The 285,147-nt window shown below is 34.6% G+C and overlaps 28 protein-coding genes, 2 non-coding genes and 2 pseudogenes across 41 annotated transcripts; 16 read left to right on the top strand and 16 right to left on the bottom strand.

Annotated features, from left to right (window-relative positions):
- Positions 1-1,423: 1,423 nt before the first annotated feature.
- On the top strand, positions 1,424-6,603 carry LOC132046915 (uncharacterized). Of its 2 annotated transcripts, XM_059437751.1 has the most exons (12): positions 1,424-1,982; positions 2,082-2,160; positions 2,649-2,721; positions 3,037-3,120; positions 3,211-3,327; positions 3,707-4,120; positions 4,312-4,706; positions 4,792-4,891; positions 4,994-5,053; positions 5,133-5,219; positions 5,442-5,570; positions 6,013-6,603. In XM_059437751.1, the coding sequence occupies exons 2-12, from the start codon at positions 2,084-2,086 to the stop codon at positions 6,313-6,315; spliced, it is 1,839 nt and encodes a 612-aa protein (XP_059293734.1). In that variant the 5' UTR covers positions 1,424-1,982; positions 2,082-2,083; the 3' UTR covers positions 6,316-6,603. The 2 variants fall into 2 exon arrangements, with proteins under 2 accessions (XP_059293734.1, XP_059293735.1); XM_059437752.1 differs by lacking the exon at positions 2,649-2,721 and having other exon boundaries at positions 1,425-1,982.
- A 10,485-nt stretch (positions 6,604-17,088) lies between these two features.
- On the bottom strand, positions 17,089-17,993 carry LOC132048332 (uncharacterized). The gene has a single exon (XM_059439241.1). The coding sequence runs from the start codon at positions 17,877-17,879 to the stop codon at positions 17,385-17,387; it is 495 nt and encodes a 164-aa protein (XP_059295224.1). The 5' UTR covers positions 17,880-17,993; the 3' UTR covers positions 17,089-17,384.
- A 9,321-nt stretch (positions 17,994-27,314) lies between these two features.
- LOC132046916 (CASP-like protein 5C3) lies at positions 27,315-30,865 on the bottom strand. 2 transcript variants are annotated; one of them, XM_059437754.1, is made up of 4 exons: positions 30,709-30,865; positions 30,351-30,562; positions 27,852-27,984; positions 27,315-27,763 (listed from the first exon to the last, which is right to left on the bottom strand). In XM_059437754.1, the coding sequence occupies exons 2-4, from the start codon at positions 30,479-30,481 to the stop codon at positions 27,557-27,559; spliced, it is 471 nt and encodes a 156-aa protein (XP_059293737.1). In that variant the 5' UTR covers positions 30,482-30,562; positions 30,709-30,865; the 3' UTR covers positions 27,315-27,556. The 2 variants fall into 2 exon arrangements, with proteins under 2 accessions (XP_059293737.1, XP_059293736.1); XM_059437753.1 differs by having other exon boundaries at positions 30,351-30,864.
- Positions 30,866-32,949: 2,084 nt separating this feature from the next.
- Positions 32,950-35,459, bottom strand: LOC132046919 (molybdopterin synthase sulfur carrier subunit). Its single transcript, XM_059437759.1, has 2 exons — positions 35,245-35,459; positions 32,950-33,441 (listed from the first exon to the last, which is right to left on the bottom strand). Exon 2 carries the CDS (start codon positions 33,423-33,425, stop codon positions 33,114-33,116), a length of 312 nt encoding a protein of 103 aa, XP_059293742.1. The 5' UTR covers positions 33,426-33,441; positions 35,245-35,459; the 3' UTR covers positions 32,950-33,113.
- Positions 35,460-35,742: 283 nt separating this feature from the next.
- Positions 35,743-39,318, top strand: LOC132046918 (uncharacterized). 2 transcript variants are annotated; one of them, XM_059437757.1, is made up of 7 exons: positions 35,743-36,092; positions 36,426-36,644; positions 37,367-37,453; positions 37,767-37,913; positions 38,092-38,118; positions 38,204-38,299; positions 38,997-39,318. In XM_059437757.1, exons 1-7 carry the CDS (start codon positions 35,898-35,900, stop codon positions 39,195-39,197), a joined length of 972 nt encoding a protein of 323 aa, XP_059293740.1. In that variant the 5' UTR covers positions 35,743-35,897; the 3' UTR covers positions 39,198-39,318. The 2 variants fall into 2 exon arrangements, with proteins under 2 accessions (XP_059293740.1, XP_059293741.1); XM_059437758.1 differs by having other exon boundaries at positions 35,747-36,092; positions 36,416-36,644.
- An 828-nt stretch (positions 39,319-40,146) lies between these two features.
- LOC132046917 (oxygen-evolving enhancer protein 1, chloroplastic-like) lies at positions 40,147-42,095 on the bottom strand. The gene is made up of 2 exons (XM_059437756.1): positions 41,787-42,095; positions 40,147-41,023 (listed from the first exon to the last, which is right to left on the bottom strand). The coding sequence occupies exons 1-2, from the start codon at positions 42,018-42,020 to the stop codon at positions 40,265-40,267; spliced, it is 993 nt and encodes a 330-aa protein (XP_059293739.1). The 5' UTR covers positions 42,021-42,095; the 3' UTR covers positions 40,147-40,264.
- Positions 42,096-42,508: 413 nt separating this feature from the next.
- On the bottom strand, positions 42,509-42,582 carry TRNAI-AAU (transfer RNA isoleucine (anticodon AAU)). The gene has a single exon. It is a non-coding gene; the product is annotated as a tRNA-Ile (tRNA).
- A 3,473-nt stretch (positions 42,583-46,055) lies between these two features.
- On the bottom strand, positions 46,056-46,141 carry LOC132048503 (small nucleolar RNA SNOR75). The gene has a single exon (XR_009413030.1). It is a non-coding gene; the product is annotated as a small nucleolar RNA SNOR75 (small nucleolar RNA).
- A 2,894-nt stretch (positions 46,142-49,035) lies between these two features.
- On the bottom strand, positions 49,036-51,675 carry LOC132046921 (BTB/POZ domain-containing protein At5g66560). The gene is made up of 4 exons (XM_059437760.1): positions 51,484-51,675; positions 51,336-51,405; positions 49,993-51,243; positions 49,036-49,897 (listed from the first exon to the last, which is right to left on the bottom strand). The coding sequence occupies exons 1-4, from the start codon at positions 51,522-51,524 to the stop codon at positions 49,310-49,312; spliced, it is 1,950 nt and encodes a 649-aa protein (XP_059293743.1). The 5' UTR covers positions 51,525-51,675; the 3' UTR covers positions 49,036-49,309.
- A 9,244-nt stretch (positions 51,676-60,919) lies between these two features.
- LOC132046922 (NASP-related protein sim3) lies at positions 60,920-67,074 on the bottom strand. Of its 2 annotated transcripts, none has more exons than XM_059437762.1 (6): positions 66,721-67,074; positions 65,605-65,852; positions 63,331-63,525; positions 61,947-62,037; positions 61,524-61,794; positions 60,920-61,447 (listed from the first exon to the last, which is right to left on the bottom strand). In XM_059437762.1, the coding sequence occupies exons 1-6, from the start codon at positions 67,008-67,010 to the stop codon at positions 61,115-61,117; spliced, it is 1,428 nt and encodes a 475-aa protein (XP_059293745.1). In that variant the 5' UTR covers positions 67,011-67,074; the 3' UTR covers positions 60,920-61,114. The 2 variants fall into 2 exon arrangements, with proteins under 2 accessions (XP_059293745.1, XP_059293744.1); XM_059437761.1 differs by having other exon boundaries at positions 63,331-63,531; positions 66,721-67,072.
- A 5,109-nt stretch (positions 67,075-72,183) lies between these two features.
- Positions 72,184-72,870, top strand: LOC132046924 (uncharacterized). The gene has a single exon (XM_059437765.1). The coding sequence runs from the start codon at positions 72,258-72,260 to the stop codon at positions 72,723-72,725; it is 468 nt and encodes a 155-aa protein (XP_059293748.1). The 5' UTR covers positions 72,184-72,257; the 3' UTR covers positions 72,726-72,870.
- A 558-nt stretch (positions 72,871-73,428) lies between these two features.
- Positions 73,429-79,659, bottom strand: LOC132046923 (wall-associated receptor kinase-like 14). The gene is made up of 4 exons (XM_059437763.1): positions 79,521-79,659; positions 78,549-79,321; positions 75,406-75,480; positions 73,429-75,000 (listed from the first exon to the last, which is right to left on the bottom strand). The coding sequence occupies exons 2-4, from the start codon at positions 79,282-79,284 to the stop codon at positions 73,715-73,717; spliced, it is 2,097 nt and encodes a 698-aa protein (XP_059293746.1). The 5' UTR covers positions 79,285-79,321; positions 79,521-79,659; the 3' UTR covers positions 73,429-73,714.
- A 20,650-nt stretch (positions 79,660-100,309) lies between these two features.
- LOC132046925 (uncharacterized) lies at positions 100,310-129,878 on the bottom strand. Its single transcript, XM_059437766.1, has 36 exons — positions 129,360-129,878; positions 128,198-128,291; positions 125,153-127,362; positions 124,434-124,548; positions 121,922-122,731; positions 121,510-121,768; positions 120,112-120,662; positions 117,894-118,020; positions 117,691-117,815; positions 114,845-115,512; positions 114,608-114,725; positions 114,414-114,530; positions 113,115-113,209; positions 112,095-112,243; positions 111,837-111,892; positions 111,528-111,741; positions 109,445-109,861; positions 109,098-109,375; positions 108,946-109,031; positions 108,779-108,865; positions 108,379-108,637; positions 107,852-108,289; positions 107,647-107,743; positions 106,553-106,875; positions 105,496-105,621; positions 105,196-105,363; positions 104,886-105,014; positions 104,677-104,766; positions 104,218-104,324; positions 103,989-104,137; positions 102,954-103,036; positions 102,776-102,871; positions 102,498-102,620; positions 101,593-101,676; positions 101,142-101,285; positions 100,310-100,878 (listed from the first exon to the last, which is right to left on the bottom strand). Exons 1-36 carry the CDS (start codon positions 129,638-129,640, stop codon positions 100,555-100,557), a joined length of 9,597 nt encoding a protein of 3,198 aa, XP_059293749.1. The 5' UTR covers positions 129,641-129,878; the 3' UTR covers positions 100,310-100,554.
- A 1,675-nt stretch (positions 129,879-131,553) lies between these two features.
- LOC132048333 (protein JINGUBANG) lies at positions 131,554-133,766 on the top strand. Its single transcript, XM_059439242.1, has one exon. The coding sequence runs from the start codon at positions 131,892-131,894 to the stop codon at positions 133,302-133,304; it is 1,413 nt and encodes a 470-aa protein (XP_059295225.1). The 5' UTR covers positions 131,554-131,891; the 3' UTR covers positions 133,305-133,766.
- Positions 133,767-134,450: 684 nt separating this feature from the next.
- Positions 134,451-142,178, bottom strand: LOC132048334 (nuclear pore complex protein NUP98A-like). The gene is given in 12 exon segments (XM_059439243.1): positions 134,451-135,381; positions 135,752-135,917; positions 136,407-136,523; positions 137,021-137,156; positions 137,401-137,458; positions 137,552-137,615; positions 137,752-138,464; positions 138,574-138,802; positions 138,879-139,321; positions 139,566-139,847; positions 140,631-140,795; positions 142,091-142,178. Coding segments are annotated over 12 exon segments (3,006 nt in total). The 5' UTR covers positions 142,125-142,178; the 3' UTR covers positions 134,451-134,782.
- Positions 142,179-146,898: 4,720 nt separating this feature from the next.
- Positions 146,899-155,867, top strand: LOC132046926 (extra-large guanine nucleotide-binding protein 1). The gene is made up of 8 exons (XM_059437767.1): positions 146,899-148,926; positions 149,032-149,169; positions 149,254-149,358; positions 149,607-149,792; positions 151,360-151,540; positions 151,794-152,035; positions 154,070-154,233; positions 154,892-155,867. The coding sequence occupies exons 1-8, from the start codon at positions 147,631-147,633 to the stop codon at positions 155,481-155,483; spliced, it is 2,904 nt and encodes a 967-aa protein (XP_059293750.1). The 5' UTR covers positions 146,899-147,630; the 3' UTR covers positions 155,484-155,867.
- An 831-nt stretch (positions 155,868-156,698) lies between these two features.
- LOC132046927 (B3 domain-containing protein REM16-like) lies at positions 156,699-169,104 on the top strand. Of its 2 annotated transcripts, none has more exons than XM_059437769.1 (4): positions 156,699-157,075; positions 157,195-157,747; positions 157,855-158,000; positions 167,640-169,104. In XM_059437769.1, the coding sequence occupies exons 1-4, from the start codon at positions 156,965-156,967 to the stop codon at positions 167,931-167,933; spliced, it is 1,104 nt and encodes a 367-aa protein (XP_059293752.1). In that variant the 5' UTR covers positions 156,699-156,964; the 3' UTR covers positions 167,934-169,104. The 2 variants fall into 2 exon arrangements, with proteins under 2 accessions (XP_059293752.1, XP_059293751.1); XM_059437768.1 differs by having other exon boundaries at positions 156,705-157,075; positions 167,637-169,104.
- Positions 161,775-162,678, top strand: LOC132046928 (uncharacterized). The gene is made up of 2 exons (XM_059437770.1): positions 161,775-162,198; positions 162,277-162,678. Exons 1-2 carry the CDS (start codon positions 161,875-161,877, stop codon positions 162,298-162,300), a joined length of 348 nt encoding a protein of 115 aa, XP_059293753.1. The 5' UTR covers positions 161,775-161,874; the 3' UTR covers positions 162,301-162,678.
- Positions 169,105-170,451: 1,347 nt separating the features above from the next.
- Positions 170,452-173,604, top strand: LOC132046929 (B3 domain-containing protein REM16-like). Its single transcript, XM_059437771.1, has 4 exons — positions 170,452-170,928; positions 171,049-171,601; positions 171,708-171,853; positions 173,130-173,604. Exons 1-4 carry the CDS (start codon positions 170,818-170,820, stop codon positions 173,424-173,426), a joined length of 1,107 nt encoding a protein of 368 aa, XP_059293754.1. The 5' UTR covers positions 170,452-170,817; the 3' UTR covers positions 173,427-173,604.
- Positions 173,605-174,462: 858 nt separating this feature from the next.
- LOC132046930 (uncharacterized) lies at positions 174,463-180,856 on the top strand. 2 transcript variants are annotated; one of them, XM_059437774.1, is made up of 11 exons: positions 174,463-174,968; positions 175,691-175,869; positions 176,019-176,241; positions 176,323-176,464; positions 176,543-176,743; positions 176,847-176,978; positions 177,725-177,857; positions 178,682-179,078; positions 179,260-179,476; positions 179,675-179,865; positions 180,522-180,856. In XM_059437774.1, exons 1-11 carry the CDS (start codon positions 174,595-174,597, stop codon positions 180,697-180,699), a joined length of 2,367 nt encoding a protein of 788 aa, XP_059293757.1. In that variant the 5' UTR covers positions 174,463-174,594; the 3' UTR covers positions 180,700-180,856. The 2 variants fall into 2 exon arrangements, with proteins under 2 accessions (XP_059293757.1, XP_059293756.1); XM_059437773.1 differs by having other exon boundaries at positions 174,465-174,968; positions 177,725-177,853; positions 178,669-179,078.
- Positions 180,857-183,046: 2,190 nt separating this feature from the next.
- Positions 183,047-187,348, bottom strand: LOC132046931 (uncharacterized). Its single transcript, XM_059437775.1, has one exon. It carries the CDS (start codon positions 186,201-186,203, stop codon positions 183,429-183,431), a length of 2,775 nt encoding a protein of 924 aa, XP_059293758.1. The 5' UTR covers positions 186,204-187,348; the 3' UTR covers positions 183,047-183,428.
- Positions 187,349-198,967: 11,619 nt separating this feature from the next.
- Positions 198,968-204,114, bottom strand: LOC132046932 (uncharacterized). The gene is made up of 5 exons (XM_059437776.1): positions 203,781-204,114; positions 202,382-202,621; positions 201,452-201,535; positions 200,419-200,548; positions 198,968-200,296 (listed from the first exon to the last, which is right to left on the bottom strand). Exons 1-5 carry the CDS (start codon positions 204,032-204,034, stop codon positions 199,208-199,210), a joined length of 1,797 nt encoding a protein of 598 aa, XP_059293759.1. The 5' UTR covers positions 204,035-204,114; the 3' UTR covers positions 198,968-199,207.
- A 13,261-nt stretch (positions 204,115-217,375) lies between these two features.
- Positions 217,376-219,346, top strand: LOC132046933 (GDSL esterase/lipase At2g23540-like). The gene is made up of 5 exons (XM_059437777.1): positions 217,376-217,785; positions 217,922-218,052; positions 218,197-218,445; positions 218,577-218,832; positions 218,921-219,346. Exons 1-5 carry the CDS (start codon positions 217,524-217,526, stop codon positions 219,142-219,144), a joined length of 1,122 nt encoding a protein of 373 aa, XP_059293760.1. The 5' UTR covers positions 217,376-217,523; the 3' UTR covers positions 219,145-219,346.
- A 7,474-nt stretch (positions 219,347-226,820) lies between these two features.
- LOC132046937 (dof zinc finger protein DOF3.4) lies at positions 226,821-228,183 on the top strand. Its single transcript, XM_059437780.1, has one exon. It carries the CDS (start codon positions 227,198-227,200, stop codon positions 227,894-227,896), a length of 699 nt encoding a protein of 232 aa, XP_059293763.1. The 5' UTR covers positions 226,821-227,197; the 3' UTR covers positions 227,897-228,183.
- An 814-nt stretch (positions 228,184-228,997) lies between these two features.
- On the bottom strand, positions 228,998-232,969 carry LOC132046934 (protein FAR1-RELATED SEQUENCE 5-like). 2 transcript variants are annotated; one of them, XR_009412793.1, is made up of 4 exons: positions 232,575-232,969; positions 229,936-232,141; positions 229,774-229,860; positions 228,998-229,679 (listed from the first exon to the last, which is right to left on the bottom strand). XR_009412793.1 is itself a non-coding variant. In XM_059437778.1 (2 exons), exon 2 carries the CDS (start codon positions 232,078-232,080, stop codon positions 230,284-230,286), a length of 1,797 nt encoding a protein of 598 aa, XP_059293761.1. In that variant the 5' UTR covers positions 232,081-232,141; positions 232,575-232,969; the 3' UTR covers positions 229,872-230,283. The 2 variants fall into 2 exon arrangements, 1 of the variants encoding a protein (XP_059293761.1); XM_059437778.1 differs by lacking the exons at positions 228,998-229,679; positions 229,774-229,860 and having other exon boundaries at positions 229,872-232,141.
- A 1,380-nt stretch (positions 232,970-234,349) lies between these two features.
- Positions 234,350-239,905, top strand: LOC132046935 (nuclear pore complex protein NUP58). Its single transcript, XM_059437779.1, has 6 exons — positions 234,350-234,992; positions 235,081-235,195; positions 235,815-236,288; positions 236,750-237,245; positions 238,225-238,265; positions 239,395-239,905. Exons 1-6 carry the CDS (start codon positions 234,616-234,618, stop codon positions 239,428-239,430), a joined length of 1,539 nt encoding a protein of 512 aa, XP_059293762.1. The 5' UTR covers positions 234,350-234,615; the 3' UTR covers positions 239,431-239,905.
- A 272-nt stretch (positions 239,906-240,177) lies between these two features.
- Positions 240,178-242,738, bottom strand: LOC132046938 (pentatricopeptide repeat-containing protein At3g50420). Its single transcript, XM_059437781.1, has one exon. The coding sequence runs from the start codon at positions 242,649-242,651 to the stop codon at positions 240,492-240,494; it is 2,160 nt and encodes a 719-aa protein (XP_059293764.1). The 5' UTR covers positions 242,652-242,738; the 3' UTR covers positions 240,178-240,491.
- Positions 242,739-243,374: 636 nt separating this feature from the next.
- Positions 243,375-250,405, top strand: LOC132046939 (uncharacterized). 5 transcript variants are annotated; one of them, XM_059437782.1, is made up of 12 exons: positions 243,375-243,536; positions 243,645-243,707; positions 243,820-243,873; positions 243,971-244,066; positions 244,561-244,647; positions 244,737-245,312; positions 246,486-246,962; positions 247,928-247,986; positions 248,071-248,173; positions 248,289-248,368; positions 248,788-249,114; positions 250,114-250,405. In XM_059437782.1, the coding sequence occupies exons 1-12, from the start codon at positions 243,477-243,479 to the stop codon at positions 250,154-250,156; spliced, it is 2,025 nt and encodes a 674-aa protein (XP_059293765.1). In that variant the 5' UTR covers positions 243,375-243,476; the 3' UTR covers positions 250,157-250,405. The 5 variants fall into 5 exon arrangements, with proteins under 5 accessions (XP_059293765.1, XP_059293770.1, XP_059293768.1 ...); XM_059437787.1 differs by having other exon boundaries at positions 244,830-245,312; XM_059437785.1 differs by having other exon boundaries at positions 243,971-244,060.
- A 1,504-nt stretch (positions 250,406-251,909) lies between these two features.
- LOC132048335 (geraniol 8-hydroxylase-like) lies at positions 251,910-254,240 on the top strand (annotated as a pseudogene).
- Positions 254,241-257,663: 3,423 nt separating this feature from the next.
- LOC132046940 (geraniol 8-hydroxylase-like) lies at positions 257,664-260,981 on the top strand (annotated as a pseudogene).
- A 596-nt stretch (positions 260,982-261,577) lies between these two features.
- Positions 261,578-265,808, top strand: LOC132046941 (geraniol 8-hydroxylase-like). Its single transcript, XM_059437788.1, has 4 exons — positions 261,578-262,254; positions 262,500-262,703; positions 264,038-264,170; positions 264,978-265,808. Exons 1-4 carry the CDS (start codon positions 261,803-261,805, stop codon positions 265,578-265,580), a joined length of 1,392 nt encoding a protein of 463 aa, XP_059293771.1. The 5' UTR covers positions 261,578-261,802; the 3' UTR covers positions 265,581-265,808.
- Positions 265,809-273,542: 7,734 nt separating this feature from the next.
- LOC132046942 (dof zinc finger protein DOF2.4-like) lies at positions 273,543-274,860 on the bottom strand. The gene has a single exon (XM_059437789.1). The coding sequence runs from the start codon at positions 274,686-274,688 to the stop codon at positions 273,825-273,827; it is 864 nt and encodes a 287-aa protein (XP_059293772.1). The 5' UTR covers positions 274,689-274,860; the 3' UTR covers positions 273,543-273,824.
- Positions 274,861-285,147: the final 10,287 nt, after the last annotated feature.

A 285,147-nucleotide genomic window follows, 5' to 3' on the forward strand; every position in this document is an offset into this window, starting at 1 on the left:
TACTTTCTTTTTTCTCTTTTAGCCTTATGTGAGAAAACCTTAATTCATATATAGACATTGTACCTTTCGATTACTGGCCCTCTTTTGTTATACTTGATTGGGCACATTTAAAGACCCCCTCATGTAAGGCTAAGAAAAGTTAATGCATTTGGTACTTCAAGAAAAAGCACTGGTTGAAATGAAAAAAGATTTATGATTTCCACAAAAAGAGTAAAAAAGCAAAAGTAAATTTCAAATACAAACTTTCTTTTAGAAAAGCTTAATTTCCAAAAAGATTCTATAATAGTGGATTTTTGATGTCTATCTTAATGAAATTGGATATAAGTAACTGAAAATCTGAAATAATCTTATTTGGTTAAGCTAGTGGAGATTTCATTCCTAATATACAAGGATTTGGTTGTTCTTGGGTATGAATCATATACTAATAATAACGACAATATCATAAGTACATGCATGTACATGTGTGCATATATAGTTTTATATATATGAGTAGTTGAATTCACACGAAATACCTAATTGACTGTGCCATGGGTCCTATAATTTTCTAGTATACAACTTCTTGTTGACCTCAAAACAACCTTGAAAAGGCTCAATTTTCCTTCAAAAAGGCTTCGGAAGAAATACGTTATGACCTATGGATTTGTAAATTAGCCAACCCCTCCCCCATCATACTCGTACCCGTATTTACACAAAATTAATAAATGCACGATATGTGCTTGTAATCGTCTTTTACTATCTTCGGTCCATTTTATTTATTGTCCTTATTAATAATATACGGTTCAAAATAGTTGTCATTTTAGAAAATTAAGGGAGTAATATTAGTTTTCACCTTTACCCTTACTCAATAAATATGAAGAGAGATTAATGTGATGAAAAAGAGAGTATTATTAAATTGAGATCAAAGAATAAAAAAGGAGAATTTAGTCAAATGAACCTTTTAGTTAATACTCTCATCCCAAAATAATTATCATCTTAACAAGAATTACACCCATTAAGAAATCAATTAATACAATGTGGAGTTTACTAAACTACCCTTATTTATTATATTTTTTAAGAATGACAATATTAAAGAATTTGTCTCCCTATCTTCCGAGATAGGGGTAAGGTCTGCAGTTACCAATTTTTGTCTTGAGTTCCTGCGTGACACTTATTTTCAAATAAATTATTGTGGAACGGAGGTAGTATTTTATTAAGGGGCGTAAAAAAAAAAATATGACAAGTAAAGTCTACGGGAAGAGTAATGTTTAACCATGATTCATTAACATGAATTCTCATATTATTATATCACTTAACTATAATAAAGTAGTATAATTTGAGGTAAACGTCACTACGAGTAAATATTTACCATAAAAAAATATACAGTGATTGAACTTGGGGCTTAAGAGTTAAGAGGTATACATAAGAGTGGGCACAAGGTGTGGGACAAAGGGTGTGAAGGGCCGGTCAAAAACTCCCACTAGCTTACCAACAAGTGAAAATTCGTATGTGGAAAAATGGGTTGTCAATTCTTGTAAAATTAATCCATCTATGTTGTTGGTAATCTATTTTTGTTTTAGTTTTGAGCCACCATATTTGTTCGTCCAATCTCTGACCTTTGTGAACTCTTCTTTATGGTCAAGTAAATATACCTACTTTTAGATACCTTTGACATTTTGGAACTTTAGTCGGACTCTGGTCGCTCTTCTTTCACTAGAAAAAAGCTCTCTCCACTTCCGCTCCATTGTACAAAAGCTATATTGGGAATGTGGGAATAACAGATTTTTGGAGCAAAATAGAGCATCTGCTACCTATACTTTCAACTAAAAGGGCTGCCTTCGTTGGCCATTTGTTCGTGTAGCATTAGTTCTTGAGAGGGTGGCTTGAGTTTCTGCAAACGCAAGGGGACAAGTTGGGGTTTTTATTTCAAGCTGAGGTCTTTGAGACCTATTTGGGGTCTTCTAAAAATCTGAACTTTGATAGGTACCTGTTTGAAGTATGAGATGGTAAGTAACCTGTGATCCATTTTTCCTGTTCCCATTTGTGCATTCGCCAAGAAAATTGGCTTCTTGATGGCTAATGGGCAAGCTTTGAGTGGTCTGCAGATATGGATATTGAAGGGTTTAGCAGCAGTAAATTTCCTGGAAATATAGTGACATCTTCTAAACACACGCGTTCCAAGAGGTAGCCTTTGGATTTATTCTTCGTCTTGTAATTCTCTCTTTCTTCCTAAATTGTTTTTGGGGTCTCCTTAACTAGAAAAATTGCTTATTGGGTATGTTAAATCCCCAAGGTAGATTATAGTGTTTTCTACCAAAAAAAAAATAAAAAATAAACACTCTATTTAAATCACATCTGTGCAACTATGTGATGTGTTTGCTTGTCAAACTGGCGTTTCTTGCAATTTTCTTGGTACCATTGTAGGCTCGCCATTACCGCAAAATTGGGAATTTCTGTAGCAAGAGTGGGAAAAGGACTTTTTGATGCCATTTTCTTCTTTTCTTTAACCCCACTTCTTTAGTTCCTCTGCATAAAGGAAGTTGTTTATTTTAGAAGTCTTTGTTATAATCCAGATTTTATTCCATGGCTAAATCTTTCCTACATGTGATTTCTTGAGTGCTGTCTACCCTTTCATTCAATCTTAGCTTTTCATGTGATTTGTGCAATGGCAGCTTCCCAGTTAAACCAGAAGTAAAGGAGAATATCCTGGATCATTCTGTAGATGCCTCTAATCGATTGAAGTTGGTAAGGAAGCTTCCATCTTCTGTTCTGATGTTAAAAGGAGCTCTTAAGCTATAATTCGACTGAAATTTTACAGTGTCAAAATGTTACAAAAGGAATAAAAAGTAAAACAGAATGGGTGATCTTCTACCTAGCTTCCTATATGCCTTTTTCTTCTCTGCAGTATCTCTACTGCTCACTTTCTCCATAGTCTTGTTTTCTGATATCTCTATGATCCAATTTGCTAATTCTATCTTCTGAAAGAAAAAGAAGACCTACAAAGGCTTTGAAATACGTAGCTTTTGCAACTATTTGACAACAATTTGTTATTTACACTAGGATACGAAGCAAGCAAATGACTGTAATGGGACTGAGAAGAAACAATCATCCACTGCCGAAACTCAGAGTTCTCTGAGGCAAGAGGTAGCCTAACATAGATGATATATCTGCTCATGCTGGTGAATAGGATAAATTCTTAATGTCTATAATGGGTAAAACCACATCTCTCTGCAGATAAAGCAGCTGGAGAGAAGATTACATGATCAAGTTGCTGTTCGATGTGCTCTTGAGAAAGCATTAGGTTATAAATCTTCTTCTCAAGACGTCCATGAAGTGACCTCAATGCCTAAGGTACCTCCTTCTGCTCTGTCTACTCTTAAAAATGAAGTATACTATGTTGTAATCTGTAGCATCCTCTGGATGCAAGTTAATGAAGTTCTCACTTTTGTTGATCAAAAAAAAAAAAAAAAAAAAAGAACTATAATATGTATATATTTGAGGCACTTCCAATTTGAAGAGGTGGATTATAGATATGTGATATGCACATACTATTAGCTTTATATATAATCTCCGAGTGTTTGTAAAGCTGGTTTAGTAGTGTAAGGCTCAAATAGTCTATTTGTCATTGCTAGTTTCTGCTTGGCTCGTCTTTGTTGTTGGGTTCTTTTCTTATATCTTAATTGATTCGTTAACCTTATATGTTGATTATACTCTTCTCATTTGATTCCAGCCAGCCACAGAACTGATTAGAGATATTGCAGTACTAGAGTTGGAAGTTGGGCATTTGGAACAATATCTTCTCTCACTATACAGGAAAGCATTTGATCAGCAAATCTCATCCTTGTCTCCTCCCACAAAAGATGATAAACTAAAATCTCCTCTAAGTACCCCGAGAAGGCGTCTTGATTTCTCCAATTCTGATGTGATGTTGAAAAGGGAAAAATCTTCTTCTCAAGTTGATAGTCAATCAGAATTGAATCCACAGAAGGAAACCAATAGCATGGCAGAAGACAAAATTAACGAATCAGGAGTTCATCGAAGCCATTCGTCATTATCTCAGCGTTCAGCTATGTCGACCCCACCGGAAGAGACACTGGGCAAAGCGTTGCGTGCTTGTCATTCTCAACCTTTATCTATGATGGAGGTAATTTGCATCAGGGGAGATGAATCCTTGTTGCACTTTCTGCTATTTGAGGGAAGGAGTGTGTTGTATTATTATTGCATCTAGATATAAAATGTCTCAGAAGTGTGGTGTTCTTTTTGCTTTTTTTGTTTTTTGTATGGAACAATTAACAGCTTAAAAAATTGAGTCTCTCTTTTACGACTTCTTTGCAGTATGCACAAAATGCTTCTTCAAATGTAATCAGTTTGGCAGAGCATCTTGGCACCCGTATCTCTGATCATGTTCCAGAGACACCAAATAAGCTATCTGAAGATATGATAAAGTGCATGTGCACCATATATTGCAAGCTTGCTGATCCCCCACTGACAAATCCCGGTCTTTCATCGCCAACTTCTTCCTTGTCTTCCACAAGTGCATTTTCTCCAAAGGACATATGGAGTCCAGGATTTAGGAATGATTCATCTTTTGATGTTCGGCTGGACAATCCTTTTCATGTGGAAGGGTTGAAGGAGTTCAGTGGACCTTACAGCACAATGGTTGAGATACAGTGTGTGTATAGAGATACTCATAAATTGGGAGATATTGAACCGATGTTACAGAATTTCAGGTGAGTAAATTTGAGATTCAGGTACCTCATGGCATGAGTTTAGCCTTTCTTAATGTATAATGCTCATTGAGGTGTCATATTGCAGGTCACTTATTTCTCGCTTAGAAAAAATAGATCCACGAAAGTTGACTCACGAAGAGAAGATAGCATTCTGGGTTAACGTACATAATGCATTGGTGATGCATGTAAGGTTCCTTGTTAATTAGAGCATCAGTGTTATAGTTTTAGAATCTATGAAGTCAAAATTTACTTTTAGCTGACGGTGGAGTTTTACTATTTCCATGTAGGCATTTTTAGCTTATGGTATCCCCCAAAACAATGTTAAGAGAATATTTCTACTATTGAAGGTTAGTAAATGAACCTTTTTATTTGGCTAAGGGTTGGTTGGTTGGTGGAGATGTTGTCTAACCTTATTGCTTAATCCAGGCTGCCTATAATGTTGGAGGTCATGTAGTAAGTGCAGATATGATACAGAACTCTATCCTGGGATGTCGAATGTCCAGACCAGGACAGGTATACCTCATGAGCTATTCTCTTGTTGGATGTCCATTTTAGGTTAATGTACGCATGCAACAGTTATGGTCTAAGCTACAGAATGAATGAATGAATCAATTAACTACACCTCGAAACATATATTCTCCTTGAAGTATATCCCAAGAGGTTTAGCATCTATAGTTCTGCTGGTCTTGGAGGATTTGATACTCGAAATGCTGATAAACTTCATTCTGGATGCAGTGGCTTCGCTTGTTACTTTCTTCTAAAGGAAAATTCAAGACAGGGGATGAAAGACAAACATATGCTATTGAACATCCAGAACCCCTTCTGCATTTTGCACTCAGCTCAGGCAACCACTCAGATCCCGCGGTAATGGCCAAAATATTCTCCTCGTTATCTTCTCCATGAGCATTACATTAAACTACTGCTCTTTGTTTATCACAAAGCTAGAAATTTACATCAAGTTCCATCTAAAAACTCATAAAGATCTGCTCGACATCTATTCACTGGTGATGAAGATAGTTGCTCTTGTCACACTAATGTATCACACATTTGAAATAAAAGAAAGAGTTAAATTAGTAACCTGGAGACCAATTTCCATACTCAATTTCTTGCCTAAGTTCTGGATCTTATCGTTTTTTTTTATGCTAGCCTCCTTGGCATCCTGCACTAAAATATCTTTGGTGACTAGTTTTATTCTTTTCTTTTGAACTAAATGATTGAGGAAGAAGAAAGAGATGACAATATTTTGTAATCATTTGAGAACAGTACCTGACGATTAATGATTAATGGGGTCAAATATTTTTGTCAGGTTCGAGTCTATACATCCAAGAGAGTAATTCAGGAGCTGGAAATCGCAAAAGAAGATTATGTCAGGGCTACCTTTGGTGTGAAGAAGGATCAGAAGATAGTCTTGCCAAAAGTTGTGGAGGCCTTTGCTAAGGATTCTGGCCTATGTCCTTCCGGTGTGATGGAGATGATCCAGCAATCTTTACCAGATTCTCTGAGAAGGAGCATTAAGAAGATTCCACAGGGAAAGGGCCGCAAGATCATTGAATGGGTTCCACATAATTTCTCTTTCCGGTATCTAATTATGAAGGACCTGGTGAAATGACTGCTTTGATGGTATGTTTAAGCTTAATTGAAGAATGTGGTTGTTTCTTTCTTCTTCTTTTTTCTCTTTGAAAGGGGTCAATTTTTTTTTTTCCATCCCTTCTGTATAAATGAATGTGTAATTTGAGTTAGAATGGAGGATGATCAGAGTTCCTGTAATTTTGTGTCTTTGTGGAAGTGCTCTCCATTCTTTGGCTATTGTTACTAGAGCAAAGCCTAATTGTGTGTAAGAACAAGCAATTTTGCATTTCAGTCACGTACATAAATCTGATTCATATTCATTGCTCAACTATCTTTGCATTTAAAGAAGCTTGAGCACAACCAAGTTCCAGCGAGTTTTTCCAGACTACTTGGGATAGACAGTGAGATCTGCTTTATATAAGCACAATGTCACTACTTAGTTGCACATATTTACATCTGTCTTTTACAACACTACACTTTACTTTTTCTTCTCTACTGGCAATCATACAACCTGAACGTTGAACTCACTAACACCCTTCCAAAAGTTAGTTGATGAGGTAAAGATTGGATATTGTAACGCCTCCATCTTGCACACCAGGCTTAACAACTGGAGTGTGGATAATATAACATGAGGGCCCAATATCGGGAAACACAAAAATGGGATGAGGCCGACTCTGATATCATGTTGAGAAAACGGACCTTGAGCCTAACTCGATAAAAAGAACTAACTCAAGAGGCGAGGATTGCCTAAAATTATATAAAGAGATAACAACTCATATCCTCAACCAATCTGAGACACTCTAACAACTCTATCACAAAATAATTTTCTAACTTTAATTACCATTATAATGGATAAATTTACGGATTATGTGTGCTAACTTGCTGTGAGTGCTGTGAATAGTAAAAACACAGAGAAATGACATGCTTCTGTTTTGACTTTTAATGGATAGATGAAATCAATTTAGTCACGTGACATGCTTCTCTTATTAACTATCAGTTCAGTACACCAAACCAGACCGCATATCTGAGTACCTGAAATCATTTAATAACGAAGAGAAGTTGTCCCCTACTTCTTATAATGCCCGTGCAGCCTATTTACTACTCTCTCCGTCCCAATTTATATGACACAATTCAGATTTTCAGAGTTAAACTTCTTTCTTTTGATCATAAATTTAGACATACAATTTAAGTTTTTCAAAAGTAATTTACATATATAAAAACTACATAAAAATACTATAAGTCACAATAATTAATAATTTAAAATAATTAAAGGGCATACGAATAAATCGGGGTAATTTTTTCTTGTTTTGACTATCGAAAAGCGAAAAGTATCACATAAATTGAGACAAAGGGAGTATTAGTATTTGGTTTGCAGCGAAATTTATTCTTCTCCCACGGAGGAAAAGGTTAAATGTAACACTCTATCATTCATAGAGAGATGCAAAAGTCATTGAACCATGGTGTAAATACAGAGGTTGGGGGAAATTACTGATGGACCCTTTGCATCCTAACGTGTTTGGATACGATTATTGTTCTGCTTTGTTTTGATTTAGTTTTAATTTTATTCTCTTACCGGTGTATATATTTTTTGGGTTTGAGAGAGTGGTCTCTGGGTCTGTTCGGAGAGAGTTATTTTGCTTCTGTTTTGTTTAAAAGATATAATTTCTTCTCATCAAAACATGTTTGACCATCGTGCTTCTGTCTCAGCCATTCGTTCAGGACAATACACCCAATCACCTTGAAAATAATTAGTCTTGAACTTTTGACCCCCGCTTGCCCGATAGGCAAACATTTACTTCTGAAGCCCAATTGGCAATGAGTCCTTTATGGGCAAGTTATACATTTGCCAAATCAGCTAAAATAATTACATTCGCTGGCCGAATATACAAAAAATATACACTATCTTATGTCAAAAATGTATATTTTATGTATATTATACATTAATGTACAAAAAATATACATTTGCTGGCTATTATTTGGTGAGCGGCTATGTATGTCAATTTCTCCCCATCGCCGAGGCATAGTTTGACTTCTCAAAAAAGGTGATGATGATTTTTGATACTCTAGTACCCTCCCCCAAAATTTGTGTTTTAGACCTGAAACAAAACTTGAACTAAGATCTCAAATGCCATATGTTCTTATTGTGAAATAGAAAAATCCAGGGCCCCTAAATTTTCAGCTGCTTATTCTGTATCAGCCAGCTAAACTGATTCATACCAAAATACCAGGGGCCTTCATTGTCAGCTGCTACAAGACAGGACAATCATAAAGGCCCTTGCCGCCATTGATTTTCCAGGTGCTGTTATTGTATATCAGGCTGATGAGACCAGGCACAAGGCCAAGGCTTTTATTACACAACACAAGATTTATAGCAACATTGAATAATTGTTTAACGTTTAATTATAGGGTTTCATGTATTAATTTTCATTTAATAAATATCCTTTTAGGCTAATAGTATTCAGGTAATTAAATAAGCTAGCACACAATTTCTTGGTTTTCTGATCATAAAATTAGCTAGTATGCCAAACACGAAAGACGTTCCGAATATTTCTTTCCCAATCACAACACACAGTATACTTGAGTCTGCTACACTTATTTAAAGACTTGAATACTAATCCATGCATTCTTATGCCTCCTTTTGTCTGACATAAAATAATGCATAAAAATGAAAAAGACAACCAAACAGTGCATGGTTAATGCTGAATTTGATGCAGGGTAAAAATGGACAACCACACACTGTATTATTAATGCGAGATTTTATGCAAATATTATCACCCTTACATATATATGATGAAACCAAATGATCCCTAATTGCATTACTAATCTGCGCATTATTAATTCACACATTACTAATCCTTATATGATTTGTCTTTAAACTAAACGGTCCCAAGTGTATTGAACTTCCGAAGATTAACTAAACAGTAGCTTGATGAAGAAGAAACAAATGACTTACTAATGTTTAATCCGTGAACAGACGACGATAAAATAAAAACTGTAATCATGAAGCCACTGTTTTTTTTTTTTTTTCGTCTAGCAAATTGTAAAGGTGATTCGGAGAAGCGGAAAATGACAAGGGAGGTTATTGTGAGTGGATGGAAGGTAGACAAATAACTATTTAAAGTTGAAAAGATCTGCTACCTTAGCTTAGACCAATGACAAAAAAAAAAAAAAAAAAAAAAAGGGGGGGGGGGGGGGGGTGGACTTCACCTTGCAATTAATCATTTCTAGGGGGATTTTGGTTTTAGCAAAGTGCTCATTGTTCAGTGGATCCAACCGTAGCCCCATGGTCTCCTTGCTAAGTTTGTGACATTTGAATTTGCATTGTACTGTTTTTTATTTTCAAAAAAAAAAAACTAGAGGAGGATTCACAACTTTAAACTAGCTAATGGGTGTACTGATTGTTATTTTATGATAATGATGCACATTAATTTGAGATGATTATATATTTTAAATTTTAAATTTTTATGTAGAGGTAATCCATCGGAAACGTCTCTACCTTCACAAATATAGGGGTAAGATCTGCGTACACACTATCCTTCTCGGACCCCACTTGTGAGATTAAACTGAATTTGTTGTCGTTGTTGTAAATTTTATGTAGAGGTAAGCATAGTGATTAATGTCATGTTAATGCACAAATTAAAGTGGATCCGCACACATCCATTGGACCAGTGTTGCAATTTACAAATATGCCCAACGAATATGACAGAATTAAATTGGTGGAGCTAATTCTTGAAGAAATTGAACCTTTTAGGTGTGGGGTAAGGGATAAGGAAGGACCACCTTGTATACCCCATACGTTTGTTGAAACTAACAGGCGCGTCATGGGACCAGGGGTGATTTTACGTAATAAATTTGGGTCATGTAAATTCATGATCTCTCAGTAAAATAAGGTATTTATATATATATTTTTTAAAATTAATATAGTATTAACTGTTGGAACTCATGCTATAAGAAGGTTAAGGACCTGTTTGGAAAGCCACCCAAATAATTGGAATTGGCTGTAGTTACACAGTTTGACCTGTTTATTTGACCAAGTAATTACTTAGTTAGGTGGGAATTGGGTGTAATTGAGAGGGTGTAATTACACTTTCTAATTTTCAAGGGGAGGCGGGTTGGGTGGGGTTGAGAATTAGGTGTAATTACACCCTATAATTAGAGGGTTACTTTTTAGTTTCTTTCTTTTTTATTTTATTTTAATTTATTTTCCTTTTTAATATATTTTTAATTTCTTTTATTTTCACTTCTTCTTTATTTACTTTTTAATTATTTTTAAAATATATTTTCTTTTTATACTATTATTTATCTTTCATTCCTTTTTTTTTCTCATTCCATGTAATTGCTCGTCTTTTTTATTTTTTTATTTTATTCATTTAGCATAACTGTGTTATTATTGACCTAATTTTTAAAACTACACCTCTCAGTATTAGAAAGATTGAGTCATTAACAAATTTCGCATATAATGAGTGATGTTATTAAAGTATAATTTTATTGTGAATGACGTTATATATAGACTTATATTTTCCCTTTCTTTTAAATTATATTTACTTAAGTTACGTTGGAACTTACTTATGTAATGTTAGAATTTGATATAAGAGTATTATGTGAAACTTTTTTTTTTTTGGATTTTGAATTTAGGTTATATCTTCGATTTTAATTTATTTGCTTTAGTACTATTAACTTGTTATTTCACATTGCATGTTGTTTATTTTTCACTTCATTTGGTAGATTTTTTTGGGTCAAACATTTGAATAATGTTATGATATTATATTTGTAAATATTAATTTTTTTTGTCAAGCATATCCAATCATGATGTTCTCACAAAAAAGTTTGTTTTTAATTTTTATAATTAATTAAAATTAAAATATTATTAATTTAAAAAATCTATATCAATTATTTTTTACAATATTAGTTATAAATATATGATTATTAATTAATATATTTTCAAGAAATAATGTGTTGTTAAATATATAATTTAATATCATCTTTGAAGGCACATATTTTCCAAAGATTAATCGTAAATTTTTTGTAAGAAATTTTATTTTAAAATTAAACTAACTGTGTAATTACTCTTGTGCAACCAAACAGTACGCTTGTAATTACAACGTAATTACGTGATACAAACAAACGGGTCGTTAAAATTACAATATTGTGTAATTAGTAGGCTGTGTAATTACCACCCTAGTAATTACACCAATTCCAATTACAAGGTGGCTTTCCAAACAGATCCTAAATGGTGCATTTGATTAAAGGTTTCGTTATTTACCTAGAAGATTAGGGATCAATCCTCACTTAATATATATTTTTTTTAAGTAATGCACTTATATTTTAGAAAGGGAAAAGGGTCAAATATACCCCCTACTTTAGTTTATTGGCTAACTTTGCTCTCCATTAGCCAAAGTAGTCAAATATACCCTTCCCGTTACAAGTTGGGGCCAAAATACCCCTACCGTTGACAAAGTTTCAAAACTACCCTCATTTCTAACATATTCCCACATAAGCAAGTCTAGTCATTGGAATTGGGTGATATGAACCTCACATGACATTTAACTTACTCTATGTAGTGCCTACGTGACAGTTTTTTTTTAAAACAATCTGAAAAATTATTTATTTAAAATCTGATTTTTTTTTTTTATAAAACCCGCTTCTTAAAAATAATATTCTGGAAAATTGGATTTTTTTATTAAAAAATCTGGAAAATGATTTTTTTTTTAAATTAATCTAGATTTTTTTTAAAAAAATTAGGACACTTTTTTAAAAAAAATACTTTACAGTATTTCAGATTTAAGAAAAAAAAAATCATTTTCCAGTTTTTTAACTAAAATATCCAATTTTCGAGAATATATTATAAAAAAAGGGGTTTTATTAAAATAAAAAGTTGCAGATTTTTAATAAAAGCCATTTTTTTTCAGATTTATTTTTAAAAAAAATCAATTTTCTAGATTGTTTTTAAAAAAATTGTCGTATGTAGGCAACTCACATGTAATCAAGTTAAACGTCACGCTATTGGCCCACGTCACCCAATTTCAATGCACTAGACTTCTTGGAATACGTTAGAAATGATGTTATTTTTGAAAACTTTGCTAACGGTAGAGTGTATATTTTGGCCTCAACTTGTATGATATTTGACTACTTCGACTACCGTATGAAAGTTAACTAATAAACTAAAGTAGAAGCGTATATTTGACCCTTTTCCCTTTTTTAAATCTTAGATTCGCCTTAGGTCATGAGAATGAAGTCTCTCAACAATTTGGCAAACATACTCTTAAGTCAAATCTTAAAAACATGGCCATTTCATTAATTCATTAATAATTAATAACCATGCATCGAGCTGATTTACAAAGGGAACGTTCAAAGAAAAAGTAAGTAGTACGACAAGACATGAAGAGTATTAGTACAACTTAGGAAGAAATAATGTGAAACAAAATCTGGGAAGTGAAAAGGATGTTCGATCCTTCAGATACATTAATCTTGGGACCCAACCAAAGACCCTTTTGTTATTTTAAGTGGGAGATAGCAAAAGACCTATAGGTGCCGTTTCAACATTATTTGAAATTATGAGATAAAATTATATTTGAATATATAATTTAAATTTTTTAAGTTATATTTTTTTTTATAGACATAAAACTTACAAGTTGTGAAAAACATCAAACTTTCTTAATTCTTATACAATCTTACCAAATGAGCAAGTCATAGTTCATAACAAAATTAATACGCTATTAGAATGCCTTTCTAAAAAATATAACATCAATTGATTAAACTTACATGAATAGTAATGTAACTACTCTTTAATATAATCCTCCCACATGATACGAACATTAATAACGGTTGATAGAAATTAATGAGGTTGATAAATGGTTGGTGGAAGTAATTGTTAAAAATATTTATCAACTTATGGATCTTTTTTTTTTATAAAATATAAACTTATAGGTCAAATTTTACATTTAAATTTTTTGAAATCATGACTTGAAATATGCCTTTTTGGATGATTTGGAATTTCATCTCATGAGATGAAATGTCCAAATGCTGATTCCATCTCATGACTTGAAATCGCATGTCCAAACGCCGCTTATTATTGATATAGCTTCTTGATTATCTTTTGAAATGTTCTTAAGGTTTTACTGAGATTATGATAGGTTCTAGGTAGAGGTGTCAATGGTTTTGTAAAAACCGACTTAACCGACCAAATTGAATCGTACCAAACAAATCATTAGAAATTTTTAATAAAATCGACGGTATTTATATAAATTTTTAATCATACCGAAAAATTGGATAGGTTTTTATTTTATAAAAATAAACCAAAAAATACCGAACCGTACGAATACATTTATGTGTAAAATATATTTTATATATTAATTTTAAAATTCATAAAACATTAAATTTTTCACCTTGTGCCCGTGATGATGGAAATGACTACAAGTTGGCAACAAATAATTAACACTAAAGTCTCAACTTCGAAATCTATTATGTTATCCCTATTGAAACTAAATTAATTCTAGCACCTCGAGTAGTAACCATTAAGTTACAAGGTCTTCCAATGATGTTGAGTGGCGAGCTACAAGGTATTAGATATCTTTCCTCTCGTATAATTTAAATTCTTTTATTGGATACCAAATTTTATTAGACTCAATTCTTGTGTTTCGCTCGAGTAATCTAATTTTTTTGTCTTTATTTGATTGTGATTCATATTTTCTTGATTCTTCACCTTTTAAACAATATATGTCTAGAAAGTTTTTGCTAAAGTCTTATACAAGTATGCACGATATCGTGCACAATTTCTACTTGTGAGTTTTATATGACGCTTTTTTTTTTATAAAATTTTGAAAAATTAATCGAACCGTACTGAAGAAAAATCGAGATGATGAGACAGTTTTGAAAAATCTTATTTTAGTTATACAAAATAAAATGAAAAAATTAATATAATATAAAATTTATAAAATACACGCCTGAACCGTACTATTGACTGCTCTAGTTCCAAAAATTTCTAGGGTTACCGACTTCGAACGGATGTTATAAATATCTCTATTTTATGGAATAGATATTCGCGATAAGCGTAGAACATCATTCATCGATCCCATCATAACTTCAAAAGTTGTTTGGCGTTTTTGTCAAGCATATACCTACTTTATTAAAACTCTCATGAAACAAAAGAATCCCCCAGTTTGCGACGGTCCACACATGCTTTTGTAAAATCAATACTTTTTGATTAAATTATTAGAATTGCCAATTTCTACAAGTTGCCCTATTGGACACTATAGCATCACTCATTTTTCTTGGATTTTACTGTCTTTAAGTAAATATAATGTACACTGATGTTGCGACGAGCTTTTAAACTGTTAGTATATTTTTATAGTATTGAATCAGAAATATTACATAGGAAACTTATGAATCCCCGTAGTAGAGATCTAAAAAAATAAATCTTTGGTCTAACTCAATCCCAAAGTTAGCTCATGAGGGAAGATTACCCAAATCCATATAAAGAAAGGCAAACATCCCTTTTTCATCGGATGTGGGACTCTTCAATAAAAATTCTAGTGAAGTGGATGAGTCCCCTTGTCTATAGAAGATGCAAAATATTTTTCTCCTTGTAAATCCTAGCCATAATATTATAGTGAAAAAACCTCTATTTTTCCAACATTCATAATGATGTATGTATGTATACGTTATAGGTAAAGTTTAGGAGAAAAATATGCTAATGGATTAACGGGCTAATAAGCATCCTTTATTGATGAACCCGAACACAATAGTTTTTTCCTGCAATTTTATTTTAGAATAGGTAATATGTACGCCTTATATTTTTCAAGCTACAAATCTACTATGTATAAATTAAAATCTATTGGGTGGTCAAGCTCTCTACATCACTTCAGAATCATTCAAATCAATTTAGCATCCTTATAGTTAGTTCTCACTTCTCAGTACAATACGAATCGTAAATTGAAGAAACTAAAACATCAAAATTCACAAACTTGCGTTTCTGAGCCAAAATGGCACTATGCATGTATAAAATTCTATGACATGAGAAGCAACATTCACTGTTTTCCACTCAAACTATATCTATACATGGATTCTAGCTAGAACCATATATCTATGTACTATTTATAAGATCAATTATAAACATTTAGTTTAGACAGTAAGATTTAGCAACAAAATCTAGATCTAATAAATAGGTTATGTATTGTGGGGATTCACATGTTGTGTTCGTCCAGAAGTACACTATTGCACCACTTGTGATGAATTGAACTGCTCACTGACTTCTTCATGGAATATGTTATTAGAAAACTAGCAGGCAAAAGCAGTCCTGCATTGGTATGGGCCAATTATATATGGAATAAGAAACGTGCCACGAAATTTTACAAGTGCTATCCTCTAGACTTTGAATAAAATTGTATGGTACAAAACAAAAACCAATGTTACTTAACAACCTCATTTTAGAAACCCCATCTACTTGAAATACGTGAAGCATCGGATTCTCCTAGCTGGCTTTCCCTTTTCCTCCCCAAGATTTGATGGTGATGTAATGATAATAGAGTTGAAGCATTTCAACAGAATGGGTCCAGCCTTAACCCACCATATTTGCTTAAATTTCCTACCTTAATTATTCTCGCTACCATTTTGCAACTTGCTTTTCTAATTATGGGAAAAGATCCCTACCTTTTATATTCTAATTTCTAACGTATGTCGTATATCTATCATATGAATAATTCATTAGTTTGGTACGTACTCAAAAGTCAATTTAAAAAATGCAACATGTTGTATGGGTAAAAGTCATGTCTTGTCGCATTGTTTGTTGCTCACACACTTGAAAGTTGAAATTAATCAATAGTTTATGATAATTCTTTTTTATTTTCAGTGTTAAGAGACACTGAGGTAATTTTCCACATGATGATATCAAAGGAATAAACAAATATTAAATGTAGATAATGACTGTGACGTGGTTCCAGCTGTAAGAAAGTTAAGATTAGCTGCTAAGGCTACTCCTCTAAACACCGAGTTATGTCAATTTATTCTCACCCATTATTTTAGCATAATAATTGTAGTGGAGAAAATAAAATATTATTGTTCCCACAAGAATTTTTGCAAATGGACATTCATACAATATTTTTCTTTCGTTGATCGCACACATTATTGCAATAATTCATCGTATTCATTTGAACTGGTTTTTTTAATTCCTTCTTCAATAGTTAAGACTTGAGAAAAGGGAACAAAAGAACAAGAGAACTGGAGTGAGCTAGTTCATGACTTGCGATTCAAATCGTAATCGCAGTTTCTTTTCTTAATCATTAATGAACCGTCCCTTCACAACATATTAGATTAGTTTAACATGGTTCAGAACATTCAAATTATTACTTTGTTAGCAAATTATGGACTATATTATGTTTATTTTATAATCCTCGTAATATCTGTTATGTCTAGAATTCATGTGCGAAGTCAAACCACGGAATCTGACCTTTGCCCTGCTTGATTTATCGTCGTCACAAGATGTGTTCTCTTTTTTTTTTCTTCCTAAAGTAGTTCTACTTATTACTTCAATTAGCTATAATTTTCTTTTATGTGACCTGAAAATACAAAAAATCTTTTACATTATTTATTAAATTTAAACACACTCAATTATCTTGTTATCCGTCATCCTTCTAGTCTTAGTCCATGCTTGTCGTTATGAGAATTCAGAAGATAGCATACGTAGGTAGCGTGAGTGAGCCAATTACCATGTCTTTATCATCTAACGTCTTACTCTGTAGTTTGTTTTTAATCGGTCAAAACAACGTCATAGTAAATACATTTATCCCTTGTATTGATTAAGAGGAACATATATTGAAGTTGTAGTGAATGTGTGCAAATTTATAGAAATCTCATTTAGATTTTAGATTTTACTCCATTGCTCATCAATCAAACTCATCGAGCTAGAGGTAAAATTGTGATACAACCCCTTATCTGCTGACAAGTAGACATTTATCTAACCAAAAAAAACAAAAAAAAAAACTGTAGATCCCGAGTTTTGAACCACCCACTAATCAGAAAGCAGATCTTGAATATTAACCTCAACTAACTTTCTACTATTCACAAAAATGGTAAAAAAAGATGAACAGTTTGTTTTCCCCCCAAAAATTAACTCTACTCAGGTATTGCAGTTAACCTCGCCGTAAACTTCCCTCTCCTCCCACTACCACCACTACTCCTCGCTCTTCTCAATTCCACCGCCACGTCACCATTATTATTATTATTATTATTTCCCCCTTTACCCTTTTCTACAATAAAATAGGAACCTTTTTTTCTACAACCATATTTCTGATCACCACCACAATTGTTCAATGCAGAACTAGCTTTAACAGCTAATGCTGCCATTTCCTCAGCTTTAAGCTTACGTTTCAAATTGCTTAATGGCAAAGCAAAGTAAAGTTGACCTGGTTGAAGCTCTTCATCAGCACTTATAGCAGAAACAACATCTCCGAAATCCATTTCATCGGAGTTACATATGAATATTGTCGGATCTTTTTGTAATAAGTATGAAACTTTTACTGGATATGGAAACTCTTGTAATCTTCCGTCTTGTAGTATTAATTTTGCTGTAGCAATAGATGTAGATTCACATGAACTGCAAATACCCATTTTTGGAGAGGGAATGAAGAAGACTTGTTTGAGAAGATTTGTGAACGGAGAGAAATGTGAGAATGGGAGATATAAATAGGAGGTGATAATGAATATTGTTGTATCGAATAATGAACCAGGAAGCCACGTCAGATTTTGGGATTGAAAAAATTAAAAGGAAATTGGTTAAGGGGGAAATAAATAGGTGACTTTTTGAATTTTGATTTAGAGTTTGATTTGGCATTATAGTAGCATAGGGCACTGCATTGCCAACCTGTAAACTTATGGGTGACAGGTTGTATAAGGAGAGTACTGTGTCGTTTAAATTCTAACCCTCTTCTCTCCTTGAAATTACAGCAGCAGGGGACTCCGATTTTGAGCTCGTGTCATTTTTTCTCACTCATTCGTGACTCGTGAGTATTATCTAGGATTGATTTAATTAATTTTAAATGAAATATTTAGAAACTATACAATAGTCCAAGAGCAATGTTGTATCCCACCAAAGATTGCGGTATGATAGATAAAATACTTTTTACTCAGAGGTCTCAGATTAAGTTTTTTTTTTTTTTTTTTAATGCTTCTCTTTCGCCTCGCAAATTTAAATCTTCAGATTAATATGTTTTGAATACTGAGGATTATACCAACATAAAAAAAGTTGTCTTTAGATTTATTATTCACGTCACTAAATTCGAAGCAGAATCAGTGAGTTCCGACTATTAAAAATTACACCAATTTAAATTTTCTTTTACATATTATTATCCAAAAATTGGCTATAGATGTATTTTTATTTCACGTAGATTTAATACGAAAATTATAGTCTTCGAATTCTTGTACTACCTTATTTGGACAGTTAAAACAAACCTAAATTCACGTGATTGTAGTGTTAGTACTCTACCCACATTGATTCAAGTGGTAGAGGCACAAGTCAAACTAGTAGTAACTCCGGATGAAGTTTGTATTCATTGCAAGATCAACCTAACGAGAACTGTGGTGGAGTGATAAGTACTTTTTTATCCTTATTTAGAGTTGTTGAGTTCAAACTTTGAGTATGAGATCGTTTTCGTTAGGAGACGTTTTACCTCCAATACATGTAGAATTTTCAGCACACATCTAAATTTAATCCGACCCTAACACAATATCCAAAATTAAAAAAAGAATGGAAAATCAAAGTAAACGGGGTACGGTCAATAGTCATAAGTCAATACACAATGCAGAGGAATCACGAGAGGTTTATCAAGGAAGCTGAGACTTGTTGAAGAAAAGGATGGCGAAAGAGTGTAGAATTAAAAACGGGACGGTAACATCTAACAACCACCTATTCTTGAATAACGTATCTGCAGGGGCTCTGATAAGCCAAATTAAGCGTTATCTGAACAGTAGCAAGAGAAGTTTCTTAGTTCTTTCTGGGAGACTACAAACCGACGAGCAACCTGTGCCTCTTGATAGTGATTTTTGGAGGCTAGCTACTAATATTTCAAAGAGATCATCATGACGCTTTTCCCTTTTCTTTTACTCTTTTAATTACTTTTTGGCAAATTGGCCATACTTTATATATTAGTACATGTTACTCCAAGTATCAACGATCTAAAGATCGGGACAGCGATAGCTTATACTGATTGTTATGAATTGAGAATTCAACCATGCAATATCTTTGAACTGATTATCATTATACGCATTGACAATGATGCATTTCATGCATCATCTCAACAATGAATGCATTACATGTATTTTTATCTTTTAATTATTCAATAATATATAATGTTACTTTGTATGTTACATAATCATAATAAATTAGTACAATTTGATTCATACATTAGGTCCAATTGGATTTTCTGTACAGATATTGTGTTCACCGACATTAAATGGAATGATCAACAATGACTCATGTGATCAGGCTCTGTGATTTGAACTATATGTTTAACTGGATAATTTTACAAGAACATATATGTTTACTTTATTTTATTTTAATCAATCAATGTAGATCGAGTAACTGCTTTAGTCAAAATAGGAAAATACTAACAGAGGGATACAACAAAAAGGGATGTCAAACGAAAATGTGTAGGGCAGAAGATGAAATTATTGAAAGGTGAGAAGGGTAAAATAGGGAAGAAAAGAAAGGGGACGTGGCAATGTGGACGGGATACAAGGAGGATGAATAAAAGACACGTGGATGAAGGAAGGAAGGAGAGTGGAGACCCGTCATACTACCAACAACCGGACAACAGCTTACGTATTATGATCTGGTTTTTTGTTGTGTTGAATCCGTCCACCAAACAAAAATATGTAGTATCACTCTTCCATCACTTCTTTCTTTTGTTTTCTTCCCTTTTTCTATATTTACTTCAATTTCCTTGCACCTTGGAAAAATATTATACTTTCTTAATTATTTTATGTCTCGTAGTTTCTGTTTCCTTCTTTTTAAATGTTCCAATTATTGTGTCCTTTGACTATGTATAAGATTTAATATTAAATTATATCAATTATAAAGGAGGATATATAATTTAATTTGATGAGTTTAAGTATAAATATTTATTACTAGACTTGTTAAACTTACTGTAGACTTATACGTCCATAGTTTTTATCCAAATCAACATTTCAATTAAAAAGGAAATACCTAGCCGAAAACGAAACTGATATGATTTCGTAATACTATTAAAGACGAAAATAAACTTATACCAAGTAAAATCCGCTCATTTCAGTTGGGTTGACTTGGATCAATTTAAAAACCAAAATTCCAAGTAGTATTGTTTAAGTTCAAGAATATAAAAAGAAAGAGAGTCGCTTCATCCTACTTTGTCCTTCATTCTTAAGAAACACATTCCTAGTGCACACTTAAAAAGAGATTCGTTTTCCCCCTTTTTGCTTAAGAAATGCTTTTCTCCTCCTAAGTTGGTTGGCCTCATTTGAAGGTTAACATAAAATTTAAGTAAGAAAGATCATGCCAACTCTGAGAAGAGCACTTCGTTACAAATGAACATTTAAGTGCTTTCAGATATAAACAGGTGTTAATGTTTTTTGGACGGACTAAAAAGAAAATTGAGACAACGAATATAGTCCTTTCATTTTAATTTAAGTGACACAATTTAACTGTGTACGTAATTTGAAAAGAAAATGAAGACTTTTGAAATTTTAATCTAAAACAAGTCTTAAGAATTTGTGTATTGATAAAATATTATCTCACTAATGTATAATTATTTTTATATATATAAATATGACATCCTTCTGACAAACATAAATGGGAAAAAAGAGTAATTTACTAGTGGGGAAACATCTCCCTCCCAACTTTTTGAGCTAACTAATGAAGATACTTGATGCGTAGCTTTTAGCAGTATTTTTTTAACTTTTCTTTTTGCTTAATTAATATTTAACTGTCCTCAACTTTGTTCTTTTAATTAAGTTATTTGCAATTAGATTTGGGGATTTCCCTTTTGGTCCCATAAACTTAAATAAAATTCAATCAGAGAGATCCCAAAGATTGGAGAAGTGATTTGATAATCATTAGTGTCATACAATGATAATAGTAAGTTGGGCCTATGAAGCTTCCATGCACATACCTTAGCCACCGAAACAGTCCATGTAGACTCTAAAAGCAATCGTCTTCTTTTGGACATAATATATAGTCCATCACCTATTCGCTTTTTAGGTCCCCATTTCGTAGAAGTGCAAAATTCCACATGATGTTGCCTCTTTGATTTTAGACTTTTAAGACCTCTCCCACCAACTCCGCCCCCACAAACCCACCGTCACCAACAAGAAAATAATATGTGCAAAACAAAATACTAGGAAGAAATTGAAAGTGGCTGGTTTTGAAGTGTTAGTTGAGGCTAGAGAGATTGTCGAGGAAAAAAATAAACATTTCTGTCGTTTAGTTATAGTTGATCGATTATCACCTCAATTATCTCTTGACCGTAGTTGATCGATATATGTGGTTTGTCATAGATGTATTTCACGTCTATATTGCCGGAAGGGGGCTAGATAAACTCATTTTGCCTTGCGTTTCAACTTTCTTGTGCGCGAGCTTAATTCTCTGTCTTGCTCTTTATGAAGTAAACCAAAAAAAAAAAACACTTTCTAATCAACAAGGGACACTCATTTTCTCTGAGTTCTTTGCGTATTGCACCCTAATGTATGTTTTATTTTTTAATTTGCTTCATGTCCTATATTTTTTAATGATTTGCACCCCAATCTATTTATTTTCTTGCAGAACCATAAAATCACTCTTTTTTAAAATTTTCCACGAGGGCAAAAGAGGCAATTTACAAATAATGAAAGAGTCTGGCCGTGCCTATAGTAAAGAGTTACAGAATCAAAGTATACTTATTGAAAGAAATGTTCCGTTCTGCAGTGTCAGTTGAAAAATATAGAACGCTAACATGCAATTTGTAAATATTGAACAAATTATACTAATCCTTTTAGATAGCAAGTGGACTATATGCCCACTGAGAAAGAAACCATGCACCGTGCCCAGCTTGTCAATATTGAAAACTAAAAACATGACACCAAATCAACTTAGCATTGATTCATATATTTAACATATAGACATTCTATCCATCTATATATATATATATATATTTGTCAATGTGATGCTTGTATTATTTTTTCTCAAACCGATAATTTTTCTCTTTGTGACAGAAAAGGAACGATGCAATGCACGTGCATCTCATCGAGCTGTCTATTAATTGGTATTTAGATTTGATGAAGCTGCATATCTGCGAATCTTCTGTTTGACACCACATACTTAATAAGAAATATAGTAGAGTTAATTAATTCTAGAGGTACAATATTCAACTGCAAATATAGTAGAGTTAATTAATTCTAGAGGTACAATATTCAACTGCAAATATAGTAGAGTTATCAACTGTAGAGGTGCAATATTCAACTGCAATAATAATAAATGGGAACATTATATGTATATGTTCTTTTAAATAGAGCGTGAAATGCAATTTTGGATTGATAAAAGCTGGCATTGATAAAATGAAAAGGGAGTAAGAAGCTGCTAGCAACCAGCAAAATAACACTTTCTGTATTATTAACGTATCCATTGAACACGGAATTAATTAATTGTGCACTTGTTTGAGATTTTGAGTGGGCCTAAATTCCAGCCACTCTAAATTCTTCTACGTTTATGATTTCTTCATGAGAATAATGCAAAGAAGTTTGAACTATAACGCATGGAATCTTCTGCATTATTCTCATTGGCCCAGCTATTATGTACAGTTTGGAGAAGGATTTGCTTCGATCTCTCCCTTACAAAAGACTTGTCTAAAAGCAAAAATCCTTCAAATTAATTTTTAATTATAAGCGAATGCATTAGTTATGATAATATATACAAGATCATGATTTGTGAATACGCTATCTAATTACTTATTTGTGCAAAAAATAGTGAGTTTTTGGATTTAAATGAGAAATAGTTGCCTGAATATTTCATTGTTGTGTATTTCTTTTTTTATTTTCGACGTCAAATAAGAATTTCATTAGAGCATCTTTAATTTACTATAATGGAAAAATTCTCTAAGTTATAATAAAACAATTATTTATCGAATAAAGAGAAAATTTGGAACTTTGAAAGATATTTTAAGTCCAAAATGAGTGGATAATTTAAAGTTTCAATATCACTTTACTACTATATATATATATATATATAAAAGGAGAATTAATCCCCAACTTTTGTAGTCCTCACATGATTTTTTTTTGTTAATTTTACCCTTAATTGATGCTTTAACGATATTGCAAGTTCTCACCTATTTTGATATATCTGAATAACTATATGGGCTTTTTTAATGCTACGTACAAGGAGTGATGATGTGGAAAAGGTGATGGGCAATTCGCAGTAATGCCCTCATTTTGGGCTGGTCTTTAATTTTGCCCATCAAAATGGAGTATTTAACTTTTGCCGTTCGCCTAAAACCTCAGGGTTCTGGGTTCGAACTCTGCTCAGGCGAAGATTAAAAAAAAATTCGCTAGGCATAGTTTTGCCTACAAACCCCCATCAGGCATAGTTTGCTTGCCTGCAAAACTCTCCCTTAAGGCAGAATTTGCAGGCAAATTATGCCTGATGAGGTAGAGTTTGCCTGCAAACTATGTCTTAAGGTAGAGTTTTGCAGGCAAACTATGCCTTAGCAAACTCTACCTTAAGGTAGAGTTTTGGGCAAAACTCTGCCCTGCGAATCCAAACCTTTGCCTTGAGAGATTCATTCTTATTATTTTTTTTTTTACTGAGCTGGGGGTTCGAACCCAGAACCTCAGGGTATTAAGCGAAGGCCAAAAATTAAAGACCACCAATTTGAGGGGAAAAAATTAAAGACCACCCCAAAAGAAGGGCAATCCGGGCAAAAAAATGAAAGGTTATAGTGACACTATAAAAAATCTATTTATTCAACCAAATTTAAATTGATCCAAAACTTTGTTGTTTTTCTTTTATGTGAAAATGATCATTAAACTTGTTTCTCATTATTTTTTTCCCTATAAAATTTATCATAGAAAAGCAAAAAAATTATCTTAACGCTCTCTTTCTACCTTAGTACATGCTTATTAATTAATTAAAAGTTGATTTTTATATATAGCTAAAAATATTTGAAAAAGTAATTAAAAAATACATTTTAGCTCTCCAAATAATGAAAATACTAAATAATTCAAACGAGAGTGATTTTTTGGATATTGAAATATTTCACAAAAGAGGAGATAATCAGCGTTTTATATAACTTAGAACAAATATTTAGTTAAGCATGAAATTGCTAAACTACATACACGTTTAAGAATTAATAATATAAATTTATGTAAGAATAAACTAAATTAAGAAAAAATAAAAAATAAAACCGTCATTTCTTAACATGCTTTTTTAATGAAAGCGAAGATTAAAGTAAGAAAAACAAATAATTTCATTAACTTTTCAATTTCTTTTGTACGATTTAATTTGAAGGAACGTCTACAAAAGCATTTCGTCATTGTAGACTTTTATTTATTTAATTTTAAATGCTATCTTTATTAATAAGTTAACTTCATTCATGTCATCATACAACAATTTGTAGCATCAAATATTTTTTATATTACTTGAATACCGTAATTTTTTAATTTTATTTTTTCAAAAATGGGTTAGTCAATATAAATTTAATTGAGAAAATAATAATTAGGTAATCCAACATAAGGTAAAACTCAATTTGAATCATAGAAGACTTTGACCCCCAAAATTCCAATATTATAACAAGGAGTAGAATATCGGTGCATGCATTTGTTTGTAAAATTGAAGTACTTACAAAAACTTTTATATGATTTTTAATATTTTAGAAATATTGAGAAATTTATCGAACTGCCTTTACAATTGATATAGTATTACAAATACAAAACAAAAAGTAAGAATAGCAAAAAACAAACACACACACACACACACAAGAAAGACTGTAAATATAAAGTCTAGTGTAGTTTAAGTCCGGGCTTAGCACGGGTCAAATGACACCAGTGTGTGTACATATATATAATATTTCATTAATCTTGTCACGCCATGAAATAATAATCCTACTTTAAATATATTTTGAATTTAAACAGGTGATTGCATAGAAAAGGTAAAGAGCCTGTCGGGAAAAGGTTAGCCTAATACTACTAATTTCAACACATGATTAAAGGTACTTAAAATATATTTTGAATTTAAACAGGTGATTGCATAGAAAAGGTAAAAGTGCCTGTGGGGAAAAGGTTAGCCTAATACTACTAATTTCAACACATGATTAAAGGTACTCAAATACCTGTTATGGATACATACCAGAACTCTTGTTTCTTTCTTTCCTTTTTTTGTTTTTCCATTCGTATCGGGCCCGACTAAATATGAATTCACGCTGGTTGGGAGGCAAAACGCAACCTAACAAAGACGATCGTTTTTTTCTTTCTTATTGCTCTCTATAATTCACAAACTTTATTGTTGTGAAAATTTCCAAATTATTGTTGAAACTTGAATTTTGTTGCTTTTGTAAAATTCTGCCGCAATCTTATCAGCAACATAGCTGAAAGCTTAAATTACTTAACGACATTAAATACACTTTCCAAGGCATTTGCTTCTGCGGTTTTCCTTACACCTTCTAATTGAAACCTATGAAAAGAAAACATCAAGTTAGCGATGCGTAACCAAGAAAGATACGTGCAAAATAGAGAAGCTATTTGCAAATAATAATTTGTACACATTTGAAGAATAGAGGGAAAAAGAAGTATATTGGTAATGCTACCATCTATTGCCTAGATATTATCATGAATGTTTTTCCATGAAGCTAAAATTTTCGATGAATTTGTTTTAACTCCAACATAATCTACTTAATTTACCTAATACAAATGGGATCCCATAGGTATGCCCTTTCTCCTTCTCTTACTCTTCAGGGAGGAGCATATTTTACCACTCTCTAACTTACAGTTAATTGAACAAAATCAATACTTTTCAGTCTATTAAATTTCCTTTACATATCTCACATTTAGGATCTTTCACATGTCTTCCATTAGGTTTTAGAAGGAGAACATCACAATTATTGATCTTGTAAGTTTGAATATTGTCAAACACTAGCTCTTTTATGTCATGCTTGCGAACCCCAGCTCTTTCAGAAACTTTAAATACCTGCATAAGAATTTGTAAAAAGACAGTCCAGTGCATGAAGTATTTCGCGTTCACGTAAGGTTTGGGGATGGACCGCATGTAATGTATGAAGTCTACTTTACACAAGCATCAATTTGCCGATTTCATGGCTCGAACCCGTGACTCATAGGTCACACACAGACAATTTTATCGTTGCTCCAAGATTCCTTTCTTAAGCAAGAATTTGCGAAGAAAAAAAGAAGAAGAAGCATTTACCAAAAAAAAAACTGCGACAAAACTAGTTCCAAAAGTTTAGAGAAAGAAATTGCCTGCAAATAGCTCTGATATTTATGATCAGTTTCCTAGGACTCTGTCCAAAAATTATGGCAAAGTGGGGTGCTCATGCAGTTCTTTATCTTTACAAAAATGTGTTAAATAACTATTTCTATGGCCCTCTTTCTTAGTTTGCACCAAAGCTGACAGCAACGCTGGGTTCTTGGTAATTTTCATCTCTTGAGTTATTTGAGGGAGAAGCTATAACGAAAAAAAAAGTAGTATTGGTATATATAGTGTTTATTAATCCTTTTCATAGTCACAACGGAGAAGTGATCCGTTCCCACATGAATTTGGGAACTATGTTCAGAACAAATTAGGAAACGTTCTATCTCATGTTTAGAAATTACTAGGAAATCCTACGTCGATCAGTTCTTTTATCTTTAATTCTTTATTCATACCCCGGTAGAAATATAAAGAAAGAATAAACTGTAGAGTATACAATAAATTTAAATTTCTTTACAGAAGCCAATTAACTTCTAACATCAAGTTTTTGTCTGCATTTCATTCTAGTCCTCAAACTGCAGTACGATGATCAACGATTTTGAACAAAGGACACCAAAAATAAAATATTTAGAACAGAATCATGAAACTTTATTTTAACTACGCCTTCACCATTAATTGTAACGCAACAAGGATCAAGGTAGATTTTGATACATTTTGTCCTGCAATGGTTCACCGCAATGACTTCCCTTGTACAGCATTACATATTTTATTCTGAACTTTGTGTGCCATCTACAATTAATAATGAACTCCACAAGACTATACGGAAGCTAGTAGTGCCATATACAAAGCCACATAAATTCCCTCCAGGTTATTCTTCTGGATATAATTTAGGAAGAAGCCAAAGATGGAAGAGGGCTGACGCCAATGTCAAAAACCAAGCAAAGAAACCCATGCAAGCAGAGAGTTGATAACGGGTGCACAAATTTCCAGAGCAGTTTGGGCTACTAGAACGAATCAGGTATTCAGCCACACTAGCTGTTGAACATGATGCAGCAAGTGATAGAAATGACAGGACCTGTTAGATGCGAGAACCAGATAAAATATCATTAGAAGAAGATTATTATATAAGGCAGATTTTTCAGTGTATTGAACAAGGCACATACCCAATCTCCTAACACAACAACTGAGATTATTCCAGGCTGATGATATGGCCGTTGAATAAGAACTGAGAATACATCCACCATTACTAGTGTCAAGCTCCATGCCATAACCAAACCCATCACTGTCATCATAAAGCTGCAAGCAAAAATAAAAGTTGAAGTATGTAAATTAAGCATATAAATTTGCCCCTTCACAGCTAGAAGATTAATGTTCTGATACTCCTTGACGTTTAGATATATTTGTATGAGCGCAATCAATTCATTTAAATAACATATAATATACTCCGGGAACTGTATGTGATGCTTCCAAGTGGTTAATCGGTCGTGTTGTTAAGAAGATAGTAGATAGTGGATCAAAAAAGAGAAAAAATGTAGTAGTAGATATGCAAATTAACTACAATAGCTCTTCATCATCTGGATGAAGAACACATCCTTCAACTTCCTAATGCTATAGCTCAATGCTTTTCATTTCTGTTCTCAACCACAAGTTCCAATGCTTTGCATACTTCAATACTGGAGTCAAAAAGTTCTTATTTGGTGGAGCTAAAAGCAAATTATGTTTATCAGTAATAATGTCAAATTCACATATCTATTTTACTCACATTCTGTTTTCAGAGAATAACCATAAATAGCCAATTGATCCTAATCACATATCTGTTGGCAAATCTTGTTTATAGAACTTCAAAAAGAGAGAAAAGGCGCAGATAATGAGATCATAAAGCGCCATCCCAACCACATATCGGCAAATGACTCATTACATCAGTTATAATTTGTTTGGTTATACCTACTACTACTATGACCAAACAGTTGTAGGGACTACGTGCAAGAAACCCCAATTTCTGGAAGAACAAAAAGGAAAAAGAATGCAGGATTACATCTTACAAACGAAAGAGACGAAGAATTGTATGGCCTGTTACTAGCTCTACATCCGAATGTTCTTCGGAAGATTAGAGAGCTAACAAATATTAACTATCAACAGAGTGCTAGGAAATATTCTGCCCTCACTTCCACAACACCACCACACTCACTAATGACTAAACTGCACAGATGAAACAACAAAGCTGTATATACACTCAACTCCATAAGATTTAAAGTAGGTGTAACTATTTGTTCCCAGCTTCCCACACTGTTAACATTGAAAATCAACCACAATATTTACATTTGACTAGCTTCAGCCACAGATCCTTTGTCATGCAAAGTACCACTTAATAGCTGACAGTTCTTTCATCTATTTATCTTGGAAACTTGCAACCAAAAACATTTGGCTGCCGTTCCACCAATGTGACTATTTCTTTTGGCAAAGTTGCTTTACGAATAACCGTCCACCCAGAATTTGTTAATGCATTAATGTATAAAATTAAAGAAAGATACGCTAGACAAAACAATAAAACGACAAATACACAGATCACATATGCGACAAATGGTTAATATACACTAAAAATCAACGCGTCTTGTGTCTCGTCGCCACCCGACAAATCACATCCGTTAAAAATCGACGCGTCTTGTGTCTCGTCGCAACCCGACAAATCAAGTTAACATCCGTTACGACAGAAACATAAATGATGATGACGAGTAGGAGAAAGCGGTGGATATATCTCATGCTTAATAAAGTTGAAATATCAAGCTCACCTATAAATGCATACCATTTGTCACCGCCGAATTAAAAACTAGACTTTCTTAGTCATACATGGATCAACACATGTGTTACAAAGTAACACGAACGTTTCCGGTAGAAAGAGCAGCTGACATTCCAACAGCAAATCATTCTTCCGTATCACGAACAACATCAGCCAGATAACCTCTTGTAGATTATTATCTCATTGACCTATTCTACTTTCTCTCACCTTGTTCTTTATTTATTTCTCCTAGTGTTCTCCTTCCAATTCTCATTCACCTACTCCTTATCTATTTAATAGTTTCTTCAAGCTACTCAATCTAAAAGGCAATCTGCCGCCACTCAATTTGCGGCCATTGACTTGTCACGATGTAACAATTGGCGAGCTTTTTAGGAAACCCCCAAGCCTTCGAACTAGAAAGACTTAATATAAAATTCAAGTATGTTCTTCCTGTTCCCATTTCAGCCGTACACTCAGTTGAAGCTGCAAAATGACTACAAGATCATCCGTCTACTCTACCTCAATTCACCTTCTAATTTAAACTAAAAGTTCCCTGTCAAAAGTGGCAATTGAGCTGTCCACCTAGTTTTCTCCACCCACCAAGGAATAAAATATTACCCAACTTGTTAAAATGATCAATAGAAATTGCATGGTAGGTAAAAAATTGAAGGCTATTCCGTTATATTTCAGCTTGATGATCACCAAATTTATACACATGCATATATGGAACATACAAACACATAAACATAGAAAGCATCGACGGTTAACAATCAAAATTCTCCTAAAACTAAAAAAAATCAAGACTTCAAGAACTGCCTGATTAATCTAATCGGTGATCATTCATGTCAGTAACAAAGAATAAAAGAAACCAAGAAAGAGAACTTACCATAAAGCAGAGAAGCTATAGAAAGGAACACCCAAAAACATGAAAAGAAGTGAAGCAATCGAGAAAAGACACTGTCCAAATCTCAAAGCCAAACTAGCACTTGTACCCATAGTCCCTGGAAGCTCATCCATGTCTTCACAGACATGCCAGAGACTTGTACAATTTTGCTAAATTTATAATCCGAGTTGTTTGTCATATCCAATTTTAGCTTTCTTCCAAGGCCATGCCACGTTTCAATCAAAGCGGAAGAAACAACCGAACAGAGAAAAAGAGGTTAGGGATTTTGGAAGAGTTAATGACAAGAGATGTTTGTGACGTATGTATGTGTATGTAATTCAGAAAAATAACGTGTTCTTACATGCTCTTCTCTAATGTCTTTTTGTTTGAGCTTTAATTTGAGGAATTTGATCTGTCTGGCTCGCAAAAGAAACAGGTCCAGTCGTTGCTTGCGCTAATACAGAATTGATGTGCTGGCAGTGGACTTTGTGACTTTTTCCTCCATCTCCTCTTTTGGGAATATACTAGTATTTCTTTTTCTTTTTCACCAATTATTATTTGATCATTTTAATACTTATTTCCCCACACCACTTTTTCCTTTCCTTATTTTATAGAATATTTAAATTCTCATTTTAACAACCTCTACACGTTGGAAATGGAGAATGCTTCTTCTTAAATAGCTACATGACGAGGGAATATAGTTAGTATTGATAAATCTTGCTTGTTACGAAAATGAAATTAAAATAAGTATTGAGAAGCTAATTTATCTACTCCCTATGGATAATCAGGTGCTTTGAACTTTGATATGTTGATAATTAGGTGCTTTGAACTTCTAACATGTTTGTCTTGCGCCACTAATTACAATTATTATGACACCTTACAGTTTCACATTAGAGTCGGAATTTCTTCCAAAAAATACACTATAATTGATTGTTAAATTAAATAAATACTCTAAAATGGATTCTACATCTTACGAGTGCTTAAGACGTCATTTGTTTTCATTAAGATTAAAACGTCTAAATCTGAATGTACATATGAATGATTAAGACGTTGTCTCTAAATTTGAACACTAAATGATTAAGATTATTGGTTTTTCAATATTTGAATGTACATAATGTATTTATTTAAACATAATAAATGTACATTTCAAATAAAAAAGTAACATAATATTAGTAAACAAATACAAATTTAACAAAATAAAAATTTTATTTGATAAAAAAGATGAAACATTTATGTTTGCTAGTAATAATGGAGATATTTGTAGTGGTGGTGGGTGGGGTTTCTGGGGGCGGGGTGGGAGGTGGTGGTGCGGTGGGTCTGACGTTAGGGGTGGTTGGGGTAAGATAGGTTGGTGGGGGGGATTGGGGGGGAGGGGGGAGGGTGAATGAGGTGAGGGGTTGGGTGGTCGTGGTGGGGGGGTTTGTGGGGTGAGCTAGAGGGGCGGACCCACATATAGTGCTCCAAGTGCTCGAGCACCCGTTAACCCGAACGTGAACTATATATTATCATATAGAAATTTCTTAAAATTTGGATATATTTCCTGAATAGCACCCACTGTACAAAAACTGTGATGGGTGCTTTGGTTTAGAGTTTGAGTTTAAGGTGCGTAGTCGACAAAATGTATAGGTTCGATTCTTGGTAACACATTTTTTTAAGAACTCCTGTCTTCTTTTCTTTCTTTTGACTTTTCCAGTTTTCCTTCAATTTCTCCTTTATTTTCTTTATTGGCTTTAACTTAAAAAAAAAAATTATGTTTCTTATGTTCCCACTGACTTTTCCTTATTTTTCTCCAACAATATATTCTACTTCTCTTCTTCTTCTTCTTCTTGTTTTATTTTTACTTTCTTTGTTCGCTTTTTCATTTAGTTTTTAACTATTTTTTCCTTTATTGTTTTTGTGTTCGAAAAATTTTGCACCTATATTTTATAATTGATAGCAACTTCACGTTAAAGGAAAGTCAGCACCACGACCTTAAAATCTTGAATCAAGCCACTGCGGTGGGGAGATTGGGGGGGGGGGGGGGGTGGGACCTGCGTAGGTGGAGGGCGGGGGGTTTGGGTGGTGTTGGAGGTGGTGGTGAGTGGGGGGGGTAGGGGTAGGGGTTGCGGGGTGGGTTGGGGGTGAGGGGGTTGGGTAGTGGAAGGTTGGGAGAGGGTGGTGGTGGGGTGGAGCCGGTGGTAAAAATTATCTATATAAAATACCTCTTAATAAGATAATACTTCTTTATTTCGTATCTTAATGATTAAGGCACTATTCGGTAGATAAGCTTCTTAGATATTAACGTAAATAAATGCACTTAATGGTCTAAGGTCTGAACCATTCAGATTCAGACCAGTGCAAACAAATGAGGACTAAGTGATTTTAATCCTACACCCGCTCGGTCAAACGATAAAATAAACAAAAAGAAAAAGGGGGAAAATGAAGCTAGTGTAGAATTCCATTTGACTAGTAACTAGTAACTGTAAAAGCTTACAGAAGAAGTGAAAGAGAAGATCTTACGTATTCACTGCGTTATGACTTATGACTTACGAGTATGAAACTACATATTCCCAGGGTTATGAGTAAGAAATTACCACACAAAAATACCAAGTGATCAGTTCCGTAACAGAAGATCAAGGGAGTCTGTTCTTAGATTGCAGATTCAATGATTTCAACAGAACATAGTGAAAAAAATTGATTCTTGTATTAGGGAATAAAACAACATAATTTAGTAAAATGATTACATGGATACAAGTATAACAGACGTTTTGCAGTTCAGAAACTGAGTTAGCCTCCACTAATAGGAGGTATAATGGCCAATTCATCTCCATCTTTGACAGTGGTGGACTCAGGTGTGTATTCCTCATTCCGTGCAAGAAGCATGCACCCACGAATCTCTTCCAAGCGTGGGAAGTGAGAAATGACCTTATTCAAGCAATCACCAGCAGTACTACCATAAGAAACTTCCAATGGCATTTCAGTCATGCCGGTCAGATCTCTAGCACGAGCAAAAAACAGAAACTTTATCTGAAGAGATCTACTCTCATCTCCATTCTGCAGAGTTTCGACATCTTTACTGTCAATTTGTTTATCAATCATGACTATTGCAAATAACCTGCCCAGCATATTCAACAGCAGGGGTAACATCTATCAGTTAAGCTCCAATTCCAAAGTTATGGTTTTTGAGAAATCAAAATTGATGACATAAATAACAATAGTTTTTCTCAAGGACGAGAGCTGTGGAACTAGAAATTAAGCTTGCTTTTATGAATAATAAAGACGGCTAAGCCATCTTGAAGATGGAAGTAAAAGAATTCTCAGTTATCAATATAAAAAAGACAGCATAGCCATCTTGCAATTTGATGGTATACATGAAGCTACTGAATATCTGAAAGGATCTCTTTCTGTTTCCTAACAAATTACATCTATATAATCAACCAAATACAGAACTTAACTTCTACAACAAGTTGAAATCTAACAATAAGTTAAAACACTTAACTAGTAGACTAACTAACGACTCAAAAACAGTATTGACCTTAGAACTTCGCTAACACTGCCAAAACTGACCAACATCTTATGAAATTGAAATAACGCATCTGCAATTGGCCAAAACCATTAACTCAGTCCACACACTTCACAATGAAAGAAGACGATGTTCCTTCTTTCACAGCATCAAGTACTGTGCAGAATTAACAAAGCCATTTAAGAAAACTGAAGAGAACTAAAAAGAAAGGGCAAACTCAAGCCATGTCCACTACATCCATATACATACATTATGGTTAAGATAAGCTTGTAATGAGTATAGAAGTGCTGGATTTCCTAGTTACGACAAAAGGTGACAAACTTATTTAAAAGGGACACGAGAAAAATGACAGACTAATTAATATTTTTTTGGAACCTAAAAGATCAATTAGAAGGGTCAGTTGAAACACCCCCCTCCCCCACCCCCAAAAAAAGAAGGAAAAAGCAAAGCAACCAGCCAACCACATAACGGAAGTAGATAGGATATAGATACAACCTAGTACGGTAAGTTATAGATACAATCAAACTACACTTCCAGACTTCACACACACATCAATCCATTAACTTGTCGAATTCCAAATACAGTTTCCAAACTAATTAGAGAAAATTTTGGAATAGACTATTGGATCAATAGAAGACATGTATATTTTGCTTCATTCTAAGATATCACTGTTAATATATCAATCAGATGTAGGCGAAAAAGCATTACACCCAATGATGCCCATTATGTGTCACTTCTCTATTTAAAGATGGTAAAAGACGCTAGACAGTAGACACCATTCTACAAATGACATTATTAATACAGCTATCATGAGCTTCAACAAGTGAAATATGCTTACCAAATCAATTTTAAACTTTGCTGTAACTTTTTCTCCCATTGAACTAATGTTTGCCCTATTCTTTAATAGTATTCACTTTTACTACTACTTATATGACATAAACTAAAAGAAATTTAAGATAATTGATCAATCATCATTTGGCCTCAGGTGTCAAGTTTATTCCCTCCTAGTGTGCTAGAGAGGAAGCTGTTACTATTGGTAGATCTACACTCAAGAAAAAACTGAATATAGATGTATGTTTATCTGTTAAAACATTCACACAGCTACCTAGGAAATTTGTGTTCTAGTCTAATGATTTTCCTTTCAATTTCTAGTTTTTGTCTGAAACTGGAAAGTAGATTCAAGTTCATTCCACAAACAGGTGTGTGTGACTAGTTTGTATTCCCCAGGTATCTGGAACATGTAACTCAATCCACTTGATTTGGTCAAGAGTCAATTTTCATGGCTAGGATTGGTCAATTCACATATTGATATGAGCATTTTTTAGAAAGCTGGAATTCACCCAAAACTAAAAAAACTGCCTTCACATAAGAAGAGTTACATAAACTGGAACATACCTGACCCGAAAATACAAGTGGGAGAAGCACAGATGTTTTTCTCTTGAAGAATAAGGCCAAATCCTTAGCCCTAATTCCCGATTGTTTCAAAAAAAAATTGCAGAAGCATGTGAAGGGAAGGAGTGGGGAAAATGAAAAGAGGGGAGAAAAATCGCTAAGAAGGAAATGCTTAATGCCTCAATATTCCAATCTTTTTCTATTCCATATTATAATTTTTTTTTAAAAGTCTCAACTATTAAGTACGTATTATAATTTATTATTATAATAACTTTCACGTTTAAAGTGCAATAAAATTATTATTATTTTAAATTTATATATTTAATTAAGTATAATGTGGTCATTTCTTACGTAAGAGAGTTGAAAAATATATTCTTCTTTTTTAATTAAAAATATAAATACAATTTTCAATAGAAATTATTTAACCTCTGTTACTTGTGATTTTTAAATAAGGTGTATCAAGCACTTCATATTCTCCATAATAAATAAAAAATAAAGCCTTACCCAGGAGGGGACGGGTTAGGTGAATTTCCAAAGTTAGCCTTATCTTTGTGTGGCTGAAATTGCATAGACCTTCTCCGTTTAACTCTTTGTTTTTAATTAATTAAAAATCATTCTATAGTTTGCAGTTAGTTAGTTGACATAGTGATAATTGAATGGGGAGTAGTTCTGCATACTGTGGTGGATTGCTATGTTGTTCCCAGTTGCGTTTGAGAAATTCAAGGATAGTGTCGAGTTTATCTCAGGTGGATAAGGAGTTAATGAAGGGGGATGAAAGGGCTGCTTTATCTCTTGTCAAGGATTTGCAGGGTAAACCTGGTGGTCTTAGGTGTTTCGGCGCCGCTAGACAGGTTCATTTTTGCAATCTTCTCTTCATTCAAAGAAAGTGACTTTCTGAGATAAAAACTATTAGTTGAGTAACAATCTGAGAAACCAACGAGAAAGAGCGAAAGCTTACTTAGTTGTTAGCGGTTAGCTGGAGTTAGTGGTAAACTATATCTAGCTAGGTTGAATAGTTAAGTTAATCATTTCAATTTTATAGGACACACATTGGCCATGTTATTCTCTGAACTTATGTTAGAAATCTGCTTTAACCTTACAAGTTTATAGAAGAAACATTAGGCTTGTACTTCTCTGAGCTTATGTAGGAAAACTGCTTTAAAATTATGTGTAGGTTCATGCAGGTACCACAGAGGCTATATTCCTTGGATGAATTGAGGCTGAATGGAATAGAAGCCGCATCTCTTCTATCACCAATTGACACCACCCTTGGTGCCATTGAAAGAAATCTGCAAGTTGCTGCCATATTAAGTGGTTCTGCTGCATGGTATGCGCTTGATTTGAGCCCGCAACAGCTTCTTTTTGTTTCTCTCGGCGTTCTGTTTCTGTGGACTCTTGACTTGGTAAACTCTTTAGATACCTGTCAATTTGTCTTCTGAAATTCCTCTATGGCTGTTCATAGAGCAGTTTTTATATCTTTTCTTTTAGAAATTTCTTGAAAATTTGTCGCAATGGTCAGAGCGATATTATTCACTGAGCAATTGGTTTGCTGCAAGTTTTACAAGATTGACATAGTTTAGTTTTACTTGAAACAAATTGCTAGGAACAAAGAACCACATTTGTAGTAGTTACCTGCTTCAGTTTTCGTTTATAGAAGATATGCTGAAAGAGATAAATATACAACAGAGAGGTTAGAAAGAAGATCTACAACAGAAGAGGACAAGAAGTGAACAAAATCTCCAATATAATCTCCTATAGTTACTCCAAAAGGGTTGTTACAGACTAATTTTGTCACATGCATATTTAAGCTTTCATCAAAAGTTGCTAGCTTGACACATTTCCAGAAAGTAACACTTTTGCTTTCCTCGTGCTGCCTCTTCTGAACGTTTAAAATCACATTGGTGACATGCTCGTGATATTTTTTTACATGTTATGTCATCTTTCGGGAATATAAAGGATAATAATCTTGACCTTGTGATAACAGTTTACACTCTTGTTTATGTATATTTGACTTTTAATGACTTAATCAATTCAACAGAGATGAAAGTAAGAAGCCTACAAGACGGAGTTATGTGATCTGAGATATTTCATGCATAATTGCTGAGTTATCCATATTTATGCATAGGTTTCTTTCAATGGAGGAGTTGGTGCTTTGGTCCTTGACACAATTGGCCATACTTTCAGTCAGAAGTACCATAACAGGGTTATTCAAGTGAGATTCATCTCTCTCTCTCACCTACACATACAAATGCAGAACACTAAAGAGGCTTTAGTTTCAACTTCTCTCTAGAGAAAAGAAAAACTAAGAAGGCTTTAGTTTCCAACTCTCTTTGATTGGAACATCTTGCAAAAAACTTACGACTTAACTGATATTCAGAATTTAGTTCTTCATTTTCATGTTCCTGCTTGACATGCCTTTACTACACAAGTATTTAATTTCCTCTCAGAAAGTCTTCATTAATTTGGCCTTTCATTTCCGTGACCTGTCTTGTAACAAGCTGTTCATTCCCCAAATTCTGATCTAGCATGAAGCTGGGCATTTCTTGATTGCCTACTTGCTGGGTATTCTTCCTAAGGGGTATACACTAACCAGTTTGGATGCTTTGAAGAAGGAAGGGTCGTTAAACATCCAAGCAGGAACAGCCTTTGTGGACTTTGAGTTTACTGAGGAAGTAGGTAGTCGCCTACCAATTTTTTACCTCCAGTAAAGCTTTTCAGTGTTGGTTGTTCCTTTAATAATGCTCTTTGCTCCTCGTTTAAGCTTTCTGCTGCAAGATTTCTGGCTGGGCAATAATCATGTAAGAGTATAATTAGTTTTGTCTAGTTTGACCCTGATTTATTGTCGTGCAGGTAAATAGAGGAAAAGTAACAGCCACGGTATTTATCCTCATCATAAATATCATTTATGTTTATTTCTTTGACCTGTTATATGATTCCTTCACTAATAAAGCACTTCTAACAGATGCTGAACAGGTTTTCATGTATCGCACTAGCAGGTGTAGCAACCGAGTATCTTTTGTTTGGGTACGCTGAGGGAGGCCTGACTGACATTAATCAGGTTTTTATCATTTCTCTGCCTCCTGTACTCTGCAAGAAAATCCGACCTTCAGTTTAGTTTGCTCAGTTCGTATCTCAACTGAGCAGGACATCTAAATTAGGACATGATATCATAACTGCAGTCCTTAGATACTCTTCCTCTAAGAAGAACAAGAGCTATAAATATGAAAACTGCTATACTTCCATTAAACAACAGTGCTCCCACCTAGATTATCGTAGACAACCACTCACTTTCATGCATTATAGAGTTTATTCTTCCACCTACTGTGACAGTACATGCAGTTGAAATAACAGAAAATGCAAAAGATTTTGCAATTCGAGCAAACTGGTTTTGTTTAACTGACACTTAATTGTACAACTTCTTGTCAAAAGATTTTGCAATTCGAGCAAACTGGTTTTAACTAACTGACACTTAATTGTACAACTTCTTGTCATTCTTTCATAGGAACCTAAATGATTCAAAATGAGCTTTGGCTCACAACTCTTGGACTCCAATAAAAAGAGAATATCCCCCACTGTGGTTTTTTTTTAATAGTTATTAAAATTTAAGGGGCAAGCTTGTTTTGTTGATGAAATTGTATAAGACTGAAATTCCTACATCACCTAGCTAGATATTGTGCAATCATGCAGTTTTCACCAAAATGATTGATTCTATACTAATTGTTAAACAAAGGCTAATAAAATTACCTGCTTGACAGTTGGATGCATTACTGAGAAGCCTGGGATTTACACAGAAGAAAGCAGATTCTCAAGTGAGATGGGCTGTACTGAACACAATCCTTATTTTGCGACGCCATGAGAAGGCACGAGCAAATCTTGCAGAGGCAATGACTCAAGGGAAATCTGTGGGTGTTTGCATTGACACTATAGAGAAATCCATTAGCGATGACGATTTGTAGCTTCATATTTCTTAAGATCCATCATATAATTCCTGATATCCCCTATATTGTCCTCCTTTATTCTCTTTATTAAGTGATCTTTTGAGTGAAAGTGAAGTTATGTTACTGTTTCTCGTCATAATTCTTCCTTCACAAGACCTTGTTCGATAAAGATGCAGTAACACCAGATCGCTTATTCTTTCCTTGTTTCCTGTGTTCCTTTTCATTATCATTCTCTTGTTATTGACATGACCGACTTTGTTCATGATACCATTATTTAGTGGAAATAAATAAATATTTATAAATGATTATCTTCTTTGAGAACATGAGAATGTCATAAATGAAACTTTAGATAAAAGGCATTTTCTGGAATCCTAAAAGATATAAAAACCGATAAGCTGTATCTAAAGTATTCGCTTGTATCTAAATGGTGTTCAATTTGAAACTAATGAGATGACTGTTTCATGGAAAACCATCTTCAGGTTTTTGCCTTTTAGTACTCTTACCTTCTTTCATCTTTGAGATTATTGACACCAAGGCAGATCACCTATTGGTGTTGCTTGGCATATCAAGGTGGTTTCATTTAATTCACATAAGCTATTCTAGATGCAACTTTTATCTCTCTTACCAATGCACAAACTGTGTATTCAACCATGCTGTTTGGCAATTGTCAGATTGGTACTTGGCATGAATCACCATTTCTGTGTCTTACCTGGATATAGTAGTGTTTGACATTTCTCAAGTGCATTGATGTTCCAGGTAAATGGAGATTCATTACATGTATCACTCAACCAAACTTGCCTTTGCCAAACACCAGAGACAGATTCAACGATTATATCCGAGTATGGCAATATACATTGCATTCGACTTTATTTTAGATGAATAATACTGTGCAATTTAAGTAAATATCGGCATCAGAAGCATTTTGCAACTCACTATCTAAATGGATTATTACTTATGCTTGATACTATACAGCAAGATAGTTGTCTCATTACTTGTCCAATTGGGTCACAGAAAGATCAAACCTTGTAACTTGAAAACAAAATTAAAAACCAAGAAATCATTCACAAGGTCTAATTAAGATCTCTCTATTCATCAAGCTGGGCATACCAGACACCCTGGATTTTTACATCCTTAGGTGTCTTTGCCCCCAAATCAGTATCAGATGGCTGAATGCTCTCAAACACTCCAATCACCTCACCAGTCTCTGGCTTGCTCTTGGTAACACTCAATGTGATCTTTCCTATTGAAGACGCAGCATTCTTTACGTTCTCCTTCTCGAGTTCCTCTTCGTCTCCTCTCCCTCCAGCTGGCAATGCAACAGCATTGTCGTAACCAGTAGATCCACCCCTTCCCTTTGGGTCAAGGAATGATGAACCTCTGTATGATGGCACAAGGTATTCGCCACTAAAGCTGTCGGGCTTTCCAGATGCCACAAGCTGTTTGATGGTGAAGAGGAAGGGAACACGCTCGCCACCAGGAAGCTGTACAGTAACAGCAGCATAATCAATTCCATCCTTCTCCTCAAACTTAACTGTGCCATCAGGAGATACTTCAAAGGGTCCCTCAATCTCGTCGAGGGTGTAAGTTAAACGGGTCATGAGCTTGGTCTTTTGGAATTCTGGGGATGAATTCTTGCTTACACCTTCTGCCTTGACGGTGAATGATGTGGGCTCTAAGCAGAACTTTTTGGCGTTGTATTTGCCTGGCTTGAAGGCAAAACTCTCAACACCACCATCTATGGTAGGGCACTGGTTGGCAGTTCCAGTTCCCTTTACTTCCATGTATGTCTTGCTCTGAATTTCGTCAAAGGTTAGACGTTTTGGAGCTCCTTCTGCATTTGCTCCCTATACAACCAAGTTGCACAACTGTTAGAAATTTTCTCACTTGACACAAAGACGTCAAAAGAAAAATAAGATACAAACATAAAACAGTTGACCATTAGAACAGGAGAAGCTTGTTGCTGAACATTCATCAACAGAAGCTTTAAGTTATTCTGTGGACCTTCAAAGACATCAAAATCCTTTGCACCAGATATAGAATTTTTAGCAACTATTGTTTCTTCCAGGAAGATGAATGCATAGTGATTATAAGGCATGGACGCTTGAAGGATGTTTTATTTGCTGTAAAATTGACAATGAGTCACTAGTAAGGTTTGATTCATCTACTAATTGTGTTGGTTGTTAAAAGGAATCTTTGAGATCAATCAGCTCACCAAAAGACATGAGAAAATGATGGATTTCCTGAATAACATATTTTTACTAGTTAGAGACTCTGGCAGAGAGTTATTAACTGATAAAATGTACTTATATTTACTAGAGCCTTTCCATACAACATTGGAGTATATTTCACTAACAAATCATTAAGAATTAAGATCAACCGAATATCAGTCTTCATCATATACCTGAAAGGTACTATCTAGGATTGATGACTCTTCATTATGTAGAGTTGTAATAAACAGGAAATGCAAAGTTCATTAAGATATAATTTAGTAGATAAAAATGTTCTTTCTCAAAGACGAAATGTTCTTTCACATGCTAGACCCATGAAAAAGAATGAGGTGTATACGATAACAGCTTAAACTTTAGCAGAACTAGGACATTAACTTACTGAGACAACAAGGGCGGAAGTGGCAAGAGCAAATCCAGCAATCTTGGCAGCATCAGTGCACTTCTGAGCCAAATCTTTAAGATCAGATTGCAAAGAGCAAGTAAGCTTAGCTGCAGATGGTTCAACACCGAATGCTTTGTTCAAACTTTGAGCAGATCTCAACTGCAAGTTGTTTCTAACACCAACCTTAGTTGGTTGCATAAGAGTAGCAGCTGCTTGTAGAGAGGCTGCCATTTTTTTTTTGTCTTATCAGTTTTCTGCTGCTCTTTGTTTCTGTTTATTAGAAACTAAGAAGTGTGGCAGTTGGATGGTGAGATTGCAGAAATAATTTTTGGTGGCTTTGCTGTGAGTAAGATAAGATATAGGATAAGGTTTTCTTTCATTGGTTAGCTTGATTAATGTCTCTGGTTTCTTAGCTTGCCATGTGGATCTTAGTAATTAGGATCAAAGATACCCCACTCCTCCAATCCTGCAATAAAATTAATTGACAGCGACGTTTTTATTTTATTTGATATTACGAAAATTTAGATAAACAAATAAATAGCTATAAGTAGGTCTACAATTGTATTTGTTTTGCCATGTTACATTTGGATATTGTTACAGGATCTTAACAAGGGTATTTATACGCTTATTTGCAGAGTATTTGAACGAACAGAGGAGCATGTAGCTAAAAAGTAGTGGGAAATGACGGCCAAAAAAGGAGGGGCAAAAAACCCATGTTGTGGCCCATGCAGGTCTCGAACCTGCGACCTTCGCGTTATTAGCACGATGCTCTAACCAACTGAGCTAATGGGCCAGATATGCTAAACGATTACCTTTCCACTTTCTCACAAGCTTTAACCAAAACGAATAATCCATTTAAAATAACTTAGCTCCATAAGGTCAACAGCAGTTCAGGTCCTAAGGAGAGTTTCTTATTCGTGCCATTTTGGTTCAAATTATAAAGGGCAAAAGTTAAAAATATCCCTTTATTTTGTTTTAATGGTTAAAAATACCATCCCTTACAATTTTGAATCATTTATGTCCCTGCCGTTATGAAAGTTAACGAATATACCCTTCATTTGAAAATTTCTAAATTGATTCAATTAACCCGATTTCAATTGAAATTATCCGATTTTAACCCGACCCAACCCACAAAATCAGTGTTCTCGTTCCTTGTACCCACGAACTTCATCTCTCTTCTTCTACTTTGCCCGATTTAAATTACTCTCCTAATTATTCCCCCAACTGCGTCCTTTACTATTAGTTCATGTTGTGGTTTTGAAAACCTGATTTGAGTCACTCGGATTCTTTTCAATACCCAGTTGCTGCTTAATTCCTCTTTTGAGTTCTTCTTGCTTGTAACGTGATAAAAATTGTCTTTGATTGTACTATGTACTTGAAAGAAGGATGTTCTTTGGTGTTGAAAGTCCACAAAAAATCTGTTCCTTTAATCCTCAATGTAAACCCAGTTGATCAACTTAATGGCCAAAACGATAAAAACCCAGTTGAGCTCAAGGAATCTAATGTATTGAAGAGACTACAATACTAAGTAAATATTTCAACTGCTTTAGAGTATTTCAAATGGGTTGCCGATTCAAGATGTTTCAAGCACACCCCCTTTAAAAGGCAGTATTAAACTCGGGGAGCAGTAGGAGATGGAGACTCTTCAATAATGATGAGGGTAGGGTCGGGTCGGGTTAAAATAGGATAAATTCAATTGAACTCAGGTTCTTTGAATCAATTTGAGGATTCCGTCAAATGAAGAATATATTTGTTAACTTTTATAATAGCAAAGGTATAAATGATCTAAATGATCTAAGGATATTTTTAGCCATTAAAACAAAGTAGAGGGTTATTTTTGACCTTTTTCCCAATTATAAAACTTGTTTCTATTTAATTACATAAGAGATTATGTATATGATCTGATTTTATCAGGACAGCAGTTGATTAGAGAGAAAAGGGCCAAATTTATCCCTCTACATTCAAAAATGGTTTACAGTTAACCTTCGTTATATATTGCAAACAAAAATAACCGTACTGTCAGCATTTTTTTCATGTATGTATTAATTTTATTTATTTGTTTGTTTTGCTTGTTCACTACTTTTATCATGCTGCCTTCAATGGCAAAATGTCATCATCACATGAGTAACCCACTCATCCGTCTCTGCCAGCCAATACAAAATTATCAACTTCAATTAATTTTAAATTTTCAGTTAAAGAATGAAGCATCTCCTTACCAATGTTACTGGTGGTTTCGCCTCGGCTCTTATATCCACCTAGAACACAACAAAGAAGGAACTGGACAAATTTAATGGTGATCTGAGAAATTAAGACCTAATGAAGTGAACGATTTGAGAGATTACATCTACTATATATACATAAAAAATAATTTTGCTGAAGTCTTTGAATTTCTGAACGAACAAGTCTTCTTATGGTTCTGCTAGTGGAGATGGAAAAGGAGGGTAGTGGCATTAATGGTGTTGGATGAATTATTGCAGATGAGATCTAGAGAAAAATAAGAAAGAAAAACAGAAATAAAAATGTAACCTTTTTTCCTTTGATTATTTGGTACAGACGATTTCAAATAGACAGGGGCTTCTGTTTACCAATTCATTTGCAATTATATATTTCTATTTAGATCACTTCTTCTTTTTTCATTTTTTTCTACTTCTTGTATAAAATTAGAGACAAGGGGTCAAAATTCACCTAAACTATCACTTTTTTTTGTGTTTCATGTCTGAACCATCCGAAGTGAGCAAAACACACCTAAACTATCACTATATAGTTAGCAAAACACACCAGAACGCTGACTAGACTGAAATTTTGACCTCATTCACCTAAATGTGCGTGAAGCAAAATTTTATCAAAAAATTTCGTCCATTTCACATATGTAACTGCTATATATTTGTTGACTCATTATTATTTTTATTTTTTAAAATTTTCTAATTAATTCTTTAAAATCCTATGCTCTCCCCTTTCTTCTTCATCATTTCTCAACCATTTTTCTTCATTTCTTCTTCTCTTGTGCAGATTTTTTCATTTATTTCTTTTTCATTATCAACCATGTTCTTCATTTTCTTCTTTTGCAAGGGCTAATAAGATAATAAGATTTTCTCCTCCTTTTTGTTTCCCTTCATCTTCTTGGGGGAAAACCAACCACAGCAGAGATGAGACCGCTGTCGGAGATGAAGAGAATCTCCGGTGAGAATTTTACAAACGGTGAGACCCATTAAATTTTTACAATGATCGTATTTTCTAATTTTACCCAAATATGTTATCCCTTAACTTTTAACCTTTATTCATCCATGGAGAATTAACTTTTGCCACAGTGGAATAATTTATCCAAGTGGTACTATTTTTAAACCAAAAAAGAGAATGCAGTACACACACCATCATATATAAGTTTAGGTGTATTTTGCTAACTATATAGTGTTAGTTTAGGTATGTTTCTTCATTTCGGATAATTCAAGTATAAAACACAAAAAAAAAGTAATAGTTTGAGTTTGTTTTTGACCCTTTATCTCTATAAAATTATTAGCAACATCCATAAGCTTCTTCAGTCGAGAGCAGCCAGGGCCTGTTTTTGCTTATATCTTCCTATCTAGATCACTTATCATCTTCTTACTCGTCTAAATTTATAAGTAGCAGCCATAGCCAACAAATTTCGCCCCGCCATAGCCAAGCGATCTAAATCAGGCATCCGCTTTGGTAGATAAAGATATATGTACTTGTGCTAATGGACGTCATAAGTATCCGCACAAAATTGGCCATGGAGGCACAAGTTAATTAACTTCGGAATAAAATGTTTGTGGAAAATGAAAACATGTTCGAATAATTATGGTTTATATGGTTTTCTTAAACATATATTTGTGAGTGCAAATCAATTTTTTTAACAAACACCTTACCTAGAATCAAAACCTGAAAACACAGATTTCACCAAAAAAACATGTTTTGAAAAATCACATTTTTGGAAAATATTTTTGCAACATTTTGAAACAAATTTGTACAAACAAACGTGACCAAGCTATGACCAAGCTTTTTGAAGCCCAAAACTTAATCTTTAACAAAGTCATAGACAAAAAATATTCAAGGTAAGACTCAAAAATCGAAAAAACAGGGAAAGTAAAAATCAAACTCTCAAATTTCTTTCTAGAAAATGAAAATTTAGTGATATAAACAAGGCATCGACTCAATTAATCAGAGATTGAAAACAATCGATTGTATTCAGTATTATGATGATATGGTAATACTAAGCAAAGTAATGAGGTAGAAGTAGCAGATAAAATTTCCTCTCAGACAAATGCCTCGATTGTCTTCATTATTTTTAAAGAATGGATTATCAGACTCGTCATCTGTTTTGTTCATCACTGAGGAACTACTACTACTACTTCAACCTTGTCTATTTCAACACAAAAAGAACAAAGTAAAAGATAATAATTCATATCCCTAATATATATGTGCACTACAGTGAACAACGATTACCTCCACAGCAAGAGTAAGTAAAGCTTAGATTGAAGTTGTTGTACTTATAGGCGTCTGTAGGTTAGGTTTGGCGTTAGGGTTTTGGCAGCCGAGAAAATCTGCCTAAATTAACTTGCGGAAATATCCTGGGCCGCGATTGAGTACTGGGCTTTTTTCTTGTCCTGGTCCAGTTTAAGCACTTCAACTGAACTAAGTAATACCCTTCAAAGGCACTGGTCTTTAATATTTGTCCCTCAAATTGGTGGTCTTTAATTTTTGACCATCGCTTAATATCCGATGTTCTGGGTTCGAACCCCAGCTCAATAAAATAAAATAAAATAAATTGCAAGGCAGAGGTTTGGATTCGCAAGATAGAGTTTTGCATTCAAAACTCCGTCTGAGGCCTAACTTTGTTATGAAACTCTGCCTTGCGATTTTTTTTTTCAACTGAGCCGGAGTTCGAACCTCAAACCTCATGGTATTAGGCGAAGGATAAAAATTAAAGACCACCAATTTGAGGGGAAAAAATTAAAGACCAGTGCCTTTGAAGGATAATCGTGCAAATGACTCCTTAGATATTGTCCTTCGGAGGTGAGGAAAAGTAACAAGGAGTTTGGTTTGAGGCATAAGCCAAGATCTCGGTGTAAGAGATCGATATAGCTTTATGTTATATTTGATTATTGATATTGCAATTCCCATAACTTAAGTATTATACGAAAAATTATACATTATTTTATACGAAATAGTAGGCGGAATAAGTAATACTTATACTAACAAGGGAGAAGAATCATATTTGCCCTCTACAATTGAAAAAAAGTTTAATATAACACTCAGTTATGCTATCAGTTCACGTATATAATTAATATTATGCTATCAATCCATATACGTCTGTAAAGTTATAAAAATGGCTTAAATTTGCCCTTCCTGTTTAAACAACATCCATTTTAGCTAAAATGACATGCCAAATCACCAAATCAACGCTAGTGCCTCCTCATGCCAGTTGTAGTGCCCAGCAGAATATAACCAGAAGAGAGAACCTTTTTATACACTCAACAAATTTATGACAAGTAGTTTAGACATTTCCCTTAAGAAGTGGAGATTTTCAATTTAAATGACAATCCAAAGGTATAAAGAGATTTTATTTTTTGAGTGAGCAAATAGCCTATATATGTAGCATTTCTCATGAAGAAAAATTGAACTTCAATAGTTGTGCGATATTTCAACTTCAAGCAAAATAAATTTTTATCATAAGTCTTAAACAACTGTTTTAAGAAGTGTAAGAATTTAGTTTCGAAAATTAAAATCATTTTTTTTGTTTCAAATTCTAGTTTGCGAGAGTAAAAGTTTATATAATACTTCTCTGGCAAAAAAAATTAAAAAGACACCGTACTTTTGTTTCCAAGAAATATTTAAATAATAAAAAATTAGCTCATCCATGATGGGTGGCTGGTTGCACAAGGGCAGTTATTATCATAATCTCAATTGCAATGCTACGCACCCATTGGGCATGCCTGGGTTGCACAAGGCAGTCCTGCAGTCTGGAATTCAGTTGCAACGCACCCATGGTGGGTGGCTTAGTAATCTAACCACTAAATACCGCCTAAGTGGTGCTCTAAACGTAGGCTTCTCCAATTAATAAACAAATCCACTAATTTAATTAAGAGCGGTGTGGGATCACAGTTGCTGCGATATTGCAATAATTGCATATGTATATCGCATTCAACTACTGAGGTAACCCCCCCAGATTTGGTGCAGATATTACTGAATTTCAAAGAGTAAAGTTATCTCTTTTGTCTATACTCATCCAATTTTCCTTTATTATTAAGTCTTCTTTTGACAAAGAGTACTCATGTCACGTGAAATAGGGATACAATCTGGCCCTTAACTTGACAATGAACCACATTGTCAAAGAAATGACTAGTATTGAACAAGTAATCGGATCCTTCCAAGAAAAATTATTTCCACCCAGAAAGGGATCTAAAAGGAACGAAAAGAATGATTATGTTCTGATAAAGGCAGTACGATTTTTTCAACATTTTTTTGACATTTAACAGCTTCAGGGTGCAAAACACATACTTAACAGCTGACTTGTTACTAATTTGTAAATATTTTTCCTGATTGAATGGGCAAGAGTGAGTTTCTCTGTACAAGTCGCTAGTCCTTTAGTTCAATGCACAAAGGATTCACTTTATCTGTCTATTATTCAGTTTTCATTGGTTCTCAGTGGTGCAGATAAAATGATTGAGCTGCTTTCCGATTGGCAAAGGCAATGAGAAAGAGAAATTGTTTCTAAAGGAGAAGAAGTAGACTGAGACTTAATCCTTCCCTTCTTTTAATAAAAGGGGATTCGACAGGTCTTTTCAAACCCGCAACGTTCCGTTTTAGTGCATTATGTGATGGCAATTTTTGGGGACAACTGGACCATGAAATGATTGAATAGTCCAAAAACAATTTTCCTCAGTAAAACACCATCTAAGTTGAACACTAAGCAACAAATAATACTATTATTGTTGCAGAGTTTGATGTCCAATTAATACTCCAAATTCCCAAGGCAAGTGATGCTCCTACCAAGCCAACAAGGTGACATTGACAACTCTGGTATCTAAAGCTACTTTGAATTCATCAAAATAAAAAGTAGTTCATCATGATAATTCACTTTCTCATCCAGAGAAGAGACACTTCAGATTTTCATTCTTTTTATGCTTCAGTGATACGCAATGTTTAATTAGACCCTCTTATTCAGACTTTTGCAGATTATTATACAGGTGGAATACTATAAACAGTTTCCTACCTAATTAAGAGCAGATTAAAAAATGTTTAACTGGATATTATAAGTGGTAAATTCAAATTCCTTACATTACCGTTCAACTGCAACTTCTTAACCACCGTGTTTCTCCGAACTTATCCTTGACATCTAAATATAGAAAACAGCAACTTACAAACAAAAAAGAATCTGTCCACTAAAGAATAAGTTGGAAAACAAACAATTTCTCAATTACAGCACAACAGATATATAATTTAAAACTAAAAGTAGAAACCATTAGGTAGAAGAAAGAAGTTGATTTGTTTCTTATTTGGCTCTATTGATGATGATGACGATGACCCCGTCCTTTCCTGGCCTCCACAACGGTTGGCTCATGCGAATCACACACTTGCGTCTTGAATTTACACCCTAACTTCTTTCTCCACCCTCCTCCTCCTTCTTCACCGCCGCCGTGTTTGCCTACCTTATCGATCTTCTGGATCGCTTTCTTCATTGTGGAGCATTCTCGTTCCAGTTCCTGTACTCGAGTCCTCATGCTATCCATATCCAATCGTAGCACCTGATTCTCTCTCACTGTTTTCCTCCACGTGCTACTCCCTTCCTGTCCACGTGTCACCCCAACTACTCCTGTCGTTTCCTCTTCCTCTTCTCCACCTTCCCCCTCCCCTTCTCCGCGGCCGTCCATAAGCCGCGGGATTTCTCCTGGTGCCACGTCGGCAACCATAAGAGTTCCGGCAATTGCTTGCCGGAGCTGGAGTTGTTCGAAGAACAACACTTGAACTACGGCTCTAAGCGGAAGCCGTTCGTTCTGAGCTGCGTGTGTACACGCTTCTAGTGTTAGCTTCTGGCAATCCATTACTCCACAAATATTCTCCCTCTCCGCTTCCGATATCCATGGATGCGCCTGCATAAGGAATTTAATTAACAATGTTAAAAACAAATTATTGAACTAAGCAAGTGAATAAGTGGCCCTTTTTTTAATTAAGAAAATGTCACTACCTTGAGATACACATCGACAGCTCTGTAAAGGCCATCATCAAAAAGTCTTGCTTGGTCCGGCAATGCAACAGCCAATTCATAGAATTTCTCCGGCAATAAGTTATTATCGGAAGCGATTTCTGATAAGTAACCATCGATTAACTTTCCAACTAACATTAACGCTGCGGATCTGACACTGATGTTCTCTTCTTCACCTTGAATTCTAGCCGTCGATCTCTCTTCCAATCCGTTCAAGAAATATCCTAATATTCTCTCCACACAAGCGACATCATATAACGTTTCATTCAGATACGAATAGCTTGGAATGAGAAGATCGTCCAATGTCGCTTGTTCCAATTGAGATCCGATTTTCCTCTCCAATGCAGCTCTAGAAGCTTCTGAAGCATTCAGTATATTCGCTGTTCTTAATAACCCGAAGAGAATCCTTGTTGCTGTTGAAGTTCTTGAGCTAGTTTCTTCAGGAAGGTTAGTAATTATAGTCTCCAAAAGTTCTCTCTGTTCATTCTCTGAAGGTATCGAAGACGACGATGATGTCTTTCTACTCGAGCGTGAAATTCCTGGAATGTACTTCTTCGCGTAATACATTAGACAGCTCTCGATAATCTCCGAACTCAAATCTCTAGCTTTCATAGCGGAGATCAAACGCTTGAACAAAGGCAAACTCAAGTGGCCTAGCTCTTCGAACCATGAATCCATACCACCTCTATTGACACCTTTACGGCGAGTATTTGTTTCGACTGATCCGTCATTCACTGGCCAGCCAAAGAGAGACGGATCAGCAGATGAAGCTCTAACAGCAACGGCGTCAATACATCTTTGAACAATGCCGAGTGTTTCAGCTAATAACAAGATGTTCTTGCAAGAGTTTAGGGTTCTAATTGAATCCTTAATACTCTTTAGCACTGTCTGTGAAAGAAACCTCTCTGTCTTGGAAATGAGGTTATCTTCGGAGTACTCTTCAGTCATTTCCAAGTACTCACCCGCACAGCGTAGTGGAGCAACGTTTGATGCAGATAGCTCGATTTTCACACCGTAGCAGAACTTGGCAGCTATCTCGAATGTCTCTGAACCGCCAGGGAAATCAGGGAGAGAAATACAACATTGCTGCAGGTCCTCGTCATTCTCCTCCTCTTCTTCTTCAATCTCCTCGTTGTCTTGTTCAGCAGGTTTGTGGATTTTATTGTTACTTGCATTTGTCTCTTGCTCTGTTATCATCTCATGAAGCTTTCTACTTTTTGACATCAGAGGAAACTGAAACAACCCACACAAAAACAAACAAACACATAAGAAACATAGTATTAGTACTTCAGAATCCATTCATTCAACAGGTAAGTGTAACTGACCTTGTGAAGATGGAAGGTCATATCTTCAACTTCAATGATGATATCGCTGGGTAATCCCGTAGTACAAAACCTGAAAAATGTAGAAAAATCAATGAATCTGAGTTAACAATAAGTGAAGAAGAAGTAGACAAGTGACATTGTTACTCACCATGCTTGGCCTTTGGAGGTGGGGTGGTCAGGGGGCGCCATTTTTCTTCAATGTAACAAGAAAGGTGAAACTTTAGTAAGTACTAAGATAGATCCATGAAGATAAGGTGTTTGAAAGAAAGTCAGATTTGTCTCTGCGAAATGATTATGTAGGTTGAAAAACAGAAAAAAGAGATGATGAAATAGATGAGTTTTCTTTTCCAAAATCTGTCGTTTCCTTTTGATGAACTAGATCAGAATCTTCTTTTCTCTCTCTCTCTAGGTCTAGGGTTTGAAGGGAAGAAGAAAGCTGGGTGGAGGATTCAAAAAGTAATCACACAGACTTTGATTCACTTTGTAAGAATACACAGATGTATGAGAAATTATTATCGTCATCATCAATTTTTCCTTTTTTTGTGCTTATAAGCACCAAAAGCACACTTTGCTTGCCAACTACTGTTATTGCTTTTTTGCATCAACGCTACCCTATTATAAAATGACTAGAATTTCTAATTTTCTATTATTATTTGAGTGGGCCTAAAGTTTAATTTGAGATCACAATCATACCCAACTTGATTAGAGGAGTGTGTAGTGGCAGAAAGGAGTATTCACGTTATTGTCATAATCAACATTTGATTTGCTTTGTTTCTTTGGAGGAACTAGGAAGTATGTTATTATACAATTAATTATATCTCATTCTGAAATTAATTGAAGCAATTTTATGAATTACATATCTTAATTCATGAGAAAGCACTCGTCTCAAATTTATTATTTTCAAAGTAAATTTCACCTTACCTCATTAACCTTTTAAGACAGGGAAACAATACCTGCCCACCTTTTGAATGAAAACATATACCGCCTTTAACCTAAAAATCAACTACAAAAATGAAAAATCATCACTGGAATTTACAAAGGGACGTTACTATTACTTGTTAGAGGGAAAGTAACATTGATATATCTTTTCATATTGTATTGGACAAGTTTCATACAATATTTGTGGCAAGGTTCAATCACCAAGACTCTATCGTTGGAGTCAAAAAGAGAAAAGGAGACTAATGGAACAAATGATTTCAAGATTATGGGGTTATAAGGGCAATTCGCAGAATTGCCACTTCGTTCAAAAATGCCTTTAAATTTTTTTCATTTGAAATCTTTTAAATTTTTCTTTTCGCAGATAAACCCATAGGTTCGGGGTTCGAACCCACGCGCAATAAAATTTTAAAAAAATTCGCGAGAGCAAGTTTAAATTTTATGCTACGACGACGTACGAACGTGAGCAATTACGAGTTATCATAGGATGCAAGATCTTATCTTTATGGGCTTGGCGTAAGTTTGATAATTCGTTTCAAAAAGTTTATCTGGGATCCCTAGATAAAAGTTTGCCCATTAAAAGTATGCCGACCATAACTTTATTGAAGGATCATCATAAAGTTATCTTGCAGACTTAAGATAATTTATGCCTTATCATGGCATTTAGCACGTAAGTATCTTGGTCCAGATATTGATAATTCTTCCGTAAAGTTATCTTCGTCCGTAAAGTTTGCCGCATTAAAAGTATCTGCACTTGGCGATAACTTTTGCGAAGGAATTATCAAAATTATCGCCAGGCCGGCATCACGATGCTAAGTTCATTTATAAAAAAATGATGCTGTCCAGATAAAATGTGTAATTCCTTAACAAGTTTATGTTGTTGGTGACGCCATAAAAATTAAACGCTTATAATTTTTTTAAAATTTATTCTCGTGGAAGTTGGCTTGCCAGGGCCTATGGGTGTTAGTGAAGAAAAATTTAAACATTTCAAATATGAGGGGCGTGAAATTTAAAGACCACCCCAAAAGAAGGGCACTCCGCGCAAAAAAATGGGGTTATAATGACATGAATGTGGATGGTCCCAAAAGGGGGCCTCCAGCTAAAAGGTGGCCCATCTGGGCTGTGTCCAGTTATCGTACCTTTTAAGGATCCATGAAAATTTGAATTCTACTCAATATAAAGCCCACTTTTCCTGCTACACCACCACACGAATATTTTTTATTATTTTTTTAAAAAAATAATAGCACGACGACATTTATTTTCTTATTAAATTAAATTTATAATAACAGCTTGAGAGCAATCTGACAGTCCAGAGTTGGGTAGTTCACACCTATTCCATGAAATATTTCAATTTCATTTATTTTGATTTCTTACCTGGTATTAGGTATTTGCGTTGAAATCTTGATTAATTTGATTCAGGCAGCACAAGATATTAAAGTGGGAAGCACTTCTTATTAGGAAATTTTTCTATATTCAAAACTCGAATACGAAGTATCTGGTTAAGAGTAAAGAAATCTTACATTCCAATACAATTTTTGATAATTATTTTTATTTCTCTCACGCCACAACAATATTCCCGTTCATCAGTCATTTTTGCTATATATTGTTTTTTCGAGTAAAGTAATCCAAATATTAGTCATTATAATATCTTTAAAAAGGAAAATTAAGCAAACTCATCTCACAGAGACCGTGATTATTAGAATGTACAAGTGATGACACCTATAATTTCCGACCAGATTTCTCTGATTAAAAAGAGACGTGACTTCACCAAAACGTGGAAATACAAAAACAAAATATAGATAAAAAAAAGGTAAAATTTATAAATAAATACCTTATTTAGCTTCTCCTCTTCCTACCATTAGTATTTCACCCTTTTAATATTACCATTCGTAGCTAAAAATCAACCGATTTGTGTATGTTTTAGATGTATTTGTTGCCGAAAAAATACATGAGCATGTGACAAAAAAAGGAACAATTGTGTCTTTATTTTAAAAATATGATTGAGTGGATTAAATGAGAAATTAAGATATTTTTACCTTCTTTTCCGCAAAATCTCTCGTAATATTCTCTTTTCCTTACACGTTTCTCTTCTTCCATGCATTCTTCAACATTCAAACGTAAAAATTCAAATTTCAAATTAAATCTTCAACACCTACGAAAATACATTGACAAAACAAACACGATCAATCAACGACCAATGTATTTGAAGTTTTCAATATTGATTTCTTTTTTATTTACCGATGTATTTGATAGCATAACTAATGTATTTGACGTTTCAATCAAACCTACGTATTTTATATTAAATATCATGTATTTGTGTGAGTAACGGTTGCATCACCCATGTATTTAGTGGTAATGTATTTGAAGTTTTCAATATTGATTTCGTTTTTATTTACCCATGTATTTGATAGCATAACTAATATATTTGAAGTTTCCAATCAAACCCCATGTATTTTAAATTAAATCTCATGTATTTGTGTGAGTAACAACTTGCATCACCCATGTATTTGATGGGATTAATTTGAACAAAATTCATAAATATATAGAAACTTACCATGTATTTGCGTCATGCTTTAGTGTATTTAAAACTAGATGACCGATGGAATTAATTTGAACAAAATACACAAATATATAGAAAAACTTACAAAAATACACCACCAACCACAACAATTGGTAGTTATATCATAGAACATACACAAATACATATATTTTTTCTTCTCAAACCCTAAAAACTTCTCTCCCCTTCTCTCTGTCGCGCCGCCATAACCGCCACCATGGCTCGAAGCAAAAACAATCACTTCCACCAAGTTAATTTTGTGGAAGAATAATACAAATAATAGCGAAAATTTCACGAAACAAAGGAGATGGGATAGGCGTGAGTAATTTTAAAGGCTTTTTTTTCCTTTTTTTGAAAAAAAAAAGAAAGAATCTGACGAATCTTCTTGATTGGTGAGAATGGAATTGAAATTTTTGCGGAGAGAGGGTGAAGAAGAGGAAGAAGACGATCATAAAAGGTAAGAAGTTATGAAAAAGGGAGAGAGAGTGGTAATGTATATTAAGTGATTAATATTGTTACCATTAAAAGGGGATATGGGATTGGGGGTGCTAATTTTTAGGTGTATTTGTGAAATGGTAATTCAAAAATTACTGTGTAGTTATAATAGTTAAATTAGAAAAGTATTTAGTTATTATTAGTAATTAAAATAAAAGATAGTTATTACCACTAATTATGTATTAGAAGTAGCTATAACGCGTAAAAATTCCTAAAAAAAAGTTAATAAGAAAAAAAAAAGATTCAGACTGCATACTACAAGTCTACAACTATCGTCGATGTGGAAATAAAAGTCTGGTCGGAAATCTGAAACAAGAAATTTAGAAAAATGGCCAACACTGCCTGCCATTATTAATTAAAACATACCAACCTTTATTTGTAGGGCAATAAATGGTGTCGTCTTTATGAGGTCCACGCAAAGAGAGGTTGCTAAATATTTATTGTTCTATCTAACATTTCAAATTCAAAATAAATAGTACAACGATGATATAGAAATTAAAAAATAATGAAGGCATGAGATCTAATTTCTAGATTATAGTAATTAGTTTGATTTCACTGCAGATGGTGCTAATTTTGAATGTGCAAATTGCAGACGCTTGCTAAACATTCTCTGTTTCGGCGAACTATAAAAGAAATGACTCTTATAGACTCAAGATGTTGAAGGTTTTATTTTATATCATAGGTAGGCCGTATGGGTGGTAAAACTAGTGTATGAAAATATGACCCGCTTTATCAGTTTAAGTAGGGGTGTTCACGGAAAATTGAAAAATCAAACCAAATTAAAAGTCGAATCAAATCGAAGAAAAAAAACCGACACTTTTTGTTTAAATTTGATTTTGGTTTTTCATTTTATAAACCGACAAAATTTGATTTGATTTTGATTTTAAGCAAAAAATAACTGAAATAACCGAACCAAACTGATAATATAAATATCTATCTAAACCATTGGATTACTATAAAGGTAAAAATTATAAATATCCATATATATCGTAAATATTAAACTTGGATTACTACAAAGGTAAAAACATAGATTATGAATCAAGAGTGCAAAAGATTAAAATCATAAAATTTCAAACTTTTTCTAATTTTGTATTTAGTTTCTAGTTTGATTTGTTAATTTTTATTTTGATAATTCTAAGAATCTATTTCGTGTTCAAAATAACTTGTTTTTGAGTCCTTTAATTATTCATCAAGATATCTTTGTATATCACAGCTAGATCTTTAATTTATTGCACAAACACAAATTCATTGTAAGAACTTTTTTTTATGTTCCTTGAAAATGGTTAAATTCTTAGATGATGCATACAAATTTTTTGAGAAAGTACATATATGACTTGATTAGGCTTATATTTCTTTCTTTTCTCAAATAGGAGTAATTGATTTGATAGTGTTATGCTAGAAAATGGTCAATTTAATATGTGTTTGGACGTATATTGTCATATATTTAAATAAAAATTGAAAAAAAAATTGGGAAAATAAAAAAAACCGAAGCAATAAAAAACCGACTTAATTGATTTGATTTGATTCTAACATTTGAAAAACCGACTATGTTGATTTGGTCATCTTTTGGAGGATAACAGACTCAAACTGAATCATGAACACCCCTAAGTTTAAGTTTAGGCAAGTTAATGTTCCACCAGTTTATAGACTCGGCTTATTTTGTCCTGCCAAATTTAACTCATCTAAAAATTGATTGATTTGGGCTAAATATGTAATCTTGATTGACCCATGATAAATTTTGCAAAATATCCTAAGAAAAATATCTTTTTTTTTTTTTTTTTTTTTTTGCATATAATCATAATAACAGAAAGGTTTTGTTAGGTAATAAAATAAATTATATAAAAAAAATAATAAGAGTTAAAGGGATTGATCTATGACCCATTGTTTAGTTCATTTTAACTTAGCTTATTTCAGTGAAAAGAACTTTTTTTACGGATTAATGACTAACCATTTATTAACTCAACTACTTTAACCGGTTAAATTCAGCCCAACCCATCAATTTAACATCTGTAAACATTGCATTAAAATGTGACTAGTTCAAAAAGATACATTATTGGATACAACCATACAAGAGCATCTATGAAATGTCCTCCCTTAAAGTTATTCATGTTCCAAAGCGGAGGACAATGAAATGCCATCATTATAGCCATATTAAATGGACATTCTTTAATACTTAATGACTAATTACAGGACTATTAGTTGACATTTGTCTTCAGGGAAGATGATAATCTGACACCCAATTTATCAAACCGGTCCCAGGATGGCGAAATATTCATATCATAGCCCACGTGTTAGAATCCTTGAGGTTGAGGTGAAAGGAATATTTGGCACTAGATACAGACACACTCATTATTTTGGACTGAAACTTTAGGACGATAATAATTACGTTTCAGTTTCAAATAAGTTGAGATTGATTATATAATTTTTATTTTTTTTATTGTATCTCATATTATATCAGCACAAACCTGTCAAATAACTCAATGCCGTCAAATATGTTTTTGAATTAAATCTGCAAGTATTGTACGAGCAAAGGCGAGCGTAGAAGGTAATCTATAGGTTCATCCGAACTAGGTGATTTTGATTCAAATTTTGTGTAACATGTGTAGATATTAAACCAAATAAACGATGATAGAATTTTATATTCGAACTCAGACTATTTAAATCCTTTATCGCAAAACTGATATTGGAGGAAAAATTGAGGGCACAAGCATCAAACCATTCTACCTCCTTGAGAATAATAAAGAAACCCCAAAAGGGGCACACAACCCGTGATTAATTGAACATATAGAATAAATATTACAATCACCCTGCACAAGGTTAAAAGAGCACTCAATTCCCGAAATCGATTTACTTTTCTTGCACATAAATTAGAACTATGGAAGCAAATTAGAGTGGTTCGGTCAATGTGTATTGACCTCAAAATTTACAACACCCTATCACATTATTATTACCTTATTACAGATAACTACGACTATATTATATTATAATATACTTTATTGGTCTCTTGAAGCAGTGTACCTCGTGCCCAACGGCATCATCGCCTCATTGAGTACCTACAAAACAACAATTATTTTGAAATCAATCCAAGGATTGAAAAGATTAATTATATTAGCACCATCCTTATTGCATGTGTCTCCAATCCAACTAATAAATCACTTTCTTGGGATGTGAATTTGTAGAGAAATGAAGAAAGAAAATTATAGCTTATACTTTTGAATCGTTTTCAATCGTTCAAAATTTTAAAATTTAGTATGAAAAATTGTCAAAAGTTGTAAACGCAAAGCAATTGTTGATGGTGGAGAATTTTCTGGTTTCTTCGGATTTTTTTTTTTAAAATTACTTAGGGGAGAATTTCCACTTTCCCTTTTGGGTTGGCACTAGACATATAATGGGACCATCTGCTTAATTTCTTTCATTTTCTTTGATCAGATTCTAATCACAAATTAAAGGTCTACAAAATTCGAGAAAGAACAACGAAAAAAAAGAGTATTACTTATAAATTACTTATCGAAGCGCCAATAGATCTTAATTATCCTTTTTTTCGTCCAAGTTGATACCTTAATTTTAGTTTAAAGCAAAGGTCACAACTTTTCTTCTTTCTCTAGCTTTACCTAGTGTGTCTATTCGACGTCTAGGTTCACTCCATTTCCATTCATCTTAACTAATCTGCCAATATGTAGGGGAAAAAGCCGATAATATAGAGTCAGATCTACAAAGTGATGCCCATCTCAGACTGTATATAAAAAGATTAAGCAATTTTTTTAAGAAGTATGTTCATTTATTAAGAAGAGTAGAATTTTATCTGCACCTGGTGTTTATACTAAATCATTCTAATTAACCATGATTAAGAGCCTTTTGGATGGGCATATAACTTATGGGTTATGCTTATAAGCCTTAAGTTACGGTTTTTGGCTTATTTAATTTTTGTTATTTTGATTTAAAAATAAGTGTTTAAATCGCTTTTTTATCTTATTCTAACACTACAAGAGTATTTTTACTTAAAGCGCCTAAAATAAGCCAATCCAAATAGGCTCATAAATTAAATTGTATGTAAAGACATGTGTCATATATCCATGGGGCTGATACAAACACCACGTGCGAATAAATTTTATACGGGTTAGTTTTTAGGTGCGTCCACAATTTAAATTTTAGATCCGACTATAGTGATATATACCTGCAGTGGTCGCAACACAGTTGTTTTGAGTGGTCGGAACACATTTGTTTTGGGCTGTGGTCTGAGAAGGGGGGATGACAACCCCGGGCCAAGGACGACAATTGCAGTGTTTGCCTTGTTCGATACTAGCATAGAGGGTGCTCAAATGTTTACCGCACCCACCCCATGAGTATTTCCCACATTTCTTACAATCCACTCTATAACACATTTTTTTCTCTATTTCTTTTCTTGGAATTCTTCGATCCTAAGTTGATGATGTTGTTTTGTTTACTTTAGCCATTGAGCTCATTTATAGGAATGCCATCAACTTTGATCTCAACGACCAATCGTTAACTCCCATATAATGTGAGTGGTCACAAAGTTCCTTTGATTGTATCGGATAGGTTCTTCTGCCACGGAAATATTCACCTACTATGCTTTTGTTGCTGCGTTACTTTTAATATCTTGTCAAATATCCCTGTAGACAAAGTTAATAGGGACTATGCTATCGGTAAGATACTAAATTGGCATTTCGTGTTTGTCTGGTTCCACAGAGAATCCATACTAATCCAACTATCATCAGACAAAACATGCTATAGTACGGTTAGCACTAAATCATAGTAATGCTTAAGAGAATCTTTGGAAGTGTATAAACGACACAGAGCAGGTATGCTTCACATGGAAGTGCGCTCAATTTCAGAAACATTCGTACGTCGTCTTAGCTGCCAGAATAATGTTGGATTGAATTGTCTTACTAAGATATCCTAGCACTGAATTTTATCTTTTATTTTCCCCGTGCAAGAATATTCTTTAGGAGACAACAGCACTAGATTCACCAAGTTGGTTAGAGACCAGAAATTTCCTAAAAGATCCCACAGCATTACAGCAAAATATGGTATAATGATCTTTTTTCCTTTTTTTCTTGGTTCGGGGTAATGGTGGTTCCTAGATCAACTTATGCACACCTAGCGCTTCCTCCCAACACAATAACTAGGTAACTCCACGAAGCCATAGGCAACGCTTTACCTAATGTCACCTCTGCTGAATTCAAACTTCGGTTTCCAAGAAAACATGGGCAGTACATGTATTATTGTCAAAGCTCTTTTAACAGGTAAGAAATTTATGAACAACAAACAAAGCCTCAGAAAAGGTCATCTTAATTTCAAGCGTATACGCCTGTTAGATGATATGTAGAAAGAACAAATTATTATTCACTGATAACCATAAGTTTACTGGAAGCCGAAATTAAAGATAGGTGAACGAGCATTAATTTCAAAACCAAGTGAATAAGAGACTCGATAGTTGCCATGACGGTTAATCAACACAATAATTAGTCTAGACAGTAATTACTAGTTCAGTTACTAGTTTGCCAACAGAGCTATCATCTCATTCAAACAACTGGTCAACTTCTGAGTCTAAGTAGATTATCTAAAACACATAATGCAGAAGAATTAAGCAACACATACAGAATAGTTACTAAGTCATACAAGTAATCAAGGAAAGGACATATATCTGTGACAACAGACTTCCCAGCTAACCAACATAGTGCAACAAACTAAGGAAATCACCAGTAGTGTTGACAATAGGGTAAATTTGTATGTTAAAGATTACTTAATCGAAGCAGCAACAATACATCCCTTATGAGGCACTGCCATCTCCATTATTTGACGGCAGCTCGGATGCAGGTTTTTTCGCTGGACTAGACTCTGTAGTTGTGTTTAGATGGACCCTCTTGACTCCTCTTCCAACTACACCAAGATTAGTAACTGCAGATGCACCATTTGTGTGGGCAGTGGAAACAGTTGGAGAGTCAAAACTTCCACTACCACTGGTAGCAGCACCCATCTGTGAAGAGCTCACAGCTACAGAAGCTTCAGCTTTCTCCATACTTCTTGCTTTTGCAGAAACCATTCCCAGAATATCTGAGAGGATAGATGATGGATTTGACATGCACTGCTGTAAATCTTCGAGCTGCAAGTGGAAGAGTCACAATTAAAAAAGAAGAAAGAACTAAGACATTAATCAAACCTCCACTGGTGATACTTGCCTTCTTCTCCAATTCTGTAGATAGACCAGTGAGTGTTTCAACCTCAGCTTCTTTTGTAGTTACAGAATCAGACTGTGATGCACTGGAAGACTGTCTCGCGATCTGATCTACATTAGGAGTAGTTGATTTTTCTGCTGATTCTGACAAAAGCTTTATTTCATCAGTGAGCCTCTGTAGCCGCGACTTGCAAGTTGAAATAGCTTTTTGGCAGTATGGTATGGCTTCCTCAGGCTTGGAACCAATTTCCAGACATAAGCATATCCTAAAGTTGCTGTAATACGGTTAAGATCACATGGCGAGGAAGAGGAAGCAACACCTAGAAGTTGGCACTTAAAAGAAACCTGATAAAGAACTTAATACTTAAATGTAGGACAGAAAAAAATCCCCTTAATTTGAGGGAAGTTAGATGTTTATTAAGGATACAGCTCAGCAATATGGCGACTATCTGGTTCAACCAAGCGTTCCAAAATGGATAATGCCTTCAGGTAATCACTAAGAGATGTTTCAACATCCTCTGCAAAAGGAAAAGAATAAAATTTACAAATCCTATAGCATGTGAAGTAGACAAATAAACATTTTGGCAGTGTTGAAAAGGTAAACCCAATGTCCCAAATCATTTGCACTTGGTTTGATCAGTTCAGTTTAGGTCATGTTTTTTTCAAGCATTTAATCCATCTCCAGTCGGCTAGGATTTTCAAAAGCAATTCACGAAACAGGTAGCAAGTAAACATCTAAAACATAGATACAAGATTCCAGCTAACAATGCTAGCAAGTTGTTGAATTATATTTTAATAGGAGGAAAAGGGGCTTCGTTACTCATGGTCATGTGATGTCGCCCGAATCCTCTAAACTTGTTACCCATCTGCACTATTTTTGGAGGATCAGAAACAGGGGCGGTGGCAAGTTTGAAGGATCCGAGCAGCATGTCATGTCCCTCTTATCTCTTCGACTCAGCATGGAGTTCCACAATTATGTCAAGCGACTAACATCACATTTCCACCCTTGATCGCCCCAATATTTGCCACTGACACTCCTTAATCTGCTGGTCACTCCCTCATCCTCAGTCCCATAGTCACCACGGAGAAACACCTCTCAGCGCAGCATGTTCCACAACATCTATAACTCGCTGGTATATAACTAGATTATGGTCTTGATAAATCATCCCAGAAAAATTCACCTCCATTTCATAACTCATGAGTCTGAGTAGTCGGATTACCCTGTCTCTTTGCACTTGTACATAAGAATTAAAATACAGCCGCTCTCTATCTATCTCTCACTCTCTTGATAATGGTGGTTCTGGGCCAACTTGCTTGCACATCAACTAATTCACCGGATACATGCTACCTCCCACCAGCACACGTATCAGATAACTCTGTCCACCAAAACATAGATGGAAGGAAAGAACTCACCTATCATTTTTACCTAGGCAGAATTTGCACCCAGATCTCCATGATCTATTGCAACTTCATTGACTGCTAGGCCACGCATTTTAATGCTTTTAACAATCATTCTCATATCTAGTTTCCACTGTTGTCTCCGTTGACTTTTACAGTTTGAGTTAGAGAAACTGTCTGCAGCATGGAATTGCAATTCAAACAAACAAAATAATGGAATAAATAAACTGAGTTTTCCAGTTGAGATGATAACATAATTACAAGTCCTGTTGACAGTATATATTTTAGACAACAAGACAAATGGTGGTTGATAGCCCAATGGACATTTCAACTTCCCACACAGAACATAAAAGGAGTCTGACCAGACTATTCTAATTAAGGTAATGGAAGTATTGTTCAATGGAGGGACAAACCTCTTTCCAAGGCTACCTCAGCCAAAGCTGATAATACATCCACTTTTTCCATTGTGTCACCGGAGTGCTTTTCAGCAATTGCCCTTGCAACATCTAACAGTTTCCAGGCCAAATCCAGGTCAGTTTCATCCTCATCACCTTCAGCCAGGTCCTCATCATCACTTTCTTCTTCATCTCCTTCATCCTCTTTTTCCTCTGCAGCTGTCCCATAACAGTAACAAGAATTATCATATCTAAAGAAGATATCTTTACAGAATTTCCCAGGTTATATTTTGACAACCTAACTAACATAATCCTCAGAAGAAGACTAGCAAAAACGATAGGACATACCCATTTCTTATAATTAGAACGCCAGAAACAAATAGTTTGCAGATAACTGATGTCTAGTAGTAGGAAAACATTTCTAACATACATCTTTCCCAAAACTACTATATAGAGGACGCAGCAGTAATCAGTAACAAACTAAAAATGGCAAACATCGAAGGCAATTGCATATGGTTCTATTGCAATTCAGAGATTTCTGTGATTCAACCAGGTAGACTGAATTTCCTCTCCGCACCCCACATCCCCAAAAAGATAAAGAGAAAAAAATTGCAAGAGACTTTGTGTCCTGTGTCTTTAAAGCAAAATACGCAGTAAGAAACAGGGCCATGGGCCTTTTAACCAAAATGAGAAGCTAAGAGCCTGCCTCTTCGGAATGAAGTGCACGTTTACAGAAAATATAAATATTACCAAACATATATTATTTTTTTAAAATTGTTTTTATTACATAGGGGGTAGGGGATTACAATGTGGGGATTCGAACCCTCACCAATAAGGTGAAAGTTCAGGTAGTCAACCAACTGAGCTACTAGATCCCTACAATATTACCAAACATATATGAATCTAGTAATCCTTTTTTTTTTTATAAGGATATATGAATTTAGTACTTGTAACATTGCATATAACATTGTATTGCCATTACAATTGCTACTTTCAATGTCCAGTGTACAATTGACACTATTAATCCAACTAAATTAAACATCTTTAAGCTATTATGTAAACAAGGTGACAGAAACATAACTTTGCTCGCATAATTGATTTCAAATTTCAGTTACTCAATAATGTTGAGGAAAAAAAAGAATTAATATGCACCATCCAATTCACAATTAGTTACTTCTAGAATGCAATATGAGAGTCAAAGAGAGAAGCTCAAAGTGATAAGTTATGGAAGAATAGAACTCAAATACTGGACGAAGAAAGAAAGGTCATTAGTTTGAGAAAAAGAAACAAGGAAATTGAAGCAGTAAAAAGAGAGATTTTACAAACTCTATAAATGAAGAAGATAACGGACAAGGAGAATGCCAACTGCTGATGGAAGCAATACTACTATACTATTACTGAAATAGCAGGATACTTTTCCCTTCTTTCTCTCTCTCTTCTATTTAACCTTTAAAGTAAAATTCAAAATTAACTGCTCTTGCTGGATCAGTTTGCTCCTCACTTTTTTTTAATCTATAACCATGGTCTCGGGCTAGCTTGCGCACATCTCGACTAATTCCGCGAAGTACCTGCTCACTAACATAGCTATAGCTCTCAGAGATTCACTTTTCCTTTTATCACTTTCTTCCTCACTTCTAAAGTGATGGACTTCGAAGATGCTAATTGCTTCACCTATGAAGTGATAGACTTTTCTTTGGTAATCACTATGTTCCTCACTTCTAAAGTGATGGACTTCGAAGATGCTAATTGCTTCACCTATGAAGTGATAGACTTTTCTTTTGTAATCACTATGCTCCTCACTTCTAAAGTGATGGACTTCGAAGAAGCTAATTGCTTCACCTATGAAGTGATAAACTTTTCTTTTGTGATCACTATGTTCCTCACTTCTAAAGTGATGGTCTTCAAAGAAGCTTATTGCTTCACCTATGAAGTGATAGACTTTACTTTTGTAATCACTATGTTCCTCACTTCTAAAGTGATGGACTTCGAAGAAGCTAATTGCTTCACCTATGAAGTGATAAACTTTTCTTTTGTGATCACTATGTTCCTCATGATGGTCTTCAATGAAGCTTATTGCTTCATCCATGAGATGCTAAAGTCCTTGCTTCACATTACTATACGATGAAACAATAGATTTTAATGACACTTTCTGCATCTGTGCTAATTTTGTTAATTACTTAGCAAACTCTTCAATTCATTTATGAAGGTTTGAGAATGAATGATGTCGCTAATAGAAAGCACGAGAAATATTATTAAGAAATCAAATGAGAAAATAATGTAAAAGAATCTAACCATCATCTTTCACTTTTTCCTTTCCATTTGAGCTTCCGCCTGGTTCAGCAGTACTTGAGATAGAAGACTCACAACTAATAGCACTTTTAACAGAACCATCTCTATTAGAATCCTGTTCTGACGCGCTCTCCTTTTTTGGCAAAGAAACCAAAGGATCAGCCTCCTCCTGAGCTTTGTACAACAAAGCACACCCATATTTATAGTATGCATTGATACATTCAGGAGCAAGTTCACCATAATGTGCAACCCTGAATATTTTGCAAAATAAGTCCATGTGAAAGAGAATTACTAGAAATGGCTTAATTACATAGAAAGTTAATATATAGGGAGAGAAACTCTAAAACTATGCATGCTGTATGATGAAAAGAGCTATAGGGTATGCATGCTGTATGATGAAAAGAGCTATAGGGCAACTTAAAGAACTCTTCAAATCTTTCCCTCATACACACATTCATGTAACAAAGAATGTTAAATCCAACTATCCAAGTAAACCAGCAGCACTGCAATTGCACCAGAAGAGACAAAAGAAAGAAAATGAAGGTTCGTAATGTGCAGAGACTGACAGATAATAAGTCCTATTTCAATTAATCAACTGAACAGCTTGGAAACCAATGCTAATGATGCCTTTAGATGGCTATTGAAGAATGTACTTGCAAAAGCCCAGAGTCCAGGAAAGCATGTAAATTTCAACCATATACACAGTGGTTCTTCATTTTACAGCTCATTCCCAAATGTAAAGAATTTGAACAGCACAAAAAAGAATTTTTTTTCACAGTGAATTTCATAAGATAAGTAAAGTAAGTATATGCAAAAACATTTCTCTGATAATCACTTAAAGAGTGTGTACTGTGTATCAGTCCCATATTAACACGATATTCTGCTCAACTACTCTAAATCACAAGAAATCTCAAAAAAAATCACTCGAAAGATGAACAACTCATTTACCTGGAGTACATTAAACCCTAAACACTCGTACCTAACGATCTCCTATTTTACATTTCCATCAACAATTAACTCGAAAAAATCTAATCAAACAGTTTCAAACAAAAGAAAACAAACAGGCAGCTAAATATCCTTGATACAAAAAAATAATAATTAAGGAAATGAAACCCTAACCGGATTTCGAGGGCACGGCTATAACATTCAACGGCTTCTCCATAATCTCCATCTTTACTTGCCTGAGAGCCTTTCACTATTAACTCATCAGCAAACTCCAGGGATTTTTCACGGTCACCATCAGAAGTAACCACAGAACTCTCAGCATTATTATTGTTATCTATGTTGTTGCAAGTTGATTCTGTGCCTCCTCCTTGAAACCCTGATTCAATTGCGGCATTCACTGAGTTCTGGTTTTGCTCAGCCATAGGAGGGCTTGTTATTTCTGAATTTGCTGCTTCCTCTGCCATCGTATCTTTTGGTTAGAAAATTTTATAAGCCCTCGTGTTTTCCCTCTCTTTTGAACCCCCAAAAACCCGTTATAAATTTCATGTTGTGAAGTAACGACGTCGGTTTTATGTCAATGACCCGAGTGAAAAAAATACTCCCGAGTATTTTATCTAAAAAATCATATTACGTCATTAAAAAAAAAATTGTTATTAAAAGATCATTCAAGTTTGTTTAAATAATAAATATCATCTAAAATGTTATATTTATTCCTCCTAATGACTTTTTATGATTCTTAAGTAAAGTTGAGTGACTTTTTGGTGAAAAATATAATTTAGGGACTTTCATAATACTTAGACAAAGTTGAATAAGTTCTTTGTTATAAAAAATAATTTAATAATTTTGGCACGCTAAAATAAAATTTGAGTAATTATATATGAAATCAACTCAGTCTTCTGCGCTTTTTTTTACTTCTCTGAAACCTACCAATTTGTATGCACTCTTCTTAGGACTGCCATTTGATCATTTTTTTTTTAATTTAATCAAATTAAATTGATTTGCTCTTTAAATTTAATTTATGGAATTCGAAATTTTACCACAATATGCTCAAATAATGGATCAGCATGTATGCTCTTGATGGTAAGTTGAGCTACTCTCTCTCTTTGTTTCAAAATGTTTGTCTTACTTTCTTTTTTAATCCTTTTAAAAAAAATGTCTCTTTCTTTTTCGCAACTCTTCAATTCTAACTTTCCACATGACATGTTTGAGACTACAAGATTAAAGGGCATTTTGATACATTCTACATTCTATATTTATTTAACAATGACAGGATTCAAAAGTCTTATTTACTTTCTTAAATTCCGTATCAAGTCAAAATTAGATAAATGGAGGGAGTATATAATTTCATGGTAATAATTTGGCATAAAAGAGTTATTCGGATATGATGCATGTATCAAATTATGTTAATTTTATCACGATAAGTGATAAATTAAGATCATACATAGTAATAGTTAACACTAGTTAAATAACAAAGTTCATGTAAAAGATAAATGTCACGTATTAATAATACGTGTATATATTGAGTAGATAAATATTCAATTCTACTTAATGCTTACTTAAGTGCATATTATCAATTACTTTTCCCCGTTATTCATTAGTCTACCCACACTAAGAAAGTTTTAAGAGGTTCAACTCAAATAGGAGTACCTCTTATACTAATTTCGAAGAGTAAAATGGGAAGAGACTCTCTTTAAATTTAAGACATTCCAAAGATCATTATTCTCATTATTTACTCGAAATCCGGCATCATAAACTGGTTTAATTTTCTTTTGTCTTAATTTTCAGATGCCAAAATTTATGTCACACCTACAATCACACTCTAAAAACTATATAGAAGCATGGGTTAGACCCATGCTTCGTCGTCCGTCGTCCAAAAAAATAATAAAAAAATATAAAAAAACATAACATTATTAAAATAAACAAAAAAAAAAAAAGTGGACCCACCATCTCCAAACTCACGGAAAAAAATGGACCCCATATTAACAAAATCAAGCAATATCAAAAAAAAAAAAGTGAATCCCATATTAAAAAACCAAACAATGTCAGTGGACGCCATATTAACCAAATCAAGCAATATAAAAAAAAAAAAAAAAGTGCATCCCATATTAAAAAATCAAACAATATTCATGTAATTTCTAAAGTATCTCATTAAATCAATAATGATGGATTCATTGCTACATGCGTATCAACCCATTAGTGAAAAATGAAATTATTATTGACAAAAAATATAACCCTATATTATTGTTTTTTCTTCAAAAGGTTAAGTAAACCATACAATTTTTTTCTTTTTTTATATTAACGAGATGTAATCTAAATATTTATTGTATTTGCTATTATTACGTTATTTATTTGTTATGTTTACTAAAATAATTATATTTAAAATACTTATATTTTAAAATAAGATGGAATTTAATTACTTTTCATTTTTTTCCTTACTCTAATAAATGTGAAAAGAGATTAATGTCATAAAAAGAAAAAAAAATAATATTAAATGGAGATCAAATAATTAATAAGGTAAATTAGTGAAATTATAATTCTAATTAGCGTATCCTTAAAAAAAATCGTGCAAGGTTGACAAAATGAAAATGACAAGTAAAATAAACCAAAAATATTTATCAAAAATTAAAAAATAGTAGTTCTTCATTTAAAATAGAAAATCAAATTTCTACTTTGTTTCATTTTAAACATGTAAAATTAATATAACAATTTGAATTAGAATTATCCAAATCAAAATTTGATAAAAAATAATAAGTATTGTTTAGGCCCAATCTACATATATTAACAATAGAATATTTTACACTTTTAAATTAATCGAATTAAAATTAATGTATCAAATCTTAAATATTCTTTATTGTTTTATAAAAGAGAAAAATAGTTTCCTTTTAAATAAATCTTCTCTTTTGAAAAGTATTAATAAATTTTTAACTATGTAAGTAAACACTTATAATAAAGTTTTTGATAACCTTATTTATAATGTTATATTAATCGTGTTTTGAACGTATATAGATATATATATATATATATATACATTTCTTATACTTATATAGAAAGTGGTTTGTAAAGCGAGATCGTCGTCACGTCCTTTTTTTTTTTTATTTAAGGGCAAAAAAAATCCTTTATTGGTCCCACACTTTTTTTTTTTTTAAGGGCAAAAAAATGACATTTTACTCTTCTCAAAAGTAGATAGAAATACTTTATTATATTTCTATTTTTCTATACTACTATATATAATAGCCGGTTTATAAGCAAGAGCGTCGTCCGTCCTTTGGTTCCACTTTTTTATTTAAGGGCAAAAAAAATCCTTTGCGGTCCCACCTTTTTTTATTTAAGGGCAAAAAAATGACATTTTATTTTTTATATTCATTCTTCTAAAAAGTAGATAGAAATATCTTGATTATATTTATTTTTCTACTATATAGAAGCATTGATTTGCCCATCTTAAGTAAATTGATCAGTCATTCTTAAAAAAAAAAAAAAAAAGGTTGACACCAAGTAATATTTAAAAAAAAAAGGAAAAAAAGTGGACCCCATTCTCTCCAAACTCATAAAAAAAAAAGTGGACCCCACGCTCTCCAAACTCATGAAAAAAAAGAGTAGACCCTATATTACAAAAACAAGCAATGTAAAAAAAAAAAAGTGCACCCCATATATTAAAAATTAAAAATATTCATGTAATTAAAAGTATTCGCATGAGTCAATAATAGTGGATTCACACGTATCAACCCATTAGTGGGATGCAAATAAATTATTATCAATGAAAAAACATTATAAATATTATTGCTTTTCTTGAAAAGGTTAAGTAGCCAAATACATCTGATTTCTTTTTCTTTTCTTATATTAGCGCGAGATCTGTCTTGATATTTAATTGTTGTATTTGCTATTCGCACATTTATTTGTTATGTTTACTAAAATAAATATACTTAAATATTTATTTTTAAAATAAGATAGAATTTAATTACTTTTTTATTTTTATTCTTACTTTAATAAATGTGAAAAGAGATTAATATCAAATGGAGATTAAATAATGAATAAGGTAAATTAGTCAAATTATAATTCTAATTGACGTTTCCTTGAAAAACCATGCAAAAGACAACATGACAAGTAAAATGAGCTAAAACCGAGAATATTCATAAAAATTAAAAAATAGTATTTCTTCGTTTAAATAGAAAATTAATTTCTACTTTGTTTCATTTTAAACATGTAAAATTAATTTAATAATTTGAATTAGAATTATCCAAATCAAAATTTTATAAAAAATAATAAGTATTTTACACCTTTAAATTAATCGAATTAAAATTGAAAGTATCGTTGATCTTAAATATTCTATTCTTTAAAAAAAAGGAAAACGGTTTCCTTTTAAATAAGTCTTCTCTTTTAAAAAGTATTAATAATTTTTTGACTTTGTATTCGTAGCAAACACTAATATAATAAACTTTTAGATACGGAGCACAAACTACAATGTTATATTAATCGTGTTTTGAACATAATATATATATATATATATATATATATATATATATATATATATATATATATATATATATATATCCATAAAACGTACAAACTTATGTATATTTATTATCAATAATATATATATATATATATATATATATATATTATCATTATCCAAACACAATAGATACATGTTTTATAATAAAATGTTGATGGCATAAAGACGGCATAGCCATCTAGTATTAAAACAGAAAGAAGAAATTTTTTTTGAGATAAGGTCAAAAACACACCTAAACTATTACCTTTTTTTGTGTTTCATACGAACTATCAAAGTGAGCTAAACATACCTAAACTATCACTATATAGTTAGCAAAACACACCTGAACTTATATATGATGGTGTGTGTACTGCACTCTCTTTTTTGGTTTAAAAATAGCGCCACGTGGATAAATAATTCCACTGTGGCAGAAGTTAATTCCACATGGATAAATAAAGGTTAAAAGTTAAGGGGTAATTTATTTGGGTAAAATTAGAGAACACGGTCATTGTAAAAATTTAATGGGTTTCCTTTGTTTGTAAAATTCTCATCGGAGATTCTCTTCTTCTCCGACAGTAGTCTCGTCTCTGCCGTGGTTGGTGTCTTGCTTTCCCCCATTAAGCTCCAATTTCCCCCAAGAAGATGAAGGGAAACAAAAAGGAGGAGAAAATCTTATTAGCCCTTACAGAAGAAGAAAATGAAGAAGAAGGTTGATAATGAAGAAGAAATAAATGAAAAAATCTGCACAAGAGAAGAAGAAATGAAGAAAAATGGTTGAGAAATGATGAAGAAGAAAGGGGAGAGCTTAGGGTTTTAAAGAATTAATTGGAAATTTTTTAAAAATAAAAATAATAATGAGTCAGCAAATATATAGCAGTTTCATATGCCAGGTGGACGAAATTTTTTGATAAAATTTTGCTTCACACGCATTTAGGTGATTGAAGTCAAAATTTTAGTCTGGTTAGCGTACATGTGTGTTTTGCTAACTATATAGTGATAATGTAGGTGTGTTTTGCTCACTTCGGATAGTTCAGATATGAAACACAAAAAAAAGTTATAGTTTAGTTGTGTTTTTTACCCTTATTTTTTTTTTATTTTTTTAAAATAATCCTTTTCTGGTCCGAGTTTATATTTATTTATACATTTCCTGTTTCAAAAAATATCAGACCACACGCTTGATTGTGGTATAGAGGAAGCTTTGCGAAACTGAGAGAGCAAAGCAATGGCTACCATCACTACCTCACTTACAGTCCGGACTTCTCCATTCCGTTGTGTGTTAAATGCAAACACAACTCCGTCCACCAAGCAGGCGTCGATGGCTCTCCCAGGGCGGAGACAGTTGATATCTCTGGTGACGGCAACAACAGTTCTGAAAGCGCTGGAAATGCCGTCTAAGGCTGAGGACATTGGGCTGTTCGGGCTGAGAAAGAAGATTAAGAAAGTAGAGGAGGAGGCTGAAGAATTAGTGAAGGAAGGATTCGATGCGGCGGACAAGGGAATTGAAGCGGCTGAGAAAGGATTGGTGACGGCTGAGAAGGGGATAGAAGCAACTGAGGAGAAGATTGAGAGTAGCGTGAGTTTTGGTGGGTTAGCGCAAGCTGGAGCGGTGGTTGGAGCTGAATTAGTTGGAGTTTTGGTGGCTGGAGCTGTTGTTAATGGCATTTTAGGACCTGAAGCTCAAAAATCCTGAAACCTGCTTTTCATGTAATTTTTCCTTAATGTTATTTGCAAATTAAATTTGATCTGTGTTTAGCTGATTTCAAAGAATGGCATTCTAATAGTGTAAAACTTACTCCTATTATATAATATTTCTTCATAAAGTTATATGTAGATAATTGTTTTAATATATCTCGTGTAGCATTAGTCTTGAAGATGATGTATGATGGAATTGATGCAGGAGAGTTTTTCTTGAATTTAGAGATGAAATTGAGAAAGTCCTCAAATGAAAATTAAATCAGTGCCTTTTCAACTTGTTCATATTTTTCTGGGAGTTTTAAGGAAAAAAATTCCTCAGAGTATATAATTAATTTGTAAGGAGTACATAAAATTTCTGATATTTTTTATTAATTAAAAAGATCAATGTTGTAGCAAATTGTGCTATAGGTCTTAGGTAGCTAGATGATTTTTTTTTTTTTTGTTTCCAGGCGCCTTTCAACTAGTAAAAAGAAAATCTGCCACCAATCACTGGTTTATCTTTTGGCCACATCACACATAAATAACAGAAATGCTTTACACAGTAAGGGTCTATCGGAATCAACCTTTATATCTCTACGAGTAGGGGTAAAGTCTACGTACACTCTACCCTCCCGAAACGCCCACATGTGAGATTACACTTGGTATGTTGTTATTGTTGTTATCACACATAAATAACAGAAAAATAAGGAACACACAACTGGGTAAAGACGATTCATATTCATGGCACTGCAATACAAATTGCGACTGCTTAGCTACTGAGCTATCTTCTTGTGACATTTCCAATCACTATTTCACATCCTTCATAATGTATAATTCTGCCTATAAAGCGGCAGAACGAATACAAATTTTGACAGAAAGAGCTGTTGTATTACTCTTTGGTCATACTCATAGTCACCAAGATCAGAAGACAAGAAAAGGTGGCACTAATAGATTACAGGTGATCACCTCTGTTTTCTACCTAAAGCAGACTTTGTTTTCCAGTCATCATCGACCAGCACTACCTAATAATTTGTTTGTTGAAGGGGGACTGTCTTCACTTAACCAAGGGTCCTGCACAGAAACAGGGGAACTATCCTTTATTTCCTCCATGGTTGTCAGTGAATTTGCTATCTTCTGTGGAAGGATCAATCTCCTACTTCCAACTCCTTTCTTAGTTGTTGTACTACGAAAAGATGTCTCGCTCATACTACGCGGAGACGAGCAAGACGAATTCACTGATGAAGTCATACATACATTGTCCTCCAATGATGCCCAACTACTGAGCCTGATCTGTTCTAGCTCATCTGCCACTTCTGTCATTGAAGGCCTCATATCCCTATGAAATGCAAGGCATCTGAAAGCAAGCTCTGCAACTCTATGAACTGATGATAGAGTCCATGCATCTCTGTGTGGCTCGAGAAATGGATCAATTATCTCGTCCACAAGACCCTTCCCTATTCTGTCGATTGCAAGTGCAGCCAAGTTAATCTCACTGTGAGCTCTAGAGAAATCTACCACCTTCTTTGCTGTAATGATTTCTACAAGAACCACCCCGAAGCTGTACACATCACTCTTATCGGAAAGATGGTAATTCTGATGGTACTGAGGATCCACATAACCTGGAGTACCTTGCGGTGCTGTAGAAATGTGGGAATCATCCATCATGCCAAATCTGGAAAGACCAAAGTCTGCAACCTTTGAGTTGAAGTTGTAATCTAAAAGTATGTTGCTGGATTTGATATCCCTGTGGTATATTGGTGGATTCATTGCTGAGTGAAGGTGAGCAATTGCACGAGCAGTTTCTGTTGCAATAGTGAGACGCATTGTCCATGGAAGTCCTGAACCCCTTTCTCTCTGTAGATGCTGAGCTAGAGTTCCGTTGGGCATGAATTCATAAACAAGAATTTGTTCACCATTTTCGATACAACAACCTAAGAGTCGGACTAAATTTGGATGGCTTACAGAGGACAAAAGCTTAATCTCATTCATCACTTGTTCAACACCATCTGGATCTCGATGTCTTAGTTTCTTAATTGCAACCCATTCATCACTGTGGAGCTTTCCAGCATAAACTGTGCCATAAGCACCTATTCCCAGCCTTTGATTCTCAGAGAAACTATTTGTTGCTCTCTCAATTTCTTTGTATTGAAATACAGATACACTGTTGCTACCTGCAGCTTCACAGAGAAGGCGTTTTGCGCTCATCCTTTTCTTCAGAGATGCAGAACGTCTTCGAATGCAGTAGCAGAGAATAGCCAAAGCAGCCATTAAACCAGCTCCAGCAATAATCCCTGTTAAGTGATCGACAATTTCATTAGACTAGGAAGAGATCAACTCACTATTTATATTAAATCCAGTAAAGTAAATCAAAAGGGTGTAAAGCAAGCTCAGAAGTTTACTTATCAGTTAGCAAGTTCAGCAACTCTTTTGCAATATTGCAACATCAAATCTCTTACATAATAAGGTTACAAAACTTTTAAAAAATAAATAAATTACAAAACCAATATCTGCTGGCTATCAAGCTCGTTTAAAGAAAATTGAAGAGTGCACATTTGGTAATTGAGAAGGTTTTGCCAAAATGAAGCAGGAGATAACACTAGTACATTAAACGAGTGGAGAAGTAATGGTTTCCACACATCACAGGGATTGAGTTACCAACATTATCTGGAGAAGTTGAGCAAAAAAAAAAAAATTACCTCCAACGAGCACACCAATTTTTGTAGTTCCACCACATCGGCCGGAGAGGTATTTTGAAGGATTGCATTTAGAATCTGATGGAGAGACAAACATAAAGAGGAAGTTAGTATAAAAATGAAAACTGAAGATAATCATAGAGAAAGAGGTAGAAGGAATATATGGAGGGTTGGGGCAAAATTATTTCTTTTCTGGAAATAGAATTGATTGCATATATAGGTAAAGTATTTTAGAACAACATTAGAATGAAAATTTATGCCCTTCCATAGTTATGAAGTAAGTACATGATCAACAAATGAAACCAATTTTCCAAAAGCATGGAATCTCACAAGCACTAGTCAGCTTTCTTTATCGGTATAACCATCAAATATTCGAAACCCCCTAGCAGACTAATCCAGATTCGCGTAGTGTAAGATTGGGAAGTGCTCCCTGCCAGGAGTTTCTCCATTCTCAAGGCTCGAATGCGAGGCCTATGATTAAGGGTGGAGAGATCTCATCCATCCCACCACAGCCCTTGGTGGTAAGCATAGCTCAATTAAGGTTTTTTTCTTAAGTGCTCAGTTAAGGTTAAATCTCCAAGTCAAGATGTTTTTTTAACAGAGTTTCCTGGACATTGAATCAATTGGTAAAATGAATCAGTTTCAACTTTCATCCCTTCAAATTAAAGCTTGATTCAGGTGAAGTACTAGCTTGTCTAATCTAGAAAGGTTTAGTTTAGACTTGACATTGATTCGAGTCCCTTTTACTATGATGCTTACTCAACAATACAATATGAATTTAATCAACAATCCTGGTCCGCTTCATCCTCCTACTTTCACCCGTTCAAACTTGTGGACATCCAGTGACCATGTGCTGTCCCTTACAATAAATTTAAAAGGCAATAAAATCATTGAGAGCTGTTGACTCTGGGGATTATCCATTTGAAAATTTCGGAGTAGAATAATTCAAACCTCGTCAGCAATCACATTTACCGTCTTGGAGTCAGAGAAGGCTTTATTTCCTCTCTCTTTTTTTTTTTTTTTTTTCTAGTAAGAAACCAAGAACAAGAAATCCTCTTTCTGATATATATGCAATTGGGTAAGGTAACTAATTATAGTTCAACTCTTCAAGAGAAGCAAATTCCTTTTTAAGTGGAGGTAGAGAGCTCAATCCATCTAAATAACATAATTTTAGGTCATCGAGCACAAACTTGTCATTTTGATTGAAATAGACTAAGTTACAATACCACTTCGAATAGGCAGTCTCATAAAGACTCCATCATATCCTCCTTTCATGACTAGGGTCTATGGTAGAGGCGAACTCATAATTTAAAACTAGTGGAGGGAGAGAAAATATCATTATACCCACAAGGACACAACTACTCTCTATTGAGGGCAATGAAACCTATGTCACTTCATTGTTTTACAAGTCCATTTTATGTGATACTCCTTTTTTCTTATTTGTCCAAGAAAGAATGACAAATTTTGGAAAAATATAATCTTGGTGGGCGTTTGGACATGAGCGTGATATTTGAAAAAAAGTAATATTTGAAGTAGAAGTTAAAAAAAAATATTTGGAAGTTGGAAGTTGTGTTTGGACATGCATTTCACTTGAAAAAAGGTAAATTTATGTAAGGATTTTTTTTTTTTTTAAAACTTGAAAAACTGTTTGACTAATGTATAACCAAATAGGTTGTTGAAAAAAAACTTTGAAAAAGAGCAAAAAAGATTTATGTCCAAAGAATCCTCACGTCGCTCTTACTAACATGATTTTATAGCCACAACAATATATATTTAAGATAATAAATTTCATTTTTTTTTTCCGTGGCTGATCAAATATCTTCCCATCAAATAAGAATATAGTTGCCCTATGTCCATGTGCAGGAAGAAGAAAGGAAAGTGAATAGCCTAATACGCGGAAATGCTGGCAGCTGAAGTTAGGAACCTGGTGGGGAAAAAGTAAGTGAGACCAAGCAAGTCCCATAACCGAAAAAAGAAAAAGAAACAAGTTCCATGTGGAAGTCATTGAGGAGACATTCAACGGTCGACGGCTTACAAGGCAAATTCGACCAAATCAAAATTCTCTTTATTGACTACACCAGCCCCATATGCACTACTTTTAAACGCAACTTGTGGAATATTTGGATTTCCTAACAAACTTAGCCCCGTTTGTCCATAGATAACAAAAAAAATTCACTTTTTTTGAAATTTTGGAGTTGGAGCTGTGTTTGGCCATAATTTTTGAAATTGTAGTTTTTGGTGAAATGTAGTTGTAAAAAAGTGAAAAAAGTAAAAATATTTTTGAAAAACTAGTTTTTGGTATTTCGGAAGTTGTATTCAGATGCACCTTATGGCCAAACGCTGAAAAGTGAAAAAAAATTCGGAATAAAGTGAATAATTCTTATGGCTAAATGCCTACTTAATCACACTAAACAATCATAGTTTAATCATAGTCAATTCATGTAAATCCATGATGGCACCAATGAATACCCATAGCCTCCATTGACATCAACAACAGCCTTTCTTCTTTGGCGTGTCGCTACTGGTCAAACCAAATTTAAAAACTACTAGTCGTCTTATCATCTCACGTCAGATCTTGCCTATAGTCAAACAACAATTAGGCCATCCAGCAATTAACTTTGAATTTTATCCCTAATTTGATAAACACCGTCTCTATTGAATTGCCATAGTACCAAATTTAGTAAGACATTTTGAGTTCTATTTTCAACATTATCCATTAATGCTATATATATGTCGAGGTACTTAAGTCTAAAATATCAACCTATACCTCAAGGTGGATGGAGTTTGATTGACCGGATTCATCTTAGCCTAGTATTTTTGACATGAAAAGTATATATGTTATGTGAAACAAAACTAAAATTTCAATATGTATTAAATATTGAACCTATAATTTCAACGGCCAATGAATTTAACATTAAGAGATTAAATATTGAGCTCATCTGTTTTAAATTTTGAATCTATCTCTACTTATTCATAGTAAATAAAGGTGTGCTATCTCTAATGTTTGACCATCTAGTATAGATAATCCACACAAAATTCAACACCATAGACAGTGAATAGTGTTGCAGATAATTGTTTTAAGTAACATTTGACTAAAAAATAAGAGGAATTTATTTTTATTTATTAAAAGGGAAAATTGAACTAACCTTTCCGGCACCCATTACCGTTCCGAAAACCATCACCGATGAATCCATCTTTACACCGGCACCGGAAACCGTTTGGGTACCCTGGAAGAGAAACGTTAGTACAATTTGCATCATCATCACATGCACAATTTCCTTGCAATCCCCAAGACAATTCCATCGTTTGAAATTCCAGAAACATGGAAGAAGTCTTCTTTGTATAATTATCCATACCGATCAATATAGACGAAACCACAATTCCACACCCTGTATTCCTCAGTTTATTGTAATCCAAATATTCAGCAATCCCCTCTGAATAACAACTAACATTCTCTTTCTTCATATCACATGACTGTATGTTCAAACGCCTGTTTAGAAGTTCCGATGGTATTGTACACTCGCTTCTAGGGGCTTTACAATTTTGTAGAAGAAGTCCATTTCTCCAAGTCATAACATAGTTGACTCCATTCAATTGATGAAGATCCTCAATCGGACGGCTACAATTTATCGGAAAATGGAGCATTAGAGTATCTGAAGTAACATTCTGTATTAGATATTCTCCGAGTTTGATCTCTCCAGTACTTTCAGTACAATTTAATCGAATCCCACAACCCTCTGAGAACCCAAATGGATAAGGAACACGCGGACCATTAGAACCAAATCCACAGTGCTGATTACACTGAGTTGAATTAGTAGCCCCAACTGATACCAATAAAATAGAGAAGACGAATATAATAATTATCTGATGATCAAAAACCATGGTTGGAGATTGAATTAAAGAGAGCAATCATGGGGTTCTGCAAGGAAATGAAAATGAGTGATAGTAACTAATTAGACATGAAAAAGGAAGAAGAAAAAAAGTTGGAGAGTTTGACTTAGGGAGGACAATTTATTGAGGGAATTAAATCGGGTGCAGTTGATGTTGGTGGGGAGTTAGTTCATTGTTTGTCAATAAATGCTAGTTTCTAAATTCCATACAAGGGAAGGTGAGAGTACCGTGGACTGGTTTCATCTAGTATTAATGTTTAGCTTTTACTTCTCTCTGTTTACTCCTTTGCAACTTTTCCTTTCTCTGATTGGTAGCAATCCAAAACTTGAAATATCGGCTCTACAAAAAGTGGGTTCAAATTGGTTGCTATTATCGAACAGTAATTTGACTAAAAGAGGAGATAGAAGGGGGAAGATGGAGGACCTCCAATTCGCACAAGAGCATTTCCATTTCTAACTTTCGTTTATATATATTGTTAAGAAAAGTTTATTTTAAAATAATTTAATGCGCCTGTGAAAATTGGGAGCCTTTCTCACTTTCCACATCTACTGTCCATTACATTTTTTATTTCTCACTTTCTTAAATACTTTTGGGTTCATATTATTTATTTTTACAATTTTTGTATCTATTTAAATAAAATATTAATACTAATGATATTAATCATAAAAATATTTGGTAAGATTATTTTTAATCTATCCTTAAATAGCATATTACTAATCCTCCACTAATAATAAGGATAGAATGAAGAATAAGTAATTATATTTTCTTATTTTTCTAAAACACCAAATTTAAAATAAATTTAGTTGGTCAAAATAAATAAAAAAATTGGAACGGGAAAGAGTTTAGAATTCTAACTCCATGGCATTTGTTGCGTGTTTAATTTACTTTTCCTTTATTATAAATAGTTAATACCAGACGTTCGACTCCGAACAAAGAATGGCGAGAGTGAATCTGACGTCATTAAAATCAACTGAACTACGAATAGTATATTGACAACTGACAACTAGCCTTCGAATTGTCCTTTCGGAAGCATGACATTAGACAATTCTGATCATAAAGGTTATATATTGAAATTCAAACTTGCGCGTTACGGTCTAATTTATTATGATCATAATGGTTATATATTGAAATTCAAACTCGTGCATTATGACTTAAATTATGGATGTTTGCCTGCTAACGTATTCTTTTAGAGGCATATAATCTGACTAACAAAGGAGATAGAAGGGGGAAGAAGGAGGACCAATTTGCAGCTGTTCCAATTCGCACAAGAGCATTTCCATTTCTAGCTTTCGTATTTATATATTGTTGAACAAAGTTTATTTTAAAGTAATTTTAAATTTTTAATGCCCCTGTGCAAAATGGAGCCTTTCTCACTTTCCACATCTACTGTCCATTACATTTTTTTATTTCTCACTTTCTTAAATAATTTTGGGTTCATATTATTTATCTTTTAAATTTCGTATCTTTTTAAATAAAATACTAATAATAATAATATAAATCATAAAAATATCTGTTAAGATTATTTTTATCTATCCTTAAATTGCATATTATTAATCCTCCACTAAGGATAGAATGAAGAATAAGTAATATAGTTTCTTATTTTTCTAAAACATCAGATTTAAAATAAATTTAGTTTGTCAAATAATACACATATGGAACGGGAAAGAGTTTAGAATTCTATCTCCATGGCATTTGTTGCGCGTTTAATTTATTTTTTCCTTTATTATAAGTAGTTAATATAGATCGAGCTGACCTAAACAGTAATGGGCGAGTGAATCAGACTTCATTAAAAACAACTGAACGGCGAATCATATAGTGACAACTGATAACTAGCCGTCAAATTATCCTTTCGGAAGCATGACATTAGACAATTTTGATCATAAGGTTTATGTCTAGTAGCACTGTCATTTAGGTGCTCCTATGTTTTAATTTTGATTATATATAATTGAAAGTCAATATTTATTGTAATAAAGAAAAATATTTTTTAACTATTTTGTCTCCTCTTTTATCTTAAAATTGAATTTTTTAAAATTAACTATGCCAAGGAATTGAAATTAATCTTGTATCTTAATTTTGTTTCTTCTGTTCTCGAAAGTTTTATTGCCAGTTAATTAGAATAAAAAGGAGAGTAATTTGACATTGGTCTTCTGTAAAAACATTTGCATTATTTAATTAACTCACTTGGGATCAACTACGTGTTAGTCAAATTTAAATGTATAACGTGACTCAGTAAGAAAAAAATCAATATCATCAATATCACAAAATAGGATCGAAGTCTTATGTCCTTTTTGTCACGGTACAATTATCTTTTCTTCTGATCATTTTCAATGATGTTTCAACTTATTGTGTTGATTCATTTTATTTTTTGATATCATTTGTTAATAGGGAAAATACGTTTCGTCTGAGCAAAACAATTCTCTTATTAGTTTCAACTTAATTTACAAAAAAAAATCATTTCCAAATTCACTATTCTAAAATAAATTAAGTTTTTCAAAATAATAAATATTTGGAATGCAATATAGTTTAGAATTTTAACCCAATGGCATTTGTTGCGCATTTAATTTACTTATATATATATATATATATATATATATATATATATATATATATATATATATATATATAGTTAAACAAATTAACTGGCGTCATTAAAATCAATTTAACTAGGAATCGAATAGCGACAAATAGCCATTGAATTGTCCTTTCGGAAGCATGAGATTAGACAACTCTGATCATAAAGGTTATTGGATGTCTAACTCTGATCATAAAGGTTATTGGAATTCAAACTCGTGCATTATGACTTAAATTATGGATGTTTGCTGCTAACTTATTCCTTTAGAGGCATATAATAGATTTAATTAAGTCGTTAAGATGATTATCTTATGGTGCATATATACAGACTCGACACAAACAATGATATTGAATCTGGAAAAGGAAAAAGAAAAGCAGAAAAGGGAATAATTTGAGAAAGCACAAACTGGACGCGCAAAGGCAGCTAGGCGGCGACTAGTGACCAATTCCCAATTTGCTATCGTGCTTGTAGGTCTTAACTTATATAAACATGGTTAATTGTGGGACCGTAATTGGTTCCATATGATTAGTAGAGTATTAGAAGTTAGGACGTAAATTTATTTATTACCCAAATAGCACTCTACCGGACGTTTTGTCGAAAGATTAATTTAATTGAGACAAGGCACTTTGAAAACTAAACTATAACTAATAAATTATTACCTAGTAGCTTGGTGAGACATTTTAAAATCTTAGGATAATGAGGAAAATATTGAAGTTCTTATATTTACTGCGTAATCAAAACTATGACTTCTCAATTTAGAATATGCCACATGAATCATTTGAGAGGTCGTTAACCGAAAATATTATTCGCAATTTGCTAACGCTGTTAATTACGTTGTAGCAGGCTTATTTTATTGAAGCGATCGTTTTACATTAACAAAAATATCAGAGAATGCAATTGGTCTCAAGCACAAGTTTACTTGTCAATGTGACAAATTAAAACAACTGCTACTCCATGCGTTAAGTTTCTGTCTTTTCTTCTCTGTCATCTTCTTCTTCAATTGAAAAAGATAAAAAAAATTGTACTTTATAAAAGCAAATTAAAGTTCTTATAAGTTACCTCAGGAAAACTTTAAAATATTGTCAAGGATCATTTTCATTATAAATATGAAAGTACTAGTGGAGCAATGATGTGCAACTACATTATTTGGCATTTGCCTCTAAATTTATGTTGGAAAGTCAAAGTATATATCTAAGCTTTGTACCAGCAGGCTGGTCTCCTATAACAATATGTTCTGGCAAGGTATTGTGGTTAGATCTCTGTGGATGGATCAAAACCAAGGTAATTCTTCCCCTAATTTTCTGCTTAGATTTGGATAATCTGACTGTGAGATTTATGCGTAAACTTGAATTTAACTATTCAATGCAAAGTCTAAAGTCAATGCGTGAAACCTTTTGTAAACCCCATTAAATGCTCTTATATGCTGGATTTGGAATATATAAGTTGACGTGAAAGTAAAAGAAACGTTTGAGGTATTAATTGAGCGGGTGATTTTGCTAATGATATCTAATACCAATTCCATAAGCATATAGTTATTTCAAATACATACAAGAGTACAAGTCAGAGATACCATGCAAAAATTAGGTGCTACCATATTAAAGGCAACTAAGTCGGAAGTCATTTTTCAAAACTCAGCTCAATTCATGGCATATATACAGACTCTATAACAGAAATGTAAAAGGGATCTTTCTATTTGTTTTTCGGACAAAATTATTCGATGTTAGTGAAAAGTCACCCAAGCCCCATTGTTGAAAAAATTGTAAGATGGACAAAACTTCCTTTGTCATAGGCAGAAACAAATTAAACTAACGTGCGAAGAAAAGTTGGCGTTGATAAGTTGTTGACTTGGTCTACTTTGTCGTGCTATGACTAAAAATCTCAATTAGGAAGCTTATAAAATGATTATTATAATGTAAGGAATTGGAGCCCAAGACTTTTCTAATCCAAAAATAAATTTTTGGAACCAAACTAACCTATTAAAAAAAAAAAAAAAAAAAAAAACATTCCAAAGCATATATTTTCACGCACAGAATTTGTGTCATTTTCGTGAAAGGACAAAAATTATTCAAAGTGTACATTTGGACAAAACATTTTGTCGGCAGAAACAAATTTTATTCTTTCACGCACATCTCAAATTATAATGTGCGTGAACACCCCCCCCCGTGAGGGCACCTCACCTTTATTCTTTGGAAATCAAATTCAAAATTAAGCTTTTTTTTCATACTTTGACCGAAAATTAGTCACGTTTCAAAACACCTAATATAAATATTTTATGTAGAACTTATATATTTTTAGTGTACAATAATATCGACTCATTACATAAGTATATATATATACATTTAGATCGTCGTTTAGGGGTTGTAAAGTGTTCAAGTAAGTTTGAAAACTTATTATATATATACATTTAGATCGTCGTTATAGGGTTCTAATTAATATAGGACGTCGCACGAGTAATTATTAATCGACAATAAATACTAAAGTAACTAATTATCATTAAAAAAATAATACCCAAAAATATATATATAATATTAACATAAAATGCACATTTTATTTACAAATACACAATCTCCTAAGGCCTAAGGATCCTCCTAACCCCACCACCCTCACTATCATCAGGATCCTCTCTCCGCCTTTTAATGACAGGATGATTTATGCCATGATCATCCTTTCTTCCCTTCTTCAGGCCCTGGGTGAAAATATGCTTCCTGTGAGAGACGGCGGCGGTCTCCACCTGAGTAGCCTCATTAGATGCCTCAGGAGATGACTCAATCGAAGGAGACTAGACCACAGGAACAAAAGAATGAATCTGAAATAACATATAAACAATTTAATGTTTCATAAACTAAACATGAAATAACATATAAACAATTATTTAATAAATTATTTATTTGTAAAAAAAAAAAAACCTGTGTGTCGACGACCTCCTGAGATGGTTGGTCAGAGGGCTCCTTAGTTGGCTTCTCAACGGTCTCCTGAGCGCTACCCGGAGCTGTAGCTATACGTGGAGACGGGTCAATCTGAACAAGAGGAGAGCGGTCCACAGGCGCAGAAGAATGAACCTATAATACATGTAAATAATTTAGTTTAGATTAATAAAATAATTAATTAATACATTATTTTATTGGAAAAACAAACCCGTGTGTCGATGTGCTCCTCGAGATGGCATGTGAGAGGGCTCGAGCGGCCGCGAGCGGGAGATACCGATGGTGCCGTAGCCGGTCGTAGAACGAAGAAAGTAGTCATCAAAAATAATATCCAAGGCAGTATGTCCTATCTCCGTCTCCAATACGTAGATCACTAACCGGCACTCGTGGAAATGATGACCAAGGATCATAATGCGGGAACATCTCGGTGTATATCCGGGTCTCCGTGAAGTCGACGGCTTTGGAAGAAGTCGACGGATATACGATAGCCGACCGAGCCCGGACAGTTATATCGTCGGGCTCATCTATTCTGCCGCCTACCTGTACCGACCACCTCGCGCCCCGACCACCTCATCGGCCCTACCACCCTCCGGAACACCCTGCGGTACACGAGGAGCTTTGGAGCGGTGCTCTGGAACATCCTCATCGACACGATGCCACTCCTATGACTGTGTCATACCAGTGTCGGTAAGCTGAACTATCCGTGCTGCATATGCCGCTATCCCAGGATCGGTGGACTCCGTACGGGGAATACTCTCATGGCGTATCATCAGAGTCATCCGTAGCTGTATATATTTGCAAATTTTAAGAATTGAATAAATTCGTAAAGTAATACATAATAAGACGATGAATTAAGTTTAAGACTAATAAAACTTACCGGCGCCTCATACCACCTTGCGAGAGTGATGTATATCCTCGGCCGTCGGGACGAGGCGTCGAGGGTTGGCATCCGCGAGCGAGTGATATGCATGTACCACGTCATATACTCATGGACCTGAGTGTCACGTCCGACTGCCGCTAGAGTCGTCATCCTCGCGTTCCATGCATCGACTTTCTGGTGCATACGCGCCCGCCATGCCGCATTGTCGATCGAACGTTCGTCCCTGTTATAGTGGGTGTGCTCCCAACGTGTAGCCGCGAGTATGTTCTGTACATGCCAAACTGCCGTAACATGCGGTCGGGCGCGTGATGCTCAACGATGTCTATATGGATCAATGGACACCGTGCCATCCACATGTGCTCACCAGCCCTACAAAATGCCGGCACCTGACCCAAAATCTGATCATACGACGTCCATATGAAAGCCTATAAAAGTAATTCAACTAGTTAACAATAAAAGACTAACAAAAATAACAAACTAATGTTAAATAAAAAAAAACTTACCTCGGGCGCCGTCATGCGGTCTAACTGATCCCTAAACGGGAGAATGACATGGTGCGTCTCCACACCTCTGGTATGGCCTCGCAACCATCTCCGCGCGTATGGCATATCCTCAACAATATAGTCATCGGGAGGGTGAGCAACTATGGGCTGAAAAGGTCTCAACCTAGTTCACACCCATATCTGTCATAGTCATCAAAAAAATTATCTATCAGTCGTCGTTTCGAAAAAATATATTTAGTGTTTTATTACACACACTTAAATATATTACACCGAAGAAAGAGGGCTAAATGCGGCGACCTCAAGCCTCTCGCCCATGCAGGCTCGATCAAATCCTCTCGTACATGTAAGCCGGGATGTACGGCGCCCAACTGTAACATCCCAGCTGGTCTAGATCCTCAATAAAGAGCATATACCTCATGCTCATATCCGCACTCGACGTGTTCGGGAACATGATGCCCCCGAATATGATGAGAAGATATAAGCGAGCACGTCGATTAACATCAACCTGAGGCGTCGCCTCGCCAATCGGATGCTGCAGATGTACGAGGCGCAAGTGAGCATGGAGGGAGGACCGCAACAGCCGACTTCGTCCACACATATCCCTCTGATGAGGCACGAAACCAGTGAGCTTAGTCAACTCCTGAGGATACGGCAGGTGCGGAGGCTCCACTCTATACAATGCCTGTCCATCAGTGTGTAGACCATAAATCACCTCGACATCCTGCAGGGTGATGGTAGCCTCGCCAGTGCGGAGATGAAATGTATGGGTCTCCGGTCGCCAGAGCTCAATCATGGCCGTCACTAGAGCCCTATCGTGCACAAGCCGACCAGCCTCGATGCACCCGTAGATACCGCCCCGACGTAGTATATCTATGACACGAGGATGTGGGGGAATAGCCTCTAGAATATCCCATGCTGATTCCCCCGAATGGGTACGGACCACTCTACTAGAGGATACCGGTGCATCCCATACATACTGGGACCTATGCTCATGCTGTAGATAAAGTACCCTCGTTGTCGAAGCGGCCCGCTCCACGGAGGTGTCCTATCTATTTTAGGCATTTTAAATTAATCACTAATACATGAAGTAAGGATTACAATAGTATATTTTTTACGCATTTTAAATTAATCATTATTTTTTTAATTAATCTCTAATACGTAGTAGTAGTTATGTAATCTTTTACCGAGAGATTATACAAAGGATTGAATCCTAAACTAAGGATTTTCAATTTCTAATTAGCAAATAAATAAATTAATTAACAATTTAAGATATAAAGATTAATAATTAACAAATCAAAAAATTAACAATTAGCTAGCAAACAATTAACATATAATTAATAAATAAACAATTAACAAACTAATCAAATAATTTACAAATTATTAACAAATAAACAATTGGCTTAACAAAAACTAAATAAATAATTAGCTAGTCAAACAATTGAAATAACTAATCTAACAATTAACAAATATTAAATAAAAAATTAATAAACAATTAACAAATTAACAACAAATAAACAAATAAAAAATTAAAAAAATGAAAAAACGGGCGGAAAATTTCATTTTGTGCACAAAAAAGTGCGTAAAAGTTTTTTTTTTTTTGTACAATAGTAATGCTTATTAATACAATTGAATTAAAATGCCCAGCAAGCATTGACTTTAGTTTTGCTGAATTAGCATTCTTTTATTTAAACATTCGCATCAATATACCAAAAATATTGACTTTTGGGTTGGAAATCAACAAGAAAATGATGTTTTTGATCGCGTGGGACCTCAGAAATGCACCTTTAATGGCTGATTTTATTTTTCCTTTTGATCGTGGGGGACCAGTGGTGGGGAAGAAGGATGCCCCGTATATTCAAGAGCTTTTACGCAGTTACGTGCGTAAAAGGACCAGTGAAAACTATTTTGGTCTTTTACGCATGTAATGCGTACGTAAAAACTATTTGTTTTTATTTTTTATTTTTTTAATGGATTATTTTGGTTCCAAAAATTTATTTTTGGGTTACAAAAGTTTTGGACCCAAGGAATTGCTTATATCATACTCAGATATAGCTTTTTTGCTTGGAAATGAACCTAACCCAAATATTTTCCGCATCCTCTTGCGCCATAGTCCACATATAAAACAAGGGCGCGTATAACGCCAAACTGAGAATAGCCACTTGGTTATCTTTCTTCCTTTTGGTATTGTTGTTTTTTATTTACAATTTTCAAACATATACTCGTATGCGCTAAGAAAATTGGAGAAATAACTAGAACTTAAAAGGGGTTTTCCATAGGAATTGCACTCAGTAACCATTTTACATGTACTATTTAAATTATAATTTGATTTTCTCAAAGTTTGAAATTAATTTTGAAGCGGCTAAACATTAAATATTTTATAATTTTAAGCTAGGACTTAAATAGCAGTCCTGTCAGAGTGATTATATGTGCGCTTGCTCCGATTTTTTTACACGCTAGAGTAATTTCACGAGGCAAATTACAGACAGTCCCTGGATTTTAAACCAACGAATGCGAAGTAACAGACTAAAAGAATAACTGTATGTTCTAAAAAATTGCGCAACTATATACAAAGAAAACAATTAATGCACTTGCACTTGTTAAAAAAATTGGATTTATCGACAGATACAATAGTTTTAATTCTTCCATAGAAGGAACAAGAATTAGCTGTAGGTTAACCGAAACATTAGAAAAAGGACGAGGAGAAGCAAAAGAGTATCTTTCTGCATCAGAATGTTTGTCATTTTTATGGAGAAAGGAGGAAGTGGTTGATAAGTTAAAATGTTAAATGGAATCTGTCCAAATAATGTAGGACAATTATTCATTTTTTAAATAGGCACGTTTTATAGGATTAAACTGTTCAGCTAAACCTTTATAATTTGAATAGAAGAAATGATCCTGTAAATATTCCTTATTTATTTTCAGAACTCTTGTATATATAATATAAAAATAAAGATCTAAAACTGTATTGGGAGATTTGGCATATTTTTTATTTTGCAATGGACAACAACAACAACAATGGGCCACAAACTCAATTGACCCGTTTTGTAGCAACATAAAAAAATGGAATAACTACATGATATAACAAACATATAGTGGGTATTAACATTTAGTAGCTATAGTTTAACTTAATTACTTCTCATAGCAAACATTTGTGTATTAATAACATTTAGTAACTATATATATACACACACAAAATAGAATACTCATCACACTATTCATTCCCAACCCATCCCTCCCCTCTCTCCCCCCCCCCCCCCTCTTCTCCCCACTGCTCCGCCGCCGCCGAAGCTCCGGCGATTGCCGTACCCCTTCACCACCGTCACGCGCCCTTCCCTTGATTTAGGTCATGCCCTTTTTTTCCTTTATTATAATCTATGACGGATTCTTCCGAAGCTCCCGAATCTCCGCCTATCGCCACCACGAAGAATTCAAGATGCCGACGATGGCACGCCGAAAAGAACCTCGGATCTATGCGAGAAGAAGAAAAAACACTATCTACATCGGAAAAAAAATGTCGTCGTTGTATTCGCTGGAATTTTTTTCCGATCAGATCTGGAAAAAGTCTAGATTTTCGTTGTATTTGTTGTATATTTACCGTGTATACCATATTTTTTCACTTGTATTTGTTGTATACATACCGGAAAATATTTTCCGGTCAGATCTGGAAAAAGTCTAGATTTTATTTGTATTTGTTGTATATTTACCGTGTATACGCTTTTTTCGTTTGTATTTGTTCTTGTCACGTCCGAACCATGGCACAGGCGAAACACGGCACTCGGTGCCATGCATGTGACCGAGCGAACATGGCTTATTTGAATCATCATGAGGCATACATGAGCGGAAATATAGCATGAACGTGATGAGCTTTTATAAAACATGAGATGTCGTATTAATTTAATGAAATACTTGTTTAAATCATGAATGCGGAAATAACATGAGTTGAGCCAAAGATGGCTAACCACCTTGCATGTCTAACATAACTAACTGAATAGTCTATGAAACCTCTAATCGTGAATCCTGACTGAAAAACATACTTGCGGGGACAAGGCCCCCAGATACCTTTAGATGCGCAAACTAACTAAAGAATGATAATGTCTAAACCCGAATGAGATGGGGCTCACCAATAAGCTGGTACGTGCAACTGCGAGCGAGCGGCGTCGTCCTCAGTACTGCGTCGTGAAATGCGGGCCCCGGGCAATAAAATTGAAATGTAAAAACAGCGAAAGAAATAACATGGGACATGGAATAACATGATTGGCGAAAACACCGGACATGAACATGAGCATGAATACATATATATATATATATATATAACATACGTAAAACATGATAAGTAGGAGATATTTCATAAACCGACCATGTGATATTACCACGCGGGTACGTGGAAATCATACCTTGCCGGGGGTATAAGATGGTATCGTGCACGATGGATCCATTCGGTAAAAATTAAGGTATCGTCTAATCGGGCGGAGCGATCCTTTCCTACGGTGCTACGTAGTTTCGGGCTTATTCGTGCAACTCCCAAAAAACATGAACATAATATAGTTGGCTAAGAAGCCCATGATTTTCGTGAATTAACTTGTACTAGTCTTGTAATCATGATTTCACGAAAATAACTTGTAAACATGGTTTCATGAAATAGCTCGTATTTAGAGAGTATGTATCTTGTATCATAGCATGAAAGTAATTATGTAATACATTTGCATGAAAACTTGTAAATATGTAGGATATTCATGAAACAATCATTCTTAGTCAAAAACATGCAAGAATTGGAATACAAGATATGGGTTTTCATAGAATTACGGACGGATTCTCAATAATCATAAAGAAATATTAAGAACACAATGATGGAATTATAACAATTCATACATAATATAATCATGGACATGGACCTAGGGTTATCATGAGCATGGTATTGAAACCCTAGTTTAGTAGAGAAATCATAATTTTATGGATTTTGAGGCGTGGGGAAGAACTAGGATGTTCCCACACGTAGATAGTGACTCTACATACCTGGTAATGCCTCAAACTTGAATTAAAGACCCTAACTTTGAAGAGGATTTCCAAAATCTTGAATTTTGAACCTGAGATGGGTTTACTCAAGTTAGAAAGAGATTAGGACTTGAATTCAACCTAAAATCATGATAAAACTTACCTTGTAGGGTTCTTGAGGCTTGGGACTTGTTCTTCTTGACTTTAGGTTAATTTTCGTGAATGGGGTGCCGGGAAATAAACCCAAACCTTAAATATCTTAAAACGCGTAAACCCCGACCTTTTTGACCCGAAACTGACCCGTTTGTTTGCATCGCGATACAAAACTCAGAGTTGCGTGATCTCTCCGGGAAGCGGGGCCATCGTGCGCTCTCTCACGCTCCCTCGCTGAGAAGCGTACGGGTGTCGGTTTTGCGCGGTGTTCGGTAAAATGGGCATAAATCACACAGCTCCGTTTGGGCTCCATAATATACCGTTGGAAAGATATTTCAAATACAACTTTATCAAGGAAGGTTTCTCAAACCCCAACGTATTTGCACTAAATTTGACTGGAAGTCAGACGTATCGAAAATACCGATTCTAAGATTTTGTGCTTTTACTATATTGAGATGATTATATCTCCTTGATCCGATCTCTGATTGGCTTGGTCCTTATATCGTTAGAAAGGTATTTCTACATACTATAACTTTCATTAAGGTACTTTCCCAAATTTCAAACTGATCAAGGAGTTAAAAGTAGGTGTATCAACCATTTTCGCAAAACGTTCAAACCTTGATTTTAAAGCTAAAACTCTTATGCTATGATAAACTTAGTTCCAAGATGTAGGGTGTTACATATACATACCCTAAAAAATATGGCGTTTTTGTTAATTTTTTGTGTATCTATCGTATTTTTTCGTATTTGTTGTATACATACCGGAAAATATGGCATATTTGTTAATTTTTTGGTGTATGAATGTTTTTATCTTGTACACATTTGTATACGAAAATATGATGTATTTGTGTAATTATTGGTGTATATGTATTGCTTTTTTTACTCGTTGTATTCATGAATACAACAAGCCAATTTATGAATAATAGTTATTTTATGAATACATAAAAAAAAATTATTATATTCATAAATACAACTAAAAAATGAAAATTGAATACACATGGGAGTGAATGATTTGCTACGTAACGTAAATATTGAAACATTCATGAACTCGATTAAACCCCAAATGTTTGCTATTTATATATTTAATACGGCTTGCAAAATCAAGACCTTCCAAAATGAGCAGCTTCCACATTTGTTGTGTACGTACTCTTGATTTGTTTTGATATAATCATAATTCTTGATCCCAACATAAACATATACTCATTTTGTTCTGTAATTAGAAAAGTTGTTAACCGTCCAATAGACAAATGAAAAATTTCCAACTTCACTAAAAGATGTCAATGGAGGTAGGTCTTTCCACAAAAGAAGTGCACATGTTCCATTTTGCAGTGGTTAAACATCTACCATTTAAGCATTCTTTAGCTACATAGTTTACGTAAAATATAAATGTTAGAAATTCGTGTCGGATCATGAATTAATGAGGACCCATTTCTTAATTGTAGTTGAACTATTGATGCTTGAAGGATTAAACCAAAGGTCAAGCTGATTGGTCACCTATTAATTACTCACTTCAGTCGCTAATGGCTTGCGTAAATCACCATTTTCTAATGAAATTGCAATCTTGCTGTGACTTTCTTGTTTCACTTAACACTTGTGATACGCTTTTCATTAAGAAGTTTCCCACTAAATGTTTGATAAATATCTATTTTAAGCTCAATTAATTTGAATTCACATTAAAAAATTATTTAAATTACTCCTATCAAAGACTATTAATCTATATTGTTATTTTCTTATGCGCATAAACAAGTTAACTTGAATATAGAATTGAGAGGCCTTTCTTTCTCTTTTTTTGGTTAATTTTATTATCTTATATAGGAGTAAAGTATTCGTCCGTCATTGTTATTGTTGACTATTAAATTGTCACGGACAGTGTCTAATTGTTTTGCACGTCCAGAATTGTATGTGCCGTCACTCTCTTCAGCTCAATTTAAAATTGTTTGATGAAGAGTCCCGAGCCCAAAGGGCCCTAAAATGCATAAAATAAACCAAAAGGGTGCTTCATTCCACAATATACCAAAAGGGGTATAACGTGGAGGGGCCAACGTTATACCCCCAAATTTTTTTTTCCCCTGTCAGACAAAAAAAAAAAAAAAATTAATTTAAAAGTATAACGTGGACTGATCCACGTTATACAATGTTTTCATCTTCCCATTTCATTCATTAATACACGACAAAGATGACTCTTCCCATTTCATTCTAATAGTCATATATATTGTATAACGTGGATCAATCCACGTTATACAATATATATATATTTTACCGCCCTTCCCCCACCCCCCACCCCTAAAGTTTTACAAAAATAGTTTGTAAGACGTTGGCCAGATTTAAATTATATCCGGTTGTTTTTTTAATAAAATTTTTTTTTAGTGATTTTTTAATTTTTAACTCAAACATACACCACAAGTCATATAATAATTAACTCAAACAAATATTTTAACTCATACAATAATTAAATATGTGTTATATATGCGAACATTAAAAAAAATACTAAAATATAAGTTAAATAAATGTCACACATTAATTGAGTAGTAAATGTTAAATTACATACGTTATTAAACGGCAGAAGACATATTATATTCTTGAAAGATTACATAAGGAAACAACGATCATACAACTTAAGAGAAAAAAAAAAAAACAACAACAACAATCGCCGATTTTTAGCGATTCTTGTTATGATTTGTTTGCTTGCACGTACTACACTTCTAGCCATGCTATGAGTCAGATCTATTTCATTCCTCCTTCAGTTTGTCTTCGCGCTCACCGAAGTTATTCGTATTCAGTATTTGCAATTAAACTGAAGGGAGAAGGTGGCCAATATCAAACCTCTTTCAAGCCCAATATTCAGGAAGATACGTGGTACCTCGAATATCAAACTCATCGTCAATGGGTGCTTCAACATTGGTAGAGCATTCAACAGTTGCATAAAGTGGAATGATCCATGTTATACAAAATTTGAATCATCCATAATTTTGTATAACGTGGATCAGTCTAAGTTATATTTTGTATATCGTGGATCAATCCAAGTTATACTTTTAAATTATTATTTTTTTCTTTGTCTGACAGGGAAAAAAAATTTGGGGGTATAACGTTGGCCCCTCCACGTTATACCCCTTTTGGTATATTGTGGAATCGAGCACCCCTTTTAGTTTATTTTGTGCGTTTTAGTGCCTTTAGGCCCCGGACTCAGTAGAAACGCGAGAAAACTGCATCTCTAAACAGAGAAGGCCCAAGAGATCTGGGTGAGCATCATTCTCTTTTATTTTTACTCTAGGTTGAAATGAATATAGATCACTGTAATACTATCGCTCTAACAAATATCAGTGTCGCCCAAAAGACAAAAGAGAGGATAAATGTGCACGCTAGTGTTTATGACATCTCTCACCAGAAATAATCCTCAACATATATTCTCTATTCATGTAAACAAGTAGAAATTAAAACAGAGAATATCTCCAAGCAGAAACCGGGAAAAGCCATATTTACTGGGTTCAACTGATTTTAGTATTGTTGACATAGAACATAAATATACATGTGAGAGATCACTAAGTTTCACCACATATGGAATTTTGAACCCATAAATATTTAAGGACAATGTATTAATATGCTAGGGGGAGCAGAAAACGTCGCCGTGTTCCAACAACTTGTGCTCATAATCCCTTGTCGAAGAAGTGCCTATTAGAGCCTTCAAACTTGCACGAATTTTTTGGGAGGACTTGTGGTGACGAAGTCTCCTAAGTACAACATTTTTATCAAGAGATGGAGAGGACTTCAAATATAGTTGGCTACTTATTAATGAGCTTCCAGTGCTCTCATTATCTTCATGTGAGACAATCACATTCTTGCCGGGCTCTGACAAAGAAGGTTGTTGCTCGTTAGATACCACAAAAGCCATATTTATTTCGATGATTGTAGTATAGCAATAATTCGTGGAAGAATGGTGAGTTGTTCTAAATCTATAAATAGCATTCGTGCTGCAAATATTTCTGTGGGTATATTGGCAACTCTTTTGTCTTATTCTATATAGTAAAGCATATTTTGGCTTCCTCTGGTTTTAATTTAAGCAAGTGGTTTCTTCGATTATGAATATTCAGAATTTTGGCTGAATTTAGTATTAGCAAATGTGCTTTGTCAATTGATAAACAAAACATAGGAAGAGTGGACTATAATCACTTAACTTATCGAGTAACAAATGAAGTGTCAGCACCATATAATAACAAGTGTGACGCTTATCTATTTGAAACTTAGAAAAGTTACATAGAAAGTGAATGAAAATGCAAATGGGGAAAACAGTGGGCTGCGCCACTGGTTTTATATCCAAACCGAGTGCGTAAGCTTAACGGTGGATATTTTAGGACAATTCGCACGAATGCCTTATTTTTGGGTGGTCTTTAATTTTTACCCATTGAATTGGTGGTCTTTAATTTTAGCCATTCGTTAGAATTCTTTGATTTCAAGTGCGAACTCCGCTCAGTCAAATTTTTTTTAAAAAAAATCGTAAGATAGAGTTTTGAGGCAATCTTGCGAAATTTCTTTTTATTTTTTATTTTTATGAAGCTGGAGTTTGAACTCAGAATCTTAAAATATTAGGCGAAGAACAAAAATTAAAGATAAATGCTTTTGAAGGGAAATCTTCACCAAAAAAAAGACATTTTATAGCCAGGGCCGCGGTCCCTGCAAATTGCTGGGCTTCTTTTTGTTCTCTTAAAGATGGCTAAAGTTTCACCAATAGCCCGTTTTGAGCCTCCAAATAGCTACGTAGTACTATTTTGGCATTTCCAGCTATTTGTGTAAAAATCCGTTGCTTCTTTTGACTATACCATTCATATTTTACAAGTAATGACATAAAGAAATGACCAAAAGAAAATCAGGATTTTAGATCCGGTGACCTCACAAATTATGCTCTAGTTCCACACTAAAAACGACATGACATATTTTAGATCACTTAACTCTATATATATTTATGATATGTCATGCATATATTCAACTTTTGTGTTGAAAATATTGCTTTCGTATCGTCATATAATTGAAAAGGGAGGGATGAAGTTTATCCTTCCTTACAAAAGTTTCTGAATAAAATGTACTTGCTTAACAGAAACGGTAATTATTTGTCGTCTCTCTCCGGAAAACTTAACAAGAAGTCATTAATATAGTAGTGGCGCAAGGATTAGGTATGTAGTATCGGCGCGAGGATTAGGTTTATTAATATAGTAGTGGCGAAGTCAAAAATTCAAACTTATATTGTAAAAAATAAAGGACTTATGAAAGGTTGAAATTGAATATATATGTACAGTAATTTGAACATTCAATTCAGAAGATCTTTGAATTGTTCAAGACTTTTTAAAATCACTAGAAGTCTTTATGTATATCTATGAACGAAACCATGGTGAACAATAGGCTAATTTTTTTTTTTTTTTTTTTTTTTTTTTTAATAAAAAAACCATAAGAATGAAAAGGAGCAATCTGCTATAGACACAATTCAAATTGATTTCTAAAAAACAACATTTAATTTCTAGAACCAGTAACTAATTTTAAGTCAAGTCAAATTAATTATTTCAGCTAGTATTTTCTGAATAAATGATTTTTGAAAATAGAGACAGAATAGCTAGACTCTAGCTATGGTTACAAATTACAATAGAGGAATCAAAACTATTGACTTTTAAATGCAAAATAGGCCACATGAATCATTTGAGAGATTTTTAGAAGAAAATGAAGAGCTAGGATTTGATTCCAAAATATCTTTGTAATACATCGCTCAAACTTTCCTATTTGTATATATACACATTTAGTAGATCCTTTTTGTTTTGGTATAGGTGAATTGATCTTGTCCTGATGGACATATCATGTTTTCATAACTATTAGTAGGGGTGTTCATGGTTCGGTTTGGATCGGTTATTGGTTAAAACCATAACCAAACCAATTTAGTCGGTTTTTAAATGTCTAAAACCATAACCAAACCAAGTAAAATAATAACCACCGGTTTGGTTATTGTCGGTTTGGTTCGGTTTGGTTCGGTTTTTCAATTTATGACTAGCGGTGACAATTCAAATATTCTCTCTACATTCTTTAAATTTTTATGAAGCTCCTTTTTTTTCACGGCCTGAGGGCGAACTTTGCTTGCGTATTGAGGGAAAAACATACGATAAGCAATGTAAAATGAAAAGAGATAGTAGGATTTTTACTTTTACCTTATCTTCGACTTATTAGAGTTGAGAACTGGATTGTTGAACTTGAGACATATTCTTTTAAGACGTGGGCCTTAAAAATAAGTAGACCAAAATTAAATTAATAATTAAAAGGTATAAAATATCTTTAATTATTTATGAAAAGTTAATACTATACATATAAATAATTATAAATTTTATGTATATAATTATCGGTTTGGTTCGGTTATTTATTCGGTTATTTTTTATTATAACCATAATCAAACCAAATATTATCGGTTTTTCAAATTTAAAACCAAACCAAACCAAACCAAACCAAATGTCGGTTTTTTTATTCGGTTTGGTTAAATTTTCGGTTTGATTTTGGTTTTAACCAAAACTGTGAACAGCCCTAACTATTAGTATGCGTTTGAGCCTATGATTTGGAATCATGATTTCAAATTCCAAAATTTCCGAAAAAAATAATATTTGGGATTTTAAATTATGATTTCAAATTTTTTTAAATGTAAAACTTGACCCATAAGTTTATAATTTGTAAGAAAAGATTCCAAAAAAAAAATCACAAAAAATTCATGCTCAATGTGAAAAAATTGTCCATACCATGAGGAAAGATTGTACTTTATCTGTTCTAATTTATGTGATACATTTTTCTTTTTAATCTGTTAAAAAAAAATGATACATTTCTTTATTTGACAACAATTTAACTTTAAACTTAGCCTTTTACGCTTAACGAGATGATCTATAACCACACAAATATCTTTGACTTATTTTGGACCACATGATTCAAAAGTCTTTATTTATTTCTTAAACTCCGTGCCTAGTTAAACTATAATTGGGACGGAGGGAGTATTAAAGAATAGTTAGTTACAACTAATGTTGATTTTTTGAACCAATGAATCTTTATCAAATTATTTGTGTTTGAAAGTTTGTAATAACATGCAATTGCAAGCATTTGTTTATAGAAGGAACATGGAGATATGCGATTTATTAATGTGGCGCCTTAGGATATTTCGATACCTTGCTTATGAACATGTTCATTTGGTAAGATCATATGAGAGTTGGAGAAATTTTGATAGTTTTCACAAATTGTAGAATTTTCATGGTGTGGCCCAAAAAATAAAAAAAATAAAAAAAAGAGAGAGAGGGGATAACTAGTATTTGTGACAGCTCTTATCAGAAATAACACTGAACATATATTCTCTGTTCATGTAAACAAGTACGAGAACTAAGATTTGTCCAATCAGTGGCCTATGAAGCTATATTTACTGGGTTCAACCGATTTTAGTATTTTCGATATAGAACATAAATATATATGTTAACCAATAAAATTTAGAAAAATATAAAACTTTGCGCTTATAATTTTAAAAGTACAATGTGTTCAATACTAAAAACCATATGCTAGGGGGAGCAGAAAACGTCGCCCTGTTCTAACCACTTGTGCTCATAATCATAATTCTTTGTAGAAGAAGTGTTCAATTGAGCCTGCATATTTGTACGAACTTTTTGCAAGAACTTGTGGTGACGAAGTCTCCTGAGTACAGCATTTTTGTCAAGAGTTTGACTAGATGACTTTAAATAGAGTTGCCTACTTATTACTGAACTTCCATTGTCACTATCTTGATGTGACACAATCACATTCTGGGGCTCTGAGAAACAAGGTTGCTGCTCTTTAGATATCGCGAAAGCCATAATCTTTGAAAGATTGGAATACCAATAATTCTCTCACAACTTACAAATGGTGATTTGGGACTAAAGGTATATATAGCATTGTAGATGAAAATGTTTCTATGGGTATATTGGCGACTCTCTTGTCTTCTTCTAAATAGTAAGCATATTTGGCTTCCTCTGGTTTTATTTTAAGCAAGTGGTTTCTTTATTCTGAATATTCACTCTTTGCTGAATTTAGTCAGGTAGTAGCAAACGGATTGAAGATATAGATACATAGGATTAGTGTAAAATGTACCTGTCCATTGATAAGCAAACATAGGAAAGAGTGGACTAAAGTATTTATTTAACTTAACAAATAGAGCGTCAGCACATTATAATAAGAGGTGTAATGGTTATCCTGAAGAGAAAGAGGGGGGACCAAGTCTTTTGAAACTTGAAAAGTTGAAAGGGAAAGGAGGAGACTGAAGGATTATGGAAACAATGGGCTGCGTCACTAGTTTTCTTTACAAACCGAGTGCGTAAGAGGTAACTATTGCACTTAATTCTTTTTCTTACAATTCTGGCTTATATTTCTTTTTGAGCCGACACTCTGTCAAAAACGGCCTCCCAACCCCACAAAGGTAAATAAAATCTGCATACATACCATCCTCCCAAAACACTATTTGTGATGATATTCTATCAAAAAAAAAAAAAGCCTCCCAACCCCACGAGAGTAGGGGTAAAATCTGCATACATACCGCCCTTCAAAACCCCACTTATATATTACACCGTGCATGTTATTATTGTTATATCTTGTTAATATTCGGCCCCCACAATAGAATACGAGATTAATTCTTTTGCCAACTGAAATACGCCGTTTATCGTAAACATGTAACACTATTCTTCCAAATCAAGCGCATCGATTTGATGTTCAGTTTATTATTCCATTCTTTTTAGTTTTAAATATAGAACATATCTCTTTTTGCTGCATTTTAAAAATTCAACATATTCCCATATTTGAAATTTCTATAATTTTATCATTAATGGCACGCTCACGTGAAAAATGACATTTACATGGTAAGGACCAATAATTTTTTAAAAATATATTTGATTTCTTACAAATATTTAACACGTGTGGCAGATATTTCTTCCCCTTTTAAATTACATAGCTAATAGCAACACTGATATAAAAAATGAAGAGGCACTTGCCATTTATTATTCACATGGAAACCTCTGAATAAAACTCTATATACTTTTTTTGCTCTTGTTATTTACATTTAACCGTGTCAAAATTATTTCTTCCCCCTTTTAAATTCCATAACATATAGAACACACTAATGAAAATGAAAGGGAAGTACTATCGTTTATCCTTACATAGGGATAACGCACTGGCCATTTATTTTTCCTCGAAAAAGCCTGAGAGAAAGATATGTTATTCGTCATTTCTCTCCAGGAAACTTAATAGGAAGCCACTAACAATCCTTCTAGCTACAGGATTAGATATATAGCGACATAACCGTCCGTCCACATATGCTAGTATCCCTGACAGAACAAACTTTCCAATTCCCCATTTCCACACAAAGTTGAGCTTTTGGCCAGATGCAGGTACAATGGCTTTCTGATCATCAGCTTCCACTTTCTGCTTCCAATTCATTTTCCCAACTGCTTTACTAGCTTGCTTCCGTAGCACTCGAATTGCAAAACTCACAAAAAGGTGTTCAACCAAGGTCAGAACTGTTGGTAGTACTCTCCATTCCTAAAGAAATAAAACATTAACAGCAGTGTCAAACAAACAGAACAGAACCACAAATAATCTCTTTTTGGGGCAGTCGTTTTAAAACAAAAAAGAACTTCAATATGAGAATATAGAAGACAGAACGAAATTCCTCAATTTACCAAGTAGAATGTGCTTTATGCAAAGAGTGCACATAAATTGGAGTAACTCAGTAATGGAGCGCGGAGATGACAATACAGTATCATCATACTACGTAATCAACATCCAAAGATGGTAATACTCACACGTTCCCCCCTAATGTGACGCAAGGAGCGAGAAGCTGTTGAAGAATCTCCTTTCAACAATGCTTTGCTAACAAGAAATCCCTTCACACGTTCCACAATCTCCTCTATAAGAGAACTGCTTGGTGGTAGGTTCTTCAGGATAACCTTCAGAATATAAAAAACATAAAAAAATATTTGCAATTTATGTTGCACCTTGAGATTGGCATCACTAACTGTGCACTTAATTTGCTATGAAACGAGAATTAGAGTTGAGCGAGCTATCAATGCCCTCATGTATTACCAATCTACTAGCTCTGACAAGAAAGTTTAGTCTCATGAAGAAGGTAACTACAGTGCTAGAAGTTTTTGGCGGTGGCATATTAAACAAAAAACAGTATTACATGTTTCGAAGTTTAAAATATTTTATGAAAAGGCAAACTACACACACACACTGAGAACATAGTTTAGTTACCTGGTTGTCAATGACTCTGACTCTCAGGTATTCTTGCTTATACAATGTATCTAACATGGCTTGCAGATATCCTTCAATGTAAAGCTGCATCACAACCAAAAAGAGTCACTAATTTGATGCTTTACTATGCTAGAATAACTATAACATCAGAAACACCACTAGATATGAGATGACAGTAACTGCAGTGCATTGAATATTCAGCACCAGGAGTGTTTGTATAACCCCAAAAAACCACAGGAGAGAGCACGCCTAAACTGTCACACTGGCAACAAGAGCAATAACAGCAGATAATGTAACAGAACTAGCGGGAGATATTCATTCAGTTAGATTAAACAGATCCGCAGTTAGATATCAGATGCAGCTTCCTCAACAACTATTTTTAAAATTTCAAGCTCTTCAGAGCCATCTCGCCAGATTCTCCCATCAAAAGAATTTGGACTCCTGTAGGCCATTTTCTTTGATAAGAAATAGATTATAGTTGATCAAATTAGATTCTTGTAGGCCATATTACAACTTTTAGGTCCATAGACATGATGAGTCGAATCCTCCGCATAAAATGACGACATAACTAGCAGAAATTCCACAATTTGCAAGGAGGAACTTCAATTAACTAAGTAGTTGCACCTGAAGTTAATGTCATGTAGTATATAGCTGATGATTTTTACTCCATCAACAGTTATTTGGTTCACCAGTATACAGGTGTTATGCAGTTTAATGTGTGGTTATTCGATGTCGTGCAAACTGATTCTTTCCATGATAAAATTCATCCTCTTGCCCTTTTACAAGATAGAAGTCATAAAGATCCAGGGCGAGTGGCCAGCTAGACATGAGTTAAAGCTGGCTGTTATCTCTCTACAAAAAGAAGTTGAGATGGATAAGCAATCATCACCGCAAATGCATCATACCTCATCAACCCCAGGACTTTGATCAAGCCTAATTTTTCGATCAGGGCCACCTTCCATGAAAGCACTCCCCAGTAGCGTAGGTTCCATTGCCAATTTAAGTATTCCTTGATGAAAACCATTCACCTGGAAAGAACAGATGAAATTAATTTGGATGGCAGAGACAAACTACAACCTGAAATAGTGCCTAACTCAGAACTAGATCAAGGTTAATTGAGCGTTTCAAGTTTAAAACTTAGTAGTTACAGTATTTGGAATGCCATCAGACCAGATGTTCTTACCATTCCATTCAAACCACTTGCTTCTGCTCCTTTCAGAACCGAGTCTGATATTTCAGTGACAGCAGCAAACAGGATATTTGATCCTCCTGACTTTAACTGCATAAGAAACAGCCTCTGGGCGTCATTGTCAATGGCAAATCAATTATGACAACAAAATTAACTAAAATATAGAACTTACAGTTTTCCCTAGATCACCGAAGTATCTTTTTGTTCCAGAAAACCCTTTACCATCAATACACTTACTAATGAGTTTGAATGTACCTTCATCCAAACGCAAGCACAGACTTCAATAAGGCAACATACAGAAATAGATGGGAAAAGTCATACTTGCCAGTAAATTCCAAGAGACCAACAACACCAACAACATACCCAGTGTAGTCCCGCAAGTGGGGTCTGGGAAGGGTAGGATGTATGCAGACCTTACCCCTACCTTTGTGTGGGTAGAGAGGCTGTTTCCGGTAGACCCTCGGGTAAATTCCAAGAGATCAGCAGCATATATTGGCATGCTAATTCTTCATTATAAAGCAAAATTGGACCAGAAAAGCAGATATCATTACTCTCATGAGAGTTGGGTATAAAGTACTGTGTAAAGTCCTGACATCCTATTCAATCTGTTCGCACTGGAATTCAAATATCCGAACAGTTTTATGGTTTGGAAACTCTCCTTGGTTTAAATTTGTTCTAGTTATCAGGTTGGATTAAGTTACAAATTATCTCATTAGTACGTCCTGATTTTGCCTTGATAGACAAGCTACTTCCATTCGCCTGCCTAATATGCCACTTTAGCAAGATAATTTTGCTAAACAAGTTTCACTTTCTGACAAGCTATACGATGTACAGAAACAGCACACAACACAAGAAGATCATTTCTGGTAAGAAGCATATTTTGCTAAGGCATATTCCCCAAAATAAGAACACACTGTAATATTCAAATAGTCTCCATAAAAACACAAGTTTTTTCTTCAAGTCCACATGAAGTATTAGTTTCTTGGTACTCTGATGCACAGGCAAATTCGACTGGTGTTTTCATGGACAAGTATTTGTGTAGCTGCCACAAGAGACCCCAAAAAGCACCAATGCGTCAAAGGAGATTAGCCACACAAATACTTGTCCACGAAAACACAGGTCATGTAACTCAGCAATACTCATCTAAAGTCTAAACATGGATGCACCGAGCAGTAACCAGAGGATTTCAGAGTTTTCACGGGCATACCTATGGTGAGGCCAGGAAGATTAACATGACCAGTAGAAGGATCAAAGAATACATCGAGAGATGATGAAGCTAAGTCATCAAAAATAGAAGCAAAAGCTGGTGGCAGCAAGGGACTTCCCTTTGCAATGTAGACTGCTCTCATTGCATACCTAGAGTGAACGGCAATTTTCAGCTGCTATTGAACAATAATTATTGAGAACATAGACCATAGAAGTAAGCACAGGCTTACCAGGAATAATGTTGGGCACATTTAATTGACAACTCCCGCAAAGTGACCAATGCATGAGTTACAAGGATGCCATTGAGCTCTACACTCATATTTTTTATGGGAGGTATCTAAAAATGAAGATATCAGAGACTGAATGTTACACATCAGGTAAAATCAAGAACCAGACCTTTGCTCGAATAGTAAGTGAACAACTGTACAGTATTTGAATATCCCTCCTCAATTGACATTATACTGGCACAATTTGACATCATCCTACTAGTAATATTGTTTACAACTTTCACAAGTTTCAACAATCCTAATTTATTTATCAAAATTAAACTTTAACGCGGTGTGTTCTCTCTGGAACTAACTTTTCAACTACTATCTTAATTTGATAAACAAGCTATTTCAACATATTAAGCTCAATTCCACTTGAATGGTGTCACGTAAATAGGACAGAGGAAGCACTATGTATCAGACCTTTATAACACTGTGAAGTAAGGATCTCAGTGTCTCCTGCGTGGAGCTATAGCTAGCATAAGATTCCCCTGGAAGAAAGCTTGCCACAACCTTCAGCAACATTAACAGGAAAGAAAAGATGAGTTAAATCTGTGACTTAGTTTTCCTCCTGGTGTAAAAACAACTTCCCTGGGGAGGGGGGCATAGTGAAACCAAAGTTCTGTAGACACCTTAACAGGATGGATCTCAAAATGATCAATGTAATACTTCTGACTAGGAGTATTTGTATTGCTGAGGGACGTTCTCCAGAAAGGAACAATTCTCATTAACGTCTCTTCATCGAGGTTGAAATCAAGGGGCTGCAAACAAAATTCAGTGATATAAAGATGGGACAAACACACGTCAATTCCCTATTGATCTTGGAACATTATGTTAAAGACCTTTAAATGTCCCTGCCAAAACAGTTAGAACTTGTACAAGAATATAATAGTTCCAAAGAAGAAGAGATTCGTGTGGTATTTATGTACAGTACAGTATTACCTGAAGAACAATTGATAAGTGTCGGACAAGTTTGACACTAGAACTTGATGAAACTAGAACAAGTCCAACACGGAGGACTCGGTCATTTGTGTCACAGTTTTCTATTTGGTGCCTCCGAAGTATTGATGCAAAAGGAGCTCCAACCCACTTAGGCTCCACACTCAGTGACTGCACCATGATTACAGAGACATCAGCAGCTTGAGGTTAAGAATACCATCAACCAAGTCATCAAAACCAGACTCGGGGGGTAAACGAGATGCACCACAGAAATGAATATAAAGCACCAGAAAAGAAGATTACCTGTACACTGAGATGGTTGAGCTTGTGCTTTTCAGCAAACATGGCATCAAAGTCTATCCTATTTAGTCTTGCCATAATGATTGGATTGTACATCAATCCATTGCCCTTATCCTTGTCAACTACATCCTTCAGTAGGTTGAAAGACGAATATGGACATCAGGTAAATGAACCATCTTTTAAGCAATTGAGCACAATTAATCAGGTTGCACATAAAATGCCACATGGAAGCCAAGATGAGTTTGTTATTGGATATTGAATTATACACAAGCTATTTGATAATTCTGATGTTAAATTCCTCTCTTTCATTCCTGCTTACTAGATCACAAAACTGGAATCATAGTCCAGGTGTTATAAGGCTAAACCTCAGGGGAGGTTTATGAAATTATCCCTCAAATTTAAGAGTGGGGTTAACCATAGTCAAATAGACTATCGTATGTAAGACGGGATAGAACCTCATGTAAGGACTGTAAGGTTATACCAGGAGAAGCGTTGACCACCCAACATAGATTGGTGGTCTTGGGTGTAAAGCGTAAGGGTAGAGTAAGAAAGAGGAAAACTTGAAAGCAATCGAGAATTCAGTGGTGGGCATTAAAGTGCTAACCAGTTACCATTTCAAGAAAAGCTAGGGGAGGAGAGAGTATGTGACTTAGAGGGGGATGCGAACATCCTGTGGAATATGATACACCATTACATTTCGTCATAGGATAGAAAATGAATAAAACTGATCTCAAGAAACAGAAGATGAATAACCAGTAGACTGTGGTATTACTATACAAAATTCCATTTCCTCAAAAGTGCCAAACCTCCTCAGTAAGAAAGGCAGACTGGATGGCTATGCAGATGACTTATTCTCAAGGGAAATTTCTGGTAGAAGGAACATACTGCTTTCGTTGTTATAACTAATTCCAGATGAGATGCATATAAAAAGGATTATTTATTTTCAGAAAAAATCAATTCACTCAAGCAAATTCAAACTGTTAGTTTGGAAGAATCAAACAACTATATGAAAGACGGTTAAAGACACAATGGAAAAAATTAAAAATAATCATATACTTACTTGCTTTGCACGTTCCAGTAATTGAATCGCAAAATAGGAGATTCTTAGCTGCATCTTTGTGCAAGAATGGAATGAAGTTTCCCCTCTTCGTCTATCAGAATACTCGCAAATTCTCAGAACCCTAGTCAAGCCCTCTGCATATACTTCATAACCCAGCTTAGTGATCTCCATGCCAGTTAATTGCCCATAGTTATTTTTCTTTGGATCTTCTGGCTTCTTTTCCAGAGGTAAATGAAACCCTAAACCTCTCTGTTGCTTAATTCTGTAAAATGGTTTCCATTCACGCACTTTATCCAAGTTTATTTCACGTAGTAGATGTACAGCTGCAAGATAAAAATTACCAAAAATAAGATAATGCAGTCATACTAAGTTGAAGGAAAAGAAATACATATGCAAGTGAACAAGACAAGTACTTCCCATCACAAAAGGTAAAAGCAGTACCTCCAATCAAACAGAGAGCAAGTCTGATTCTTCATTTGCCTAGTTATAATTTTTAATGCAAGGAAATGGTCCATATAGATGAGACCAACTAATGAGGATTAAGGCTTAGTTGTTGTTGTTACAGTTGCATTAAGAGTCCTTCTGATCTGGTTAGAGACTTAAATATTAGTGTAGGGTTAAGTGTGAGCATTAGAGAACCTCTAGTCATAGAAAACCCCTAATATGCCTTAAAAAAGTATCAACAAAATGAGCCTGAGAATGAATATAGAGAATTCATATATAGGAGACCCTAACTAGTTTGGGACTGAGACGTATTAGTTGATTGGTATTGATAAATTACCATACCTTTCCGCAGAATTGTATCATCTTTCAACAAAACTTTGAAATTCAATAGTCAATGCATATCTGTGAAGACACTCCTTTATAACTAGACTAATCAAATAATTCAAAAGCAAATAAAAAAGCATTTCCCTTCCAACAGCTAAGACTTTTGATGAGATGGTTCACACTATACAACATCAACGTATAAAAATACAAGAGACTTATCTTAACTGAAAAATAAAGACTAAAATAAGGAGCACGCATCATTAATATATGCAATTAAACTTCTGTAGAATCTGTTCTAGTGAAAGGTTTAAGATGTCAACAGCTACCATCAATCTGGACAACAAGCTTATGAGCAAGTGTCAGGTCATCCCAGACATAGCCAACACTACTTCCAGATGCCAAAACCTCCGGCTCTATTAAACCCTGAAGGTTCTCCAAGATAAAAAAACGCAATAAGATTTAATTTCACGATAGTGATATGTTGCAACTTGTAAGGTCAAAGCATTGAAAACAATGAAAGAGATGCAAAACCTTCTGATAATATGTAATAGAAGTATTTTCCAAGCGGTTCTCAATGCGGTAAGGCAGGTCCATATTTGCTGGCCAATGGAAGCGTAATACAATTGTAGGACCATCTTCAACCACATGAACAGTGGCAAATTCACACATGTCTGAGTTATGCTGAGTTGCAAGATCTGATTGTTGAACAGAATACTCAGACAACTTCTTGAATTTAAGAAAAAATCGTCCAAGTGAAGCAATACAAACTGGTCCTGACCAGGAGTAACTGGCCTTATTTGGTTGAAATTGAACAAAATATGATGAATCATTCTGGGATTTTGCATGTTTTTTGAGGAAATTTTCTAAGAAGGTGTTTCTTTTCATTGTTGTCATCTCATTTCTACTCCTCAAAGTTAATGGTGCTCTCTGTTTACTGTTCAGTGTAACAATTGTGTCAGTGCCATCCTCCTAAGACAAAAATGGATTTAGTCCTCAACTCTTATCAGTTTAACACAGTAAGTGAAAGCGAGCATCTGAAAACTAGAACAAATACAAACCTCCAAAAAACATTGACGGACAGTGATGACTTCGTCTGAGTCATTTACTATGACATATCTGGGATACATTGATACAACCTGCAGCGGAACTACTTTGCTAACAGATGGTTTCAAAGAGACCCCTAACTTTGTAACAGTTTTGGAACCAGATTTTCCTTCCACTTCAAGGTTCAGCCCTGTAAGGCCTGATAAAGCATCCAAGTCCAAGGGTGCTTTAGAAGCTCTCTCGTCCAAGAGTCTGATCTGCACCTTGTGGCATCTAGCAATGGTAAGCAAGAATTATGCAGGGTCAAAAAACGTTATGCCTAGAGTTCATAACCGCTGACAGTTGGAAAAAGGAGAGACAATATGAAGGACTCAACAAAACTAGAACTAGCGAATTGAAGTAGAAAGGATTTACTTGCTGAACCATGGTTTTACTGATCTGGGAGGAAGATGATATCCTAATTCTGGAGACACCGGGGATGCAATATTTTCCTCCTCATGCCTGGATATAATAGTATCACTCAGCAAAGGACAAAACTGAGCCAAGTGACAAATAACAAATCATCTTCAATCGAAGATTACCTAGAAACAAGCTTATGATTCGCAGGAAAACAAAACAAAGAAAATTCGGTCTTATTCTCCAGGGTGTAAGAAGTAAATACAGCAGCCTGCACACACGGGGACAAATTTAATACCTAACAGTTAGGTAATAAGCAGCTAAGCCGGAAAATTACCTCCAAAATCCCTCTTAGTCCACGAGATAATCTTAGTAATGCAAAATACTTCCCATTGCCAAAATCTAATTCAATATCCAAAAACTGAACTTTACTTTTGTGCTTCTGCAGCCTTTTCGCACTGTCACCACTATTGATTGGCTTGCAGCTTGTACCAAATGAAGTTAAAGTGACAATGAAATAAATTGAAGCAGGATTTGCATATAAGTTTACAGACGACCCAGAGGGAATAATTGCCCCACTGCGTATGCAGTCAACACCATTAGTAGATGGCAGACCTGTACTAAAGAAAAGTCAGTAATACAATACATCAACTAACACTTGAACCAGACTTAATTTGCTATTACCTGTATCATTGAGTTTCACATGAATCTCCATATCTAAGAAGTTGGAGAAGCTAACAGTAGGAAGCAGAAAGATTTCTTTCTGCTCTTGCAAGGTAACTGGTGAACTTTTATCTACATGCGCATATCCGAAGTTATCTGGATGTATGATAGGCACATCTTTCCCAATGCTTTCAATCAGAAAATGAATCTTTGCTACTCGTCCATCCTCTGACTTAATATCACAATGTGCCGTACTTAAGGAATATTTCATTGGTTGAAAAGAAAATGCTTTCCGCACTTGGTAAGTTAGGTTATCAAATATCCCAGATAATCGAACAGGCTTTCCACCTCTAAGATCATCCGACCAGCAAGCTGATGGATTCTCAAAATTTGTTAAGTCGTCTGTAACTTCAGGTCTAAAAGAAAATAGGAAGTTACCTGCAAATTAATTTCCAATATCATGGATTTCCTTGATAGGAGCATATTCAGTCAAGGGGTATCAATATCTGGCTTGAATAAACAAGTGCTTATTAGCTGTAATAGAACACCAACAATGTCCAAACTAAGTAAATATGGTAAGAATGTTGATGTTGCACATTTACTATAAGGTAAGACAGAATAGAGTATTTTCACGATGGGATTGACTGAGCCTTAATATATTTCTGTATTCTTTTTTTATGAGAAACTGAGTTTTTAACATCATAACACCCGAAGCACCTTCAGTCTTTATCTAAAGAACCATCAGATATATCATGGTTTCCGGAAGCAATTTAGCCATTAAATTTGACAAAATTTTAGGTATTAGCTGATAAGCACAAAAGACAATAGGAGTAATTTGCAATAACCAGTGCTATGAAAAGCCCTTCCTTTGTCGCTTAAAGCAATGAAGCCATGCTAAGCGAGGAGTTATCACTTCGTGAGTGAAGCCATGTGCTTCAGAGAAGTGTGTGCTCCAAACAATGATACGCAAAGTGATACAAAAGAGATGCGATTGTTCCTTTGATTCTCAACTTTGAGCAGTTGCGTATAATTTGTCTTATCGTACTTAGATGTTGAAAATAGTTATTTTGATTGAACTTTGATTATTATAGTACAAATTCCATATGTTTGGTATTTTTTATTTTTAGTAAAGTATGTGCTTCACTTCAAAGAGCCGTGCGCTTTACATCACTGTTCGCTTCAAGCCCCATGGGCTTTTTTGCGCTTGTTACTTTAGAAGACACAGAAATAATGTTCTCAGTTCCTCCTAGGTACCACTCAGCAATTTTTGCTCAGACTTAGCGTTTCTTCATTTTAAAGTTTTAAAATTTTCTTCTATCTGAACAGAGCACAATTTATATTCTTGTAATAAGACAGCATGAATTTACAGAAACTTAAGTAAAAATATGTTTTTTTTTTTTTTTTTGGGCCAAAGAGTCACATACCAAAGAGGCTAGAGCTAGTGTTCCCTGTCAAAGAGATGCATAATTAAGCAAAGGTCATTGTCCACATAGTGAATTTGTTCCAAGAATAAATCCAAGAAAAATTATGAGCTAATATAAGAAGTCTAGTATTGAGCAACTGAATTCTAGCTCCTACTACCAGTCTATATGCCTTGAACAGCTTCTAGAAAGTGATAAGTAGATACAAAATGTCATTCTTAGTCTCATGTTGTTCTACAAAAGTGCTATGCAGAGCCTATAGCCCGGGTTCATCTTGACTACTCGAAGGAAAAAAAAAAGTTCAGATAACAAGCAACCTTTTGAAGCTTGTGTATCTTTGTTTGCAGTAAAAAGTTTGGTCATTGTTACCTATTTAAAGTCTGTATTGTTCCTCATTCAATTACAAGCGTTTCTAAATTTCCAGTTAAGAACTTTTTTTTGGATACTTTTTCAGAATTTGCAGTTTGCAGAAAATTATTAAAGATAGCAGATTTTAGCCCCATTGAGGAGTCTAGACAAGATATCCATTCTCTTATCTGAGAGTCAAAATAGGAGTTAGTAGTTCGACTTCGTCTAGAAAGCTAACATTCTTGACATCAGAATCAATTCTGTAGAGTTCTTTTCCCGAAGGCAGGCAATTTCTATATCTAAACTTGAAAAGGAGAAATAGCCTTGAAACATACCCACACTCAAAGAATTTAGCGTCTTCTTTCTTTCACCAGAGAGATTTATTGCACCAAAGGCTGCCATAGAATCGTCAATCGTGTCCCCAGCGTTCAGCCTCACAGAAGCGTAATCAATTTCCTTACGCTGAGGACGTTGAAAACGCAGTTCCATGGAGAAATCGGTGTCATTATGTATCCGAAGTAATGGAGAGACGACAATTGACAAGCAATCCTACAAACATCGAGAAAGAGGAATGAAAACCAATATGAACATTGAATTAGACAAGCGTGGATATCCATCTTAAGAAGTAGAATCAGCTGAGATACCTCAGTCCTGGGTGAAACTTCAGCCACAAGAAATGGACCAGGGAAAGTTTTTGACTCTGATCAATAGCGGAAAAAGCAAACAACTTTAGTAAGCTCAACTTTGAAATCATTGAATATGCACAAAGAACTAGTATAGTTTATCTCAACTTGGTGATGTTAGCTAGTCCAAAATCTCTGCCTTAACAATCGATGATATCTGCTAGTGCAAAATTTATATTAACAAAAATGAACAAGTTGAGGAAGAGCAGCCTGAAGCACCTTGCAGAGATACTATACGTGGTCTCCATGCAAATAACTGGGTTTCCAAGAGCGAAAGATGAAGTACAGAAGTAGAGAGCAATCCTTGCTGCATAAGCTGGATAGAGAAAAATGATGCTTCTGGAGGTCGATTTGCCAAAGCCATGTGCCTTACAGTTACAGACAAGAAGTTAGACTCCTCACATGATGAGCACACAAGTTAAAATCCAAATTGCACAAAGCAAATACTGTACCAATGATAAATCCGTGATTAACTTTTCAGATCATAAGAAGGAAAATTGTGGAAGGATATTCTGTACATGCAAGCCGAGGACAGTGGAGCTTACTCAGTACAAATGTGGCACACAATTGAAAATTTCAGCAGCGAGATATAAAAGAATTAAAAAACATATTCCAGACATATATATTCATCATGCACTTTCTGTTTCATAATCTGTTAATCTGGTGTTATCATGCACTGAACAAGGGTGAAATAGGGCTGCGAGTTGCGAAGTTAGACTCAAGATTGGGAGCAGGTGCATGACTATCAAGCATAGCAGAAGCACAATAGCCAGTTGGCCAGATGCCACTAGAAAAACACTGATTGCACATATTCCAGGGGAGAAGCCGAGTAAATAGAATGTCTCGCTGATCTAAAAGGTCATATCGACGTAAAATAAGAGAAGGAACTCTAATGATAAATAACTTTGTTTATCCTAAAATTACACAAAGGGCAACCAGTACATTCTCAATCATTTGCATGACATATGACATATGAAAATTAAACTACCATCTGATTCTGCTGTGACAGGTCAAGTTTTGTAGTTTAATTTTTTTTTCTTTTTTCTTTTCAATGATCAGTAGGTCATGTTCTATCTTTGTTCTGTATGGAATAAACTTTACCATTTCGGAAAAAACTCAGTAGGTCAAGTTCTGTAGTTTCTTTAAAGGTTGTTGACTGTCTCCAAGGTAGGTTCTGCTGAATCATAGCAGCAGATGTTTCAAGCAAACAAGCAGAACATTGTAAACTATGATAAGCACCTCAAGAAAATGGTAGTGGAGTGCCTTCCTGCAACTGATACATCTTGATTATCATAGAACTGACAAATAAGGGATAAGCCTGACTGGTTTTCAACCTGAAAATGTTTAAAAAACGTCACATCACACATGAAACACTAGAAGATTTATAGTCTCTGCATGACTTTTCGCGTGAATGGACAAATACAAGCTTTGTCTAACATTCAGTCTCAAAGAGAATGTAGACTGGCCAGGAATATAGACTCGCGTCTAATTTTAGGTCTTTGATTTCCTCAGAAAACTATCAGCAAGATTTCATGCAACGGCTAACACAGCCCGCAAGGTGCACATGGGCATTACATTTTTTGCAATCATGCAAAGTCAAGATAGGCTGGTTATTAAGTTTGTGATGATGATTCTAACAGAACATTCTAATTTCTAGAACATCAGTTTCTATTCCCCAAGAAGCGTCTATTCACATCCCCACTTATTTTTCACATCCTTGATTGCGAAGATGAAAATTGATAAAACAAGAAAAGAAAACAGAAGGCAATTGTTGCAAATCAAAATACACGAAGGACGACAGATTACTGATAGAGAAAGTTACCGAGATGTTTCATAGCAAGACATCATAAATAACATGGGACCCAAAAGAAATGCGTATCCTAACCAATGTAAAGATGCATATGTGAATCACAAATCTCCGACTCACATATTTAGGTTAGTTGATAAGTCTTGAGTCATATTCCAAAGGTAAAATTTAAATCTCAGATTGTTGTCAATCTATCATTCAAGCATTTGAATTGAGATGCATCATACTGGACATATTTAGAGACCATAAATCAAGCCAGATGCAGTGCTAATGTGGGTCCACATAGTTATGTGCATTATTGGTCCAACCACTAATTAACTGTGGAAACATTTTACAAGGGGGGTACACAATGCCGCTATTTTCAGAAAGAGAGGATCCAGCCCCCTTCTTTTCTCAATTGCTATAGAGTAATGTACTTCAACTACCATCTTATCATTCATATCTGGAATCAAACAACAACATCATACCTAGTAAATTCATATCTGGAATCTTGGCAGGCAACTTTTACTCACTATTTCCATTGAGGAATCTGATTTCTCTTGCAGCAGAACTCCACATCAAAGTTCAGTAAGGACTTTGTAATCAATATATGATGACAGAATCTTTAGACATGCAGCTGACATAGCTATGCTAGCCTACATTTTGGTTCTAAGAAGAGGGGATTCTCTTATGGAGATTGAAAATAAAACATCTCAAGCACGATTTAATGAGTAGCTATGTCAGAGACGAACCTTGCAGCAATTGGCCAAAATTGTTGAGATCCTTACGGAGTATGGACCAGCCAGCTTCAACTCCCCAACGACAAAGAGAATAATGTCCATCGAAAGCTCAGTAATTGTCATACTCAACTGCCAAGCCAGAAATATTCATTAAAAGGCACAATAAGAAGAGAAAATCACATGAAAAATAGAGATATTAATCTGACCTCTTTAATTCTAGCATAGAAATGGCCAGGCACCCAGAGGATAATATTTTCTAATGCCTGGTTCTGAAATCTATAACGGTAGAAAACATCAATTTCTAATGGATGCATGAGCTCTCTCCTGGTATGATGCAAACAAGTGAGTAATACGAATTACAACATATTATACCACCTCTGCTAGAATACAATATCAAAGAGAAAGATGAAGTAGCATTGCATTATCTTACTAAAGAGACTCACCAAATATCTTTCTGGGAATCAAAATAATACAGCAAAACCTCCAGCCCACTCATAACCCGAACTCTAGCGTTCGATATCTGTATAACAACTTCAGTGGTACTAATAGAACCCTGGAGGAGGGGAATCTTCTCCTTGGAGTCAGAAAGTTCATGAACAATGGTCAAAGAAACCTTGTCCACTGACAAAGTAATACCAAAAGAATTTCCTAGCTGACTCAGATCTTTTCCCTCACTTATACATGAGTCATGTAGCTTGACTGCTCCAGGCTCCTTCTCAAGACAACCATCCAAAAAAACATTGTTAACGTATGGAGAAGGATCACGAAATACTTTAAACTTAAACGAGTGTCCAGGTTTGCTGACAACTTCCAGGACCCCATTAACAAAAGCTGCAGCACAATCATTCTTCTTGTTCACAAGATAAAATTTATTTTTAGTTTGTGGAAGATATGTCTCCAAGTCAACATCACCATCATAAATGTCATGTTTGTATGGAAGCGCTCTCCAAAGTGCCCAGGCAGTATCACTAGAACTGGAAATGTCAACAAAATCAGACCGTCGACGGCAATTCAACCGCAATGGTTCTCCTGATTCATCTTTAGCATATAACGAGATGAAGGACAAATACTGAACTTGTGAATTCCAGCTTTTCACATGGTGATGCTTCACCTGATGATAGAGAAAGGGTTAAATCACCATGTCCACCAAGTAATAGATGGTATTCCAAAAATGAATAATACCCATATATGCCAAAAAGATTTGTGAAAAAGCTGTCAAGGTAAAAATGAAAGGCGAAAATAACAAAGGGGAAAGCACTGAGCCTAGTCACAAATGCACAAATCGTTTTTTGAGGTAAAAACATAATTTTGTGAATACTCATCATTCTTTGTGCACAAGGAAAAGTTTCCTCAAAAAAGATAACTGTGAATACTCATCATTCTTTGTGCACAAGGAAAAGTTTCCTCAAAAAAGATACTGTGAATTCAAAGTTACCTTAATCTTCATCAATTTTTTTTGAGTAAACGTAACTTTGTATTCACACAAAAAACTCATCAGTCAAAAGTGATGAGGTGGGATCTTACAACCCACAGTGGGCTTCTTAATCTTCATCAATTGGGTGATTATTTTAATGATGATGAACAGCACCAAGAATAAAAAACTTAAAGGATTAGGACAACTATGTGAAAAGATTTTAAAATATATACAGACAACAAAAGCTTCAAACCAAAAGAATTAATGAACCAAAAAAACTACTTGTTCCTTCACCACACTCTTTTTTGTACAAATAATGAGATTCAGCCGTTCAGATTTTAGTTTGTCAATGTGTATCCCTCAATAAAGGCGAAATAGAACTCTGTAATTACAGAAAAGGAGGGAGTTTTGGGACTAGAAACCTGATATTGCATAACAGAAGCTTTATCTTTAGGTGGCCAGGGAAGTTTAACCACAAAGTGAAGGCAAGGTCTAAGAGAAAAGTTTGGTTGGGGGGAGGATGGGATCTGGACCATAAAGTGAAATATCAATTATCTAGTGTCATGTCTTCAAGAGAGGCTCCTTGGCAAGGAAAAGTATGTCTTAAGGCCTTGATGATGACACTGAAGCGCACAAAAAGCGAGGCGAAGCGTTCAACATGTTTTGAGCCTCACTTCAGGGCTTAAGCGCGCTTTAAGCACGCCTTTGACAACACTGCATGGGACTGGTCTGTGGAAGTTCATCAGAGAACTTTAGGATGCCTTAAGAACACGACAACTTCAGACTAGGAGACGGAAGGACAATTTCCTATGACAAAATGACTGGATTGGACATGGACCACGACAAAGACCGGCTTCCTGGTCTGCATAGTGTTGCAGGAAAAAAGCCTTTTACCAGAATGTGTCTGAACTGGGATGGGAAGTGTCTATCAGGAAGAACTCCTATCTCATAAATCTGATGAAATCTGTGGCAATGAAAGAAGGGTGGGCTTTAATCTGTAAAATTTGGCTACAAAGTTGTCTGGAGGATGCAATTCTCAAAGAAATTGGCATTGAAAAGGGAATTGGAAGTGCAAGGCACTTTGTAAAATAAGTAAGCTGCTTTAGCTGGTTAGTGACAAGAGAAGTTTGTGACACAACAAAACATGTTAAGGGTCATGCACATGTGTGTCCTCTGTGAAAGGGAGAATGAGGATGCCAACCAGTTATTTCTTCACTCCAAAACTTCAAAACAGTAGCGGGGTTTCTTGGACTTAATTTAGGATACCAACCAGTATATGTGTACATATCTTTATACAAACCCTGATAAATGAGAAGTGATTAATAAGTAGGGAAGGAGGGAGTATTTACTGTCTCTTTATAGGTATCGCTATATATTTTAGGTGTTAAAATGTTTGTACAAGAACATCCATAAGCATATGATTTGTACTATTGAGATAAAAGAGAGTGATGGAGGACACAGCTATAGAGAAATGAAATTTGTTGGCAAGCTATAAAGTTGAAGATATGGAAAAAGACTAAAACTCAAGGTCGTCCCGATGGCCATTATCGGTTGAGTGGGTAACGTATAAGAAAAAGAGATTAGAGATAAAGACATAACCAACTACAAAATCAGCGGAAGAATCCTTTGGACTGGAGTAAGCAATAATAGCTTTATGGCCATCTTCAAAGAAAAATAAATTTCTGTAAATATAGAGAAATACATAGTAGTGAAAGAACAGCTTTTAGCTGACCAGGGAAAAAGATCTAGAAGGGATTAGTCTCGAAAACTAACCCAAATTCCATCAATACCTTTGGGGATTCAACTAAAAACCTCACAAAGCTCTAGTCACTTCAACATGGCAAGGCACGCATAATGAATAAGAGCTGAACATACCCTGAACAATGCCTTCTCTCCCACAAGCGAATAGTGGATTGCCCCAACTAAATTGTAGCCACTTTCTGCACTATCAACTGCAACATACATATGTTGGTCGATATCTTTGATAGAAACAATTGTTCCTGCAAGAAAGATGCTTATAATGTTATATGCTCATAACTAAAAGATGGGTTCTGCAACCTGGGCCGAAAGAACATTACCATCAGGAACCATTTCATCCAGACTTCCAGGAGATTCTCCGCTGTTCTTTTGATGTGTTTGCTCTATGCTTTTGGTTGCTTCTACGCTAAAGATTGCAGATAAGGATTCCCCAGCAGAAAGTATAATCTGATTTAAGAAAAGAACTTTAGAGCAATTCTATGTATAACACTTGTATGTCGGGCTCATTACATAAAAGAAATCATTCCTTTATCATAAGAATTAAGAGTACTAGTGAAACCTTATGGACGTTGGCATCAAATCTAAAGAGGTACATATAAACATGGAGAACAGTCCCAGATCACTGATTCCCCAAATCCTAACTCTTTCTCTCTATGTTTAAGATTTACTTGGAGAATGTTGTAAGCTAATTCCAATTTTTTGGATCTGGCACCTTTAAAAGTATCGCCAACAAGAACCAGACCCAAGTCTATAGGCCATACTAAGATATGTTTTTTAGACACAGAAGGAAATATTTCATTTACTCCAGGTCTGAAGGATAAAACTTACCCGGCATACACTAAAGGAGTCTTGTTCATAAATGAGTGACAGACTGCCTGATGATTTTTGTCACTTTTCGAAAACATCGCTAATGTGTTTGAACTTTCTACCAGCCTAAACCCATTGACTATACCAAAAGCAAAAGAATCCAAGAACTAGCCTAAGCCACTGACACAGCACACACAATGACCTACAAACTTCCGCAATGTCCGTACTTGGGTCAGTTCTTCGGGGGTCAAATCTTTTGACCACTTGTTCTTGTTCTAGTGTTACCCTTCTTAATCACACATTTTGTTTTTTGCTATTTAGCGAGTCTAGCAGGAGGGGCAGAATCCTGGCCAGTCAAGAACGTTCACGTTCAGAAGATGAAGGTAGCGGAGATGCGGATGCTCAGATGGATGTGTGGTCATACTAGGAGAGATATGATTAGGAATGAAGATATACGGGACAAGGTCGGAGAGGCCTCCATGGCGGAAAAGATGAGGGAAGCGAGACTGGGATAGTTCGGGCATGTGAAGAGGAGGTGTGAGGATACGCCAGTTAGGAGGTGTGAGAGATTGGCAATCGCAGGAGTTAGGAAAGGTAGAGGTAGGCCGAAGAAGAACTTGGGGGAGGTGATTAGACAGGATATGGCACAACTTCAGCAGACCGAGGACATGACCTTAGATAGGAAGATTTGGAGGTCGAGGATTAAGATAGAAAGTTAGTAAGTAGTTGAGTTTTGTCGCGCTGTGTTTACTCCATTTGTTCTGTATCTTAATATATTGCTGTCTTATTTTTCTTGCAATCCTACTACTTTTCTTTTGGGCCGAGACTCTATTCGGAAATAGCCTCTCTGCCCCGCAAAGGCAGAGGTAAGGTCTGCGTACATCTACCCTCCCCAGACCCCTTATGTTGTTGTTTTTGTAGTAGTGAGTCTAGTAGGAAGTCACAACAAACACTTCATTTGATCTAACCTTTGAACCTGGATCACTATCCCCTCTGTCTCGCCCAAGAAAACACCATAGGTAAGCACCAAAAAGAAAAACGAAAATGAAGACAAAACAAGAAAAAATAGAATACTGATTAACCTCTACCTACTTAGGGCAGCCCGGTGCACTAAGCTCCCGCTATGCGCGGGGTCCGGGGAAGGGCCGAACCACAAGGGTCTATTGTACGCAGCCTTACCTTGCATTTTTGCAGTAATTCCATTAACCTCTACCTACTTATCAAAGCAAAAATTAACCTCTACCATTGATACCTACCTCCAGTAATTCCACAACCCAAGACCACAAAAGATGGTCACTGTGATCTGCAACCATTCACCAGCTAATGGGCGGCCCCTCTACCCATTATTAGTAAAATTATTTACCCAATGCTCACTGTTTCTATATAGTATTTTCGGGAATAATAACTATAGAAGGTACAAATTACAAAACTGCACAAGAAAACAAATAACTAGACGATGTAAATATGGCTGCCAGAACTATCTTTGTGCTGATGAGTACTGTTCTACTCAACAACAACGACAACAACATACCCAGTGTAATCCCACAAGTGGGGCCAGGGTAGGGTAGAGTGTACGCAGACCTTACCCCTACCTCAGGAGGTAGAGAGGTTGTTCCCGATAGACCCTCGGCTCAAGGCACGTAAATGAAAGCAGTTCAAAGAAGGAAATAATGGAAGTGAAGACTATTCTACTCAAGAAACAAATAACTAAACAAAGATGCTTCTCCTCACCTGTATTTCACGCAGTGAGAGAGTCATGTCGAAACCAGATATAGAACCACTGCCAACCCAAAAGTCATTTGACTTCAAAGAAATACTCCCACTGCTTTTTAAAGGCGACTCAGCCACCAGATTAGCATTTAAGTCTTTTAAAACATAGTTCTGGGGAGTGGCAAGTGAAATTTGAGAACTTGTACCACCCCTCCAAGGTTTTCTTGAATCATCTGCATGATATTGATTTCCCAGTTCTGGGGGGCTTGAGCTACTTGCTTCATTCGTGATAGAATTAACTTCACCCAAACAATTGGGAGCAACTAATGTATTGTCATGTACAATGATGGAAGATTGATCATTAGATATGAAAGAAGAAAGCAAAGGAGTTTCCGTTTCTTGGCTTTGCTGTTCAGTAGATATATGGAGTTCCGTTTCTTGGCTTTGCTGTTCAGTAGATATATGGAGTAACTGAGAAAGAATTGACAAGTTCGTTATGTGAAATGAGAATTTCCTTGGTAGTTCAAACTCAAGTTTACCGTTACCTTCAAGCTGAAGCTTCTGAAGTTCACCTGCAAGGCAGAAAATTCATTATTTTAAGTTGTGCTTTGTTTACATTGTTTAGAACAAACTGTTTATTTTGGCATACCAAATATTAGCCAGAATTAGCACTTAAGCCCTGAGGCTAGCTGCAAAAACATGCTAAACATTTTACTTGCTTAGGCAGCGCCTCAAATGAGGCACCAATGTGCTAAGGCGTGTGTTTCATCACCCATAGGCTCCATCTTGAAGATACAGTGTTAAACAATAATTATTTCACCTAATTGTATTTTTTCCAATTTCTTTGTCCATATAATTGTTGCTTGTATTTAAATTAATTACTCTTTAATTACAAATACGTTTTTTACCTTTGTACCTTGCACTTAAAATGTTGTCGGTTGCATTAGAAGTTCTCAATTAAACAGATCGAGCAGCTAGAATTGACCTAAGATGAAACCTATTATGCCAAAAGCTACATGGATAGCAAGCAAAAGTCTCCTCGTCATTGCACACTAGCTAATCATTAGGGGTAAGACCCGTGTTGTACTTTCACTTTGCGTTTAAAGTCCCAACAGGCCTCAGCACTTTTTTTTCAGCTTTCATAACACTGTATGTTACTCTAGATTCTAAAGAATTCCAATACGGCAAACAAACTCAAGTTGAAACTTGCTGCTCTTAGAGCAATATAATCTTATATAGCTTCTTAATACTCCTTATAATATTATATGTATCAAAAAAACTCCTCAACCTTGGGTGAACTCAAATGCAATGGGGTAGTAATTCTTAAAAAAAAAAAAAAGTGTACATCTGCATGAGAGAACTACCTCAGAGTTCTGATATCTATTGATAACAAGTGAAGACAAAAGAAAAAGATGATACCAGATTTATCTCCATCCACCAATGCCAGAGAAACACGTGAAAGATTCACGGCAAATTCTTCCACCTGGTCCCAATTAACTAGTTTATGTTGCTCCAACTGTTGGTTGGAAGAACTCCTGCGTAAACTAGTATCCACATCATTCTGAGCAACCAGATGTTCTGTCATCGCTGGCCAAAGGCCTCCCAACTGATTAAAGTAGAATCCATAGCATTCTACCATTGTCACCAAAGCAGCTATCTCAACAATGATAGAACCACCCTGTCAAATTGGTGTCCGTTTAAACCTTAGAAATCATAAGAGCCTCCCAGACTAAATAAGCAACTTATGTCCAAATTAGGATCTAGCCAAAGGGATACAGAAGTTAATGCATAGGCAGGCAATAATCTGAAGCTACAAGAACAGAATAGGAACCTGGGACTGGCAGGAGATTTTCTGAAATTGTCCACCAACAGAAAGAGAAGCTTTAAGCGTATTTAGTTCGTCACCTCTGAGGAATAAGTTCTTTACCGCACATCTGGCCAGATAAACTTCAGCTAAAGAAATGCTTATAGTTAACCAATCAAAAGAAGGATTTACATCATTTACTAACGACGGTGAATGATTCGACAACATTGAAGCATCATGTCTGGAGTCAGAACCACCCACTACATTTCTCTGACTGGCCTGCAGAATATTGTTCCCTAAGACTCTAACACTTAAACTTATTTCACAATGAGGAATTGAAGCTTGATATAAGGAATTGAGAGACAAAACAGGCAACTGTGGTTCAACTTGATCAGAAGTATCCACAATCTCATCCTGATATCGGGATATATCAAATTCAAACTCGGAAAAACCAATGAGAAAGTCAGTGTTTTCCTCTTCAAAAGAGAACCTGATATATGAACGTGCAAGAGATATGTTAATTCCATAACCATGGATTGGTTGCACTGTCGACTTCTTGTCAGCTATAGTATTAGCATCTGCCACACTATTATGTGCATTATATCCTTTCCTGGAGTCGTAAAGGCTCATATTCACTGAACTAAGTTCACATTTCGTACTGACATTGAATGTGGTATCAGTAAGAACTGAAGCTACTTGTGTGATTCTATTTTTGGGTGCTCTTTCACTTTCAGAATCTGTAAACTCTCGCCTTAATAGGTCTTCATAACTTTGGCTAAGACCTAAACTTGACGTGCTGAAAACTTTAAAAACTGTACGCAGCAAACCAGATATTACCTGCCATAAGAAATTGCAAAGTCAAACATCTGTATAAACTCCACACAACTTTTATTACAGAAGAATAGCTTATACATTTCTAGTGAGCGCTGAAAGTCACTTGTTACAGTGATCTGCGTGATGGTCAAGTCAACCTGTCAATGTGAAGTATCATAAATTCTGATAGGAGTACTGTGAACAGCAGTTGCATTGTTATAAAAATAGGGAATGACGACCTGTTTAAGGAATTCGTAAGACAATCCAGGTAAGCACAGAACTGAGATAGCAGCTTAAAGAAGGAATATTGACACTTCACTTGGAGCACTATCGATGGAAAGAGCAAGGAGTATTGAGGAGGTAAGAACGATAGGGTTTCTCAGAATGTGGAAGTGTCCATCATTTGAAGAGGAAACTGGTATATCTAGAGTAGTTAGCTCACACAAGGTGCGCAAGGAGAATATACAGCTATTTGGATGCAGGGGAAGCTACTGAGGAAGAGGACATGATATGGATATGCCCAAGAGGACTTTGAAGCAATGATAAGACTGGCCTGTGTTATAAAATGACAAAATATGATAGTGGTCTAGTCATTCAAGGTCCTAAAAACGACCAACCACAGAACCAAACACATCAGGGAGGTTGGCGGTCCCACAGACACGCTCTCTCTAGATCCTACAGAAGAGGTGTCATAAACAAGGTCGGAAGCACCAAAGTAGATCGGCTGGAAGCAAAACTGATTCTAGTTATGGTAAGGAGGCTGTTTGTGAAGCCTCAGTTGTTAGCACTTGGAAAGGCCTAAAAATGATCTTTGAGTTCTCACTTGTTCACAACTAGAAGAGTGGAATTGTAATGGGAGCAAAGATTGCGAATAAAAGACTAGCTCAATGTGTTAGTCCTTTCAACAGCTAGCTAGACGTCAATTTCAGGCTGAAGTGCCAGTTTTTCTACGCTCGGTTTCCTGGAACCCTTCATGTATGAACCACCAAGTGACTCATGGAAGGATGGAACATCATCTGCGGTGCTAAGGGGATAGTATCCAATACTCCCTCCGTCCCAATTTATGTGATATAGTTTGACTGGGCTCAGAGTCTAAGAAAAAAAGGAAGACTTTGAATCTTGTGGTCTAAACAAGCCAAAGATATTTGTGTGGTTATAGATCATCTCTTTAAGCGTAAAAGGTAAAGTTTAAAGTTAAATTGTTCCCAAATAAGGAAATGTATCATTCTTTTTGGAACGGACTAAAGAGGAAAGTGTATCACATAAATTGGGACAGAGGGAGTACTATATTGGAGAAAACTGCGAAGGAACGTAGTCTTTTCGATTTCAATTAATCCAACTGTTTGAATGACAGGGGAAGACTTGAATTTGGATTTGAGGAGTTAATATCAATTAAGTGTAAATCAACACTGACCAAGGCCAATGAGTACTATGTCGGAGGTCGGAAACATAAAGACCACAATGACAACCCCTGAAAGCTACCTCACAAACGTGGAGATGGTACAGAAGGGCTATAGATAGAATTCCAAGTTCAGATTGTATGTTCAAGGACAGTTAAAAGATATACCGCAACCAGAATCCTAAAGAATGCCAGAGTAGCACGAGAGAGAAAATAAAGATTAAAGAAATACACTACCCAGCAGATAATGAAAAAAAATTCAGTCATATGCTAAAGGAGAAAACTACCAAACAATGCAATTACAAGGCACCAAGAGAAGAGAATCACCTTTAGCAAAACTGCAAATTCATCCATAAATACCAGAGTCGTCAATCCACTACTCATGCAATGCATTACTATAGAGAGAGAAATATCTATTGAGCCCAAAGAATGCAGATCCTTCCTGCCAAAGCATCGTTGAAATATAGTAGCTTTAGCTTTTGTCCACATAATTTAGATATATTCAGGAAATGCTTCTCCGATAAAGGAAACTGAAGGAAATTTCTATTTGAGACGGTCATCAGTGTTACGCTGAAGCACACAAAGGTAAGACAAGTAATGGATTGGAACTTTATCAGGTACAGTTTTTACAAGTTTGAAAACAGAAGCTGACTCCAAGTAGCAAAATACAACAGTAACATTAGACGACAAAAAGAAACTTAAACTTCCTCTGTTGCTTGTTCTCTCTGATGGATGTTTTGCTGTCTTACAATGACCAGGCTGAAAATTGGATACCTTAAACTGATAGGGAATAAAAGCAATTTCCTAAATCTACAACCACATTCATTTCTTCGGCACTCACCTAAGGGGCATGCCTCAGAGTTCTCTTAAAACAACAATGGATATCCCAATCAGGATGAGCAAAGCTGTTGAAAAACTATTCATGAACAAAAATTACCATGTAATATTTTGAAAACGAGGACACTTAATTGCTTGGAGACTCAAGTATAACATGCACATGCTTGAAAGCAAAAAAAAAAAGAGAACCATGAGAATGGAACAGATACCTTAAAGATAATAGTCGGATAGTTAAAGGATTTAGCTCGACGATTTGAAAGCCTTGATTATCCCATAACGTGTTGAGGGAAACTTTCAGACCTTTAAGTATCAAGTAGGCAGAAAGTGAAGTGCACCCTCGACTGCTATTAACTTCACCATTTGGTTTAGCAATATCAATCTGCTCAAGGTCCTTCAACAGTTCTGCATCAAAAACTGCAGTATCTCCACTTGAGGAAGTCAAATCAGACTCCAAATTTGGTGAGGCACCCAGTTCAATGTCGTCAGCATCAAAAGAAAGGCTCACTTCATCATTCCCAAGCTTATGATACAGATCCACGTCCACATCATGAAAATCCTCCTTTCTCAATGTCAGCTTGATTCGCGGACCAGCAATGTGTATCGCTATTTGCATATGTTTCTCCGGAAGCAGTCTAGGCATCATAACCTTAATTTCAGCAGAGTATGATTTGTATTTGCTATTCCAATCTGCAACTGGTGGATGCTCATCTAATCTAGAACCACCCTCTACAACAATGGTCCCTATGCGGCTAGTAGTCCAGGATATTGCATTTATCTGTCTGCAAATAACTGTAAGTGACACTATTACAGTATACTCCAGAACCAAATTCAATTTCCCCATTACCATGTAACAAGTAGTGTATCCAGCAGTAAGGTTCTTGAGACTTTGATCAGTCAAAAATCCCTTAATCTCACAAACAAGAAAAGGATTCTCCATGTTCTGGATCTCATTTTCTCTAAACCTTGACGAAAACTTTCTCCAATTCAGGCATGCTTGCTCTATAAGAGAGTTCCGCATATTTACACAATCTCCACCACTATCATGAGGAGGATTAGCCCCACCAGTTTCGGTGGAATGGAGAATTTGGTTAGGTTCCCCCCATAGAGTAGGTTGCAGATTGTGAACATTTTTTCTCGGACGTCCTTTGAAGTTATTATTGAACTTATTGGCCTTATCCTCCGTAAGAGAAGAAGAGACAACCTTCAAGGATCCACATGCAAAGGAAAAGGAATGTTCAGAAACATCTTCAGAGTACCTTACGCAGAAGAAATCAATAGAGAGACAGAATGTGAGTAAACCAGGATATGAATGCCCAACATCTGATACCAGCTTCCTATTAAAAGATGGTGGAACTTCATTATCTGGTGAAACTGAAATAGAAAAGTCTCCGACATATAGGCAAATGTGACTTCCTAGGATGTGATCTTCATTTATAACTCCAAGCTTGTGACAGATATCTTGGTTCCTGACCAGCTTTTTCTTCAAGAGGAGAAGGCCTTTAACAGAATGGAGCACACTGCAAATGACCATCCAAATAAGGGAAAGTGATTGACAGATTTTCCAAGAAATCCTGCTCAATGTAGATCCATGACCACCATCCTTTGACTGTTGACCAGATGATGATGCTTTATAACGGATAATTCTTCGTGCCTGCACAATGGCCTCAACAGGTAGTTCCTTCTCAATTTGAGAAATCACCTCCCACTGCTGCTTGAGAGTTCTTGAATATGCTTCACTCTGAACAACAACAGTAGTGAATTTCTTTATCGCATCGTCCACCGGATATCCAACCAGTAAAAGCATTTTCTCATAAGCATGTACATAACGCAACCATAGGCACACAGTGCTAGCAATTTTATGGAATGCAAACTTTCGAGTTGAAGTCAGAGAACTGCTTTTTGTTGCTGCTATTTCCCATAGTTGCTTACCAGTTCTGGCACGGTTGGATTCTTTCGACCACAATGCAAAAAGTATAAGTATGATGGAAATGTCTGATGAAGATAAAGAAAAATTCAATGCGGCAGCATAAAAGTTCAATTCTCTGAACTGAAGATGTTTTACTTTCGCGGAAGCTAGCAAATCAGTAGAAGGAAAAATGCAGCTAATGTAATTTCCTCTCCTCAAGCTGATATCCACTTGCTGAACATTGAGATCTAAAGAGTTCTCTCCAGAAGGCAAAAAAACTGAATTAACCAGTCCAGTTAGGAGACAGCCCTTAATGTGTTTACATTGTACCCCAAATTCCTTCATCTCAAATGACAGCGACCATAAATCATTTGATAAAGGAGACTGCACAAAGAAATGAGCATCATACACTTGCAACCGACATTGTTGTAATATCCAATCAAATAAATGAGTGGTCCAACTTCCTGAAGTAACTTCTGAAATCATCTTCATGGTATTGTGCAAAACACTACCCTGGAATATATCAACGTCAAAGAAACTAAAATTCAGTAGTTCACAGATCAGACACATGGAAAAAAATTGCAAGGTAGTTCTATTCACAAAACAACAACACCAAGAAGGTTCTGGGAGTATAAAAATACCACTGGACTTATCTCCTCTATGTTTGTACATGAGGAGTCTCTGAAGTCCAGAAATAATTTAGATCTTTACAACAATCATCGTACACTAAAATCTTAAATGTTGAAGACACCTGTATTTTTTTTACAAAAGATAATGTTCTGTTTTCCCCTCAAAATGTCTACGGTATATCTCTCAACATACTTTTTTTTTTTTTTAAATCAGGATATCTCTCAACATACTCTCCAGAATATACATGAAAAATGTCTTTTCTACATCAGGACATCAAGGAATTATCTTTCAAATTTGTCTTTGTTCCTACTTCCACCTCTGTCCCGTCCACTAGTCATTCCTTTTCCCAAGTAGCCAGGTATTATCTACTGTTATCCCATATATTTCCAGGAACATGCACCAAATCAGATATACTTGCAATGTAAAAGAATATGCCTTAGTAATTCTGCAGATTCCTCATAAAAATAGTAATTCTGCAGATTCCTCCTAAAAATAACATCTACTGCAGACTAAATCTTCTTAATAGATTGTCCCGTGTTAATCATGTTTATCACAATCCTGTCCACAAGCTACTCTAATTGGCGCTTTAGTTCTCCATTTCATACTTCATGGCCATTTTCCACAATATCTCTCAGCATGAATGATAGCATGAATTAACAGATATTTTGAATAAAAACCTTTTTCCCCAACCAAGATAATCAAACAAGTCGTCAAATACCTCTGGATCAAGCTCCGCTAGAATATTTTCCCGCTCCTCAATGGACGAGTCTCTGGGCTTTGGCCTCCGCCTAACACCGTCCTCCTCCTCTTCTCTAGGAAGCAGGAAAAAGAAAATGTCACTAACAAGTATACAAGTGGACTGAACCCATAGAAGGCTGCACTGGACGCTGAATTTGACTGCACCCACTAATATACTAGTATTTCAGGACAATAGGTGCAAACTTAATATGAATCAGGGCCGGCTCAACGTACTGGGTGGCCTAAAGCCAAATCTAGATGAGAGGCCCTAACTTTTCTTTTAATTAAAAAAAAAAAAAAAAAAAAAAACTTCTTATATATTTTTATTATGAAGTCTATTTTTCTAACCGGTGCAATCAACACGTGTAACAAATATATTAGTTTTTCTTCCTCTTTTTAGTTAATCATACCTTTTTACTTTTAAATACTACTCTCCCCGTTCCCATTTATATGATACTTTTCACTCTTCGAGAGTCAACTTGACTAAATTTGATTCGATTAACTCAATATTTTAAGATAAATTTGTATATTTGAAAACTACATGAAAAGTACAATAAGTTACAACTTTTTTCATATAAATTTGGTGAAAAAAAACATTTTAAAATGTTAGTCACAGTTCATGCAATTTGAATTTCGGGATGGAAAAAGTATCACATACATTAGGACAAAGGAAGTAATTTTTATTTAAAAAATAATATTCATAAACCTATTATTAGTGAAAATGAGGCCCCCAAAATTAGCCATTACTTTGGCTGCCTTGTCCTTCAGCCGGCACTGATATGAATATGTACGTTTTAAAAAGAGATAATGGTCAAAAACACACTTTGAGCTATTGCTTTTCCGCGAGTTTCACACCCCAACTATTCAGATGTTCCCTTTTCCTACCTGAACTACCGCAATCTATGTATTAAAACACGCCGCAACTATCGGTTGTTCCCTTTTCCTACCTAAAATATAGTTCAGGTAGGAAACAGCTGATAGTTGCGGGGTGCTTTAATCCATAGATGGCGGTAGCAGGTGTGTTTTTGACCATTAACTCTTTAAAAAATAAAATAAACTAGTATTAGTATTTGTTTATCAAAAAGCAGTGGTTACCCGCCAAAACACAACCATTAGCTGAGATGTGAGGAGAGTGAAGTTACCCGACTGATAAAACGACGTCAAGGCCATGGATTTGGAAATCAAATGCAGGAGCTGACCAGTTGGATACATGAAGGCTCAACCGTTGGACAGTTACTTGTTTGAAACACAAGCGAGTAGGATCATCTAGCAACTCGTTGAGTGCTGACGTGTTGAAGGTAAGGTTCTCTAACTTTGCGTGAGAACGAAGAAACCCTAACTGAACATCTAACTCAACTTCGTCGTTTAACCATGGCTGTAACAGAGACACCAGTCTCCGTTGAATCAAATCGTTGAAGAACATTGTCCCCTTCCTCTTCTTATCCGATTGATTTATTTACACAGTTCAAGTTAACAAAATTCACCATTGATAACGTGGTTCCAATTTGATCTTATTGACTGCATAATGTGACAGTGATACAAATATCAATTAGGCAATGAGAACAGTTCGACGCTTGTTTTGTGACGGTTGAGAAGAGAAATATAATGACGTGGAACTTTGGACCGTTTATTCAGCCTGGACCTGGGCGACCCGATAATTACACTTGGGACTTGGGAGTGCAGCTTAACCCAAGCGATACGGTGTCGCTTCGTTGTCAAACAAATGCTTTAACATCTCTTTAACTCATTTTTATATTCCTTCCGTGGGAGGAGCAACAAAAGTACTACTGGTACATTCGATTTTCGTTACTACTTTATTCTTTTCTTGATTTCCCAGTATAGTGGAATTTTAAAAAGAGTGCTACAAGAAACAAATGGTTAGGGAATAAAAGTACTTATATTCATTTCTAAGGGTGTTCAATTTTTAAAAAAAAAAATGGAGATCAATGTGAATTGATTTATTTAAACATTGAATTAAATCTAGCTTAAATTGAATAAAATCGACTTAAATGTCAATATATAGTTTTGTGTTACGTTTCTTATGAAGCAATAATATTTGATGTGATTTGATATATGAGGAAAGTTTAAATTAAAATTTGACCAGATTAACTATATAGTATATTTTTGCGCATGAAAGGCCCAAAGCCAAACCATGGGACACTGAAGCTTCATAGGATCATTAGTCCGCATCTTCACAATGATTTTTATATGCATATAATATATGTATGTGTGTGTATGTATTATGTAAGTAGTTTCTTTCTCTTTCTCATAATAATCTACTTTTGAATGCGACCGTTTCAAAAGTTGCTAATGTGATGACAATGTAACATGAGATATGTTTGAGGAAATGGGAATTTTTAGGGAGTCGGATTCATATTGACTGGTCAATGAGGTAAATTGATGCAAACCAAGCTTCATCAAGAACTTGCACACAAAGCCGAGTTAGGAAGTTCATGGACTTTTCATCAAGTCACTAGTTTGGATGCTTGGAGGGTGCATGGGATCATAATTCACGGAGCATTATCATGAAGATGGAGTCTTTGAAGATCATGGAAGGTCAACATAGGACGGCCTTCAAAATATGAGAGATAGCTTGGATGGAAGACTTTAAGGCTATCACATTCAAGATATGAAAGATACTTTTTGAGAGGTTATTTATGCAAAGAGGCTATTTATGCCAAAAGGGGGCTATGCCATAAATTCAAGACTTTCGTCCCTTGAGAAGACCACCAAACAAAGCCACTGTTTCATTAACGGTATTATTGTAATAGTCATAGTAGTCTTCTTTAGTATATATACTACTTTAGTTTATTTGACGAGGGAGCTTTTTGATGAATTATGAATATTGTTGTTGTCTCTAGAGGGAGAAACTTATGCGAGGCCTATGGAAGGCTCTTGTTGAATTTTGTTTTGTTGAGAGGATTGGTTGCTTGGGAATACAATTCTTTTGAGGTCATCCTAAGAGAATTGATGCTAGATTGTATGCTAATTTGGAGGTTTTAGCTATTATAGAGTTTTATTTGCCAATTAGTGTCTTTCTTTGTGTCATTCTATTTATAGTTTACTTTTTCTTGTGTTTCCATATCTGTTATCGTATCATAAATGTAGTTTTAATTAGTAAAACAGCTTATTCCTCAATATTGATCAAATAACATTTGGTGCTATTGCGTCAACTCTCATACTTAGACATATCCTAATAATAGACGATTTTTTATTGATCAGGAGAAAGGCTAATTGATCCTAAAAGAATTGTCCATAGCAGTGAGATTTTGCACCAGTATTCAAGAAATTTAGTTGGTGCATGTGAACAGTATAAGAAATTTTCTTCAAAATAACATACCATTATTACTGGTTGGGATATTTCAGCATATATTGTTTAATTTGACAAATTGTACCCTCAAAATAACGTGAAAGCGACGTCTTTTCCCCTCCCAAAAGTCTTGTACCCAAGATCTTCATAGCCGTATTTTCTCTCTGCTATTAATGTTTCACAAACATAAATGTATATGTCCAACTTTCATTTCTCTATTCCTACATTTTCATTTTTCTGGTTTTCTTAGAATCCAACTTTCCTGAATCTTTATTCCCTGGTTTCTTTTATTGTTCATTTGATTTCTAATCATCAACCTTAATTTAGTTAATTCGTGATCATTTTCTTAATGATAATATAGCAGATGAGGAATTCAAGACAAAGCAAAATGGTGACAGAAGAAAACAGCCACCACAAACAAGCATTTGGGAGAGTGCAACAATCTGGTCCAAATGGACATGAATATTCTTTTCGAATAAGCCACACATCAGAAACTAGCCATACAAATTATGATCATCCTCCTCCTCGATTAAGTTCCGATTGTAGCCCTCCTCTCGCTGCATCTCCGACATGGGACCCATCATCATCTCCATGTTTAGATTCTTCTTGGGACCAGAGTCACCAAACATCGCCATTATCAAGATCTCCATGGACATCTCACGTCGAAAATAGTAGTACTAATTATTCATATACAGGGCTCATGGGGTCCCTCGTTCGCGAAGAAGGCCATATATATTCTTTGGCAGCTTCAGGGGATTTGTTATACACGGGGTCTGATAGTAAGAATATTAGGGTGTGGAAGAATCACAAAGAATTTTCCGGTTTCAAATCAAATAGTGGATTGGTGAAAGCAATTATAATTGCTGGAGAAAGAATATTCACGGGTCATCAAGACGGAAAGATTCGAGTCTGGAAGGTCTCTGGCAAGGATCCAAGCATTTACAAACGAATTGGAACTTTGCCAACTTTAACGGCTTGTATAAAAAGTTCACTGAAACCTAGCAAGAATGTGTGGATAAAGCATTTTGATGCTATTTCATGCCTTACCATGAGCGAGGACCAAAAGCTTTTGTATTCATCATCTTGGGATAAAACCATAAAAGTTTGGAGAGCATCAGATTCGAAATGCTTGGAATCGATAAAAGCCCACGACGATGCTGTAAATTCGATCGTCGTAGGTTTTAATGGGCTACTTTTTTCAGGTTCTGCTGATGGAACAGTAAAAATATGGAGAAAAGAATCACAAGGGAAAGGAACAAAACACTTCTTTTCACAAACATTGTTGAAGCAAGAATGCGCGGTAACAGCATTAGCTGTTGACCCTTCATCGAGTTTCCTCTATTGTGGCTCCTCTGATGGGCTAGTTAATTATTGGCAGCGCGACAAACTTCTTTCCCATGGAGGAGTTTTACGTGGTCATAAGCTTGCAACACTATGTTTAGCAGCCGCGGGAAATTTAATTTTCAGTGGATCAGCTGATAATAATATTTGTGTATGGAAAAGGGATGGAGGGGAACATATATGTTTATCATTATTGAGCGGCCATTCTGGTCCTGTTAAATGCTTGGCTGTTGAAGAGGACCAAGAAAAAACAGGTGGTGATAAACAGTTTATTGTTTACAGTGGCAGCCTCGATAAATCGGTGAAGATTTGGAGAGTATCATCGAAGTTGGTACCAAACCAGGCCGAGGTGGGGATGAGTCCGCCGCAAAATGTTCCTTCAGCTTGTAGCTTTGCGACACAAGGTAGCTGCAGAGTTAGCCAAAGGAGAAAATAATAATGGTGGAAACTGGGAAACACAAACGGGAAAAGACATACTCCCTCTGTTCCAAAAAGATTATCATCCTTTCCTTTTTATTCTGTCCCAAAAAAATTATTTCTTTTTTTATATTTAGAAACAATTTAACTTTATGAAATGATTTACAGCCACACAAATATCTAAGGTTTGTTTTGGACCACACATTTCAAAAGTCTTCCTTTATTTCTTAAACTTTGTCTTTCAAATCAAAAGAGGATAATCTTTTTGGGACGGAGGAAGTATTTCTTTTGACAATTGTGTAGACGCAGTTAGCTTTGGAAATTGACCAAGTTCTCATCTATCTTTTGCTAGCTTTGCTGAGAAATATTAGATGAACCTTCATTTACTTGTTCACCTTTTGGAGTTCGACATAAATGTCGAGGGCGGTTGATGTATTTGAATTGTTGTTGTTTGTTTCTTATCTACATTGACAACAACGTAACATGCGATGAATTATCTACATTGTTTATGTAGTAATACGATAATCTTCATTTCTCTTCTCATATGTTATTTGGCCTTTCGAAGTGAAATCTCTGAAATTTGAACAAACTACTGAGGGCTTTTCAACTAGGTGGATGCTTCCATGGCATTAAGCCTTTTTTCACCTTTTTTTTCTTTTTCTGATAGTGATGTTTGGCCAGCTTGCGCGTATAGCTTATTAGGTACTTAATATCTCCCACCAGCACAAATTAATAGTATTAGATAACTTTGACCACCAAAACTTAGGTAAGTGGAAAGAAATCATCGCTTCTCCTTATTAAAGTGTAGATAAATGAAAAAAATACAAACAAAGAACTTGATACAATAACAATGGAATACATTTTACACTATATCACCTAAAAAATGATTGAGTAATTGCCATAAAAGGTTGTTTTAGCGGAATCAACAACCTGTACGTAACATAAGGTAGAGAACCTGCTAATATAACAAGTTAAATTGCACGGCTAACAGTAAATAGTAGCAATACAAATATTTCAAAGAGAGTTATGGATGACATTTCACCGGGTTAATGTTATATGAGCTAGAGGATAAAGTTAAAATGGACCCAATTGTGGATGTTTGAACACCATCACCATTCATATTTTTTGGTTTCCCGTGTTTAAAGTACTAATTCGAAAAGTTCAACTGGACTTCTTCAAATTGATATCACTGGCAAAATTAAATGAACAGAATCGTCAAACAAAGTAAGAAATTATATAACATATCAGTTGGATGACACCTTACAATTCAACCGATATACCTTTAGTAGAATTAACATTGTACTATAGCAAAGCTGCAAACTAATAACGGAAGCCAATCTGGTTGGTCAAATAAACAGAATGCACAGATGTTTTAAGACTATAATTTGTCGTCAAATCCATTTCAACCACCCAAACATTTGGTTATGCGACAACATCAACCAAGAAAATTTGAACTCCCAATTTTTAGTGCAAGCAACTACGTACAGAGATGTAATCTTAGAAATGTGATACCCTAAATTTCCACTGCCCTTCCACTGGATCATAAGAAACAAATTCTGCACCTTGCTCTACTGCTTTCTTAATAAGCATGTCCCTGTACTTGTTGACCGCTGGTCCATCTTTGTACTCCTTCCCTGTCGATTTGTTGATGCATCTGACATTAAGGAGAGTTATCTCAGCTGGCTTGTTGAGGCCTTGTCCAACTGGAGGTTTCTTGCTCTCATCCATATAGATGATCACCTCACGGCAATTGAAATGGACAGCAGAATCAAGATCAAGCTTCCGGACATCTGTTTCTCCCAAGAACTTGATGCTTCCATAGCCATGTCTTCCTACCACAAACTCCTTCACGTGGCAACAGAAACCAGCTTCTTCCTTCTCCTTTGATATTAACTCCTTGATAGGAGGAACTGTGTAGTAATCAGCACGTTGGAGCTTTGGCATTATGGCATCGACATCCCTATCATCCGTTCCAGCTTCATCAGCACTTCCAAGTGAAACTTGAAAACAGTGTTTCAGCTGTCCGCAATTATCATAATGCATCTCTTCAAGCGCTAAGTTGGGCTTATCACGAACTTTGTCTCCGTCATGCATACCTACATTTTTATCAAGTTAATAGAAAAGGGAATTATAGGCAATTAAATAGCAAACTTGGTTTGGTTCTTAGTTCTTGGAACTTGTAAAATAGCAAGTCAACTTTTATATCTTAGATAATACAAATAGATAACAAATGATAACCTTTCTAGTGTCCAAAGTCTTGTAAAGAATCACTAATCTCTGAAGTCGCTCGGTTTTAATTTGAACTATTATAGATTCCAGGCTTTGAACTTATGGATCTTAATGGATCAGCCATATTAAGTAATCCACCAAACATTACATGTGATCTTCTCATTCCCTAACTATGTCTCATTCCTCAAGACAAAAAGAAGGCATGAATGCATAAGTTCATTAAAAAAGAAAGCTTACTGTCCATAGAAGTATGCTTCAGTTGAGACAATCTACATGAATCAGCCCCCAGTGAAAATTCTTTAGCGGTAGGACGAACCCAATCCCTTGGATTTTCCCTTGGAATGATGATGACTTCTGTCGTTGGTAAGCCAGAAGCGTTCTCTTTATCCATGAAAAAGGGGACCTGCATAAACAAATATTATCGTCCTGTAACATTTTCCAGTGTTTTACTTGGATTACATGAAACTTGAAAGTAGGGACTTTGTCCTGTAGTTTTTAACCCAGAGGATACCAATACTTGCAATCTTTGCATATGATCTGGGTTTCTTTCCCTACACAAGTATCTCTCATTGTACTCTTCTATAGTCTTCTGGATCAATTGAATGTAATTCCCAATTCTCCCTCTCACTCTCTCTCTGTATCTTAGCGTATAAATTGTGCTTCCTTCACAAGTGTGTTTTTCTCAAAATTTACCTTTTGGTCCATCAATCAAAACATGCCACGGGCTACTAAATAAGACTCATATAAGAGGCCTCAGCTACAAAGCAATTGACATTTGATGTCCAATTCTCTCTCTCTCCCTCTTTATGTTTTTTTTAACTTTACCTTTTGGTCCATCAATCAAAGCATGGCACAAGCTACTAAATAAGTCTCATAAAATCATAATTCTCACCTTTGGTTTATCACTTGTAGGTTTGTATTTCTGAGGTGGCAACCTATGCTGACTTAGAGATGAATGTCGAATTATCAACGAGGATTTTCGTCTGACTGGAGCAGGGTTGTTAGAAACCTGCAACCAAAAACAGAAGAGAGTTGTTCTTAATAACCTACAACTTTTGTTTTCACCTTAAACATAAACAATATGAGTTTAAAAATCATAGTGAAGCTATAAAAACATAATAATTCATGATACTTTGAAGAGTTTGTTTGGAACTTGGACAACTATATTGGCATTTATCTTATTGGAGAAACACTGGAATATAATTATATAAACCTATTTGATGCTGTAAAACTAAGGAAATGAAAAACCAAAGCCCAGCAACTAGATGCCGCATCATGCGTTAGCAAGTTACACCAACCTTGACACAAAAGCATCAATAATTACAACATAATAAAGGTAGTAAATAATTCTGTCTTTAGAAGTGCATAAAATCTATAGCAACAATAATAGGCATACTAGTACATCATGTAACAGCTACTGAGAAGTATGATACTTGTTTTGGGACAAACGAACACATCCAGGAGCAACATTAATTATAGTTAGCTGTTCAGAAATGTGAAACTTACAGGTAAACTAGAAATTCCATACTGGATGGATGTTGCCAAATTTGGGTGCTTAACCGATATCTGGACTAAAGGTTGTGTTTCAGCAGGAGGCATAATTGGTGATGGTTTCACTTCCATGATTCTCGGAAAGTAAGACCTGAAAATATGTTACGGTATAGCTGGTGCATAAGAAAGTACTAATAGAAGGATCACGAAAAAAGAAAAAGAAGACACAGAAGAAGACTATGACAAATACAAAGATCAGGTTAAAACGGGACTGTGGAGTAATGACTGAGGCAGCATAAATAAAAAGAATGACAGGAAAGTCTAGAAGTCAAAATTAGGCATTTTATAACATACGCAGTAAAGCAAAACAATGGATAGTCAAGTTTGATACTCACTGTTGCCCATTGATACTCGGCTGACCAACTCCTTTTCCAATTTCTGAGCAACTAGTAACTTCTTAAAGGAAACAGGTGCCAGGGATTAGTTACAATTAATATGTAACATACTATCAACTTCAAGAAGAGCAAGACATACTGCACGAAGTACCTGTTGATGGGTGAGAAGCAATGGTTGTTGGAAGTGTTGCTCCAATGCTGGGAGTCATTTCTCGCTGCACAGCACCAAAGAATAGAGGCTCCAAATTTAGATGTACAACACCACAATACAAGTGCTTCACCAATTATATAAACCATAATAAGGTGCATATAAATGAGATTGTAATTGCATATAGGTTCAGAATGACTTACATTATTTTGACTCGAAGAAAGTGGATAGCCTGTGGAAAGCTGAGAGAATGTACTTAAGTTTTCCAACCCAATAGATTGTGTGTTCGAAACATTACAAAAACCTGGTGGAGTAGGCTGCGACTGCTTTAGGCAATTCAAGCATAATGTGGATTGTGGAGCTGCTCCTGTAGTTAAAGCAGGAGTGGGAAAGAAATAGTTCTTTTGATCAGAATCATGGCCTGATGGTTTTGCTAGCGAAGGATATATTGAAGGTGAGACCGAACATGGAAACAGCGGAGATTGGGTAAGTGAGGGAGTGGAAGACATTGATATAGCCCATGGATTCCTTACTGGAGGAAAGGTGGAAGAACTGGAAGCTGGTTTTAAAGGTGCAAACGCATTTGAATGGCTCCATGGAGAAAAGGCAACATCTGAGGCAGTAGATTCCACTCTACTTCCAGTGTCAGAAGAGTTAAACAATGATGTTTTGGGGGGGAATATATGGGGAGACTGCTGTGGCTTTGGAAATGGGGTAGGTGCAGTTGTTGTAGAATTTTCATTTGATAGAGAGTCAACCCCTGCTCTTTGCACTGCAAATTGACTTGGAAAATGGGAATAAAAAGGTTGATCAACAGTGGATTGGTTAAATACTGATGATGTGAAAGGCTTCGTGTTGTCGATGACACCAAATCCCTGTGTGCCGGGAACACCAAATGAAGAACCACAATTCTGACCTGCAAATTCACCCATGAAGTATAAGAAAATTAATGAAATAAAATATAGATTTCCTTGCTATCAAAGATAAGGAAAAAAAAAAAGATAAGGAAAACAAGTTAAGGATACCTTTATCACCTAACTGGTAGTCCTCAAACCTCAACTCCTCCTGGCTTTTATCTTTATAAGTGTGCATTCCACAAATGGACTGAATTTTTGCACCACTTTCCTTCTCTGGAGTTGCAATGTATGATGCTATTCTACTTTCTTTCTGATTAATACCAAATGCCGACTTTCCAAAACCAGAGCTCTTGAACAAAGGTGTTGTATTTTCTTTTCCTGGTTTGCAAATTTGATCGAGATTGAACACATAAGATATCCAAAAATATAAAGTTAAGGAATAAATAGTGTATTTAATAAAAACTCAACATGGATTTTATGCAGGACATACTTATGGGATAAAAAGGTTGATCAACAGTGGATTGGTTAAATACTGGTGATTCAACACCAAATCCCTGTGTGCCGGGAAAACCAAGTGAAGAACCACAATTCTGACCTGCAAATTCACCCATGAAGTATAAGAAAGTTAATGAAATACAATATAGATTTCCTTGCTATCAAGCACAAGGAAAAAAAAATAAAGATGAGGAAAACAAGTTAAGGATACCTTTATCACCTAATTGGTAGTCCTCAAACCTCAACTCCTCCTGGCTTTTATCTTTATAAGTGTGCATTCCACAAATGGACTGAATTTTTGCACCACTGTCCTTCTCTGGAGTTGCAATGTATGATGCTATTCTACTTCCTTTCTGATTAATACCAAATGCTGACTTTCCAAAACCAGAGCTCTTGAACAAAGGTGTTGTACTTTCTTTTCCTGGTTTGCAAATTGGATCAAGATTGAACACATATGATATCCAAAAATATAAAGTTAAGGAATAAATAGTGTATTTAATAAAAACTCAACATGGATTTCAGATCAATATAGAGCATATAGTAATGCACATTGAACAGTATATAATCTTAATTCAAAAACATCAGCTAGATTACAGAACATTATTCTCCCTCAAAATGTTGAATAATCTTCTCCAATACATGAGAAAATGGACAATAAAGTAAACCTTTGCTCCCTGAAGTGGATACTGCTGGTTGGCCAAAGGAGTAGGAATCAAATCTCGGGGTGCCAAAGTGTGAGTTGCTTGCAACACCAAATGCTGGAGCTTTTGTAGATCCAAATATGGAGGAGTTTGAGACATTGGCATCCCTGGACCACAACAGAGGCTCATTGGGCACACTATTACCTTCATATGTCTTTCCAAATGTTGGTAAAGTGGACGAGCCTGGAGATATGTTTTGTGTTTGACCAGATGTAGAATTCTTTGCTGCATTAAAGCCAAACGTTCCTGTAGTTCGGAAAGCAGATTGAATTAATTTGCTAATCACTAAAGACACAACTACAAGCGCCAACAGCAGTCACAAGATTGGTTGAATAAGTTCTCCAGAAATAGTAAGTAATAACTTTACCCAAAATAAGAAATCCCACTGAGATATTGCAGTTAGTACAAACATTTGGAAAAGAGTACAGCCCGATGACACTTCATTGCATAGCTACTTTCACAAGGAGCAGAATTAGCTTTTCAACCAATTCCATAGCCGCCTCACTGCTCTAGTAAAGAAATATGGTATCTCTGCTTTCATGAAATTGGCAGTACTAAGTGTAGCATCTATGCCAATCCTCACCTGGACCACAGGTGAGAAAGAAGCTGTACTCAATCATTTGGCAGAGAAACCATGGAAAAGACATATATACTCAAAGAGTGTCTATAGTTCATTCCCATGGATAGCCTAAGTGGTCTTTCTTCTGTGCATACTTGGACAGAGATGGGAGAACATTCTATGGAATATTCAGTTGATAGGACATAATAATGCACCAAAATCAAGCTAGAAAGAGAAACAATTTTAACTGCAAAAAGTTGCACAAAGAAAACATGTTGATGATACGGCGACAAGTGACTTTTTCTGAGAAAACTGTATAAACCCTATTCTTTTTGGTTTGGATGTGATCATGCAAGCTGGAAAATTTAAAAATAGATTGTGGGGTTCCTTGGAGAAATCAATTGGCAATTCCAAAATCACTATGTGCTAAAAGGAAAAAGAAATAATCAGAGTTAAAATCAAGTCTTTACCGCCAAAAGGCGTTGAACTTCCAAAAGGAGGAGCAAGTGGTGATGTTGATGAGGTTGTTGTTCCAAACACTTGTGGCACCGAAGGATTACCGCTGGAGTTACTAGTCTGTTGAATTCCGGATGTACAACCAAATAGGTTGATGCTGCTAAATGACGGGCTTGAAGCTGTCAAAAGATCATGAGAGAAAGAGAGAAAACAGTCAATCACTAGCTTATACAATAGCAAAGAATTTGTTCTACTAAAAGTTTAATCAACCTAGGAGGAAAAGCATAAAACTTACAGGAAGAAGACAACTATGGGAAATCATACTATGCACATATTGTGATATACTAGCAATTAAGTACATACCTGGAGAAGCAGAATTTGAATCCACATAAGATGAATAAATAATGCATTACCGTGACAATAGGTTGTCAATTTTTTCAATTAAATCAGCAGAAATTCGAAAGATTGCACGAAGCCTTAGATCTTTTATTCTTAGTATAATCTATGGACAGTTTAATAAAGAATTACTAGTATTCCAGCTTAATCCCCACACACAACGCGGCACCCATTATAATCTATCCACCTGGTCCTGTATATTAGTCTATGTAGAAATTATTAACAAGAATTCTTCACGATAATAAACATGGGAAATTGTTGAAAGCAGAGGCTGATCCAAGATTTTAATTCAGCCTAAAAGTAAAAAATTCTTGGTAATACTTTCCCATGTTTATTATCGAAAGTAAAAACTTTCTAGGTAATAATTCAGCCTGAAAGTAAAAAGTTGTTCTCAATATATAAAAACAGATTCGTGTTCTCACGTATCATTGATATAGAGGAGGATAAATTTTAAACCACTAAACTATCAACTAAGCTCGAACCAACATGCAAGACCCACAGAGAAGCATAACACAGGAAATATTAAAAGATGTTCTTAATAATACAAGAACAAATTCGTAATCTCAAGAATAAGGGATATGGAGAATTAGGAGAAGGCACATAAACTATCAAGTAATTAGAAGTTAGAACCAACATGCAAGACCCCAGGCAAGCATAACATGCCCAGATTCAGTTATCAAGAATGCAAGAAAGTTGAGAAATTAAAAGGTGTTCTTAATATACAAGAACAAATTCGTATTCTCAAGAATAAGGGATATGGAGAATTAGGAGAAACCACATAAACTATCAAGTAATTAGAAGTTAGAACCAACATGCAAGACCCCAGACAAGTATAACATGATCAGGTTCAGTTATCAAGAATGCATGAATGTAGAGAAATTAAAAGGTGTTCTTAATATAAGAACAAATTCTTGTTCTCGAGAATCAGGGATATGGAGAATTAGGAGTAATCACTTAACTTATCAAGTAATTAGAACAAACATGCAATACCCCAGAGAAGCATAATGCATGAAAGTGGAGAAAACCCATGCACAGAAACAGGGAGGAGAGCAACATAAAGAATGAACTTTTTACTTACATGGACCGGTATTTTTCAAGGAAAATATCGACATGTTTTGAAACAGAGAAAGCAAAGAGCAAGAATATTATTGTTCTCCAACGTGTAAATAAATGGCAATGCATTGGAATGAGGAAACATGGGGGGTATAAATAGAGAAGAACAGACGTTGGTTGCATATTTTCTAAGCAGACTTTAAACCGTAACAAGCGTGTAGCTTACTGTTTAAGCTAGTCGTTGCCGGTTTGACCTTCAGATTATTTATTTTTCCTTTTTTTTTCTTTGATTTAATATACCTTAAATATGGATTAACATATTTAATTTTAATTTATTAAAATATGTGTTTTTATGTCACTCAATTATTTGTAAATGCTTATTAGGTATAAGATTAAACATATTTAATTTTAATTTATTAAAATATGTGTTTTTATCCTTTTATACAGGAAATAGATTACATTTAAATTATCTTGAGAACTATACTTTAAATATGGGTTAACAATACAAACATAATACAGGATGTGACGATATATAACATAAAATTCTGAAGAATCACAAACAGAAAATGAATACTTCAATTAATTGAATGTCCATTGTGCTTTACTTCAATTAATTGAATGTCCATTGTGCTTAGCTAGATATTATGTGGGTCAAAATTAATTCGGTATGGTTCGATATTTTAAGTTCGATTTTGATATTTTGCGGTACGGTAAATAGATAACGATAGTCTATTCGATTTTGAGTTACATATACTAATACAATAGAGGATTATGGTTTCGGCTATTCATGTAAAAATATTTAAAAGAAAATAAATATTGTCCATTAATCAATTATATCATACTTACGCCTTATTTTTGTACTAATATTAATTTATATAAATATTATATAAAGTATAAAAAATACGAACGATTTCTTATAAGTCCATTAATCAATTCCACAAAAAGGACATTTCAATCAAGATAGGATAGTCAAGGTTCCAACATCTAAACAATTATTTTTGTACTAATATTAATTTATATATTTGTCCGTATTTTATAATAATATATATGAATCGTATAAATAACTATATATGATGATTTGCATACTTATATTTCTTTTATAAGTACCAAAAAATATTTTTAAAATGCATAAATACATATTAAAGACAAACTGATATATTTATTAAATATCATAATATCAAATTCTATAAGTTGTGGTAGGCGGTATCAAACATTTTGATTTCGGTATGGTAATCGGTATCTACCGTACCATGCCACATGCCCCCTAATAATATGTTGTATTAAGATCTGAATACTAAATAATTTAGAGTGTTTGTTTTTTCAATATATGCAAGTTAATATTTTATGAGATTTGAAAAATATTATAACTAAAGTTATAAATAGAAATATAGTAATTGTAATAATTTCTTTATTTAAATTAATAAAAATAAATTCAATAAAATACTAAATTAATCTAATAATATATCAACAAAGAAAATTACGGCGGTTGGTGGTGGTAATGACTAGCGGTGGTGGTTGTGCTCAAAAGATATGTCATGCTATTTCGGGGTAATGTTGGCTAATGGTCATTAATTATTAGTGGGATTCATCTAAAATAAAAAATAGTAGCTAGCTAGTGGTAATGGTAGGCCAGCCCGGTAGATGGTCGATAGTAGTAATTGGCTATGGCCCAGTGTTTTCTATATATGTCATTGATAGTTTTGGTGGATAATAGTGAATATTGATAGCTAATGATGGTGTCGAATGATCGATAATGGTGGTTGCCGATATATATAGTGGTGGTTGTTGTGATAATCGTTAGTTTAGTGGTTGTTGTGGTAATTGTGATTGGTGATGATGATTGTAAATAATGGCAAACTTATACAGGTAGAAAAAATAGTCTTTCGTTCTTACGAAAGTGTAGATAAACCCTAAATACAACAAAAAACTTAATACAATAACAATACATCACCTAAAAATGACTGAGTAATTGCCCGTAATAAGGTTGTTTTAGTGGAATTAACAACCTGTAACATAAGGCAAGACAAATTGATATATTTATTAAATTGCACATCTAATAATAAAAATTCTTTAAACCGTAAGGATATTCCTATAAGTTGTGGTAGGACCATTCTAAACACGGTTAGCAGGTTCACAAACTACAAATACTAATTGGAATTTTCTCTGGAAAAGGAAAGAAATCTGGAGTCCTTTATCTGGATACTCCTAATTGAAAAGTAAACGTACGTGACAGGGTTTTATAATATAATATGTTGAACTCAATTCAAAGTTGAGTCAACGATTGTGTGCAGATCCGAACGTTGGGCTTCAAATCACGTGATCAATTCGGACCTTGCTCAAAAATGGTTAGACCCTTTTCTGATTTTTGAAGATTAATTGTTTGAAGCAAGAAAGTGAACGTCTTTCTCTGTCAATCGAAACAGACATGGAGACGTTTTTTGTATGGAAATGGAATAAGCCAAAACTGCCATGGCTAAAGGAAAACAAGTCTTTGTTGAAAAAAGGAAAACGATGAGAGAGATGAAGGAGACGACAGAGAGGGCAGAGGGGAGGGTGAAGGGTTGCACGAGAATTAATGCCATTGTTAATTTCTTTTTAGAAAAGGAAAGAAGTGAAAGGGAGAGAAGAGAGAAGAGAGCGTATAGTTCTGAGAGAGAAAAATGAGGGATTATGGTAAGTCGGGTCGGGTATTGAATCAAATTTCAATACATATTTAATCGTTTTGGTCGAAAATGTAGCCTTTTTCTTCCTTCAATTAATTTATTCTTGGTTTTTAACTTAATATCTAGTATATATTATGTAAAGATAAAAGTAATTAGTATGTGTAAGTAAAATTAATTTACGCGTACATAAATCCTAAAAATCTTAAAAATTTGTAATTAATACTATTAATTTGATATATAAATAATAATAATAATAATAATAATAATAATAATAATAATAATAATATAAAGCTGATAAATGTGAAACGGAAACAAAGTTTGATTGTCTATGTTGTAAAAAGGGTCTTCTTTAAATCGGTGAAAGGAGATGAAATTCTTCTTGTATATTTGACTTGCCTAATGCAAGCTTTTACTTTTTTATTTATATATATTTTTTCATTTGACTTCCATATTTAATTAACGATAGTTTAGCTCTTAATGTTAGATCACCTATCGTATATAATAATAATAATAATAATAATAATAATAATAATAATATCAATTATGATTGTCTATAATTTATTATGAGTGGCCTAATGGCTTTTACTTTTTTATTTATATATATTTTTTCATTTGACTTAATGTTAGAACCTACGGAAAATACTTAAGTGGATAGCTCAACCTTGGTGGGAGTTTGAGTGAGACATATTTTGGATAAACTTTTCTTAGAACCACATATTTGAATCTAATGCTATTGCCTTAGGAGATGAACACGAAATTGAATTCCATGTGGACTAATTTTTTGTGTCTGCAAGTTTTATCAACTTTTCCTTTATGAAAGTATGACTTTGTGCCCCCAAACAGTTTGTAGAAACTTAAATTTACCCCACTTTTGTACACCAATTTTTGCAAAGTAAAAGTTGAATATTATTCAATGAGTAAAATTTATGCCAGTATTTTTAAATTGTTAAGTTGTCATCTAGTGTTTCTTCTTTATGAATATGTAAAAAAATATGTGCAGGCATGGTGTGCGATTAATAGCCTGTTTGGCCATGTTTATGGAGTCAAAAATGCATGTGTTTGATCAAGCTTATAAGAAAAAGATCAATATTTTTGAGTAGTTGCGAAATTGTGTTTTAACAAAACACTTTTAACTAAAACTACTTTTTAAAATATGCAAATTTTAAAACTTTAGCCAAACAAACCATAAATGATTGGCGAAAATAGTAAGAAAGCATGAAACAGCTGCTTTATCCAACTCATTCTCTAATTCAAATAAATGAAAAAATTGGCTTTAATCCTTGCTACATGTTTTTTCTAATTAACCTGTGTTAATCATAAAATTATTGATGTCCCCTTATGATGATCAGTTATTTTTTAATTATCTCACTATCTCATCCTTCCACTATAAACAAAAGTGTGTCAAGCTGGCTAATCCCATTAATGACTAAACACTAAAAGTAATCAATACTAATATAAAGGGGAAAGGGAAGAGGTCCCTGTTTTTTTCATCTCACTTTGAATAATTTTTTTTTTGCACGGTACTGCTTAATCGAAATTCTGTTATGATTTTATTTTTTGAGAGATCCAAGCAATAAGAGTAAAAATATGAATGGAAATTCGTCTCATAATGAAGCTAAATAACCACAAAACAAAGTACTAGTTTGTAACTGAAGTATTGTACTCTAACTACAACTAAGAAACTAAATATTTTAGTCAACAAAACATTAGATACCTCCAATAAATTCATCCCCATTAAGAGGCTACACAATTATGGTGCACATCAAATAACAGTAATAGAAATAAGTATTGCTAAACTTTTAAAAAAGTAAATTCATTTTTCCAAAGCAGATGGAAAGTTTTGGCTGGAAGCAGAAATTTGAAGGTTGAGAAAGAAGTGTGAAGTGTAAACAAGCCAAACATTTGAATAAAAAAAAATTGTGGAAGGATGAGTCCATTTTATCGTTAAAAGCAAAACATGTTGATATGACAATGACGAGGTACAAGACAAGTGGCCTAATTCCATCAAAAAATCCAAAAACAATGTACTCTACTCTTCCCTTCTCTCTCCCACGCACTCTACTCTATATCGACAAACGCAGCCAAAGACGCAACCTTTCTTCCAAATTTCAACAAAGAGAAAATAAAAAAGGAGTAAAGTAAAAGAAAAAAAAGATACCACTAAAGTACAGTGTCCACCACTGTTGGATTCCCCCTCCTTTGTTGTCTTTTTCCCCCACTTACCCCCTTACCTTTTTCTACTTTCCCAACACATTTTTTTTTTTTCCTCCATCCCAAGCTTTGGATTTTCCCTCATACCATTCCCATTGTCTTCTTCTCCTTCTCATTCTTTTTCCTTCAAAATTCATTCTTTTATCCCACTTTTTCCTTGCCAGTTTCAGTTTCTTGCACAGTTATTCTTCCCTGGATTTGGTTGCTTTTGAAATCTTGAAAGGGCATGGTAGAGGATACATCAAGATTGCATTTTTAGCTTTTTATCTTCTTGCCCATCTCAGTTTCTGTCTTTTTTCTAGTGTTGTATTTGGGTCTGTAAATAAAGATTAGTCATAGTTGTTGAGGGAGGGATTTCACTTTTCTTTGCCAGTTTCAGTTTCTTGCATAGTGTTTCTTGGTTAGGTTAATTTTGAAATCTCAAAGGGGCATTTGCCTAATTCATCAAGATTGCACTTTTAGTTCTTTATCTGCTAACCCATCTCAGTTCTCTCTGTTCTACTACTGTATTTGTTCTGTAAATAATAGTCAGTGATAGTTGTTAAGGGGTTTCACTTTTCTAGGGTTTGGTTACTTTTGGAATCTTTAAAGACGTGTGTAGTTAATACATCACAGTTGGATTTCACTTGTATTTGTTGTGTAAGTAATAATCTTTATAGTTGTTGAGGCTCTTCTGATTTTCCTCTCAAAGATGGTGGTTGATGATGGAGTAGAATACTGTTTTGCTATGGAGTATGATGGTCCACCTATAACCCATGATCTTCCACGGGCAGTACCTATCAATGTTGATAGGATTCCGGTGGCTACTGTAGTTTCGCAAGTGCCATTATCCCATAAGTTAGCTTTACCAGTTGTTCAACCTATATCAGCTACAGATATAACTAAGAGATTTTCTAAAGATTTGAAGCATAGTTTGGAATCAACTGTCTCTCCCACATCTGTTATATCTTTTCAGAGGGTGGATGAAGACGATTCCGCTAGTAAAGAACTAGCTTTAGGCTCAGAAACTACATTGTCCCCAAGTTCTGTTACTGCACTTGATGATAGAGTCCATAGTAATAGGTGTAATGGTGGTCAGTCCAGTAGTTCTAGCCCATTGGAGAGGTGTAATGGTGATGAGAGTGTAGGTGAATTTTCTGGTTTAATCAATGAATCCACTGACTTGGCATCTACCTCCATTAGTCGTGATCATTCACATGAATTGCTGGGAAGGGTGGGGAGTAGTTCTGGTACTTTTAGATTTTCGAGTAGTTTTGAGAAATCAAGAGACTTGTCAAGGAGTAGTCACAATTTGAGGGCTTCAACTGGTCGTAAAGACAGAAGCTTGGAGCTCAATGATTTAAGCCAACCAGATTGGGAGTCGAATGAGTCAATTTTGAGTCTTGATTATCCGTCTTCTCGTGTTTCTTCACATAAATATGGGGATAGCTTTAATGAAACTAGTTGTGATGTTAAACGAGCACCTGTTGTGACTTTCTGTGATATTGAGTCAGAGGATGAAGATATTAATGAAGATGTTAGTGGTGCCGAGCCTGAGGTCGTCCGACCAAAGAAAGAACCTGCAGTTAAGGTGAAAAAAGGGGTATGTTATCGTTGTTGTAAAGGAAATAGGTTTACTGAAAAGGAGGTATGTATTGTTTGTGATGCCAAATATTGCAGTAATTGTGTGCTTAGAGCAATGGGGTCTATGCCAGAGGGAAGAAAGTGTGTCAGCTGCATCGGTTATCCGATTGATGAACCAAAGCGAGGCAACTTAGGCAAATGCTCTAGGATGCTCAAGCGACTGCTAAATGATTTGGAGATTAGGCAGATCATGAAGGCGGAGAAAATGTGTGAAGTGAATCAGTTGCCATCTGAATATTTATGTGTGAATGGAAGGCCTCTTTCTCCTGAAGAGCTTGTTATATTGCAGAGCTGCATAAATCCACCAAAGAAGCTGAAACCTGGGAATTACTGGTATGACAAAGTTTCTGGTCTCTGGGGAAAGGTGAGTAGAATTTCATTCTGGACATCATTTTATTCTTTTTCCTCATGATATGTTTTGTACATTGAGCATTAATCTGGAAGTTTAACCGATAGTTGATTATAACAGGAAGGACAAAAACCTTCACAAATTATCACTCCTCATTTAAATGTTGGAGGTTCCATCAAGCCAAATGCTAGCAATGGAAACACTCAGGTCTATATAAATGGTCGTGAGATCACCAAATCCGAGCTACGCATGTTACAGGTTAAGTTTTTATACCTGCAAAACAAGGCTCCAGTAATAATTCACTTTTTCTGTTTTAGACTGACATTATGATTATTTATACAGTTAGCAGGAGTACAATGTGCTGGCAACCCACATTTTTGGGTGAATGAGGATGGTTCATATCAGGAAGAGGGACAAAAAAATACCAAAGGATATATATGGGGCAAGGTTAGATTTGTATGCGCGATTTGAGTTTGTATCCATTTTTCAGAATTTTCCTTTGCCTCTATTTAGTGTAGTCCCCATAGCAATGGGCCTTGGTTTAGTGAGGTTTTGCCCTTTTGGGGATCATGGCTAGGAAATGTAAATCGTCCTTATTTATGTTCCATGATTCAGTTCCTTCTCGACTTATCCATTTCACATACTCAAACATACAGCCATGTCTGGTGCTCAGTGAAAGTATTTTATCTTTTCAGGCTGGAATGAAGCTGGTTTGTGCTGTACTCTCTCTTCCAGTTCCTTCAAAATCATCTAATACTTGTGGAGAGCAAGTTAATAGTGTGCTTAGTCAAGTGATACCTGATTATCTTGAGCAGAGGGCACTTAACAAACTACTTTTGATTGGATATAGTGGATCTGGTACAAGCACCATATATAAACAGGTGATTTTCTACCTTTTTTTTAATAAAGTAATAAAATTTTATTAATGTTTGGGCAAAAAACATGCCCCTATACAAGAGGTATACCAGAATGATTTTCTACTGTTAGAAATGACTCCTTGAGCCCTTGCTCTTTGCTGTTTTAGCTAAATATAATTTATCTGATATCTCTCCACGTGAATAATGCTCTGATGACCAGCTTGTTTGCTTTTTATTATCTTGTTCACAACATCCTATATTCACCTGATTTATGTTAGATTAGGGACTGTCTTCTCTTTTCAAAAGCATTACTTATCCTCCATCATGTTCCGAGTAAGCTATTTAGAGATTCATCCTTCTTTAGTTCGGTTGTAAAGCTGAAAATTTCCTTACCTTCTCCTCCCTTGGTATTCTTGTTCCAAGTATAGCGGACTTGGAAAGAGAGAAATTTAAGACTTTTTGAAGACAAGCAATTCCATCCATAAATTTAAGATGAATTGTCGTAGTGTTTTATATTTTTGGTGTAAACAGAACTTATTGGGGGATATAGGGGATTTGATAGATTTTATAGGCAAATTGTAATGATATAGCAGACTAGTTTTAGACTAGCTTCTGACAGCTTCACCATGGCTCTTTTATGAGCTTGTAATTACCCCTTCAGCACTTCGAGGTGCTGCTTTTGGACATGAATACAAGATGTTACCTTTATCACAAAAAAAGTATAGAGGACATGCGGTAATCTCCCTGTCCTATAGTTGCTTTCCTAGATAAGAAAAAATGAACAAAAAAGAAAGGAAAAGGAATGCAGGCACCTATGCCTACTTCTTAGAGAAGAACTGTTTTTAACTTATTGTTTTTTATAAATTGTTGCATGTCTTGTATTCTATGTGAGAGCAATTAGATGCTATTGGACTTTCTTTTAATGTATAAGTTAGATAATTGTGTGGCCTATTGTAATGTTGTCTTACGTAGATTTTCTCTTCCCAAAGACTTATGTTGATGCTTCTTCTATGTTGTTAACCTGACTGATAAGAAGAATCATTGCAGCTTCTAACTTGACTTGCCTTTATTACGATCTCAAAAATGTTTTTCTGGAGCGAATGGAAGGATGATGTAGTAGGATGTTAAAAGGATGTTGAAACATATATACTACAGAAAGGTAGAGCCGCAGAGGTGAAGAGCTGGTTAAAATTTTGTGTTTGTGGGCCAGTGAGTGTTGTAATGGTACCTCGATTTGCTAAAGTGATGCCTATTTGTTTTGTGGGTTTTTGCTCCATCTAGTAATATTTTCTCTTCAGTTTTTTGCTTTCTAAATACCGATAAAAATAGAAATGCAAACATTGAAACAATCTGACAATTATACTTGATCAAGGCTCCTGTCTACTTCACACATGTCACTGATTTTATCTTAATGGCGGTAGCATTACTTGGTTTTGTTCCTTCGAAGGTAGGTTTTGTATCAGGAAATGTTTCTATTTGGGAACATCGACTTCTTGATTCCCATTTAGCCTTGTTAATATGCCCCTTGATTTTTTTTCCCTATCAGATTGTCTTTGTTTAATTTGGCTTCTATCATTCACTGGTAAATTAGGCAAAAATTCTTTACAAGGATGTTCCTTTCTCGGAGGATGAGAGAGAACATATCAAATTGTTGATCCAAAGTAATGTATATGGATACCTTGGTGTGCTGCTTGAGGGCCGCGAGCGCTTTGAGGAAGAGAGTTTGAATGAAGTGTGCGAGGGTTCTTCGTCTTGTGACTCTGGGATGACAGGTATTACAAACACCTTGGGATCCTCATTTTAATTGGTTCCATAAACATAATCATGTGGTGTTACAAACTTTGGGCTCCTCATTTTGATTGGTTCCATAAACATAATCATGTGGTGTTGCAAACTTTGTGCTCCTCATTTGAATTGGTTCCATAAACACAATCATGTGCATGCCATCATGTTTATTTCCCCTCAGCCTACTTGGTGAACCTGAATTTATACTTCTTAAGTAACAATTGTTGCATATGGCATCAGGCAATAGCACTGGGATTGAAAAGAAAACATTATATTCCATACCTCCGAGACTGAAAGCATTCTCAGATTGGCTTCTCAAAATAATGGCCACGGGTAATCTAGAAGCCGTTTTCCCAGCTGCAACACGGGAATATGCTCCATTAATTGAGGAGTTGTGGAATGATACAGCCATCCAGGCAACTTATAAGCGAAGAAGTGAACTGGAAATGCTTCATGACATGTCTTGTTATTTCTTAGAGCGGGTAAGAAAATGTCATGTGGACAACTTGCTCAATTTGATGATGTCACATTTATGCATAATTGCTTGCAATCGATAATTGATGTTTGAAGAACTTGTGAGTTGTGTCTTAGATTCTTCGTTTTGTGGGTCAAAGTCTACAGCTATTTCAACTCCTTAGTTTCACATTGCGCTCCACCTATGCTGTCCAAATTATATAGACAAGCGGGGTCTGGCCCAAGAATGAGCTCTATCCATCGTATATGTTGTATGCTAATTTGCACTTTGGTGATACTATCTTGCTAGCTTTATGACATTTTGTTTTTAAAATGGAAAAAGGACGATTTAAACCGGTTCTGTCTTAGGGCGGGCTATTGTTAGTGCAAGATGTCCTTATGACTTTGCGTTGACTGCTGAGAGAGAGAGAGAGAGAGACAGCGAGTAGGAGAAGCGAAGCTGAGAATGTTACTTTGTATATGTTACATCAGGATTTTGTAATTGCGTATTGTATCAAGTCGTCTATCCTTGCCCATGTTATTACATTTGAATACTAGTTGTAAGCCAATCTGATGCATGGGATCCTTTCTTATGACAAAGCTCATCACCTGATGGTAAATGTTACTGTCAGTGGTAGCTAGTGTGCTTTTTGTTTCTTGATAATACTATCAGTTCTTTTCATTCTTTCACCATTATCAAAGGGGCTAGAAGTTATATACTTGAGATAAAATTGAAGTTGCAAATTGTACGAGGATAGACTTGTATGAGTCTTAGATGAAATTCTTCCAAAGAATCACTATATCATTAAGACAACACAAAGAAGATAAAAAATACAGGGTGTCCACAGTGTTGATTCATTACCTTGATGAAATGGTTAGAGTACATCAGTATACTAGCAGGGCAGTTAATAATGGCGGTACTATGTCCACCTTTTACAACTAGAGAGTAGAGAGATCAAAGCCAGGGCATCTAGACGATATCGTGAAAACTTCCTATCCAAGTTCTTTTTTAAATAAAAAATGGTTAAAACATAAAATATGGGGCAAAAAGTTTCTTGAGTAAACTATTCAAAATGAAGTATGTCAGAATATGTGAAACTGTGGTGTCTATGGACTATGCAACATAGTCAGAGTAAAGGGCAGCCTGGTGCATGATACGTCCCGCGTTCATGAGGGTCCGAGGAAGGGCTGCACCCTACCTTTGACAAGTATCAGTGGCTAATTCCACTCTCGAACCCGTGACCTATAGGTCACGTGGAAACAACTTTATTGTTGCTCCAAGACCCCCTTTCAAAATGTTTTTGTTTTCTTTTGTGGGAAATGATTATTCTTCCGTTTGGTATTATAAGAATGTGCATAAAATAAAATATCCTCAAACTGTAATGCAACACTGCCCAAGAATTAAAATAAAACTGAATCTAGCAATGGAGCATTTGGAGGTTTACATCTTGATGAAGGTTATTGTTTTTTGAGATGTGCCTCGAGAAGGAAAAAATATGTTGAATATAAATTTGATGAAACATTTTAAAAAAAGTAGACTGATGCAAAGATGAAGATGACAATTCATTTGTTTTAGATATTTAAAATTTGAGATAATTGGGTTAGTTGGAATGTACATACCTAAATGCCATATAATGATAGGTGAAGGTCGAGCGAGCAGAATTTATTTCTGCAGAGGGAGATATATGTTAAATTTGATAAGGCGCCGAGTACCCTAAAAGAGTGAAGCTTCTCTGTTTTGGTTAATAAAAAAGATACACCTGAGTGCTCTAGACCTAAAGACACCTGATAACAACTGAAATTGGTGTGTTTCTTAACTTCTCTGGCAGTATAGCCTCTTACTAGATTTTATAACAATCTTTTATGGTACTTCAGTGAACTCAATTGGGTTGACTTTGAATAAATTGGTTTGTTTGTTCCAAGTTTTGAATAGACCTTGTGATCACATAGTAGCATTTGGCTGGGTTATGTAACTGTGAGCTCCTTGTTGATTCCTACCGATGACGTAAGGATCTTTCATTATGTTGCTAAATATATCCGCATCTACTGTTTTCCTATTTCAGGCAGTTGATATCTTAAAAACAGACTATGAACCTTCAGATGTGGATATCTTATATGCTGAGGGTGTTACTTCTTCCAATGGACTTTCATGCGTGGACTTCTCATTCCCAGATTCAGAAGATCATGATAATCTTGACAGCAGTGATCACCCTAATTCTGTGCTCAGGTTTGTGAACGCTAATTACACATACTCTTCTAGTTGACAGAGAAGTGGAAGAATTTTGAAAATTAGAACTTAACATTTGGTTTACTCACCTTTGCACTGATATGCCTTTAATGGGAAAGCACTTTTGCCTCGTTGACTTGACTACTCTCACTAATGTGGATTGACTTAGAATCTAGGTAGTTCGGATCCTCCAAAAAATGCATAACTTTTAGAGCATCCGACATGCACCCGGCGGCATTTTGAAGGATCCAAGCAGCATAGCCTAGAATGTAGTGCAACGGGAGTAAAAACTTTCATTTGTGATGTTAGTACACTGGAAAAGAGACTCGTCTGATGGCTGGACAGCTGGTGCAACAAGCCCGGGTCCGTTATAAGTACTTGATATGAGAACTGAAAACGAACCATTGTGCTGGTATTCTCACAGAGCTTATCAAATAGGCAAATGAGTTGCTTATCAAATCGGCAAATGAGTTTTTATGATTTTTCTATTTCTAAATATCGGTGCACCTGTGTTTGAGAACCCTTCTATGCAGATAAAATGTTCTTATAATTGATTTTAGGATCTCCTAAATGAATATAGGGTGTGAAATGAAGTTATTACAGCCCTTAATTTATGGACTTGAGATGCGTTGTTAACAGAACTTTTTCTGGTACTCAGATTTCAGCTAATTAGAGTACAGGCAAGGGGGTTCATTGAAAATTGCAAGTGGATTGAGATGTTTGAAGACGTTCGAGTGGTTATTTTCTGTGTTGCCTTAAGTGATTTTGATGAATATGTTGTTGATGAAACTGGGGAGAAAGTGAACAAGATGTTATTAACCAAGAAACTTTTTGAGAGCATCGTGACTCATCCAACCTTTGATCAGATGGACTTTCTCGTCTTATTAAACAAGTTTGATTCGTTTGAGGAGAAGTTAGAACGTGTTCCTTTGACGAAATGTGAATGGTTTGACGATTTTCATCCGATCGTAAGTCGTCATCGGTCCAACAGCAACTCCAGCAGCATCAACCATAGCCCCTCCGTGGGCCAGTTGGCGTTTCATCATGTTGCAGTAAAATTCAAGAGGCTATTTTCTGCTCTCACTAACAGGAAGCTGTATGTTTCACTAGTAAAAGGTTTAGAGCCAAAAACGGTGGATGAATCGCTCAAGTACGCAAGGGAGATAATCAAATGGGATGAAGAGCGGTTAAACTTCAGCTTGAGTGAGTACTCATTTTATAGCACTGATGCAAGTTCTTTCTCACCTTGAACCCATGAGAGCATCAAAGAATTCTTTTTGAAAGAAAAGTTATGTCCATAAGAGTTGTTACTGTAGATATTGGGATGGTAAAAGAAGACAACAAAGCAGAGTCAATGGCCGGATGATTGGTATATATATTCAGTTGGTGCAAATCCCACGCAAGTGAACTGAAAAGTGTATCCTTAAGGACTGAAAGACGTCTGCCAATGAATGAGCAAAATCACTTATCTTACAGAATAGGCTTGTAAATGGCTAACTTTGGTGGGGATCTTTTGTACAATCAGAGAACAAGAAAGATATAGCTTTTGCTTTGACAATTTTTTGTATATTGTATGTATCCCTCGGTGATGTAATCAAATTGTAGAATATAGTATTAGCCAAATTAGAGTGAAAGAGCTCGCTAATTAAATGCTGTGTGTGTATATGTGTGTGTTTTTATTGTACACGTGAGGAATCCGCTCAAACTATATGCAACAATAAATAGTTGAATCACAATCCAACTTTATAGAGAGAATGAACATGAAAATGACTAAGTAACCAAAACGAAATTGACTGCCCAGTAAACTGCAAATACCACATCAGAACTCTTTCCATTTCTAGGTACCAAATATGATTTTTTTTTTTTTTTTCGGTCGTAAAGTTGGCAATATTGGCTGGAAAATTCTAATAATGTGTAATTTTTGTGAGGATTCTGAAAATATGTAAAAAGGTGATTTACATGTGGTCTAAGCAACTAATTGAGATGACAGACTGTTTGGAAAACGATGTTAGCTTAAATTGCATTTTGAAATGTAATTTTACTTTGATTTGATCCAATTATAGTATTTCTTATCAGAACAGACTGAATCATACATTATCACATCAACAATTATAGGCAAGACTTGCTAGGCTCACTGCACTATTTCCCTCCCTTACCAGCTAATTGCTTAAAACGTCTCTGTCTTCTTTATATTATAATAAAATCAGAACTATTGGCATTAAAAGTAAAGCCTGACGTGTAGCATTAAAGGTACAAAGACTCGAAGATTGCTGGAATTAGAAACTGATATTTCGTATGAAAGGAACATATTTTGTTCCTATCTCATGAGGAGTGGTCGAATTAAAAGTACTTTCACCAAATGGAAATTCAAAGTTTTCATCTCTGAATAATCTTTTGCCTACTGAGGAAATAATAAATGTCTGTGATCATAACACTAGGGGTCAAGTTTTCCACATTTCCACAACTGAGTTCTGCAGAAAGTTGTAAAGATATTTGAACTTAAACTATAAACAGAAAGCTTATTTGCATGAAGATAAAAATGTGTTCAACACGTCAAAAGATTTTACCAACAAAGACACCCCCCAAAAGTTGTGGTCCAAACAATAATCAGTCTTAGCTGAGTAAATCAAGAAAGTTTCTTCACGAGAGAACTAATATTTATTAAACTTCCTTCTACTAGTTTTCAGTAAGTTTTTCCTCTTTATAGTTTCTGCAGCTCTAGTTAAAGAAAATGGCTACAAATTGTGAGAGGTGCAAAGTGGTTGAGAAACAAAAGTATTGGGAAGATTTGGACAAACATCAGTTCTTCAAAGTGATGATGCATGATTTCGGGCGTAGGTTGGTGAGTAATCTTCTTCCATGCTTTCTTTCTCTGTACACTTTTTTATGAACATAAAAATACAGAGCTCTCTCTTCAGATTTATGAACTTTTTAGCTGACTACTTTGTATTTTAACTGCAGCGCATTCCATTCAGGTTTGTGACTAATTTAAAGGACAGTCACAAACTGTTGGGCCATAAGATTCTAACAGGTCCAAGTGGAAATTCATGGGTAGTTGAGGTTAAGAGGACAGAGGATGATGAGTATGTTTTTTGCAATGATGGCTGGGAGACATTTGTTAAAGACCATTGCTTGGAAGATACAGATCTGTTGGTGTTCAAGATGAATGATTTTACATCTTTTGATGTAATGATCTTTGACTCAACTGCGTGTGAGAAAGAGGACACTTTCTTTGTTAAAAAACATAGGAACCCCTGCAAACATCCGGACGAAGTAACGGATGAACATTCCAATGAGGAATATGGTTATGGAGATGATGATACAGATGAGGAGGATAACATACGAGAGCCGATAAGGCGCAAAGGAAGCGAATCTTCATGTGGTAAACAGAATCAGTTCCATTTACCTCAGCCTAGCAAAGGGAAGAAGATGAAGCAAATCCCAGTAGCCAAGCAGGACAATAGGACAAGGAAGTGTACACCTTCGTCATCGCGCAAGATGAAAGTTGAACCTGGTTAAGTCTTGTTTCAATTGCATTTTTAATCTTCGAAATTTATCTATTCTTTCCCCTTTTTTCCCCTTACATTGTTGGATTCTGATTTGGAAAAATTGTTTGTTCAGAGGAAAAAGTGCCTGTTTTATCAAACAGATACCAGGTTCCAGAGAAAGAAAAGATTAGAGTTCATCAACTGGCGTCAAGGCACACATATTCTGTTCCTTCTGTTCTGATGACAATGCAGCCTACCCATGTCAACATGGGTCAACTGGTACTTTTTTTTTCATAAGATTCTACCATCTTGTCTATTAAAGTGAAACTAGTTACAGAGTGTGTTATCGGTGTATATAAGTTAAATCCTTTGTTTATAACTGATATAGTTCATTTGGTAGTAGTTTAAATATTGCTATAACATGGTGGAAGTCTTTAGTCCAGGAAGTTGTCTCAATAACTAAATAAAGCTCTTCTTCAATAGGCAATATCTTTATAACTGATAGTTGTTTCCAATAAGTAAGGCTGGAAAAAGCACATGAATTGCCAGATTGTAAAATTGTCTCCACTATTGGAGGAACAAAATGATTTTAAGCTCTATATTTCTAACTGAAATGATTTACCAAGTTATAAATTTGCTACAAGTTGCAGGAAAAATACTTAAAGCATTATCTGTTAAGCTAGATAAAATTGTGCCATGCCCATGAAAGGGTCTCACAACTTTTTGTGATTGTGGCTGTAGAGTTCATGTTCCTCTGTATGTAGATTATAGGAAATATTAGGATTAAGTTTAATTACCCTAATGATTTACGCGCTGTCTAATTAGTTTAAATTAATGTGTTATGTGTAAACCTTCATTGGTATCAAGAGCCATAGGGTTGATTTTTTGGTCTGAAAAATAATTATAGAACTGTTCTGATTTACTGTGTGTATTTAGAACTGAGTATTTATTTTTTTTGCACTGTGCAATTGGAAATAATAAAACTTTGTAGTATACTGATTTAAAATTACATTTCAAGTTAGGTTAATGTTTTCTTATATCTGGATATGTTTCGATTCAGAACCCTTATCAATTTTTTTCTACTGATATGAAATAAATTTTTGAAATCTGTTAAATATTTATTTTTTAACCGATAATTGTTTCTGAAATCAGTTTTCAGAAGAAAAAAAAGTTTTTTTTAGTTGTTTTCTCAATCAGTACCCGCTCCGTCACCGCCTGAGATCGCTGCCTACCACTGTCAAATGGACGGTGGCTTTGCCGGAGATAAGAAGGTAAAAGATGCAACGGCTTCTTCCTTCCCTCTTCTCCAATGGCAGAAGCAAGATAATAATAATAATTAAAAAAAATAATAAAGGGAATTGGAACGTGAGCTCCATAGCAGCAAGGTAAAATTTTTTGGGGAGGAAAAGGAACTAGTTTAACCTAGCATTACCTTGGAGAAGATATATTCTTTTAATGGGCTTGACTAGTTTGTTTTTGTTGCTGCAGAATAAGAACTCTTGGGCTTAGAGCCCATATCAATGCTCTGGTTGTTTTTTCTTGGAAAAATTACGTGAGAAATCACGATACCATAAATAAGAACATAAATAGCAGAACTTTTAATACTTACAAAAACAACACTATTTATTACATATATAACACATTAAAAGAAGTATATGAAGAATGGGAATATCCCCAAAATCAGGGATTCAATCATATCTTTTAGTGGGCGTTTGGCCATAAAAATTATTCACTTTTTTAGGAATTTTTTTCATTTTTTACTTTTAGCGTTTGGCCATAAAAATTATTCACTTTTTTCCGGAGTTGTATTCCGAAATACCTAATTTTCTTGTTTTTCAAAAAAAATTCACTTTTTTACACTACATTTCACCAAAAACTACAATTTCAAAAACTATGGCCAAACACAACTCCCAACTTAATTCAACTTCAAAATTCCAAAAAAAGTGAAAAAGTTTTTGGTAGTTATGGCCAAACGGGCCCTTAGTCTTTATTTTCATTTATCCATCATTTACGAGATAAACGCATCATTTATTCTCTGATTTAAGATAAACATCTACTACGTATCAATCTTCTCCAACATATATATCCTCCATCTCCTATTACTCATCCCTCCATTCCTTCATTTTCCAGTTGAAAAATTACCATGTTTATTTATGGTATAAATATATTTTTGCAAAAATACTATATATATATATAAATATATTTTTGCTAAAATACCATGTATATTTATGGTATAAATACATATTTTCGAAAATACCATGTATATGCTATAAATATATTTTCGCCAAAATACCAAGTATATTTATGGTATAAATAGATAATTTCGAAAATACCACGTATAATTATGATAGAAATTTTACATATATTAAGAAAATAGGAAAAAACTTTTAAAAAGAAAAAGAACAAAACTATTTTTTTGAATGATTGTATCAATTGTATATGGAAGATAAATATTCTGTCCAAAAAAATAGGAAGAGTTAGTTTGGGATTGATTCACGTTCAACTGAATTATAGGGATTTTCCTTTGGAAGTTTAATATTTAGTTGCTATGAAATGAAAACTAAATAACCTTGCTTACTATTATGCAATTATTCTCTAACTATTGCCTAGTTATGTTCTTTTCCCTTTTTTCTCTTGGCTACAGAACTAGTTAATGGGCTAAAGGCCCAGTTTAATCATGGCTGATTTTTTTGGGCTAATGGCCTGATTTAAAAGCTTCTGTTTTTTCAATTAATATCTAGATTAAGAAATTTGGTCATATGGACCTAATATTCATAATATAAATTTAGTATTTATATTTTTTTAATGACATTAAATTATTATCCCAATTGCTTTAAAAAAAAAATGTTAATTAGTTTAACATTAGATGTATTTGTCAAATTTGTTTAACACGAGATTTATTTGCTAATTTATTTAGCAAGTTTAAAATGTTAGTTATTTTAACATTAGATTTATTTGATTATTTTGTTTAGCATGCTTAAAATGTTAATTTATTTAACATTAGATTTTTTTTGTTGATGTGCTCAACATGCTTGAAATATTAATTAGCTTGACAATAAAGTTATTTGTTATTCTTTTCATGCTTGGAAATGCTAATTAGTTTAACGTTAAGTTCACTTTAATTTGTTTGATGTGTGCTAAATGCTAATTAGTTTAACAGCATTATGGTAAAGTCTATGTTAATATTTTTAGCATGTATAATATGTTAATTAGTTTAACACATTTTATGTTAATTTAGCATGAAATATATGTTACTTGGTTTAACATTAATCTTGCTTGTTAATTTGTTTAACATGTGTACTATGTTAATTCGTTTGACATTAAGATTTTCATGTGAATTTATTCGCATGCGTATAAAAGTTAATTTGTTTAACTGATAATTCATATGGGATTATAAAATCATGATAGACAATTATGTTGCCTAAATATGATTAAGATCTTTGCTAATTTTCATAATATTTTAATTTCTGGATGATGACTGGGAGCATAGTGAACTCTCGACTCCATGATTAATATATGTGTTTATTACCTTAGTCAATTGATGCTTAGTTTCATAATATGTATGTGTGTTGAACATAGTGCCTTGCGTTTGATTATTTTAATAGTTCTCATTATTTTTTTTGTGTTAAAGAATGACTACGCGAAAAACATTGTTCTTGAGCTTAACAAAGGGTTGAAACTCAATGGTGACAACTATGAAACTTGGAGTTTGAAAGTTCAATATGTGCTAGAAGAGCAAGAGGCTCTGGACGCCATTCACAATGTCATGAATGAGCCTGAGGATGGCAACACGGTTTAGCATAGGCGTGACCGTGAAACGTATTATGCTTGGAAGAAAAAGGACTCCACTGCTCGCATTACGTTGCTAAGCACCTTGGATGATGACATCCTAAGGGAGTTCAAGGATCACCAAAGGGCTATGGAACCTTGGATTGCTTTGAAGAATAGGTTTGGTAATTTTTGTTCTCTTGCAAGGCTAAGATCTTGACGATCAAGTTTGACTCATACAAGAAACGCCCAGAGCATTCAATGAAAACGCATCTGAGGCAAATGACAAACATGATCGGGAAGTTAAAAAGATGCTGGTCATGTGTTGACCAATGAACAACAAATTCAAGCTGTCATACGCTCTTTGCCTAGTTCGTGGGATCATATGAAGATGCACTTGACTCATAATGAAAGAATCACAACTCTGGAAGATGTCCGGAGGCATCTTGAGTTAGAGGAGGAACGACTTGAGGCTGCGAAGCCAATAGCTGAGTTGCACATGGCAACAACCTCCAAAAACAAAGGTGATCCAAAGCGAAATAACTGGGGAAAGAAGAGAGGGCCACCTCAGACTCAGCCTCCTAAACGAGCAAAGACTGAAAAAGGAAAGAATAGACGTCCCAAACGTGTCAATGTTGCTAAAGCGAAGTGCTATAATTGTGACAAGAAGGGTCACTATGCTAAGGATTGCTCTGAGCCTCCTAGAAAGGTATTTCATAAAATTCGAATTAGTGAACTTTGTGTTTAGTTGTTTACTAACTTGAATCTAATCCTTTGTGGATTGTAGACTCGGGAGCAATGGACCACATAGCTTGGGAGAGCAATGCCTTTGTTGAATTTCGGCGAGTTTCATGTGGAGCAAAGTGGATATATGTGGGAAACAACAATAAAGTTGCTGTTGAAGGGATCGGTACATGCAAGTTAGTCCTGCGTAGCGGTCGAGACCTAATTCTACATGATGTCCTCTATGCACCAACAATTCGTCGGAATGTTATTTCAGTCTCTGTTTTGCTTAGGCTAGGATTTAGCTTGTTTTTTCATGACACTTATCTCAAGTTGACTTATGATTCAATATTATTTGGTTTTGGTCATGTGATCGGAGGTTTATTTATTATGGATTTAGATTATGGTTCATTTAATAATAATGCTAGTTTTTCTATGTTTGCTTTGACAAATAAATATGATAGTGATGTAAACATATGTTATGCTAGACTTGGTCATATTGGCCAACAAAGAATGCAAAGGCTAGCAAAACAAGGTTTGTTTGCCGACATTGAACATGTGGAATTGTCCACTTGTGAAAATTGTCTAGCGGGAAAATCTGCACGAAAACCTTTCGGTAAAGCGACTAGAAGTGAATATCCTTTGCAATTAGTCCATTCTGATATCACATTGGGCCTATGAATATTAGAGCTAGGCATGGAGCAAGTTATTTCATTACATTTATTGATGATTTTACCCGTTTCAGTTATGTCTATTTAATTTCCCACAAATCTGAAGCAATAAGTTGTTTCAAACGCTATATGAGCTTAGTGGAAAATCAATTAGACAAGAAGATAAAAGCTCTTCGAACTGATCGTGGCCGGGAATACTTATCGACTCAATTTAATGGGTTATGTGATGAAAAGGGAATAGTTAATCAGTTGACTATCCCAAATACTCCATAACAAAATGGTGTTGCGGAGAGAAGAAACAAAACGCTCCTAGAAATGGTTAGGTCAATGATGGCACAACCAACCTCCCAATTAATTTTTGGGGTGATGTTTTGCCAACTGCCACCTATGTACTTAACCGAGTGCGTACAAAATCAGTTGCAACCACTCCATATGAGTTATGGACTGGAAGACACCCTGACCTAAGTGTATTAACACCTTGGGGTTGTGCTGCATATACACATGATTCCTCTCACAAATATGGCAAATTGGGCCGAGAGGAAAGAAAAGTATCTTTATAAGGTACTCTGAAACCTCAAAGGGTTATGTGTTTATAGGTCATCAAAACAGTGAGAGTGTAACTGAATTTGAATCACGAGATGTCACATTCTTAGAGAATGAGTTTCCTATGAAGGGAGAGGTAGGTCAAGACCTATCATTGTTTGAGCTAAGGGATCAAGACGTACAAGGATCTCTTCATTCGAGTGGGAGTATTTTAGCAGATGATGAATTAGTTTCTCATCAGCAACCTCTTTCATCATCAGGTGCGAATGAAAGTAATCCTTCTACACTTAATGAAAGTGACCAAACGGATCTTGTTCCAAGTGAAAGTGAGATGGTCACCGATCTTGTTCCGAGTGGGAGCAGATTAAGTGTTCTTGATCCGAGTGGGAGCAACGTTGATCCAAATGGGAACAATGATGAATCACAAACTAGACGTGGTTCTCGTAAAAAGACTCCCCGCCGACGATTTGATATTGAAGGCGGTGAATTATTTATGATGCTCTTGCAAGATGAAAATGAGCCTAAAAATGCAAAAGAGGCTCTCTCATGCCCTTCTAAGGACAAATGGACAAAAGTAATGGAAGATGAATTGGAGTATATGAAAGTCAACAAAGTTTGGATACTAGTTGACCTCCCTCAGGGACGCAAAACTATTGGGAGCAAATGGGTTCTCAAAATAAAGCTCAAAGCTGATGGCACAGTTAAAAGATATAAGGCTCGACTGGTGGCAAAAGGGTATACACACCAGAAAGGAATAGACTACGATGAGACTTTCTCGCCCGCTATTAAGTTTACCTCTGTTCGTCTTGTTCTAGCTATAGTTGTAAGCTTGGATCTTGAGTTACAACAAATGGATGTAAAGACTACCTTTCTCAATAGAGAATTAGATGAAGAAATTTATATGGAACAGTCTGAATGTTTCATTGAAAAGGGCCACGAACAAAAGGTTTGTAGACTTTTGAAGTCTATTTATGGCCTCAAACAATCTTCAAGGCAGTGGTATATACGTTTTCAGAATGTTGTCGTATCCAATGGTTTTACCATGATGGATGAAGACCATTGCGTTTATACCAAAAGCTCAAGAAACAAGTTTGTGATTTTAACATTGTATGTAGATGACATACTTATAGCTGGAAATGATAAGGAGTTCATTACTGAGATAAAGTCATGGTTATCATCCCAATTTGAGATGAAAGATATGGGTGAAGCTGCATATATTCTTGGAGTTAAGATTTCAAGAGATCGTCCAAAGAAACTATTGTATCTCTCCCAAGAGAATTACATTAGAAAAGTTCTTGAACGATTCAATATGCAAAATAGTAGCCCTGTTGATACTCCTATCAGTAAAGGCCATGCCTTGGGTAGTCAAATGTGTCCTAAGACTCCTGAAGAGAAAGAAAGAATGAGCCGAGTTCCTTATAGGAGCGCAGTCGGAAGTCTAATGTAGGTTGTGGTGTGTACTAGGCCTGATATATGTCAAGCAGTTGGCTTGGTAAGTAGATATCAAACCGACCCAGGTTTAGCACATTGGCAAGCAGTAAAGAGAATCATGAGATATCTGAAGGGAACTGCTGATTATGCACTTTGTTACCAAGGCGACAAAGATCTGCGATTAGTTGGATACAGTGATGCTGATCATGGAGGAGATCTAGACAAGAGAAAGTCTACCTCAGGATATGTTTTCTTACTTGGTGATGGCGCCATATCATGGAGTAGTAAGAAACTATCATGTATATCACTATCTACTATGGAAGCCGAATATGTGGCTCTCGCATCAGCAACACAAGAAGCTATTTGGTTGAAAAGGTTCTTGGAACACTTATTGGATATCACAAGTTGTTGAACCGGTGTTAGTCTCGTGACAGTGAGGTTGCAATTTCCTCTACTAAGGACCCTAAGTTTCATTGCAAAACCAAACACATAGATATCAAGTATAACTATGCGAGAGACATAGTTAAACGCAAGGTAGTGAACGTGAAGCATGTGTCTACAAAAGATATGTTAGCAGATCCATTGACCAAGCCTTTGTCTATAGATGCATTTGTGACACACACTAGGTCTCAAGGATTGCGTAGATTCTAAGATACTTCATTTTGTTCTTTTATTTCCCCATGTTCTCAAGACTGATGTTCTTTAATTATCAATAAAGTTGATTTACATACATACATATTTTGATTGTTGAATGTTATGTTCATTCATTGCATATTTTTTTTTTATAAGTATGTCGGGTAGACAAGAGGTTGACCTTCTCACACAGGTAACCGCCTCCTTATCTTAGTGATGAGTGGAGACGAGACTGGATTTTAAGAAAAATTATCAAATGGATAATTTGAGAGCTATCAACTTAAAATCATGAGTGTCGCATAAATAATGACATAAGGTCGTTAAGGTGAAAAATGTTCACCTAGTCTACTTAGTCAGCCAGATGTGAGTTAAAAATGATATAGTAGATCAAGGAACTCAAATTTAGATACTTATGGTGTCTAAATATCATCTGTACAGCATTTTTTACGAGATAAAGACATACGCTCCGGGGAAAGGAGAAAATATTGTAGCATGTGTTTCATACCATGTGTGCTAATGTTGACCAATTGGGCTAACATAAGTCCATTCTCAACTTATTGTTGTGTGAGACCCAGAGCCTTTATGGTGGCTCAAGATTTGTACCCTTTGTGACTCGGATCAGATACTTGAGACTTAGTTTGATGTTAGCTATCTTAGTGTGCTTCTAAAAGACCATGAACATAGATTCGGTCTGGCGGAGTATATCTAGAAAAGCAGTTAACCTAATATTAAGAGGATCATGAGAAGAGGAAAATCATTGATGGAATCTCATTAATTTGTATTCACTGGTGCACCAATTATAACTTATGAGTTACAATTGTGAATACAAGAAATAATGATATATGAGATTTTGGAGATTATATCAAATGTGATTCATATGATGCGGGTTGTATACTATATGATCTACTACGGGTTTGCACTCGACGAGAGGCTATATACTCCTAACATATGTATAGCACTTAGCTCAAAAGATGGCCGGTCGCACGGTCTACTTCCCTGTATGAATGATTGCGGAGATGAGTTGAGAACATGTTTCTCAGATTAGATGAGCACTCCCATTATGTGTGAGTGGGAGATGTAGGAAATTTGGGTCCACCCATAAGGGGTGCTTAAGGCCCATTAGGGTAATTAAACTTAGCCCTAATATTTCCTATATAATAACACTTACGGTGTAAAAGTATTTTTCTGCTCTTCTCTTCTCGACAATATATTAGGGTTTAGACTGTGATTTAGAAGGTTGCTCCAATATATCGTGACAGCCACCATCGGCCAGTAATTCCAGCCGCGCTTTGACTTCCGTTTCCGCTACACGAAGAACACGTAAGTTCTCCTTTTATGGTTTACGCGCTATCTAATTAGTTTAGATTAATGTGTTATGTGTAAACCTTCATAGATAGATCTGCCCATGCGCGCCACAGCTAATCCATGCGGAGGGCGGTTTTGTTAAAATGTTAACCCTTTCAAAATCCAAACTGAATTTTCTTAGTAGTTTTAATAGTATTTAAGTCCTAAAGTTTCCTTCAAACTAAAAGGAGTCAATCTTAAGTACCTCAAACATCTGAGATCCTGAATTAGAGAACCGTGCTTATCTCTTAGAATGGACACAGGGTATAATGTTTTAAGTATATTTTTTATGATTGGAGATGCCTTTTTTAGGTTTCCGCTTAATTGTCTGTCTAAAATTGGATCAGTCATTGAGATTCTGCTAATGTTTAACTTTGGTTGTCTTGTAAAGTTGATGACGATCCTCAAAAGTTCTTCCAATTCCATGGTTTCTTCAACGACGACTGAACAAGCCCATTGATGGACGTGGTTCAACTTTATAGTTTCCTCCTTTCGATTGATATTTTATTGTTAGCTCTAAAGTCTTTGTATTGGAAGTTGCACGGATTTGTTCCGCATAGTGACACAGTTGTCAAAATGATACTATGTAATGTGTATGTCGCGACTCTTGATTTAACCAAACTTACAAATACTATGTAATGTGTATGTCTTGACTGTTGATTTATCTCTACATATTGACGTTTTTAGTACCATATACTAGCAGCAACTCACCATCAGTCTAACCAAATCCTTAGTTGATAGTAGTGTGTGTACTTTAAGCTGTTTTTGGCTAATATTGTTTCTTGAATGTATGTGGAACCAGAAGCTCCCCAAAGCATGGCAACAGAAGTATATGAGGCAGAAATCTGAGGCAATCACTCTGAGAATCCCTTCGAGTGGAAGAAGGTGGACGGCCACAATCAGTTGCAGAAAGGAAGGACTGGTGATTCAGTCAGGCTGGGAAGATTTTGTGAGGGATAATGGACTGGAGGAGATTGATATTTGCGTGTTTGAGCTTGCTCAAGGAGGAAAACACAACTTACTGCCAGTTGTTTTAGATGTTTACATATATCGTGTTGAGAATGAGATCATGCTACCATACTCCAACAGCACATCTTGAAATCTGGATTTGCTAATTTGCTTACTTTCAAGTCCTTAGTACTTCAGCAGTTTTGAAAACTATCTTAATTAAATAAATTTGGTAAAACTAAGTTGTCAAGTTAACATTTGGCCATAAATAGTAAGAGTAGTTGTAAATATTTAACTTCAACTGAAATAGTTAGTAGTTGTTTGAAAGTGTATTTCTAGTGGAATACTATATATTCTCACAAGTTATTATTATTGTCAAACTTTTTTTTTCCAAGATTGCAAGTGGATTGGGATGTTTGAAGACGTTCGAGTGGTTATTTTCTGTGTTGCCTTAAGTGATTATGATGAATATGTTGTTGATGAAACTGCGGAGAAAGTGAACAAGATGTTATTAACCAAGAAACTTTTTGAGAGCCTCGTGACTCATCCAACCTTTGATCATATGGACTTTCTCGTCTTATTAAACAAGTTTGATTCGTTTGAGGAGAAGTTAGAACGTGTTCCTTTGACGAAATGTGAATGGTTTGATGATTTTCATCCGATCGTAAGTCGTCATCGGTCCAACATCAACTCCAGCAGCATCAACCATAGCCCCTCCGTGGGCCAGTTGGCGTTTCATCATGTTGCAGTAAAATTCAAGAGGCTATTTTCTACTCTCACTAACAGGAAGCTGTATGTTTCACTAGTAAAAGGTTTAGAGCCAAAAACGGTGGATGAATTGCTCAAGTATGGAAGGGAGATAATCAAGTGGGATGAAGAGCGGTTAGACTTCAGCTTGAGTGAGTACTCATTTTATAGCATTGATGCAAGTTCTTTCTCACCTTGAACCCATGAGAGCTTCAAAGAATTCTTTTTGAAAGAAAAGTTTTGTCCATAAGAGGTGTTACTGTAGATATTGAGATGGTAAATGAAGAAAACAATGCAGAGTCAATGGCCGGATGATTGGTATATATACTAGACTTCAGTTGGTTCAAATCCCACGCAAGTGAACTGAAAAGTGGATCCTTAAGGACTGAAAGATGTTTGCCAATGAATTAGCAAAATCACTTCTTTTTACAGAATAGGCTTGTAAATGGCTAACTTTGGTGGGGATCTTTTGTATAATCAGAGAACAAGAAAGATATAGCTTTTGCTATGACAATTTTTGTATATTGTATGTATCCCTCGGTGATGTAATCAAATTGTAGAATATAGTATTTTAGCCAAATTAGAGTGAAAGATGCTCGCTAATTAAATGCTGTGTGTGTATATGTGTGTGTTTTTATTGTACACGCAAGGAATCCGCTAAAACTATATGGAAATATTTGAATCACAATCCAACTTCATAGAGAGTGAATATGAAATGGTAAGTGAATATGAAATGGTAAGTAACCAAAACGAAATTGACTGCCCAGTAACTGCAAATGCTACATCAGAACTCTTTGCATTTCTAGGTACCAAATATGATTATTTATTTATTTTTGTCGTAAAGTTTGCAATTTTGGCTGGAAAATTCTAATTATGTTTTATTTTTGTGAGGATTCTGAAAATATGTATAAATGTGATTTACATGTGTTCTGAGCTACTAATTGAGATGACAGACTGTTTGGAAAACAACGTTAACTTAAATTGCATTTAAAAATTAAATTTATAAATTGCATTTTGAAATGTCATTTGTAATTTAATCCAACTACAGTAAGTATTTCTTATCAGAACAGACAGAATCATATATTATCACATCAACTATTGGCAAGACTTGCTAGGCTTAATACACTATTTCCCTCCCTTAACCAGCTTATTGCTTAAAACGTCTCTGTCTTCTTTATAATAAAATCAGAACTATTGGCATTAAAAGTAAAGCCTGACGTGTAGCATTAAAGGTACAAAGACTCGAAGATTGCTAGAATTAGAAACTGAAATTTCGTATGAAAGGAATTTATTTTGTTCCCATCTTATAAGGGGTGGTCGAATTACAAGTACTTTCACCAACATCATTTAAAAAATTGGCATATGATACAAATGGGTCAAATTGCCTACTGAGGAAATAATAAGTAGGCGTTTGGGTATGCGATTTGAAACTATGAGATGAAATCAGTGTTTGGACATGTACTTCATCTCATGGTTTTAAACCATGGTTTGAAATCCTAAATCAGCCAAAAAGGCATGATTTAGGGTTTCAAACCATGGTTTCAAAATTTCTAAATATAAAACTTGACCATAAGTTTATATTTTGTAAAAAAAAAGACTCATAAGTTGGTAGATATTTTTAACAATTACTCTCACCAACCATTTACCAACCTTTATTTATGTCTATCATGTGGGAGAATTATATTAAAGAATAGTTAATTCATGTTAAATTTTGTTTTTTATTAAACTAAAATTTGATCAATTGATATTGTATTTTTTAGAAAGGTTTTCTAGCAGCGTATTAATTTTGTTATGAACTGTGACTTGCTCATTTGGTAAGATTGTATAAGAATATTTTGATAGTTTTCACAACTTGTGGATTTTTATGTCTATAAGAAAAAAATACAATTTAAGAAATCCAAATTGTATGTCCAAACATAATTTCAAATCATGTCCAAACGGCTCCTAAATGTCTGTGATCATGACACAAGGGGTCAAGTTTTCCACATTTCCTCAACTGAGCTCTGCAGAAAGTTGTAAAGATATTCGAACTAAAACTATAAACAGTAAAGCTTATTTGCATGAAGATAAAAATGTGTTCAACACGTCAAAAGATTTTACCAACAAAGACCCCCCCAAAGTTGTGGTCCAAACAATAATCAGTCTTAGCTGAGTAAATCAAGAAGGTCTCTTCACGATAGAACCAATATTTATTAAACTTCCTTCTACGAGTTTTCACCCGGTTTTTTCTTCCTTCACTAGACTAAGTTTTTCCTCTGTTATAGTTTCTGTAGCTCTAGTTAAAGAAAATGGCTACAATTTGTGAGAGGTGCAAAGTGGTTGAGAAACAAAAGTATTGGGAAGATTTCGACAAACATCAGTTCTTCAAAGTGATGATGAATGATTTCAGGCGTAGGTTGGTGAGTAAACCTCTTCCATGCTTTCTTTCTTTGTACACTTTTTTTATGAACATAAAAATACAGAGCTCTCTCTTCAGATTTATGTCCTTTTTAGCTGACTAATTTGAGTTTTAACTGCAGCGCATTCCAGTCAAGTTTGTGAAAAATTTAAAAGACAGTCACAAACTGTTGGGCCATAAGATTCTAACAGGTCCAAGTGGAAATTCATGGGTAGTTGAGGTTAAGAGAAGAGATGAGGATGATTTTGTTTTTTGCAATGATGGCTGGGAGACATTTGTTAAAGACCATTGCTTGGAAGATACAGATCTGTTGGTGTTCAAGATGAATAATTTTACATCTTTTGATGTAATGATCTTTGACTCAACTGCGTGTGAGAAAGAGGACACTTTCTTTGTTAAAAAACATAGGAACTCCTGCAAACATCCGGACGAAGTAACGGATGAACATTCAAATGAGGAATATGGTTATGGAGATGATGATACAGTTGAGGAGGATTACATACGAGAGCCGATAAGGCGCAAAGGAAGCGAATCTTCACGTGGAAAACAGAATCAGTTCCATTCAGCTCAGCCTAGCAAAGGGAAGAAGATGAAGCAAATCCCAGTAGCCAAGCAGGACAATAGGACAAGGAAGTGTACACCTTCGTTATCGCGCAAGATGAATGTTGAACCTGGTTAAGTCTTGTTTAAATTGCATTTTTAATCTTTGAAATTTATCTATTCTTTGCCCTTTTTTCCCCTTACATTGTTGGATTTGATTTGGAGAAATTGTTATTTCAGAGGAAAAAGTGCCTGTTTTATCAAACAGACGCCAAGTTCCAGAGAAAGAGAAGATTAGAGTTCATCAACTGGCCTCAAGGCACACATCTTCTGTTCCTTCTGTTCTGATGACAATGCAGCCTACCCATGTCAACATGGGCCAACTGGTACTTTTTTTTTTTTTTTTCCATAAGATTCTACCATCTTGTCTATTAAAGTGAAACTAGTTACGGATTGTGGTATCATTGTATAAAAGTTAAATCCTTTGTTTATAACTGATATAGTTCATTTGGTAGAAGTTTAAATATTGCTATAACATGGTGGAAGGCTTTAGTCTAGCAAGTTGTCTCAATAACTAAATAAAGCTCTTCTTCAATAGGCAATATCTTTATAACTGATAGTTGTTTCCAATAAGTAAGGCTGGAAAAAGCACATGAATTGCTAGATTGCAAAATTGCCGCTACTATTGGAGGAACAAAACGATTTTAAGCTCTATATTTCGAACTGAAATGATTTACCCACTTATGAATTTGCTACAAGTTGCAGGAAAAAAACTTAAAGCATTATATGTCAAGCTAAAATAAAATTGTGGCATGCCCATGAAAGGGGTCTCACAACTTTTTGTGATTGTGGCTGTCGAGTTCATGTTTCTCTGTATGTAGATAGATCTGCCCATGCACACCACAGCTAATCCATGTGGAGGGAGGGCGGTGTTTGTTAAAATGTTTCTTTTTTTCCTCTTAGTTAAAATGTTTCTAACCCTTTCAAAATCCAAACTGAATTTTCTTAGTAGTCTTAATAGTATTTAAGTCCTAAAGTTTCCTTCAAACTAAAAGCAGTCAATCTTAAGTACATCAAACATCTGAGATCCTGAATTAGAGAACCGTGCTCATCTCTTAGCAAATGGACACATGGTATAATGTTCTAAGTATATTTTTTATGATTAGAGCTGCCTTTTTTAGTTTTCCAGTTAATTGTCTGTCTAAAATTGGATCCGTCATTGAGATTCTGCTAATGTTTAACTTTGGTTGTCTTATAAAGTTGATGACGAAGTTCTTCCAATTCCATGGTTTCTTCAATGACGACTGAAATAGCCCATTGAAGGACGCGGTTCAACTTTATAGTTTCCTCCTTTCGATTGATATTTTATTATTAGCTCTGAAGTCTTTGCATTGAAGTTGCATGGACTTGTTCCACCCAGTGACACAGATGTCAAAATGATACTATGTAATGTGTATGTCGCGACTCTTGATTTAGCCAAACTGATAAATACTATGTAATGTGTATGACTTGACTGTTGATTTAACTCTACATATTCACGTTATTAGTACCATATACTAGCAGCAACTCACCATCAGTCTAGCCAAATCCTTTGTTGATAGTAGTGTGTGTCCTTTAAGCTGTTTTGGCTAATATTGTTTATTGAATGTATGTCAACACCAGAAGCTCCCCAAAGCATGGCAGCAGAAGTATATGAGGCAGAAATCTGAGGCAATCACTCTGAGAATCCCTTTGAGTGGAAGAAGGTGGGAGGCCACGATCAGTTGCAGAAAGGAAGGACTGGTGATTCAGTCAGGCTGGGAAGATTTTGTGAGGGATAATGAACTGGACGAGATTGATACTTGCGTGTTTGAGCTTGCTCAAGGAGGAAAACACAACTTAAAGCCAGTTGTTTTAGATGTTTACATATATCGTGTTAAGAATGAGATCATGCTACCATACTCCAACAGCACATCTTGAAATCTGGATTTGCTAATTTGTTACTACTACTACTATGTTTATTTACTTTGAGAAGTTTGATTTGCTATTGAGATTTATGTTTTGTTATGTGCTTCAATCATGGACAAACTAGAAGTACCTAATTGTTGTGTTGTCTTGTTTCGTGAATGTTAATATCTAAGTTCTCAATTCAGTATTATTCTATTGTATTTATCTTTTGTGCTTTTTCAAGTCCTTATTACTTTAGGAGTGAAAACTATCTTAATTAAATAAATTTGGTAAAACTAAGTTGTCAAGTTAACATTTGTCCATGAATAGTAAGAGTATCTGTAAATATATAACTTACAACTGAAATATTGAGTAGTAGTTGTTTGAAAGTGTATTTCTAGTGGAATACTATATATTCTCACAAATTATTAGTATTGTCAAACTCTTTTTTTTTTTTTTCAAGTTTTTTCAATTGAAGATCACATCTAAACACAACTAAATTTTCACATTTTTTTTTTCAACTTTGACTTCATAGACTTTTAATGACTTCAGCTCAGATATCGTCCAGAATCCAAATGCCAGGAAGTTTTGAGTGAAATATTATTTGAATTTAAAAGTAAATGAGTTTCAGAAGTCGTATTAATTATAATGTTTTAATTATATTTGTGGCTGAAATGTCCAAAAATTACTAAAATATCTTTGACGATTAGGAGGAGGCAATTAATACTGTCACTGTGAAATTCATTTTCTTAAATGTTAATGAATTTGTTTTCCTAGAAGAAATATTTTTCAAATTTTTTGACTAAAAAAAAAAAACTTTGCAAGCATCACTAGTTACTTGAAGGGAATTCAAAAGAAGAAGTTGCAAACAGCTTCTCAAAATCACCCGACAGCTATTGAGGAAATGGTCGAACGGATAGGTGAAGAGGAAGGAAGAAATGAGATAAAAATCTGTAATTTAATTGGTTAAATCTTAAGTGCTTTAATTTAATTTAAAATCAAAGAAAGCAATAAGTTGAGTTATACTGGACTTATGACTTTTGTTAAAGACATTTGACTTGACAGTACTTTTGTAAGTAATCACTTCAAACACAACACACAAATAAACTAGAAAGTACTTCCGAACTGATTTGACCATATTTTAAGCCAAATCCAAACGCTTTCACAGTGCTTAAACCCTGAACCCAGTTTCTCCGTCACCATGCGCCACTTCCTTCGCTCTCTCCACCACCACAACCACCGCCGTATAACTCCACATATCCATTTCATTTTCAGTGCAAACTACAAACCACAGAAGCCTCAACCACCACCAGCCCCACCTTCTCCTCCAAAACCTCCTAAAAAGCCTGTGAGTTTCACTCATCAGGGCGAGTCATGGGAAGACTGTTACAACTGGATGTCACAGCTTAATGACAAAGTAGCCATGCGACATATGGATGTGTACATGGAACAAGAGGAGAAATACACTGAAGCCGTTATGTCTGATACAGAACGCCTCCAGTCCAAACTTCAGTCAGAAATGGGGTCTCGCTTGTCAAATGACCTCTCTACCCCTCCCCTTTGTTGGGGTCCTTGGTACATATTCTTCCCCTTCATTTTCTTGTTAGAATCGAGCAGAATTCATATACCCCTTCGTTTCAATTTGTTTGTCTGGCTTTTGACTTGGCACAAGTTTAAGAAAATAAAAGACTTTTGAAGCTTGTTATGTATAATGTTCCAAAATACCCTTTAGTCTTTGTGGTCTTAAACATGACACGTGAAAAGTTGAAATTAAAAAGTTGCCGAAAAGGGCCAAATATACCGAAATGGTGTAGCAGTGGTGGAGGGGGAGGTGCTAATGGTGAAAGTCTCAATGATGATATGGAAGGAAGGGGGCGAGGGGGAGAGGGGTGGGTTGCTGTGGGGGTAAAATTGGGTTTGGTTAGTGAGGTGGCATGCCACATGGTATTTACTTCATTAAAATATTAATGTCATGTGGGATTGGGCTCCACCTTGATCAACTTCAACGGTGGAGGGTATATTTGAGTCAATAGTATAACGTTGGGGGTATATTTGGACCCAAAGTATAATGAGGGGTATATTTGGCCCTTTTTTGATAGTACAGGGGTATATTTGAGCCTCTTTTTTTTTTTAAAAACAGATTAAAAAGGAAAGTAAGACAAACAAAGTGAATAGTTGTTATTGTTATGTAATTGAAATATTTATCCCCTTAACTTTTCTTGCTGTATTATTGTTGTTTGGATTCTGAAATGTAATATTTGTGTTTACTCTATGGAGGTGAATATTGGTCGCCGCAGGTTGTACTATAGGCGAGTGGAAGAAGGGAAGCAGTATCCAGTGCTATGTAGAAGGTTAGCACGGGCAAATGAAGATTTCATTTCCAATAAATCTCCTTCAGCAGGTTTCGATTTTACTTCGGGGAAGAGAATTGAGCAGAAGCTTCTTGACTACAATGAAGAAGCTGAAAGATTTGGAGGTTTTGCTTTTTTTACGACTTTGTTTTTATGTTGATTTTCCAAATGGAGTAGAATGTTTGTTGAGGATTTATATAGCTACTTACCTAGAAGGATTTTATGGTTCGTTTTACTCATGGTGTATAACCCTTTTTCCTTTGTTAAATTAAAGGTTATGCATATGAAGAATTATCAGAAGTGTCCCCTGATCATCGATATCTAGCATACACAATGTATGATAAGGATAACGATCACTTTAAATTGTCTGTGCGAGACTTAAATTTCAGTTCACTATGTAGTAAGCCCCAAGCAGATTGGGTTTCAAACATAGCTTGGGGGAAAGACGGACAAGCATTGCTTTATGTTGTCACTGATCACTGTAAGAGGCCTTATAGGTTGGTAATTTACTTATTTGGTTAAAAGACTGTTTATTACGTACGGCCGATATCTCAGTTGTTTCCAATTGTTTTTTTCAGGATCTACTGTAGTATGATTGGGTCTGAACAAGACGATGTGTTGCTTTTAGAAGAGCCTAGCGAGAATGGCTATGTAAGCATACGACATACTAAGGATTTCCAGTTTGTGACAGTACATATATTCTCAACTACATCATCAAAGGTGATACTTTATCAGCATTATCTAATTTCTTTTATCACTTGCTATTAGACAAATTTTATGTTAATGACTAGTTTTTAGATCTTTCTGATAGATGCTGCTGATCCTTTGTCTGGCATGATACCTGTGTGGGAATGTGAGGCTCAAGCCCACTGTGTTGTTGAGCATCACCAAGGGTATCTTTATCTCTTTACAGATGCTGCTAAAGAAGGACAATCAGTTGATCACCATTATCTTTTACGCAGTCCAGTTAACTGCTCACGGAATGGAAGGAAGTGGGAGGTGAGATCTACCCTTCTGCTCGTCAAATAACCTTTCATCTGAAAAGCATAATATTCATTCATGATTGGACTTTTGGCTCATAGCTTTCTCATTAAGAATGCAGAATATATTCAGTGATGACTCAGAGTTCATAATTGAAGACGTTGATTTCAGTGACAAGCACTTGGTGCTCATTGTGCGGGATGGCCGAAATATTAGACTTTGTGCCATTTCTCTGCCTCTGCCAAGTGTCAAGGTAATAACTTATTTTGGTCCTGGTTTGTACTTCTGATAACTCCTCCCGTTTCTTCCAATCTGAAGTCATTTACTTTGCTTGTTTAAGATTTCATCCGCTCTATATATTTTAGTGTAGATTAATCTTATTGTAGCTTATGGTTGCTGCAGAAATCTTAAACAAGCAAAACCTGGATGATCAACCCCCCACCCCCCTTATCCTAATAAAGAAGTAAACAGCCCCTTATTGATTCTTTTGTCCGTGCAAGTGCAATTGGTTTCTTTCCTTTTTCTTGTTTCCTGGACTCCCAACAGTTGCTTATAGGCTCTCACTAACTAACTTTATACACCAGGTTCTAGAAAGTTCTCCTTTGAGAAAATTTTGCTATTTATAAGTGCAACGTTTGTTATGTTACCTTTATCAAAAAAAAAAAAAAAGAAGTACAACGTTTGTTTTGAGATATTTATTTTCCCTCTAGTGGCTCTGAGCCAAAATTAATGAACAAGCGTTGAGGCATGTGCAAAGCTATAAGAGCACACCCAATCTACTGCGTCATGAAATAAGTTCGAGACACGTTTTACATTGTAGCTTCTTACTCTAAGATTTGCGACCTGATGTGCATTTATTGCTTGAAATGGATATTTTGCCTGTTTTTCTCTTTTTCCTTCTTACTTATTGTCTTTGAGCAGCAGTGTGTGTTTCTCTTGAATTACTTACCACTGTTATGCTCCTCCTTCCTGTTATCTTCTACAATTTTTGCTGGACAGGAAGAAATTAAGCTCAAAGAGATCAGTCCACAGTTTTTGCCTCTTCCAAAGAATGTCTCTCAAATTATGCCTGGAACAAATTATGACTACTACTCCTCAACAATGCGATTCACAATATCATCCCCTTTGGTAGGTACTTGTCACCTTTTATTAACTTATGCCATATATTTTGCTGTAGAATAGTCTTGTATAAACCAAAGAAAATAACTTCGATGTACTCTCTTATGATGCATCTCACTCACTCTCTTTTTACAGAATGAGATCTTATAGTTTTAGCTGAAACCTCATGGTCTTTCTATGACATATCTCAAAATTTAGTGCGGTGGTTTAAAGATTTTGCCTCCCGTACCACTGACAAGTGTACCGATCGCAAGTAAATTGAATGCTTGCATAGATAATCATAACTTCCATTCTCAAATTTCTACTGTTTTTATCTTCACAGAGGACTAATCCATGTTCTCTGAATACGCATGTTATTATGCATGGCTAGCACAGTGATTAAATCTGTGAGCTGTGCGTCAACAGGCTATAGACTCATATTTTTTACAGGTTTATTAAGTTCTTAGTTTTTAGCATGATCTATGATAGGGATAAAGGTGGCTTTTTGGGTTTAAGTTATGACAACTAAGTGAAGATTGTCTCCCGGGTGGTGATCTGTTTGTCTAAGAAATGAAAACTTGTAAATTTACGATACTAAGTTGCACATGAAATAGCCTAGGAAAACTTTGATCGTCTTATTACCCTACGTCAATGGAGTATCCTATTTGAATTCTAAGGAGAGTTTGATATAATGCTATTACATCCCTTCAACTCTATGTTTGACTAGTCATAGTTTCTGTTGAGTCTGTTCGATTTCATTGATCAAATCTTTTTGGTGTTAGAAGTATCAAGGTCACCTTGCACTCCAAATAGCAAACTTTGACTAAAATTCACACTGTTTATAGATGCCTGATGCAGTTGTCGATTATGATTTATCAAGTGGAAAATGGAATATAGTTCAGCAGCAAAACTTGCTTCATGAAAGAACAAAAGTGTTGTATGGATCATCATCCTCAGCTAGTTTTATTCAGAGTCCAAGGAATTTAGGCTCTAATAACGAAGTCAATCCGGAAAATCATTCTGCATGGAATGATCTTTCTGAATTCTATGCCTGTGAGGTTCACGATGTGACTTCTTATGATGGGATTATTGTTCCTCTGACTGTTGTCTATTCGCCAAAGAGGAAGAAGCCAGCTGAGAATCCTGGATTACTTCATGTACATGGAGCTTATGGAGAGATACTAGACAAACGATGGCGCAGTGAGTTAAAAAGCCTTCTCGATCGTGGCTGGGTCATTGCATATGCTGATGTCAGGTGCTTTCTTTCTGCGTCCAATTTAGTAATGTAGCTCTAAAATTACTTTTTTTTTTCTATAATAATGCTAGCCTATATCTTACAGTTACAGATGTCCTATTCCTATGAAGTTAAGACAGGTTATATTGTTATGTAAGTGACTAAGTGCTTGACATGACCTTTTTATCGTGTTCATTCTCAGAGGTGGAGGTGGTGGGGGGAAACGGTGGCACCATGATGGCAGGCGCACAAAGAAGATCAATTCCATCTATGATTACATATCCTGTGCTAAATTCCTAGTTGAGAGGGAAATTGTGCAAGACAACAAGCTCGCTGGGTGGGGTTATAGTGCTGGGGGGCTATTGGTGGCTTCTGCTATAAATTCTTGTCCAGGTCTATTGCGGACGGCAGTTTTGGAGGTCTGCCAAACACTCTGAATGCACTATTTTGCATTTATGCATCCTTAAATTCATTATTTTCGTTAATCTTTCTAATGTCCCCACCCCCACCCCAACAAGGAGAGGAAAAGGGTGGGGAAATTATGTTACTAAATCCTCCTCTTTTATTTTATTCTATCTTTTGACGTTATTGAAAAAATTGAGTACCTCTTTTTATAGGTACCATTTTTGGATCCAACAAACACTCTCCTCAATCCAATCTTACCGCTTACACCTGCTGACTACGAAGAGTTTGGGTACCCCGGGGACATTGATGACTTTCAGGCAATACGTAAATATTCACCATATGATAACATTCAAAAAGATATTTTATATCCAGCTATGCTGGTGACGTCTTCATTCAACACGCGGTAAGGTCCAAAGTTTTTCTCAAATCTTTTGCTGACTGATTGACTTCCTCTGGCTTGTTAAATGGTACAGTCCCTTCTTGTCAAGGTGACTAATATGTGGTCATTGTCTAAAGCCATGTCTTTTACACTATTACTTCTAAGTTTGATTTACAACTACCTATATAGGAGTCGCTCCATCTTATAAATGGGACTTTGCTTTTAGTTTACTTTTTACTTGGAGATCTAAAGCCCGTATAGCAGCCTCTTTGCGGTCATCGCTGGAAAATCATTTGCTTACCAGCATGGTTGTTTGTCCCCTTGCTGTTTATTTTCTCGCTGTTCATGTGATTCCTCTGCATCGGTATGATAATTCTTAGGTGGAACAGGTGTCAAACCAACTCCATTATTATCCACCCATATGTAGCATCCCTCATGTGCTACAGTGCTATGATCTATGACTAGGATCGACCAGGTGTAATGAACCTGATCCGCCAAGAATTGTTTCAAGGTGTAAATTAAGTGAAACCGTTATCCTTTTACATGGGTTACCAAGAATTTGTTCCGAGGTCATTAATTAAGTGAAATGTCATCCTTTTGCATAGGTTTCTGCCGATTTAGGAATAATTGCAGCTCATTGTGTTGTAAGTTCCTGCCCATAATCTTGCATGATTTTTCAGGTTTGGAGTGTGGGAAGCTGCAAAATATGTTGCTCGGGTGCGTGAATATTCCGTTTATGATCCTAAACATCCAGTATTGCTTAATTTGACAGCTGATATAGTTGAAGAAAATCGATACTTACAATGCAAGGAGTCAGCGCTGGAGACAGCTTTCCTTATTAAGATGATGGAATCATAGCTACTTTTGCTTTGTATATTAATTTCATGTAAGGATAAAAAAGCTTATACCATAGGATCTTAACTTATTTTTTTTCACTTTTCATATGAAGCCAGATTGTAACACACTTTTAAGCCGGGGATCGGATATTCCGATTAATCTTGTCCTTTACAGCAAAGGTGTTCTCCAGGAGGAATCTCCTTTAGTCTTTAGTTGCCGCATTCTTGTCCAACTTATTAGAGCTGTTGTTGAAACGTGCAGAGATGAATTACCAGACTTCTCAAAAAGTGGTTTGGTGTGGGTCATCCAAGAGCTGGCCAATGAAATTAGCTAAAATTATGGGAGACCAAGATTGAATCCTTTGGAAACAAAGAAGGTATTAAAAAAAAAATGGTTGGTTATTTCCTTTCCATTGTCCAAATATCGGTGGATAGAGTTATTTAGTGCATGTGTCGATGGAAGATAGCAGGTATTCAGTAGAGTTATCGGTTCACGCAAACTGGTGATAACAAGTTAATGATATGGCGTGATTATGTTGTTGAAGAGATTAAGATGAAAATTATGTCCCAAGATGTAATAATCTAGTTGCTTAAGATATGGTGAGTACTGAGTCTCAAAGACATATTGCTGGCGCCACTTGGATTTGTTAGTGTGTCTAAAATTGTCAACGCTTCGTTGTCACCCAACTAACCCCCAAATATGAAAATGTTCTTTTCAACGAGATAGCTACCAAACTGTCAACCAGTTTGTCTGACGTGGCTTTCACTATCGTTGCGTCTTTGTTTTGAGATGATAAACAACCACCCGAATAAGGAAAAAACTAGATAAATGAATACATCGTATTAGGAAGGATGTATATGCACACACATTATTGGTTTTGATTAGATATCCTTTTTTAATACCAAAACAAATCAAATAATTGTTGTATTCTTTTTTGGTTTAACACCAGATCTAATCAAACCAAAGTATATGTTTTTGGTTTGATCTGATTTTTTCTTCTTTGTTTTTCTAAACGCTCCTAGTCAGATTCAAGTTCAAATAAATTATGATTGCCATTTGTTGGTGAACATAAAAATAGTCATAATTTATGAACTCTCCAGACAACTGACAACAACTCTTTTAGTTTAGTCAGAGACTTGTATGTTTGTATATAATAACTATGAGTATGACAATTAAAGAACTAGTTGAAAGGATCTTTAATTTGTCTTAAATAATTACAATTGTTTAGTATTTGAATGAAATGAACCTGTTAAGAACAAAATGACTACTCATAATTCATATAACTGACTTCAACTAGTTTATTTTATCTTATTATTAAAAGACAAGTTCTTTAGTATTGGAATAAAAATGAACCCGAATAGAGCAATATAAATATGAAAATTTCGTTACTTGAGCAGAACAAATTTGAGACGAGACTTTATGATTGATTGACAGATATTGTAGTAAGATAGGAAAAATGGATTGCACATACTGTTGGGCAAGTTTAGTTTTTATCAATGACGATGAAGAGGAGACGTTTCAGTCAATCAAACACAATTATTCCATCAAAGAAAGGTGCATGTTTTTGCGAGGTCCCATTCAATTTTGGGACCTCCTAAGGGAAAACAGAATCTACAAAACCCAAAGATAGATGGACAAAAGATTAGGACAATGATATAAGACCTCACTCACTATTATCTCTGTGGCAAACAAAACTCAATGGGTGGGGGCCCAGCTACAATGATTAGCATTACTGATAATTGAAGGCCCCATTACTTCAAATCATCCACTGCTTTTCTCTTTGGTTTCTTTTGTGGGAGAACAGGGGCATTGAGGTGTAAAGAATGGATACAAGGAGCAGAAGCATAGTAGCATACTTACGTTAGATGCCTATCATATCCATATAAAACACTTCAGGACATTCGAGTCAAACAATGTACACAAAATGATCTTGTCCAAAATAGCAATCATTTTCAACTCTGATGGAAATCTTAAAATTTACATAATTCAATATAATAGTGATTCTTCACTGAAAAGGGGGAAAAAAAAAAACCTTATGTATAACCAGAAGCAAGCAGCCTAATATAATCATGTCTACGGCAGATGTTTTCGAGACGATTATTGAGATAATTCAGAGAGATACCTTATACTAAGTCAAAGTAACAGCATAGGATTTATTCAGAGGAAAATATGACAGCAGAATAAATCAAATGAGTAGCACAACTCTCTCCAATATTAGTCGTCCAAAAGGCATTTAACTCATTAAACAACTTGGAAACTTGGTCAGGTGACCATGAACTTGTAAATCCAAAGGGTGTCAAAATCATTCAATGACCGGGCAGTATGAATATTCTTTTTCCACAAAATTATGCTGATAACAAGAACTTGATGCAGGAAAAGGGAAAAGGCACTCTATAATAGCCTGAGCAAAAGCATGAATGGTCATTATACAAAGCTGAGAAGCAAGAGGGCAAATGGTGGAAGGGGATCATTAAATCCCTGCTGCTTGTAACTGCTTTGGTTCATCATGATTCATTACTACCTGAGAAAATACAAATTTCTAACTCCCAACTCTACAGGAAACTCCAAAAAGGTAAAGAAGAAACATTCAAGCAATTAAAAGACAAGAATAAAAAAATTTCTCCCGCATGCATTGAAGAAACATAGGGCCCAAAAGAATACAACTCAGACCTTTTCATTAATCTAAGATTCCTGCATCTTAGATTAGAAGCAGAAGGAGCAAAAAGCTACTAAATCAGCCTCCTCCAGCTTCATGCCTCGGTGTCTTCTGCAACAGACGGGAGTCCAGCTTCTTTAATAAAGGCAGGGTCAAGAAATTTAGCCACAAAAGCCCACAACTTATAGACATCATCGAAATTAGTGAGGAAGCCAAGTGAAGCAGTGACAACTTCGACTCTGACAAACCCACTTCTACCATCATACTTGCCATTCTCCATTGGTTTGCAAAGGGTAGTGTCATCAAGACTCAGAGACCGTTGCTGCTGTTTTGGGTTATCTAAGATCCGAATGTGACTTAGGATACCAATGCCCAGAGAGATACCATGTGACTCAGCCAGTTTCTGAACTATTTCAGGACTCACAAGACCCCTGTTTCTGTCTCGCACATTGAATGCAACAGCTGCACCCCTCTCATATTTAATTTTCGGACCATAGATGCGAACAAGTCGTGAACTGTCTTCCCCATTTGACCCAGGAAATCTTATCTGAAGCATCGAGGTAACTAACCAATTGATGAGATATCTTAGCCGGAGAGTAGTTTTATTGAGACCCAACATGTTGATGTGATCAAGATGCCGGCATGCTATCTCCGGCTCTCTCCTGTCTGAGTCTTGTCCATCATCATAGTCTCCATCACTAATGTAATCGTCATCATCCAGACTTGTCGTTGCTAACAATTCCCCAGGCTCAAGTGTATGGCTCAGACGAGCTTTACGGTTGTTGTCTTCCATGCTGAAGGATACACGCCTTCCCCTGCTTCCAGGCTGATCAGCATCTTCTATACCGAAAAATCTACCACCTGCATATCTGTTTCCTTCTCTCCTTTCCAATAACCTGAATTCGCCTTCAGTTTCTCTTCTTATAGCACTCTCTTTAATTTCCGGGCATATCTCAGAAGCTGATCCATTACCAAGGGTTTGATGCCGAGAAATTGGAATTGAGTTGTCCAGACCAGAACCCTTGCTGGTCTCTGGTTCTTCCTCGATCTCTCTAAATTCTCTTGAAGCAAACTGGTCTTCTTCAGGAATCTCCTTGAAGTGATCAAATTCTTGAGACACTGACCGAACAGCAGCATCAAATGATAGGACATGGTTGTCTTCATGACGACCTGGATTCAGCTCTCTGTCATACAATGGGCTGCTTGACATCTTTGAAGGCTTGGGAGATAGCCTTTTATTATTCTTCCTGCCAGCAAACCAAAACGGGGGTGCTGGAGAGGCAATCTTTTGTTTGTTAGATTGGCCAGCACCATCAGACCCCAAAGGACTCTGGCCCAAGTCAATCCACAACGAGTTATCAGATGACTCATCTTCGCTGAAGACTGGACTTCTCATTACCTCCCCAATAGAAATGCTTTCAGTCTCTTCAAATATCGTGCTTGCTCCATCCCTATCAGAGCTGTTGTCATGTTCCATCTCCGTGTCAAATACATCCCTAACCTGAGCAGAAGTGAATGCACCAGAAAAGGCTGGCAACTGAGATCCTGGCCGAGTTTCAGCATTAACTTCACTGTTCTCTCCGGCTTCATCATCCTCGGCCAATCCAGGGAAACCATCAATTGAATCACTCAAATACAATGGGAAAATGGGAGTAATTTTCACTATACCAGACCCAGCATGCCCAGACTGATTTTGAAGGCTTCCCATCACAGATTTTTTGATGAGTAGACATCCAAATCCAGTTGGGTCATAACCAAACACCCTGTAGAATGAAGTAATTATAAAGTCCGGTCGAAATAAAGACAACCCTAGAGAATCCATGTCTTTTGGACCCAAAGCACCAGCATCAAGCAACACATGCCAATTATTCTGTTGTGCCAGTGCCATCCACTGGTAAGAATACTTAGCACCAGTAACTCTAGATTGGACTGGAAAAACAAAGAGACCAGTAGCTGAATCTTTCTTTCTCCTCTTTTTGTTCGAAATTTGCTTTCTCAAATCAGTCGAACATAATTTGAGGGTAGGCCATTTGAACCACGCACTGTAAACCTTGGCACCTTTCTCCCTAGCACACTGACCCATCCAGTTAACCGACTGACTCTCGTGATCAAACATAGTCAACAACTTCTTGTTAGTCTGGAAAGGGTATGATTCAGCTAACAACTTAAAAGCTGAGCCCCTACTAACAGTAAAAACAAGACCATATTCATTCTCAGGGATGTTCAAGTAATCCATTATTCGGGCCTTAATATCGTGTTCAACCGTCCCTTTCTCAGCACAACCATACAAAGCATGATTACTCAAATTGGCAGTAATCTCAGACAAGCTAAATGTAGATGACTCCCAATAATGAACACTCTGAAGAAATGAAAACAACCCAAATCCACAATAGTCAAGACATACCTTGGGTGCAGAACCAGTAAGGTGAGAGTACTCATCTGACCTCAACTCATCAATCTTCTCAGAGCTGTTGTACTTAGGATACATGGTTAAGAACTTGGAATAAGCTTCATCAAGCTCAGGTATCGAATCCTCAGATTCGAAAGTTCTCTCAGCAGCAAGAGCAGTGGCTTTAAGGAATTCTTTTTGAGCATGTAGCCTAGCGAGGGACCGGGATCGGCCCAACCCCTCATCTTGGTTCTGTGCTGAAAGGGAATCCACATCTTGGGATTTAACAAGTGACCCATTTTCAGATGCTTCTTCAAGAGCCTCCCTAAGCTTATGCTCTTGCAATTTTTTCAAAACAGATGGGTTTTTCTTGATCTCTTCATTGGTATGGTTAGAGTTAGAACCATTTCTTTTTCTGCTCTTTTTGTCCAAGATCAGTGAAGCACAGTGAGATATTGGCTTCCATAGTGAAAGATGCATTAGAGCTTTTTTCTTTGAGTGTTTTTCCCCCCTTGTTCAAAAAAGAGTGACTGAACAAAGATTCAAGAAAGACAAAGAAATAGTTTTTAGCCCATCTAACACTAAACCCCAGAAAAAGAAAGGCTTAAGTCACAAACCCTAACTTCTGGAAAAGCAAAGGGAATCAAGCTAAAAGCATCCCTTAGAATCAAAACACTTTGCTTTCAAAAATCAAATGGCCTTAACTTAAGGAGGGAAAGTCTCAAAGCATTTGCTTTAACAAAAAACATTCAAACACAAAGACCAGATACTGGTATCCAAAAGAATTGATTAAAAATATACAGTATGGACCAGATGAAAGAAACCCTAATTTTTTTTTTCCCTTTCTAGAAGATTCACTTTCAAAAAATTGAGACAACCCAAATAATCTTTGACTGAAACACTCAATCAATCAATTTTTCAGGTTCTTGATTTGAGAAAGTCAAAGAACAAGAATATAAGAAATTCATGTTGACATTTTAGGGATGGAAGAGAGAAAAGCAGAACACAAGATTAAGAAAACCAAGAAACGAAGTTAAGATCCAAGACTCAAAGATTGGACTTTTGTAAAACCCCACAACGTCCAAATCGAAAGTCAACCAGTTGAATGAAATTGGAAGAAACCCCAAGTCCCAAAAGCAAGCAACAAAGCAGATCCCCAAGAAATGGACACTAAAAAAAAAGAAACCAAAGAGAAGAGATGTAGAAATTATGCCAAAGAAAGATTGAACAAGAAGAATCTACACCTCTAAAAAAAAAAAAAGAACTTCAGCTAGTACTCAATCAAAGACACCTGAAAGTAGAGTAGAGAAAAAAAGAACACTCCCATATTATTATTATTATCTCTCACTAAGCTTATTTTTTTTTCCTTTTTTTTCTTTGGGGGTTAAAGCCAATTAAAAGCAAACAGTCTCAAAATGAAAGGTGCATTAATTGCAGTTCTGAGCCCAAAAGCATACCTCTATTGATTACACCAATGCTCTCTGTTTTCTCTCTCCTTGATTGACTCTACAATATGGCTGTATCTACACATTTGCATGTTGTAATTTACAACTTTCCCCTAACAAAAAAGTGTGCAATGATATTGACTTTCATATACACACAACCCCACATACAGAGATAAGTTGGTGCTTCCCTCCTCTTTTATTTATTATTTTTACTGAATTAATAATTAATTAAGTTAAATGAAATGGGATAATATAAAATGTTTGGTTTTGATGTGGTGGTAACGTAGGGTCCACCCAATAGACATTTGCCTTTTAACGGTGATGGCTGAAGTCAAACAATCAGCTTAGCTTGTAAAAGCTGTTTTCTGTCTACTCCACTGTTTTCACAATCCACCAAATCTTCCTTTTTGAATATTAAGTTAGGCGTAAGAATAAAGAGTTAAAATTTTCTCAACTTACAATTTTAAGTGTAGATATATATTTATTCCATTATGCTACTTAAAATTCCATTAGGGATAGTTTGGTACGAAAGATAAACATAAATAATTTTGGGATAAGAATTTAACAATTTTTTATTCCTATTTTGATTAGTAATCATGGGATAAGTTATCCCAACAGTAAAAATAGTGTTGGGATAACTTATACCTGTCATATGGTGGAATAAGTTACCCCGAGAATAAGTTATCCCGAGATAAGGAAGTTAAAACCCCTTCTTTTTAAAAATTATCCAAAGTATAATACTTTTAGTCAAACATACCAAACAATCAATAAAAAATAACTCGGAATAATTAATCTCAGCATAACTTATCCCAACATAACTTATCCCAGCGTAATTTGTTTTTGAACCAAACGACCTCTAAGTGTATAAGTATTTATCGGTTATCTGGAAAATAAGTTGAGCAATGAGTTGCATTAAATCAAAGCACATATTCATTGCATTCTACTCACTCCCTTTAAGAAACAATAATTGATATTGATATGAGAAACTTACAGAAATGACTATATAATTAGAGATGTTAACAACCCGTAGCTATGTTTTGTGTATTTACATTTCGTAGCTGAGTTTGAGGTGTATTTGAATACAGTTTTTAGTTATATTCGTAGCTAGATTTTAGATATCCCAGCGTGTATTTGAATACACTGCTTAGCCATATACATATGTATATAAATGAAACAAACAATTATAAAATCAAAAATTCAATTCATTTGGCAAACATGCAGTCATAATACAGTCAAAAGATGTATTTAGTCATATACATATGTATATAAATATCGATACAATTGTATTCAGCTTTTGTAGTACGTAACCCAAATACATATATACAACTGTATATAGGTACGAAATTAAAATTGTAGCTACGAAATGTTAACTTAAATAGTACTCCCTCCGTCCCATAATAAGTATCACCTTAGCCAAAAACACGCATATTAAGAAACCAATAATGCTATGTGAAGTTTACCAAATTACCCCTATATAATAAAAATAAATTACTTTTCCTCTTGATTAGAGCATGCACAAGTAGTGAACCTTTTGACATTGGGAATCCAACAATACCAAGTTACTATGTGCTTTTTCAATCATCATTTAGATGTTACTTCAACTTGTCTTTTTGTCCAGGGTAAAATTGAAAAAAACTAATCAATTTATGTCTTGGTTTTCTAAGGTGACACTTATTATGGGACAATTTTTTTTTTGGCTAAAGTAACACTTATTATGGGAGGGAGGGAGTAGTTATTAACAATAAATACCTCTTAGAGTTAGCTATGTCATATAAATATTTTACCACAATACCTAGATTAGTTGATGTTTAGTCTTAGGTCTTGAAAAATGATTTGAGAAATAGGTAATTAATACTAAGGGTCAAACATCAAAACAAATTATATTTTTCTCTTGATATGCTAAAAGTGACAAGTAAAAAGCGAAAATGTATTTTTAATAGTGGACAAGTAAAAGAAAACGGATGGAGTAATTTATTTAGCAATTTAGGGATAATTTTTCTATATTTAAAAATAATTTAATTTTAAATTCACATTTTACTTTTATGAAATAATTCGTAGTCACACAAATGTCCAAAACTCGTTCTAAAGCAAGTTTTAAAATTCTTTTTTATTTCTAAAACTTTGCACAATCAAATAGTGTTATGTAAACTGGGACGAATAGAGTAACTTTTAATTTTACACTATCAATATATCAATGGAATTTATAGTGATAAATATGAGTTTAACTAAACTGGTCATTCTTGTCATGTACAATTAGACAGACATGTGTTGAACTGGTTATTGCGTCCTACATAACACGAATTCAGAATTTGAAATTAGTCGATTTATTGAGTTTTGACTTTTGAGTATCGACTAAATATAAAAAAATAAAATTTGGAATAAATATTTTTGAAAAAAAAAGTAAATTATTAAATTTAATTTTAATTCTATAAATATATATTAACTATTTTTAAAAGCATTGAAGGGGTGGGGGGGTTTAACGGCTCAAGATTGATTCTTGGTAAGAGAAAAAGGAAAAATTCAGGAACTGTGAGTCATTTCTGTTAACGTTTTATTCTTCCCTTTGTATTAAACAAATAATAAAAAGAAAGGTTGGAATTTTCTTTTTGTTCTTCTGGTTTCCATTGAGTAAGTTTTACTTTTCTTTTCGTCTGACCACTAAAGTTGCTTCTTAAGGTTAAAAAGTGGAAATTTGACCATAACTGCAATGCAATGTAAAAAAGGAAAACAAAAATAAAGCGCTCGTGCTATATACTCCGTTAATTTTTCCTGCGACATAATATTGTTTGTTACATCGTAAAATCATTTAGGATAGTTTTTCTTTAAATCGACAGCTTATAGTTATAATCATATGTTTCAATTTTTCGCAGGACATATAGTTTTACAACATCCACAGTTAGAGAGGGAAAAAAATGCATCTGTAAGACGTGACAGCTTCAAAGCACAATGATAAGAACGAATAAAACAGGAGACTGAAATTATGTACATTTTTAACAAGAAAAAAACAAAATGATATCGTACAAAATCAGTATAAATATTTGGGGAGCACCAAGTGGAGTGCTGGATTGTTCCACCTTTTTGTTTAGTTTATATATATCTAATCCAATTTTTTAAAGAAAACTATAAATCTAATTGAATCGAATCGAATCAGCATTTTGGTCAACCCTTCAAGCATCCTAGTTTTGGTTTTTTCAACTCAGAAAATTGTTGTTCCTGATGCAAATACAGACAGTTTAGATGCTGATATAATTCATTTTTATGTGTTGGTGTTGGTTTGTGCATCTTCCAATGCTTGTCTTTTATGGTTGAAGAACCAATAAGCAACAATTGACAGATTTATGTTTGTGCTAGTAAAAATAGCAGATATCTAATAAAATATTGTTACCGTATACAAATTGATCCAAATATTACTGTTACTGAAAAAGGAATCAGATATATATTAGCAGCGCCATTCAACGTTAGACTGATAAAAGCAAAAGATAAGGTGTTTGTTTGTTTTTACCATTATGAAATCAAATCATAATTTTGGTTCTTTCGGTTCAAATGTTGTCTCACCACCTTTCACTTTAATAAAAAGACTTTGACAAGTATGGTATCTCAAGGGACAATCTTTAGTTTACTGAAAGTAATAATTCATTAGTTTCAATATTACGTCCTCCATCCCATAATAAGTGTCACTTTAGCCAAAAACACGCATATTAAGAAATCAATGATGAAGTGTAAAGTTTACCAAATTACCCTTATGTAAAAAAATTACTTTTTCTACTCTTGATGATTAGAGCATGCACAAGTAGTCCATCTTTTGACATTAGAATCCAACCATCATCATTTAGAGTACTACTACTTTTTTTGCCTCTTACTAATTTTATCTTCCATAGGCCAAAATTTTCATTTTCACGTGAAACCCAAATTTGACATTGTGAATCCAACTTTTGGCCTTGAATAAAGAAATTTGTCATTTTTTGTCAAAGGGCAAAGATGAAAAAAACTAGTCAATCTATGCATTGATATCCTAAGGTGACACATTTTATGGGACAAAAAAATTTAGTTAAAGTGACACTTATTATGAGACGGAGGGAGTACTATATTACAAGTAGCTGCTGCAGGCTTTCCAAGTGTTGATTAGCATGTCGAACTAAAATAAAGCTAAATACAAGAGGATCCTTTAGCTGTATTGGAAGTACTGATTTTATTGGATTTCTTGTTAATAAATTTATTTCCAAAAAGAAAGGTGAACAAAAATCACGTGGAACCTTTAAAAATTACTTAATACAGTTAACAGTCAATATTCATATGCTTCTTTAATTGAGGAGCTGGTGGATATACGATTCCTGTTGGCAAAAGCTGACAAACAAACAGTTCGTAGTGAAAGTTAAGATAGACTAGTGAAATCCTATTCAAAGGTGGAGTACATATAGTTGTCAATAGAAAGAAAAAATTAACTGCTGGAGGTAACATTAATTAGATAGAATCTTCAAATAATTAAGACAAACTACTGCGGCAATGTAATGTAGATACTTTTACCTTTTAATCATTTGGAGGATGATCAATTTGATGTTTGAGGTATGCCAAACAACCAAAATTAATTGAAAAAAGAAGGGCGAGGACTTGGTCAAACAAGATTTTTGCATTTTATATTGGCATAATATAAATAAGCCCTTAAACGTGGCCTCCGCTGGCAAATATGCCCTCCAACTTTTGGTCTGCACTAGTAGGCACCTCAATTTATCTCCACTTTGTCAGTTAAACATTCCAACTTAAAAAATGATCATCTAGACACTCCAAAATCGATGTGTCATGTCAGCATTTATGTTTAAGTGTTCAACAAGTTGAGGTGCCTACTTGTGCGCACCAAAAGTTGGGGGTGTACTTGCTAGCTGAAGCCAAGTTTGAGTTCCTGTTTATGTATTATGCCTTTTATATCTATTCTTTTTGAAATAACGGCTTCTTATTATTACTAGTGCTTTAGTCTGAATTCTTGAAGGGAAAATGATGAAAAACTACGTCTGAACTATTTGAAATACAGTCACACCTCTCTATAACAGCATCTGCATATGACATCACCTCTCTATAACAATCAAGTTTTTTCGAAACCGATTTTTTTATGTTATATTTTACTTCTCTATATTAGCACTTTACCTTTAATAGTAACGACCAACTTTATAACAGTATGCTCTTTGTAAAACTACCCCTCATATAACAACTATCTTTCATTTTTGGTAATATAATAATTAAATATCTTTATCAAAATAGAACATCTATTGTTGCTTGGAGTGGGATATATAGAAGATTCAGCGGGTTAACTCTTAGATTCTCCTCATGAGAAAGCAATTGGATACCCGTTTGTTGTAAGTTTGGGCGCAAATCTTCGTCAATTCAAGTGTTATATCATCAGTAAAAGATTTGAATACGAAACAAGTTATAATTATAAATTTCTTCCATCAATCTTGAAAGAATTTAATTTTCAAGTAGTTTTAAAGTGTGTGGCTTAGAACTTAAAACTTTATTCATTCAATTATGAATTTATTAAAATTGTATTAAATTTTTTAATGTTTAGTTAGTGAGGTATGTATATCTTTGAGATACAAAATCTCAATAATTTTGTTATTTTTTATAGCGTTCAAAATTAAAAATTAGATTTTATGAATCGTTTTTGCATATAACAGCCAATTATTATCTAAATGTCAAATGTTGTAATAGTTGTATAACAGTCATTCTCTGTAACATAAAAAAAAATCTAAGATCTTTGTTATTGAGAGGTTTGACTGTAGATCAATTTTAGCTTTCTTTATGGTTTTTACTCAAAATGCCCTCGCCGTTACATTTTTGGCTCAAAAATGCCTCCCAACTAGCCAAATAGCTCAAAAATACCTTTCCTACTAACTGTTACTCCAAAAACAAGGGAAAATGAGTCAATTTTGCCCTTGAACTATTCGAACAGGGTAGTTTCGTCTTTTATTTAAAGTTCGGGACAAGTGTCTTGATTGTAAAGACCTGAGCAAAAATCTTATATTGGAGATTATGAAAATGCTTTGACTATTTTAAATTATAATTTATATACAATGCCAATTTTATGTTTTATATAAATTTTTATTATTAGCATTAATTTTTCAACTAAATATTTACCCTACTCTTTTCTTTCAAGGCTATTATGCCGACGCTCGATTGAAACTTGGGATGACTTAAACTTACAACAAGTAACATAGCATACCAAGGTATGAATGAATTTGATTTCTTTTATCACATCGTTTTTAGCGTGAGTAAAATAAATTCATTATTACTGATGTAGAAAAATAAAATTTAAATTATTATATATATTCGTTTTTTATTTGTTAAAATAGGAAGCGTTTTATACTACTTATTTTCTTATACTGTTATTATACAAACAAAAATTAAAAGAAGAAGGGATAAATTACCCAACTTAGAATAGTCCAACGGAAAAAATAATTTTCCTTTGTTTTGGAGTATCTGTAAGTAGGAAGGGTATTTTTAAACTATTTGGCTAGTTGAAGGGCATTTTTGAGGAAAAAAAAAACATAACGGAGAAGCCATATTTTTAGCCAAAAACATAACAGATGGTAAAATTGATCTATTTCGAATGGTTCAGGGGTATTTTTGGCAATTTTTTCCCATTTATCTCAGCTACCATGTTAATAATAACAAGCTATAATTATAATTTTTGGCAATTTTTCCCTCCCATTCTTTGTTTTTATATTGCACGGATCGTATATTTTTTCTTGGCTATCACATTTAAGTGACTTACAACATATCAGCTGAAAGAGTTTAATTCTGTTAATTAAGCTGGTCCAACCGCAACAATGTCAACCCAAAACACCATCTTTTAATCTTTAAATTGTGACAGAACGATTGAATTGGATATATATCTTCATTAACGCTGAGAATTAATATAGGCACAAAAAGATGCCATTATTTATCTGAAGGAGATTAAAATAATAACAGTTTAACAGATGGTATACAATTTAACTGCGTGCACTTTGGATTCTCTTGTCCTGGATAGTCGGAGTTTGGGCGCACGATACCCAAAATTTGGCATCAATAAGATTAAAAGGACCAAATTGACTACAATTTTTACTTCATTGTGGACCATAATTGACATTTCTTCTTTTGACTTTTTCAATACAGTCAATTACTAGGTACAACTTCAAACAAAATGCTGCACATGTTGTTAGTTATTTGCCTTTGGCCCCCTTGAAACTTCCTAATATGTCTTTACATGCCTTTGAATTTGACTGGACCATTCCAAATTCACCTCACTCCTTCTGTTTCATTTTTTTTGGGGCCAATACTTATACTTTATTTTGTTTGTAACCCTCATTTTTTCCAGCTTAACATTTGAAATAAAGTGATTCTCTTGGCTCAAATTTAGGAGGAAAAAATGAATGTGGGATGGAGGAATGTGTGCTCCAACTAACAAATGGGCAATGGCAATACCTAGGGCCAACCGGCCAAGGGGGTAGGCTACAAAATTTTTTGGACTCATTACACTATGACAGACACATTTAATGCAAACACAATCTTTTTTCCAAGCTGTCCTTCTTAGTTGTTGGAGTTGTTGGAATGACTAAATTAAATTTGTTGTTTCTCTTTTTTCACCTTGTGTGGAATCTCCACTTCGTTCTAAAAGTTCCCAAGTCAAATTAGTTCAAGAAAAAAGCCATCAAGCTTTTTTTAAAAGTGAATCCCATTTTCTTGAAATGCATGAACTATCTTTATGTGGTACGATCTACACTTGGCATGTCATTTTTCTTTTTCTTTTTTTACGGTCATTCAAAAAGAGTAGTGCTCGTCTCTCTGTTTTTTTCTTTTTTCATATATCTTTTTTCTTCGATATGGTGTTTTATCTTCTCTATTTTGAATAAACAAGGGGATTGTAATTCTCTTTCTTTGAAGTTACATCGCTATTGTAGTCTTCGTAGAGGGCAAACATTTAATGCAAATGTTTGGTTTTCGAAAACAAGATGAAACCACGTTGCATATCGAAAGTCACGAACCTCTTTTTTTTTTTTAATCATAGTTAGTGTTGTGTATCAAAACTATGACAATGGAAAGAAAAAATTAATTATATGCACGCATGTTTCTATCAAATCAATGAATATATATTTTCACTTTTATGTTAAATTAAATTCTTTATTTGTTTGGTGTAAATATCTTGTGCAAATAATAAAGTAATTGATGCGCTGCCAACAACAGATATATCAAATGCAAAATCTTAACCTGATCCACGCAGTCAAAGACCAAATACCACTTGCTCTTTGAAAATTTATATCAATTGACTATAAAGAATTGATCTTTCTCCTCATGAAAGGTTATGGGATCAATCCCTTCAATCCTTCTTTGTTTGGAATGTCGCAATATAAACGAAATATTCTTCTTAGCAATGTTATTAGCTTACCCTAACGAAGGAAATAAAGCACTCAGTAACCTTTTCACCTATTATATATTTCACGACCAAAAGCTTGGTGTAAATATTGAATGCAAGTATTTAGACACACATATTAATAGCTCAATATGAAACTATGATTGAATGAAATATATATTTTTTCTTGTCAAATTAGAAATTTTAGTAATTGAGGTTACATATAATTAATGAGACCTCGAAAGTAATTTTTCCAAGAAAGAGACTGGACCGCACCACCGTGAAATTAGAACTATGTTTTGACTAAACAATGCGAGAGGGACAGACCCATTTTTAGCCAAATAATGTATCTTTGTCTATTGATGATGCAGTCCCTTTCTGTATAAATTAATTAACTTTTTACTAAACGTGATGCAGTTGACTATATTATGCGCATGCAATTTTTTATCTTCATTAATATAGTAATAAAGTGGAATTTTCATTTGTGAGTGCAACTGCAAAACAATGTTATGTAAAGAGTAAACTAATCGTAAAACACTTTGATTTTCTACATATGTCCAAACATCAAATTTTCCAATTTTTTAGACTCTTTTCTTATTTCCTCACTCAATCTCTCATGGAAAAAAAAGAGAAGTTCAGGCCAAATTAAATATCTATAAATGAACCCACTTTTACAAATATGTTTTATCGCGTATTTAAAAGTAAAAATAATCGAAAATTCTAGTCTCTTTGCATTTTGTCATTGGCCATATTCTATTTCTCCTTTCCACACCCCTTCAACTGGAGAGGGGAATATTGATTATTCTTAGACAAATGTGAGGAGATAAAAAGTAAAGTTTGTTAGGTACATAAAAAAATAATTAAATGTCGACTTTAGTATAAACTATTCTAAATTAAAATAAAAAATAAAACTACTCTAACTTCAAAACCCTCTGATCGAAGTCATCTTAAAGCTACTCCCAAGGAACTCTATACATTATTTTCAATCGAGAAAACAATAATTTTCATATGCATAATTACATTTGAAAAGCTATGTTTGAAAGGAAAATATGATGATTTCCTTTCTCGTTCTTGGGAGAGGACGTAGCTTATGTCTCTTTCTATTCCTAATTTTGCCCTTTAAAAAGTGATAGTGCGCTCTTTAAAGTGATATTATTATTATTATCAAGAGCTTTTCTTTCCCGCAACTTCCTCACATTGCTTTGCCAATTTAATTTCCACCAACAACAAATTCTAGCCTTTTATATTCTTTTCCCCCCCAAACTTTTCCTTTTCCCCTTTTTTCTTTTACTTTATTTCTTGGGGAAATACAAGCTTACTGTGAGTCCTACATTTGAAAATCTTCACAGCTATAGATTGAAATATGAGTTGTGAGCTAGTCCTGCATTTGAAAAGCTTCACAAGTCACAACTCACAACCTTAGAATTCTCAATTCTTTGTTAGACTAAGAGTTATTAATCATATTAAAGCAATAAGCTAAGTCTAATAAGAAACTTAAAGATGTTAACTAACTGATCATCGAGTCAACAAAGAGTCAAAGACATTGATTGAAGAGTTAAATATGGGGTTACTTTTTTTATTAACTAAGGGCCATAAATCAATAACACATTCCTCAAACCATAATGCGGAGAAGTGAATAGAAAATGGTAATATACTCTACTTGAGAAATAAGGATTTTGAGCTTGTGGGTTTATTATCTGGTCATTTAATTAGATCAATCAATAGAATAATCATTCAAACTAACTTTGTATTTATGTGAAGTTATTCATGAAATATCTTTTAGTACTAATGTGAAAAACTGACCAATTTTGAAAGTTCTACAAGAAAATTAAAGCAATATGGTTTTAGAACAACCCAACACGCACAAAGGGTTTAAACTTTAGGACAAGGATTTAAGCTTATATAAACCGAAAATAAAGGTTAATATATTGTGCAGGTTATGTATTCTTATTGTACAGTTAATTAATTCTAATATTATGGACAACTATATATTAAACTGGGTTTGTTGTTGTTGTTGTTGTATGAACAACTATTGCAGTTATCTTCAGCTAACATAATAATGTGCATAGGTTATACGAAAATTATTCAATAAGAAGCTTTTTGCATGAATTACTCCTAATAGTAGGGGTTACGTAAGTAATCATCAATTGAAAGAACACTCAAACTTCTTATAAAGAAGGATTAGTCACAAATTCACAATGCATGAGTAGATAGGATGATACTTTATGAAAGCAACTCCTTTGGGGTATTTCTTCAATCCCTTAAGTCTTTTGACTTCTAAATATCAATTCTACTGTGTTTTGTTTTGTAAACTCACATAATTTATTGAGAATTTATGGAGACGGACGGAGTAAATTTGCACAGACGTTTTAGAAGGGGAAATTTTGACACTTCACATATTTATGGAGTTTGGAAAACATATCAATAAGGTAATTGCCTCTTGTCACATGAACTGAGTAACTATTGTGTTTGAAATTCATAAAAGGCCCTTGAATTAAGGCCTATGTAAGTCACATGTTCTCAATGAATTGAACAAATAATGTCATAGATCTGAAATCAAACATGAACAGTGTAGAATAGAGATATGGTCGCAACTTATCCTATTTAGAAAGGATTTACCTAATATACCATGACAATAAAAAATTCTGTTATATTATTAGTGAATTCAACAAGTAATAGCAGGTAACCTATCTCATTTTCAAGTTACTAACCCAAATTTTTATGGACAATTACCTTTATTTATCATTTTGTTAATGTGATAGTGTAAAGAAAAATTTCCGTGTATAAATGTTTAATTATTTTAGAAAACCAATTTGGCAATTTACTTGAGACTTGAGGAGGGAAGTGATGAATAAGTTGATATGCCTTGCGTTATCATTTTTTTGCACGGATTGTTCTTCAAAGGCGCTGGTCTTTAATTTTTGTCATTCGCTTAAAAAAGTGACCGAAAATATCTCAAAGTTTTGGGTTCGAATTCCCGCTCAATCCAAAAAAATATAAAAAAATCGCAAGGCAAGGTTGCCTTTAAAGTATGTCTTGAGGCAAAAGCTGCAAGACAATTTTTTTTTTTTTAATTATTCTGCTGGAATTCTACAAAAATTTTGCCTTAAGGCCACCCCAAATAAGGACAATCGTGCAAATTGCCCTTTTGGTTAAGCGGACCTGTTCCTGGAGTAGCCCACGTTCTGGGCTTAGCCAAAAACTTTTGTGTCTTGGTCACTTAAGCTGGGCTACTAACTACTTGGAGTTCAAATTATAGTCTCATGTTTTGTCTCCTATGATTTATTGTATAAAAAGTTGTTTAGTCATCACGTAAAGCACTGAAAAAAGACTGACTAAATATTGCCTCGATTTAGTGCTTCTACAAGCTCCTTTTAAATTTTCTATCAACTGTAAAAGTTCTGGTAGAAGAGTACTATGACTTTGATCCACCTCAAAAGCAGATTTCATATTGGTTCCATTACTTCAGTTAAGTCAGTTAAAAAGTTCTGCAAAAAGAAACCCTTACAGAGGGTTATATATTACATTTAGCAAAAACCACCAGCCACCTAGACCATTGTTCACTGTCACAATGTGTTCACAATGAATATGCTTTACCACTGAACGCCGTAACCTGTTTCAGGTGCAAAAGAGTATCCCAGCATTTGTCATCCAGGAAGTTGTTATGCCTCCACATTGCTTCTTCCACGTCTCTGCCTTAGTCTTCCAGCTACGCTATCAACAACTTGTGCAGCAACTCGACAAGGCTTCTTCTTCGACTTTGAACTTGCTTGTGGTGCAACCATACCATCACAGTTTTTGTCAGCCGAGACACAAGTGCCTTCCTCCTTTTCTTCTTTTGATTGCATTTTTCCAATATCAAATTCATTACCAAGTTCTGACTCGCCTTTGTAAACATCATTCAATTCAGTAAGCACAGCTGCACTTGAAGTCAATGCACTGCCAACCAGCACGGTATTTTTTTCTGGCGCAACCATACCATCACAGTTTTTGTCAAATGAGACACAAGTGCCGTCCTCTTTTTCTTCTTTTGATTGCATTTTCCCAGCATCAAACTCATAACCAAGTTGTGACTCGCCTTTGTCGCCATCATTCATGTCAGTAAGCACAGCTGCACTTGAAGTCAATGCACTGCCAACCAGCTCGGTATTTCCTTCTGGCGCGACCATACCATCACAGTTTTTGTCATCTGAGACATAAGTGCTGTCCTCTTTTTCTTCTTTTGATTGCATTTTCCCAACATCAAACTCATAACCAAGTTGTGACTCGCCTTTGTAGCCATCATTCACTTCAGCAAGCACAGCTGCACTTGAAGTCAATGCACTGCCTACCAGCTCAGCATTTTCATTTCCTGGTTTGTTGTCTGCTGAGAAGTTCCCTACTTTGTTGCATGAGAGCACAGCATTTGTACCACTGTTTTCAGTGTCATGTTTCAGTAGTAATAAAGGTTCAACACTTGACTCCACAGCAAAAGCAGGCTTCAGTGAGGGCTCTGTGCTACTTTCTAGTGCTATATTTTGCTCATTGGGATCATACTCCACTGTTTTCACCTCGGTTTGAGTAGTCATAACCAGTCCCTGAGAGTCGCTGTTATACTTGCAAAGTTCCTCGTCTTTCGTTGTACTTTCCATATCTGAGAAAGGTAGCGATCTTTTTGCAGACACTGGTGCTGAGTTGTTCTCAGAACTGACACTAGCTCGATGGGTTTGAATAAGATAATGTGCAACAGACTTATAACCCAGTCTTGCTATCTGGATTAGTTGAACAATCAAGAGTTTGAGAATGGAAGAGAAGGGAAAAAAGGAAACGACATGATAAAGAGATTGAAAGAACAGAAAACTATTTGGTAGCATGAAATTCTTATAACTATTACCTTCCTATAAAGAGCGCCAGTAGGTGCCCAACCTTTTGCTTGCCGGCACAAGCTGCAGTTGCAAATTCCTCGACAAGGTGGACAAATCCAGTCTGGATTCCTTTTCGCTTCAAGTACATGTTCTCCATATCTGCATCGCGTAATTCAATAACACAATGAGCAAGAGGCTGCAGATATTCAAATTGAAAGAAGAAAGTGACTTGAAGCCGTTTGTTCCACCCTGCTACACCGCTGGGCTGGGTAAAGGGGGATTATCCAGACCAACATTTCTAAAACAAACTAACAAGTTCTGAAGTTCCCCCCTCTAATGAAAAAAATACAGATGCATAGTCCTGCAAATCTTGTAAATGGAGATATACAGAGAACTATATGATAAAACAACTAAAAAGTTCTGAAGTTCTCTTCTAATTAGATTACATATGCATCATCCTGTAGGTCTTATTATAATCTGCAGATCTTGTATAAAGGGAGATGCTCCAAGCCTCCAACCAGTATTTGAGAATCTATCTTGCAATTTTTCTAATTACACGACTAAAATAAAAGCTGGTCACAGTAGTATATTTGCATCCAGATGCACATCAGGAGCTGCATTATAAGGAAATTCAAAAGTACGAAGAGTGAAAGTTGATCTTGTAATTCCGTCTTAGAGAACTCCAAGCTGCGTGTTTAAGGAAGAAATTTCTTAACTAATTCTTATTGGCTTGAACACATACAACTTCACAACATAGATATATATGGTGCACGGAGACGGGAGATCAGTACAACTGGTTAAATGAGAGGTCAATAAATGCATATTGTCAAAGCAGATTGATAAAGCTCAGCAGGACCAAATATACAGCCAATTGAGTGAGATAGTAGTTTCATCATCAAGTGGCATAGAAAGACAAACATGGACATATAGATAAAATACATTACTCGATGAAATTGTATTGGTTATAGACGTTTTTGTTTATTTGAGAAGTTTGGCATATTGAGAGCATAAAAATGGTTAACATTAGAAGATATCTAAATTTTGATATACATGATATTCTACCTCATATACAAGCAATCTCCACAAAATTGTCCTTGAACCATTTGGCATTTGCTGCAATGAGTACGCTGACCAAGAGTTTTCTGTCTGCAGAAAGAAGTTGAAGAACCACATGGTTAACTTGGTATATTCATCCAGGGAAACTGTACTGAATGAAGACATACATGAGAAATGAACGAAAACGTGTCATGATTTTGTTCCTCCTTCAAAGAAAGGATTTATTGCAAACATCACTTGATTCATCAGAATAGAGAAAGCAGTACTGACTCCTTGCGTATTTGAAAATATCACGGCTCAATAAAATAATTGAGATAGGCTAATAAATCCAATAATGTACCCCTCAGAATAAAAATTTACGCAGTTTCCAATGTTAAGACAATGAGAAATTTGATTGAGGTAATTTCATAGATCATTTCAAGTCTATTCATATTTATCTCCTCATTTTTCATTATTTTGCCAATGTCACCTATAGTTTGCAAAGATATCAAGTACTACCTTAGTGTCTAGCAAGTAGGCAACTGACAGCAACTGAGGAAATTAATAGACAGCTACACAACGCAATTCATTTACCCAGTTTGCTTTCCCTAATTGTTTATTATTTTTCTAGCGGGAAATTTCAACTTGTTTACATAATTAGCTCCGACATCATGCAGAATTGGCAGCGTCAAAGAATTAACCGAAACAAGTAAAAAGTTAGATATTTGCGTTTTCAAGTGTAAAACTCAATGTAGTGTTTTCCAAGGGATCAGATGTAGGTCCAGTGAACTAAGGCAATGTGGGCCAGTGTAACTAACAGATAGCTTATAGGTACAACATGAAGCAAGAATTTACTGAAGTTACTAGGTTCCCCTACTGAAGGTAATGTCTGCAGCCAGGCTGATGAAAATCAGTTTATCTAAAGCAAGCAAATTTATAACAAAAATATCTCCTTACCGACATTGATGACAAGTTTTTCCATTGATCGGATCATAGATTCGCTTCCCATCATTTCCATATCCATCCACAAAAAAAGTCCAGCTCAAATCGGTGTTACCCAACAATTTCTCATGTTCTTCTGTGTAAATCTCTGGCTTTGACCCTTCCTCCCTCAACAAATGATGCCCACCTTCCAAAGATTTATCAATCTTTGACAGATGCACCTCTGAATAGCTAACTGGTGTCCCATTCTGCAGCCTAAATTCCCAAGCAAACAAGAATAAGGCATTAGAATTCCAACATGTCCATCTTCTTCTTCATTTAAGTGCAGAGCAGAAATGAAAACCTAGAAAACAAGAAAATAGGAGCAAATAGTTGAATATGCTCCCCTTACATCCAGTAAACCTCGGAGAAGAACAACTGATCTCAATTCAGTAAATGCAGAGAGGAGGAAAACATTTTATGGAAAAATAGTTTTCAATTTTCTTAAGTTCCTTAAAAATGAGGAAAATGACTTCCTTAATGGAAGTAGGGAAAACAAGTTCCATAAGTGACATACCAAGTTCATTGTCTCCTCACCACTCCTTGACCATCCCACCCCAACCCCGCCACCCCCCCCCCCAACTCCCCACCTATCCTACCCCATATTGCTTTGCTAGATTACATATAAATGCTCTTGGGATAATACTTTTTTGCTTCGTTACCAAACACTAGAAAACAAGTAAGAAACCTACTTGTTTTCAAAGAGAGCATTTTCCACCATACCAAACACACCCTAAATCTAAATCATTTTTCTTGTCTACCATTACACCTCTGAGACAATATGTCAATTAAATGAGATCATTTTTTTTTTACAATGGAAAAATTCCTGTTTTAAGCTTCAAACTTGATGGATACTAGGGCACCCTTTCAACCCTTCTCGACTTAAACACCAAAATTAATTCACAACATGACTCGAACACTGTGACGTGTACCTACCACACACTCCACAGTAATTTATACAGTTAATGGTCAAAAACACACCCGAAGTACCACTTTTTTTCTAGTTTCAAACCCCAATTATCAGATGTTCTCTTTTCCTACCTGAAGTATCACCATCTATGTATTAAAACACACATCAACTACCAGTTGTTCCCTTTTACCACCTGATAAGGTTAAAGAGTTTTTCCCTACCAGATAAGGTTTAGGATTTTTTCCTAACTAATAGTTGAGGTGTGTTTTAATACATATATGGCCAGATGGAAAAAGGGAACATCTGATAGTTAGAGCGTGAAACTCGCAAAATAGCAAATAGTTCAGGTGTGTTCTTGACCATTATCTCTAATATATAGAACATTCTATCAAAAAGTAGTGGGTATGCCCACATCAGTATAAAAGAAATGGATACACTCTTTGGGAGTAAAATAGTGGAGTATACCTAGAAGAGCGACGAGATGGTCCAGAAGAAGGCTGCAAAGGAGAGATACGCTGAGGGGTTTTCCTAACAGTGGGTTTCCTAGTAGACTTAAGTTTGAGTGATATGTCAAAAATCCCTAACTTTTCCATTCTTTCAAGATTTTCTTTGATTCTTTTTTCCCTCAACTGTTCATACTCGGAGTTTTTCTGGGTGTTGCCGTCGTCCACATTGTCAATGTTCATCGGAGCAGCTCTCTTCCTGCCAAGTATACCCATTTTTGCAGCTTCGTCTCAAAACCCCAACGGTCAAAAAATGTATTGTAGAGAGAGATAACAAGGCCGCACACTGTAAAACAAGCTTCGTGTTATGCACCCAACGGCAATAAGTAGGGAGGGAAATTCAAGCTCTGTTGCTACTAAATGACCGTTTTCTCCTTGTTTAGTGGACGCCAGCACGAGCGCACTAACTATTTAATTCGGTTATAATTAAGTTTTAATTATTTTATGTACTTGATGTAGCAATGTTATCATTATTATTAGGCTTAATGCATATGCAGCCTCCTAAATTTATCTTTTTTTATTTTTATTTTTACATCACCAATCGTCTCTTGGATTAAGTGGTCAATTAAATTGTGTCGACTCATTTAAATTGTGCCAACTCAATTAAATTGTGCCAACTCATTTTAATTGTAAATTCACTAATTTGTAAATTCGTGAGAGTTTTGATATTAAAAATTGGGGCTTTTTTGGATGTGCAATGAGGTGGCGCCCTTTTGGTGTTAGTTTTTTCCGATAACGATGCAAAAAGTGTCTAAGTGAAATAGAATGACCCCAAAAGTGTTTAAATGGAACGAAAGGTCACTTTAGGTCTGAAAAAAAATAAATTCGATGGGTAATAATAATGATAACATTGCTACATCAAGTACATAAAATAATTAAAACTTAATTATAACCGAATTAAATAGTTAGTGCGCTCGTGCTGGCGTCCACTAAATATGCTCTTGTTATTATTGAATATTGCATATAAATATTACTTTTAAAACATTTTTTACTTATTCAAATAGGAAGTGAACAGCTCTATCACCATGACCCTTATCTTGCCACTAGGCCTGAGCGGCGACTAGTTGAGTCAGCAAATGGATGGCCTCTTTCACCTCTTGTCCTGAGGCACCAGCCTCCTAAATTTATCTTTTTTTATTTTTATTTTTACATCTCAATTAATCTTAGCTATTAAAAATGATATAATTAAATTAGAATATTTATTAGAGGCAAAAAAATAAATTGGGGTAATAAAGGTAAATATATTTTGAAGTGTGGTAAAACCTATTAACTTGGTCGTGGATGTGTTGGTTTGTTGATTTTGTTCTTTATTGATAATTAAGAGCTTACTCTTTTTTGTCCTCTCAATTACTGCTAATCTTAGCTAAAAAATGATATAATTAAATTAGAATATATATTAGCATGTTGGTATATTGAAGATAGAATACTATGTAAGTCAGATTGTGTTTGATAGATAGACTTAAAGACGAGTTCAAGAGTTCAATAAGAACAATCTTTTAGTTGAGGTGTCAAAATAGAAAAAAGGACAAGTTCAGGGAGTTGCATATGCATTAAGCCTTATTATTATATAGTTAAAAGATAAAAATGTATGAAAAAATCACAGGAAACTTACAAAGTTGGAATTTTTTAATTTCTCTTTTGTATCATGATCTAACTTCCCTTTGTGTACTCATTGGATTGACATTGATTGACCCGCTATTTATGCTAGCTGAGCTTTAGCTTGAGTGATCAGAGTAAATTTATTTAACTTTTCTAATACTAATGATGATAATACCCAAAAATAGAATAGAGAAAGTTTAGTTTTCCCAACTTATTTAGCTAGACGCACTTGATTATGGGAAAGAATTGGTAACTAGCCATTTTAAACGCCTGACATCAAATATTAACTGTTATTTCAAAAGCTATTACTAACATTTACCACTTTTATTACTAACATTTAACCAACAAAAAAAAAACATTTACCACTTCTTTGACATGGAAATTTTTTTGGACAAAAATACTTCCAACTACAAAGCTGAACAACTCCAATGAACGGTTCATGGACTTCAAAAATTTGCTAGACTTTCAAACCTATTAAATAATTTATGGGGTTCACACCTTTGTAAGTTCAAATCCAATAAAGACTCATGGGGCTCAAACAATTGTTAGAGTTTCAAATTAGAGAAACGAATCATGGGTTCAAACACAAGAAAGGATCCACGAGGTAGGGCTGGGCATAAATACCGAAAATCGAAAAATCGGACCGAACCGAATTAATTCGGTTTTTCGATGTTCGGGTTTTCGGTTCGGGTTCGGTTTCAATTTTCAAAAATTTCGAGATTCGGTTCGGTGTTCAGAGTTTAGGGTTCGGTTTTTCGGGTTTTCGGTTTAAACCGAAATTTTATGTATTAGCCCAAAAATATTAAATAGTCCAGGCCCATGCCCATTAAATTTAAGCCCAAAACAAATAGAACCCAAGCCCTCTTTCAATCTTTCTTTTGTATCTCTAATTAGTAATTACCCAAGCCCACTTTCACTCTTTTGTATCAATCATCAGACTTGTATCCATAATTTCAGTTCTCCTTTGTCTCAGAGCTTCAAACTTCAGAGCTCAAAGTTTGCATTTCACAGCAGCGGCGACGACTTCTCTTCCAAGTTTCGGCGGCGTCTTCTCTTCCAAGTTCCGGCGGCGACAGAGTAAGTATTTCTCTCTCTCACTTCTCCTAATCCTCATTCCTCACTTTGCGGTAATAATTCTCTCTCTCTCACACTTCTCCTAATCGACTTTATTTGTTCTTTCACTAGTATATTTCTTAGAAATGTTCAGACATAGTGTGGGCTGTTGTGTTTTGGTTTTTAAATAAAATAGTGTACTTATCCACTAGTATATTTCTTAGAAATGTTCAGACTTATTTCTTAGAAAGCTGATTTTGGTCGTGCTTTTAAGTCTCTGCTTGTTGTCAATTGGGTTGTTATTATTTTGCTCTTTTACTTGTGAATTTGTGGTTATTTTCGGTATCTTTTGTTTTGCTTGTTATGTCGTCTATGGTGAATTTATGGTGTTTCACTGCTTTGTGTTACTATCTTGTTGATGTGAGTTTCTTGCTCTTGTTTTGATTGTTGTAACATGATATGTGGTGGTTGTGAATTTGTTGTAATTAAATGGGTAGTTGTTTGAGATCTCTATGTATATGGAAAAAAAAAAAGACTTTTATCATACACAGTGGTGGTGGTTGTCTTCGTTATTTTTCGTTGTTTGGTTTTTAACGTCTTTGGCCTACAATGCCTTATATTTTCTCTTTAATTTTCGTAGATGGCGGATAAAACTAAATTAAGTGTTGCCGATTCAACTAGTAGCATACCTAATATAGATGATACTGATAGCAATGATAACTCACTTGACACCTAGGTAACAAAGAAAAGAAAAGAAATGCAATCTAGATCTGTTGTTTGGGGTCATTTTGAGAAGATTGTTGTACAGGGAATTGATAGAGCGATGTGTAAGTATTGTAAAAAAGATCTTGCTGCTGCAACTGTAAATGGGACAACGGGATTGAGACAACATTTATTGAGGTGCAACGCATATAAGTCCTTATTAAACCTCCCACTCAGAAAAAGATACATTTTCCATCTAAGGATAAGAATGAGATATGAGCACCGGGAATTTGATCAACAATTAATTAGGAGGGCTTTAGTTGAGATGATAATTATTGATGAACTACCATTTAGCTTTGTAGAAAAGGAAGGCTTCAAGAAGTTTATGAGTCAAGCCCAATCTCTGTTTCAAATTCCTTCCCGTAGAACAATAACAAGGGATTGTTATGAACGTTACAATGAACTGAGGCAAAATTTGAAGAAATCTTTTAGAGAAGCACATTCAAAAGTTTGCCTTACCACAGACACATGGACATCATTGCAAAAAATTAATTATATGTGTTTGACTGCTCACTTTATTGATAAAGATTGGAAGTTGCATAAAAGAATATCGAATTTTTGCCCGTCACTAGTCATAGGGTGAGCACATGGCATAGACTATTAGTAATTATGCCTTCATTGGAACTTGGACAAGGTATTTACTATTCTTGTTGATAATGCTTCTTTAAATGATGTTACGCTTAGAGAATTGTCTAAACGAGTTAAATATGTGGGGAACGAATATAATGGATGGTAAGCATCTTCACGTGAGGTGTATGGCTCACATACTTAATCTAATTGTGCAAGAAGGTTTGAAGGAAATTGATGCTTCTGTTAAACGTGTTACGCAAATGGTAAGGTATGTTAGAGGATCTTCGGCAAGAACAAGAAGCTTTAAGAAATGTTGTGAAGTTCAAAAGGTGGGATGTGCTAAAACATTAATTCTAGATGTGCCTACTAGGTGGAATTCCACCTACGCGATGTTGAACACAACACAAAATTTTGAGAAGGCATTTGATAGGTTTGATTTTTTTTATGAGAATTTTAAAACTTATCTTGCTACTCATGTTTGTGAAGATGGAAGTGTCGCAGGTACGCTTGAATGTGATGATTGGGTGAATGTAAGGAATGTGATAAAGTTTCTTGAAAGATTTTACGAGCTCACCGTAAAGGCTTCAGGTTCACATTATGTTACTTCTAATGTTCATTTTGAGCATATATGTGAGCTTGATGCATATTTGAAAGCGTGTGTAGCAAGTGAAGACCTTAGTTTGAGTGACATGGCTGAGCGGATGAGAGAAAAGTTTAGGAAGTATTGGGGTGATCCTGAAAAGATGAACAAAATGATTTTTATTTCTTCCGTATTGGATCCTCACAATTAGTTTGTGTATGTTAGCTTTGCACTTGAAGAGCTATTTGGGGAGGAAGTTGGAAAGAAAGTATCCGAAGGAGTGTACGATTATATGAAATCTTTGTTTGGAGAGTATCTAAAAAATTATTCAAGAGCATCTCATCATCAATTGTCTCTTCGTATCTACTTCATCTCATGATACATCCGATGCAACTTCTTAGTTCCGGTCCTCTTCAAGTGTGAAATCAAATGCTTTGAAAACTAAGCTTCACTTGAAGAAACAAAAGGAAGATGCGGAAGTGGGTGTGCTAAATCCGAGTTGGATAAATACATTGGTGAAGAACAAGAGCCAATAGATGAAAGTGAAACCGCCGTTGAGTTTAGTATCTTAGGTTGGTGGAAAGTTAATGCTCCTAGATTTCCTGTTCTTTCAGAGTTGGCTCGTGATGTGTTAGCTATTCCGATTTCTTGTGTGGCATCCGAATGTGCATTTAGTACCGGTGGTCGTGTACTTGATTCGTTTAGAAGTTCGTTGACTCCTAAATGTGTGCAATCTCTTATTTGTGTTCAAGATTGGCTTAGGAAAGAGACTAAATCAAGTTAGTGTGGAAGAAAGTTTGGATCATCTTGAGGAACTTGAACTTGGTAAGATTTTGTATTTTTTTATGTGTTTTAGTGAAAAAATAATATACTTTTTTATGTTGTATGACATATTTGATTAAATTATCTTTAGACATGGCAAATAGTGGAAGAGATCCTTGCATTGTTGATGTATGATTGCAATTTGCTTCTTTGTTACTAGTGGTAAGTTCAATACTTTATTTTGTAGTTTTGTTCTTTTATCTTGAAAGTTATATTCTAACTTTTGGTTTTATTTATTTTTGGGAAAAGTTTTCAAAACACACTTAAACTATGGCCAAAGTTGCCATAACACACAAAGAGCTGCGGGGTCCTCGACCCCCCGGACTTATTTTTTGTGTATTATCTATGCTTTCAAATGGACAAAGTCACCCAAACATTTTGTGCACGCGCTTACAGGAAATTTGATATTTAGCGACCACTTTTTAACGAGGAGATAAATGGTCATTATAACCGCACTTATAGTGACCAAATTTTTTTCAAGTTATTAGAGCTAATTTTTCTTTCAATTATCATTCGTGCCTTTTGTGTGCGATACTTCAAGAATTGTCAGTTTAAAAGATTTAATTATTCTTCAATTGGGTATTTTTTCCAAAATTTCAAACCCAAAAAAACTCCATGTAACGACCAAATCAAACGGGTCTTTTTCGATATTATATAGGATTTGTGACATTATCGAGAAAACAGATGATTAAGATAGTAGAACGTAAAACAAAAACTCCATTAGGACGTCGATTCACGGGTCTTCAAATTCGGTTGATTTAAGCTTATGTTTTGAACTTGGTGAATTTCGGACTTAATTATGATTGTTATGTGATGAACAAATGGATTTAACTAAAGGGTTTAAAATGAGCTTCATTTAGTGGGTGATATATCAAAAGAACGAAACGAGAGGAATTATGAAATTTGGTGATGTTTGGTTGAGATTTAAAGTGCATTAGGATCAAAATTTAGTGAAGAAGATGACATTTATTGCGGGGGTTTGACCCCGGACTTATTTTTTATGTATTATTTACACTTTTATATGGAATCTTACGCGCTCAAGAGAGAGTAGATACAATGTTTGTACACGTCACATATAAAAGCGTACAAAATACACATTTTATCGTTATGTGGCCATAGTTTTGTGTTTTGCTTTATTTTTTGTTATTTTCAAGTTCAACCATGTCTTGTACAAGTTTGGGAACATTTTGTGATGGTTCAAGACAATGAAGATGGGCGTAAAACTAGGTGCTTAACATGCGGTGCGATACTTAATTATCATAGAGCAAATGGCACATCTAGCTTAATGAAGCATATTGAGAGATGTCTTGACGATAGGCGGATTCACCTTCAACTTTAAGCTTATGTTTTGAACTTGGTGAATTTCGGACTTAATTATGATTGTTATGTGAGACGATGGATTTAACACTTAGTGTTACAACTTATGTTTTGTATTTGGAGCTAAAATTTAGGACATTTATGTTGTTTGGCCGTTTGGTCGTTTGGTTTTGCTCATTTTATCGTTATGTTATTTGTGTTGCTTGTTTTTGTCTTGTACGTTGTTTGTTGCTTTGGTTACTTGGTTTTGAGCATTCGATAACTCGTTGTTGCTATTGCTACCGAAACTATCTTCGGGCCTTCTTTGACATCTTCTTTGCCACGATTCCAATTTGTCTTCGCTCTTCTTCTTCGGGCCGCTTCGAATTTCAGGCTCTTCGCTACGATTTCAATCGTGCTTTCTTTCACTCCTTCGCTTACTTTCTTTCCAACTTCCTCCCTAAATAGCTCTTCAAGTGCAAATCTAACATACACAAACTTATTGCTAGGATCCAATACGGAAGAAATAAAAATCATTTTGTTCATCTTTTCAGGATCACCCCAATACTTCCTAAACTTTTCTCTCATCCGCTCAGCCATGTCACTTAAACTAAGATCTTCACTTGCTACACACGCTTTCAAATATGCATCAAGCTCACATATATCCTCAAAATGAACATTAGAAGTAACATAATGTGAACCTGAAGCCTTACGGTGAGCTCGTAAAATCTTTCAAGAAACTTTATCACATTCCTTACATTCACCCAATCATCACATTCAAGCGTACCTGCGACACTTCCATCTTCACAAACATGAGTAGCAAGATAAGTTTTAAAATTCTCATAAAAAAAATCAAACCTATCAAATGCCTTCTCAAAATTTTGTGCCTTGTTCAACATCGCGTAGGTGGAATTCCACCTAGTAGGCACATCTAGAATTAATGTTTTAGCACATCCTACCTTTTGAACTTCACAACATTTCTTAAAGCTTCTTGTTCTTGCCGAAGATCCTCTAACATACCTTACCATTTGCCTAACATGTTTAATAGAAGCATCAATTTCCTTCAAACCTTTTTGCACAATTAGATTAAGTATGTGAGCCATACACCTCACGAAGATGCTTACCATCCATTATATTAGTTCCCCACATATTTGTGTTTAGACAATTCTCTCGTAACATCGTTTGAAGAAGCATTATCAACGATAATAGTAAATACCTTGTCCAATTTCCAATGAAGCAGGCAATTACTAATAGTCTATGTCATGTGTTCACCCTTATGACTAGTGACAGGGCAAAAATTCAGTATTCTTTTATGCAACTTCCAATCTTTATCAATAAAATGAGCAGTCAAACACATATAATTAATTTTTTGCAATGATGTCCATGTGTCTGTAGTAAGGCAAACTTTTGAATGTGCTTTTCTAAAAGACTTCTTCAAATTTTGCCTCAGTTCATTGTAACGTTCATAACAATCCCTTGTTATTGTTCTACGGGAAGGAATTTGAAACAGAGGTTGGGCTTGACTCATAAACTTCTCGAAGCCTTCCTTTTCTACAAAGCTAAATGGTAGTTCATCAATAATTATCATCTCAACTAAAGCCCTCCTAATTAATTGTTGATCAAATTCCCAATGCTCCTCTATCTCATTCTTATCCTTAGATGGAAAATGTATCTTTTTTACGAGTGGGAGGTTTAATAAGGACTTATATGCGTTGCACCTCAATAAATGTTGTCTCAATCCCGTTGTCCCATTTACGATTAAGTAAAGAAGACAAGATCTTTTTACAATACTTACACATCGCTCTATCAATTCCACCGTACAACAATCTTCTCAAAATGACCCCAAACAACAGATCTAGATTGCATTTCTTTTCTTTTCTTTGTTACTGGGTGTCAAGTGAGTTATCATTGCTATCGGTATCATCCGTATTAGGTATGCTACCGGTTGAATCGGCAACACTTAATTTAGTTTCATCCGCCATCTACGAAAATTAAAGAGAAAATATAAGGCATTGTAGGCAGCAAGTTAAAAACCAAACAACGAAAAATAACAAAGACAACCACCGACCACCGGGTATGATAAAAAGTCTTTTTCTTTTTTCCATTTACATAGAGATCTCAAACAACTACCCATTTAATTACAACAAATTCACAACCACCACATATCATGTTACAACAATCAAAACGAGTGGCAAGAAACTCACATCAACAAGATAGTAACACAAAGCGGTGAAACACCATCAATTCACCATAGACGACATAACAAGCAAAACAAAAGATACCGAAAATAACCATAAATTCACAAGTAAAAGAGCAAAATAATAACGACCCAATTGACAACAAGCAGAGACTTAAAAAGCACGACCAAAATCAGCTTTCTAAGAAATAAGTCTGAACATTTCTAAGAAATATACTAGTGGATAAGTACACTATTTTATTTAAAAACCAAAACACAACAGCACACACTAAGTCTGAACATTTCTAAGAAATATACTAGTGAAAGAACAAATAAAGTCGATTAGGAGAAGTGTGAGAGAGAGAATTCGCTGCCAGAAGTGAGGACTGAGGATTAGGAGAAGTGAGAGAGAGAAATACTTACTCTGTCGCCGCCGGAACTTGGAAGAGAAGACGCCGCCGGAACTTGGAAGAGAAGTCCCCGCCGCTGCTGTGAAATGCAAACTTTGAGCTCTGAAGTTTGAAGCTCTGAGACAGTGAGAAGTGAAATTAGGGATACAAGTCTGATGATTGATACAAAAGAGTGAAAGTGGGCTTGGGTAATTACTAATTAGAGATACAAAAGAAAGATTGAAAGAGGGCTTGGGTTCTATTTGTTTTGGGCTTTAAATTTAATGGGCATGGGCCTGGACTATTTAATATTTTTGGGCTAATACATAAAATTTCGGTTTAAACCGAAAACCCGTAAAACCGAACCCTAAACTCCGAACACCGAACCGAATCCCGAAATTTTTGAAAATTGGAACCGAACCCGAACACCGAAAAACCAAATTAATTCGGTTCGGTCCGATTTTTCGATTTTCAGTATTTATGCCCAGCCCTAATTTTAAGTTTGTCGGTGCTGACCTCCCTTTAAAGTAAAGTGTAAGTTGCTATCGATGGTAAAATATAAACATAGAATTATTTGAACACAATAATGAAAAACGTCAAAAAAATATGGATGAAAAAGTGAACAAAGAAAGTCGAAAAAAAAGGGTAAAAGAAGAAGGATCTATTGGAGAAAAATGAGAAGTCGGGGGTACAACTAACAAACTTAAGGATTTCTAAGTTAGAAAACAGAGTAAAAGAAAAACTCAGTAAACTAAAAACCAATAAAGGAAGGACAAGCTGGATGGGAGAAAAAGAAGGAAAAGTCAAGTAAAAAGAAAAGACGGAAAACTCTAAAATATTGCGTCACCTGGGAGTCGATCCATGCGCCAAAGCCGTCATGCCTTTCTAATTCAAACTCTCAACCAAAGCACCCACTGCAACTTTTGGTTTATGGATGCTACTCAATTTATATATCCATTTTTCAAAAAGTTTCTATATAAATAAATATAGTTTCTGTCCGGGTCGATGGGTGCTTGAGCACCGGAAATCAGTACGTGGGTCCGCCCCTACCGGAGACGGCAAACTTTACCTTGTAAGGCAAACTTTGCATTAAAAGATAGACTTTTATTATGCCTTAAGGCAGACTTTATGCAAAAGCCTTACCTTGCATTTTTTTTTTTTTTTTTTACTGAGCGGGGGTTCGAACCCAAAGCCTCAGGGTGTTTTCGGCCACCTTTTTAAGCGGAGGACAATAATTAAAGACCAGCAATTTGAGGGACAAAAATTAAAGACCACCCCAAAAGAAGGACAATCCGTGCAAAAAAATGGTAATGAAGTCTGGTTTCATTAGGCTAAGCAGGTCTTTTCTTTTTTTTTTTTTTTGCGCGGATTGCCCTTCATTTGGGGTGGTCTTTAATTTTATCCTTCAAATTGGTAGTCTTTAAGTTTTGCTCTTCACCTAATACCCTGAAGTTGTGGGTTCGAACTCCAGCTTAATGAAAAAAAAAGAAAATGAGCGACAACTCGTCCATGTGGCGAAATTTGGGCCGTAAGGCAAAATTCTGTCTTTAAGGCTCAAATTCTGCCTTTTCTAGCCATGTGCAAAATTATGCCTTAAGGCCCAAATTCTGCCCGCATGGATAGATTTGCAAAATTCTGCCTTTAAGACCCAAATTCTAAGGCCCAAATTTTGCCTTTTCTGGCCATGTGAAATTCTGCCTGAAGGGCAAAAGTTAAAGACCACTATTTTGAGGGACAAAAATTAAAGACCACCCCAGCGAATGGCAATCCTGCAAATTGCCTTTTTTTTTTGGAATTTTTACCTGTCATAGCTACCTTTAAGACTTATTTATGAATAATAACTACCTTATTTTTTTATTTAATTTTTGTAGCTTTATTTTTCCAAAATTACATTTCATAACTAATCCAAACTTTTGAAATACATGTACCTCTTTATTCTCCCTCACTACACATTTATCATCTTCTCCGACCCTAAAAAAAATTCTCTCTCCTCTTTCCCTTTCCCTTTCCCTTTCGCCTCCGACATCTCCCAGCGCGCGCCAACTAAAAGGCACCGCTCTTTTATGATGCCGAAAAAAATTCTCTCTATTGCCATCGGTAATGCCGGAATCCATGGCTTCTTCGGATACGGGACGGTTATCGAGCAAGTTGATCGGATTTGGAATAATGAACATCACAACCATAAAGCTTAAGCTTTTTGTGATTGGTATATATCTGATTCAATGATCTAGTAGAAGTTGATTTCAATTCCCTACTTTTCTTGGAGTTATTACCAACATGTAAATGCGACTCAAATATGTTGGAACTCAACTACTCCTGCAAATCGAGTTAATATTTTTTTCCTTCTCGTTAAGATATGCGTATATGCTCAAGTTACAATCTTTTCAAGTAAGTATGGCACTTAGAGATATAATGATGCGAAGAAGGTGTTTGATGAAATGCCTCAAAGATATATTGTTGCCTCTCTTGTTACGATATCATGTTATCTTGATCATGGGTTGGTGAATAAGGTAATGGATGAATTTCGTCTGGTTTCTACTAAGGATAATGTTGGGTCGGACAGCTATGATTGATCTTTGGTTAGAAACAAAGAAATGAAAATCTTGGGAAATATATTTCAAGATATTTCGTTGTATTTCAATGTATTTCTAATTTCGAAACATTTATGATATATTTCATTGTATTCCATTGTACATACACATACTACAATTTTATATTTCTTAAACAATCAACCATATTTCATTGTATTTCGTGTATATTTTTACGTATTTGGAAGTATTTTTAAAAGTTTGGAATGGAGTAATTTGGAGAGAGAAACGTGGGTTATTATGGAACTTCGATGCTTATGCGTCATACATGGTTGATTTAATTTGACTTACCATTTAAAATGAAAGAAGATAATCTATTCCATAAACACACCTATTTTTACTCTCGCTGATTTTGTATTTCAAGATATTTCAAAAATGTGAACTCTCCCGTATTTTTGTATTTCCGTGTATTTCTCTATATTTCAAAAAACGCGAAATACAACAAAAAACTAGCTACGATTTGTAAATATAGAAAAGTAGCTATAAAATTGTTGTTATTAAAGGTAGGTTGTTTTGTAAGTTTTTTTTTTTTTCTTTTTTTGATAGACGGGCCGAAATTTCTAAATCTGACTCTAAAGGAAGAACCCCTTTTCAATTCAAAAATTTCCACCATATGTCCATTCTTAAGCCCAATGGGCTACTGGTATAAGTTCGTGCAATAAGTAAGACTGGTATTTTCTTGGGTCTATTTTGGGAAATCAAATTCTAAAAATTACTTAAAGGCTAACGAGTCATTTGGTTGATGGGATAAAGATAATAATCCTTAGATAAGTTGCGGGATCATTTTATCCTCCGTGCGGTAATGAGTATTAATTAGTCCCGGGATTATTTTAACCTACCATTTGTACTAATATTGTGGGATTACCAACCCATGAGATATTCTCGTTTATCCCATCTCGCATACCAAACGACCCCTTAAAGTTACATTTGATATCACTGAATAATATAAGTAATAATATTAGTATGTATGATGAATGTTCATCACTAATATATATCTCAGAATGTAATTTCATTTCTGAATCATATATATTTCTAATTTTCTCGAAACATTTTCGATGTTTCATACATTTCGATTATATTCTTTTCTAAATACTTGAAGATACTATTTAGATGGTTATATAAAGATCCAAATAATTTCTAATACTATGATCGTATTAATATATAGTCACATTTTATTCTTAATATGAATAGATAGTTTATTTCATATGCATATGCAATGGTCGTTTATTTTCATATTCAATCGTCACTCCGATCCCTTTAAAATTATAAAGGATTCTAAGTAGGGAACGAAATAATTATATCTTGAATTCCACATTTAGATGGTGACCAATAACGTCAGACTAGTGACCAAAGTTTTATATATAAATTATTCTCTCCTATACCTTAACACCAAACAGAGCCCTGTAGAATTGAGCGCCATGGTGCACAACTTTCTGGGGTGGGTTTCAACCCCTAACCAAACACACACCTAAGTTTATAGCAGCCAGAAAATTCTGCTTCCCCCTTAAAAATAAACACACGTACCTAAGTTTATTGCCAATATTTGACTGTCTTGCTTGAAATAAAAGTAATTGCATGAGGTCCATGCACGGTGTTGAGATTGCATACATATGTAGTCCACCTAATTCTTGAAAATTTTAGCTACCATTACCATTTATATACATTTCCTCTTTCCATCTTTCACAAATCAATAGAGTCATACCAACTCACGCCTCCATTTGGATAATTCCTTAACAAGTTTCCTAACTAGTTCTTCTTTTTCTACGCCATTTTTAATCTCAGCACTTCATCTTTGTGCTTCTTATAGCCTCCTTCTATTCATTCATTTCTCAAGCTAACAGAAAATATTTGATTGTAGTAACTCAAAGCCATGGCCATGACAACTTATTATGTTTTGGCCGTGCTACTTTTGGTCATTAACCTTATGGCTTTATCAAATTGTGCTATTGATGATGATTTGGAATTTGGGGCGTCCTATATTTTTGGAGATTCTTTGGTAGATGCGGGAAATAATAACTATTTACGGACCTTATCAAAGGCTGACATTGTACCTAATGGCATAGATTTTAAAGCTTCTGGAGGGAACCCTACTGGCCGCTACACTAATGGAAGAACCATAGGCGACATTGTCGGTAAGACGAATTAATTACAATTTTCTCAATATTTTTCTTTTGAATTTATTTACGTTAATACTTTTACATTCATCAATTTTTTAAATTTTGGTGTTCTTAGCATTGGTTATTCAACTTATTCTTATGAATTAATCAGGAGAGGAATTGGGACAAACCCATTATGCGACACCATTTCTAGCTCCAAATTGCACAGGAAGAACTATATTATACGGAGTAAATTATGCGTCAGGAGGAGGTGGAATTATGAATGGCACGGGAAGAATATTTGTAAGTCACCACTTTAACCTTTTAAAGTATACATAGATTGATAGACCAGATTAGGACAAGTATATAAAATATAGTCCTAGAGTGATATATAAACATGGTCCAGAAGAATAATTCACGCCATCACATTGGTATTCAGTGCAGCAGGTAAACAGGCTTTCAATGGACATCCAAGTTGATTATTTCAACATTACAAGAAAAGAGATCAACAAATTGTTGGGTGAATCTAAAGCCAGGGATTATATCAGTAAAAAGTCCATTTTCTCAATCACTATCGGGTCCAACGATTTTCTCAACAATTACCTTCTTCCCGTACTCTCTATCGGTACAAGAATAAACGAATCCCCTGATGCCTTCATTGATGATCTGCTCAGTCACTTAAAGGAACAACTTACGGTAATAACACTTGCACGTTATTTTAGATCTAACTTAATCTGATAGTATAAAAAATCTATACTCACACTGAGCATGACAAAAATTGAATATTTTGACCATTTTTGGTGACTGATTGAATTATTGTATGGCAGAGATTGTACAAACTGGATGCGAGGAAATTTATAATTGGTAATGTTGGACCAATTGGCTGCATCCCTTACCAAAAGACAATTAACCAGTTGAAGGAGAACGAATGTGTGGAACTACCAAACAAGTTAGCACTTCAATACAACGCTCGATTGAAAGATATGCTGGCTGAAATGAGCAAAAATCTAGAGGGAGCAACTTTTGTACATGCAAATGTCTACGCTCTTGTCATGGAAGTCATCACCAATTATGACAAATATGGTAAGTGAATACTAATGCACATATTGTTTCAACTTAAGATCTTATCTTTTTTTCTTTTTTTTAAATCTAATACTTTTCATATGTTTAGGATTTGTAACAGCGACAAAAGCTTGTTGTGGAAATGGAGGGCAATTTGCTGGGATAATTCCATGTGGGCCAACGTCTAGTATGTGCTCAGATCGTGACAAACATGTATTCTGGGATCCTTATCATCCAAGTGAAGCTGCTAACATTATAATTGCCAAACAATTGGTGGAGGGTGACCCCAAATATATCTCTCCCATGAATCTTAAACAACTTCGAGATCTCTAAATGTTTTTTTTTCCTATCACACATTAATGTCTTGTATTGTGTCAAATTATCCTTGTTTCTTTTGTTTACATGATTGTTTTACTGTAACAGGTTTCTTTGATTAATTAAATGTATTGTGAAAGAGAAGTGACGGAAAGTTTCTGTCTTTCAATTGTATACGTATGAAAAAATATTGAATTGAACTCTCATTCTCTAAACTCCAGTATTTGGGCTTGTGGAATTTTGAATGTGACAAAGAAGGAAAATTATTGTTAACTAGGTTTGACCTTGATCTAACAAGTAAGTTTTTAGGTTAACAACTTAGAATTTGAGTCGGCGTAAACTCTTAACTACCAAACAACAACTTAGAATTCGAGTTGGCGCAAACTCCTAACCACGAAACACTGCTCCAATAAATTCAGAAGATGAAGCACGGATTGGAATTTTAATCACAACAAACATTTTTCTCTTTTAAAAAGAAATTATTTGTAACACTTATAGCGAATTGTTACCTCAAACGAGTTAATTATGTAAATCAATTATGCATAACCAACTCCAATTTACTTGAGATTGAGTCATAAGTGGGAAGCTTTTCATATGTGGTCATTCAAATTGATGTTACTACACAAAAGTTATTTTATTTTTTGTGTTATAAAAGTCATCATACTATGCTCCAGTTAACATAAAAGTAAGTCTGGTCGAATTTTTTAAAATTACTGCCTGAAATGTGACGTGGCACTCAAAAATGGTGCATGTCGTTAACTAAACAGGGGTTAATGTATTAACCCATGTCTACCCATATTTCCTCTTAAGAGTCCGACAAGAAAAATTAACTAATTCAGACGCTTTAAACCGTGTATATAGCGTAAATTTCCAATTAGAAGGAATAAAGTAGGTGACTGCTAAAGTGCCCAAAGATTTAGTGTAGACAAAATTAAAGTTGCCAGATATTTAGATAAGAGTTTAAGTTTTTCAATGTATCATTTTTTTGTACACCATCAAGTAATATTAATTTGCTAGAGCAGGTTACAAACTCTTCCTTAATTATTTTTTTTTTCTAAAATTTTTTTCTTCTAAAATTTACACACTTATTTTACTTTATTATCTCTCTTACTTTCCCTTCAAATCCTCCATCTGGTTTTTTCTTTATCCCTTTTATCTCTCTTCTCTTTCAAAACTTTCGCATGCATCCAGGGGTGGATTTAGAGGGTGCTGAGGGCGTTCGCTTGGTATACCCTCGGTAAAAAATTACAGTGTATATATAGGGTAGATTTTTTATGTTATGTACATATACTAACCTTTGAATACCTTGAACAAATGCTAAAGGTTAGCTCAAGTAGTTCAGGGTATTCAAAATTGTCACTAGCATCCTAGGTCAGATTCTCAGGGACAATATTATTTTTTATATTTAGCTTTTGTTATTTTTTCCGAAACCCTTGAGTGAAAATCCTGGATCACCTGCAAGGGTGGCTCAGTTGATTGAGCATGAGGCTTTCATAATAGAGCTCTCAGGTTCAAATCCCCCTCCTACAGCAGAAAGGGATTTGCCTTTTGGGTCAAGCTCATCGCACCAGGCTTGCCAAGTGCGGGTTATCTCTTCTTTGTGGCTTGCGGGCTATTACACAAGAGCAGGGTTTACCCTCTGCGCACCCGAAAGATAACGGCTGCGGGTTCCCTTATCATAAAAAAATCCTAGATCTGCCAATGTCTGCATCTCTCAAATCATAAGCTTTAGGTTTTTTCTATTTGCTAATTCTACCGCCATAAGCTTCTGTTGTTTCTTCAAACCCTCTTCTAATTTAATAATTCATATATAACTAAAGTAGCAAGCTTTACAAATAGTTATTGAAAAGTGATATATTTATTCAAAGCTTTTCATTTCTAAAATATTCAATATTAATCAGATTCTAATACCTAAAGCTTCAACCGAAACAGTAATCCTTTAGATGGAATATATTAGACCTTTAAAGAATTACTTTGTTAAACAAGATCTCGCCAAAGTTCAGAATATATATTGTGTTTGCAGTATTACTTTGTTACAAATTTCACAATGTTTGAAGGGTTGACGAATTCATCAATAATCTTGATAGGAATAACGTCCAAATAGTAAACAACTTGAAGAAGGAAATAATTTGGTTACTGGAGTAGTAAAATTAGGAAACTAGTTATGGTTAGAGTATAAGTAGGATTCAACTTTTCTTAATTTACTCTTCCGATCCATAAATTATTCTTTATTAAAAAGAAAAAAGGTAAACATATTTACTTTAAAAAGTTACTGTATTTACCTTCAAAATTAATGTAAACAAATCTGTACACGCAGAGTGCACAACACTTAAACTCTCAACACTTAAACTCTTTAGAAGATAAAGCTTTTTAAGCCTTGTCCCACGACAAAATAGGCTCCGTGTTTATACAGAAAATCTGCTATTGTGGTAGTTAGAATGACTGTGGATGAACTAGTCAAGTAGTCAACATATTTGGCAGATTGTCGCGACCCATTCTAATACAGCCAAAAGAAAAAAGAGGAGGGGAATCCAGCCATTCACACCACATAGACAAACTTTTTTCCCCACACACGTTTCCTCTTCGGCTCTTCGTCCCTAATGGTCTATCCAATTTGTAAAAATTAATATCCATGATAGAAATTCATTTACGAACGGTTAGAATGTTCCACATTGATTGAAACAATAGGTGGTTGTTTTTCACATTATCTTAGAGTAATTCTCACTTGGCCTAGTTTTGTGTGACTAAATTAGGTTCAGAATCAATTTTCTTTACATAATATAATACCAGAAGAAGACTCATTCTTAGTTTATTCAAATTTTGAATTGACATGTTATATTGTCTATGCTTCAGTTTCCAACTCTAGGCGTACGGAGGGTCTTGGAATTAATAGCATACAATTGTTGAATGACTTATTGTCACACGAACACGAATTAGCTTTCGTGATTGAATTTGGTCCAATGTTATTTATCAATCCATCCGTTTTGATTTATGTGCTTTATTCTTTTAGTCTGTTTTAAAAAAAAAGTTTTATATTTAGTACTTTACTAACTTTGTAATTTTGATGTCTCACATTATTTGTTAAGGCCACATGATTCCAATGACATTTTGATTAAATTAACTACATGCACTTTTTAGCTTAAGACAACAAGGTCAATTTTTTTTTAAAACTTTGTGCAAAGAGTCAAGACACATAAATTAATTAAATTAAAACGGAGAAAGTATTACTTTACAAGGGCCTACACGTCGCATTGGAATTTATGATTCTTTCAATCTACATGGGACAGCACCAGTAAATGAACAGATTGCCTTAAGAGGACTACCAAGATAATTTCATTTTGTCTTTTCTTTAGAAGGGATTTACTCCAGTACGTTGGACAGATAAATAATACGAGTAGAATTGAGCTGGTCTAAGTCCTCAGTCTTTTTTTAATACTAATATTCGTACATAATATCTTGAAAAGAAAGCTGATGAAACAGGATATGAGAAAAGAATCATATTCTCACAAGAAAATGCCAAAAAGAAGAGGCTAGGTAAAAACAGAAGCTAAGTAAAGAGATCTACATGATGTGGGAGATTGGTCGACTTATTATTGGCAAAAGCCCAATCAACAAAACTCAGTAGGAAGACAAACACGGATCGCGTGTGTACTAATCTGCTGTGGAAAACGACTAGAGATGAAAGGAGTGCAACAAATGAGTCAAATGGTACAACAGTCTTCATAGGAATGCATTTGGCGATAGCTACAGCTGAGGGGATGACGCCGCGCGCATGCCTCTTAAGAATCCCCAACATATCTCCCACCCTTACTGACCTTATTGTCTCTTCTCATCCTCACACTTGTCTGCCTTCTCCTATTTGTCCTTTCTTTCTTTACCCTTTGATCTCCTAGGATTTGGAATATTGCTATCTGGCGGTGTTGTTACATGTAGCTCAGTAGGTGTAATTATTCCAACTTTGTACTCCATATTTACACACCATCTCTATGAATGCATGACACATAATATAACATACATTTTTATCACTGATCCAGCTTGGTTGGATCGTTAATTGTTACATATCATTTCATAATGTATCGTATTATAATACGTACATCGTATTGCTTTGATGAATAAAATAATTGAATAGATTTTTATCATCTTTCATATCATTGCATAATATAATGTTGCACATCGGCATTTAAGAATAAACTTATAATATGATTAAGAAAAGTAGGGAAATGGGTGGAATTATTATAAAAGACGAAGGATAAAAGATAAAATTTTAAGTAAAGGCAAATTGAGAAAAAAGGTAAAGATGCGATCACACCAAATCGGTCATTACATAAACTAGGATTTTCGTCGTTACATAAAGATAAATTTAACGGTACGACACAATGAAAACGTTATATTTAAAGTAATAATACGATACAATACAATAAGTAACAATCAGCCAAACAAGCTGTTAAATCACTTAACCATGATAAATTTGTACGAGTTTATACTATAAATAACGTGTGATAAGTATCTATCCCTTTTAACAAATTAAATAGTATCTTATAAAATTAAATGAGGGGAGTCTATTATATTTATCCATCAATTTGGCTATAATATGAATTAATCCATACAAAAAATTTTGGGTTAACGCATAGTACTTAATTAATACTTTAATATTCCTAGTTGTCCACCCGTAGTGAAAATAAGGGACGAATCGGAATAGCCAATAATTTTTGTAAGGTGGAGGGAGAATGATTGAAAAAACATATATCAATCTCAATTGTATAGTTCCATTTAGAAAAACTTAAATGAAGTGGTTTAGAATTTGAAGTATTATGCTACGTGTTTAGTCGTGTCAACTTCAACAATTAAACCTAAACAAACTTTAGATATAAAGATGACAGGCTATTGAATCTCTATTGTAGTCTGTCCAAAACCTAAATATCATCTAACAAACCTATTTTAAACCCTAGTGTTGCAGGGGAAAATGGAAGTTACCGTGGGATTAAAGCACGATGCAATGCTACGTGATTTGAGAGGTGGTCAATAGACACAGTCACAGTGGAGCGAGAAATCCGGCAGAGAATATAGGGGTACGGATGAGAAGCAAATCAACACTATTAGCAGGATGTGGGAATCTGAAGAAAACGACAAGGGTCTGTATGGTAGGAAGAAAAATGTTTTTGGTGAAAAATATTTTTTGGATTATGTTTTTTAGGAAAAGAAGTCACTTTCTTACTTATTAAGTATTTAGTGTTTGGATAAATAAGCGAAAAAATATTATTCTAAAATCATTTTATGTATTTAGAAAACAATTATGGAAGGGTTGGTGGTGGCAAGGGTGGGGTGGTCAGGGGATGGAGTTTAGGTGTGCGGGCATGGAGATGAGACAATGATCTTGCAATGAAAACTTGTTTTTTCTACTTCTATTAGAAAAGTTATTTTCATAAAAAAAATATTTTGACCAGCCAAATATAGAAAAAATTGAATACCAAACACACCCTAAAAGAAGGGTGGTTTACCGAAAATAATGCTCCCTTCCCACTAATTATGTGTTCTTATTATTTTTCTTTGATAATTTTATAACAATACGAATATTGAGACACGTTTAAGGTTAAAAGTTTCAGAAGTTTTGTGATCATACACAAATGTTAGTATTACATACTCTTCTTGTCTCAATTTATGTGATGTATTTTTTTTTAGCTCCCATTTGGCCATAGATTTTGAAGTTGAAACTTGAAAAATTGAGATTTTAAAGTTGTGATTTTTGGGACTTAATATTGTGTTTGGACAGACATTTTACTTGGAAAAAATTTGAAGTTTTGAGTGGAAGTCCCAAAAATCCAAAAATTAGTCTGGACTAGTTTTTGGATCTTGAAATTTTTTTGAAAACAGATTTTGAAAATCTGTCCAAAATCTATGGCCAAACAGATATTGGAAGATAATTTTTTAAAATCTCATCCAAAATCTATGGCCAAACGCTAGCTTAATATTTTTGAAAAAGTAATGACATTTTTATATATTTTAGAAAAGCTAATTCTAAACTTACATCTTAATCTTAGTATAATAATAGAGATATTTATGACTTATTTTAGATCATAAATTTTAAAGTTTTTTTTTTTTTTTTTTTTGGTTAAATTTGATATTTAGTCAAAGTACAATACATAAATTGGGACACAAACAGTACTAAATAATAAAAATAACATTCTATTTCATAAACGTTCTGGTCAATCAAATAAATTCATGTGAATGAAATGAATTGAGGGAGTCCTTGAGATCACAGTTTGGTTTGAGAGTTGAGAGTGAGAGGGGTGGGGGGAGTCGGGAACAGTCCAATAATTGAATAGCCACGCTAATCCGACATTTCATAATATTGTCGGAACTAAATCAATGTATCTACCAGTCCACGTTTTCTCCTCAAATCTTTTTCCTGTTCCTACACTCCCTGCCTTTGATTGTTTTTTAGCGTCCCGCTCAGGTCTTTCAAAATTTTGGTTTCTTTTTCCCTTTTGTCCCCATTTACATTATTGCTTCATTTGGTAAATTTTGTTATAAATTTCACTTGTTTCATTCAACTTTGACTCAATTTATACTTCGGTTTTTTTCACATTTCAACCGATTTTTAACGTATTACTACTATACTATTCCTGTCTCATATTCATAGTTATATTTTAGTTTTTGAGAGTCAATTTGACTAAATTTTTAAGTTAAAATAGATTAGATTAACTCAATTATTTTAAATTAAAATTAAAATATTTAAAAATTATATGAAAAATACTACAAATTGCATTTCTTCTCATGTCAGTATGATGAAAGAATACATTTTAAAATGTTGGTCAAAGTTCACGTAGTTTGGCCATCGAGAAGCGCAGCATGGCGATTAACTTGGGATGGATGGAGTATTTATGAACATCCGATTCTTGTAGCTTGTTATAGAACTCACTCTTCTTTGTCCGAATGAAAAGGAAAAAGTAAATGCTGTTCGCTCTTGCACTTGCCAATGATTTTCTTAAACTAATACAATTCGTTGGTATAAAGTATAGATATTCAGTTTGGTTTAACTAGGATGTGATTATGTGAAAGAAGATACTACTATGATATGATTATGTGAAAGAAGATACTATATATTTGTCTAAACAACAGTCAGAATAACAATATAGTAATTCAGCACTTGCAACATCTTTATATCATTTGTTATGTAACTATATGGAGGCTTCTATGTGGAGGCTTATACTTATTATACCAGCAATTAATGGTGTCGATAATATATACTGTCATCAACTTCGAATAATTAAATAATGTTGTAAATGCATCTCTAAATTAATGGAAGTGAAGAATAAACTATTATCAGCGCCGATCCTCCTCAATGATAGATTTGGTCTTTATTAATGAATTTATTGAGTGAATTAGACACGTTCATTTTTATTTTTACCATACTAAATTAAAAAATGGAGTGCAAGTTGAGGCATAATAGTAAAATAATGTTGCTAGTCACAACCTACAAAGGAGCCTCACCTCTAGTTATAATACTTCTAAAAGAAAATTACACTTGCACATAATGGAGTTAGAGTAGCAAATAGGTGGGTAGTATAATGTCATAGCCGTATCTATTACTCCCTCGTGAGTTGTAATGGCAGCGTAATTATAATTAGACAACAAAGTAAATGCATAACTGTAATTGAATCTAATAAAATAGTGCTTAATTAACAAGCAGAATCCTGTATGGTTTTGTATGTACATGTATAGGAATTGGCCAGCAAAACCCTCCATTTATGAGCCAACCCAAAACAAAAGCCGTTTTCGAGCCGTCTGAATATATCCATAGCTAGCATAGGAAAAAAAAAAAAAAATAGCCCCTGTTAAAGCTGCTCTCTGTTCTTTAGCACATAACCCTCAGAATTTCTCAGTACCTTGTTCCACTGAGCAGAACTCAGATTCTCTCTCTCTACTAAGTACCTGAAATCTCCCATATAAACCCCCACCACATGTTTCCGTAAACCCCACATCTCTCTTTTCACTTCATTAAACCATTTAGCAAAAGGAAAACTCTGTCCTTCTCACTTCTAAGTTCCAACAACAAAACAGTTAAGCAAAAATGCCTTCTGATGTGAGTGAAAGAAGAATTACCAAACAACAACAAGGAGGTGCACCGGCACCCGAACCGGAGCATCTTCCTTGCCCACGTTGCGATTCAACCAACACCAAATTCTGTTACTACAACAACTACAACTTCTCTCAGCCACGTCACTTTTGCAAATCTTGTCGCCGTTATTGGACACACGGTGGCACTCTTCGTGACATCCCTGTTGGTGGAGGTAGTCGCAAAAATGCTAAAAGGTCACGTACAATCATCACTAACTCCACTGACGGCAGTAGCTGTTTGTCATCCACGCTCTCTCCTCGCGACTACCATCACGCGCCTACACCATCACACATGTCTCCGTTTTTGGTTCCTCTAACAACCGATCAACATGGCGGGGTGAACATGTGTGGGAGTTTCACTTCGTTGTTGAGCAGTACTCAAGGGCCTGGTGGTCTTTTAGCACTTGGTGGGTTTGGGCTTGGAGTTGGGTCTGGAATTGAAGATATGGGCTTTGGGCTTGGAAGGCCCATTTGGCCATTTCCTGGAGTTACACATACCAGTGTTGATGGTAACAGTAATGGTGCTGGAGCTAGTATGTTGGGAAGCACGTGGCAGCTTGCTAGTGGAGAAGGAGGATTCGTTGGTGCTGGAGGAGAAATTTTTAATTTCCCAGATCTTGCTATTTCTGCTCATGGAAATGGTATGAAGTGATTAGATTGTTTAGGGAATTACAAATGGATTTTGTTACTTTAGGGAGTACTTGATGTTTTTTTAGAGTTTATATGACCTTAGCTATATCAAAGAAAATGCCAAATCCCAGAAAAAATCAAAACTTTTGTATATTTTTGGTTTTCCTTTTGCACCTTCTTGGCATCTGAAGTGTTGGTCTTAGAATTTAGGACAGCAGTTCCTCGATCATCAGTTGTAATTTGATGGAGAAAGCCTTTGAAATGGTTGTATTTTGTTTGTTGCTACAAAAATGTCCCTGTTTACCGTTCTGCCTCAGGATGGACTCGGCTCCTGTCCAGTATAGGAACTGTCCAGTTTGTCCAGTGAACCTTTAATCTGCTAACATCTGGACACTTACAAATCAAAGGGTCATTAATTGTTCAACCAAAACAGTCTCTTAAACCATGGTTAGGCCACACACTAGTTAATATTTAATATTTCCTTATCAGCAACATTATTATAGGCGAGAATCATGCTACTTTTCAGTCTTCTGATTTTCTTTATTCCCAACAAAAATTGAAGATATCTCATTTCATGATTTTATTTTTTTAATTTTTATTTTCATGATCTTTCTTTAAGTTTCTGTTATTTACACTACCAGGTCTCCAAATATTGTTAAATTTCCGCCCCAAATTTCAACCTCTTTCAAATTTAACGCGCCATTATTTTCATAGATTGTCCAGAACTCATAAACTAAAAATATTGGATCCGCGTATGTCCGCTCCACACTTTATTGGATGCTAATATAATCTTAAGTATTCGTTTTTTCTGTTATTACTACTCCAACTATCCGAAAAGCAGGATCTTCTAGTATTCATTTCTCAAAATAATCAACCAAACTACGAGCCACCCCACGTTTCAAACACAATATAAAAATGTAGTAGGGGACGGTATTGTTAACAGTGTAAAGTAGAGTAACTGTGAAAAGAAGGGACTAGCAAGAAAAATGTTGTGTTATAATTTATACTTCTTTTTTTGTGTGTGCGCTGAATGTGTTAGTTGATACTACTACTACTACGCAGTAGGTTCATGTTTATGAGTTTCCCATAGAGATAACACAGTTACTCTACTTTACAACCCACGTTTCTACCATCGAATTTCAAAAACAACTTTAGTTGTCCTGTACCATCTACTTATGTCTTAACATAATCTTCCTTGGTTAAACATCTTGAAAGGTGTTACTGAAGCATGAAAACAAAAATCTAGAATTCTATCACCTTGTTTCATTTCAACTGTATTTGCAGTCAGAATTCCCATGAAATAAAAATCCCAAACTAGTCTTGCTGATGAAATCCAAGCACACGAAGCACCTTTCTCTTTCCAAATATATTTGTCTTGATTACATTGGCAATGGCCTTTTCTCTTGCTACCAAAAAACAGGGTAAATATCATGCAACAAATGATTCAATGCAGTTGCACAACCAAATAAGCATCAAAAACATTACTTTATTGTAGTTCCAAAGTTGAAGATTGTTCAGATCTTCGATATAATGTTAACGGAAATTGGAATTGAGAAGAGGAAACTCAAAACATACTTCTATAAGGGACAAACAAATTCCAACATCCACAGGTGGGTTACAACCTTGACATGAAAAAAAAAAAAAAGGCTCAATTCACATTGGCGAATGTCAATTGCACACTAGTAAAAAACCTATGAACGGAAACAAGCTACTATGCCGGACAGGATCACCATGTAACCTCTGCGTTCACGAATTTGCCACAATCAATGTTGAGAATACTTGTTTAAATCATGAAATGAAACATCCTGCAATAGATATAAAAAGACAGTTTGTGATAAATAACAGTACTTATTAGAAAAATATATACGTATGTGAAGTATTAAAAAATTGTTCACTAACTCTTAAGAGTCGAGTCAAACTTCCATTAGATGACCCTTGAGACAACTGTGGAGGGCACCATGGAGGAAAACTTCCTTCTGTCACACCCTATTATTTAAACGATAGCATGAGTTTTTACGTTATAATAATAAATAAGGAAAAACATTAGATGTCGTGAGGTACCATATCATTTGATGTATCTGATAAAGGTGTACATGGGACTTGAAGACAGGGAAGGTGATCTAACTGCTGCTTAGTTTGGCATTGAAGAGATTTTGGCAACGAAGTCCTACCTTTCTTCTTGGACTTTTCCGTAAAACTCTTTGGCCGAGTATTAGAGCGACGAGTTGGTTCCTTTCTTTTTAACCCGGTCACCTTTGTGACATTTGTATTGTCAATAAATATTAGTTCACTCGGTTCGTTCTGAATACTCTTGCTTGGAGCCAACTTTTCAGGCGATTCATTTCTCTTCTTGATATCCTTTAACTTGGCAATTATCTCATTCGCACCTTTTGCGGCCAATTCATACCCTTATGTGGATTCTGAAGCTTCACTTGAAATTTGAACAAAAGTATGGCATAAATGTTTGTACCTTGCAGTAACTTCAACTTTTGGATCACTATCTTTTTCTACTAGATCGATATCTACCTCGTTCATGTTAGAAGCATCTTTTGTCCACCGCTTTAATATATAATGTACCGGAATCATATCCTTCACATTTAGTAAATCCAGAATCTTTAAAGCATGTCTACATAGTATACCCAAAAATTCAAACAATTTGCAGCTGCAAGAAACTTGAGTTACTAATTGCTTAACAGTTACAGCATGCTCCTTAACACTTCCAAGAGTGCTAACATTATAGGTACATAATTCTCCTTCACTATAAGAGTCCTTTATGGAAACCAGTAGTGATCTTTCCCATTCATTTTGGAACATATCAAATATAGTTGGGGTGTATACTTCCCTAGCATGAATCAATAAAGGAAGTTTAACCTTTAAAATAGGTATTCTTTGAGTCATGTCAAAATTTGACTTATTCTCATTGGCACGCTTATCATCAACTGATCTTTGAAAATGCTTAAAAAATTGAACAATATCCAAATCAGATTTTAAATATCCCCTTAAAGATCCATTAAAACTCTCACTTAATTGTGTACTTCGCATACCTGCTGAGAATGTATGTCTTCCGTATGTCATGGACCATTTCTCTCTTACAGCAAACGTGTTTTTCAACCAACTATTATCCTCAAGGTCATATTTCTCAAGCATTTCCTGCCATGCACTTAAAAAATCCTCCTCATACTCATAATCATAAAGCAATTTGCTAAAATATCTTGGAAATGATTCATTAGCTCTAAAGATATGATTAAGATGTTTAAATGCATTCTTTTCCAAGTGCCATACACAAAGGCGATGATATGTTTTGGGCATTACTAATGATATAGCAGCAGATATAGCGGGATCTTGATCAGTGAAAAATGTTTGTGGTTTATCCGCAAACATAATCTTAAAGAATGCATTAAAAAGCCATACAAATGATTCAGTTGACTCTTCGTATAGAAGGGCTGCACCAAATATAACCATTTCCCTATGGTTATTTAAACCAACAAACAACGCCAAGGGTCGATACTCTTTATTTGTTCTATATGTTGTATCAAAGGACACAATATCTCTATAAATCTTAAAATCTCTTATCATCTTTCCATCAGCCCATAATACATTAGTTATCAAACCATCGTCATCTAGATCTAAAGAATACCGAAAAGCAGGATCTTCTAGTATTCGTTTCTCAAAATAATCAACCAAACTACGAGCCACCCCACGTTTCAAACTATCTTTTCTTTTATCCCGAAGATAATTCTTCTGATCTCTCCTTGTGTAACCTAGAAAAGATTGTCCTCCAACTTGACGAGCAGCATAATCAAATGAAGCTTTAGGACATATTCCTGAATCATCTAATAAGTCAATTTCATATGCTTGAGCAACTTTTATCTTTCTTTGTGAGGGTAACATGTGAGCCAAAGAAGAAGGAACAAGAGGATGATTATGTTTCTCTTCAAATGAAGTGATGCGAAACATTCCATTTGATTGACGACTAATAGTAAAATGAGCTAAGCACCCCGTCCTAGTTTCATTTCTATGTTTTTGAACCATCGTATCTCGTTTGTGTTTATCTCTATAACCTTCTTTATAACATACCAATTTTCTTGAAGTCACGTACCCTCGGACTTTATTTTTGTTAGCATATTCTCTCCTTACGCTAAAACCAATTACACCAGCGTATTTATTGTAATATTCATATGCATGCTCATCCGAATCAAATTCCATCTCGAGTTTTATGAGCACATTACATCCACTTTGAGACTGACTAGATCCAATCTCCAAAAATCTAAAATACAAAGAATATAAATAAGATAACTAATCAGTAATCTTAAAGTTTTATGAGTTCATTATCAAAAAAAACATACACAGTGATGTAAACAACCAAAATACATAGTAGCAGTAACATGTCACTTCCAAAGCAAGCTTAATTTCATAAGGCATAGTACAGTGGTGATTTTTCAGCAACTTCAAGGTGTAAGTCTACAGGGACCATTTGTGTGATATAGTTTTGAACTTTATTCAATTTATGGTGTGTGCATAAATTCCCACATTTTTGTTATTCATATTTACTAAGTAATATTCTCAAAAGGTTCTGGTTGAGACATTTTATCAAATACATTGTTGACACTTTTTCACATTGACAATTGTACCAACAAAAAGTAAAAGGCTTTCACATTGACAATTGCAACAAGAAGAGGAGTGTAAGAGCAATGAATAACCTGTATTTGTGTCGTCACTTCTTCTCAAGAAAAAGAATTGTTCATAAACTGATTTTCTTTTTCTTTCGGATCTTTTGTTGTTGTGCCATGCAAATGATTTAATTTTCTCTTGTTTCTTTGAGTCTTACATCGTCCCTCTCTTGAGCATATAATTTCCATGGTAAGAAAATCTTTTTTCCAACAAGAAGGAAATTCCTACAGCAATTTTTTCGGATATCTTGCAACCAGCTCCGAAAATTTTGAAGCGGGATTTTAGGATTCTTCTTTTATCTGCGTTTAACCATGGTTTAAGAGGTTTTTTTGGTTAAATAATTAATGACCCTTAGATCTGTAAGTGTCCAGATGTCAGCAGATTAAAGGTCCACTGACAAGCTGAATGAGTCCACTATCTTGGAGCGGAGCGAGTCCCTCTTCTTGTTTTCTACTTATCGTGATTTGAATATGCACGCATTTTTTGGCTCTACCTAATGAAGTGTGATTTTACTAAAAACCCATTAACGTTTCGTTGAGGCGGAGCTAGTATTTTGATCTTAAAAATTCTTAATTTCAAATCAATCATTTCAAGTATTAATAACTGAGTTCTAAATTTAGGTGCCGTTTGGCCATAAAAATTATTCACTTTTTTTCGGAATTTTTTTTCACTTTTTTACGGAATCAACGTTTGGCCATAAAAATTCCGACATACCAAAAACTCAAAAAACTCGTTTTTTATTTTTTTTCCACTTTTTTACAACTACATTTCACCAAAAACTACAATTTCAAAAATTATGGCCAAACACAATTCCAACTCCAAAATTTCAAAAAAAAGTGAACTTTTGTTTTGGTATCTATGGACAAACGCCTTAATATGTGAACATATTCAATGAATTTTTTTCATAATAATATTATTTAATAATTATTGTTTTCAATCGAATCTACATTGGAGCTTCTATCCCCGCACCTAATGGTCGACATGAGGTGTGTAACTATGGCCACCTAGCGTTGGTACATCCCGTGCTTGGCTAGTGAGCATATTCATAATTCAAATCCTTGGAGCATTGATCGGTTGGTTTAGGTTAACCATATCTTTAGTACTACTATTCCAAACTAAAAACCATATATACAAAAGATACTGCTGTAAAAAAGAATTACCATAAGAGCTAATCAACACCGATAATTATCCCACGTGTTTCAAGAATTCCAAAGATTTCTAGACCTCAAAAGTCTAATTCATCCAAAATCTACTCAACTAAAATTAAATCTAAGAAGTAAGATATAAGGGGATGTGTGATCGCGCAGCACAAAGGACGAAAAGCATAGGGCGGTATGCGAAAATCGCAAACCAAAAGAATGTTGGCATGATTATTAATTAAACAAAAGAGTATTTTAAAAAGGACAAATTAATCGTAATACAAATTAATCTGTATACTCCAACAATAGTTTTAAGAATAAATAAGTAAAGAAATTGTTATAAAGTAATTAAAATAGGAAGTACGTGAAAATTGCAAACCACAATAGACATTAGTGTTAAGAAACCAAATTTATAAAATTATCTCGCTTATTAATATAGAACAAGATGTTATATAAATTATACTTAAAATAAAATGTTATAAGGGACCCAAGATGAACAATCTAATGTGTAAGACGCCTATCGAGATTCATAATTTAGTGGTATTAGTGAGAGTCTCCAATATATGATATTATGTAAATACAATTTGTATTTAACTATTTTTGATCTTCTTCCTAAAAGAAAAAAAAAAAATCAATAAACTAGTAATAATTTAATGAGAAAAATCGGGGGGAAAATGTCGGGCAAAATCAGGTGGGCCTGTAGCGGGCTGGAATTTGGACACAAACGGAAAATAGGTCTACAATTTTTCGAGCATTCTTTATTTTGACAACGAAACAGAAAGATGGCGCCTTTTTCATTATTCCTCCAATTCATATTCTAGGGTTTTCGAATAGTAACTATTTCAGGAGTTGAGTGCTTTCGAGCATTCTTCGACTTGCCCTAATTCAAATACAGTGGAAATTTCAGATGAGCGAAGCATTGCATTAGCCAATGGCGTTCTCTTTCACTCCACAGGCACAACAACAGCCGTCGCTATTCCAAACTCCTGGCCAACAACAGTCTTCGCCATTCCAAACTCCGGGGCAGCAACAATCGTCGCCATTCTCGCAGATCACTCCCTTTTCGCAACAACAACAGCAGCAGCAGCAACAACAATTTCAATTTCAGCAACAGCAGCAGCAGCAGCAGCAACAACAACAGCAACTGCAATTGCAGCAGCAACAACAACAATTGCTGCAGCAACAGCACTCACAGCAGCAACAGCAACAGCAATTGTACCTTTTCACCAACGATAAGACGTCTGCCACCTACAGTACCAAATGGGCAGACCTCCACCCTGACTCACAGAAAGTCCTGTTGCAAATTGAGTGCGTTAATTTCATATAAACAACATTGAAGTTTTCTTTTTTTCTTGGAGAAGTTTCCTAATTGATATTTCTATTCTTGTGGATGTAGGGAGAGAGTACTGGAATACAGGGATGAAAGCCAAAGGCTTGACCAGTGTAGCCGACTTTTTGATTCATCAGTCTCCAATGATGGTTTTGAATTGGATGCAAGTCGCAGCATTCAGGTTTTCTTTTAAGCACTATTCCTCCACTAGAATGTAACTCTTCAGTAAAAATCTCGGCTCAATTACCAAAAGGAAGGGCTTTTTTCATGGTTGAATCATGTGATAGATGTTCTTATCTACTGGCTTTATAGGCGCTTTCTAATTAACAAGAATGAACATGGTAATGTTGTCCATGCACAGAGTTGGACTAGTATAGTCGCATTCTGGGTTGCAGACCTGTTTCTTTGTGGGAAAATAATATAGGAAGTGTACGAAAACCATTCTCTTTCTATCAATGTCTGTACCTTTTGTAAAGCTGATTTATTCCTCTAACAGGCATTCTATGTGTAGTTCCATGTGTCTATTTCTGCTTAGCACGGACTAGTGATGGTTTACGGGTATTGTCTAGAGCTGTTCTCTGCATTATTTAGATTTTCACACCATTTAACACTGTTCGTCATATCCTCTGTTGATCAGAGTGAAGGTTCCTGTATTTCTTATTCTAATCGAGGATAATATTTTCCACCTATAGTAAACATTTTAGAGTCTGAACAAGTTCTCTTGCTTTTCTTTCTAATTAATGTTTCTAAACTTCATGTTTCACTTTGTTGCATGTGTTAATGTTAACTTGCTTTTTCAGGAACTTGGTGGAGTTAGTACCTCAATGGAAAGGCAAAAGGCTATCTTGCAAGAGTTAATGACCGTTGTTAAAGATATGCTGCGGAATACAGAGGTTGCGGTGCGTTCTTTTATGATGTTACGACCAAGGTTTCTTCATCAAAGTGCACCTGCTGTTGCAAGTGCTACTGCTCCATCACAGGCATCAGGCGCAACTGTAGCTCCAACAGCGTCTAGTCAAGTGCAGTCTAACCCCGGTGCGCCAGTTTTTGATTTTTACAGTGGGATACCAAAAAAGCCCTCTCCCTTTTTGCAGCACACAGTAGCAAGATTTGAGAAATATCTTGTAGAATGCAGGCAATGGGTTGAAGAATTGGAGCAGTTGATGGTCTTAGATTCTGACAGCAATTCTACGAACTCCAGTTCGTCTTTGTTGCAGTCTCTTCCAAAAGTCATGTCAGATGTGCATGGCTTTTTTGTTCATGTCGCTGCAAAGGTAATGGGAAGTGGAACTTTTTGTAATGGTGAGGGCTTCTTAAGATTGATGAAAGTATCATGCTTAGTCAGAAGGGAGTAAAAGAGTAAAAATGACTAGGATTACTTTGTGTTCTTTGTTATGTGTGTTTTATAGCCACTATGGCGTTTCTATTACTCTATAGAACAGGATAATATATTTATGACTTGTAGATTCTGGCACAGTTGAAGTTCCTCATTAATTTAGTTTTGTGCCACTTATAGTTAGTATCAGAGAGCATCAGAGTATTAGTTGAATTCTGATATACTTTTGAGGCAGGAAAAATGATAACACTGCATGCGATTACCATTTGTTGTAGCATTTTGGTAGAGTTGCATGTGAAATGTTTTGTGTATCTTATCTTCATAATTTCTAGCTTATGCCTTTATTTTTGGTTAATGTGATTTTGAGGGAAAATATTTTGTATACTTTTGGTAAATCAGGTAGAGAGCATTCATCAGTACATTGAATCAATGAAAACAGCATACCTGGCTGATCAGCGCCGTCGAGGGGATGGGAGCGATCCTTTTCTTGAGGCTGATCGGCGGGAAACAGCTAAACAGGAGGCAGCTGCTAAAAGGGTACATCCAACATTGCATTTGCCTGCAATTCCACAACCATCAACTCAAGTAGCAGGATTGATTTCCAGCTCAGCAGCACCTGGGGTATCCAGCACTCCACAAACGTCATCTGCAGTTCCTTCTGCCTCAGCTGGAAGTGGATCCTCACTCTTTGCTACCCCATCTGTTGCTTCTTCATCTTCTTCCCTGTTTACTACTCCAACAGCTCCCGTCTCCTCTTTGTTCGGAACATCTGGTGCTTCCCCTCAAACTTCACTCTTTGGGTCCTTGTCTACTTCAACTCCTGCCTTTAGTACTCCATTATTTGGTTCTACCCCCGCTTCTGGAGTTTCTAGTTTTTCAACACCTTTTGCTTCAGGTATGCTTATTGGAAGCTGTTTGTTTTGTATATCTTTATTTGTTTTGTATATCTTTATCTTTTAGATAGTTTTTGCAAATGTTAAATTTCTGTTCAACCCCTTTATAAGAAAAACTGAATATCTTTTGATTATTACGCCTTCATAATTTTGTATTGTAGCAGCATAAAGACAAATGGTAAACTTTGATGAAATGTTTGCTTTATTAAACTAACTTTTGAACCATTATTTTATTGTTTTCTACAGGTTTTTGCTTAGTTTCAGCTTCATGTAGTTATGTCCTGAAGCTAACAGTTAGATGTTTTGTAACGCTGCATCTTCTTGATGCCTTTCTAATGCAAGTTATTTACTTCATCAAAAAAAATATAATACACAAGTAAAATTTATATCGACTTAATGTCTAGTCAAATACCATCATCTGAGATAAACCAGATGGATTTTGATATACTAAATACTGATAGATAACCACGGGTTTTGTTGGTGATTTTAGGTTTGCGGCTAATGCAGTTTGTTTAAGATTCTCTTTTTCTTTCGAGGAAAAGCCTAGTGATTCAAAGTGTAACTGTCATGGGAAAAAGTTGCTTAATGTTTTTTTCCTGAGGAAGTTACATCAAGTAGGCCAAGCTTTTCCTTTTTGGAAAATTTCCATTACATGCTTGTGCTTTTTTTTTTTTTCTTTTTCGAGAATGGTAATGTTACATGCTTGTGCTTTTGCTGATTTGTTATAACACATACTATATTTTTCTAAAGAATTTGTTAATATATGATTCAAAATTCTTTCTATCCGAAGTTAGTTTATTTGATATTAGAATTTTCAGAATATTTTGATTAATGAGACATTCTTGATACTGCACTATTTTCCAAATGGAAGGGATTCTTTTTTTTTTTTCTTTTTCATCCTGTTTTTCTTCTATCCCCAGAAGGCTTCCTTCAAATTTTGTTTGATGAATGTACCTGAGTGTTGTTCTTATGTTTTTATAGGTGCTGCACTAGCATCAGGGGCAAGCTTTGGGACACAATCTGTGAGTATACATGTTCTCCTGTATTGGGCTGTTTCTTGTCTATGCCTATCTCCCTCAGCACACACTAAAACCCCCCCCCCCCCCCCCCCCCCCCCCCCAAACAACAACCAAATAAATAAAAAAAAATGTTGCTGCTTCGATCCTTTTTTTGATGAGGTAATGACAAAAAGGGCATCAAGTAGATGCATAGTTAAGAGGATGCTAATTACAAAAGAACAAAAAAATATAGATGAACATTGTTTGCCCCAAATACAATGTCTCAATAAAGAATTAAAGTGCTAATAAAATCCAAATACTGTCCTGAACTAGTTACTGGAGACATTTGCTTCTTCAATATTGTAGTGTGTGACAGTTTTTTTCCTTCAGAATCCATGGTTCATTAACTCTTGAGTTGATTTTTATAAAAGAAGGAAAAACATACACAGCAAATTGTTTGGATCTCTATAAATAAACAAAAGTTTAATCTGATGAGGACATCGCAGCTCTGAGAGAAATAATGCAGTCATAATGGGCATAGATATTTTTGGTACTGCCTCATGGTTGCTGATATTAGGTTTACGAACCTTTGGTTCAAATTGTTTCATCATTGGTCGGGTATATGTTGCACCAACACTTCGGCAAGGATAGATGTATATTCTCAGATAATGTCTGTAAATATAATAGGAGGTTGTTTCTTTTATAATATTTCATGACAAGAAAAATCTATTTTATTTTATCACGGGCCTATAAGGGGTTGCCACCTGCTCTATCATGACAGATGATTGCTGCTGGTTTTGTGTTTGATGTTTGTGTGGCTGAGGTCTATTATAGTTTCTATTTCATTGCAAGAATGGCAGTTTTTGCGAAAAAAAGAATCATGGCAAGAACGACAGTTTTTGTTTAAAGAAAAATTGTAGCAGTATTGTAGAACAAAATCATCAGTTAGCACCTGCTTCATTATGGTATTGTTTAATAAAACCATAACAAGGTAGTTGCTTATTACTTTGTTGTCAAAATGCTCTTGGTTTGGATGACTATTGCTATTCAAACTTTCCATGCTTACTATGCTTATACCCGATGATCTTTGCTGCCTAAAACCATCACTGTGCTTATACCTGATATCTTTGTTACGTGTCATTCTATTTTGCAGAAGGCTAGAGCTAAAAGTCGTACAGGCAGACGCTAGAGAATATGTTTGGTAATTCAGACATCGACTGTCATTAATCTGAGATTTTTAATGGATGCAAATCTCTTTGCTGCAGCACACTTATTACCAGTCACAGTAGCCTTGCAAGCTCAAGCAATTTGACAAATCATGAAATGACGCAGTTTATCTACCTCCAGTTCCGTTGGCCCGTTTCATTATTGTGGACCGCTATTTCTGCAGAGATGTACTATCATAGGGATGTTACGGCTATTTAATACTATTTTCATTTCCCTAATTCTCCTGACCTAGTGTATCAAGTTTGATTTTGTACTCTAGTCTTCTAGATTTCCGTTGCCCTTTATAGAAATGAAACAGGTTATATTTGTAATCGTCGGGATCTAACTTCCAGCTGGCATCATTTCCTTGACAGAGGAAGATTGTGTAAACACTTGAGATCTCATTTGTGGTAGACGCATTTCCCCCTCAATTTATAAGCCCTCTTCTTCCGGTTTTACATGCCTTTGGATATCTTTGTTTTTGGGGCTTCCAATTAGTTATTTTGCCGTTTCAAATAAGAAAAGAATATTTCAGGACACACGAAGTAGAAGAAATAGGGCAGCAGTAATATCCTGTTAAATGATAAATACCATTCATGTTCTGTAAATATATGTAGAAAATTGTGGTTGATGCCCGAAGGCTAGAAAACACTGAAGTTATATGTAATCCAACTGGTTTTTATTAGGCTGCAGATGGTTGATTTAGTTTAGAACGTGATAAAACGCTATATACAAGAAAACTTTTGTTATTACATTAATTCATTATTCCTTCTTTTACATATATTCAACACTATTCTGTATTAAGTAGTAAATACACATCAATTTAGTATTTGTTAATAAAAGTAACAAAACCTACTTTGTTTCAAATATCTTATTACCATTTGAAACAAATGCTTACGATCTGTTAGATCCTCACTTGTGGGATTATACTGGGTATGTTGTTGCTAACGAGCTGTTAGACGAAGAGATATTCTAGGAATCAAGTTGGAGACGAAATTGGCTGAATCTTAAGCTCCATGGCCTATAAAAGTTTTTAATGAGCTGTCATTCTGATTCTAACAAATGGAGGCCACATCCTACTTCTACAGCCTCTGCGTCTAGCATGAATTGATCTGCTTCTGACTGTGTCAAGTTTCCTTGTAATCTATGCAACTCAGCTCTTATTTCATCAGATTGTGGATGTGAATAATCACTAGAAGAGAACACATGTGTACTGTTCATAACCTCTAACCAGCTTAAACCAGGATCTTTTTCCAACTTAAATCCCCTTATCTTTCTCCTAATTTCTGAAACACCACCCCACTTATCAGTTGAAGCAAAAAAATTCGAAAGCAGTACATTTGTTGCACTGTCTTCTGCAGCCATTCCCAAGACCAGCTCAGCAGCACGCATTCCTATTATGCGGTTTCCTTTACTTACACAGGAGCTCAGTAAGATTTTCCATAGTTGAAGACATTCATCCCCCAAAGGTGATTCCATTATAAAATTCTCAGCCTCCTCTAGCAATCCAGCTCGACTCAACAAAGTGATCATGCAAGAATAATGCTTCATGCTTGGTTCTAAACCATTTTCTTTCATGTAATTCCAGAGGAACATACCGTGATCGACCAAACCACCATGGCTACATGCCGCAAGCAGAGAGATAAATGTCACATGATCTGGTTTTAGGCCATGTTGTAATATATCATTGAAAACACTAAATGCCTCTTCTGCCTTCCCGTGGTAACCATATGCTCCAAGCATCGAGTTCCAGCATTTTAGATTAGGCATGGTTACATTGGAAAACGTAAACTCTGCTGCTCCAAGGTTTCCAATTTTAGCATACATATCAACCAGACTCCCGCAAACGGTCATCTCAGCAATATAACCAGTTTTGACAACCAGGGAATGTATCATCTCACCTTGCCTCATAGTTGCCACTTCAGCGCACACACTTAAGGCACTGGTAAGAGTAAATTCATCAGCTTTGTGGCCTTCCCTTAACATTCCATGGAAAAACCTTATAGAGTTCGCAGCATTACCAATCCTACAATGTCCAGCAATCATCTCAGTCCAAAGGACAACATCTTTATCTGGGACGCTAATGAAAATCTTTTGAGCAGACTCAACTTCCCCATTGCAAAGGTACATTGACATTAGTGTGCTTGCAATGTATACACTTTGGCCGAACCCCACCTTCTCAACTTGACCGTGGAGTGGTTTCCCATAATCAGCTGCTGCAAATGCTCCTATAGCAGAAATAACAGCTGCAAATGTATATTCGTCAGCAGTGAGAACAGAAGACTTTCGGAATTGGAGAAACATATTCACTGCCATCTCTCCATCTCCATTGTTTGCATACCCCGATATCATTGAATTCCAAGAAACCAAATCTGGCTTCTTGATTTTTCTGAAGATTTTCAAAGCTGTTACATTATCACCACAAGTAGAGTACATGTCCAACAGGGCATTGTAAAGGGGCAAATCTAGTGCAGTCCCCGAAACAATTACTTTAGAGTGAGTTAATTCCCCAGCAAGATGGTCTCTTATCCTGCTACAAGCACTCAACAAAGTTGTATAAGTGAAGTTCGTAGGAACAACTCCGGTCCTCAACATGGTGCCAAACAGCTGAAGCCCTTCCATGGTCTTACCATTTTCCAAATATCCGAAAAATAAAGTATTCCAAGCCACACAATCTTTATCATGCATAGAGCAAAAAACTTTCTCTGCACAATCCAAGACTCCACAATTTGAATACATCCCAAGAAGAGACGTTTGAACGCATACATCGTACAAAAATCCAAACTTTATACATTGGGAATGAATCATAGAACCTAATACCCGATTCTTGATGCCTGAACAGGCATGTAAAAGGCTAGTAAAAGTCAACCCATTAGGTCTTAGGCTCTCACTTTGCAATTCAGCAAATAAATGGAAACCCCAATGGGCAAGGTGGTGGTGTCGAGAATAGGCGGAAATGAGGGCGTTGAAAGAGACGATGTTTCTGTCAGGCATTTTGTCAAACAGGTTATGTGAGTCTTGGATAGACCTACATCGGGCATACATGGAGAGAATGTTGTTGAATACATAAGGAGATTTTGAGGTGGCAGGTATGGAAGTGAGGATAAGGGCATGGAGTTGGCGTGCTTTGCAAACTGAGGTTGTGGAGGTGCACTTATTGAGGAGAAGTGCTGCTATGGAAGAGGCTTCAGTCAATGGGGGCATAAGTTGGTAGCCCTCCTCACTCTATTGAACTATCCAAGTATCCAACATTTCCTGGTGGCGGTATTGTTTGAAAATGACAAAAATGGTCCCTTAGGTGTTATTTGAGCATTTTTAGTCATTTAAATTCACCAAAAGTGGGCACTTTTGATCGTCTCATATATTTATCAAACTCTGGTTATTAATTTGTTGTGAAAATAGAAAATATTTAACGAGATTTTGTACTTTATGTCATTTTTGGTCTATTTCAAAAGTTTGGTGTATTTTTATGTTGCAGTTTTTGAAATTTTGATTGAAATTTTCTATGCTTTTAGCTAATTTTTTTCTAGCACTGTTCCAGTTAAATTTAATACTCCATCCTGATTTATGTAATACATTTTAGATTTCAAGAGTCAAACAAGAAAATCTTTGACTGCTATTTATTCGTTTGCTCTTTAAATATTTTAAATTGCCAATAATTGCGACTTATAGTATTTTTGATCTAGTTTCTAAACATGTAAATTATTATTTTAAAAATTGTGTATTAGAATTTACGATCAAAATAAGAAGTTTGACTCTCGAAATTCGAATTGTATCACATAAAATCGGGGCAGAGAAAGTAATTAAAGTTGGGTAAATATTTGATGGGATCAAAAGTGCTCACTTATGACGATTTAAAGGATTAAATCTGCTTAGTTGATACTTAAGGGACTATTTTGAATCTACTACCAAAGATAAGAGACCATTTTCTCCCTCGGCGAGAATTGCCATGGACTATGGAGGTTGTTCATTTTGATTTAGTGATAAATTTAAAAGGTGAATCTGCATTTGCTGAAAAGCAAGTTAATTATGGCGAAGGAACAGTCACGCTTGTGTTGTCTAATTAACCGTTACCTCCGTCCTTATACTGTAAGCTCACTCTACCCTTTTGCCCCCACTTATTCCTACTTGGCTAAGTTGCTTTGTGTTTTTTTTTTTTTTTTTTTTTACAGAAAAATGAACTCTACTCCTTTGCAGGAAAATGGGTCTGCTTCATTAACCAAAGAACTGGAGAAACAACTTTTAATTGCTCTTTCACAGGTTTGTTCCTATTTCAGAATTCTGGGATTTTTTTTATTTTTTTTTCATATAGCCAACCACAACTAATTTGAATTTAGGCAGAGTTGATTGATTTAAAATTCCCAACTTTTAGGTTTATACAGAAATTAAGCGGTGGATTAAGGAATATGAGTCCGATGACAGCTTTGTAAGAATCTTTCTGTTGTGTATCTTTTGGTTGTGGAAATATGGTTTTGGTAGGAATTATCTTAGGGCACATTGTTTTTTTGGTGTAAATTTATTAGCAGGATATGGAGGGAAATTCTGTTGGTGGAGGTCGAAGAATGACTGAGTTACATGCTGATAATCATCATTGTTTAACTAATGTTTTTGAGGTCTTGGTAAGTTTTTTCAACTCGAATACCCGTTATGAGATATGGCACATCGGGTTTCAATCTTTTTATGACTTTTTGGCTGATTCACAAGCTGGTAATTGGATGCATTTTGACACCATATTCTGTAGTACAGTTATGTGTATCAAATACTCCTCTGAATTGTTAACATGTTGGTCCCTGCATTGTGATGTTTTTTCAATTAGCATCCTGATGTTGTTAGATTTCCTGAGTCCTGACCAGTTTGGAGTTTACTTTCTGGACACTAATTAAGATCAAGAATTTAAGTTCGTTTGGCCAGTGCTGGAATATTGCTACGATTCTAATGAAAAATGATATGATATGGAGCCCAGTTGCTCAGGTTCTAGTAAACGGAAATTTTCATCTCATTTTGATCAGTTTCAAGTCCAGTTTACCCCCTCTTACAATGGTGCATTTGTTGTTTTGTTTTGGAATTACTTCTTATTCAACGTTACAACTCTCTTATGATTTCTTATCTGCAGATGGTTGTGGTTGCAAAGGAGAATCCATATATCCATCACCTAGTTGGCAATATCTTGGCGGCTGTTTCTGATTTTTTGGTTGAATCTGTACGTGATAAGACGGTGACTTCGAAATCACTACATAGGCAGCTTTTCGTTTCGATGTTTTGTGTTTCTTTACTAGTTCTATCTTGCAGGAAAGCTGTTGGGGTGAATATATCAATTTACTGTATCTTTGCGTGAAAATTTCAATTGCTAATGATCTTTCTTCCATGGGACATACAATGGAGGTCAAAGACTTGAGTGGGGATCCAACACCTTCTCCTTTATTGAAGCTCAGTCTGAAAAGTGCAAGTTGGTCGACGGCAGCTGTTATCATGAGAGTTCTACACAATATACTGAAACAGTTGAATCGGGATGTTGTTGATCAAATTTTCAACATTTTCTTGGAGGCTACCACTTCTTTTGTCTCAAATATGCCTTGGGATTTGCTTTCAGAGGTTTACCATGCTCAAGGGGACTCCAATCCAGATTTGCTTCAAACGCTAGAAGCAAAACCGAAGTCGATACTAATGTTTCAGGGATATCTTCTCCGATTATTCTGTTCATTGGTTAAAAGTGGTTGGACAGACATTGCTGTCAGCTCTTCAGCGGAGCATCCATTTATTTTTGAAATAAAAAACCTGCTTCCAAGACTTCTGTCATCATGCCTTAGTAATGGACAGCGCTCTGATAATGTTGCGATCTCTCAATATCATAAACATAAGATGTTGGTATGAATTTCTTTTCAACTCATTCTCATTAATTAGAATCTTTTATTAAATGCTTCCTGCTGCTAAGAAAAAACAGGTGAAACCTGGGGACTTTCACTAGAAATTCGTTGGTACTTTGCATGATAATGTATCTGATTTGATGTCTGATATTGCTCTCAAACATTTAATTGAAAGGAACTTCTCATAAAAACAGATTAATTTGCTCCCTCCATAGGCCTGGATAGTTAGTCATTACGTTTATCCCCGACTGCCCTCCCACATTTCTTTTTATGCTTTCTGTTTGAGCTTATCATTGCTTTTCTCCGACCAGTTGATACATGGTTTGGGTACTGACTTTGCTTTTTCATTGCGCTATTGTTCTTTCTGCTTTATAGTAACTATGGTTTACTCTTATCCAATAAGCACAAAATTTCAATGGAATCTCAACGTTCTTATGGGGACAGTGAAGGCATATTGTGAGTTGATGGTTTCCCCACCAGTGTTTCATTAATGTTGGCAGTGTAGGGAGTTGACGATGGCACCTGTGTTGAGCTTCTTTTGTTGGAAGGTGATAAGAAAGGACACTCAAAAAGGTCAAAAAGTTGCTCTTTTTCTAAAATTAAAAAACAACAATTTTGGTGTAAAAAAGTATTAGGCATCTAAGTATATCAATACTATTCCTCTATCTTAAGTTAGATTGAGGTCTATATGAATCCTATATAACCGTTCCGCTCAATTCAAGTCCATTTCTTTCTAATACTAAATAATTTGACTTTTGAGGTAAATTAAAGAATAAATAGGGGGTTCTCTAAATCTCACATCTACTTGTCCTTTATTTAGTTTTATGAGGTATTTACCCTTCTTAGATGTTGCATTTGTACATGCATAGCACCCTCTTGGTTCCCTGAATGCAACAATATGTGATCTATCAAAGGAAAAAAGAAGTCGGATGGAAAAAGTTTAATATGCTAAATGCTACAGTTCAATCTGAAGTATTACAACTAGGTGAATGTGATGAAGGGTTCTTGCTTTTTGCCTTTTCTCTGATAATCATCTCTTCTATTCTGAGCAGATATATGCTCCTTATGTTATTTACAGTGATATGATAGGTAAATTTATAAAATTTTATTTGAACTGAGTGGACATCGTTTAACTGAGTGGAGCTTGTGGTTGCAACAACTGTCCATTTTGCAGATACTCATGATTCGACTTAGTAACCAAATCCATTTGGACTACTCAATTGTGATTTCATGGTTGGGGCTTATCCACACGTACTTTCAAGATGTACTGTTGCAACCTATGGATGGGCAGGACTTTGGTCTAGATAAATATCTTGAAGGTTCTCCATTTGGTGTAATGACATTTGATATGGGGAAAAAAGGGATTTCATCGAAGCATTTACAAAGGCTGTCCATTTTCCTTTTCCTCAAATGTTCCTCTAGTTTGCTGAACATGAAAGAGACGATTGATCAACATTATGCATGTAAAGATCTTAAGTCTTGCTCAAGCTTTGACCTGTATCCTAAGTTATGCAGTAGAAGGAAAGCTTTGCTAGAGCTCCACGAATGGCTCAGAGAGCTTCTCCCTGGTGATAGTTTTATTGACCATGATATGAACTCTGAGGAATGCATGGACTTTGTCTCATCCTTGTTGCAGCTCTATATGCAAGAGGTTTGTGCTCTTGCTCACAATGACTTTTGTTTTAACCTGTTCATTTGTTTCGGGACCTCCAAAAAAATTGTTTGAATTAGCTTTTATAAATTCATTCTTTTTTTTTTATTTTTTTTTATCACTGATCTTCAAGGTTTGATAAGTTTTGGAAGTGACTGTCAGTATGAGATAAGTTGGGCAACAATAAGAGGAGAAGCGGGAATATTTTAGTCTTAGTTACTAAGAAACTCATAGAATACATTCTCCCTATGGTACTATGATTGACCAAGAATGACGTGGCAAAACCTTGTATATGCAGTTGCTTTAGTACTCTGCATATCTTAATCTCCCTTCCCCCCACCCCCTTCGTCTTCCCCTTCTGTTAACTCTTTCCTTGTCAATTAGCCTGACCCAAGTCTATCTGAAACAGCTTCTCTACCTCACACAAGGTAGGGGTAAGGTCTGCATACACCCCACCCTTCCCAAACCCCACTTGTGGGATCACACTGGGTATGTTGTTGTTGTTGATTATCCTGACCCAAATCCATCATTTTCACATAGTTTGTTGTCTAAGCAATAAGCATTAGAGATTCAACTGTATCTTTGGACTTCCAATGATTGAGAATTGCCTACGGTTGGCTTCTGAGCTTTATCCATTAAATTGTTATTATTTTTTCAACAACAATAAAGAAAGAAGATTGAGAATTGCCTATATCTTACAAAAGCTTAAAAAATGGTTTCTGGCTTGTTTCTAGGTTTTGGTATACTTCCTACTATATTATGGTGTCCAGGACATAGACCTCTGGTAAAGCTTCATATTCGGTTGATTTGATTTGTCTGATATGTTGCATTTCAGAAGTTGTTTGTGACACGAAACTCGCTGGCTGTCCTCTATGATGAAATACCCATGGATGTCTTACTACTAAATTTTTACTGTTCCAACCGTCTTCACTTTTCTGACTTTCTTTTCCTAAGTTAAATTGTAGGATGATATTCTGTTTGAAATGCTCTTGCAAATGCTTTGCTTGCCATTTTACTCTGAAAAGTGAGTTATGGGTATATTGGTTAATTTTATGGATAATGTGAAATTCTATATGGCAGTTCTTTTAGTGCTTCGTGCTGTATGTAGGTTTACTGATGAAGTGGCTTTGTCAGATGATGAACTGAGACAGTTTTCTCTGATCTCACACCTTTTTCACCCAATACATTTCTTTCACCTCTTCCTGGCTGGAGTAAGTACGAAACATTCCCTTGTGCACTTCATTGTTTTCTCTCCTTCTGTTTTCAAGACGAAATACTGAATATTTACCCATGCTGAGTAGTTTTGCCATGTTACCTTGCTTACAGATACACTATGATCATCAAGTTCTTCTTGATTATCTTATCTCAAAATACACAGGAGCTAGTTCTGCTGAATATCTTTTGAGGTATGTACCAGACTTTGTTTTCTGTAGTCTTCATCTCATTAAAGGTAAAATGAGAATTTTAAGGTTAAAATTGTTTATAGAAAGGTGTCATTCTTTTGGGATGGACTAAAAAGGAAAGTGTGCCACATAAATTGGGATAGAGGGGGTGTATCTTTTTGTTCCTACAAGAGTTCCACAAATCCTCTAGTGAGTTAATTTGTCTTTTCCTAATATATTCCTAAAAAACAAAAAAGTAACCACATGTTCTTCCATTTACACTACACTAAGCATTGCAGATCTATTTCTCTGATAATTGTGGCAAATTTAAGTAGCATATTCAGTTTCAGAGAAAAGGAACAACATTAGCCTCTCCTAAACAAAATAGGTTGACTTCATCCGTGTCTGATGTTGCCATTTAATTTATACCTGCATCCTCATAGGTGTCTGCGTAAGGTATGTGATTCATGGAACATATTTGTCGAATTTTCATGGAGCGGAAAATCTCGAAGCAGAAAGAGAAAGAAGATTTCAACGGATGATTATAACTCTAGGGGAGAGATATCTGTTGTGCCAAGTTCTGTTAGTGGAGTTATTGTACCACTTGAAAGCAAAAGCAAGAAAGCCTATGGACGTCGTGATGAGGACTACGTTACTCAGATATCACCATTTGAGTGTGCAAGGAACTGCCTTTTTTCACTTAAAGCATCTATTGAAAGCCTTCACCAAAAGAAGCTGTTTCCTTATAATCCACAAGTGCTACTACGTCGGTATGTTTGTTTGACACACTTCTGGACTTCCTCAATAGATTCTATTGTATTATTGAGATTGCTATCTTCACACTATGGAACTCTGTATTATATGTATTATTTCTACCCAAAGTTTCCCTTGTAATAGGAGTTCTTACAGCTATTTGTTTAAAGTAAGCAAGTGTTTGCTTGCTGTTAGATTGGTGGTTCATTGGATGTTCTTCACAGTTAGGTTAAGCAATTCTTAATTCTTACTTGATAGTTAAGCTTATATAGGCAATTACTTTTGCGAGAGAACTTTGAGTTTTTGCAAACTCTTTTTGTGAAAGAAAACAACTTTTTTGCTTGGTTTTTGATATCTTTTTTCCAAAAACTAAAAAATGAAAAAGGAAAAAGAGAATCAACTTTTTTTTTTTTCCAAGAACAACTCAAAGAAAAGAATTTTCACACTCAGTACTTTTCAAACAAACACTTTCCAAATTGTCAGGAATTCATTTTGCATTCACTTTCTTATTTGATTTTGATGTTTTAGTTAACATATGGTTTGCTTTGAACATTTTTGTTAGTCTACCGGACTTACCCTTATACATCATCTCAAGGCAAATGATAAATTTCTTCTCATTGTTTTTTTTTATTGCAAGAGTTCATACTTATTACCTTATTTGACTTGTGTTTTTTTAATCACTAATCACCTCAATTGGACTATGGGATTCTTTCATGACTCTAATTGTCTTTTGATTTTGTGCATTTTAATAAGTATTTAAAAAAATGGTGAGGATATTTCTAAACTTTGAGGCAGGAAGTTGTGTTGCCGTCCTACTAATATTCAAGCCAATTTTTCGAGGATTACTAGCTCATTCGTCATGTTTGTGTTCGTTAGATGTTCTTTATTCATGCTTTTTCTGAAGTTTGAACACATTTTGGCTCCTGATCATGTAAATTATCTTGATAGTTTAAGAATTCATGGTTCGTATATTGGTTGTTGGTTAAAGAAAAAGATACTTTTTCTCTTCATTGCAGTTTGACGCAATTTCAGGAGTTCTGTGGAGATGACGAACCATAGAAACACTCCGTTGTTCTATCGCCTTGAAATCCATGTTTAATCGTACTCCTCAATGCCAACTTGAAATCAGCTAATTGAAGGATGAATGACTGCAACTTGAAAGGGGAGTTTTCTCTGGACTCATTATAGCAAAATGCAGTTTGGATATGAATCCAGTATTAGCATTCTTGACTTTTGAGGCGAGTTCTGTGACTTTAACGTTGGAATGTGCAATACATTTCTGGACTGAATGGATGAATATTCTTACAATTTCTCGTCAAGTGCCTTCAGGTCTCCCATGCGGGAAACCACTCGCTTAACCAACTCGTCACCTTGGGGGTTTATATAATCACTATTAAGTATTAAAAATTCCGGTAATTAATTGATCAAAAAGTTAATCACTAATGTTAACTTTTTGCTTTACGAATCTTTGCGAGATGGCAGCTATTTAGACATAATCCCTCGTGTATATAAGTAATTTCATATTTTGCATATTAACATTAAACCAGGAATCTATAAATGTTATACTATGTATTTTTATTGAGTTTTGCTAGCTAGCCTGAACGGGAAATGAAATTGGTCGTGTAATTGGTGAGAAGTAAATCTGACTAATCTTTGTTTTTATAGTACATAACTACAAGCCTGTGTAGTAAAACAAAAAGGATAAATAAATTTGCTAAAAAATGTATAGAAAGTGTAAGTACACTTATTTGCTTTTTTTTTTTTTTTTTTTTTTTAAATAAAGATTTGTTAAACAGAAATGAAACAAGAAAGCAAAAGTTAACTATTTGAAACCATGCGAAAAGTAGTATCATGTGTTCCCTGCACCATAATTTTCAACCATGTGAAAATTACTACCATGTGTTCCTTGCACCATCAAACGTTGGAAAAGACCCAACCCTGTAGAGGTTTTGTCTGATTAACACTTTCTCCATTTAGGATGGATGATGATGCAGTATATATATATATATATATATATATCTAGTTATGTGAGTACAAGTGTCTTAATAACAACAACAACAACAACAACAACAACAACCATATACCATGTAGTCACATAGTGGTAGTTATATAAAAAGTTAAAATTTTTATTCCACTCCTTTAATATTTTAACTTCCATTTTGATGAAATTATTTAATTCAAATCAAATTTGGAACGAGAATTTGACATTATAACTTATGTATCCTAATTTTTCAAGTTATTTAGTTAAATAAATAATCTATACATAGTTAATGAACTTTTAAGACAAATACATAATTTAACTTGTGCGACGGATGGGGCTGCCTCTCTTAATTAGGGATTAGGGGTTCGAACATGGATATGGAAAAAAATCTTTGGAGGAAGCGCTCCCCCGAATAGGCGCGATGCGGTAATAATTATACGGATTAATTGAGGCTCAAATGCGGATATCGAAAGCACCAATCGAAAATCAAAGAACGTGAAAAATGAGGTAGGAGGTTCGATATTTTTGAAAAGTAGACTTTAAAAACAAAAACAAAAAAATTGACATAAATAAATAAGATTAGGATCTAAAAGTAATTAATTAAAAAGTTTTAAAAAAATTTGAAAATTATTATGCGACTACAAAAGTCAAGCGCCTACAAATCATTTTAAAAGTAGGATTTTAAAAACAAAAAAACAAAAAAATTGACTTAAATAAATAAAATTAGGACATAAAAGTAATTAATGAAAAAGTTTTAAAAAATTTGGGAAATTATTGTGAGGACTACAAAAGTCCTCACATTCCCTCTTATATATAATAAGCACTAGATAATGTAGCTAACGTAAGGCGCCTAGTACTCTGAATTGATTATTAGAAATTATTAGAAATGGAGTATATAGCCATTATAGGTGGATTACTACTTGCCTGGACTTTGCTTCAATGCATTCGTTGCGTAGCAATAAGCAAAAGACGTAACAAAAATCTTCCACCAGGGCCAGTTCCCCTGCCATTGATTGGAAATTTGCATAACATTCTTGGTGATCAACCTCATCAGTCCCTTGCCAGGCTTGCCAAGAAGTATGGCCCAATGATCAGCCTCAGAATGGGCCAACTAACGACAGTGGTTATATCTTCATCAGCAGTTGCCAAAGAAGTCCTACAAAAGCAAGATTTGGCCTTCTCCAGCAGAACAATCCCAGATGCACTTCATGCGCATAATCACTCTCAATAATCTGTGGTGTTTCTACCAGTTTGCTCTCAGTGGAGAAGCCTAAGGAAAGTTTTGAATTTTCATATCTTCTCCAGCAACAGGTTTGACGCAAGTCAACATCTCAGGTAAAGGTTGGAAATGGGTGGGTTCAGTAATATAAACTTGGACTGTCAATTTTTTTTTTTTTTTTTTTTTTTTTAAAGGAATTAGTATGTGATGGATTCTGTGCTAAACAACATATTCCCATCGCTAAACTGGTTTAACGACATATTAGGAATGAATTTCATAGCTAATTCATGTTTTTCTTTTGGGTGCGTCACGAGTCAATAACTCGGAAAATATGAAAACTAATGCATTTTTTATCATGTTAAGTTCTTCCATATTGATATAATATCTCCAAATTTAATTTTATCTGTTTGGACTTAGATTGCATTTTGATCTGTCATGTTATACTATTTTGACCCAATAATTTGATGGATCATTTCGTGTTTTAACTGGGTCAAATCAGTAAGTGGTGATAACCAACGTGTATAAACTTGGACAGTTTTTGGCTTTGGCGGTTACTAAAATATTGATTTGTCACTTCTAATGTCAGGTCCCAAAAGATCCAAGATTTTATTGATTACTGCCGCAAGTGTAGCCAAAGTGGAGAGGCAGTGAATATAGGCCAAGGTGCTTTCGAGGCAATGATAAATTTAGTTTCTAATACCATTTTTTCCAAGGATGTAGTGGACCCTTATGCAAATTCAGGAAAAGAATTCAAGGAAGTGGTCTGGAAAATTATGGAAGAAGCTGGTAGGCCCAATTTTGCTGATTATTTCCCCCTGTTGAAAATGATTGATCCTCAAGGGATAAGGCGACGAATAGGCAAGCATACTGATAAGTTGCTTCAGCTGATTGAGGAATTGATCGATGAACGATTGCAGCAAAGGAGTAAATTGCCAAATAACAGTAGCACTGATTTTCTTGATGCTTTGTTGAATACCAGCCAAGAGGATGCACAGGCAATCAACAGAAATCATATAAAACACTTGTGCCTGGTAATTTGAACCTCTTTTATTTTCATTAAGTTCCTTATTTGCAGAGCCGTATAGAGATTTTTAACAATTATTTTCGACCCGCAAAACTAGTGAAAAAGATCAGCAAATGTTAATTGTGGACCCATTATTTCAGTAGTACATGAAATCAAAATCATATCCTCCTAATTTACACGAGAATGTGACGATGATTTATCACGGATCGAGCAGTAAGTGTGAACCTTCTAGTTTATTAATGTTGGCATCTCTTAAAGTTAGTTATATTGCAGGACCTTTTCGTTGCTGGAACGGATACAACTTCAAGTACATTAGAATGGGCAATGGTAGAGGTCATGAGAAAACCATACATAATGAAGAAAGCTAAAAGCGAGCTTGCAGATGTTATTGGCAAAGGCAAGATAATCGAAGAGTACGACATCACCCACCTCCCTTATTTGCAGTGCCTAGTGAAAGAAACCTTGCGGATGCACCCACCAGTTCCCTTTTTGATTCGCAAGGTCGATCAAGACATCGAGGCGTGTGGCTATTTTATTCCGAAAGACTCTCAAGTTTTAGTGCACGTATGGTCAATAGGCCGTGATCCAACTACATGGGAGGATCCCCTGGCATTTAAGCCAGAGAGATTTTGGGGTTCGAAAATGGACGTTGGTGGCCAAGATTTTGAAATCATTCCATTTGGTGCTGGTCGAAGAATTTGTCCGGGGTTACCTCTGGCAACAAGGACACTTTCTGCAATGTTGGGTTCATTGTTGAATTCATTTGATTGGAAAGCTGAAGGTGATATCGCGCCAGAAGACTTGGATGTGCAAGAGAAGTTTGGGATTACACTTGCGAGATCACGTCCTTTACGAGCTGCTCCTATTCCGCCATAAACGTCGACTCCAAATTGGCAATGTAATAAACTAAGGAATTGGGGATTCTTGATCTACTTAATTCTTCCTCAGTCATGAATTAATAATTCTTCCTCGATCTTTGAAATAGTTTATGTTATTATTAATGAGATAAGATTAGAATGAATATACCGCTCGAGGAAAATGGGATATATAATAAAATGTACTAAGATCCAACATTAAGTTGTAGTAGCATAATATGAGGGTTAAACTATCTAAATTTTATTTTATATTTTTAATATGATAATAATTGTTTATTAAAAAATCATAGTTTAATTTTATGTCCTCTAATTATTTTGTCACTTTATCTTCTTAATGTTGCTCTCCTATCTTTGTTTAAAATGAAATCATTTTCTTGCTCAGGCTAAGGCATAAAAATTAACATTTTTATTGATTTTTTAAAACATATATACTCCATCAGTGCCTCCTAGATCTCAATTAATTCCTCTTTTTCCTCTATTCTTATGTAGAAGTATCTAATTTTTGCTCCACTTTAATTAAGTTACTAGTTTTTGAATACGCGCATTGCGCGTGTACCCCATTTTATCTGAAAACCAACCTTTTGTTATATATGAGCAAATAGAACAAGGAAATTAAGATATTTTCACTCAAATATTAAGAGTTCAAATTGAAAAGGTTAAAAAGACCAAGTACAATCAGGGAATATATGTTAAGAGTTCATAATCACAGTGCGAATGCAATAAGATAAGGAGGAACACATCAGAAAATTTAGACATAATTTACCATAATTATCTATAATAATTTTCTTCCAGGATCGAGGTATAATCTATGTAACATGGAAGTTAAACTCTAACGAAGAAAAAATTAACATGACACCTCTCTAAATGGCCAGCTCACATAACAGAATTAAGTGAAAAAAATAACGAAAGAAAGAATGAAGTAGTAGCAGGGTCTTCGTCTCACTTACTCTGAGCATGTAATCAGTGATAATGCTGCTTTGAATCCCTCTAGCAATTGCCTAGACATAAACATCAAAATAACAGTTTCTCAGAACATGAGAACGAATCATAGGCTAATTAAGCTGCTAAAAGGTCAACTTTGTGAAAAGATCGATTTCAACCTCTGGGAAGATTTCAGCATCCTTTCCTTCATTGCAAGTTCCGTTATTTATACACATTACTGCTATATATAAGGGATAATAAAAGGGCTTTTGTAGTCCTCACAAAATTTTTCCAGAAATTATTAAACTTTTCAATTAATTACTTCTAGGTCTTGATCTTATTTTTTAAAGTCAAATTTATTTTTTATTCTTATGGTCTACTTTTTAAAAGTTGTCGAACAGTCTACTTTATTTACCTGTTTTCTATCCGATATTCGGTACCCGCATTAGAGCTCGCCTAATCCAGATTCGCGTCGCATAGGGCCCAATCGGGGAAAGCGCTCCCTATCAGGGATTTTTTCATACCTGCGCTCGAACCCGAGACTCCCTGTTAGGGAGAACAACCCCATCCGCCGCACTTTATTTTCCCCGTGTTTCTTCTATTGATCTTTTCTAATAACCTAAAAAATAGTCATTTCTTCGCTAGATATTCTTGCTTCTTGTTGTTCTTTGTTTTCTTCTTTTTCATTTGTTGCTTATTATAGATTTTTACATGTAAGCATTTCTTTTACTTTATATTTGTATTATGAAATTTTAGAATTTCTGAAAATTCTTTTACTCATATGTAGGCATTTCTTTTACTTTATATTTATAATACTTTAATGAGCTCATATGTGTTTACCAAGAATAATACAAAAATGATTTTTAGATAGTTTTAAAAATTATTAAATGGTGCCATACAATGTTGAAAATGAAGACAATATTATCAGTAAGGTCGGGTTATCTTTAAAATCTCTAGTTTGGTTAGCTAAAATTAATCTTTAAAACACAAAATGAGTTTGAAGTAGGGTGGAATTAGAGTGTCAGCTACCGATTTGATCGGATTCGGTAGCACTTTGGTTCAAATTTTGTATTTGTCTTAAAAGTTCATTTAATATGTATAAATTATTAATTTAGAAATAAATAACTTAAAAATTTAGGATTCGAAACTCATATATTTCAAATAATGGCTCCGCATTAAATTTGAAGTAAATAATTTCATTAAAATGAAAGTTAAGCTATTAAAGGAGTGAAATGAAATTTTTCTTTTTATATATTGAAAATATAATTATTTGAAGTTTAATTATTACCAACATAATTATATTTCTTTAATTAAAATATTATTTTTTATATCTGAAGTTGAGCCCAGGCTTAATACGGGCCTCGTAAAACTAGTTTTCTATTATAAATGACAAAAGAATATATGAACTATACCCGGTTATCAGCTAAAAGTGAAAAAATCATATTCATTCACATAGATCTCTGACATCTAACAGAGAATTGAAAATTTGCTTTAACAACCATTTTTGCAAATGCACCACCGATTTGTCTCTTTCTTATACTCATCTATTACAGGTTTTCTTAATTAATTACCCTTGCAACTCTTCATTCTCCTTCTTTATTATAGCAATAAGTAAGCATTTATAGGTAAGGGGAGAAGAATCATACTATGAGGAAAATAAAAAAGCAAAAGCGGAAGCAAACAGGCAATTTGGATATTAATTTCTTTAATTGATGGAGATGTGGGCCGTTAATAATGAGTGGGGCATTTTGTAGGTAAAGAAAACGGGTAGATATTAATTTGCAGTAAATTGAATTATATATTAATTTCTGAAGAGCATAATACTGACAGGTAACTGAGTTTGATTGTGGGGCCTTTTCGTAATCCAACTTTAATTTTAGATGCTTCCCACTTTTAGTATAGTATAATAACTACATGCCTTTGTAGTAAAACAAAAAGGATAAATAAATTTGCTAAAAAAATGTATAGAAAGTGTAAGTACACTTATTTGCTTTTTATTTTTTAATTTTTTATAAAGATTTGTTAAACAGAAATGAAACCAGAAAGCAAAAGTTGTAACTATTTGAAACCACGCGAAAAGTAGTACTATGTGTTCCTTGCACCATAATTTTAAGGGAAAAGGGTCAAAAATATCTCTCTATTTTGGAAAAAGGGCTAAAACTATCCTCCAAACTAATTGTAGATCAAAAATACCCCTCACGTCACATATACCCCTGTCTTAATGGAAATTCCCAAATCCGTGAAGATAATTTGTTTCATTTTTTTAAGCCCATTATTTAAACCCAACCCAACAAAATAAAACCTACAATCCTACAATCCCCTTTAAACATGTAGGCTGCAGAAAAAATGTGATCGTAGGATCATAGGTTTTATATATAAGGCGGATTTAAATAATGAGTGAGTTTAAAAAATGAAACCGGATTATCTTCGCGGATTTGGGAATTTCCGTTACGACAGGGGTATATGTGAAAACTTTGATGATGTGAGGGTATTTTTGACCCAAAATTAGTTTGGAGGATATTTTTAACCCTTTTCCCAAAGTAGAGGGGTATTTTTGACCCTTTTCCCTAATTTTAAACCATGTGAAAATTACTACCATGTGTTCCTTGCACCATCAAACTTTGAAAAAGATCCAACCCTGTAGAGGTTTTGTCTGATTAACACTTTTTACATTTAGGATGGATGATGATGCAGTATATATAAGCACTAGATAATGTAGCTAATGCAAGGCGCCTAGGTACTCTGAATTGATTATTAGCAATGGAGTATATAGCCATTATAGGTGGATTACTACTTGTCTGGACTTTGCTTCAATGCATTCGTTGCGTAGCAATAAGCAAAAGACGCAACAAAAATATTCCACCAGGGCCAGTTCCCCTCCCATTGATTGGAAATTTGCATAACATTCTTGGTGATCAACCTCATCAGGCCCTTGCCAGGCTTGCCGAGAAGTATGGCCCAATGATCAGCCTCAGAATGGGCCAACTAACGACAGTGGTTATATCTTCATCAGCAGTTGCCAAAGAAGTCCTACAAAAGCAAGATTTGGCCTTCTCCGGCAGAACAATCCCAGATGCACTTCATGCGCATAATCACTCTCTCAATAATCTGTGGTGTTTCTACCAGTTTGCTCTCAGTGGAGAAGCCTAAGGAAAGTTTTGAATTTTCATATCTTCTCCAGCAACAGGTTTGACGCAAGTCAACATCTCAGGTAAAGGTTGGAAATGGGTGGGTTGAGTAATATAAACTTGGACTGTCAAATTATTTAAAAAAAAAGAAAAGGGATTTAGTATGTGATGGATTCTGTGTTAAACAACATATTCCCATCGATAAACTAGTGTAACGACATATTAGGAATGAATTTCAGATCTAATTCATGTTTTTCTTTTGTGGTGCGTCACGAGTCAATAACTTGTCTAAACTTTACTTGAGTAAACGTAAGTTGGATCAAGATGGGTCAAATAGGTTGTTGTAACCCAGCATATGACCCAGTTTTTCATCTTTTTTAGTATCTTGCTATTTTATTTTTTTATATATAAAAAGGAAAATATGAAAACTAATGCATTCTTTATCATGTTAAGTTCTTCCATATTAATATAATATCTCCAAATTTAATTTTATCTGTTTGGAATTAGATTGCATTTTGATCTGTCATGTTATGCTATTTTGACCCAACAATTTGATGGATCATTTCGAATTTTGAATTTTCATATCTTCTCCAGCAACAGGTTTGACGCAAGTCAACATCTTAGGTAAAGGTTGGAAATGGGTGGGTTTAGTAATATAAACTTGGACTGTCAAATTAATTTATTTTAAAAAAAAAAGGAATTAGTATGTGATGGATTCTGTGCTAAACAACATATTCCCATCGCTAAACTAGTTTAACGACATATTAGGAATGAATTTCATAGCTAATTCATGTTTTTCTTTTGTGGTGCGTCACGAGTCAATAACTCGGAAAATATGAAAACTAATGCATTTTTTATCATGTTAAGTTCTTCCATATTAATATAATATCTCCAAATTTAATTTTATCTGTTTGGACTTAGATTGCATTTTGATCTGTCATGTTATACTATTTTGACCCAATAATTTGATGGATCATTTCGTGTTTAACTGGGTCAAATCAGTAAGTGGCGATAACCAACATGTGTATAAACTTGGACAGTTTTTGGCTTTGGCGGTTACTAAAATATTGATTTGTCACTTCTAATGTCAGTTCCCAAAAGATCCAAGATTTTATTGATTACTGCCGCAAGTGTAGCCAAAGTGGAGAGGCAGTGAATATAGGCCAAGCTGCTTTCGAGGCAATGATAAATTTAGTTTCTAATACCATTTTTTCCAAGGATGTATTGGACCCTTATGCAAATTCAGGAAAAGAATTCAAGGAAGTGGTCTGGAAAATTATGGAAGAAGCTGGTAGGCCCAATTTTGCTGATTATTTCCCCCTGTTGAAAATGATTGATCCTCAAGGGTAAGGCGACGAATAGGCAAGCATACTGATAAGTTGCTTCAGCTGATTGAGGAATTGATCGATGAACGATTGCAGCAAAGGAGTAAATTGCCAAATAACAGTAGCACTGATTTTCTTGATGCTTTGTTGAATACCAGCCAAGAGGATGCACAGGCAATCAACAGAAATCATATAAAACACTTGTGCCTGGTAATTTGAACCTATTTTATTTTCATTAAGTTCCTTATTTGCAAAGCCGTATAGAGCTTTTTAACAATTATTTTCGACCCGCAAAACTAGTAAAAAAGATCAGCAACTGTTAATTATGGACCTATTATTTCAGTAGTACATGAAATCAAAATCATATCCTCCTAATTTACACGAGAATGTGACGATGATTTATCATGGATCGAGCAGTAAGTGTGAACCTTCTAGTTTATTAATGTTGGCATCTCTTAAAGTTAGTTATATTGCAGGACCTTTTCGTTGCGGGAACGGATACAACTTCAAGTACATTAGAATGGGCAATGGTAGAAGTCATGAGAAAACCATACATAACGAAGAAAGCTAAAAGCGAGCTTCCAGATGTTATTGAGCTTCCAGATGTTATTGGCAAAGGCAAGATAATCGAAGAGTACGACATCACCCGCCTCCCTTATTTGCAGTGCCTAGTGAAAGAAACCCTGCGGATGCACCCACCAGTTCCCTTTTTGATTCGCAAGGTCGATCAAGACATCGAGGCGTGTGGCTATTTTATTCCGAAAGACTCTCAAGTTCTAGTGCACGTATGGTCAATAGGCCGTGATCCAACTATATGGGAGGATCCCCTGGCATTTAAGCCAGAGAGATTTTGGTGTTCGAAAATGGACGTTCGTGGCCAAGATTTTGAAATCATTCCATTTGGTGCTGGTCGAAGAATTTGTCCGGGGTTACCTCTGGCAACAAGGACACTTTCTGCAATGTTGGGTTCATTGTTGAATTCATTTGATTGGAAAGCTGAAGGTGATATCGCGCCAGAAGACTTGGATGTGGAAGAGAAGTTTGGGATTATACTTGCGAGATCACGTTCTTTACGTGCTGTCGCTATTCCACTATAAATATCGGCTCTTGATTGACCATGTAACAACATTATTAGCGAGGAGACAATACCTAAAACTTAGGAATTGGGAGTCTTGATGTTCGTGCACCTCGGTCACGAATTAATAATGTTCCACATGTTAGTATAGAGTATATATTTAGTTTACCATATTAGCTAATGATTTGTTGTATTCTTCCCAACTCTATATTTAGTTTACCATATTACTAATGATTTGTTGTATTCTTCGCTGTTTAAGAAAGGATATTATTAATTGTGTTTTGCATTTGTATACTCTTCTATAAATAAATGACACGAGCTTACATTATCATGGTATCAGAAGTCTAAACCATCTTATAATCATTAAATAAATTGGACAGGTACAAAAAAAGGCTCCAGCCCTTTAATTTCTGAATGCGCGAACAAGATGTGATAATTGAACATGGGGATTATTAAATGCAGAATAGAGTTGTCCCACGAGGCGTAAATATTGAACACGTGCAATTCTGCGGATGACATCTTCTGCTAAATGCAGAAAATTTACAGTTGTTAAGATCCATTTATGCAGCCGATATCATTTGTAGGATTTTAGCCGTAAGTAGGATTTTTGGTGTGAATCAGAATTAATCGCGGTCCTCAAAACTGCACCAACACCGGCAGCAAAACCAAAAAGCAAAGTACGGACCTTTATACAATTGCTCAAACTAAAAGTGTACTAAGTGCACTCATTTGCAGTGAATTTTGTTATTTGCTACATATATTAATGAAGATTTGTTAAAAGGAAATGAAACAGGAAAGTAAAAGTTGTAGTAATATTTTGAAACCATGTTAAAAATAGTACTATTATAATCCTAAATTTCAAGAGCTCCCGTCCCCATTAATAAGAAAATTGAATATATGAATAATGATGGCGGCTCACATGGCACAAGCAGTGGTGTTGAATTGCTTGATATCTTATCCCCGAATTTTATCTGTCACAGTCAGCAGAAGACAGATACGCATCAATTGTTGAATGATTATTAGTCGAGCAACTGAGTTTCAAATACTGAATGCATAAAGCAAAAAAAAAAAAAAAAAAAGACCTTCAATGCATAAATGACCATTAAATAATGTAAGGCACCCCATAACTTGTTCAGCCAAGAAAACAGAAGTAAACAATGGATTATGTAGCCATTGTAGGTGGATTACTACTTGCCTGGACTTTGCTTCAGTGCATTCGTTGGCTAGCTATAAGCAACAGATGTAACAGAAAACTCCCACCAGGGCCAGTTCCCCTACCCTTAATTGGAAATCTTCACAACATTCTTCTTGGTAGTCAACCTCACCAGTCCATTGCAAAGCTTGCCGACAAATATGGCCCAATAATTAGCCTCAGATTCGGACGAATAACTACAGTGGTTACATCTTCATCAGCCGTGGCCAAAGAAGTTTTACAAAAGAAAGATTTGGCCTTTTCAAGTAGAACAATTCCAGATGCAATATATGCACTAAATCACTGCCAATTCTCTGTGGTATGGCTACCAGTCGCTAATCGATGGAGAAGCCTAAGGAAAATCTTGAATTCTAATATCTTCTCTGGCAGCAGGCTTGATGCAAAGCAACATCTCAGGTAACGTGGCAAATGAGTCGGTTAAGTCAAACTTGGACGAGTCAAATCAACAAACATTTCATGATCTGACCTCACCCAAATTAAGTTTGCTTGAGTCAAATTTATATAATTTTCAATCTCCAAAGTTGATTTTGTATGTTTGAGTTGCATTTTGACCCATCCGGTTACACTATTTTCACCCAATATATTGAGTCATTTCGAGGTTACTAAAAGAAGTTGATTTTGTTGCTTCTATATATCCTCAGGTCCCGAAAGATCCAAGATCTTATTGCTTATTGCGATAGGTGTAGCCAAACTGGTGAGGCAGTGAATATAGGCCAAGCTACTTTTGAGACCTCTATGAATTTACTTTCGAATACCATTTTTTCCAAGGATGTAGTGGACCCTTATGCAAATTCAGGTAAAGAATTCAAGGATGTTGGTAAGTTGCTTCAACAAATTGAGGGACTGATACTGATGGAATACAGACATACGCAGCGGAAGCAAATAGCCAGGATCGAACTTGCATGTAATATAGACAACACATAATCAAGATATTAACCAAACATAAAATTGATACTTTATCTCTCAAGCGCGACCGCGATCAAGAATCGAATCTTCAACCACGAGCACACACCATCCAGGTTGATCGTCATCCCCGGGCCCAGGGTCTTCCGCTCGTGTAACCCGAATATACGGAATTTGTGAAATTCGTGTGGGAGAATTTCTATGGAAAAAAGTAGAACCTTGTAAAACCCTTACCCTCCTTAGCATGGAATAAGACCCACTTATTTTATAACTACGGGTTTTGGGTTTTTACCCTTTTCCAAAACCCGATGGGTCTTTATTTTCCACCAAGAAATAATATTCCATTTAATTCTTTATTATTCGGCACGTTAGGACCACGAATTTAATTAACGAGGCTTCCTATTATGGAATTAATTCGAAATATCCGAATTAATCTTACCATAATAAATTACGAATTACTCCACTAAAAAATCGTAATCGCACTCCCTCGCTCAATTTCGAAATCTCTCATTAAATCTTATTTAACTCCCCACGTTAAGATTACAGATACCAATCAATTAAATCAAATTACTGATAATTTAATTCATTGACTAATTGAATCCTTTATATTTCCGCTTAACTTATATCATGTGACGGATACAAAATCCACCTGCAGTGGTTTTCATACGAGACTTATAAGCATCCATAAAGGTATCATCAATCTCAAAGTCGAGACATGGATTTCGTATTAACTAATTATTACTTCACAAATGTAATTTGCCATTATTCGATTTACCAGGAATACATAGACCCGCAATTGAGTCGTACCTTTTAATAAATCAAAATAATGAACAAATCACATTGATCATAATAATTATATCAAGATTAAGAGTATAAGTACATTTAATGAACTAGAGAATTTGTTTTATATATTCGACATAAAAAACACTTATCTCTACTTGGTCCGTTCAATACATACAAAATGTCTTAGCACAAGAAGATGGAACTATCGTTCCATAATGAAGATACATTATATTAATCTTTGGCTACAATCATACCGATGGCTTTGTCCAATTCCATCTTAGATTGTGAACATAAATTTTATACTTATAAAAACCGACGATTTAATCTTCCGTGTATAAGCTAAACTCTATACACTAAATCATCTACTATATAAGTAAAGGACACACATACTAGTACATGATCTATTTAATTCTTTATTAAACAATGAATAAATAATTGTTCTATAATAAATAATATATCCAAACACATGGTTAATAGTATATATATCCCAACAGATACATGAACGATTCGAGCAAAGAAGGGGATTTGCAACTAGCAGTAGCACTGACGTTCTTGATGTTTTGTTAAATATCAGCAATGAAGACCCACAGCCAATCGACAGAAATCACATCGAACGGTTATGCTTGGTACATTCAACTTCTTTCCTCCCTTTTTTTTTTTTTTTTTTTTTTTTTTTGGTACATTCAACTTCTTTCCTATGATCTGCGTTTAACTTTTATTAGTGTATGTTATTGGATTCAATTTAGCCTTCCTCTTTGGTCAAATTGCGGAGATATATTCATCACATTTAGGGTGTGTTCGGTATCTGGAAAATGTTTTCCAAGGAAAATAAATGAGTTGGAGTGTATATTTTTTGTGTTCAATACGTAAGCAAAAAATATCATCCTAAAAGCATTTGTATATAATCTAGAGAAATAAAATGGGATGTGGGAGGTGTGGGTGGTGGGGATGGGGGTGAAGATGAGGTGTGTTGGAGGGTGAGGTGTATGCAATTGATGCGGAATGCCACTTGTGGTAATTGTTTTCCTTTCTTCCACTAGTGAAGTTATTTTTCTCATTTTTAAGGAACTTATTTTGCTAATAAAAATATTTTCGAAATTTTTTTATCAACCCAACATGAAAAATTGCAAAAAGTTTTCCATAAAATGTTTTCCTCCATACCGAACACCCGTTTAGTGTAACGGATATTAGTCGTATACCCTGCACATTTTTCTGTTTATGTTGATAAGAATACATATTATATAACTATTTACTGCCTAATTGTAAAAGGATCCATTATGTACTTGCTACCTTATAAGAGCTAGCTAGTTTGTAAGGAAAAGAGTTATGATAAGCATCAATTTATACGAGAATGTCACAATGATATATCCCATTGTAAGTACAAATTTCCAATTTATCAATTTTGGCATCGATTAGATTTAGTTATATTGCAGGACCTTTTCGTTGCGGGAACTGACGCAACTTCTAATACATTAGAATGGGCAATGGTAGAGGTCATGAGAAAACCATACATAATGAGAAAAGCTAAAGCTGAGCTTGCAGAAGTTATTGGCAAAGGCAAGGCAATAGAAGAGGCCGACGTTGCTTGTCTCCCATATTTGCAGTGCATAGTGAAAGAAACCTTGCGGGTACACCCACCAGTACCCTTTTTGATTCGAAAGGTAGACCAAGATGTTGAGGCGTGTGGCTATTTTGTTCCAAAAGACTCTCTAGTGTTAGTGTACGTATGGTCAATAGGCCGTGATCCAGCTATATGGGAGGATCCACTCACCTTTAAGCCTGAGAGATTTTGGGGTTCAAAAATGGATGTTCGTGGCCAAGATTTTGAACTCATTCCATTTGGTGCCAGTCGAAGAATTTGCCCGGGGTTACCTTTGGCAACCAGAACAGTTTCTGTAATGTTGGGTTCATTGTTGAATTCATTTGATTGGAAAGCTGAAGGGGATATTGCACTAGAGGATTTGGATGTGGAAGAAAAGTTTGGCATTACACTTGCGAGATTGCGTCCTTTAAGAGTTGTCCCTGTTCCACTGTAAATGCCAGCTCCAAATTGACCATGTAATAACATTATTTTATTAGTGACCAGACACTAGACAGTATCCAAAACTTTGGAATTGGGGTGTCTTGACTCTTGATGTTCCGTGCACCCAGTGATGAATTAATAATGTCCCACATGTACACTATAGTTTATCATTGTTGTATTCTTCTCTCTTTTAAGTAATGTAACTATTTTCTTTTAAGCAATTGTGTTGGTTTAGTTAAAACTTAAATGAGTCTAAACGGGTCAAATAAGTAATCCTGTTATGATATGATCCCTCTCGAAGTAATGTAACTATTTTCTTTTAAGCAATTTTTTTTTGTGCCCACGTCAGCCAAAAAATGGTATAAAAATACAGAAAAAATAAGGCTAGGGGGTAATAGGTCGCCCGCAAAGGTTGAGTGTGTCATAATTAATCCGAGTATACGTTGGGGGTTTTTTTGTATTTTCCCTAACTAATTTTAATTCTTCACCAAACCTTTTTACAACCACTAGAAAATTACTTTATGTGGCAAAAACTTATAATTAATATTTGGAACGGTTCATCATTTCCTTGTAAGAGCATGACATTAGGAATATTGTAGTAAATCTCCTTTCCAAGCTTTCATTTTTAATTAAATGTTTTAAGTTTACTCTAAAACTTTGCCTACTATTTTAAAAACTTGGAACTAAATCATTTAAATCGTCATATCTATCAATAAGATATTTAACAACAAGAACTAAGCTATTGTATTACAACAAATGACTAATATTTTATTTACTTGAAAAACCTTTCCCAATATAAAATATTACGAAGAGATGCATGTTGTGAAACCAGAGATTTTATCTTTTATGAGAATACTATAGCTAAAAAAATTACGATCACGAAAATAAGATGGGCAATATTGATTTTTTTGCATACATAATTATAAACTATAAACATGTACTAATAACTAGTTGTAAAACAATAGAATTTTTTTGGAGGGATTTGACCATTGGACTTTAACTTCTTAAACTTTGAATTAAATGTGTCCTATAAAATGAGATGAACAAATTTGTTATTTTGATTTTTGTGACTCCTTAATCTTGCCATAATGGAACTAAAGACTTCTTTTTAAGCAATGCTATGATTTACGGTTTTATTTAGGGAAGAGGATAAAAATACCCTTAAACTATTTAAAATAGATTAATTTTACCCTCCATTATGTTTTGGGTAAAAATTTCCTTTAATTAGCCAAATAACTCAACAATATCATTCCTACTAACGGTTGATCAAAAACAAGAGAAAATGAGTCAAGAAACTAAGTAGTATAAAAACTTTCTATTTTAACAAATGAACAACGATGAAATATACTATTTTCTTTCTTAAGCATTAGGTATGAGTTATTATCTCTGCACGTGATATCATGTATCTTTTCTTAAGTGACTATTTAAAGATTGATTTCACTACATTAATAATAATGGTTTTATTTTACAAACTCTACAAATAATATGATAAGAGAAATCTAAATTAAATTAAATTTTGGTACGCTATAATGCTTATTGTAACTCTAAGTCATCTCAATTACGTTTAGACGAGGGCCGATACAATAGTTGAAAGAAAACAATAGAGTAAGTATCTAATTGAATAATTAATGTTGCTAATTAAACTTTATATAAAAAATAAAATTGACACTTAGATTAAAAAATATAAATTGGCATTGTATAAAATTTGTAATTTAAAATAATCAAAGTAAATAATTTCCAATATAAGTTTTTGCTCAAGTCTTTACAAGTAAGAACACTTATCCTGAGCTTTAAATGGAGGACAAAAATACTCCATTTCGTATAGTTCAAAGGTAAAATTGTTTCATTTCCCTTATTTTAGAGCAACCGTTAGTAGGAAGGGTATTTTTGAGCTATTTGGCTATTTGTAGGACATTTTTTAGCCAAAAACGTAATGAGGTCATTTTCAAGCCAAAAACGTAACGTATGATAAATTTGACCTATTTCGAATAATTTGAGGTATGTTTTACCCTTTTGCCTTTTATTTACAATATTCAAATTTATGAATGCCCAAATTTTATTTTCAAAAAACAAAAAAAATTGTAACCTGTAAAGGCCAAAAATAATTTGATGACACGAGGAGAGATGGTAGATCGTAATAAACATGTCTGGGTAGGTAGGCTGGTAGGCAATGGCACAGTCTTACATAAAGTGCTAAAAGCTGCATGTGGAATCCTTTGGTTTTCAAATTGCTATTTTGAGGAGTCTCTTGGATCACTTATCATTCAAAGGAAATTAGAATCTTCACAGATACTCATCAATCTGTCTCGACCACTCTCGACACCTGCAGTCCACAAAAGAGACTTTTGAGTCAATCGAGAAGATATATTCTTCCCACTAACTCATTCATTCTCCCGAGACATCTTTAAGAGTTATTTCTCCTTCTCGCCTTTAATTTTCGGGTGCTGCTATTTGGCACAACATGACGGAATCCTATTAAAAAGTTTCAATTATTCTTAACGAAGATTTAACTCTAATAGGTGATATTTCACTCTAAATGTTTTTCGTCCAAGACAAAATAATTATTACACATAATATGCTTAAGCTTTTCATTCTTCCAACACCTAAAACTCATAAATTTATCTTGGATAAAGATTCACTTCAATTTTTTCCCCTCTAATATTTTTCTATAATTTATACATACACTTAATTTAGTTATTTGGTCAACCTATATATATGGTCTATCAATACAAACTACAAGTTAATGTACCCTATAAATATTTTTTAAACAATAGAAAAAAAGTCCTAAATTACATATAAAAATTGTCTAATTTTTTGACGGAATTGCATTTATTTTATATAAAAAATGATTAAATTGAATCAAAACTTAGTAAAAATATTTACTCAATCCTATATAATATTTAGCTAAATTGAAGTAATTCAACATTTCAATTACAGTCAATCATAGTGTTGATTGCTTGTTTCATCCAGTTTTTGTCATTTTTTTTTAAATTGATTGAATTAAATCAAAACTTTCTAATTGTTCCTCAATTATATCTAATACTTATCTAAATTCTTGCTAGAATAAATCTTTAATTCAAAGTCAATAATAGTGTGACTACTTGTTAAATCCACTATTTAAAAAAAATGATTAAAGTAAATTGAAATTTGCTAATTGTTATTCAATTCTATCTAATACTTAGCTAAATTGAGATAATTCAATGTTTCCATTAAAGTCAACTCGGTGTTGACTAATTGTTACATCACTATTTTTTTATTTTCTTAAATTGATTGAATTAAATCAACACTTACAAAATATTTACTCGATCTAATCCTATCTAATGCTTAACAAATCGAAATAATTAAATGTTTTAATTAAAGTCAATCACAATGTCAACTACTTGTTAAATCCATTATTTTTTTAAAAAGTTGATTGAATTAAATTAAAAGCTGATAATTGTTACTCAATCATATCTAATACTTAGCTAATTTGAGATAATTTAATATTTCAATTAGAGTCAATCATAGTGTTGACCGCTTGTTACATCCTTTTTAAAAAAATAATGATGGAATTAAATCAAAACTTGCTAATTGGTACTCAAATTTATCTAACTCTTAGAAAAACTAAGATAATTCAACATTTCAATTAAAGTCAATCATAGTGTTGACTACTTGTTATATCCACTTTTTTTTTTTTTAAATGATTGAATTGAATCAACACTTGGAAAAGCTTTTACTTAATAATGGTTGATGCTTAGCTAAATTGAGATAATTCAACTTCAATCAAAGTCAACCATAGCGTTGACTACTTCTTACGTCTCTTTGTATCGTTTCAATTATTCAATCCTATCTAATGCTTAACTAAATTGAGATAATTTAATATTGCAATTAAAGTCAACCATAGTGTTGACTACTTGTTACATCCATATTTTTAAAAAATAATTGACTTAAATCAAAACTTGTTAATTGTTACTTAATCATATCTAATACTTTCCTAAATTGAGATAATTAAATATTCCAATCAAAGTCAACCATTATCATAGTGTTAACTACTCGTAACATCCACTATTTTTGTTTAAATTGAATGAATTAGATATGAACTTGCTAATTGTCATTCAATTCTATTTAATAATTAACTAATTGAGATAATTGATATTTCAATTAAAGTCAACGATAGTATTGACTACTTGTTACATCTACTTTTTTTTTAATTGATCGAATTAAATCAAAAGTTGCTAATTGTTACTCAATCCTATACTTAGCTAAATTGAAACAATTCATGTTTCAAGTAAAGTCAACCATAGTGTTGAGTACTTGTTACATCCACTATTTTATTGACCAAATTAGATCTAAACCGACTAATTGCTACTCAATTCTATCTAATACTTAGTTAAATTGAGATAATTTTTATGTTTTAATTAAAGTTAATCATAGTGTTGACTACTTGTTACATTCATTATTTTTGTTTAGATTGATTAAATTAGATCAATACTTGCCAATTATTACTCAATTTTATTTAATACTTGACTAATTGAGATAATTCAATTTTTCAATTAAAGTCAACCATATATTGACTACTTGCTGCGTCTACCTTTTTTATTAAAAAAAATGATTGAATTAAATCAAGAGTTGCTAATTGTTACTCGATCCTATATAATGCTTAGCTAAATTGAAGCAATTCAATATTTCAATTAAAATCAACCATAGTGTTGACTACTTCTTACATCTACATTTTTTGTTTAAATTGATTGAATTAGATATAAATTTGGTCATTGCTACGTACTAAATTCTATTTTATACTTATCTAATTGAGATAATTCAATGTTCCAATTAAAGTCAACTATAGTATTGACTATTTGTTACATCTACTTTAAAAAAAAAAATTGATTGAATTAAATCAGAAGTTGCAAATTGTTATTCAATCCTATATAATACTTAGAGAAATTGAAGGAATTCAATGTTTTAATGAAAGTCGATCATAGTGTTGACTACTTGTTACATCCTCTGTTTTTGTTTAAATTGATTGAATTAGATCTAAACTTGCTAATTGTTACTCAATTCTATTTAATACTTAACTAATTGAGATAATTCTATGTTTCAATTAAAGTCAACCATAGTATTGACTACTTGCTACATCTACTTTTTAAAAAATGATTGAATTAAATCAAAAGTTGCTAATTGTTATTCAATCATATATAATACTTAGCTAAATTGAAGCAATTCAACATTTCAATTAAAGTTAATCGTAATATTGACTACTTGTTACATCCACTGTTTTATTGATTGAATTAGCTATAAACTTACTAATTGCTACTTAATTCTATCTAATACTCAGCTAAATTGAGATAATTCATTATTTCAATTAAAGTCAACCGTAGTGTTGACTACTTGTTACATCCACTCTTTAAAAAAAAAATTGATTTAATTAGATCTAAAGTTGCTCATTGTTACTTTTTTCCATTTAATACTTAACTAATCGAGATAATTCAATGTTTCAGTTAAAGTCAACTATAGTACTGACTACTAATTACATATACTTTTTTCTTTTAAAATTGATAGAATTAACTCAAAAGCTACTAATTGCTACTCAATCTTATATAATACTTAGGTGAATTGAAGCAATTCAATGTTTCAATCAAAGTCAATCATAGTGTTGAGTACTTGTTACATCCATTGTTTTATTAACTAAATTAGATCTAAATTTACTAATTGATACTTAATTCTATCTAATACTTACCTAAGTTGAGATAATTCAATGTTTCAATTAAAGTCAACCATAGTGTTGACAAATTCTTACATCTACATTTTTTTTTTATAAATTGATGAAATTGAATCAATAGTTATCAAATTGTTTTACGTAATCTTACATAATACTTAGCTAAATTGAATCAATCCTATGTTTCAATTAAAGTCAACCATAGTGTTGAACACTTGTTACATCCGCTATTTTTTTTTTTTTAAAAAAGAAGTTATTGAATTAAATCAAAACTTGCTAATTATTACTCAATTATATAATCTTAGCTAAATTGAGATAATTTAATGTTTTAGTTAAAGTCAACTAGTTGTGGCAGCAATGGCTATGCCCTCAGGCCTCCGTGTAGAGAGAGAAGAGAACGTTAGGTTTTAGATTAGATTATGTTCTAGTTGATTCATTTTTTCATCCCAATCATAGTGTTGACTACTTGTTACATATATTTTGTTTAAATTGACGAAATTAAATCAACACTTAGCAATTTTTTTACTCAATCCTAATCTAATCTTAGTTAATTTGCACTAATTCAATTTTGAATCGACCAATAAAAGAAAACAGGCAAAAACATTAATTTCCAAAAAAAAAATAAAAAAATAAGAACAAAGAATTTTAATCAGAATAAAAAAAAATGAAATCTATACCCTTCTGTTATATTGAAAACCATCAGTCTTATTAGCCGGTACAAAGTTAGTGAGAAGCATCTGATCACCACCACGATTATTATAAGAAGGAAGAAAAAATTCCTTAGCCATTGGATTGAGCTTGAATTTTTTCAACATGTCAACAATATGTTGCATCTAATAATTATCTGATTTATCTAATGAAGATATTTTTGGAGTCTTATTTTAAAAAAAAAATATAGGCATGCAAATATGTACTTGGAATAGGTGTATTGCACGTTTTTTCTTGTTGAATGTTTTTTGGAAGAAAAGAGTAATTATGGTCTTGAAGAAAGAGAGAGTAAAATTTGAATTATTTTGACTTTTCCCTCTAACTTTTCAGGAAGGGTATTCATGGAATAGAAAAAAGAGGAATTTACTGGTACACCCTCAAAGGCCATGTGGAATTACACTAATATCCCTAAAAAGGTGGAGTTGTGCCAAGTTGTGTCATTTGTGGTTCTGTCAAATATATTTTTCCTTAATTTTCATCTCAACTTACTCCGTCCGGATCAAAAAGGGTGTTCACTTAGTCATTTACACACTCTTTAAGAAAATACTAACTCCTACACAAAAAGAGGTGATTTGACTAAACTGCCCCTAATTAAATAAGTATTGGATTTGATCACATAGCACTTAATAGGCGCAAATCTGAAAAAATAAAATTAATTCTTTATTAATTTGATAAGTGGACACTTTTTTTGGCTCAAGAAAAAAAGCCTAAGTGGAGACTCTTTTTGTTCCGGACGGAGTACGAAATTCGACAGTGCATTACTCTCTCAATCACAAAGTAAATGAATTTTTAGTACTCTTTTTATGTTTCTATAAATAAATTTTATAAATATCAAAGATGTATTAATTTTTTTCCACAATAATGTTCTCTCTTATGAGTTTTCAACTCCAATATTGGACTATTTCTAATTTTAAGGAAATTTGAGGAAAGTAAAATGGTAATATTAATAAATTATCCTTTAATTAATATCATCAATTAACTTTGATAAGGGGTGTGTCACACCAAAAACTCATTCATTTTGGAATAGAGGGAGTAGATAGTTAAAGAGTTGGATCATAAACAATAAAATTCACAGTTCTTGACAAGTCGAAAAATCTACCATAGATTTCATTTTTTAATATATTTAAAAATAATCTTAAATAAGTGTGTTTTGGTTCATTATTTCTACTTTAAATTTAAAAATAAAAAAATTAGAGTTTGAAAACAAATTTAACAAGTATTTCAAATTTTCACTCAAAAAGTTTCTAACTTTTTATTTCCAAGTGAAATTCATTTACTTTCAAATACCTTTTTGAGCTACAACTAATTTAAATACTTTTGCTTATATTAAACTACAACCAAATCATGTCCAATTAATGCTAGCACTTGTTTGTTGTAAAGAGGAAATAAAATCTCTTGACCTCTTATAATTTGAATAGAAGAAAATAACATTTTCTTCTGTGTAAAAAATGAAGATATCTTGCAAAAGGATCATTAAACTAAAAAAAAAGTTTCTAAAAGATCAAAAAATCATTTCTCCCTGTTGTAAGAAAGGAAAGCTAAAAAATGTAAGGCCAATTAATTCATGCAACGGAAAACGGAAAAAACCCAAAGCTAAATTCTATCAGCATGTGCTAGAAGCTAGCTCTTGGATTTAGTACATTGATCCTCAGAGATGAAACACGCCACATCACACGCAAACATAAAACAACCAAAGGAAAAGAAAAAAAATCTAACCCACAACCATGTCCAATTATCCCGAGACTATATGCTAGTATACCAGAAGATGCCCCATTAATATAGAAAACCTTGACCCTACTGTAGTACTAAAAAAAATAAGAAAGCTAGTAGTAGTAGTAATTAATTTTTTGTCCCTTAAAGATATGAACCACTTGCTGTGGGCAAATCAGACCATGATGAAAAGCTAGGGTTCCAAAATCCCAATTCTCCTCCAGCCACTGGAGCCGACTCCAAAATCATTGATGATGATGGTGCATGATCAGGGTAGCACCTACTTGTTGACGCTTTAAGCCTTTGATATAGTTCTTGAAATCCTGTACTTTGAACTTCACCAACTATAGTACCATTTTCCCCATAATTATTTTTCCACAAACTGGAAAATCCGTTAGAAGGAAGCTGATTAACTCCAATTGATTTCTGTTCTTCCTTAACAACACCACAATTTTGCAAATTAAGATTTTGATGATTTCCTCTAAGTAAGGAAATAAGAGGATTATGATTTTGATGAGGTGAGGAAAAAAGAAAAGGGTTATTGTTGGAAGGTGTTATTTCCTGTTCGAACCCTCCAAAAATGCCTGATTTTCCAATAAACTCAAACGGAAGTGAATTTTTCAATTTTGCAGCACTTGATTTTGCTGTGGTGATGCCAGTAGTGGTCTTGTTTTTTCTGCAGCCACCACCAATAGGAACGTTACGTAACGCACCCCCTTTAGTCCAATAACGACGACAAGTCTTGCAGAAATGACGAGGCTGAGTTAAGTTGTAGTTGTTGTAGTAACAGAACTTAGTGTTGGGAGAATCACAACGTGGGCATCTAATATTTTCTGAGTTCGAAGATGGACTTGCATTTGCACTTGCAGTTGCTGCTGCAGGGGTAATATTGGAGTTAGAAGTAGTAGTACAAGAAAGAGGAGATGAGGAAGGAGTGGTATTGAATTGCTTTGAAATATTATCTCCTCCTATAAGTGTAGTGTTTCCTGCAAAGAGCTCTTGAATCATCTTTTTTTTGCTTTTTGAAAGAACAAGGGAAAAGAAGAAAAGCAAATTAGATATAATCTTTTGCTCTTTTCGAAGTGGGAAAGCTAGAATATTGTTGTGATCGATCAAATGTGAAAGAGAGATTTATAGTAAAAGAGGAATAAGTATTTTTTTGATGGTGCGAAAGGATGGAGAATGGAATGATATATATATAGGGACTCGATAAAGAGAGGAGTCACTACTTGAAAATAACTTGTGATTTTTTGAGATTTTGTAATGTAGCGCGGTAGTGCGTTTTGAAGAAGTGATAAAATGGACCTTTCTTGAATGATCGTTCTTTGGAAAAAAGCTAACAGAAAATTGATTATTCTATATATCAAATATATTTAACAATCTAACTAGTGATCTTCAACTTGCAATGTGATTCATATATGTTGAGGAGTGAAAAAGTTCCACATATGTGGATTTAGACAATCCTCTTCTCATGAGCTAGCTTTTGGATTGGATTACATCCAAAATCTTTTCTTTACGATACAAGAATACATTTTTAAGAATAAGTTATAATTTCAAATAAGGTATAATTTCAGAGGTGTAGCATTTCTTTTGTGGATTTAATTATCATATATATGAAGTTCATTCGTGACTCCATTAATTCAAATTTATGTTGAGTAGAAAATTAAAACCTTTATACCAAGATGGCAAGAATAAGTTTAACTACTTCATAGATATATTATGTTGGGTAACTTACATAAACAACTATAGTTTCTAACCTTCTAACCAATCGTAACTACTGTTTTTGTAATTATAATTTGTAACTATGTTTTACCTGTTTCGCGTGTATTCGGGTGTATTTAAAAACACAGTTCCAAAATACAGACAACCAAATACATATGCATATAGATCAGTCAAACAACACATACAATCAAAATACATATGTTTGCCCAAAAATACAGTGAGTCAAATACATGTACCTCTATAGCTACGAGCTGTAAATACAAATACTTTATAGTTACTGTTTGTAATAAAATTAAAGGATAGTTATTATACTTAAATAATTCCTATATGTTAGCTACACATGTAAAAAATCCTACTCCCTCCATTTCAATATATATGAACCCATTTGATGAAAGGCACGACATTTAAGAAAGAGAGAAGACTTTTAAAACTTGTGGTTCAAAATAAGCCTTGAAAATTTATGTGGCTGTAAATCATTCATAAAGTGAATTAGTTTCCAAATTAGGAAAGAGGTCATTCATTTTGACACGGACTAAAAAGGAAATAGATTTAAACAAATTGAAACAGAGTGAGTATTATGTTTGGTTGTTGCCTAGTTGGGGTAATTAAGGAATGTTAAAAGATCTTCAAGTACAACTAAGCTTAGCGCCTTAATCCATCTTCATTATGCACAGGTATTATGGTTTCAATTTATTGCAGAATGTGAAATTAAAGTGGGAATTCCGGAAGAACCAAAAATTTAGAATGATGATAGCAATCAAGTTTTCCAAAAGAAAACAACCTTATTTATGACTTTGTGCTTTATTACAGCCTACAAGATATGCAATTATTTATAAACAATCATCATTACAAGTTCAAAGCACTTATTGCCTTGAAATATGTGTAAAGTGGATGCCTAGCCAGCCAATACAATTTGGAGTGACCCCCAAAACTTTGGGCATTAATTTTGCCCTAATCCTCCATCTAAACATACTCTTTGCATAGAGTTGCTAAATTATCACACCAATTTGACCTAAATTTGATCACATTTATGTAAAAATTATTATAACCTCTATTATATAATTTTAAATTAAGATAAACTTTGAGAAGAAAAGATAGAAATGACATTAAGTAAGCATAAATTATTAAATTTAACCTAAATAATCATATGAATTTATTCTATTTGGGTCATTGTAGCCAAAATAGTGTGGCCAAAAGACCTTTTTCTTCTTTGTATGGAGATGATTAATTAATTAAGCTTAGATGATTGTTATGCCACACGTTCACGCGTCTGACTGGCGGGTGAGCATCATGCTATCATATCATCTAAGGCATTACTACGGCAACTTTAAACACTTAACTGCAACCGAAGTTTATACCATAACGTGTGTTTCACTACTTTTCTCACTTAATTACTTATGATTAAAAATATATATTTTATTTCATTAAATTTTTTGATCATGGTAAATTAATATACTTTGATATCAGGTGTAGATAAATTTTTACCCCAATTAATATACATTTGATACTGGCATAACATGTTTGAAATTATATTTTGGTTTATTTGCTCTTGATTGACCGCCCTACTAATAATGATTGATGTGGTAAAATTGTTACTTTTTTCACTACCATGATATTAAGTCGGTTTGTGCACTTATACTATTTTCTCGAGTATTGTTACTTCTCGGCTTCTCGCTATTGTAGATATAAAGTAACTTATATGAATTTAAAATCACTAAACAATTTTTGCTTCTGCCTGAAATTTGATCACACCCTTAATTGCGTGGTAAAATTAGTTCCATATAAACGAGAAAGAGAAAGGTTGCTTGAACATATGTTAATTTTATGAACCGATGCAATAACCACTTGAAAACATTCAATTTATCTTCCACATATGTCGAAGCAAAATGGTGATTTCAAAGATCTAAGTCGTGCTCAAAGGATTATGCATATTGCTAAAAATGTATATTTCATTACTTTTCAATATTACTGCTTACGTTTAAACTTCTACTATATCTCTAGAAAAGATAATAATGAAGTATCGGTAAGTTTAACTGGAATTAAGTCATGATACTTGCTAGGATTTCATGGTATTAATCATTAAAAGTTGAGTTCACATCTGATGTGAAAACCACTAGAAGCTTCGCGTCTTTCCACAAAAGCTACATATGAAACTAACAAGACCCTGTTACTCGATTTGAAAGCTTGTTATGTTAGCTAAAACATGAGTCTCGTGAGTGTTTGTCTAACCATCTAATAATTCCTACCTTTAAAAACATTAAAAAAAGAAGAAGACCAACGGTCTCTCCGCCATCTTCCAAGTCTTTTTCTTTTAGCTAAAAGTGTCTCGTCTCAAGGGCAGGATTACCATGGTTCTTTTTCATTGAAAAGTTACATTACGTGGATATGTTATTTTTATTGTATATACATATTATAATATATGGTGAATACTTTTAAATTCCATAATAAGTGAAAAATTCTGATTTTATCACCGTCTTGGCTTGCAGTAGGGTAGGTGTCTACATCACACCTCTTGGCCCTTCTCCAAACCAAGCTAACATGTGATGTTTTGTGTACCAAACTGCACTTTTAGTAAAATTAGATAGGGTAAATATATTTGGCACAACCACAAATGGCACAACTTGGCACAATTCCACCTTTTAGGGGTATTAATGTAATTTCACATGACCTTTGAGGGTGTACCAGTAAATTCCTCTTTTTTCTATTCCATTGATACCCTTCCTGAAAAGTTAAAGGGAAAAGTCAAAATAATTCAAATTTTACTCTCTCTTTCTTCAAGACCATAATTACTTTTTCTTCCCAATAACATTCAACAAGAAAAAACGTGCAATACACCTATTCCAAGTACATCCATTTACCTATTATTGCTTCGTTGTGAAGCAAATTAAAACAATAAACTGTTGAAGTCCGCAATAGTGGAGTAGTTTTTTATTTTCCATATTTCTTATGGATGGTATAATTATAGTAATAAAAAGTAAGAGGAAAAAAAAAGTACATATTTACATGCCTATTTTTTTTTTTTAAATACGACTCCAAAAATATCTTCATTGGATAAATCAGATAATTATCATATGCAACATATTGTTGACATGTTGAAAAAATTCAAGCTCAATCCAATGGCTAAGGAATTTTTTCTTCCTTCTTATAATAATCGTGGCGGTGATCAGATGCTTCTCACTAACTTTGTACCGGCTAATAAGACTGATGGTTTTCAATATAATAGAAGGGTATAGATTTCATTTTTTTTTTATTATTCTGATTAAAATTCTTTGTTATTTTTATTTTTTTATTTTTGGAAATTGATGTTTTTGCTTGTTTTGTTTTATGGGTCGATTCAAAATTGAATTAGTGCAAATTAAATAAGATTAGATTAGGATTGAGTAAAAAAAAAAATTGCTAAGTGTTGATTTAATTTCGTCAATTTAAAAAAAAATGTATATAACAAGTAGTCAACACTATGGTTGGGACGAAAAAATGAATCAATTAGAAAATAATCTAATCTAAAACCTAACGTTCTCTTCTCTCTCTACACGGAGGCCTGGGGGCGTAGCCATTGCTGCCACAGCTAGTTGACTTTAACTGAAACATTAAATTATCGCAATTTAGCTAAGATTAGCTATAATTGAGTAATAATTAGCAAGTTTTGATTTAATTCAATAACTTTAAAAAAAAATGGATGTAACAAGTGTTCAACACTATGGTTGACTTTAATTGAAATATAGGATTGATTCAATTTAGCTAAGTATTATATAAGATTACGTAAAACAAGTTGATAACTATTGATTCAATTTCATCAATTTTAAAATAAATAAATAAATAAAAAAAGGTGGATGTAAGAGTTTGTCAAAACTATGGTTGACTTTAATTGAAACATTAAATTATCTCAACTTAGCTAAGTATTAGATAGAATTAAGTAGCAATTAGTAAATTTAGATCTAATTTAATCAATAAAACAATGGATGTAACAAGTACTCAACATTATGATTGACTTTGATTGGAAGATTGAATTGCTTCAATTCACCTAAGTATTATATAAGATTGAGTAACAATTAACAACTTTTGATTTAATTCAATCAATTTTAAAAGAAAAAAGAAAATGTAATTAGTAGTCAGTACTATGGTTGACTTTAACTGAAACGTTGAATTATCTCGATTAGTTAAGTATTAAATGGAAAAAAGTAACAATGAGCAACTTTAGATCTAATTCAATCATTTTTTTAAAAGAGTGGATGTAAAAAGTAAACACTACGGTTGACTTTAATTGAAACAATGAACTATCTTAATTTAGCTGAGTATTAGATATAATTGATTAGCAATTAGTAAGTTTATATCTAATTCAATCAACAAAATAGTGGATGTAACAAGTAGTCAATATTTTGATTAACTTTAATTGAAATATTGAATTGCTTTAATTTAGCTAAGTATTATATAAGATTGAATAACAATTAGCAACTTTTGATTTAATTCAATCATTTTTTTAAAAGTAGATGTAGCAAGTAGTCAATACTATGGGCGACTTTAATTGAAACATATAATTATCTCAATTAGTTAAGTATTAAATAGGCGTAGTAGCAATTAACAAGTTTAGATCTAAATCAATCAATTTAAACAAAAATAACGGATGTAACAAGTAGTCAACACTATGGTCCACTTTCATTGAAACAATGAATTCCTTCAATTTAACTAAGTATTATATAGGATTGAATAACAATTTGCAACTTCTAATTTAATTCAATCAATTTAAAAAAAAAAAAAAATAGATGTAACAAATAGTCAACACTATAGTTGACTTAAATTGGAACATTGAATTATCTCAACTAGATAAGTATAAAATAGAATTGAGTAACAATGACCAAGTTTAGATCTAATTCAATCAATTTAAACAAAAAATGTAGATGTAGCAAGTAGTCAACACTATAGTTGATTTTAATTGAAATGTTGAATTGCTTCAATTTAGCTAAGCATTATATAGGATTGAGTAACAATTAGCAACTCTTGGTTTAATTCAATCAATTTTTTAATAAAAAAGTAGACACAACAAGTAGTCAATATATGGTTGACTTTAATTGAAAAATTGAATTATCTCAATTAGTCAAGTATTAAATAAAATTGAGTAACAATTGACAAGTTTTGATCTAATTTAATCACTCTAAAAAAAAACGTAACAAGTCGTCAACACTATGATTAACTTTAATTAAAACATAAAAATTATCTCAATTTAACTAAGTTCGATAGAATTGAGCAGCAATTAGTAAGTTTAGATCTAATTCAATCAATAAAATAGTGGATGTAACAAGTAGTCAACACTATGGTTGACTTTAATTGAAACATTGAATTGCTTCAATTTAGCTAAGTATAGGATTGAGCAACAATTAGCAAATTTTGATTTAATTCAATCAATTAAAAAAAAAAGTAGATGTAACAAGTAGTAAATACTATCATTGACTTTAATTGAAATATGAATTATCTCAATTAGTTAATTATTAAATAGAATTGAGTGACAATTAGCAAGTTCATATCTAATTCATTCAATTTAAACAAAAATAGTGGATGTTACGAGAGTTAACACTATGATAATGGTTGACTTTGATTGGAATATTTAATTATCTCAATTTAGGAAAGTATTAGATATGATTGAGTAACAATTAACAAGTTTTGATTTAAGTCAATTTTTTTTTTTTTAAATATGGATGTAACAAGTAGTCAACACTATGGTTGACTTTAATTGCAATATTAAATTATCTCAGTTTAGTTAAGCATTAGATAGCATTGAATAACAATTAGCAAATTTTGATTTAATTCAATTTTCTTTTAAATAGATGATGTAACAAGTGGCGTCTCTTCGTAGACATTCGATAAAACTGAAAAGATACAAAGAGACGTAACAAGTAGTCTACACTATGATTGACTTTGATTGAAGTTGAATTTTCTCAATTTAGCTAAGCATCAACCATTATTCAGTAAAAAGTTTTCCCAAGTGTCGATTCAATTCAATCATTTTTTTTATAAAATAAGTGGATATAACAAGTGGTCAAACAATATGATGGACTTTAATTGAAATGTTGAATTATCTTAGTTTTTCTAAGAGTTAGATAAATTTGAGTACCAATTAGCAAGTTTTAATTTAATTCCATCATTTTTTTTAAAAGGATGTAACAAGCAAATAACACTATGGTTGACTCTAATTGAAATATTAAATTATCTCAAATTAGCTAAGTATTAGATATGATTGAGTAATAGTTATCGGCTTTTAATTTAATTCAATCAACTTTTAAAAAAAAAATAATGAATGTAACAAGTAGTTGACATTGTGATTGACTTTAATTAAAATATTGAATTATCTCAATTTGATGAGCATTAGATAGGATTTGATCGAATAAATATTTTGTAAGTACTGATTTAATTAAATTAATTTAAGAAAATAAAAAAAAATAGTGAATGTAACAATTAGTCAACACCGAGTTGACTTTAATGAAAACATTGAATTATCTCAATTTAGCTAAGTATTAGATAGAATTGAATAACAATTAGCAAATTTCGATTTACTTCAATCAATTTTTTTTTCTTAAAATAGCGGGTTTAACAAGTAGTCACACTATTGTTGACTTTGAATTAAAGATTTATTCTAGCAAGAATTTAGATAAGTATTAGATATAATTGAGGAACAATTAGCAAGTTTTAATTTAATTCAATTAATTTTAAAAAAATGACAAAAACCGGAGGAAACAAGCAAAATAACACTATGATTGATTTGTAATTGAAATGTTGAATTACTTCAATTTAGCTAAATATTATATAGGATTGGGTAAATATTTTTACTAAATTTTGATTCAATTCAATCATTTTTTAGATAAAATAAATGCAATTTCGTCAAAAAATTAGACAATTTTTGTATGTAATTTAGGACTTTTTTTTTATATTGTTTGAAAGATATTTATAGGGTACATTAACTTGTAGTTTGTATTGATAGACTGTATATATAGGTTGACCAAATAACTAAATTAGGTGTATGTATAAATGTTTTTTGATTTTTTTTAAACAAACCACTAAGTAGACTTAGTGGATATTTTATTAGGAAACCAAACAAAAAGAAACGTAAAACAAAAGAGTCTTAAAACAACAAACAAAAACGTCAGCTAAGAAGCCTACCAAAAAAGCTTTCTAGGTCCATGCTATGTATGTATAAATTATATAAAAATATTAGAGGGAGATAAATTTATGGGTTCTAGGTATTGGAAGAATAAAAAAATTAAGCATGTTATGTGTAATAATTGCTTTGTCTTAAAAAAATTTGGAGGGAAATATCACTTATTGGAGCCAAATCTTCATTAAGGGTACTTAGAACTTTTTAATAGGGTTGTGCCAAGTTATGTCATTTTGGGTTGTGCCAAATAGCAGCACCCAATTAGATAATGATTGAGAGACTGTTCAGTAAATTTAGTTGATAAATTTAACGTTTGGAGAATTTTTATGCTTTTCAGAAACGTCACAAAAGGCAAATATGCCGCATTGGTTTTGGAAAAAGAAAACTAGAAACAGTTTGTTTCAGCTTTGCCTATACTACACTAGGCGTTGTCACTGCTCAAAGTTTATCGGGTTTGGGACTTTAGGGGAATTGGACCCTAAATAGAGAGAGTAACCCTGCATGAGGATTTGTACAATATTCCATGTTTCGATAGTTGCAAAATAAGAAGGGAGAGTTCTTGATGAATAAAAAAGAAAGAAGGAATATTAAAGGAAGAGGTGAGAATGACAGAATGTAGCAAGGGAGATGTGTACTTGACGTAGTCTTGAACTGACCGCGCGTGCCGTCCGGAACGGCAGCCAATTCAGTGTGTTGGTTCGTCCTCTCCTAACAAAAAAGAACATCCATTATTGCTCTAATAGTATAATCTATTGAGGTGCTGCAAGGACATCAGTCACTACATATATATTCGAAAGGGACGTCTTATGAATCCAGATAACTACATGCCCAACACGAGTAGACTACTCTTTCTTGAGTTTAAATTTCATTTTCTTTCCTTTTTGGTTTATTTGGTTTAATTGCCAATCCATTATTTGAAACCTACTCGTCTAGCTAATCTGGATTTGCATTAGGCAGGGTGGAAGTAGAGGCGGAGTCAGAATTTGAAGCTTGTGGGTTCGGAATTCTAATTCTTTTAAATTATAGGGTTCTAAATTAACAATTTATACATATTCAATGATTTTTTCAAGACAAATACAGGGTTTAGACCAAAGTTACTGAGTTCGGCCGCACCCCCGACTACCATGCTAGCTCCGCCCCTGGGTGGAAGGACCTCAACTACCAAACCATATTCCTTGATAGTTACTCTTTCCATGTTTTTTTTTTTTCAAACACTAATTTGAACTAATATAAGAGTGCTAAAGAACCCCGTAAAATTTAAGTGTTCCTCTAGAAATTCGCACAACTACATAGGATCCTTATGTATTAGCCCATTGGGAAAATTTGGAACATGACAAGTCTCAAGTAATATAGACAATCCTTTACTTGGCACATATGGCAAAGTAGCAAAAAATCCATTTCTAACCTAACCTCCTTAACCATTTCAATATGACCACACCTTAAGGCCAAAAGAATGGAAAGGGCCTGAGCATATTTATTAGTCTTATTAATTTCTAAGAACTTTGCTCCAGTATTCAGCACATTACTGTACTTGGTTCTGATTTTTCTCTCAATTAAAGCACCATGCGTATTGCATTTGGATCGTTGTTTTAGTGAAGTCACAAACTCACAATAATACAGTCAAACCTTTCTATAATTGTCATTCGTTATAACAACATTTCACTATAACGGCCTGATTTTCTTCGGAACCGATTTTTCATATTATATTTTATTTCTCTATAGCAACATTCTGCCTATAACAGCAATAACATCCATTATAGCGGTACACTCTTTATAAAATTACCTCTCCATAACAGTCATACTCAAATAGCGTGTAATAATATTTTGTAAGAAATATATTATGTGACAACAAAAGTGTCGATGAAGAGCCTCAACCTATCACATTACTTGGAGATAGAAATCAATTAAGACTTAGACAACCTTCAAGGGAAAGCTATTGAATTTACTTTTGGTGAAAGTTTGGATAAAATTCTTCATCAGTTCAAGCGTTATATTATCACTAAGAGACTAGAATTTACAAAACAGTTTACAATTGTAGAGTTCTTACGGCAAACTTGAAATATTTAAATTCTCACAATTAATTTAAAATGCATATGTTCCATAGATTTTAATTCTTTATCTGTGTGGTACAACTAGTTATGGATTTAGTAGTAATTTATTAGTCTTTTCAATTTTTAATTTATGAGATATGAAAATCAATTGAGATTTTAAAATTTATAAGTGTATTGTTTCTGTTTATAACATAAAAAGTACAAAAAGTTAATTGTTTGTGTACTTTTGTTTATAATAGCTAAATGAGATCTAAATATCGAATGTCAGTATACATGCATAACAGCATCTCACTATAGCAGTCATAAAATTTTCAGACAAATATTGTCACTACAAAGAGGTTTGACTGTACTTTCTTTTTTTAACCCAAAAACGCCTGTTGTTTTATTTTCTCAAAAACCTTTTTAAGAACAGAATTAATAATCTTTTGCAAACATTTTCAAAAGAAGTTTTGGAATAAAAACAAGCTTTACATCACGCATGCTTTATTAGATGACTAGGAGAAGCCACGCAAGCTGCGAAATATAGAAAATGTGTCGTTCAAAGTCTATG

The sequence above is a fragment of the Lycium ferocissimum genome, chromosome 2 (assembly GCF_029784015.1).
Source record: "Lycium ferocissimum isolate CSIRO_LF1 chromosome 2, AGI_CSIRO_Lferr_CH_V1, whole genome shotgun sequence".
Lineage (NCBI taxonomy): Eukaryota > Viridiplantae > Streptophyta > Magnoliopsida > Solanales > Solanaceae > Lycium > Lycium ferocissimum.

Excerpts from the sequence above, each read along its gene's own strand:
- LOC132046933 (XM_059437777.1), top strand. The coding sequence starts at position 217,524 with ATGGCCATGACAACTTATTATGTTTTGGCCGTGCTACTTTTGGTCATT. Across the intron at positions 218,053-218,196 it reads ATGGCACGGGAAGAATATTT|GTAAACAGGCTTTCAATGGA; the intron begins GTAAGTCACCAC and ends TCAGTGCAGCAG. Across the intron at positions 218,833-218,920 it reads CACCAATTATGACAAATATG|GATTTGTAACAGCGACAAAA; the intron begins GTAAGTGAATAC and ends TCATATGTTTAG.
- LOC132046937 (XM_059437780.1), top strand. The coding sequence starts at position 227,198 with ATGCCTTCTGATGTGAGTGAAAGAAGAATTACCAAACAACAACAAGGA.
- LOC132046934 (XM_059437778.1), bottom strand. The coding sequence starts at position 232,080 with ATGGAATTTGATTCGGATGAGCATGCATATGAATATTACAATAAATAC.
- LOC132046935 (XM_059437779.1), top strand. The coding sequence starts at position 234,616 with ATGGCGTTCTCTTTCACTCCACAGGCACAACAACAGCCGTCGCTATTC. Across the intron at positions 236,289-236,749 it reads TTGTTCATGTCGCTGCAAAG|GTAGAGAGCATTCATCAGTA; the intron begins GTAATGGGAAGT and ends TTGGTAAATCAG. Across the intron at positions 237,246-238,224 it reads TTCAACACCTTTTGCTTCAG|GTGCTGCACTAGCATCAGGG; the intron begins GTATGCTTATTG and ends ATGTTTTTATAG.
- LOC132046927 (XM_059437768.1), top strand. The coding sequence starts at position 156,965 with ATGGCTACAAATTGTGAGAGGTGCAAAGTGGTTGAGAAACAAAAGTAT. Across the intron at positions 157,076-157,194 it reads ATGATTTCGGGCGTAGGTTG|CGCATTCCATTCAGGTTTGT; the intron begins GTGAGTAATCTT and ends TTTTAACTGCAG. Across the intron at positions 157,748-157,854 it reads CAAGATGAAAGTTGAACCTG|AGGAAAAAGTGCCTGTTTTA; the intron begins GTTAAGTCTTGT and ends TTGTTTGTTCAG.
- LOC132046915 (XM_059437751.1), top strand. The coding sequence starts at position 2,084 with ATGGATATTGAAGGGTTTAGCAGCAGTAAATTTCCTGGAAATATAGTG. Across the intron at positions 3,121-3,210 it reads AGAGTTCTCTGAGGCAAGAG|ATAAAGCAGCTGGAGAGAAG; the intron begins GTAGCCTAACAT and ends ATCTCTCTGCAG. Across the intron at positions 4,121-4,311 it reads AACCTTTATCTATGATGGAG|TATGCACAAAATGCTTCTTC; the intron begins GTAATTTGCATC and ends ACTTCTTTGCAG.
- LOC132046932 (XM_059437776.1), bottom strand. The coding sequence starts at position 204,034 with ATGGGTATACTTGGCAGGAAGAGAGCTGCTCCGATGAACATTGACAAT. Across the intron at positions 201,536-202,381 it reads AAAACTTGTCATCAATGTCG|ACAGAAAACTCTTGGTCAGC; the intron begins GTAAGGAGATAT and ends TTCTTTCTGCAG. Across the intron at positions 200,297-200,418 it reads CTGGCGCTCTTTATAGGAAG|ATAGCAAGACTGGGTTATAA; the intron begins GTAATAGTTATA and ends CAACTAATCCAG.
- LOC132046918 (XM_059437757.1), top strand. The coding sequence starts at position 35,898 with ATGGGGAGTAGTTCTGCATACTGTGGTGGATTGCTATGTTGTTCCCAG. Across the intron at positions 36,093-36,425 it reads GTTTCGGCGCCGCTAGACAG|GTACCACAGAGGCTATATTC; the intron begins GTTCATTTTTGC and ends AGGTTCATGCAG. Across the intron at positions 36,645-37,366 it reads TTCTGTGGACTCTTGACTTG|GTTTCTTTCAATGGAGGAGT; the intron begins GTAAACTCTTTA and ends ATTTATGCATAG.
- LOC132046938 (XM_059437781.1), bottom strand. The coding sequence starts at position 242,651 with ATGCCCCCATTGACTGAAGCCTCTTCCATAGCAGCACTTCTCCTCAAT.
- LOC132046924 (XM_059437765.1), top strand. The coding sequence starts at position 72,258 with ATGGCTACCATCACTACCTCACTTACAGTCCGGACTTCTCCATTCCGT.
- LOC132046941 (XM_059437788.1), top strand. The coding sequence starts at position 261,803 with ATGGATTATGTAGCCATTGTAGGTGGATTACTACTTGCCTGGACTTTG. Across the intron at positions 262,704-264,037 it reads CTTCAACAAATTGAGGGACT|GATACATGAACGATTCGAGC; the intron begins GATACTGATGGA and ends TATATCCCAACA. Across the intron at positions 264,171-264,977 it reads ACATCGAACGGTTATGCTTG|GACCTTTTCGTTGCGGGAAC; the intron begins GTACATTCAACT and ends GTTATATTGCAG.
- LOC132046929 (XM_059437771.1), top strand. The coding sequence starts at position 170,818 with ATGGCTACAATTTGTGAGAGGTGCAAAGTGGTTGAGAAACAAAAGTAT. Across the intron at positions 171,602-171,707 it reads CAAGATGAATGTTGAACCTG|AGGAAAAAGTGCCTGTTTTA; the intron begins GTTAAGTCTTGT and ends TTGTTATTTCAG. Across the intron at positions 171,854-173,129 it reads ATGTCAACATGGGCCAACTG|AAGCTCCCCAAAGCATGGCA; the intron begins GTACTTTTTTTT and ends TGTCAACACCAG.
- LOC132046942 (XM_059437789.1), bottom strand. The coding sequence starts at position 274,688 with ATGATTCAAGAGCTCTTTGCAGGAAACACTACACTTATAGGAGGAGAT.
- LOC132048333 (XM_059439242.1), top strand. The coding sequence starts at position 131,892 with ATGAGGAATTCAAGACAAAGCAAAATGGTGACAGAAGAAAACAGCCAC.
- LOC132046923 (XM_059437763.1), bottom strand. The coding sequence starts at position 79,284 with ATGGTTTTTGATCATCAGATAATTATTATATTCGTCTTCTCTATTTTA. Across the intron at positions 75,481-78,548 it reads CGGTAATGGGTGCCGGAAAG|ATTCTAAATGCAATCCTTCA; the intron begins GTTAGTTCAATT and ends TCTCTCCATCAG. Across the intron at positions 75,001-75,405 it reads AATTGGTGTGCTCGTTGGAG|GGATTATTGCTGGAGCTGGT; the intron begins GTAATTTTTTTT and ends ATCACTTAACAG.
- LOC132046939 (XM_059437782.1), top strand. The coding sequence starts at position 243,477 with ATGGCGAAGGAACAGTCACGCTTGTGTTGTCTAATTAACCGTTACCTC. Across the intron at positions 245,313-246,485 it reads ATCATAAACATAAGATGTTG|ATACTCATGATTCGACTTAG; the intron begins GTATGAATTTCT and ends TCCATTTTGCAG. Across the intron at positions 248,174-248,288 it reads TTCACCTCTTCCTGGCTGGA|ATACACTATGATCATCAAGT; the intron begins GTAAGTACGAAA and ends CCTTGCTTACAG.
- LOC132046930 (XM_059437773.1), top strand. The coding sequence starts at position 174,595 with ATGCGCCACTTCCTTCGCTCTCTCCACCACCACAACCACCGCCGTATA. Across the intron at positions 174,969-175,690 it reads CCCCTTTGTTGGGGTCCTTG|GTTGTACTATAGGCGAGTGG; the intron begins GTACATATTCTT and ends TGGTCGCCGCAG. Across the intron at positions 176,979-177,724 it reads TGCCTCTGCCAAGTGTCAAG|GAAGAAATTAAGCTCAAAGA; the intron begins GTAATAACTTAT and ends TTTGCTGGACAG.
- LOC132046928 (XM_059437770.1), top strand. The coding sequence starts at position 161,875 with ATGAAGATGCACTTGACTCATAATGAAAGAATCACAACTCTGGAAGAT. Across the intron at positions 162,199-162,276 it reads GCTCTGAGCCTCCTAGAAAG|ACTCGGGAGCAATGGACCAC; the intron begins GTATTTCATAAA and ends TGTGGATTGTAG.
- LOC132048332 (XM_059439241.1), bottom strand. The coding sequence starts at position 17,879 with ATGGGTATTTGCAGTTCATGTGAATCTACATCTATTGCTACAGCAAAA.
- LOC132046931 (XM_059437775.1), bottom strand. The coding sequence starts at position 186,203 with ATGCATCTTTCACTATGGAAGCCAATATCTCACTGTGCTTCACTGATC.
- LOC132046921 (XM_059437760.1), bottom strand. The coding sequence starts at position 51,524 with ATGGCGCCCCCTGACCACCCCACCTCCAAAGGCCAAGCATG. Across the intron at positions 51,406-51,483 it reads ACCTCCAAAGGCCAAGCATG|GTTTTGTACTACGGGATTAC; the intron begins GTGAGTAACAAT and ends TACATTTTTCAG. Across the intron at positions 51,244-51,335 it reads TGACCTTCCATCTTCACAAG|TTTCCTCTGATGTCAAAAAG; the intron begins GTCAGTTACACT and ends GGGTTGTTTCAG.
- LOC132046919 (XM_059437759.1), bottom strand. The coding sequence starts at position 33,425 with ATGATTGATAAACAAATTGACAGTAAAGATGTCGAAACTCTGCAGAAT.
- LOC132046925 (XM_059437766.1), bottom strand. The coding sequence starts at position 129,640 with ATGTTCTTCAACGATTTGATTCAACGGAGACTGGTGTCTCTGTTACAG. Across the intron at positions 105,015-105,195 it reads ACTTATCAATTGTTCTTCAG|CCCCTTGATTTCAACCTCGA; the intron begins GTAATACTGTAC and ends TTTTGTTTGCAG. Across the intron at positions 104,767-104,885 it reads TTGAGATCCATCCTGTTAAG|GTTGTGGCAAGCTTTCTTCC; the intron begins GTGTCTACAGAA and ends ATGTTGCTGAAG.
- LOC132046926 (XM_059437767.1), top strand. The coding sequence starts at position 147,631 with ATGGTGGTTGATGATGGAGTAGAATACTGTTTTGCTATGGAGTATGAT. Across the intron at positions 149,170-149,253 it reads CCGAGCTACGCATGTTACAG|TTAGCAGGAGTACAATGTGC; the intron begins GTTAAGTTTTTA and ends TTATTTATACAG. Across the intron at positions 152,036-154,069 it reads CTTGTTATTTCTTAGAGCGG|GCAGTTGATATCTTAAAAAC; the intron begins GTAAGAAAATGT and ends TTCCTATTTCAG.
- LOC132046916 (XM_059437754.1), bottom strand. The coding sequence starts at position 30,481 with ATGGATGAGCTTCCAGGGACTATGGGTACAAGTGCTAGTTTGGCTTTG. Across the intron at positions 27,985-30,350 it reads TATAGCTTCTCTGCTTTATG|CTTTATGATGACAGTGATGG; the intron begins GTAAGTTCTCTT and ends TTTTGCTTGCAG. Across the intron at positions 27,764-27,851 it reads TTGTTGTGTTAGGAGATTGG|GTCCTGTCATTTCTATCACT; the intron begins GTATGTGCCTTG and ends CGCATCTAACAG.
- LOC132046922 (XM_059437761.1), bottom strand. The coding sequence starts at position 67,010 with ATGGCAGAGGAAGCAGCAAATTCAGAAATAACAAGCCCTCCTATGGCT. Across the intron at positions 65,853-66,720 it reads AGCCGTGCCCTCGAAATCCG|GGTTGCACATTATGGTGAAC; the intron begins GTTAGGGTTTCA and ends CAAAATATTCAG. Across the intron at positions 62,038-63,330 it reads TGAGGTAGCCTTGGAAAGAG|AGGATGTTGAAACATCTCTT; the intron begins GTTTGTCCCTCC and ends TTCCTTTTGCAG.
- LOC132046917 (XM_059437756.1), bottom strand. The coding sequence starts at position 42,020 with ATGGCAGCCTCTCTACAAGCAGCTGCTACTCTTATGCAACCAACTAAG. Across the intron at positions 41,024-41,786 it reads CTTCCGCCCTTGTTGTCTCA|GGAGCAAATGCAGAAGGAGC; the intron begins GTAAGTTAATGT and ends TTGGTTGTATAG.